The sequence below is a fragment of the Bacillus rossius genome, chromosome 16 (genome assembly GCF_032445375.1).
Source record: "Bacillus rossius redtenbacheri isolate Brsri chromosome 16, Brsri_v3, whole genome shotgun sequence".
Lineage (NCBI taxonomy): Eukaryota > Metazoa > Arthropoda > Insecta > Phasmatodea > Bacillidae > Bacillus > Bacillus rossius.
The window spans coordinates 46,200,226-46,488,583 of record NC_086343.1 but is presented as its reverse complement, the minus strand read 5'-3'; the positions used below and the strand labels follow the sequence as shown (position 1 = coordinate 46,488,583).

At 38.5% G+C, this 288,358-nt stretch overlaps 4 protein-coding genes and 1 long non-coding RNA gene across 12 annotated transcripts; 2 read left to right on the top strand and 3 right to left on the bottom strand.

Moving 5' to 3' along the window:
* Positions 1 to 47,101: 47,101 nt before the first annotated feature.
* Positions 47,102 to 129,373, bottom strand: LOC134539947 (peroxisomal targeting signal 1 receptor). Of its 2 annotated transcripts, none has more exons than XM_063382329.1 (14): positions 129,291 to 129,373; positions 122,122 to 122,277; positions 119,283 to 119,477; positions 117,371 to 117,489; positions 104,923 to 105,019; positions 103,795 to 103,942; positions 99,338 to 99,459; positions 82,632 to 82,817; positions 81,381 to 81,509; positions 78,691 to 78,791; positions 61,123 to 61,312; positions 53,751 to 53,908; positions 52,538 to 52,702; positions 47,102 to 47,451 (listed from the first exon to the last, which is right to left on the bottom strand). In XM_063382329.1, exons 2-14 carry the CDS (start codon positions 122,275 to 122,277, stop codon positions 47,415 to 47,417), a joined length of 1,803 nt encoding a protein of 600 aa, XP_063238399.1. In that variant the 5' UTR covers positions 129,291 to 129,373; the 3' UTR covers positions 47,102 to 47,414. The 2 variants fall into 2 exon arrangements, with proteins under 2 accessions (XP_063238399.1, XP_063238400.1); XM_063382330.1 differs by having other exon boundaries at positions 61,123 to 61,291.
* Positions 129,374 to 129,450: 77 nt separating this feature from the next.
* LOC134539949 (protein PBDC1) lies at positions 129,451 to 143,727 on the top strand. Its single transcript, XM_063382333.1, has 5 exons — positions 129,451 to 129,627; positions 129,703 to 129,768; positions 132,512 to 132,571; positions 135,407 to 135,547; positions 143,376 to 143,727. The coding sequence occupies exons 1-5, from the start codon at positions 129,598 to 129,600 to the stop codon at positions 143,589 to 143,591; spliced, it is 513 nt and encodes a 170-aa protein (XP_063238403.1). The 5' UTR covers positions 129,451 to 129,597; the 3' UTR covers positions 143,592 to 143,727.
* A 2,349-nt stretch (positions 143,728 to 146,076) lies between these two features.
* LOC134539946 (serine/threonine-protein kinase pelle-like) lies at positions 146,077 to 274,231 on the top strand. 7 transcript variants are annotated; one of them, XM_063382328.1, is made up of 15 exons: positions 146,077 to 147,927; positions 152,582 to 152,761; positions 183,450 to 183,635; positions 192,610 to 192,713; positions 199,921 to 200,140; positions 216,856 to 217,037; positions 222,510 to 222,692; positions 225,044 to 225,159; positions 237,834 to 238,023; positions 247,071 to 247,133; positions 252,863 to 253,073; positions 260,450 to 260,565; positions 261,251 to 261,439; positions 266,169 to 266,300; positions 271,060 to 274,231. In XM_063382328.1, the coding sequence occupies exons 3-14, from the start codon at positions 183,461 to 183,463 to the stop codon at positions 266,295 to 266,297; spliced, it is 1,878 nt and encodes a 625-aa protein (XP_063238398.1). In that variant the 5' UTR covers positions 146,077 to 147,927; positions 152,582 to 152,761; positions 183,450 to 183,460; the 3' UTR covers positions 266,298 to 266,300; positions 271,060 to 274,231. The 7 variants fall into 7 exon arrangements, with proteins under 7 accessions (XP_063238398.1, XP_063238393.1, XP_063238394.1 ...); XM_063382323.1 differs by lacking the exons at positions 146,077 to 147,927; positions 152,582 to 152,761 and adding an exon at positions 179,278 to 179,623 and having other exon boundaries at positions 266,169 to 266,333; XM_063382324.1 differs by lacking the exons at positions 146,077 to 147,927; positions 152,582 to 152,761 and adding an exon at positions 179,278 to 179,623 and having other exon boundaries at positions 266,169 to 266,337.
* On the bottom strand, positions 174,415 to 178,869 carry LOC134539948 (kelch domain-containing protein 10). Its single transcript, XM_063382332.1, has 2 exons — positions 177,980 to 178,869; positions 174,415 to 175,031 (listed from the first exon to the last, which is right to left on the bottom strand). Exons 1-2 carry the CDS (start codon positions 178,694 to 178,696, stop codon positions 174,555 to 174,557), a joined length of 1,194 nt encoding a protein of 397 aa, XP_063238402.1. The 5' UTR covers positions 178,697 to 178,869; the 3' UTR covers positions 174,415 to 174,554.
* Positions 260,953 to 283,259, bottom strand: LOC134539950 (uncharacterized). The gene is made up of 2 exons (XR_010076371.1): positions 282,657 to 283,259; positions 260,953 to 261,398 (listed from the first exon to the last, which is right to left on the bottom strand). It is a non-coding gene; the product is annotated as an uncharacterized LOC134539950 (long non-coding RNA).
* Positions 283,260 to 288,358: the final 5,099 nt, after the last annotated feature.

The window sequence follows — 288,358 nt, the reverse complement described above, 5'->3', positions numbered from 1 at the left end:
AAACTTACAAAAAACCAATTGAAACTTATTCCAAGCTATGCACAGTCATAGAGCACAATATTGAGATTCTTATAAATTACAGGAACCTCTGGCAAATACTAAAGTTATTGCAGTATAAAATCGAATTAAATAAAAAAAATCCTAACCATATGCGCACATCAAACTAGGAAAACTAATCTCGGCTATCCACACTTAATTGGCTTTTACAATGTTGAAAAATGTAACGACATGCTAACGTCTGGTAGTCGTATTAAAATAATTGTTTTGTTTTTCTTGCCACCAGACTAGAAACGAATCTGAATTGCCATGAAAGGGACACGTAATAATGGCGACAGTAGATAAATTTTATTTATTTTCATTAGCTGCTTGCTCATCATCTATAAAAGTTTCTTTCTGAACACGAGTGTTGATTTTTCTTTCTTTTTCCCCTCCAATCAGACAAGCTGTAATACTTGGGTGGAAAACCTAAACTTGTAGAAAATAATTATGTTTGGCAGAATGACTGAAAAATTATCGAATTTTTAATTTCTAGTTAACCTTTAATTATTATGAAGTACGGATCTAATGGAATGACCTCACGCTAAATGTTTGTTTGTTTATTTATTATTTATTATTTAGCGAGAGGATTATTGTTATTTGGTAAAAACACGGACTTTGTATGGCAGAACGACGATATTTTGACCGTGTACTCATATTTATTTTTTGACGTGACAACGTCTAATAAATCTATGAACGCCGCACAGTGGGAGATTTGCCCGAAAACGTGGTCAAAATGCAAATTTCGAACTTAAAATCCCGACCAAACTGGCTACGTGGTAGTAATGTTAGATCATCCCTGCATTGGAAACCGGATATGGCAATAAGAAATTCCCACATCCTGAGGTTTCACGGCAGCTGACAAGTGAGGGTCGAGTGCGTTGGGCGGACCTAACTATGTTGAAGATAATTCCATGCTGTACTAAAGTGAATGTCGCGGCCGTAAAAATTGATATTTTTGAGTTCTGAAAAATGGATGCAATTCCTGGAGATATGGCGTCTATATCGCTGCCTTATGCTGTTATATATAAAGCTGTAATGTTTCTTTGTTTTATTTTCTAAAGCTACTTTGTGAACATAATGAAAATTTAGTTTTATCATATTACATCGAGGCTTTTAGTTGGGCATGCCACATTATGCACCTTTCTTTCGAAATAGAGCGTTTAGTTTATTGTTTTAGTAATACGAATTTACAATAACTAGCTGCTAATATGTGCTACCCTTTGTGTACGATATTTTTTCCTTCATTGCTGCACTGGTGGCGACTCCCTGAGGCTAAGGCGGGTCTAAGCCGACCCATCGTTGTCGACAATGTGCATAGCCCGTCTAATACCAGATGCCTTTTTTCTTATTCCTTCATAAGCTTCACTAATTGTCAGTTCATTCTCGACATCGTCATTGATGTCTGTTAAAGTCTGGAGAAGTTTACTAGTGGTGGTCTAGCCTTTCGGAAATCTTTGATGAAAACCACATGTAGTGTTGGTATAGTGCGATTTTTTATTGATACAGAATTTTTTACTGCTGGTAAGAAACAAATCTAAAGTCCTTCAAAGTTTTTCACTAAGAAGGACAATTGTTTTAGATTTTCCAGCTGTAAAATAACCATATAATGATGGGTGGGTACACACAAACCCATAAGGAATTTATTAAGTTTATGTCTTGTGTTGTTTTACAATTCAATGATTGTTATCTAATGAGATGAAGAAACTTCCTAAATTAGTTCACGAGACTGTATGGAATGATGGGATGGAAGAAATGGCAACAATTGAGAAATTTGAGCGAAGTTTAACAGCCTAGGTCTTCAGTGCCAGTGACTGTGATTTGGGGTAGAATCGAAGCATGAATGGAATACAACAGTGAAATGGGAAGCACTCCGAGAAAACTAGCTCTTCTAGGGCCAAGTCAGTTACATTTCCCCCCTTAAGAAATTCCGGATCGACCATAACCAAGAATGAATCCCGTGAATAAGACATTATTCCTAAGGGTCTACTGTTGCGAACGCAAATGAGCACTGAACAAAGAACTTGTAAACGAATTCACCAAAAACAACACAAATAATGAACAATTTTTGACATCTTAATTATGGTAGAATTTTGTTGACTATTTCTTTGGTATTTTCTTTTTTCACTATAACAGAATGACATAAAAATATCAGTGCATTTTATTACACTATTGTAATTATATTCAAAAAATGGTATTAATAATTTGTGAATATTATGTTTTTAATATTCCAAATTGTTTTTAATCTTTGTTACTCTATTCATACAGAAAATAATCCAAGAAAGGACTCCATTACTGCAAACCAATTTCCCTCTTTCCCCGATCTGAACTTTTTTACCTGCCCAATGGTTTTAATAAGTGCCATTGCATTGCAGTCATGCAAAGTTTTCATTTTAGGATCAGGAGAAGAAGAACTGGCATATACTAGGAGGGAGCTATTCTTGATGCTGAAGGGCTTCTTAACTACAGATACAAGAACTAGTCTAGAACACCTACAGAAAGTGTTGTCCGAGAAACGGGGTTGCATTATAACAATACCTGCGAGTGCAAGGCCTGCTTTGTCCACGTTTTTTTCTAAGCTAAACACTAAATGGAAAGAATCTTCAAGAAACATTGACTATTTTCTGAATAAAAATCAAGCATGGCTCAGCAAGAACATTTGTATTCCGGTAAGTAATCCCAGTTCTGGAGAGTCGGCAAAGAAACGTGGATGCCCTTCCGTGGAATTTTGTTCAAGTAGTGAACGAACGAAACGAAGGAGAACAGAGCAACTACGTACAAATGTAGACATGTAGATGCTGTCTTATGCCACTCAGATGAGCCTTCATTCGTCTGGTAATATAGATGCTGCCAACATAGTAAAAGACATAACCACAACTACCCCAACAAGAGCTTCGAAATATCGGACTCGTTATATAGTATGCAAGTCGAGAAGACAATATCTGCAGATGAGGCTTTGTCTACAATGGTTGAAGCTAAATTGAGTAGGCATCAATACAGTGTAATTAGATCAACAGCGCGAAAACACAACTGCAAATTGTATCCCAGTTATGAGGCAGTAAGGGAAGCGAAATCGAAGTGTTGTGTACCGCGTACGAGTATCAGTTACTGAGAAAAGTGCAGAAGTGAAGTTTCACAGTCTGTTAGATCACACCTGTCAATGTATTTTACTAGTCCAAGAAGAAGTGATACAAAGTTTACATCCTGACGATGTGCGTGCATTAAGTTTAATTTGTAAATGGGGATGTGATGGGAGCTCGGGACACAGTGAGTACAAGCAAAGATTCAACAACGATTCTGATTCGGATGCAAATGTGTTCTAAACGTCTTTTGTACCATTGCAACTTGTTTCTTCTGAACTGAAATCTTGGGACGAAATTGTTATATGGAAGAATCCGAGGCCTTCATCTCCCAGGTTTTGTAGGCCAATCAGACTGCAGTTTCTCCATGAAAACACTCAATGCATTGTAAGAGAAAAAAACTATATCGAGCAGCAAATTGAATCACTTGTTCCACTGACAGTAACAATAAATCGGAATGAGATATCTGTTATATACAAAATATTATTTACCATGATGAGCAATTTTAAATAAAATTACAAACATTTAATATGCATATTATAGACTACAAATTATATGTATTTTTTGTTATTTTAGCCACTATAATATGAACGGCCATTAACTTATTGATTTTAACATTAAATTCGTAATCAGCGACCTCGAAAACCCCTATAATGAAGTTTGTATGACATAACATTGGTTTTTGTATTTTTGACCACGTTTTCGGGCAAATCTCCCACTGTGCGCCGGCTGCACGCACGAAAAAGTGTCCCGTTACGCACAATTTTCCGTTACGCTGTGTCCCTTTACGCTCATTGTATGCTTGCACCGCATCTATCTCTCTTCCACTCGACTGTTTACAAAGTGAAGTGAAAAGTTAATGTGGTTTTCATTGCTTATTACAACAACAATTTCGGTAATAAAGGTTAATTATTCTTGCATTTTAAAAAATTTGATTACTAGTATAATTTCAAGTATTTATTCTTTTATTATTAAAATAAAAATTATTCAATTTTATTTATAAAGTATGCAATCATTTCATCAATGTTTTGTTATGACGTTGTCACGTTAAACTATAGTCCGTAAACCGACTTTACAGACAATCATTTTTTTTTTGTTATTCTTAAATAAATTGTCATGTATCTTTTGGGGAGAATTTATTTTCAGCTTCCAGTCCCTCTATCCCTGTATAGCGATACGTTATACCAGGTACATGGTACCTCTGTGCTCTATCTAATACTAATACTTGTTATAGAACACGAACAACGTCGAGCTCAATCACACAACCCAACCCCGGGGATGTGAAAGAATTGTGTTAGGCTTGGGTGGGGGCTGGAATGCTCTTAAAAAGGTTTAATTGTGCATATGCTGAAAACCGAATCTGTCCTTCGTTTCAAGAATCTTTTAGTCTTGGCTGTTCAGCTTGGTACCTAATTCATTCTCTACGGTAGCAATTTGGTCGTGAACTATCTAGACATTTTGAACCGTTTCCTGGTAGTCCGGTTTAATCTCAATCGCAAATGTTCGGATCTTTTACTGAGGAAATTACAATCCGTGTAGAGTTCTGTAATAATTCCTGTTACTCCTGTTCGCTCTCTCTCTCAGTTCGCGTTTTCCTTCTGTTCGCGCAAGACTTGTAGTGATTGTTCCACTTCTCCGTGTGTGTTGTATGGTCAGTAGTGTAGTAACCTACTGCCTCAGCGGTAGTGTACCCGAACCTTCGTCTGTCTCTACTTCTCCTGTCAGCCTCTCCGAGTCTTTATTAGTTTCATACTCCTTGGTTACCGTTTATTTTCCGCTTTATTATCTGAAGTTTGTATTTTTTTCTTCTTCAGTACACACAGTACACACACTGAACACACAGTACACACACTGAATAGACAGTACACACACACGAGGCACACAGTACACACACTGAATTACATTATCACAAGAAATTTGGAAGAAGATATTGGGAATGAAATTCCCAAATTTACGTGACTACATTAGTAGTATACGAATGGGGCTCCGGGGACTGGGTTCTGGGTGTGGTGAGTGGTGACGAGCCACATCTCTGAATGTGACGTCACAGCGGCCATCTTGGATGACCTTGACCTTGAACTTTGACCTGGACCCTTGACCTTGGCGGTCATCTTGGATCCGCCATCTTTAAATCGAGCGCCCCACTCACTCATGATGAAATTTTCGTCATAACCGCCATATTGATTTTTTTTGTTCCACTGGAGGACGCCATCTTGGAAACCGCCGACTTTGTTTCTGCTGTTTGTTCCTAGAGAGTTCCAGCGTAACTCTGTCTCATCACTTAATGTCGATGTTCCATTACCTACCAGAGCTATTATGGTCCTTATCGACATATAAAATTTAATTTTTTATGCTTGATATATTAGAAGTGCTGTGATTCAAACCATTGCCACTCTGATCTTTAGGTAGAAAAACCGCACGACCATCGAGACAGTTACCAGACTGAAAATTAATAAGTTTTATATAAAAATAACATACATATTCGGACTTGTAATTTTTTTTAAATTAGAAGTAATAATAGCATCACCTGTTCGAGACAGAACCGCCATCTTGTACTAAAACGTAACTGTTGCAATTATCGTTACGGCCGCCATCTTGAAAATCCGTAATTTTAATGAGAGAAATTACGAAAAAATTCTAAAAATAAATTTAAAAATATCGCTTACTTCAAATGTTCAGTTATTTAAACTATTTCGGTCCTCGGTTCAATTTACGGCGTGAGTAAACCATTAATTTATTAATGTATTTTTAAAATACTCAATAAAAAGTAATAAAAATATTTTACGACACACCTGACATTCTGAATTATGTCTCCACTGTATCAATTATCGTTACGGACAGTGTTGTTAAAAGTACTCGGAAAAAGTAATTGGGCTCAATTACAATTACTGTGGTGATAATGTAACTAATTACAAGTAAAAATTACTTTATATAGAAGTAATCAGTAAAATTACAATTACAATTACAATTACTTTCCGCTACCATTTTAAAACTGACCTACGATTCAATGTTTTTACACTTTGATACATTAATAAACATACATACATATATGTTTTGTTAAAAAAATGATTTCATGTAATGATCAAATTTATTATCTTTAATTAAATTAATATTTGAGTACAAACTTGTTTGAATAACGTCAAAAGTCTTCATACAAGTAGCTACATGTAATAAAAGTAACACTATTTAAATTTTGGAATTGACCTTACGAAACAATTGCATTTTAAAGTTCTCATCAGATAGATTCCCTCTCTTGATGGTAAAAACATCTTTACCAACACTAATAAGACGCTCAACAGGAGCACTTGACGGTAGCTATGTGTTAAATTTTAAAGAAATCAGATTTTAGGATAGGGTAATGTTGGAGACACTGCAAGTCACTATGGATCTTCAATTTTGATCATAGATGTTGTACATACGATCGTAGCACTACAAGCGTAAAATTATAAACTTTACTAATACAAAAGTGTATGAACTTCTTGTTCTTAATTGTATTCATTATACGTTCCGAGAATTAAAGTAACGGCAAGTAAATATAAAGTATCGATTACCTTAATGTATCGATTACAATTAATTTTATGTATTCCGATTACAAGTACGAATTACTTTTTTTAAATGTAATTCGTTACAAGTATAAATTACTTGAAAAGTAATCGTTACAAGTAATCCGATTACTTGTAATTCGTTACTTAACAACACTGGTTACGGACACCATCTTTAAATCTTTATTTATTATCCGACTTTAAGGAAAGAAGTTCAAAATTCCTCAAAAATTAACTTATTAGAATACTAATTGATTAGATCGATTCCCGTCCTTGGTTCGAACCTGGTAAGAGCAAAAAATTAAAAAAACAGATCCTCCACGAAAGCCACCTAGACTGACCTCTCACGACCAATACTAAGGTATATCTCGTCATCTGGTATGACGTCATGTCCGCCACCTTGTCTACGTCCGCTAGGAGGCTGCCATCGTGTTTTCGTCTGCTATAGTGTGCTGACTAGAGGTGGGTCGAAAAGTATCAACCTGATACTTTTTCACTGATACGCGCCTGTATCAGGAACGGCAAACGAGTACACTTGAAAAGTATCAGAGAATTTAGTATCAGTTCAGAATTCACCTGGAACAACACCACGGCCAATGAGCGCAGTACCCGATCGCAGATGACGGTCACTTGGGCGGAGCTTGTGAAAGGGGAGGGAGCAGGAACGACGAATAAGGGATAAAGAAGGGAAAGAATGTAGGGGAGGAAGCGCAGGGGAAGGCGTTGAAGCCTTGAAGGAGAGGCGCAAAGCGATATTGTTACAAGCAGGGCTGCCACTCATGGGTTTTTCCACCCAGATCTGGGTTTTTAAATAATGAATTCCAACAATTCTAGGTTTTTTATAATTTTAATTATTTTTATACCTAAAACAATAATAAAGGTAGTAGCTACTGTATCTGTTGCAATATCTGTTTGATAAATGCAAACAAGTCTATGTGTTTCACACACAAACATACATATAAACACAAAACTAGTTTTCAAGAAGCTAAGTCGAATATTAAATTAGACACATTCTTCAAAGAGGCTTGCAGAACACAAAACCAATGCAACAATTAACCTTCAAACCAATCTTGTAGAATCAGACTCTGAATAAAGACTAACGTACATGATGCAGTTTTATAAAAACAATTACCGGTTTAAAGAATTCAGTGATGGTGTTTGTTTTGTCATGTATATATTTGTAGGTTTTTTTTATGATATGTGCTGGTCCAAGAATTACTTATACAGCCATTTTGCTGCAGTGTAATTTTCTTGTATTGGTTGTATTTAACCGTTTTCAGTCTTGTAAGGTAATTAATTGTTTTATATTAAAACCAGTTATGTTTATATTTTTGAATTAGTACGCAAACATTTTCAACGATAGAATTTTAGACGCATCTGGGTTTTTTACCCATGTGTCTGGGTTTTTTTGTAGGTTATCTAGGTTTTTCATGAATATCAGAGTGGCAGCCCTGGTTACAAGTCGTTTTGTTTATTGTCCTACTTCAAAGTACGCTCAGTGCGCAGTGCGTGCACCGTCTCGTTCAATAATAAAACTAATGAAATTTTAATATTAAGAAGTACATTAATACAAGATATAATATTTATATTTGTGCACCTAACAGCTATGAAAATGCAAATAAATTCTCAGTTGACACTAATAACAGATGTAATCAACATATGGACTTTCTTTTTTCGAAAAAAATTAGTAACTAGTGTTTTTATACATTAAAAATTCACGATTTTATCAAAAATAAAAAATAAAAAAACAGATAGGTACATTAGTGAGCATACTATATCAATGTTTTTTTCAAATGTTTCTTCAGATTAGTCGATGATTTATAACTCAGTTTTTGTTTACACAAATTACAATTAGCAAACTCATTATTTTCCGTGAAAAAATTACACACAAATGAAGTCTTTTTCGTGCACTTATCCATTCCTTATTTCACTATAAAGATACTAACTATAAAGCATGACAGCCCGCAACATGGTGATACACGGCCAGGACGAACTGTGAATGTTGAACTGATTGATACTGGCTGTATCAGGCGGTCATGAGAGTATCAGAGGTAGAGAATTACCAGGCGTGATAAATAATGTATCAGATTCTCCTTCCGGTCGCACGGTCTGCGTACGCGGAGCTTTGTTGCCTCCTGGGACCGTCTGATACAGAAGTATCAAAGACTTGTAACATGGTACAATGCTGTATCAGTATCAGGTTGGAACAGATACCGAAAATTGCTGTAACAACCCACCTCTAGTGCTGACGACTTGTGTATATAATTTTCTGTTTACCGTACCTTTGACATCGACTGTTGACATTGAAGTTGACCCTTACCTTGAACCATGACCTTGAACTTTGAACTTGACCTTAAAATTTTACCTGACCTTTTTGTTCACCATACATTTGACCTCGACTGTAAACATTGAACTTTGACCTTGACCTAGAACATTGACCTTGACCTTAAACATTGACCTTCACCTTCAACTTACACCTTGGCCTTGAACTTTTAACTTGACCTTGAACTTACAACTTGACATTGAAATTTGACTTTGACCTTGACGACCATCGTGGGTCTGACATTTCGTGTTCAGTACATGCTACCAGTAGCTACCACCTGCTATAAGACATTGCCACCATCTTGTGTGTGTACTCGTCTTATAGAGTGCATTACCATCATACTTGTTTAAGTTTTACCCGCTAGAGTGGAGTAATCATTTATTATTACTGAGGTGTCCGCCATCTGGATATTTAGGCACCATCTTGGTATCATGTAATTAATTAGCTAGAGATCCGGGAAAAAATCCAAAATTCATCAAAACATTCACTCATTAATAAAATGAATGATTTGAAACTTGGTTCGATCCCTGGACGGTATAAAATTAGTTTGATATAACATAAATTTAGCATATTAGTGGCAGGTTCGAGAAATATAACACGGCAATTTCTTTTACATTAAAATATTTATTACTTAACTTCTATTCTACTATATGATTACCCTGTGAAGGTTAGCAATCTTATAAACATTTAGGTTTACATACCCGTGAAATGACTAATTCCTAGCTCTAATCGGTTTATACTTTACCGAGACCAGCCAGAAGGTTTACTGACATAGTCCTCCTCCTCTTGACAGAGTTTCTGAATACCATGTTTAACAGCCTGCTTCACGATGTCAGAACTGTAAATTACTGTTGCCAATGTCTTGAACGCACACTTCTTCACTTTGTCATCGAACATATATGACTTTCCATATATAGAGTCCAGCTACATGTTATATTTTAAAGGAACGTTTGTTGCTACATCATCAGTAAGTTGATTTATAATATTCAGTCAGATACCGCCAAGGAAAATAAAAATGTCTTTCGCTCCAAACGCTTCAACAGCTTCAAAGCTCCAAAGCTCCAACAGCTCGAAAGCTCCAATTATCCAACAGCTCCAAAGCTCCAACAGCTTCAAATGCTCCAACAGCTCCAAAGCTCCATTAGCTCCAAATGCTCCAACAGATCTAACGCTCCAACAGCTCCAAAGCTCCAAAGCTCCAAATTCTTCAACAGCTCCAAAGCTCCAACAGCTTCAAATGCTCCAACAGCTCCAAAGCTCCATTAGCTCCAAATGCTCCAACAGATCTAACCCACCAACAGCTCCAAAGCTCCAAATTCTTCAACAGCTTCAAAGCTCCATTAGCTCCAAATGCTCCAACAGATCTAATGCTCCAACAGCTCCAAAGCTCCAACAGCTTCAAATGCTCCAACAGCTCCAAAGCTCCATTAGCTCCAAATGTTACAACAGATCTAATGCTCCAACAGTTCCAAAGCTCCAAAGCTCCAAATTCTTCAACAGCTTCAAAGCTCCAACAGCTTCAAATGCTCCAACAGCTCCAAAGCTCCATTAGCTCCAAATGCTACAACAGATATAACCCTCCAACAGCTCCAAAGCTCCAAATTCTTCAACAGCTCCAAAGCTCCAACAGCTTTAAATGCTCCAACAGCTCCAAAGCTCCATTAGCTCCAAATGCTCCAACAGATCTAACGCTCCAACAGCTCCAAAGCTCCAAAGCTCCAAATTCTTCAACAGCTCCAAAGCTCCAACAGCTCCAAATTCTTCAACAGCTCCAAAGCTCCAACAGCTACAAAGCACGAAAGCTCCAACAGCTCCAACGCTCCAACAGCTACAAAGCTCGAAAGCTCCAACAGCTCCAAAGCTCCAAAGTTCCAACACGCAATGTACTCAATGTACACACAGTACTCAAAGTACGCACAGTAAACACAGTACACAACATACACACAGTAAACGGAATGAACACACCGTACACACAGTACACACCGTAAATGGAAATAACACAAAGTTCACGCAATTGACGCACAATACACGCAATGTACACGCAATTTACGAAGTGTACACGCAATGACTACGCAACGTTCACGTAGGTCAATCATTTAATAAAAAGGAGGTGCATTCTAACGTACATTCAACTCGGTATGATGCGATCGCCAATGTTAATTTAGGATATAATGTCTCCATCAGTCTATGAATTAAACAGTTTTTAGTTCCAAAAGTCATTAGCTCCAATAGTCATTGGCTTCATCAGTCATTGACTCCAACAGTCGTTTGGCTCCATCACTCATTTGCTTCAACAGTCTTTAGCTCCAACAATCAATGATGTCAAAAGTATTTGACTCCAAATAGTCTTAGACCTAGCACTATTTGACTACAAGACTAGGAGTCTACGAAGATACGAGACTACAGGACTGCACGTCTACATGAGTACTTGACTACGCAGCTAAAAGTCTAAATGGCTCCAATTGCTGCATCTGTCTTCAGCGGGATTTTCTCTTTGACTCCAACTGATCCAGCAACATTATGTTATAAGGTTACAAGGCTACTTTGTTACGTAGCTACAAGTCTACGAGGCTCCAAGGCATCAAGACTACGCCACTACGACTCATAAGGTTACGAGACTGCGAGGCTACAGGACTACGAAGCTTCCAAACACAAGGTTACGTGATTGTGTGGTTACAGGACTACGAGGCATCTAGGACACAAGGTTACGTGGCTATGAGACTACGTGGCTCTTACTTACTACAATAACACCATTTAGTGGTGAGAGTTAATTTATCTCATACCAAATAGCCTGTTGTAAGTGGCCCCGATTCTTGTCAACAGATGACGCCACGTGCTGCTTGCAGGTAAATAATAATCAATTATTTTATGTGGGATGCGGGATGCTCTCTAACGATCGCAAAAGAAGGATGGGTTCGCTACACACCAAGGAGAAGGAAGTTCATCCTTCCTGTTATTTTGTTTCAATTCCGTCTGATAAAAATATTGCAAGTGCTGATTTAGTAGCAGAAATTCACTAATTAAATGTAATCTTGAATAAAATTACATGACTCGGTAAGTAAACAAGCCTTCATGCAGAGATCAGTTTCTCAGAAATAATAAGGAGCACACGGAGAAAACCATCACACATTTTCTTTGATGTCAGAAAAATTACAGGAAAAAAATTATTTAAAAAAAGTAAAAAAATAATAATAATAAATTACAATAAAGCTTGTCATTTTGTGAACTTCTGATTTGAAAAACAAGGTTTTGTGTTCTAGTACAAGCCAGAAGCTATTTGTAATTTTTTAACTATTTTTTTAAAAAATTTTTACTTTATTATTTTTAACGATATATTTTCCTGCAATTTTTCTGACATCAAAGAAAATGTTTGACGGTTTTTTCCGTGTGCTCTTTATTATTTCTGAGAAACTGATCTCTGCATGAAGGCTTGTTTACTTACTGAGTCATGTAATTTTATTCAAGATTACATTTAATTAGTGAATTTCTGCTACTAAATCAGAACTTGCAATATTTTTATCAGATGGAATTGAAACAAAATAACAGGAAGGACGAACTTCCTTCTCCTTGGGGTGTAGCGAACCTATCCTTCTTTTGCGATCGTTAGAGAGCATCCCGCATCCCACATAAAATAATTGATTATTATTTACCTGCAAGCAGCACGTGGCGTCATCTGTTGACAAGAATCGGGGCCACTTACAACAGGCTATTTGGTATGAGATAAATTAACTCTCACCACTGAATGGTGTTATTGTAGTAAGTAAGAGCCACGTAGTCTCGTAGCCACGTAACCTTGTGTCCTAGATGCCTCGTAGTCCTGTAACCACACAATCATGTAACCTTGTGTTCTGGAAGCTTCGTAGTCCTGTAGCCTCGCAGTCTCGTAACCTTATGAGTCGTAGTGGCGTAGTCTTGATGCCTTGGAGCCTCGTAGACTTGTAGCTACGTAACAAAGTAGCCTTGTAACCTTATAACATAATGTTGCTGGATCAGTTGGAGTCAAAGAGAAAATCCCGCTGAAGACAGATGCAGCAATTGGAGCCATTTAGACTTTTAGCTGCGTAGTCAAGTACTCATGTAGACGTGCAGTCCTGTAGTCTCGTATCTTCGTAGACTCCTAGTCTTGTAGTCAAATAGTGCTAGGTCTAAGACTATTTGGAGTCAAATACTTTTGACATCATTGATTGTTGGAGCTAAAGACTGTTGAAGCAAATGAGTGATGGAGCCAAACGACTGTTGGAGTCAATGACTGATGAAGCCAATGACTATTGGAGCTAATGACTTTTGGAACTAAAAACTGTTTAATTCATAGACTGATGGAGACATTATATCCTAAATTAACATTGGCGAACGCATCCTACCGAGTTGAATGTACGTGAGAATATACCTCCTTTTCGTTAAAGGTGCTTCCGTTTTGTAGAATTTCCGCCCAAATGTGCTTCCTTTTCATTAAATGCTTGACCTACGTGAACGTTGCGTAGTCATTGTGTGTACACTGCGTAAATTGCGTGTACTTTGTGTGTATTGTGAGTCAAATGCGTGAACATTGTGTGTTCCTTCCGTTTACGGTGTGTACTGTGTGTACTGTGTGTTCCTTCCTTTTACGGTGTGTACTGTGTGTACTGTGTGTTCCTTCCGTTTACTGTGTGTACTGTGCGTACGGTGTGTACTGTGTGTACATTGCGTATTGGAGCTTTGGAGCTTTGGAGCTATGGAGCTGTTGGAGCATTTGGAGCATTTGGATCCTTTGGAGCATTTGGAGCCTTTGGAGCTGTTGGAGCATTTGGAGCATTTGGAGCATTTGGAGCTGTGGGAGTGTTAGAGCATTTGGAGCTTTGGGTCTGTTGGAGCTTTGGAGCTTTGGAGCTGTTGGAGCTTTAAATCTGTTGGAGCTTTGGTGCTTTGGAGCCAAAAGACTGTTGCAGTCATAGATTGATTTAGCCAATGACTGTTGGAACTTTGGAGCTGTTGGAGCTTTGGAGCTTTAGAGCTGTTGAAGATTTGGGGCTTTGGAGCTTTGGAGCTGTTGAAGCATTTGGAGCTAAAGACATTTTTATTTTCCTTGGCAGTATCAGGCAGAATATTACAAGCAGCTTACTGATGATGTAGAAATAAACTTTCCTTTAAAATATAACATGTAGCTGGACTCTATACATCGAAGGTCATATATGTTCGATGACAAAGTGAGGAAGTGTGCATTCAAGTTATTGGCTGCAGTAATTTACAGTTCTGGTGTCGTGAAGCAGGCTGTTAAACATGGTGTTCAAAAACTCTGTCAAGAAGAGGAGGACTATGTCAGTAAACCTTCTGGCTGGTCTCTGTATAGTATAAACCGATTGGAGCTAGGAATAAGTCATTTCACGGGTATGTAGACCTAAATGTTTATAAGATTGCTAATCTTCACAGGGTGATCCTATAGTAGAATAGAAATTAATTAATAAATATTTTGTTTGTAAAAGAAATTTCTGTTTTTTATTTCTCAAACCTGCCACTATTATGCTAAATTTATGTTATATTAAATTAATTTTATATCGTCCAGGGATCGAACCAAGTTTCGAATCAATCATTACTTTAATGAGTGAATTTTTTGATGAATTTTGGATTTTTTCCCGAATAACTAGCTAAATAATTACACGATTCCAAGATGGCACCTAAATATCCAGATGGTGGACACCTCAGAAATAATAACTAATTACTGCACTCTAGCTCGTAAAACTTATACAAGTATGATGGTATTGTACTCAATAAGACGAGTACACACACAAGATGGTGGCAATGTCTTCTAGCAGGTGGTTGCTACTGGTAGCATGTACTGAACACGAAATGTCGGACCCATGATGGTCGTCTAGGTCAAAGTCAAAGTTCAAGGTCAAGTTTCAAGGTCAAATTTCAATGTCAACAGTCGATATCAAAGGTATGGTAAACTAAAAACACAAGTCGTCAGCACACTATAGCAGACGAAAACACGATGGCAGCCTCCAGCGGACTAAGGCAAGGTGGCGGACATGACGTCATACCAGATGACGAGATATACCTTAGTATTGGTCGTGAGAGGTCAGTCTAGGTGGCTTTCGTGGAGGAAGGATCTGTTTTTTTTTTTTTTGCTCTTACTAGTTTCGAACCAAGGACGGGAATCGATCTTATCAATTAGTATTCTAATAAGTTAATTTTTGATGAATTTTGAACTTCTTTCCTTTAAGTCGGATAATAAATAAAGATTTTCAAGATGGTGTCCGTAACGATAATTGATACAGTGGAGACATAATTCAGAATGTCAGGTGTGTCGTAAGATATTTTTATTACTTATTATTGAGCATTTTATAATACATTAATAATTAATGGTTTACTCACGCCGAAAATTGAACCGAGGACCGAAATAGTTTAAATAACTGAACATTTGAAGTAAGCGATATTTTTTAATATTTTTTTGGAATTTTTTCGGAATTTTTAGAATTGAAATTACGGATTTTCAAGATGGCAGCCGTAACGAAGATTGCAACGGTTAAGTCATAGTAAAAGATGGCGGTTCTGTCTCGAACAGGTGATGCTGTTATTACTTCAAATTTAATAAAAAATTACAAGTCCGAATATGAATGTTATTTTTATATAAACCTTATTTAATTCTCAGTCTGGTAACTGTCTCGATGGTCGTGCGATTAAAGGCGCATGTTTTTCAACCTAAAGATTAGAGTGGCAACGGTTCGAATCACAGCTTTTCCAATGTATTTTGCATAAAGAAATGAAATTTAATATGTCGATAAGGACCATAAAAGCTCTGGTAGGTAATGGAACATCGACCTTATGTGATGAGATATAGTGACGCTGGAGCTCTCTAGGAACAAACAGCAGAAACAAAGTCGGCGGTATCCAAGATGGCGTCCTCCAGTGGAACAGAAAAAAATCAAGAGCGATGCTGGCGCATTCTAGGAACAAATAACAGAAACAAAGTCAACGATATCCAATATGGCGGCCTACAGCAGAACAGAAAAAATTCAATATGGTGGTCGTGACGAAAATTTGATCATGAGTGAGTTGGGCGCTCGATTTAGGGATGGCGAATAAAGATGGCGGATCCAAGATGACCGCCAAGGTCAAGGGTTCAGGTAAAAGTTCAAGGTTAAGGTCATCCAAGATGGCCGCCATGACGTCACATTCAGAGCTGTGGCTCGTCACCACTCACCACACCCAGAAACCAGTCCCCGGAGCCCCATTCGTATACTACTTACATTGCGTAGTTAAGATTCCGATACTGTGCTTTATGTAAAGCCACCAGAAGTAAAAAGTGTATCGAGCGGACGTCCCAATACAACTGCTAGTAAGTTTGTCAAGTACCGAGCATAACTAATGTTCCCTCCAGGGGATGAAAGGATGGGCGAGGGGGGTGAGGTTGGAACAGAGGTGACTTGGATGCCATCTCAGAAGGAGGTGCTCCTATCGGATAACAGGAAAGACTTGAGAAGGGCATTCAATGGGATGGCGTAACGGAAATAAAAAAACAAGGGGCGGGGGGTGTACTGAGAGGATGAAGGCATCGGTTAGTGGCGCTGCCTGGGGGCGTACAGAGAAACTACAAGGTTCTTTAATTTAGTTCGTGAAGCATCCCACAGGTGTCGCATAGGGCAGCGTAACGTGCGCTCACATGAGGAGTGGGAAAAGTCGGCGACAAAATGGTGGATGACTTGTTGGTGCAGGGTGAGGAGAGGATTAGGTGGGCGGGTGGTGGCTGCTCGCGCAGGCCTGACGCGTGTGGCCATGCGCGTCTGGCACGACAGGATGTAGTTGAAGAATCTGCGCCTGCGCCGGGCACTGGAAGCCGTGCTTGAAGGCAGGCAGGGTAGCGCTAGGAGAGAGCGGACCGACTATATCATACTTAAATAACAAGGGCCACTTTTCGTTAAGAAAAAAGGGAGTTGTCTGTAAAGTCGGTTTACGGACGATAATTTTACGTGATAACGTCATGAGAAAAATTGATGAAAAATTGCATACTTTTTAATTTTCAAATATTATTCACAGTTTTTGCAAATTTAATTTAAATAATTTTTTTAAATATAAGCACGAACAATCAGTTACAGAAATAAACTGAAATCAAATCAATGTCAATAAAAATTGTTAATTTGAAATTACGAAATTGGACAAATAAATCAATTTTTTTTAAATTTCTGCTTTTAAAAAGCCCGCCTTACCCTGTTTAATATTATAGAAAATTTTCTCGCACGGTGGTTGGCCGTTTCTTGCACGCTGTGCTCTGGCGGAACGTGACAATGAGTCATGCTTTTTCGTGCGTGCAGTCGGCGTTCATCGATTTATAAAACGTTATCACGTCAAAAATAAAAAGATTAAATGTAAGAACCTGAACACTGATCAAAAGTACGAATAAATAAAAACACGAGTTGGGGCCGAGAATATCACTAATTTGCAGCACGAACTCTATTTGGAGTAGCTAAAGATTATGATAACTGTAACCTGGCGGATACTAAATTTTACTCCTTAAAAGTTTTCCACTTTTCAATAAAAACAACAGCTCTGCCTTTAGATTTGGCGGATACTTCTCCATCCAGCAGGCAGTGCAACCCCCCGGCCCATAGGATGTTGACATTTGGAGATCAGAAGACCAAATTTAGTCCAGCCTTTCGCTGACCTCTGGTAGTCGGGAAGCCTTCTTTTCAAAGACGAGAGAGCCAAACGCCCGATCGTGCATCTAGTTTTTTTTTTTTGTCCATTGTAAATAAATATGGCGGTGTTGATAAAAGGAAAGACCATAAACAAGGCAACGGTATTTATTTGTACGCCGCCATATTTTTCGTTTGCCGTGTGTCCGTGAAGGTTTATTTTCTACAACTCATGATGACTAATAGTAAATTAGGTTAGGTTAGCTACATTATAAATACTTTAAAACAATGTGGACGGTTGATTTGGTTAGGATAGCTACATTAAAGATAAGATTTTCTAGCGCTGGATAGCTACATATTAAAAAGGTATTAGCTAAGCAACAATAAAATGATTTTACAGTATTTTTAATGTACCTATACTTACCTAATATAACCAACCATCCACAATGTTTTAAAGTATTTATAATGTAGCTAACCTATCCTAATCGACCGCAAAATTTAATGCCACATCCGGTTTATACAATGAGATAGAACGGCGTATGACGTATGAGTAAGCTACATCCCAAATAAATACACCTGTTGTGGTACGGAAAAAAAAGTGAGCATGAACTTCGGGTGTGGCTCTCTCGTCTGTGAAATGAAGGCTTCAGTAGTATAGGATAGCCGGTCCTGAAACAGGGTCCAGGGTCCGGAGCCAAGAGCCGAGCCACATCTCTGATTGTGACCTCACGGCGGTCATGTTGGATGGGCGTAACGGGACACAGCGTAACGGGACAAGTAGTACCGTGACTTTGACCTTGACCCCGGTGGCCATCTTGGATCCGCAATCTTAGATCCGCCATCTTTAAATCGAACGCCCCACTCATTATGATAAAATTTTCGTTTCTGTCGCCATATTGATTATTTTCTGTTCTTCTGGAGGCTGCCATCTTGGATACCGTCGACTTTGTTTCTGCTGTTTGTTCATAGAGAGTGCCAGCGTTGCTCTGTCTCATCACATAAGGTCGATGTTCCATTACCTACCATAGCTATTATGGTCCTTATCGACATATTAAATTTAAATTTGTATACAAAATACATTGGAAGTGCTGTGATTCGAACCATCGCAGCTCTGATCTCTAGATTGGAAAACATACGCCTTTGACCGCTCGGCCATCGAGACATTTACCAGACTGAAAATTAAATAAGGTATATATAAAAATACAGTAACATGCATATCTTGACTTGTAATAATTTTTAAATTTAAAGTAATAATATCATCACCTGTTCGAGACAGAACCACCATCTTGTATTAAGACGTAACTGTTGCAATTATCGTTACGGCAACCATCTTGAAAATCCGTAATTCTTATGTTAGAAAATCAGGAAAAATTATAAAAATATTAAAAAATATTTATTAATTGAATTAAAAAATAAAAATCCTAAACAAAACACAGTTGCACTATTCGTTACGGCCGCCATCTTGAAAACCTGTAATTTTAATGCTACAGATTCAAGAAAATTCCAAAATTCATCAAACAATTTACTTATAAGAATACTGATTTATTAGATCGATTCTCGTCCTAGGTTCAAAACCGGTAAGAGAAAAAATTAAAAAAAAAAAAAACATCAGATCCTTCCTCCAATGAAGATGCTGGCAGACAGACTCCCCCCACCACCAATAACAAGGTATATATCAACTAGTATGACGTCATGTCCGCCATCTTGTCTTCATCCACTGGAGACCACCATCATGTTTACGTCAGCTAGAGTGTGCTGATACCATGTTAGTATAATTTTCTGTTCACCATACCTTTGTCCTCAACTGTTGGCATTGAGCTTTGACCTTGACCTTGAACTATGCCCTTGACCTTGAACGTTGACCTTGACCTTGAACATTGACCTTGACCTTGAAATTTGACCTTGACCTTGAAATTTGACTTTGTCCCTGTCGACCATCATGGATCCAACATTTTATGTTCAGTACATGCTACCAGGAGCTGCTACTTGCTGGAGTACACCATCTTGTGTGTGTACTTGTCTTATAGAGTACATTTCCATCTGGATAATTTTATTCTAACCCGCTACAGTGCAGTTATCATTTATTACCGAGGTGCCCCCGCCATCTTGAAATTTGTGCGCCATCTTGAAATCGTGTGGTTATTTAGCTAGAAATTCGGGGGGGAAAAAATCCATTATTCATCAAAAAATTACTCATTAATTTACATATTGAATCACTGGATTCCTGCCCTCGATTCGATACTTGAACGGTGACAAGTGTAACTAAATATTAAATAAATTTTATATTCTGTTTTTCCATTACCTTTCGTGGAGTTTATAAATCATTCTCTCTTCAAAAATAAAACACAAGTCAATGTACGACAATGTTCGACGAATAAAATACGTTGCCGATAAGCCTAACATGAAAGTCTAGTATTTCGATAATCTGAATAACCTCTAAACCGTTCATGTACAAAGCCATACATATATATCAATCGTCTTCGGACCGAAAGACCGGGTCATAATCAATGTCAGATGTATAGACCAGTTATTTCCGAACCTCACGACCTTCCTCATCGTCAGCTAATTATATTCAATTGAACAAACGGATCAATTTTTTTAAGCTTACAAGATGGCCAAGAATCCAATCAAAAAGGCACCACTATTAACAAAAAGATAGCACATTTTGGAAGCACCATCAACAAAAATGCAGCAAATTTGGAAGCACCATCAAAAAAGGAAGCACAATTAGAAGCACCATCAATAAAAAAGGCAGTACATTTGGAAGCGCCATAATCAAAAAGGAAGCTAAATTGGGAAGCACCATCAAAAAAAGGAAGCACAATTTGGAAGCACCATCAACAAAAAGGCAAGCACATTTGGAAGCACCATCAAAAAAGGAAGCACAATTGGAAGCACCATCAACAAAATAGGCAGCACATTTGGAAGCACCATAATCAAAAAGGAAGCACATTTGGAAGCACCATAAAAAAAGGAAGCACATTTTGGAAGCATCATCAAAAAAGGAAGCACATTTGGAAGCTCCATCAACAAAAAGGCTAAAATTAAGCACAAGTTACGAGAACTAAATCTTAGTTAGAAATCAGAATACAAGAAATAAAAACATTAATTTTTTATAATTTAAATTATTTATTTTATTTCTTTACATTATACAAATGCAAGTAAAACAAGCCATTATTGTATGTAGCCAGCTTACCTCAGTTCTTTGAGTATGAAGGATATTTCTTTGATGCACGAATAGTTTCCTGCACAAAGCGAGCCATTTAGAAGTCTTAGCCGGTCAACCAATATTTTTGGATCTTTCCATGATGTGTACCTAATCATTCTCTTCTACCACCATCTTCCTTGCACCTTTATAATAAATATTATGATCTCTGGTGTCTTCAGTAGTATATAATAGGGGCTACTGGGACAGGCGCCAGGCGGTGGTGGTGGTGTCGGCGTCCGCCATCTTGGATTTGTGACGTCACGGCGGCAAAAATTCCTCAATATTCCTCAAAAATGACTCAAAATGACTCAAAATTTCCAGTTTTAAAAAAAAAATTCCCGTTTTAGAGGGAAAAATTCCCGTTTCGAGGGAAAATTTCCCGTTTTAGTCCTTAAAAATCCCAGCGGCTAGAAATGTCCTGATAGAGGCTTAAGCATCCTTAACTCAAGCCTCAGTTAAGCCTCTATCAGGATGTGACCTTGACCTTTAACCTTGACCCCGACGGCCATCTTGGATCTGCCATTTTGGATGACGTAATTGTGTTTTCTCGAACATTCCTGGATTGTGTTATCCGCCATTTTGAATTATGACGTCACCGTTGCAATTTCCGTTACGGCCGCCATCTTTAAATTTATTATCCGATTTTAATGAAAAAAATTTAAAAATTATAAAAAAAATTAAATAATAAAATTTTTAATAAAATATTTAAAAAACAAACATTTACGATACGGAGCTCGGAGTCCTCGGTTCAAACCCGACGAGTGCAAAAAAAAATAAAAATGGCGACCGATCCTTCCCCCGCGGTGGCTGCAGGCATACTGACTCCCTCCACTTTTTTCAAAGCATATATATCGTCAGGTAGTATGACGTCATGTCCGCCATCTTGTCCTCGTCTGCTGGAAGCCATCATCAGTGTATCGTCGGCGAGAGTGCGCTGACGCCATGTTAGTTTAATTCTTATCCGCTAGAGTGCAGTAATCATTTATTATTGCTGTGACACCCGACATATTGTCATTTGGCCGCCATCTTGAAAATCCATAATTATTTAGCTAGAAATTCGGGAAAAATTCCAAAATTCATTAAATAAATTTGTAATCTATAAACTGATCGATTAGGTCGACTAAGGTCCTTGGTACGATCTAGGACGATGCAAAAAAAATTAAATATAACATCAATTTAACATAATAGTTACAGGTTCGAGGAATTAAACACCACAAGTTCTTTTACAAACATAATATTTATTACATAATTTCTATTCTACTACAGGATCATTTGCGAAAGCCAGCAATCTTATAATCATTTAGTTCCGCAGCGGTGTGAAATGACTAATTCTTAGCTCCAATCGGTTTATACTAGACAGAGTCCGCCAGAACCTTTACAGACATAGTCCACCTCTTCTTGACAGAGTTTCTGGATACCGTTTTTAACAGTTTGCTTCACATCGTTAGAACTGTAAATTACTGCAGCCGATGTCTTGAATGCACACTTCTTCACTTTGTCATCGAACGGATATGGCTTTAAATACATACAGTCCAACCACAAGTTATATTTCAAAGGTCCGTTTGTTGCTACATCATCAGTAAGCTGATTGATTATGTACTCTCTGATATCATCAAGAAAATTACAAATGTCTTTCGACTCACCTAACGTATTTAAATAATAATAGTCCTTCAATGTTCCACGAAATGCAGACTGCGCTAAGTAGAAGCCATTATCGTTCACTTGTAATGCGCCGAACACAGTCTTAGGTTTATTTTCCTGTTCAGACGTCATACCAATCGGTTGCTGCACATCGGTTTTCTTGCTTGTACGCTCACGAGCCTTCAACCTAAACCGAGGAGTCGAAATTTCTGCAGGTAGTTCAGCAGTAGGCACACGGACTTCACCTTTACAGTTTTTCGCATGTCGTCGCAAATTATCAATTCGAGTAAACCATTCATGACACTCATCACATCGAAACTTCATGCGAGATGGATTCTTCGTGCATTTGCTCCGCTCATGTCTTCGTGCATCATGAGCAAATGCGAACGACGTATCACAGTAGCTGCAAGGATACCGTGGTAATGAAGACGAACCTTTCAGACCCGATCCAGATACTGACGTTGCCGCAGTTGCACCATCTCCAGGCATACTCTTATGAACATCAATGCATCGTTGTTGCGCCGAAACCTTTACTTTCTGCCGAACAGCAGGACCTTTGCATGCCTTCATGTGCGTTTTCATATTATCTTTTCTGGCAAACTGCTTATGACATTTCTCACAAACAAACATTTTACGATATAGGTTCTTGGTACATTCTCTATTCTCATGTCGTCGAGCATTGCTGTTGTTTGAGAAAATCTTGTCGCAGTAACAGCACCGATGTTCGTTAGTTGTTGTCGATTCGGCATCCATTGAAGTCTCCATTGATGGCGAACCAGCGTTCGCCGAGTTTCCCTGTGCAGCCAGCACTAGCGGCATTAAAGTCTCTTCTGCTGGCGGTACCACGTCTGTTGAAGTCTCCTCCAGTGTTGACATCGACGTTGCCAAAGGGATCTGCTCCACCATCGTCGACGCTGACGTCATGGTTCCCGCAGTCGATGGTACAACCTCCATCGAGTACGTCGTTAAAGTCGGTAAAGATGCCATCGAGTTTGCAAGAACAGGTAATTACGTGATTAATGCACCAGAAGAAACAAACTAGGTGATCCTTACACCGACGACGTCAGTAACAAACTAAGCATCCTGTTGTCTAGAGCTCACTTATATATACATGCACCGTATGGAACAATACGCTAGTCAAATCAAGAACCATTTACAATAATACTAGAGTCAAAACAACATTAAAAATAGAAGGACCATCAACGAAAAGGCAGCACATTTGGAAGCACCGACAACGAAAAGGCAGCACATTTGGAAGCACCGACAACAAAAAGGCAGCACACTTGGAAGCACCGACAACGAAAAGGCAGCACATTTGGAAGCACCGTCATCGAAAAGTCAGCACATTTGAAAGCACCGACAACGTAAAGGCAGCACATTTGAAAGCACCGACAACGTAAATGCAGCACATTTGGAAGCACCGACTACGAAAAGGCAGCACATTTGGAAGCACCGTCATCAAAAAGGCAGCACATTTGGAAGCACCGACAACGTAAAGGCAGCCCATTTGGAAGCACCGACAACGTAAAGGCAGCACATTTGGAAGCACCGACAACGAAAAGGCAGCACATTTGGAAGCACCGACAACGAAAAGGCAGCACATTTGGAAGCACCGACAACGAAAAGGCAGCACATTTGGAAGCACCGACTACGAAAAGGCAGCACATTTGGAAGCACCGATAACGAAAAGGCAGCACATTTGGAAGCACCGACAACGAAAAGGCAGCACATTTGGAAGCACCGACTACGAAAAGGCAGCACATTTGGAAGCACCGACTACGAAAAGGCAGCACATTTGGAAGCACCGATAACGAAAAGGCAGCACATTTGGAAGCACCGACAACGTAAAGGCAGCACATTTGGAAGCACCGACAACGAAAAGGCAGCACATTTGGAAACACCGACAACGAAAAGGCAGCACATTTGGAAGCACCGCCAACGAAAAGGCAGCACATTTTGGATGCATCATCGAATAAGGAAGCACATTTGGAAGCTCCATCAACTAAAAAAGGCAAAAAGGAAGCACAAGTTACGAGATCTAAGTCTTAGTAAGAAATCATAATACAAGAAATAAAAACATTACATTTTTATAATTTAAATTATTTATTTTATTGCTTTACATTATACAAATGCAAGTAAAACAAGTCAATATTGTATGTAGCCAGCATTCCTCAGTTCCTTGAGTATGAAGGATATTTCTTTGATGCACGAATAGTTTCCTGCACAAAGCGAACCATGTAGAAGTCTTAGCCGGTCAACCAATATGTTTGGATCTTTCCATGATGTGTAATCATTCTCTTCTACCACCATCTTCCTTGCACCTTTATAATAAATATTATGATCTCTGGTGTCTTCCGTTTTACCACCAACCTCAGGGTAACTTTCATGTTTGAGACGGTGATCATCACAAGCTTGATCAGATTTATTTAATATATCACGTCGTTTCCATCGTTTCGGTCTCAGGACACCGCCACATTCTTCGATCTTGGCAGTTTTAGGTGCTTCATCATAGTCTATGTCTTTGTCAACAGCCTCAGAGTCACTGTAACAATCACCGTAGAAGGAATCGTCTTCACCCAATTTACCGTAATAATTCGATGTTGATGATGTTGAAGTGTCTTCATCGTCTTCATGCTTCCTTTTTAGGAGTCCATCATTTTTACAATGTAGGAAATATCTACTTTAATTCGGCTGGAATATATTCTCACTTTTCACGTTAAGGATTCTTCCATTGTCTTCATTCTTCCGTAAATCATCAACCTTCTTCAATTTAAGTTCTTTGTCGAGATCGGAAGAGCCAAGAAAATTAATGTCGTAATGCAGATCACTCTTCCTTAGGCTAGTAGATTCATCGTTGTCCTCTAGCTTGTACGCAGGCTTGGCGCTACAAGTTCTGCCATGTCTTTTTAGGCTCTCTCTCCGCGTAAACGACTTGCTACATCGAACACAACTTATCATATTGCGCAGTGGATTTTTAACACAGTCATTCTTCTCGTGTTGTCTTTTATTCTTTCTCAAGATAAACTCTTTACTGCAAAACTTACACCTATGTTCTTTCGATACAGCGTCAGATCCCAAATCGGAATTCATATTAGTTACTGAGACTAATGCCAGATACCAATTGAGTGTTTTAATTTAGATGCAATACTTAAATAGAAATTTTTTTCATATTTCATCAGCGAGAATTAATATATCTCATGCAAAAGTACTTTATGCATGTAGTTCTGCTTTTCAACAACAGATGTCGCCACATGTTGCTTGCAGGTAAATAATATTTTGTTTTGTTATGCGGGATGCGGGATGCCCACTAACGTACGCAAAAGAAGGATGGCTTCGTTAGACTCCAAGGAAAAGGAAGTCCGTCTTGCATGTTGGTGCTCCACAGATGTCTCATGGCGTAGTATTAATTTGACTGAGTAATGATATTTTTTAATTCCACCTGATAAAAATATTGCATGTTTTGATTTAGTAGCAGAAATTATCGAATTAAATGTAACTCCAAATAAAATGACATGTCTCATCAAACAAAAAAAAAATCCACGCAGAAAGTGGTTTCTCAGAATAGTCAGAAACACTTGAAGAAACCACAGGAATGATTGCAAGAACACGGGAAAAACCATCAAAATATTGACAAGAATAATCAGGAGCACACGGAGAAAACCATCATAATATTGGCAAGAATAATCAGGAGCACACGGAGAAAACCATCATAATATTGACCAGAATTATCAGAAGTACTCGGAGAAAACCACCACATGATATCATGAAATTACAGGAAAAATATTTAAAAATAAAAATAAATTAATAAAAAAATAAAAAAAAATAAAAAAAGCATAAATTTCTGACTTGTACAAGAACTCTATCTTTGCTCAACAATGATAAGTTTACAAGCTAGCAGAAACTGTTTATGCTTTTTTTATTTATTTTTTATTTTTTTATTAATTTATTTTATTTTTAAATATTTTTCCTGTAATTTCATGATATCATGTGGTGGTTTTCTCCGAGTACTTCTGATTAATCTGGTCAATATTATGATGGTTTTCTCCGTGTGCTCCTGATTATTCTTGCCAATATTATGATGGTTTTCTCCGTGTGCTCCTGATTATTCTTGTCAATATTTTGATGGTTTTTCCCGTGTTCTTGCAATCATTCCTGTGGTTTCTTCAAGTGTTTCTGACTTTTCTGAGAAACCACTCTCTACATGGATTTTTTTTTTGTCTGATGAGACATGTCATTTTATTTGGAGTTACATTTAATTCGATAATTTCTGCTACTAAATCAAAACATGCAATATTTTTATCAGGTGGAATTAACACATATCATTACTCAGTCAAATTAATATTACGCTATGAGACATCTGTGGAGCACCAACATGCAAGACGGACTTCCTTTTCCTTGGAGTCTAGCGAAGCCATCCTTCTTTTGCGTACGTTAGTGGGCACCCCGCATCCCGCATAAAAGAACTAAATATTATTTACCTGCAAGCAACATGTGGCGACATCTGTTGTTGAAAAGCAGAACTACATGCATAAAGTACTTTTGCATGAGATATATTAATTCTCGCTGGTGAAATATGAAAAAAATTTCTATTTAAGTATTGCATCTAATTTAAAACACTCAATTGGTATCTGGCATTAGTCTCAGTAACTAATATGAATTCCGATTTGGGATCTGACGCTGTATCGAAAGAACATAGTTGTAAGTTTTGCAGTAAAGAGTTTATCTTGAGAAAGAATAAAATACAACACGAGAAGAATGACTGTGTTAAAAATCCACTGCGCAATATGATAAGTTGTGTTCGATGTAGCAAGTCGTTTACGCGGAGAGAGAGCCTAAAAAGACATGGCAGAACTTGTAGCGCCAAGCCTGCGTACAAGCTAGAGGACAACGATGAATCTACTAGCCTAAGGAAGAGTGATCTGCATTACGACAATAATTTTCTTGGCTCTTCCGATCTCGACAAAGAACTTAAATTGAAGGAGGTTGATGATTTACGGAAGAATGAAGACAATGGAAGAATCCTTAACGTGAAAAGTGAGAATATATTCCAGCCGAATTCAAGTAGATCTTTCCTACTTTGTAAAAATTATGGACTCCTAAAAAGGAAGCATGAAGACGATGAAGACACTTCAACATCATCAACATCGAATTATTACGGTAAATTGGGTGAAGACGATTCCTTCTACGGTGATTGTTACAGTGACTCTGAGGTTGTTGACAAAGACATAGATTATGATGAAGCACCTAAAGCTGCCAAGATCGAAGAATGTGGCGGTGTCCTGAGACCAAAACGGTGGAAACGACGTGATATATTAAATAAATCTGATCAAGCTTGTGATGATTACCGTCTCAAACATGAAAGTTACCCTGAGGTTGGTGGTAAAACGGAAGACACCAGAGATCATAATATTTATTATAAAGGTGCAAGGAAGATGGTGGTAGAAGAGAATGATTACACATCATGGAAAGATCCAAACATATTGGTTGACCGGCTAAGCCTTCTACATGGTTCGCTTTGTGCAGGAAACTATTCGTGCATCAAAGAAATATCCTTCATACTCAAGGAACTGAGGAATGCTGGCTACATACAATAATGGCTTGTTTTACTTGCATTTGTATAATGTAAAGCAATAAAATAAATAATTTAAATTATAAGAATTTAATGTTTTTATTTCTTGTATTCTGATTTCTAACTAAGACTTAGATCTCCTAACTTGTGCTTCCTTTTTGCCTTTTTTTGTTGATGGAGCTTCCAAATGTGCTGCCTTTTCGATGACGGTGCTTCCAAATGTGCTGCCTTTTCCGTTGTCGGTGCTTCCAAATGTGCTGCCTTTTCGTTGTCGGTGCTGCCAAATGTGCTGCCTTTTCGTAGTCGGTGCTTCCAAATGTGCTGCCTTTTCGTTGTCGGTGCTGCCAAATGTGCTGCCTTTTCGTAGTCGGTGCTTCCAAATGTGCTGCCTTTTCGTTGTCGGTGCTGCCAAATGTGCTGCCTTTTCGTAGTCGGTGCTTCCAAATGTGCTGCCTTTTCGATGACGGTGTTTCCAAATGTGCTGCCTTTTCGTAGTCGGTGCTTCCAAATGTGCTGCCATTTCGTTGTCGGTGCTTCCAAATGTGCTGCCTTTCGATGACGGTGCTTCCAAATGTGCTGCCTTTTCGTAGTCGGTGCTTCCAAATGTGCTGCCATTTCGTTGTCGGTGCTTCCAAATGTGCTGCCTTTTCGTTGTCGGTGGTTCCAAATGTGCTGCCTTTTCGTTGTCGGTGCTTCCAAATATGCTGCCTTTTCGTTGTCGGTGCTGCCAAATGTGCTGCCTTTTCGTAGTCGGTGCTTCCAAATGTGCTGCCTTTTCGTTGTCGGTGCTGTCAAATGTGCTGCCTTTTCGTTGTCGGTGCTTCCAAATGTGCTGCTTTTCGTAGTCGGTGCTTCCAAATGTGCTGCCTTTTCGTAGTGGGTGCTTCCAAATGTGCTGCCATTTCGTTGTCGGTGCTTCCAAATGTGCTGCCTTTCGATGACGGTGCTTCCAAATGTGCTGCCTTTTCGTAGTCAGTGCTTCCTAATGTGCTGCCATTTCGTTGTCTTTGCTTCCAAATGTGCTGCCTTTTCGTTGTCGGTGCTTCCAAATGTGCTGCCTTTTCGTTGTCGGTGCTTCCAAATATGCTGCCTTTTCGTTGTCGGTGCTGCCAAATGTGCTGCCTTTTCGTAGTCGGTGCTTCCAAATGTGCTGCCTTTTCGTTGTCTGTGCTTCCAAATGTGCTGCCTTTTCGTTGTCGGTGCTTCCAAATGTGCTGCCTTTTCGTTGTCGGTGCTTCCAAATGTGCTGCCTTTTCTTTGATGGTCCTTCTATTTTTAATGTTGTTTTGACTCGAGTATTATTGTAAATGGTTCTTGATTTGACTAGCGTATTATTCCATACGGTGCATGTATATATAAGTGAGTCCTAGACAGCAGGTCGCTCAGTTTGTTACTGACGTCTTCGGTGTAAGGATCACCTAGTTTGTTTCTTCTGGTGCATTAATCACGTAATTACCTGTTCTTGCGAACTCGATGGCATCTTTACCGACTTTAACGACGTACTCGATGGAGGTTGTACCATCGACTGCGGGAACCTTGACGTCAGCGTCGACGATGGTGGAGCAGATCCCGTTGGCAACGTCGATGTCAACACTGGAGGAGACTTCAACAGACGTGGTATCGCCAGCAGAAGAGACTTTAATGCCGCTAGTGCTAGCTGCACAGGGAAACTCGGCGAACGCTGGTTCGCCATCAATGGAGACTTCAATGGATGCCGAATCGACAACAACTAACGAACATCGGTGCTGTTACTGCGACAAGATTTTCTCAAACAACAGCAATGCTCGACGACATGAGAATAGAGAATGTGCCAAGAACCTATATCGTAAAATGTTTGTTTGTGAAAAATGTCATAAGCAGTTTGCCAGAAAAGATAATATGAAAACGCACATGAAGGCATGCAAAGGTCCTGCTGTTCGGCAGAAAGTAAAGGTTTCGGCGCAACAACGATGCATTGATGTTCATAAGAGTATGCCTGGAGATGGTGCAACTGCGGCAACGTCAGTATCTGGATCGGGTCTGAAAGGTTCGTCTTCATCACCACGGTATCCTTGCAGCTACTGTGATACGTCGTTCGCATTTGCTCATGATGCACGAAGACATGAGCGGAGCAAATGCACGAAGAATCCATCTCGGATGAAGTTTCGATGTGATGAGTGTCATGAATGGTTTACTCGAATTGATAATTTGCGACGACATGCGAAAAACTGTAAAGGTGAAGTCCGTGTGCCTACTGCTGAACTACCTGCAGAAATTTCGACTCCTCGGTTTAGGTTGAAGGCTCGTGAGCGTACAAGCAAGAAAACCGATGTGCAGCAACCGATTGGTATGACGTCTGAACAGGAAAATAAACCTAAGACTGTGTTCGGCGCATTACAAGTGAACGATAATGGCTTCTACTTGGCGCAGTCTGCATTTCGTGGAACATTGAAGGACTACTATTATTTAAATACGTTAGGTGAGTCGAAAGACATTTGTAATTTTCTTGATGATATCAGAGAGGAAATAATCAATCAGCTTACTGATGATGTAGCAACAAACGGACCTTTGAAATATAACTTGTGGTTGGACTGTATATATGGAAAGCCATATCCGTTCGATGACAAAGTGAAGAAGTGTGCATTCAAGACATCGGCTGCAGTAATTTACAGTTCTAACGATGTGAAGCAAACTGTTAAAAACGGTATCCAGAAACTCTGTCAAGAAGAGGTGGACTATGTCTGTAAATGTTCTGGCTGGACTCTGTCTAGTATAAACCGATTGGTGCTAAGAATTAGTCATTTCACACCGCTGCGGAACTAAATGATTATAAGATTGCTGGCTTTCGCAAATGATCCTGTAGTAGAATAGAAATTATGTAATAAATATTATGTTTGTAAAAGAACTTGTGGTGTTTAATTCCTCGAACCTGTTACTATTATGTTAAATTGATGTTATATTTAATTTTTTTGCATCGTCCTAGATCGTACCAAGGACGGGAATCGATATAATCAAACAGAATACAAATACGTTAATTTTTTGATGAATTTTGGAAATTTTTCATTAAAATCGGATAATAAATAAAGATTTTCAAGATGGCGTCACAATCCAAGATGGTGGACATGACGTCATACTACCTGATGATATATATATGCTTTGAAAAAAAGTGGAGGGAGTCAGTATGCCTGCAGCCACCGCGGGGGGAAGGATCGGTCGCCATTTTTTTTTTTTGCACTCGTCGGGTTTGAACCAAGGACTCCGAGCTCCGTGTCGTAAATGTTTGTTTTTTAAATATTTTATTAAAAATTTTATTATTTAATTTTTTTATAATTTTTAAATTTTTTTATTAAAATCGGATAATAAATTTAAAGATGGCGGCCGTAACGGAAATTGCAACGGTGACGTCATCATCCAATATGGCGGAAAACACAATGCCGGAATGTTCGAGAAAACTAAATGACGTCATCCAAGATGGTGGATCCAAGATGGCCGTCGGGGTCAAGTTCAAAGGTCAAGGTCACATCCTGATAGAGGCTTAACTGAGGCTTGAGTTAAGGATGCTTAAGCCTCTATCAGGACATTTCTAGCCGCTGGGATTTTTACGGACTAAAACGGGAAATTTTCCCTCGAAACGGGAATTTTTCCCTCGAAAACGGGATATTTTTTGTTAAAACGGGAATTTTTGAGTCATTTTGAGTCATTTTTGAGGAATTTTGAGGAATTTTTGCCGCCGTGACGTCACAAATCCAAGATGGCGGAGTCGGCTCTCGGCTCCACAGCCTGAAGCCTGTTCCCGTAGCCCCTATTATTTACTACTTACAGCCGTATCAACATCGGTGGATCGAAGACCTCCAAGTCCTAAACCTAGCACGTCCAACGAGTTTGCATCAAATTCAGGTACACACATTTTCTATACAGATTCACATGATATTGCCAACTATGTGTGCCAAAGTCAAACCATTTCCTTTGAAGAACTATACACTGTGTTTACAAAACCTTGGACCCCAGCTGAATCATATGTTTTCCCACTAAGTGTTGAGTCAGGCCAAAATAGGAAATTCAATTTGAAATGGTTGCATGATTATCCTTGGTTGTCCTATAGTAAAAAAGATGAAGGTGTATACTGCCGAGCGTGTGTTCTTTTTGGCCCGCAAGAAGTAGGGGTAAAAAGAAAATCACCTTTAGGGAAGCTGGTGAAGAAACCTCTTTGCAAATACAAACATGCACTTGAGAGTTTTAAGGAGCACAGTAATAATGAATACCACAGAACAGCTCTCTTCAAAGGTACTGAATTTGTTAAAAAACATGAAAACCCTGCCCAAAAAATTGATGTGTTGTTAGACTCTGAGGCCAAGAAGAGAGTGGCAGAAAACAGACGATGGCTTATTCCGATTGTAAAAACAATAATTCTATGTGGCAGAGAAAATATTGCGCTTCGTGGACATCGTGATGATGGAGACATAGACTTGGAAGAAGGAAAAAAAGAGAGAAGGTAAATTCAGAGCATCGTTACGATTCCGTGTGAATGCAGGAGACGAAAATTTGGAATCTCACTTAAAAACAGCCCCAAAGAATGCAACATTCATTAGTTAAACCATCCAAAATGACTTAATCAATTGTTGTGGTCAGGTAATTGTTGAGAGTATTGTTGACGAAATAAAGAATTCCAAATACTTTTCTTTGATTGCTGATGAAACACGAGACAGTAGCTCGGTAGAACAGCTTACTATATGCATACGGTATCTTGATTAAGGAGATGTTTGTTGGATTTGTTGAAGCCCATGACACGACAGGTGAATGTTAACAAAACTCATAGTAGAAAAACTACAGACGCTAGGCCTGGATCTCAGTTGGTTGAGAGGACAGGCGTATGATGGAGGGTCCAACATGTCAGGTAGATTCAAAGGAGTTCAGGCTCGTATCAAAGAATTTAATCCTTTGGCTTTATATGTACACTGTGCGTTAAATTTGGCATTGTCGCATTCTTGTTCCGAACCAAGTATAAGAAATGCTACTGGTATAATAGCAGATGTAATTAATTTTGTTAAGGATTCGCCCCAAAGAGTGCAAAAGCTTGGGAAAATCTACATTGAACAACATACAAACGAGAAAAAGCACAAATTACTATCTTTGTGTGAAACACGATTTATCGAGCGACATGATGTAGTGAGACGCTTTCTTGAGATGTTTGATTCAATTGTAGCCTTTTTGACTTTGACAGAAGAAGAAAAACCTTCAACCAAATCAACAGGACTCTTATTTGCTATTCTCCGATTTGACTTTATTTTAACATTACACATCCTAGGAACAGTTCTTGATATAACAGCAACTTTGTCTCGTGACCTTCAGAGCCCAGATGTTGATCTTCAGTTGTGCTATGCCATGGCAAACACAACCATTAAAATACTACAGCGATATCGTACAGAGAGTTCATTCTACAGTTGCATTTACAAAAAGGCAGTAAATGTAGCAATGCAACACGAAGTTCAAGCGAGATTACCCCGTATTGTGAAGAGGCAAGTTCACAGATCCAATATACAGGAATCTAACCCAGAAGAATACTACAGGAAAAATGTCTTCATTCCATTTCTTGACAACCTGATTAGTGAATTATCAACAAGATTTTCCCCAACACATGCAGACTTGCTTAAGTTGTTTAGCCTTGTTCCAAAATTTTCAGCACAAACTGAGGAAGACGAATTGATCAGCATTGCTCTAAACTACTGTGAGGACCCAAGTGAAATCAAGCTCAAGAATGAGGTGGCTATGTGGCGTGAGCATTGGAAAGCAAAAAAGGGACAAGCTTTCAGTGCTATTGATGCATATTGCGATTCATCTACAAGATTTTACCCAAGCATAAAACAACTTCTTCACCTGCTTTGTGTTTTGCCAGTGACATCTTCCAGTGGAGAAAGGAGTTTCTCTACTATGAAACTTACTAAGTCATACCTTGGAACGACAATGCGCGAAGACCGACTGAATGGCCTCGCTCTTATGAACATTCATAAACATAACATTAAGCTCGAAGTTTCAGCTGTAATCGATATGTTTGCCCAATTGCAACCAAGGAGGCTGCAATTTTTACTGTGATGAATAATTTTTTTATGTGAAGTATTGTACACAAGTGAACTTTTCTAAATTCTGTCTAACAATGTTTTTAAAAAATGTTTTATTATTATTATTTACCTGTTTGTATATGCCACTGACATATATGCATATCAAGTATATCTTTAGTTACGCTGATTTTCCATGTCATGATGTGAAAAATCTTAAAGAAACAAGCAGAATAATGGTAGCATAATTAAAAAATTTTAAAACAATTTTAATCATAATTATTTGATACCCGTTTTCCCAGAAAAATTATTACTTTTTCTGCCAGTGATATATTCTACATTGGAGCATGAAAAATGCCCAAATAGCACCATTTTGCACTTTGGAATCCTAATTTTCCCTGGGGAGGACCCCCGGACCCCCCCCCCCCCTAAATTTTCGGAATGGGTGAAAAGCAAAATTCTGATCAAGCCCCCCCCCCCCCCCTCAATCCTAGCTTCTAGATCACCCCTGCCAGCTCCCGGCGAGCCTAAATCAAAGTCTTCTCGCTGGCCAGCGAAAGGCCTGCTTTCGCCATCTCGTGGCGAAGTTCCCAACTTCATTGCTTTAGTTCGGCGCTGGAGCGCTAACTCTAGCAACCGTCACCCATCCTCTTCCTAGTTCCCCTTTTGCCCAACAGAGTGCGCACCAGTTGGCCCCTTAGGACCAGGCTTACACTAGTTCCTCTTGCTGAACTTCGTCTGGTTCGCCTGCACACCGACAGAGCGCACTACACTGCCTTTCGGAGTGTGAGTGTCCTCCGATACCCCTTAAGTTAGGCCACCATTAATATTTTTCTTTTGGTCGCCGCACCACCCAGCCAATCAGAGGCCGTTTCCCCCACTCCCTAGGCCTCTGAGCCTCTGACCCAAGTTTTAACTACATGTTGCCCTGTGGATTGATTGATTCGTCCTTCTGTCGTCACCGTGGTTGCGACTCTCCGGCGCTTATCGCCCGCAACTTTATTCGCAAGCTATCTCGCCACGACTAACTTACGGGATGTGATTCCTAGAGTCCGGGAATGATCCATAAGTGTTTTTATTTTTTTTTATAGTTGGCTAGTAGTTTTAGTTCAGTCTACTAACTAATCGCGTTATATGTCTCGCGTGTGGCTACCACGAGAACTCGAGTAGCCTCTTCCGAGGGAGCGATATCCTTCATTCCACCCCCAGAACGGTTCCAGTGCGGTTCAAGAAATGTTCCAAGAGATGGTGCAAGAGTGCAGAGTTTTCTCCAGCTCAAGCCCATCCCGGAAGTCCACTAAATTCACGCCTTTCCTTCTGGAATGGATTCTAGAGTATCTCCCGCTTCTGGTCACCGCCAGTGAACAGTCAAAGATCTGATATTGTTGAATCAGAATATACCTATGTAGTCCCGCACTGGTTGGGCTAACAAAATTTTCAACTTCCTAAAATCATATTTCTTTATATTATTTTTTTTGTGTATAAACATGATGGTTAAATCTGTACCAGCTATAATCTGTTTGTAATTGATAATTTCTAACGGCCGTGGCCCCCATTAATTATGATTTGTGTAGTTTTGTAATTTATGAAAATATCAAAAGAAAATAATGAAAACCATGATTAACAAAAAAAAAGGGGGGGGGGGGGTTACGCTTTAAGCAAACTTCTTATACCTATTTATTTACTACTTCAAATACGATCCATTTTCTGCTTCCTATTGTCAGAAGTTACTTTTTTTAAATGTTTCTCCCTTGTGTACCTCTGAGTATAATGTAGTGTCTTTCGTTCACTCAAACCAGCTTCCAGAGCTTTTATAACAACACTAATATAAAGCTTCCTTCAACTATACAAGGGCAGTAACACTAGCACTGAGAAGATAAATTTTCTGAGATCAAGTCTTTTTGTTACGTCGATGGTTCTGTCAACAACTAAGTTATACATTTTAAACTTTCTTACACAATTATTAAACACGGAGTTGTTTACTTATAATTTCTTCTGTTGTAAATGTCCGAGACACTAATGTTTCCACGGACCTTTTCCTCTCGGTTTTGTTCTAGGTTTCCTTGGCGAAGCTTCTCTGATTGTGCAGGTATTTAAGTTAACAAAAAAATTTTTTCCAACAATTTACTAATTTCCTTTAACAATCTTTAGCTTGTGTCAACTCTTAACATGTTGATGATAAATAATTATCTTTGTATTTGCCACAGTTAATTATCCCAGTAATATTTAGCTAAGATATATATTAAAATATTCTTATAAATATAGGTTTTCATAAATCTGATTTCATTATTAAAATTTAAAATGAATTATTTATAACTTAATCTTTTAAAGTAACTTTTACAATTTTTTTTTTTTTTTAATTTTTAAAGCCCACATTAATGTTATAAAATTATTGTACAGCTACTTATACAAATTTTGACCACGGTAGTTCGTACAAAAAAATTTACATTTTTCTCTTGCACTCTCCCCAAAGTTGGTAGATTATTTTGCATAATTATGATGATATTTTATATTGTTTGGAGTTTTGGACTCTCCCATGGCAAATGTTTTTTTTCTTCGTGTTTATTAAGTAGAGCTTAGGTAACGCTTAGCCACTGAGCAGCACTAAATCCACACTAAATTGCGTTCGGTCCTCTGGGTGAAATATCTCATGATCTCTTCCGAGTGTTCTCTGGGTTCCATTCTCACCACTCACCTTTGGACGACCTGTGTTCAAATCCCCTCTCAGGCAGTGTTAAACCTTATGCCAGGCATGGAAGATAAAATTGCTCATGTAAACATAGTTGTTCCTCTAGATTTATATTATTTATTAAAACTTTGTTTTTTTTATTATTTGAATTTTAAAGCTAAGATTAATAAATATGTTTTTAACAAAACATTTAAATAATAAATTCAATAATTAAAATATAATGGATTTATATAATTATGCATTACATTGTAAATTATAATTATTTAGTACCAGTCAGTGTTGTCCTAGCTGAAGTCACTAATTTGCTATATATTTTTTTCTTTGAACATTTTGAGGTGTTGATCTATAGGGATTTTTTCCCCAATCTAGCTTTGGTATTTCCCTCGTAGGCACCACTGTTCCAACCTGTTAGACATCTCCTTTCAGAGAGTGGACAACCTGATCCTATGTTAAGCTAATACATGTAGATTCCAGGTCTGAGGTTTCGCTTCGCTTTTTAAGCAAGCATTATATTTTCATTTGGTCTTATCCAGGTTCAGAAAGTGCGAGCTGAGTCCCAATGCCTTTTACTGTTTTTTTTTTCTTCTGGAAAAACTCATGTACAGGGGTAATACACCCACATTTCTTTTACAGGGGTGTACATTACTCATTTTTCACTGAGATATCAAGGAAAGAGTTCCATTATTTCTCCCTCAATGCTTTTCGGCCTTCTTCATTGTGCCCATTTTGCGAATCTACACCATGTTTAACAACTGAGATTAACGTTTTTTTACTTCCACCTCATTATTTTCTAAAAATTAATATTTTTAATATTTAAACTTTTATTAAATTTTTAGAATAATTTTTCCCTATCTAAACCCTAAGCTCTGCATCTCAGCGGGGAAGTTTGTGCTGCAAATATGAAAAAAAATTTGGCACAAATTTATTTTCACCTGAAACCCTTAATAATATAAACTTATTAGCCCATTGTTAATCATAATAAAAACTTTCCTACTAGATTCTCGCCATGTTTTCCCAGGTCCGCAACTGATAGCCTGGTGTGGTTTCGCCAGCCAATCATTAGCCATCATTTTCCCTCCCGCCTCGGGCCATGAACTCGCGAGTAACAGTGTCTGGCTTCGTGACCGAGAGTGCTTTTCTCAGCGTCCTCCCAGGGCAGCCCTCTTCCCAGAGCTCATATTAGGTTAGCAGCTCCAGACAAGCCCATTCTAATGTTCCAGGGCTGTCGGGCATGTATCGGCACCAGCATTAACACATTTCTCACGAGCTAGCAGATCCCCCCCCCCCCTCACTTCCCCTGGTGCAGTGACCCAGACTGCACTCAAGGTCTCCTCGCTGGTGGCAGAGAGGCCTACACTCGCCCTCTCATTAAGGCTGTGTTCCAAACAGGTAAACATGCGTGCTCACGTACTCGCTCTCGGAAGAGACGTCACGAGAGTGTTGTTCCATATAGTCGAGTGCGAGCACCAGAACGAGTGCGCGTATCGAGTGCGTTTGAATGCATGCTTGTTACGTACACTCGTAACCATTGCTTGTTTACGTTTACGCCTGGACTATTGATCTAAAACAATGGCAAATGAACAATGCACGTTTCATTGTAAGTACCTACCTGTTCGTAATTAAACAACACGCGATGTCTTCATGTGTACCTCCAGTACCAATCATTTCTGCAAGGATAGTGTTATAATTAATGTTATGTTACCCGTCTCCTGTTCATTGCCTGGACAATGCGACGTAACCGTTGCCGTTGTAAACGTCTCTGTTGTTGGTTTACTACCATTAGGGCCGCAATTGCTCCTACTGCGTGTTCCACTGTCACAAATCAAAACCTACACATAAACACACGTCGCCGCCTACCACATGGGTGTGTTTACTTTGGAGTATGGTTGTGTTCCAAATGGCGAGCACGCATGGAGCTTGCTCTTTGCACGCAAGGAATTGTGGGTGTGAGTATGAGCACGAGTGCAAGTGCGAGTGCGGATTATTTGGAACACAGCCTAATAAGGCACCATCTCTCACTTCCCTGTAGCCCCCTAGAGAGCAGATCCGTTGGTCCCCTTAACACACTCTTCACCCTGCCCTCTGAAGACACATCGGGAACTAATGCCAAGTCTGTTTCTCCTGCGCTCCGATAGAGTGCAGTGCGTTACCTCCCGATGCCCCTCGAGTATAGGCTACCAATTGATCACCTAACAATACCTCGATCCAAGCTCCGGGCCAATCAGAGGGCGACTTCCCCTTCTCCCTCGTACCCCGGGTTAGTGCGCCAGTATTATACTTGGGGGTTCTTCACAAATTTGCATTAGGTCCTCCGCCATCATTACAAAAACTTTTCGTGCGGCGGCAATAGCCACGCTAGCCAATTTTTTTTTATTTGTTTATCAGTATGACTCGAAAGTATCTTTCGCGAGTGCTGCGGATCTTCGGAGCCAGTGATCTCATCTTTACCATCCCCTGCATAATGGTTAGTGGAAAATTCGACACTTTCGGGCCCAGTTAACTTCATTTAAAATTGTTACCCCATTTTCCCGAGCCCTTTGAATTAACTACTTCATTATTTTTTTTCTATCACTGACCACTGGAACTCTTTTTCCGATTGGTTCCAGTGGGGGTCCCAGAGTGAGTCCAACAACTAGATCAACCCCTAGGACCGAGATCAGCATCTACTTCGGCAAGTAACAAGAAATAAAGCCACAGTGATCACTTCAACTCTTCTCACATGTTTGTTAACCGCCAGTGAACAGTCACTAGAATCTAACTTCATTTGGTGTCTTGTACAAACTGTAAACATTGTAATTTAAAAATATAAGGAACGATTTTTTTTGGCAACCTTAGCCTTAAAATATAAAATGGGCTCCGTTCAGTAATGCAAAGAATCATGTAAGCATAAAATGATATTATTGTTATGGTGTCATGATCATTAGTTACTCAACTATTAAATGTATGTTAACCATACAATAAAAGAGAAGAACCATTAACAATAAAAAGTGTAAGCTTTAGGCAAACCTCTTCGTTTTTATTTCTTCAAATACAAACCATTTTTTTCTACGTCTTCTTGCGAGTTTTTTTTATATATAAAATATTTCTCCCTTGTGTACCTTACCCAAGCAGCTTCCTGGGCTTTTATAACTAAATTAAAACAAAGCTCCCTAACTACAAAGGGCACTAACAGTTGGATACAATCTAAACAGTAGCATAAGATAATACAGAAATGACTATGGACATTTAATTAAAAAGACGTACATTTTCACGAACATTCAAGTTAGTAGGATGCCATCACCGATTTACGACAGATAATAATGTCTCCAATTGTCTTTTGACTCCATCAGTCATTGACTCCAACAGTCTTTCACTCAGTCAATGGCTCCAAAAAAATGTATTATGGCATCAACAGTCATTGGTTCAAAAAGAATTTGGCTCCAGCTGTCTTTGACTCCAGATGTTTTAGGCTTAGACGCTATTTGGCTACGAAGCTACGAGACTACAGGACTGCAGGATTTTAAGACTACAAGACTTTAACTGGATATGAGGCCACAAGGCTACTAGGCTACAAGTGTACGAGACTACATGGCTACAAGTCTACAAGGCTACGAGACTATTTGGCTCTAACTATATTTGACTCCATTCAGCTGTGAGAGTTAATTTATCTCATGCAAAAGAACTTGTTCTAAGTAGTGCCAATTCTTGCCAACAGATGTCTCCACATGTTGTGTTGAGGTAAAAATTATTATTTCTTTTATGTGGGTTGTGGGATGCTCACCTAATTATCGCAAGAGTAGGAAGTCTTCGCTAGACACCAAGGAGAAGGAAGTTAATCTTGTATGTTAGTGCTTCTCAGCTGTCCAGGCATATTATATGACTGAGTAATGGATGTTTTTTGTTTGAATTCTAACTGATAAAAAATATTTTTAATGATAATTGGTATAAAAAATTCACAATTTAAATGTTACTCTAAATAAAATTGTGTGACTCAATGAATAAAAAAAAATTTTGTGCAGAGATCGATTTCTCAGAAATAACCGGAAGCGTTCAGAGAACATCAGCAGAAGTCTCGACAGGAATAATAAGAAACACACGAAGAAGACCAACAAAATACTGGCACGAATAATCAGGAACATGTGGTGAAAACTAACGCACGTTTTCCTTAATATCAGTAAATTACATAAAAAAGGGGGTTGTCTGTATAGTCGGTTTATTGAAGATAATTATACGTGATAACTTCATAAGAAAACATTGATGAAAAATTGAATACTTTTTAATTTTCAAATATTATTTACAGTTTTTGCAAATTTAATTTAAATGATTTGTTTAAATATAATTACGAACAATTAGTTAAAGAAATAAACTGAAATCAAATCAATGTCAATAAATTGTTAATTTTAAATGATGAAATTGGACAAATAAACCAAATTTTTTTTAATTGCTGCTTTTAAAAAGCCCGCCTTAACCTGTTTGATATTATGGAAGATTTTCTCGCACAGTGGTTGGCCGGTTCTTGCACGCTCGGCTCAGGAGGAAGATGAAAATGAGTCATGCTTTTTCGTACGTGCAGCCGGTGTTCATCGATTTATAAGACGTTATCACATCAAAAATTTTGAATAATTAACATTAAAAATATAAAAATTAATAAAAATTTACAAAAAAGCTTTTGCCAGCTTGTGAACTGTTACTTTGTTGAGCAAGGATAGAGTTCTAGCACACACACTCAAGTGTGTTTGTTCTAAGCCTGTGTGCAATGAGAGGAAATAAAATAGAACTGCTGCAATGAGAGAGTACTTCAAGCAATCTGCCCAACAGATGTGTATCCAGTAACCAGACAGCATACCTTGCATCACAGTGGCAGCCAGGACCACGAGTTAGGTTCCTAGTTCTTTTATCCTATTCATGGCATTCATGCCACGCTTGGTTAATTTAATGTTTACTGCTATTTACTGAATAGTCAGCCAGAATAGGTCATACACCAAATTTATAAAGGCCATATCCATATCTCACTGTTTTAAAAAAATTCCTTTTATATTCACCTTTTGGCAAAGGTAGATAATGACGTTCATATTCCTATACGTTGGAACAAAAAGTACGCAAGTTCAGTGTAACCAAATTTCAGGAAAACAATCTTAGTTTAAGTATTTTTACTATTCTTAGTAACAAATTGTGTATTATTAAGTTTTAAAGTGTAAAATCTCATATCATGGTTTTTGACATTCTAGAGCTAAAACTAAATAATTTCTTAAACATTTTCAAAAAATTTCATGGACACTGTCCCTGTAATGTTACTGGATCTATGGAGATTGAAATTGATTTACCCAAAATTTGGTTCAAAGGGAGTTTGGTTCTTTCTGTTCCAAAGTACATAAACATGAACTTCAAAATTTACCTGGACCTGTAGGCTGAGCCAAAAGGTTTTTTGCTATGGACCTCATTTTGGTTATTCCTTGCAGTAAGGATGGACTCAAAAATTATTTGAACTAAAATATTTTAATAGTATTTATGAAGTTCACCTAAATTTGAATAATACTTGATACTGTACCTATAAGGAAGTTATGATACATGTTTAATTTTTAAACATGAATTTTTTTTTTTTAATTTCCTGCCATATCTATACTAATATTATAAAGCTGAAGAGTTTGTTTGTTTGTTTGTTTGTTTGTTTGAACGCGCTAATCTCAGGAACCACTGGTCCGATTTGAAAAATTCTTTCAGTGTTGGATAGTACATTTATCGAGGAAGGCTATAGGCTATATTATATTATCAATAACATTAGGGATCCTTACTAAAAGTCATATTTAGAATCAAATGCGTTGGAGGGGGTTAGATACTGTCGTTACGGGGGTTTTTTCCCGATAGATTGAAGTTGCGTAACTTGGGCGCCACCACGTGTAGGGGCACGTGGACCCGGCCGTAGACTCCTGGCTCGGGCCGTGACGGGACCCGTGTGGGGACTAGGCTGGACTCCCCCATTGTGCAGTAGCACTAGTCCCACACGCCTCGGGACTCACACGGCTGCTCAGTGAAACTCATGAAGTCTAGGGAAAGCTCTTTATTGACGTCGAGCGGCACAAAGAAATAAAATGTTACATAAGTAATTACGTCGCGGTGAAAAGATACACTGATACACTGAAATGACATGGCAACAGGAATATTACCCCGGCTTAAAGGCTGACCAGGTGACCTCGTGGCCTGGTCTCGAAAGTTCGTTACGTATTAAGAAATAAAATATCAAACTGGATTTAAATAATTACGTTACAGAGCCAACCTCCCGGGGTTGACCTCGAGGAAAAGAAAAAGGTTTAAGAAATAATTACGGAGCGACGGATGTTACCAGATCAGTGAAACTAAAATATTGAAGTCGACGAGGCGCGCGCAGGCCTTCTACCCCGGGTGGCGAGCGGAAGCTGACTGACGAGGCCCGGGCATCATGGCCGCCGGGAAGCGTTAAGTTCCCGTTATGTTACCAGGTATCCACCTGGTAACATATTAACATGAAAAACCCTCTTAAACACTAGGCAAAAACTGACCACAGTGATTTATCATTACCAAACTTAACTTATTTTTAATTTATTCATTAAAGCTCAAAAAAGTAGTTGCGGGTAGTTCCGGGGTTGCCCGCCTGGGGCGCTGCACCGTCCTTACTAACTACAACTGAAAACATAAACACTTAGGAATTTAAAAAAAGATGAAAATAAAAGGTTTGCATTACAATTACTTATTATTTTAATTACGTTTTCACGGGAACGTGGCACTGAAGCTACTGCCTCTTGCAGGGCCAAGGCTCACACGCTCACAGCCTGCACACGGGGCGGGAGGGTGGTGGTGGGAGGATAGGGGTGGCGACGACGTGAGGCACATCGGGCTTGGGGAGGGCATAGCCCCGGTCGACGTCAATACAACATGCAGTACACGTACGAAGTGTGTGTTGACAATGCCGCAGGCGCTAGAAGTTTATTTCCTATTGCCTATTAACATTGTTGCCACGCACTAGATGCCTTATCATTCTTAATTTTCCCATACAAGTAAAAAACACCCGTGTGATATTAACAACGAAGCAATCAGTACCCTCGTATAGAATACATAGAGATAGTGTGAGGTATATATATAGATATAAAGAGATAAATACAGATAGAGAGATACATAGATATATAGGACTATAGATGTAGATACAGATAAATATATACTTAGAGACATGGATAGATTATTTGTATATGTGTAACTACTTCAAACATATTACAAAACAAAACTGAATGAGGCATTGCAATGCATGCCGAGCATTAGCTAGATAATGGAATCTTTTCAATATTAGTAATCCCTTATTTTTCAGTTTTTTTTATATTGCTTTATAGAGTCTAGATTACATACAGACCAGGTAAATAACTATAAACTGGCAGAACGTCTGTTGGGATCTGAAAGTGATATAAATTATTTTGCACACTTGACATTCAAATTAAGAAGACAATTACTAACTACATCTGATCTCTAAACAGTTCCCCTTCACCCTGTGTTCAGCCCGGGCAACGCTGGGTACTGCAGCTAGTTTTACAATAATTCTGTAAAATGGCATTGTGATACTTCCAAAAGTTGCCTAGTATAGGTTAGCTACATTTAAAATACTGTAAAATCATGAGTAACTAACAAACTCACTAGCCAATAGATGCTACGAAGAAGCATTTGATGTCAGAAAACATTTTTTATTTCTTCTACTCTTTTTAATTTTTGACCCTGAGGTATAGATTTGGATTCAAGTCACATTTTGAGATTAGAGAAAATTGGGATTTCACCCATCACTACTTATCACCCATTTTGTCCCCAGACTTGGTTATGTTTAAAAAAACAGTACAAAATAAACTACGGAATCACACATTATTACGTAATTTAAGTTTACTTTAAAAATTATTTAGCTTAATCTGAAATACTCAATCTGTAAAGGGTCTGGTCCCAATCATTTCAGATTATCGGGACTACACTGTATATATAAATAGGTAGGTATGTAAAAGTTTATAGACAAACAGTTGGCTAAAGTTTTGTGGTCAAGGAATCATGGAACTAAAAACTTAAAAATTTTCCTGAAGTTGCACAATGGTAACAACTGCAATCGATAATTTATTAGAAATCTAACCAAAAATTTCATCTAGCATGACTTTGGTTACAAATTTCTTAACTTCCACTATTTTATGCAAAAATGTGTACCGTATTCACTCGCGTAATGTCCGCCCTCGCATAATGTCCGCACCCTTTATTTATATATCCTTAAAAGAAAAAATTAAAAATTCGCATAATGTCCGCACCAGTCGTCTACGGCGGGCAACACAACTTTGGCCACCCCTAAAGGACGCAGTACGAATGGAAAGTTGACGGCTCTGTAAACAAAGCCGTGACCTTGAGCTGTCCTTTCTCTCCTGTTCTGAAAGGGTGGGGAAATTCGTTGAACTGAACAAAGCACGGTAACGGTAAACACAGCTGACCAATGACCAACACGCACGCAAGTTCAAGGCATGAGTGCGTAAAGGCCCCGCCCGCGTATAAGCCCCCCTCCTTGTTTTGTAAACATTTTTGAGAAAAAATGTAAAAACGCATTTTTCTGGGTTTATCTGAGGGCAGGGCAGCTTGGCATGCATCAAACAACAAGCCATGTATTGTGAGCGGCGGGATGTGATTTTGGAAGCGGCAGTGATACAGAGACTGGTATTATAGTTTGTCCGTTCTCAGTAGGACCGTCGTGAGGCATGCCAGACGTAAGCAGTTAGTCCTATCTCAAACGACATAAAGATAAAGAAAGCTGGTCTCGCCCTCGCTCGCTGCCGCTGTGTTGATGTGGAGTGTTGTCGGAGAAGAAGAGGGGAAGTGAAGGAGGAAGGGAAGTGGGTCAAGGATTCTAACACTCCTTTGTCTGGTTGGCTGGCTAGCTGGCAGGAGGGAGGTTACGCCACGCCTCTGCCTCTCTCCCCCCCTGCGGAGTCGTTGCCTCTCTCTTCCTCCTGCCGCGTCGCTGCCTCCCCCGCCGTCCTCATTCGAACAAAGACGCACGACTTGAATAGAACACAAAATTTTTTATTTTTGTATTTTTCCTCGCATAATGTCCGCACCCCATTTTTTTGGCCATAAATGTGGTCAAATTACTGCGGACATTACGCGAGTGATTACGGTATATTTTCTGAATTCAGTAGACTTCTGATTATCTGGTAAAGGCTAATCCGGTTTGTGGGTTAACTATGCCATACTTCACTTCCATAAACACTAAAACAATCTTTTACTTTTTATTTCTGTGCACGCACAATTGCAACAGCACTTGTGTAGTATTAACTACAATGCAATGAATTAGTATTGTAACAAATTAATAATGTGACGAATCAACAAACAATATTTTGCTTTTTTCCTCAATAGCCTTTTTCTTCCTTCATTGCATATTTATTTTCGATGATGCACGAGTGTTCAGCCAACGTTTATATTTTGCCATCCCGTACGTCAGCAGCAGCTCTGGACAGTTAAGCTCGAAGCTTGTGGCACATCATGGCTGAAATGCAGTTGTAAAACAACAGTCGTGAATTACATTAACAGGTTAAAAAATATTTGTAATAATAGAAAAACAATAATTTTATGCTTTATTCAATATTATTATAATTGAAATATATTTCCAATATTAATTATATTATTATTTTGTAAACCAGAATGTTGTAAAATGCCTACATAGGAATCTTATGCCCAAGACCTATTATGTAAACAATGCGGTACGTGAATTTTTAAATTTAATTATAGGTTGTTTAATTGCAAAATATTATTCCAAATTTATTTAAATGTACTTCATATGGATTAAGACATTAGTATGTTAGTACCGTAAATTAAATTTTACGGGAGTAGTGTTTCGATTAAAATGGTAGTCAGCAAGCACACTTACCTGATTGGAAAATGAATTATTTTGATTAAAATACTCTCTCATGGGCAAAACGTATGTATTTGACTAGCAATGTTTTGATGAGAGCTCTGTTTGACTGGAACCAATTAGAGCATACTTCGAGGGATGGTGTTAGAGTGTTTGACTAGAGTCGTGATAGAAAAATTTTGATCAGTTTTTTTTTTACATTACTTAACCATGTTTTTTCGGTTATCTGCGGACCCCTTACAAATCCCCGATAGTCGGAAGTCTACTGTACAACTATAAATCATGCCATTATCATGGATTGTCTGTGATAGGAACTACAAGACCCAACCATGAAGGGGAAAGGGGAAAGTTAAAAAATAAACAAAAGGATATATTTTGACACGCAATGAGGAAAAAAGGATAAAGGAGAAGAAAATAAGACGAGGAGAAAGGGTAAGATAAAATACCACATTGGAATACAGAGCTACTAAACAATTGTGTGTGAGGTAGACCCAATGGTAATACAAATTACTACTGCATTTTAATCAAACCAATAGTGAGAACAAATTAACAACACAAAAGTATGTAAAATATATGAACTACTTGCTGTATATGTTAGCACAAGTAGAATACCCAAAAGTTACAATTTTCACAAATAATTTCTCCCAGCTACATTAATAACACAGCCTTACTTTACTACCATTCGTCAGTATAAAAAAGTTTTTATAACATGCTGTTACATCAGTTAACAACTTGCACATAAAAAACACGTAAAAATAGACTTGTAAGCACCAACAAAACATTATCAAATAATTCGAAACCTTTTCTGGAGATGTTATATCCCAAACTCCTTATTAAGAACAGCCAAGTCTCTGAAACAAAAAAAAAAAAAAAGCAAAATTACAAGTAATTAACAAATCGTTCTCAAGCATGCAGAAACCATAAAACTGGACACAAGGAAACTTAGGAAATGTATTTACCCCCAGTAGCTTAAGTACAGAGAAACATCATACTAAGTATCAGTACTCACTTCAAAAGATTCATCACTCTAAGAGGACAGGAAAGATTGCATCGTGCATGAATGACAAGAATATAAAAATTATGGAATCTGAATAACTTAACAGAATTCAATGTGGTTGGTTTGTCTGTTAGATATTTTCATTATGGAGACCTGAATGTACAGAAATAGTCAATACAGGAAAAAAAAAATTTGCAAATAGTTTTTCATTGAATAAGGGGTTAAAACCCAAAAAATATTGTTGCATATTGTTACGAGCTGGAGAGACAAGACCGCAACGCGCGCCAGGTTCGCAGCTGGCTGGCGGCCACACACGGCCGCTGACGTCACGCGCCGTCCTCTGACGTGAGGCATGCCACGCGTGCCTGGCCGGATTACAAGGGTCCTCGCTACCCCTCCCCCCTTTGTTCACCGCTTATCTTCCAGCCTCGGGCTAGTATCACCTTCAGCAGCCGGGGAGTTCCGGGCTTACAGAGGCCGCCGCATGGAGTGCCGTGAACAAGCGTCGACATTCTCGATGTTCCGGGCATCGGGTCGACCCGAGATGACACGACTCATCATAGCCGCTCTCGTCGGTTCTGGAAAGACGACCCACTAGTACTTAAGCAGCGACGCTCGCCTCCGCGGGAGTTACGGGTGAGTTCGGAGAGTTGCGCGAGTGAAGGGACGTGCGACATCGGCGAAGAGAGAGTGAGACCCCCTCGAGAGTGGCGCGACGAGGAGCGACAAGACCGCGAGAGTGCGACTGAGTAGCGCGAGACTGTGTGTGTGGACAGGCGCGAGGTAAGGGGCGAACCATTGTTGAAGTGCCAGTGATTGGTGATAGCACATTTTTAAGAACAATTATTTATTAGCTATGTAAATATTAGTAATTAATAAAACTGTAATAAAACCTAATATGGCTCTGTTATCTGGAATGGTATCAACTTAACAGATACTGAAAAAATCGAAAGTATTCAAAATAAAGTTATAGATTTAATTATTACAAGGAACCTCCCACGCCCCAATTGGACACCTCTGGTAGACCGTAGGGCCTATCTTGATGCTCTTTTTGTTCATAATTGTTACATTCATAAATTCAGATGCCCTTATCTTCTTGAAAATACTGCCTTAAGAATTCCTCAATTCAATTCCCGCTTACGCTCTACTCTGTGTACTCTTATTACTAATAATGATATTATTTATAGACTTATAACAAATTACAATAATATATATTTGAATTCCAACAGTGTTTAATTATATATATTCTGATTTATGTCTGTCAGAGCTATATTATTTTTCCTTCAATCTCTCTTAACATTTAATAATATGATTTTACCTGTATTAATTATGTTTGTATTTGTTTTTTATTTTTGTTAATGACCTAGTTGTTATTGTTATTTTTGTATTCTTATTTCTATATATCTTTGTTTGTCTTGTTTATGTACACCAATCCCTCGCATAGCACGTCTTCAATTAATGCGAATTCAGTTAGCACGATGTAAATTTTACTGCCCTAGTCTCGAATAGCACGTCTGTGAATTTCAGTCAGCACGAAATCGCCACAGGCTAAAAAAAATCTCGGAAACGATGCGACGTCAGGTATGGAATTCGAGGGGGGAAGAGTGGTTTGGAATGCGAGGGGAAAGAGATGCGCACACAGATAAACAAACACCGGGCCGTACTGTTGATGCCCGGCCGCAGACCAGGCCGTACCGTTGATGCCCGGCTGCAGACCAGGCCGTACCGTACAGAAACCAAAGCAGATGAAATTGGACACGTTTTTTAAAAAAAAGCAAGATGATAGTGTTAATTTCACCCCAGAAAATATTTAACGAACTTTTATGTTTTGTATATGTACATATTGTACATATTTTAATGTTATGTTGTGCTCTAGGGAAAATCTAAATCTGTTTATCTGTTAACTGATTTGTTTACATAGCCGCTTTTATAAGAGGTGTGCATAACAAATTAAATGTTTACATATGGCTGTGTGTTTTAAAGTTACCGTATTTACTCGTGTATAGCGCGCACCACGATTTTTGCAACTAATTCCAAAGAAGAAAAAAATTGAAATATTTTTTTTCCATAAATAAATTTTACTAACATTTTGTGGTACCTGATTATTTAAATTGATGTGTGGTGATGCGTCAGGAAAATACATAAACTCTGCTGTGTAAATGGAAGATAATGAAGCCATATATCGTCACAACTGGTACGTGGAAGGAAGGAAGGGAGGGAGGCGTGCCGCGCTACGTTGCTAAGCTGGCGCGGAGAACTAGATGACTCACCGGTCGCTGCTGGGACGAGGAATGGAGGAAGCGAAGGTGACCCGGGGGGGGGGGGGGGGGGGAACTGGTGACAACATTCTCTCTTTCTCTCTCTCTCTTTTTACTAGCTTCTGAGCTGGCTTTCTGTAAAGGGGGAGGTCTAAAAATAAACAAGAGCTTGCGCGCGCGCGTGTGTGTGCGTGTGTGTGCGTGTGCGTGCGTGTGTGCGTGTGTGTGCGTGTGTGTGTGTGTGTGAAAGAGAGGCCTTGTTGCTTGTGCGTATGTGTGGGGGGCTGGCCAGAAACGTCACCCGTCACCCGGCAGTTAACGACTTCCACTCCTCCCCGCCACCCCCCAACAAACTTTTTTTTTCCCGTGTATAGCGCGCATCCTTATTTTTTTCCTTTACTTGAGGGGAAAAAAGGGCACGCTATACACGAGTATATACAGTATATAAAACCGGTTCTTAATTTCATAAAAGTGTTTTAATTTTGTTAAGTTTTAAACGTAAAAAAAAAGGATCCAGCTGCTTGCAACAGCAGGCAGACAGACGCACGCGCGTGTTGAAGGTCACGCCTGGGCGGGCAAGCCAACCTGCTGACTGACGGTAAATATGTTACCACTTATCTCCCGTTACACTGTGCCATGTTTTCTTTATCTAACGTATTCGGTGGTAGGCTTAAAAAGATAAATGATATGACATATGCATTTTCAAGTATTATTCTACGCATTTATATTATGTAAAGATTACTTCCCTACACATCTTGGAACACATTAAATAATTTAGCCTTATATTTATGGGGACTAATGCTTCAGAATACGCGATTTCGATTAACACGAACATTTTTAGGAACGAATTAGTCGTGCTAAGTGAGGGATTTGTGTATTTGTGTTTCTGTGTTGTTATAAGCTTTTTTTTTTGTTTTCTGTATTTTGTATTTTAGTTTGTTTTTTTTTCGTGCCCACCATAAAAGTGTTTTAGCTGTCGGTGGGCATGTCACAAATACAAATAAATAAAAAAAAATAAATAAATAATTGGGCTATCCCTTACGAACCCAGTTCTCCCCCACATAAGTCGTAACAATATTAACATGAACGTTTGACATGTTTTTCAAAATTAACATAGCAAATAAGTCATTAAATGGAACTGTTAAAAGTACAGATAAACTCTAAAAATTACTGAAACAAAAAGCATAAACAACTAGGATACAAATTAAACAGGTATTATTTATATTTTTACTTTAACTGTTTCTGGTTCCAATGATATAAGGAAAATATAACTTAAGTATTTTTAAATATCATGTCACATACTTACAAAAAAGTACCACTAAAGAAATCTTAAATACATAATAGTGTATTTTATAAAGAATAATAAAGCCATCAAAGCTAGCACAGCACAGAGTGATAACTCACATTTGTGCTGAGCACATTAAAAAAAAATAAGTACATTCAAAATATTAAAATATATGTTAACTATTTTTTCCCAAAATTTGTTTGCTGGGCTACAATTATAGTATGTACTGTGGACCCTTCACTCTACAAAGGTGTTGATTTCCAGGGTTTCAAAACTTAAATACAGGGATGTACATTTTGTAGGTTGTTGTTTAATTATGTAAAAAAAAAAAACTGTAATCAACAGAAGTGCACAGATTGTGGAAAAAAATGAAAACAGAGTGACCACCGAAATTTGATTTTGAAAATTCATGAACATTTACAGGTTTTCAAGTAACAAAATTTAGTAATTTCAAGGAATTATCTTGATGGTGAAAGTACACAAATTTAAGATGCCCGATATGAAGTTATGTACTAACGACACAGGCCCTAGCCTTATATTCCAACAAGAGAAAGCATAAACCATTTAATTTATGTTTCCGAGCTGCCAGAACTTAAAAAAAATTACTTGAATAGAATAATTCCCAACCAACAATAATAAATATACATACTCATGTGGCAGGTTCAATTTTCTAAGTGTCTTTATTGACTTATTACCGAAATATAAGCTACTTATTAAAATAATATTAAGATTCTGAGCATTTATGGTGTCATTTATACCATAAAATTGGTCAAAAGCTGTATACGAAATTCAATCAATAGAAAATTGAAAAAAACAAAATTATTAGGCACAATTAATGTCTTGTAAGTGACGACTCCATAAGTTGGGTGCCCTTTGTATGTATTTAAAATCATATTCACTCTACGTCCAAGCCTAAAACCTTCTGTAAAATAACACCACCATATTGACAATGCAAATTCTCAAGGATGATAAATGTTTAGTGATTTTCAATAGGTCTGTGGTTGTTAAAATTAATCAAAAGTGATGAAACCACCTTAAAGCAGAAATGCTACCAATTAGCAAACGGTAAAAACTATTACTGTTTTTGTTAGTTTGAAATGCAATTCTAATATCATCAAAATTCTGGGTTTGACATAACCTATAAACCTAGCAGGCATACTATCTACGAGAGTAATGTATGAAATTCCTAGCGACAACAAGTAGTAATTCAAGGCTGGTGGCCAACCCGTAAAAGAAAGTCGTGACACTGTACGGTGTTAGCCAAATAGTAGTACACGAACAACGCACATGTAAAAGTGAATCATGCTTTGAGAACAATGAGCTGAGAAGTAGCTTGGCTTGTGAGTTGTGGCCGTGTCCTTGGCGAAGGAGGAAGGAAGGAAGGAGCCAGGAGGTACCTGGCGTCCACGGCGGGGTAGAGGTGCCGGCGGTCCAGCAGGGCCGTGACGAGCCGCAGGGTGGTCCAGATGGTGGCGGACATGCTCCGGGCGCCGGCCCGGCCCTCTGCGTCCACGCCGGCCGCCTGCTGGTTCAGGGCCGTCAGCAGGTGCTCCGCCGCCTCCCTGCGCCCACACACACTCACTCTCTACACTCCCTCCCGCTGCACACACCACCACAATACAACATTACAGCTTTAACTATGTGCCATAATGTACGGACCACATCGTTTCAATGATTCCTCATTAAGAAGTGTCTTAAGGTGCTTTAAAATTTAGTATTGTCGGCAAAGAAAAATTATAATAAGGGTAAAATGTACTAAAAGGTCAAATACTCAATCTTTCTTGGTTTAAATATACATATTATTTTACCCTTTAAATAAGTTTTCCTTGTCAATAATATAAATTGCTATATACCTTGTGAAAAATCTTAACAAAGGTTCACTACATAGTAGTATAAAACAAAGTCGCTTCCCGCTGTCTGTCTGTCCCTATGTATGCTTAGATCTTTAAAACTACGCTACGGATTTTGATGCGTTTTTTTTTAATAGATAGCGTGATTCAAGAGGAAGGTTTATATGTATAATACATGCATAATATAGTAGAGAAACACTGATAATTTTAGAGGTTTCTAATGTGATGTCATAAATAAACACATTTTTTTTTGCACTTACATTGCAAATGCTGGCTGAACCCTACGAGATAGATCAAAATAATGTACTACAGTATTGTGCACCTTAAAAAGGTCTACAAAAAAGTCTGCGATAATATATGTCTATCTCTTAGGGATAACCCACAATAACCATTTTTTATCCTTTACTTTTTACAAGAAATAATGGCCTCTTTACGAAGCGATTTTAAGCAATACAGCATTAATCCTTATCCAATTAAGTACCTAAAATACATTGTGCATTTAATATAGATCAATATGGCCCTTTACAGCATGTAATTTAAATGAATATTTTCGAAGATATTCCAGATTTAAAATGCAGGGACATAGCGGTTGCGGCGATATATATAGATATTCTGTAGTATATTTAGTATCAGCGTTGCACCCGTGCGAAGCCGGGGAGGGTCGCTAGTATTGTATCTAGCTCCGCTGGTCCATTCGGAGCGATGTGCGTCCATCAGACAACGGAGGCCGGCACTGTGTGTCCGTCCAGGAATGAAGCACCTGTAGGCGGCCAGGTTGACGCAGGAGATGCCCAGGTTGTAGCGGGCCCGGATGAAGCCCGGGGACAGCCGCAGGGCGTGGTGGTACGCCTCCACCGCCTCCTCCGAGCGGTTGCCGTTGGCCAGCGTCGCCCCCAGCCGGTTCCACAGCCTGAAGTCCTGCGCACCAGCCGACTGCCTGTGCTCACTGTCTGTTCACGTCACGTTCCGTGAGCTCCACCAACAGGGACCACTTCCAACAACACTTGTTTGTATCAGCCCGCCCGGTGGAATCACACTGCCAAAAATACACTCTCTACCCTTAGTTCTAGTTGTTTAGTTAACACGGCCTTAAACTAGGGGTGAGCCGATGCCGATTGCCGATTATTAAAATCGACCAATTTTGGTCATTTTGTCATTTGCATGATCGGCTTCATGCATGCCGATCCTTTTTGCTGATTACCGCTTTCTGAAGACAAAAAAAATATCTACGTAACACAAAAGCGCCGACATATTTTTTGCTTTAGAACTGTTGCTTGACGTTTTTAAGTAACATTTACGTTACTTACATGTTTTAATCTTTTCTGCAGAAAAAAAATTAAGTAAAGTTATTCTTAAAAAATAAATATATTCATGAAAAGTACGTTTGTTAAAAACGAGTAAACAAAAGCACACCAAACTATTTAATATGTCATGCATAGTGGCCTGTTCTTTCACGATCGCGATTAAACGACAATAAACGCGAAATCACCGTAAAATACCGTTTTTACGCGAAATCGCCATAACACAGCGTTTTTACACGAAATTTAGTATTAAAACAGTGTTTTTACGCGAAATTTAAATACTGGGTAAAAGACTTGTATCGTCACTGGTAAACAAACACCGCAACATGGCCGCCACTGAACATTAGTCATAAATGCACTAAAGCAAACAAAAGCTTGCACACGCTCACGTTATAATGTTAAACTCAAAAATATACTGTAAAAATACGCAAAACTACGGCGTTTATTTTCCTTTCCGACATAATGTTTGGATAGATAAGACAAACAGGCGAAGTTTTAATGCATACGCACACCACTCGGGGCACTGACGTCAGCTTGGAACAGCGACACCGGATAAATACAAAAGCAAGCAGATGATTGGGCGAACGGTGGCGAACGGTGTTTGGAACAGCCATACGTGAGTGGCCATACCACGACAGCCGGGGGCGCTGGCATATAGTTGGAACAGCGTCGTAATATCAAGCAGAAAGCATTTTAAATCACGCCAAAAAGCGGAAAAATGTAAACAAACATTCATTTTCGAATGGTGTGACGATGATGACTACCGTTGTAGGTGATGACTGATGAGGGAAAAGCAAGATGCAACCTTTGCAAAGCCGAAATTTCACGTGGTGGAAATTTGACACGTGGCTTCAACACCACAAATTTGTCGATATATATAGTGCACATAATTTTTTTTTTTACCAACAGTGATCACGTTTGTATATTTATGCAATACTTTTCAAGTAATTTGGAGCATATTTTACAACCAACTTAAAAAAGCACTAATCGGTCAAAATAATCGGCATGATCGGTACCACATTTCTGGCATCGGCATGATCGGCAAATGTGGTGATCGGCTCACCCCTACTTTAAACATTAAGTAATACAAACATGCTGCAAATACGTAGACAATTCCAAGTTACTATGTATGTCTGCTGGTTATACATCAGAAAAATTCGTTGTTTCATTTCGTGATAGGTTGCCATTCAAAACCATTTCTACGACTGGCACACAGTTCATGTGAAGGAATCAAAAAGTCTATGTGAGACACTCAACAAAGAAATTAATTATCAAGTCTGTGAGACTCTGTTGTCGCATCTCTCAGATGAGACCAGGAAGTGGACTGGGACGTAGTCTCTGGAGTCCATTCCGGGAGTCACTCCTGTCAGCACTGAAGGTGTAACTGAGCAACATACTTTGCAACAAGTTCAGCAAAATTTTATGCTTAATACTGGAACAGTTAAGATATTCAAAATTTCTTTGCAAAGGCCAACCTAACAATATGATAGTTTCTAGAATTTTACTATAAAAATTTTGTGTAAGAGATCAAAATTTTGCAGCCCTCCCACTAGAAGGCATTGTAAATAAATGAACAAATTTTTAATTGCATTTCGAAGTGCCGTGTTGACAATAACTATCAGTGAAGTCGAATGAAATACCAATTTTTTTTTTACAAGCAACGTTCCTCTCTAATTTTGTTGGAAAAATTAATTTAAACTTACCCTGTAGAATGAAAGCGGATTATCCTGAATTTGCAGCTGCTGCTTTAAAGTTACATAATACGGATACCTGCAACTAATGTGGTCTCAGAAAGATATTATTCGAAGTATTCGGTCTTTGCAAGTGACAGAAGATGACCTCTGAAACCAGAGAATGCTGAACTGCTGATAATGGTGGCTTTCTCCTGAACTAAATGATACTGCACACAAAGAACTAAAGTTTAACTGTACTTTCAATTTTCATTTACCAGTCTTTCTCAGAACTCAGGAACATTTACAGAAGCATACTGAATGTGTCAGTTGTTGTTTAATCTTATCAACATAGTATTGTTGTGCATATTTTCAGTGTCCGAACACAAATTGTTTAAGCTTTCGATCAGCAAAGTTGTGCTTGGCGTGTACAGGTTATCACATGTGTTTTAATTTTTTATGGCAAAAAAGACGAAATCCCCAATTCATTATGACGGAAAGTGCTCTTTTATAACACCATAATCTTGGCTCTAGCGATGGATGTTGGATGAGCAGGAGCAAGCTTACAGTGCCTATGAGAAGGAAGCTGTTGCTTGCACATGTGGGATGGAAAGGTTTGCCTGCTACATGAAGCACACTGAGTTACATCTTCTGATGGACAACCAGGCCCTTACCTGATTGTTCTCTTCAACCGAAGCAGTTGGGAAAGATAGGCTGCAGGATCATGCATCTACTCAGGTTCAGATTCAAAATTGCCCATGTAAGTGGAAGTGAAAATTGTGTGGCGGATGCGCTTTCTCACGTGGATGACCCAGGAGAATTTGAGGTCTCGGAAGGGAAAAGCAGGAAGCATGTGCCGCCATTCAACAAATTCCAGAATTGTTCACAAACATTGATCAATGGCAACACGAAGATCCTGAGGAGGCAACAATACATTATCAGATTGAGGTTGGTGGGTGCAAAAACTTTGTATTAGTGAAGAATGTCATCTACCACAGAAATGAGATGGAAAACAAATTTGTCTGTGTTCCGAAGGCAGTGAGAGCCATTGTTTAGCGTAATTTCCATGGGGGATATGGGCTGCAAGAAAACCAAACAAAATATCAGAAAAGAATTTTACTGGCCGGGAATGCATCAGGAAATCCAAGAACATGTGAAGAAATATAGGGAATGTCAATTAGCATAAAAACTTCACAACTCCAAAGTACAGATGTACTAGGTCCAAACATCGGAAATAGAGCTGGGCCGATCACCTATTTTGCCGATCATGCCGATGCCGATCATCTGCTGCCGATCTTGCCGATCTTCTGAGCCGATTAGAGCCTTTCAAGTACCTCTGATTACACGTTGCTTTTGACGGATCACTATAAACGGTGAAATATTCCCAGACAAAACTACTTTTCATTGACATGATAACTTAAAAATCACGACATCATAAATTTCACGGACTAGCGATTATACAGGTAAGCCCGGAAGGTCTTGTCAAGCTTCTCAGACACCAGCGTGCAGCTGGGTTAAGGCCAAGGTCATGTGACGTAACATCTCCCGAGGCTTACTGCACCTTGGCAGCACATGGATAAAAATAGTAAACTCCCCATTATTAGTGTTCATTGGGACCCGCCGATGCCCGGATAATTGAAATTCTGTAAAATAAATAAATAAATAAATAAATAAACCCGGATAATCGGTTAACGGTAAGGGCCGCCTTCGAATTGTTGTCTCGGCTTAAAAAAATACGGCACTGCCTAGCCAATAGTTCACGGTCATTTACAACAGCCGAAGAGAGAAAGATAAGATCGTACTGACCTTGTACACATAAATTTTGGGTAGCTCCCCACCCCCCTCCACCCCTTCGACCAGCCGAATGCCAGCCAGACACGTCACTCGCCAGGCGCCTGCCGTGCGTGGGCGGGCAGAAAGTAACACAGCAGCACGTGAAACAACATTCAAACAAACGAGAGACGGGAAGCAGAAGTCAGGACATCCCCCTCAAGTTTAAAGAGTGACAAATGTGACAGCTGAAAGGGAGGGGGGGGGGGGGGGGGGGGGCGACACAAAGGGTCGGTACAAACAGCGTTGCAGAGTTGGGTGGCTCACGCGATGGCTTGTAGTGTTTGCCGGCCGCCGGCCCGCGTGACGTTAATTTTAAGCGCTGACAACTTTAGCTTCTCTTTTTTTCTGCACTTTTAAATCGTCCCGGATTATCCGATTTCCGTATTAGCGCGTCACGGATTAACGAGGATCTACTGTGGGAAACAAAACTCTTCATCAACCAGGTTTTTATACAAAAGAAAGTTAAGCTCTATTTCCCGCTAAACAGGATAAGAATATTAATTTCGCTAAACAAAACTTTCAATAGGCCATATTTAGCGATAAAAAACTAAATAGATGAATTCCCGAAGAGTAGTTGTTTACTAACCACGAGACTACTAGCGCCATTAATCCGTTCGAATTCCGTCGCGCGACGCGCGTCACTTTAATCTCTGGCGTCACATAACCAACCTAAACAACAGTCGCCATTCGCCATTCCGGTAATATTAACCGTAAATGGTAAACAAATACATAGTTTTAGGTTCGTAAATGATAAATAACTTTGCAAATAGTATAATGGAAAATTATTTTACCGAAAGTACCGTAAATATACGTGAAAATTGATACTTAGGTAAGTAACTGTTCAATGTTTATAAAACTTACGGTATTTGTTTACTTTATTGGTATATTTTTTTCGTGTGTGGTTAGTTTTAAATTATTAAATCATACTATTTTTGATGAATAATGAAATTTTCTTCCCGAAAAGTAACGTAAACAAACATGGAAAGTTGTTAGGTATAGGTAATTATTCAATGTTATAAGTTTGCAGTAGGAGACCAATGATCGGCTAAAATAATCGGCTACGTTTTGCCGATCATTATGATCGGCAAAATTAACAAAATCGGCCGATTATTACGATCGGGGATCGGCATCGGCCCAGCTCTAATCGGAAAGAATCTGGGAAAGAGTATGCAGGCCTCTCCGTTCAAGTAAGGGACATAATCATATTCTGATTCTAGTTGATGGGTTCTCTAGATTTATGGTTTTAGTGCCCATGTGGAATATGAAAGCTTCTTTGATTTGTACCAAACTGGATTACGAAATGTGGAAAATCTTTGATAGCCCTGAGAAGTTTGATTTCAGATAAAGCCACATACTTTACCTCCAAAAACCCAACCTCAATTAGCGGATAAATAAATCTGTCAAAGCAGCGCTTGCATTTTTCCATCATCACAAGCAGAGGTCTTGGGGTACTGAGTTATCAGCTTTAAATGTAGCCTTAATTGGTAAATTGCCCAGCATGGTTCTTTTTGGGAGGGAGTTGCCTCACTTATTGTTGAGTTTATGGGAGATTTTGCCATCCTGTTTTGAGGGCTCAGGCAAACAGTTAGAACAGGTTTGGAGATAAGTTCAGCAATCTCTAGAAAAAACTGAAAGGGTTATGAGTAAAAGGTAAAAAGGTAACAAGGTTCGGGTGGAATGTCAATTTGCGGTTGGGGATTTAGTGGAGTGCCGTACTGTAACCCAAAGTTGAAAGGTTGCTTACATTTCTAGCAAACTAAGTCTAGCCTATGATGGACCGGACCGTTTAGAGTGCACTCTTTTCTGACACCAGTAATGGTGAACGTGGTGGATCCTGAAAAGAAACAAGTTAGGAAAGCTTATCTTTCAGCTGTTAAAAAAATTAACTTCATCTTAAGAAAGGGAATAGAAGTTGGTCAGCTCCTTACTGAAAGTTGTTGCCTCACCACATTTTTGATGTTGTCGTACGGATGTGTTTTCTGGTGGTATTCCACCATTATGCAATGGTTTATGTGGCAGCACTTTTGTGGGTTTCTCTACTTGGCATCTGTGCTACTAAATGTTTGCTTCCTGCTACGCTGTGCCAGGGGGTCAGAAGGTCGGTGTAGAGGTGTAGCCGAGTGGAGCGCCACGGTCAAGGAGTTAATAGGTAGGTAATTTTTTGAGCCTAGTATCAATTAGTATTCATTGGTTGTTGTGTTTTTGATTTTTGCTAGTTCTGACCTCACTTGCTGTTGGAGCTTCCCCGACACCAATAGGAAAGTTTCCCTGGCTGCATGTAAGATGTGTAAGATGAATTAAGTTGTACTTACAGCTTCTCAGCCACCCTCCAACCATATTACCTCGCGGATAGGAAATTCATCATCTCCAACTAACACTCGTGAAAGCTGTACAAGTGCTGAAGATAACACAGTTGGGCAACAGGCCGTATGGCAGTGGTCCATTTCACAGGCAATATGTTGCACCCTAAGTTGAGAATACATGTTTTCTTGCTGGCATTTATGAAAAGGTTTTGCTGCATACCTTTTGCCCAAACAATGCTTAATGCAGAGATATCTTTGTTTGTAGTACGAGGCAGTATATATTACTCAGCCCGAGTAACTCTAGAAACTCCACATATTCAACCCCTCTTTAAGTCCTGTGCGCTGGTGACTTCATTATGCTCACAAACCGCTCATTTGCTTTACCTCAGCCAACTTACAGCGACCTGTACACATCAGAGAGCACTTAAAACACCGACTGGAATGCCTTTCTCAGCAGTTTTGTCACGAAATGTTGAAGTAGAAAGCATTGGAAATCTCACACCAAAAACAATGTTTGGATACAGGTTGCATCACTAAAACCCGAGATAGAGGTGATGATTGTGTACGATGCCACCGACGAGAGGGAAGGAGAACCATAAACACTGCTGCATAGCCACACGCACCGCCTTCCCCCTCTTCCTTCTCAGTCTACGGCTGGGTTATTTTTATATTTTCTTCTCTTGCAGAGCACCGGCCCGGCAGCCACGTCACGTAAGTCGCTCAACAGGCAGCAGACATCTTAACGGCACAGTTCATGTTTTATACACACTGCTGAGCTATTGTAATTAAACTATTTATACTAACTCGTAACATATTTATTAAAAACCAACACAGGCTAGTTATTTTCAACACAAATATTCGACCACACGGTGCAATGTTATTTTTTTTTTTTTACCTAAAATGAAAATATTTTCATAGGGGTTGCAGTACAAATTGGTGGTAAATGTGCAACCCACACACGGGTAAGCACGGTACTTGCAGTAACTCCAACACGTGCTGGCAGACCGGAAGAGTGGGGTACTCACGTCTCGCCTGACTTGCAGGGCCGCGCGGAAGCAGTCCACGGCCTTGTCGTACTCGTTGCTGAGGTTGAAGAGCACGCCCAGGCCGCTCTGCACGTCCGGGTCGATGGTGCCGACGGGGTTCTGCCGCGCCGCGTCCACGAACAAGCCCTGCAGCTCCCTGCACACGTCTCTGAAACGACACCTCAGCGAGCTAGACACAGAGAACAGAGCACGTGATTAGTCTCCTGTCCAGTCGTCACCCGACCCGTGCATTCCCCCTGCTCCCGGAGCCATGCCCCACAGCCCGGGTTCAAGCCGACCACACTTCACCCGGCTGCTCCCGCTAGGATCGGACCCACACCCACCACTTGTGCCGCGCTCTAAGCGTCAATGTTGAGAAGACTTTCAGGCACACACAATAGCAGGAAAACACGTTTCTGTACGGATGTAAGGCCGTCTCCTTTCCCTGTTGTTCAAGCCACCTCCGTCAGACAATCAGTGATGGGTACGTCCCTACTAGAGCTCAGTGGCCAATGTTCTATTTGCAGTGAAAGCAGGGGTGTACTACGAAGTAGAAGATGAAGGGAAGATTGGAAAAGAAATTGAGAGCTGACCTACGGTCTATGACTGACGAAAATATGCTGCAACATTAATGTGGGTCACCATCACCTCATTTTAATAATAACGTTTATAATGATCTATAGACCTAAGGGTCGTTCCATGGAAAATCACCCAATCTCAATTAATTTGCCTCATGTTAACTTCGTTCAAATTTTCTACCTCTTTTTTTCCTAACCACTTCCCCCCAACCCCCCCTCCATCATGCCATAAAACTACAGATTTTTAATTCCACGATGTCCACTCCTACTTACACATTCTAGCAGAAGGACATTTTTAACAGTTCCGTGTCGTCTGGCTCATGCCAAGACGCCGTGAGAACGCCAGTCGAACTCTCGGTGCTCATCTGTGTTTTATGTTTTCTGCAGTCCGCTGAACAATTTGTTATACACAGTGTAGTCAATTAAGGAGACATTTCATTCCCAAAAGACATTCTTCTTCTAACTCTACATAGAGTTACTGGTCGGCTAGCTAACTATAGTCGTGCGTGTGCGTGTGTGTGGTTTTTGTGCTACGCCTCAACACTGCAACCCTGTGTCCTGCTGTGATTCATCGCCGTCTTCTACCCTGTCTTGAGGACATAATCTGAACCCACACAACTGGTAAGTAGAATCAATCTATTTCCATTTAAATTCCACCCCATCCCCCTTTAAAGTAACGACTCTTGTTTGTTTTATTTGTAAATAACACTGCAGTGGGTGCTCTGGCTTACCGATTCTCCTGATTTCGACTGAGTTTTCGAATGGCTTTCCTCCACTGACTCGAGCGGAGCCCCGGAACAAGCTGCCCTGCCTTCTACGCGTATTCCGAGACCACGTGCCTTTCAACAAGAGTCACTTTTAACCTTCAGCACTCAAAATATTTACAACCGGAACCAACTATTTAAAATAAAACTATAATAAAAATCTATTAAAATAATTCAAATTTAAATTTATATGTAAACAGACCCATTAATTAATTTACAATTATTATATATGTATACTTCAGCAATTATAAAGTCTTTGTCGTGAATCTTCAAAGGCTTCCACTAGTAAAAGATATAATCTCAATGTCTTTTTTTTTGTTATTTCTTTAATGCCTTTACACAAGTAGGTTTAAGAAGTAACTAATTTATTTTTTTTGAAGGATTGTAAATGCCCTCTCAACCCCCTGATTTTGTTACAATTATTTTGGTATTTCCAGTATGCATCCAGGTTTAGTATTCAATAATAAATAAATAATAAACAAAAAGGGATGGTTACAACATTATTATACTTGTGTTCTTTTCTCAGAGTATGTCTTGTAGTAATGCATCAACCCATGAGCAAGGCCTTAATTCATTCAACTCTCTCATGTGTGAGGTTAATTGTTATTTGTGGTTTAGTCTTGCAGCAAATGTTTGAATTTACCTATTGATTAATTTTTAACATAATGAGTCAATGTATTTGTTTTTTCTTCTGTACTGTGCTTTCGAATCATTTGCTGTTGTTGCTTGCAAGCCTAGGGTTTTAGTTTTGGTAGGGACATTTGTAATATCTTCCCCTGGGCGTTGCGTCGTACGACAGACTGAGAGGGTGTGGAAGTTAGTTGTAGCTCCATTCTATGTTAAAGACAAGGTTCCACAACATTCACTGCATCTCGGCTCTGAGCTGTTGTACGTCACTGAAGTGTGCCGGAAATTAGGTATTTCGGCACTTTTTTTTATTGTTATTATAATTTTAAATTATTTTTGGGAATTTATTTTCTATATAAATTGGTTACACAAGAGTGATTTACACTTTGTTAGGCTGGTGTACTCTACTTAGTTAAACTTTACTGCAGTGGCCCGAGGCACCTTTTCTCAGGGACCAATCTGATCTTTTGCAAGTCTAAAGACGACATAAGCAGCCAGGATGACATTTGTCCCGCTTGCAGCCATGCCCGGGGCCTGTAACATTATTTCCCTGCATGAATAAATTTGCATACAACATCTCTGGACGAGTTGTTACCACTTCTCAGACCCCAGCTTAGAGCAGATGTTCCCGTCACGCATACGTCTTAGGTTCACTCATAGAAAGTCACGTTAGGACGCGCTTTCCCAGGCGACATAGCAAGTTTTGACCCCCCCTTACCTCATCTCCCCCCTGTGGTTTCTTGGGAACTCCTACCCGGAGCATCGACCTCCAGTGTACCCGCGCAGGGCACATGCTCTCTCCAAGGACATACGCCCTTTTCCAACAGAGCCCTCAGCGAGCTCTAGCGGCGGCAAAAAATCCCTAACCTAGCTCTGTCCGCTGGTTGCGAGTGTGCCCTGTGCACTCTAGCGGACGTTTCTGTGACCCTCCAGGCTGTTTCTCATCTTGGCCACCAGAGCGCACTACTCATCCCTCCCATAAGAGACAGCTTGTCATAATCGACTTTGGAAGCAGTCTCGGTGCAATTGCGACCTTAGTCTGACCACGACCCTGGTGAGCGCGCGGCGAGCGGGCGAGCGCTTTTGCCGTCTGCTTAGCCCCTTCTGGCATCTTTGGGTACTTTCGGTACACCCCCCCCCCCCCAACCTTTTGTTCCAGAGCTGAACACTGTTGTTAATTAACTCTTTCCGCGCGCACCGGCACTTCGGCGCGCGGGTCCTTTTCTGGCTGGTACTACCGTAATCATCGACGCTGGTCTCCGCCAAGAAGAACGCCGTCACTTGTACCATGTAGTCAACAGACTACGATGGATGAACACCCTAATTTAGATGGAATTGTTTAGCCAGCCAGTAGAGTTTCATAGTCAAAGTGTAAGAGAAGTTTTCTTTTTCTGGTTTTATTTAAATTATATTAAATGAAGGAATTCTTTGTAAAAATCGTGTCGCATGTGTTGGGACTCCAATGCGCGACACCACCCTGCATTGGTGAGTGTTTATTTTCGCTTCGCTAGATTCCCCCCACACCCTTTTCAGGCCTTTGGGCCAATGTTTTTCGGGACTGTCTGCAAACAGGTCTTATTCGCAAGAATGGATCTCTGTTGCAGGCAGGGTCCAAGAATCCAAGAGACGGATTCCAGCCCAAGATTCAAGGACCACCGTCCACGTAATAATTTCCAAGCAACAGCGTACGCGTAGCCGGCATCATGAGCCTATTCCCGCGGCAAGACCGCCTACCCAAGCTTCTGATTCTACTGGACTTTTAAAGGCATCGGAAAAGTTTTAAAACGTGCATCGCGGACAGCATGGCAATTTCGGACACTAAATGAAATTATGTACATTTTTTTGTTAATATAAAAGTGCATAAGACAGCAAAAGCTTAAAACAAAACTAGTCTTGTTTTTTTAAATGTTAAAATTTATTATGACATTTTTAATATTGTTATTTAGTATTATGCTTTGTCATAATAATTTGCAGGCCGATCCTAGTTTAACCTAAATTAATGTAATGGTTATTATATGTAACTGCACTACTTAACTTATCTATGTGAATTTTTTTATTTCTCGTCATGATGCTATGGCTCTAGAGTAACGTCATAACTAAAGGTTCTTTTTCTTAATAAACAAAGTATGCCAATAGACATTTTTGCAGTATTTATTTAAAGCAAATAACGATCCTCTTTCCCCCAACTTGTTTTAGGGGGAAATCTAAATTAGTTTGTCTGGCCTCTCGTTGCTCCCTCTGATGTTATTTTTGTGATGTACTCAGCTCTCCTTTTGCTCACACACTTCCGTTGCTTTTACAGCCACTTGGGCATTTATTTTGTTAGTAGCACGAGAGTCAGTTACAGAACACAGTACAGCCCTCATAACTGATGTAGCACGAGTCAATCTCTGTAATGGACACCACATCTCCTGCGACTAGTTCCCTGCAGGTGTGTGCTCGATCCATCATCCAAAGATACGAGGACATTAAAAAAAAATAATGACCTGCAGTGTGTCAGACCAAAAAAACTTCAACAAGAAAAGGAAATATAGGTATATACATAGATATTGCAATAGTACATTAAACTTTGAACAAGTTACGTAAGCATAAAAAAGTCGGTGGTGTCAGCTTCAACCTGAACTGTTGTCAGCAAGGACGGACACAGACAAACACAAGCAAACCAGTAACGGTGGTGCACACAAGCATGCAAGGAACACACAAGAGACTTGAATCGGTCATCGCAAAACCAAACACCCTGGAACCCAAAACAATACGCATTGCACGAGGCACTGGTAAGTCACTGTCATGCAATTTGTTTTAAAACACAGTCACTGCAAAATAAGGTTGAGCAAAGATGCATATTTCATTTCAAAACAAATAGTAGTCAAAACAAATTATTACAAAAAAAATTTTATATCAAATAATATTTTGAATTAAAGTATTTTCTAGTATTCTATAAACTAATATAAGAAATATAACATTACTACAACTAATGAATAGGGACAAGATTGTATGGGGAATTGCAATAAAACTTAAATAACAACAAAATTATGTCTCTACAACATGTAACACCGGAATGAAAGTTAATGCACCACTTGGCACAGAAATGTAACTAAAAACATTCATCAGCAATTTGACAAAACTTAACTAGGATTACAAAATTTTTATCTTTTACTAAAGTAAATTCATTGAATATAATTAATTTTTGTGTTTTTTTTTTTTTTTTTTTTTTAACAAAATGGATTGGGATAAATTAAAGTAACATTGTTTGAACTTGATTCTCTTATTAGTAACTGGTTTTCACATTGAAAATGTTAAAAATTTTATTTTTCGAAGTAGTTCTGTTCTAGACATACTTATTACTAATGATTATTTATGTAAGTGCATAAGGTGTCAATCAAAATTTCAATTATGGTGTAATAAGAACTAAGAAATATTTTAGGTTTATTTTTATTGAATAATATACTATTTTTATGAATAAAGACCATGTATAAAAAAACAATAACACTTAAATCCCTGTTTTAAAAACCAAATTTACCTTGTCCCTATTAATGAAAAAATACAAACGACTGCCATTGTTTCAGCAAGGCTTGGTCTATCTTAAAGACACAAAAATTCATACTTTTTATTCAAAATATACATCCAAGTCACATGAAAAATATGGTGAAAATTTATTGGCATTGGTGGATTCAATGATACCGACTTATTTAACTATATATCTTGAAAAAAAATTTCAGTCGTAAAAAATCAATTTTATAAAGTCGAAGTAGAATATTAAAGAATATTCTATTTGACTACATATTTCAAAGCTTCACATACACTGCTGTACCAATTCACCAAATTTTGCCAATATGGGATATGACGATACAACTCTTACTGATTCACCGATTCCGCATCAATAAAGGAGAAAATAAATTTTGGTTAAAAAGTTTTGTATTAATTTTCTAAACCACCCAAAATAACTCATTCCAAGAAAAGCATGCAATGCAAATGCACATGTATTTTAGTTTATAAACAGAACATTAACTCTCTTTTTTTAGCTCATATTTTAAGCTTGTTTTCATTTGCTTGTTGACAACAAAGTAGTTTCTTATTGAAACATAAATATAGAAATGGAGGCTGGAAAACTTAATTATTTTATATGTAATTATATAAAATAAGATTATTTAACAATAGGTCACTATGAAATATATCGATTCACAAACCACAAAGTTTAAAAAAAATTAATTTAAAATAAGCAAAATTGCAAGACTTTGTACATGTTACAATTCAAGAACGGGAATTCCAATACCATATAACGTGTGTGTCAGCAAAAATTAAAGGTACTAAACATTTATACAGAAATGTGTTTCATGTGGTCGCTTTGCACGGGAAACAGTAAAAGTAATTTATGTTATGTAAAATCGTATATTATTTGGTTATTATTTTTTTATTAAATTTAAAAAACTTTATGTAAGTTAATTTAAAAATGTCTCCGTCACAATATTACGAACATTTATTTACAGTTCAAGCAGTTTGTATTTTCCGTTGTTTGTAGTGGTAGCCATGCTCTAAATATAGCAAGTTTTTGTTCTTATTTAACTTTACGATGCTGGTTATATATTTATTTTTGATGTATTAGATTCACAAACACTATTAAAACAAAGGATGTTTAAGTTTGATATGTATGTCTGGCATTCATAGCTCAGAAACAATGTGAGTTTAAAGTATGCAGTAGTACAAAAAGTCAAAAGTGTCTGTTGGAAATTTAGGTTATGATAGGCACTTTCATTTTTAATAATATCGGCTGAAAATTAACAAGCGTGTAGTGAATCAGCAGAAACACTGATTCAACTAAATATCAGCAAAATCGGCTTCTGCCAATTCGTATCGGCACAGCTCTAGTCACATATACCCCTACTGCAAAATAATTCTCCTTCTATACTCTAGCTCAGCACGGCACAACACTGGTTAAAACTCTCATATCATCTGTATATTTCCCAGAGATTTTGTGCGAATTGGCAGAATCCACAGAACACTATCATTCCTGTGAACTGACTCAATTTACCTCCTTTTGCAGACAAACACACTGTAAGGTTTTCTCTCACAATGTGATAAAAACACGGGGAGCCGAATAGCTACACAATGTTTACAGGTTTACACATGTTATATTTTACTTCGAAAGAACCTTGGTTCACACGCATGACAAAATCCTGGGGCAATCTGGCTGCCCCTCCTAGCAACACATATTTTAGAAGAAAAAAAATTGTGAGATTGAAGGGAACAAGAATGAAAAGAGGCAGTTGGATTCATTCCAAAGTTGCCATACTTCTCATGATTAAACTACTATCACGGGCCAAATAGTTTACAGTTCATAAATAACACAGTCACACTTGAATCTAAGAACAAGAGAGGCTCATGGCTTGTAAACTGATGCTTCCACGCAAGATCACACGCCTATCCACTGTGCACTCACCTGTTCCCCGCCGGTTAGCTACCACCCATGTGAGTACCAGTATATTCAAGGTCTAATTAAGAAAACTTGTGCCGGAAATTAGGTATTTTGGCACGTTTTTTTTAATTTTATCATAATTTTAAAATTATTTTTAGAAATAAATTTATTTTCCATAAGTCGACTGTACCGCGACTCGCCCCTAGTCGACCTTAGTGCGTGCAAACTCCGACAGAGGGAAGTCTTTTACGACAGTTCACTTCGGGCCGGACGCGAAAGTTGCCGAAGGTTTCCGACGCCCCTCCACCCTCTAGGACGAAGACCTTGTTTTAATTAGCGACGCGGCGCGGATGTGAGAGGACTCTGGCTCTGCACTCTGGAACGACCGCGTCGGTAGTCCGCTGATCGCGTTTCGGGCTCCGTCAAGTTAAATCAAAGCTGACGCCGAGCAACAGTACTAAGATGTAGTCTGATCAGAAAAGGGATGTTTCCCTATTTAAATTTTGTTTTTTTTTTTATTTTAGTCATCTCAGCATAGCCTCTACGTAGTAATGCTATTTTCTCCGCGAACCAAATTTCTTGTCTGGTGCCGCATATTTTTCTTTTCTTTTAACCACGACGTCGGCCGCGCATCGCCCTCCATCTTCCGACCAGGCAACATGGCTGTGCCTAACAACTACTACCCCTGTTTTGGTAAGTTCTCTCTTCGGTCCTTTGAAGTTTGTCTCTCTTGCGGTCGTTTTCTGACCCGATCTTGTTCTGTCTGTGGTGCAGATCTAATTTTTTTTGGTTTGGTCTGTCCACAGACAGGGTCCTAGTCCCCCTCCCAAAGAGAAAGAAACCATCATGGGGAACTAAGGAAGCCCGGCGACCTCCAATTTTGAATGGGTGGTTTCGCCATTGGAAGCCCTCACTCCCGGCCTTTTCGCCATCAGCTACGAACCACCAGAAAATATTCAGCTCGTGAGAGCGAGTGCCAGTGAAAGTTTTTTTTTTTTTTTTTAAATTTCCAAATGTTATTTCAGATATCAGATTCTAACGAGTTTAACAGTTTTGGTCTCTTCAGCCATCTCGAAATTGTATATGCGAAATGGTTATAATTAACCAATGATAAGCTAATATGGTGATTACAGATTATTGTAAAATGTTAAAACTTTAAGGTTTATTTAAGAATGATGTGTTGGAAAAATAATTTTCTATTCGCGGCCCGAGTCGGCAAACGATTAGGTAAAATAAGCTCTCTTTAATAATGGTTAAATGATAGAAGTATTTTCTCTTTATAACTTGTAATAGAAAATCTTGAAAACAAACTTTGATCTTAAATAAAGGATGCCTATAAACGTAACTGTTTGTTTTTATTACTTAAGGCAATAACGATCCACACTATGCTCCCAGGTCTTGATAGGGAGTTTACAAATTTTCGTTGGACCCACCCCGTGTCCGCCTCTGATGTTTAAAATTTTGTTCTTAATTATTTTTTTTCTGCCCGCCACTTCCAAGGCCAGTTTTGTCGACATCCTGTCAATATTCATAAATAGTAATAACAAGGACACGAGGGGCGTTTCAAACTAAAAGATTAAAACAAAGATGGCCTCTTTTAGTTATATTTCCTTAGAAGTAAGAACTGAATATTATCAAATGATGCTCTTGATGAAATACAATAAGAAAATGTATTTCCAAAATTTTCATTCAAAATTTTCCTAATAAAAATAAAAAATTTTAAGTGTACAGTAGAATCCCGCCGATGCGACCCCCCTCTCAAAAAACGGTCGTATTAACGGAATGTTAATACGACCGTTTTTTGAGAAACCGTGAAAAATTTGAGCAGAGAAAGTCAAAAATTTGAGTAAAATCGGCTGAAAAACAAGTCTGTTGCACTTTGTTGGGCGCTGTGTGTTCACATTTATCTTAGCGATCGCTGTACTGTAAGCAGGCAGGCATACAAAAGACGGCTAAAAATAGATACCACCCCTCTAGACTGTCCACGCTAGCCAATACCGGTAAACTGCACGCATCACCTGATAACATCTACGCGCACGTCTATTGCCGTCCCGGTCCAGTTTGACGATTGTGACTCGTTTTTGAATTTACACGGACTCGTGGATTCCTGAAAATGAGTGTAAAGCGAGCCAGTTTGTCGCTAATGAAAAATTATGAGATTATCCAGCAAGTGGATAAGAAGACAATTTCCAAGACGAAGATAGCACAGCAATATGGCATTCCGAAGTCTACTCTCTTCACGATTCTTAAAAAGAGAGAAGAAATTATAAAAGCAGTACAGAAGGTAGGCAGCAATTTGCAATTGAAAAATTTGAGGGGCGCGACCTATTAGGTGCTTCAAGTGTGCGTGAGAGATAAGATAAAGAAGGTGAAGAGGGCGAGACCTGCCAGCCAATATATTTGTGGGAGGGGGAGACAGAGAAAAAAGAGAGCAAGCCCTGCAGTAAGCGGAAGTGGTCAAGGTCGACATTTACCGTCACCTTCTCGCTAGCTAACAATGCTGCTGGTCGCCAGCCTCACACACACACGCACGCACACACATACGCGTGCGCGCCGCCGCCAGACAGTGGCGACTGGCGAGTAGATGCGTGAGCAGCCAGCAGTTCCGCTCTCCTTCCCCTCACTTACCCGTCCACACGTGTTTTTTTCTTCTTTTTTTTTTACGCTGTGAAGGGACGTGGAAAAGATAATTGCTTGAGCTGTCAAAATAAACATCGCTGACGGCAAGGGCGGGAGCGCATCCTGTCGGTCTGTCGCTGTGATTATCTACTCCAAAAACATGTCACAGCATTTCAGGATAGCATTGTTCTTATATCTTTCGTTTATAGCCGAATGTTTTCTACCTGATCCACACAAGTTCCTTCGCCACGTTTTGAACGAAAATAACAACCAGCCGGCTAGCATAGCCGAACTAGCGTGACGTGAATTCTCTTGAGTATTAATCGGAACCCATTGTTCGGGGTATGCGAGTCCGAGGTGTAATATGAATTTAAAAAGTTGTCTTTTTTACACCATAGACTATTTGAATGTGAAATCTATGCAAACAAAGGCGATTTTTTAGGTATTTGGATTTGGGGGGGGGGGGGGGGATCGGCCCGAATTCTCTATTGCGACCATTCCGTTTATAAGTCCGTTTTTCCGGAAACTGTGAGGGGTCGCATCAGCGGGATTCTACTGTATATAAAAAAATATTCATTACAATATAAAGTTTTGTGTGAAACTTTTATGCTCTTTAGTTATAACTGGTAACACAGCACGCTAAAACCAGGAGAGTGCTAATAGCAGATATGTATTGGAAAGAGACAGTAAATGTCAGAATGCACATTGCATATTAAGGATGAGACATGTTGTATAACTCTTATGGCCAGTGGCTCCATTACAGTTCAGGTGTGATCATAATTTGGTTTGATCATCGTTCAACCACATTTCCTGTCGCACCATTGTGTTTTGAGTGCTGAGCGAATATCACTGGAAACTTTGACGTGAACTGACAATCGAATTGTTACATAGCAGTAATCGCGGATCGACAGTGCGTGAGCAGACAGACCAGGCATTTTCACGGATTTTATGCAGGTTAATTTAATTAGACGTAAATATAACAGTATTATTTACAAAACTTCCGATCATATAAAATACATGAGACTTGACATGTTGTACCAAAAATTATACTTATCCTAGTGTTACAACTTCCTTTCACGCGAAATACCCATATTTTAAATCTATGAAGCACTTGTTATTTTTGTTTACTGTTTTAATATTTTATTTCATCATGATTATTTTCCATATATAATAGAAGCGTTCATTTAGTAAAAATTTACTCATATTTCCGACTACTTTGTTTCTTATTAACTTTTAAATACCAGTATGTGTTTTCAGTCATCATTAAAATTCAAAAGATAAAGCAGTGACTACATGTGCTGCTATCTTGTGGCAATCGCTTGAACCATCTGCCTGCCGTGTAACAATCGACTGTAGCGACCTCGTATCGTTCCAGCCCACCAATGGAAATGCACCTAACATTTCTCTGACACTGCTGCTGCCTGTTGCAGCAGATTGGAAACGTACGGACCATAGCTCAAGCGATCGAAGAATGTGTAGTCCCGGTATGAGTTGGCGCAATGTTCAGAGGAATCATGGTTGGACCACTCCTGGGCTGAGATCAGTGGATCACGGATCGGAGAGCAGAATGGTGCAAATGGTCATCAGAGTGATGATCATATAACCAAGCATACCCTCTTTTATCGCATAATCATCACATGCGCATAATCATAGCACCCATATTTTAGGACGTCAAAATTTGGATAAAAAAACCTCTTGTGTAAACATTGCATGATGTTTACGGTCCCGCTATTAGATTCCGAGCGCTTTGTGTAGGGATTTTTTCCATAATAAACTATATATTTTAAAGTAGAAATCTAATATTTATTCGGACATTACCACTTACTTATTTAATTAACGTAAATACGAAGTTGTATGATGTGTAAATTTTCTTTTCAGGACTTTTTAAACATTATAACCTTAATCTGTTCATCTGCGTCGCCACGGTGTACCGCTTATAAAACTGTAGCCAGCGCTAGTTGGCATCAATCATGTTTGGTTATGTTGCTTCCCATATACAGTCTGCTCACGTAGTCAAATTATTGATATCGACCGAGTGCATGCAACGCGCGCTCTCTGTCGAGTGCAGAGTCAACTAAATTTGATGGCCCGCACTCTTTCGTGGTAAGTGTGTACTACGACGATAGTTATTCGTTAGTTCTGGCTCGCATTCGTGTCACAGATTATGATTTTCTATTCAAAGTTGAAGAAAGGTTTTTGTTGTATAACTTATTTATTTAAATTGTTTGGCGTGCTTTCGTATACTATACTTTTTAAATAAATGTACTTTCCATGAATGGGTTTTGTTTTTATTAATAACTTTACCAAACAAAAAAAATTTTTCTCATAAAAGTCTCACCCCTACTTTTCAAACTTGATTTTAGTATAAAATGTGCGCGGAATATGCGATGAAACACGATAGCTCACACGAGGCAAGGCAGTAAGTACAGCACTGACATGCACCTCCGTCGACCTCCCGCCTCGTACGGACACGGAGACCCCACATCCTCCGATCACGCCCGCGGCAGTCCCTGGACGCTACCCTCCCACCTGCTGTCTGTCCACCACAACATCCTCGTCCGCTTATCACACATGTACTTCGTACCTCATTGATACTTCCACTTCTCCTCAAACATGCTTGGTAACTGAGATTACTTTAATGGGATGCTAAATTAAATTTTACAATACATTAAAATTCCTTTTTTTTTAAATATTATTTTATTTACAAGCCCCTACAAAAATTTTACTTAAAATTAAAAATACCAAAATATGCATGGAACAGCACTCTGCAGTAGTGTTGGGCCGATTCCTAAAATATACAGATTCTGATTCCATTTTCGAATCTTAAATTAAAGGGTCGATTCTTCGAATCCGATTCCGATTCCTTAATTTTTATCTGACAATGTTCAACAGAGTAATACACTAAGAAAAAAAAAAGGTTGTTTATGATTTTAAAATGTAATTGCGTTGTTTCATTTTCTGTGCAGAAATTAACAATATATACAGCTTATATAATGTTAAAAAGTATGTTCATTACCATCAAGTTACGCTACCTTGAATTTCTAGCACAATTTGGCCTTTTAACCTTGCATATTGTTAGACGAAACACGTGTTCAAACACTATAGCCCGTCCCACTCTTAGATTGCAGTACACGGCTTATGGCGCGCGCTGTTGCCAAATCTCTAACACATTACGAATTTCAGGAGATGCATGTATTTGTAATTTGGATCGAACAAGAAGCATTTTAAGAAATCATATCGTAATTTATAATATTTTGTACTATTACACACATAAATTTGTAATAATGCCACTTTTATGTAAATTTCAAATAAAAACTACCTATTGTAGACGAAAATTTCTTATAGTTTTCTTTTCTGTTCTAAAAATCCCATATATATATATCACATTTTCATGGGCCCGATAAATGCCGTATTTTTGGACAAGTCATGTCCAAAATGATAAATAAAATACAGTAATGGAAATTCTCGGTCGAGTAAGTTATGGGAAAAATCCGAACAATTGGTTCGAAATGGGGAAGATTTTTGAAAAACAGAAAAATCGCAACAACTCCCATAATATGAATAATATGGAATCCGTTTTAACGTATGATAACTCGGATTACCTAATGCCGAAAAATGTTTTCTAAATACATTTTTGATACGACCAGCCATAACTGCATGGGTTCGAAAAAAATTTTCACCGGACAAAAAAACGTAACTGCCTTAGTAGACACCTTATCAAATCTGTTTAAATTGTTTGTAATAATATCATAGTTATTTTCCAAAACTTTGTCTAAAACAATGTTTGATAAGATGCTTGGTGTTGAGAAGGATAGAAAAGTAATTCAAAATTTTGTACCATGATCGCTATTGAATTCCTTCGTATTTATTTCATACATTTTACATATTATGTTCAAGAATCGATTAAAATATTTTTGTTGACTAAGGAAGCCATGTATTTGAAAATTGCTTGTAGGACAGAACCCCACTTATCTAAACACACGACCCTGTTTCCTCTTACGACTGCAGCGCGCGCTCTTGTACTGATAAGACACATCTTTAACAGCTATTTCCACGGAAACTGTAGAAGCAATTGAGATGGGGCTGCTTTTAAAAACTAATTCAATTAATTGTGAACATTTTTCTCGCGTCCCCCATCTATCTTTAATAGAAAATTTTTTTTCCGCGGGTCAACTTTTTGATGTTTCAGTTTGTGAGAAAATGCATTTCAATATATTAAAAAAATTATTTAAGTGAAACCTGTACAGTTTTTGTCTTAACATTTGTTCGGTGGCGTCCTAAGGCATTAATTTACTAATAAAAAAAATCTGAATGAAATACACATGTAGGTTTTCTTTTTTTGATGTGAAACATATCGGAATACTTCAAAACAGTTCGCAGCGAATAAGTTATGTTTTTTAATTTTTTCGGACACTTAAAATATTGTTAAGTATTCAAAATAAGCATTGCCTGATGCGTATTTTGATTCTATACAATATGAAAAAAAGCTTGGTCCAAAAATTAAAATTTTAAATTTCGTTTGATATTTGGCAACAACGCACGAAGAAACAAGGACAGTGCTAACGGCAATCGGCGTGTGTTAGAGAGAGAAAGAATGCGCCCATTTACTTCCACACTGCAATCTAAGAGTGGGATGCTCTATACCAATAATCAAAGATGTCTTATGACGTAAATTGTAAATAATGTTATAACTTAACCAACTTTAGATACCTTACATTATCAACTCAATTAATTAATTGTAAAAAAAGAGCTTTGTATAGTTAAGTTAAGAATTTTATTTTCAAGCACAACTAAATAATGATCCAAATAAAATGACAATATAACCTCGTTTATACATATTTCAAGGGACCAGGGCGAAAAAAAATAAAGAGGGAAATTTAAAAATAAAACTTTTATCATCTTATTATGATGGAAATAACAAGAAACAAATATGCACCACACTAAAATAAAATGTCAGAGATTCTTTCGTTTTAATATATTACCTAGATCTTAATTATCTCACTTGGTGAAATGAATAAATCCATCCAGTCTTGCAGTTCTTTACAATCGTAAAGAGAAAATATATTTTCGGTTCTTGAGTAAGAAAGTTCTGTGCATGTTTTAACATCTCAAAATTTCCAGATTTTCTTACACAAAATATTTAAACTCTTCAAATAATCGCGTGTTAACATTTAATTCATTTCAGAAATTGATCGGAAACAATTCTGTTTAACTAACACAACTACTTTCAAAAGATTGTTTATGTTTGGTAATAAAAATTTACGAACGTTTCAGCAGCAATGTTTGGAAATTCAGATTAGCCAACTGCCTTTCCAAAATATATTGAATGTAAAACGAGCATCGCTGAACATGCACAAGAACGCCGATTTACAGCAATTTGGTTATGTTGCTTTTAAACTTATTTTAATATGGTCACAGTAATCCACTGTGAATTTGGGTGAAATCTCATTCAAAAATTATTTCATTTTAATTCTTTAAAGTTTAAAGTGCAGAGATGTGAAACATCTTAATTTTCACGTTCACGTCACCAAAGATTTTGTTCATGGCCGTATTGTTTACCATGGCAGGTAGCACAAAAAAAATTAGGTTGTTTACAATGGCAAATGTAGCTGCCATGATCAAATAGTTAACGTTTACATTATTTTACTTGCCGTTTACATTTACATAATTTTCTTTAAACATTTATGGTTTTGTCTATTTTTGAAGGTTTACTATTAAATGCAGTGCTGCTGCAGCGTAATTTCGGAAAAATTCTTTTGCTTTAAGCGGGAAAGTAGATACTGCATTTGTACTGTAGGGAAAATGGCAGTGCAAGTAATTAAATACGTTAATCACCGTTTATCGTAAATCAGTTCCGTAAAAAAAGATTGTATTATGTAGTTTAAAAATTATATTTGCATGCATTTCATATTTTATTACTATGTGTAGGAGATGTATTTTTTAAACTTAAAAACAATGCAGGAATCGGTCATGGTCGATTCCAAATCCATTGTATTCTGAATCCCACGATTATACTGGAATCGGTGGAACCGACCGATTCCGGAATCGGAATCGACCCATCACTACTCTGCAGCATACTGATTGTACATGCCTCGTAACTGTACATGCATAATTTCAAAGCCTCTACAAAAATTTACACAAAACTAAGATTAAGATGGTGGTGCAGCCAACCAATGTCTTTCAGTTACCATGTTTTTTTGCAGTGAAACATAAAGTAAAATTTAAAAAATTTAGAATTATTTTTTTTTTGTGTTGTCAGACACAACCCCAGTAGTGATGGGTCAATTCCTGTTTTTTCCCGGTTCTCGGTTCGGTACCGGTTCTTAAAAATCGGTTCTCGGTTCAAAAAAAGCACTGTTTCAAGCTACAGTAAACACACCAACCTATTAAAAATGTAACATGTATTAATAAAAAATTAAATTCGAAATAATATAGAGAACACTTAATAAAACTAAAATTTACTATATCTAGTAATTACTCAAGAAATCTACATACACCCTACGTTAAAACATAGGAATAAAAAGAAAATGTTACAATAATGGAAATAAATACAATGATGGTAAACTTTCAAAGAATTAGAATATTAAACTGCCCATTAAACTTATTGCCTACATTGAATTCAGTTTGTTTGCACAGTCAACAGTAAATTACTGCCACACTTCTGATGCCATTTCTTACACAATTTGCTCTATTTGGCCAGAATAATTATACTTTACAAGTGCCAACAAGCACTTCGTTTGACCAGCCAATAGTAAAATACATCTACACATCCATACACCACTTTACTTAATTAAAAAAAAAAAAAAACCTTCCCCCTTCAAAGCAATCCCGTTCACCTAAAAGAGAAAGATACTAGCTATTACGCTAGATGGCTGCAGATGCAGTGAACTTACAGTCCAAAGCACTGCACAAAAATCATAAAATTTTAGAATGCCGAAAATTATTACAGAAAATTTTAAATCAATCATTAATTCTATTAAACAAATATTCTGTGGAATTTTGCACTTTTAATTGTTCACACTTACTTACGTATCAACGACTCAATTGACTACCTATTTTTTAAAAACAAATTGAAACAAACATGGTGTCTTTCTGTTCTCACATCTCTGCTGAGGCACGTTATAGAGTTGCACACATCTATGAACTACATACATCTATGGCACCTTCAACTGTTATGTTTTGATTGTATAACTTACTTTGTTTACAGATGTGACGAGAACATTAAATATTTGCACGTGTAATTTATTTTATAGTTAGAGAATAGAGATGAATATTATTCCACAGAAGTCCAAAAAAATAATTCATATGTGAATTTAATGTGAGTTGATCCATTTCATGCTGCAGTTAAGTTGTAGTGAAGGACTATTTTCGTAAAGGGATTTGCTATACTGCCGGTACCGGTACCGGCACCGACATTTTAGCTGCGGTTCTCGGTGCCGGTTAAAATGCTGAGAACCGTAGGAACCGAGAACCGAGAACGGTACCGACCCATTCCTAAACCCCAGCAAGACCACACCCGCTCGGACGAAGACACACACACAGAGAGAGCCAGCCGTGCGCGCGGTACCTGGAGAAGTACGTGGCCAGCACGCTGGGCACGGTGTGGTCCTTCACGCGCAGATGCTCCGGGACCAGGCCGGAGTACCGCGGGTTCTGCTGCAGCCACGACTGCGAACAACATTCCCCGCTCGCTCCCAACCATCTGTCCCTGCTTCGCACACGTTCAACACAGACACTTGCCCACTTTGTTTGTGTGTGTGTGCGAGGCTGGCTCTACCAAGAAGCTTATCCACAGCAAGGATTTACACTGTCGAACCTTCACTACTGACTTATTTTGCTTTCAGCCATTATACCTATAAAATGTTTTAAAATAACTACGTAGCAACAAAATGTATACTGTGAAAGGTCTTTAAGTGGATGGTTCATCCACCCAAAATCGTCACTAAAAATCTTAATTTTGTTGATACACTATGGTAGAGGGTGTGGAACTCTACATCCCCAAACATTCAGCTGGTCTGGGTTGGCCGTAGGAAGCGGTCAGTTGCGAGTTGTCTTTCAGACGAGGAGGGTGTATCGCTCCAATCTCTTGGGACAAGCACGTGTTTACAAACCTCCCCCTTCCTCCCCCTTCCACCCCCTTCCACACCCCACACCCCGCACTGCCCACGCTGGGCGCAGACCTTACCGAGTGATAGCGTTGCCAGTTGAGCTGGCTACACCGTTGTTACCAGCTGATACTACCGTTCAAGGTGGTTCCAAGGAGAAATGTACCCTCGATTAATTATTATACCATTTATTCGTTGTGGAATTAATTGCATGGGGTAGCCAATCTAGAAGTAGCTTCTCAATAGTTTTTACAAATAAAAATCATTACCGAAAAAAAATTTATTCATGTGTTCGTCATTACGAAATTAACTCCATTTACGATAATAGAAGTAGTCCACTGTGGTGAAATTCTCTGTACTATAGTTTCTTGTGTATTGGGTTTTTTCGGCTATTGAAAATTTTCAGAAATATCATTTGTTTTCTGTATTGTCCTAAATGTAGTACAATGACTGCGGTAAGACCTTTTTCCCTTGCCCATTACGAACAATCGTACAAATTGCACGCATTGTCTCACCACTTAGAGCGTTTTCAAACTGCAAAATATCGACAACGTGGCACCGTTGCACTCACACATACTAAGAGCTATGCGGCCAGCAAGCATTGCACTGCAATCTGTTGGCACTACTGACAACCATCCTTTAACCTTGTAGTATACAAGGCAACATTTGTTTTTGTTTTTTCAGTGCATCTATTGCTCTGATTCAAATTGTCTTCACACCAAAGTCAAGTGATGACATTATTCCTTAAGTAAGATACACAATTATCCAAACACATACATCAAAACTTCTTGAAAAGAAATATTTTTACTAGTAAATTTTCATATCACGAATTAATTATTTTAATTTAAAATAAACTATAAAAGAAATCATAAGTTTAACTAGACAGGTCGGTGGTGAAATTACTGAATATATGTTAGAAATTAAACATACTTTTTGTTTACTTTAATTGCATGAAGATACTCGTTAATGCTGAAGGAACTAAATTTTTAAAAAAGTCTGATTTCAAACATTTGTATTAAATTTTGTCAAAATTGTATTGCGTTCAACAATATCGCATAAAATAGGTTGGACTTTCCTCTTTAAGGTATGTGATTTGATATTTCTATAGCTTAAATCATTTTAGCTCAAATTTTGATAACGTAAATCACTGATTTAAAAAAATCGTAAACCATGGTCTTAATCTGGTGTGTTCAAGTTCACTGCCAATAAGATCATCATTTTTGCTGGGTTATCGAAAGTCAATACAATTTTAACCCGCATACCAAAGAAAAATGATTATACAGTAAAATGGTATGTAAAACAAGATGTGTTTACCTTCTTTTATCGCATAATCGTCGCACTTGCATAATCGTAGCACCCATATTTTAAGGCGTCAAACTTTGGATAAAAAATTTCATGTGTAAACGTCGCATGATGTTTTTGGTCTCGCTATTAGATTCTGAGTGCTTTGTGTAGGTATCTTTTCCGTATAAAACAGTGTATTTTAAAGTAGAAATCTGTGTGTATTGTTTTTGTTTTGTTGTCTTGTATTTTGTATTGTTTTGTTCTGCCTGCATGTACCTGTGTTGTTTGTATCGTGCCTACCACCCAATGCCATAAGCTGTAGGTAGGCATGCAACAAATATTAAATAAATAAATAAATAAAAATAAATAAATAAAAATAAATAAATAAATATTTATACGGAAATTAACTATTTTACTTATTTATTTAACGGAAATACGATTCTGATGTGTAAATTTTCTTTTAAAGACGTTTTTTAACTTTATAAACTTTAACTGTTCGTCTGCATCGCCGCGGTGTACTGCTTATAAAACTGCACCCTATAATATGGATGCGACGATTATGCGAGTGCGACTATTATGCGATAAAAAGAGGATACACAAAGTTTAAACTAAAAATATCCCCTAATATTATATTCCCAAACACAGAAGTAATAAACGCCTAGTGAATTAAAAACGCTAGCAGCACAGTAACGTGACCTAGGACGAAAGCTGAAATCAAGCCAGAAAAAAAAATCTGAACGCAAATTGCTTCATCAGTGTCAGATTACAAACCATGCAGACAAACGGAATGCCGGATAAAAGCCTGTACACGCCAGGGGACTAGGGACTGGGGACTAGGGACTTGAGGCACGGCGTGGACTCGGGCTACCTTGAGGGCCTGGCAGGCCTGCAGTTGGCAGCCCTCGTTGGTGTAGCAGGTGGCAAGCGTGAGCAGCGCCGGCAGGTTGCCCGGCTCCAGCTCCAGGCACTTCTTCAGGGCCGGTATGGCAGCGCAGTCCTGGAACACGCCCCGCCGACCTCACCACGTCTCCTCACACGGAGCAGTTCAGCCCTGTCGAGTTTCTTAAAGGACTTACATATCTAGACTCATTAAAGGGTACTATATGTATGAATTTTAAGTAATAACTGTTTGAATTCATAATGCCAGAATTTTCTCAACTGAGTTCTTCTCCATAAAGACTTATAACAACTTAATCACAATATTTCTCCCCAAACAAATGCTTCGCAGTGCAGCAATGGCACCAGACTGGTTAAGCTAAACTACTCACGTGTCTTCAAAGGAAGCTGGCTGGTAAAACCAATTAATGTCATTAACAATGAGGCCAAAGTTTGATGATTTAACAAATGTGACTGACCAATGTCAAAGGCTTTCGCCAGATCAACAAATACCAGGCACTGACCTGCCCCTTGTTTATAACTTGATTGTAGACTGGATTTAGGAAAGTGAGTAAATTTGTGGTAGTAGTCATACCATTTTCAAAACCATGTTGATTGAAAGATAATCTGTTTTAATTGAGAATTAATTTGTTTGAAATAATTTTTTTTTTCAAATATTTTTGAAAAACCATTTAGTTATGAGACAGGTTTATAATTTAAAACATTCAATTTACTTCCCTTACCTCAGCTATTTTCCATTTAGAAGTATGAAAGTATTTCGAATTACGAAATATGATGTAAAATACGAAAATGTTTGTGCATTTGAATCAGATTGAGATAAATATAGGAACAAGGGCACAGAATTGTTGAAAGTGTCATTGTGTGAGAACATTAATTTTTTTTTTTTACACTTCGCAATAACTTGTTTTATTCACCGAGGTTTATGATTTTAATTTACCATTGGCCCTACCCGTCAATCTTCATAAGAGGATTAAAAAATTTTACCTAAATTTTTATATGTATTGTACACGGATTCACAATAAAATTAGGCGTAGTAAGTTTATTGCTGTTGGGAAAACGAAGCAGTATAAAAGGGGAGACAGAGTCAACTTCCGGCCTGAGCCAAGGAAAGCTTAAATCCATGCCTGCAAGGGTCTGATGTGAGTGTGGAAGGTTCTGGACTGCCGTGATCGCTGGCACGTCACGGGCAAGGGGCGAGAGTGCGACCACCGAAAGCACGGACCTGCTCGTTCTCGGCCTGCGACGTGCCGAGCAGCAGCCACGCCTCCGCGCACGCCTCGTCGCGCTGCACGGCCGCCTCGAAGCACAGCACGGCGCTGGGCACGTCCCCAGCCTCCAGCTTCCTCTTGCCCTCGGCCAGCGCGTCCGCCAGCCCCGTCATGGGGTTGTCCTGCTGGAACTGGTACGTCTGCGACACGCCCGGGCACACACCGCTGCACGGCGCTCGTCTGTCCGTGAGCTCAGAGCACGCTCTGTGATCCGGCAACATCCTTCAGGTGGGTGCCACGTGCTCACCTCCGCCAAGTCCATTACTGACCTTGTAAACTTCACCGTTTAAAACTGTTTAATTTTTTAAACGTACCTAATTTCCACTAATAATTTTTCTCTTTTTCATCTCACTAATATTTTCCATCAATGTTTTTAGACATCTGTGAAGTTAAAAAAAAAAAAAAAAGGGTTCACCCTATGTTTGAATTTGACTCATAAAATATTCGTGAACATTTGATATTTGATTCAAAATTAAATTTGAACAAAAAAAAAATAAAACCATTATTTGCAGAAGTCTCTGCTTTAAGAGTGGCTATGCCCACCTAATGCAAAGGTGACACATGTGTAATGTTGCAAAACCCCTGCCCTCCTAGCTAAATATTTTTATTTTAAACTTCTTTTCTGTATATAAGTATATAAGTCAATGTTTTTTGAGTGGTGTATATGTTATGAAACAGTATAATCAGACGTTATGGATATTAATATATGTTATATGCACGTGCTATGTGTTTTACGAAGGTACCTTGTATTTTAACAGACATTTTTAATCATAACTATTTTTTATGTAATTATTCACAAATAAGACACTGTACTAGAATTTTGCCTGTTTTGGCCTATTTTTTCAGGTTTTGCTAAATAAGTTTAATTTTGTAAAGTAATTTGTATTGTGATTGTACATAAGGTTCTAGAACAATAGATTTGGTGTGGGATGTATTAGAGAGAGGCATAAGAGGCCTATAAGTGCGAGGGAGAACGAAACAGTGATTCCCCGCCAACCGAGACAAAAGCTGTGATTCCCCACTAGTCGTGGGAACTAAGTGATATAACTGCTGTCTCACGGTGTGGGAGAGAGAAAGAGAATGTAAAGTCCCTTGCTCTATGGATAGAAAACTGTTTTCAATGTGTGTTCTGTTTTCTTATTGGCTTGTGATGTGTAGTGTGAATGAAGCGTGCGTGTGATTGGTCAGTGAGGTCATGTGACTTCTCCTCCCTGCATGGAGGAAACGGTGGCATGACTTCACCAGTCGTCCGTCGATCGCTGCACCAGTAGGTCGCGTTCGGTGGCTGCTCGCCAAAAATGAAGTAAATTGCGGAATAGATAATTTAACGTTGGTGGTCAGAGCCATGCCGAGTATTAAATTAACCTAATTTTTTTTTATTTCATTCGGACAGTAATTAGAAATTGTGATCAGTGATCACCTTTGTCGGCGTTTGGCTCGTGGCAAATTTCGGTTTCGCTGGGTGCGGCCCTATTTGAGGTCGCACTATTTTCGTGTACTTATAGTAAGATTTTACTGAAGGACTTAAACTCCATTTGTTTTTCGTTAATTCTCATCGGCCGGGCTGCGAGCATTTCTCAACAGGCGAATGTACGTGTGGAATGTGTGAGCAACATATTGAAAGGGATTGGATCCAGTTGTTTAGTCTTTCGGACAATAAAAAACTCAAATGAAAAAGGGAAGAACATCTTTTTATTTTATTTCATATAACAAACTGTTATACGTGTTATGTTAAAAGGGTGACCATTCTTTTGGCAAAACCCAATTCCAGGTTTTTTTCAGGATTCCTAAGGTTTATCTCGGAATATTCATGAAATGTTACTATGTTAATAAAAATACATGTAGCTTACCATGTTTGTTACATGATAGCTAATACAACCAAACAAACAATTTAATATTAGCATGTATATAAAATAAAAAGAACAACAACTTCCGTGATAAACATGCATGTTGTTTATGTCATGTTGTCATGTATGTTATTAGTAGGTATGCTAGTGTACACTAACTTATCGTATAGCATAATATGCTGAAAGTTTATACAATATTATTCTTTCAGTTATTTGACCGTGACCATAGACTTGAAAGACATTGTTAAGCTAATATTGCTTATAAGTTATAATACTAAAATGCTTATGTTCTCTTTGGATTATGAATGTAATAAATACTATCCTAGCATTCATCTTCTAAGGTAACATTATTCTCATCTTATTTTACAGCTAAAAAGGCCAGTTTGAAGGAAATAGGTAATTTTAAAACAATAACTGTACATTTTCCAATTATGCATTTGGTTTTGATTTAATGTTTTTTTAATCTCATTCATACTTCAGCGCTTTGATTGGTGCAACTTTTTTTATATATGTAAGATACACTTTTCATTGTTTGGTAGTTATAGCATTATAGCATATAAGTTTTCAAGAACAAGAAGGTGGATAGTACGAAAAAGAGTATAACTGGCTAAGATGGATATTGATATTGTCATATACAGTAGAATCCCGCTGATGCGACCCCTCACGGTTTCCGGAAAAACGGACTTATAAACGGAATGGTCGCAATAGAGAATTTGGGGTGTCACCGCATCGTCGGATACATACACGTGAATGCCGTTCAAGCAGTGTCTTGCCGAGCTCCGTGCCTCCACTATCGCACGAAAAGCCGTCTCAGCTGTCATGTTATCTTACCCGCCCGCACGAAAAGCCGCTGTGGTAGCTGTGTTTTTTTTTCTTTTTTTTTTTTATGCTGTGAAGGGAAGTGGAAAAGATAATTGCTTGAGCTGTCAAAATAAACATCGCTGACGGCAACGGCGGGAGCGCATCCTGTCGGTCTGTCGCTGTGATTATCTACTCCAAAAACATGTCACAGCATTTCAGGATAGCATTGTTCTTATATCTTTCGTTTATAGCCGAATGTTTTCTACCTGATCCACACAAGTTCCTTCGCCACGTTTTGAACGAAAATAACCACCAGCCGGCTAGCATAGCCGAACTATCGTGACGCGAATTCACGTAGCGTAAGTATTATCGGAACCCATTGTTCGGGGTATGCGAGTCCGAGGTGTATAGAATAATTCCACGCAATTTTTTTTGTTTAGCTGCGCATGTGCGAAGTCAGCGATGTTATAGAAAAATAGCCGAGAACCAAACACCTGGCAAAGTCGTTAACACAGTGAAAACAGCTTTGTGTGTCCAGTAACACCTGAGATGCAGCTGGCAAGATCACATCACACTAACCAGTCGCAAGACAAAGGCACGGGACCGGGATGGCAAAAGACGCGCGCGTAGATGCTATCAGGTGATGCGCGTAGATGCTATCAGGTGATGCGCGCAGTTTACCGATATTGGCTAGCGTGGACAGTCTAGAGGGGTGGTATCTATTTTTAGCCGTCTTTTGTATGCCTGCCTGCTTACAGTACAGCGCTCGCCAAGATAAACGTGAACACATAGCGCCCAACAAAGTGTAACAGACTTGTTTTTCAGCCGATTTTACTCAAATTTTCGACTTTCTCTGCTCAAATTTTTCACGGTTTCTCAAAAAACGGTCGTATAAACGGAATAGACGCATCAGAGGGGGGTCGCATCGGCGGGATTCTACTGTACTTGAACAAAATGTGTGTATTTTACCATTATTCAATGGAATTAGCCAATAGCTGATAGTATAACATATTTCTGCATGTCTCTAGTGGATGTTTGATGATAAAACATGTTTGCAAACATGCAGGAAAAAAATTATTACCAGATTGAGTTTTCAGTGTCAAGAATTACAATACAGTAAGTCCTCTATTTACGTTGTACCGATTTACGTCGTTTCGGATTAACGTCGCTAATGTTTGAGTACTCATGTTTCAATTTAAGTTGTCGCCGATTCACAATAACGTCGTTTACAATGACCGTAAATCTTTATTTTAACTCGTCATTGGTCGCGCTATGAGCATTTTGCTCTCCCTCAGAAATAATGTTTTACTGTTATTGTTTTTATTGCTGTGGGGAGGTGTCCTTTTTTCTAGCTGAGTTTTGAACCTTCCTTTTTAAGTCACTAGGTGGCTGACATAATGTAACTAATACTTGGTTTTGAGATAAGATATCGTTTACAGGCATGCACGCCGCATGAGCAGTTTGCTCACAGTGCGACCAGTCGCGTTGCTAAAATTGTGACGACAGTTCGGTTTGCAAAGTGCTGTGTTTAGTCGTGGAATATATTCTCGTGAGACTAAATCTAATGATTCGTGGTATTACTTATTAAAATGAATCGGGAGAAGAACATTGTGGCTTTGGCTCTTCAACAAATCGCTGAATGTTCCAGAACAGGTAAGTTATGTTATAATTATTAGTGGTGCACCGATGCGGATACCGATGAATCGTAATCGGCGATTATGGGTACTTACCGATTAATCGTAATCGGCGATTATCTTAACGATTACTTTGCCGATTATTCACGTCCCGGCGTAATTAAGTAGGTTTTTACCGTGTAATATTTTGTTACACATTTTAGGATGAAATACGGTAATATTTGTATATATTACAAAATTCATCTAACTCCGTCATATTATAAATAAAGATATTTCGTTAAGTTTATAAATCTCATTGAGTCATTGCCTCGAACAATAAAAAAGACATTTTTCCTACACGTTTATTTACGTTTCGTCTTTTGTTTAGTGGCCTTTAGAGCTGTTACAAACAGTATGTATTCGTTACTGAGTAACGGGTGCGGCATCTAGTAACGAGTAACGAAACGTTACACACGAATGCATTTCGTTACTCGCATCTTTCGTATGTTTTACGCATGCGCGCGCTTATTAGTTACAAAGAACGATGTTTGTTTATTATTAATAAAAGTATAATTTGGATATTCGTCGTCCAAGTTTTTTTTACTGTTTATTAAAGGTATTGTGTGCGTAGACAAAGTTTTAGATTGGAAAAGAAAAAACGTAAGAAAGTATTTTTTACAAATTATAAATATGTATGTTTTTGTTTTTTATTATCGCGTATTTTCACGTTTCATGTTCTTATCTTAAAATATATATTTAATTGTTTTTGGTTAACAAAAGTTGTTAATTATCAAATATTTTAAATTGTTTATATTCAATTTATTATTATTTACGCGACGTCATACTCATAGCTGCCAACCATTACGGATTGTCCGTAATTATTACGGTGTAGTGACATATATTACTGAATTACGGGTCGGTAAGAAAGTATTACGGATTTTTTTTACAAAAACCACAAAAAGCCGGTTAAGTGATATTTGTTTACTATAGAACGATATCGGTGACGCTGTGAGTACGATAGTTATCGCTGTCGATATCTTGCAATAGTAGCGCTGTTGCGGCGATTTTTTCAAGCAGTCTTGGCGTCCTTTTCGAGTTAACTGTAAACATGGCCGTTATGTTTGGATTGCGTGGGCTACGCGTCACTTATTTTACCGTTTAAGAGTGGCATTGAAAATACAATGAAGCGTGATGCTGTGCGGAGTGAAAGTACTAGCAAAAGAACACCTTTATTACAAAAATACCGGGACATTTATGCAAGTGAATGGCCGTGTTTTTCACGTTCATCTGTGTCTGAGAATCACTTATTCTGCAACGTCTGTAATAGTGATTTTTCGGTTGCCCACGGAAGTAGAGACGACTGCCGAAGACATTTTGATTGCAAGAAACACCGAGATTATGCGAAAGTGAAATCAGACAATAAATCAATTTCGTCTTTTTTTGTAAACAGTGACGATACGGATGTTACGAATGCAGAGTTGTTGTTCACAAAAAACATTTTCCCCAAAAACAGTTGCAGGCTGGAAAACATGCAACGAAACATCTGACTTAAAGAGTTTAATGTTAGTTTAAAGTGTATGACACAGACAACATTGACGTTTTATGTAAAGAGTGCATTTCTTCATTTCAAAATGCTGTAGGCCTATGCTGAAAAATGTAGCTTAATGTATGTTCTGTAGTGTTGTTATTAACAAGGGTGTTGGGGATGGCGTGGCAACCCCCCCCCCCCCCCCCTCATCTAACCACACCGAATCCTGGATATGCCTCCGAGTGATTACTGATGACTGGCATGAAAGGTTGGCAGTTATGCATACTGTACGCGTACGAAATACGACTCGATTCGTTGCTGTTACATAACATAGCATGTTATGCGGTATCAGAAGTAACGAGTAACGATACGAAAGTAACGAGTACTAATTGTTATAGTAACGAATACATACAGGTACACTTTTTTTCGTTACTTTTACACCTCTAGTGGCCTTGTACATTACCTATAGCCAGAGACGTAAAATAGATGGCACGCAATCAAAATATCACAAACAGTTGCAGTGGATTCTATGACAATCGATCTTTTCGAGTCGTAGTAGCGGTTTAAAATCGTGGTCCCGATACCTTCTACAGTTTATCACTGTGTTTTACAAACTCGTTATGGGCGTCTTTGGTAACATTATCCGTTTGTTATTTGTATGATGTGAAAAGTGAAAAAGTATTTATAATTTTATATATTCAGTCAACATAAATAAAACCACATGTGCTAGAATTGGTTTTTAGTCATTTTTATATAATTATAGTGAGATGGCGAGTAGGGAGAAAAAAAGTAAAGTGTGGAAACATTTTTCTATAAACTCAAGTGAACAAAATAAAGCAGCATGTTTACATGTTAAACGGTCAATAATAATGCTAGTTTTCTGCAACAAAAACTTACCCATTGTAAATTACAATTATTAGACTGTAGTTCCAGTTGTTTACAATAACAAATATAAATAGAAGTTAATTTAATTTACACTTTGCAATGACTTAATAGTGTATTTTGTATATTTTTATACTGTTATTATAACTGTATTCTCGATTTTACCTAATCTTGTTATTAAATTCACATGGGAATAAAAACTTTTGTGTGCATTATTACAATTAAAAAAATTTCTTCATTTTAATCGGTAACTGAATCGGTATCTGCCGATTATTGCTCTCATAATCGGTAATCGAATCGGTAATCGGTAAAGTCATATCGGTGCACCACTAATAATTATCAATATTATGATTTAAAATACAAAAAAAAAATTACATAAAACATCAATTATAGTAAACATTATCATTTTGTTACAAAATTGTTGATTTTCGTATCAAAATAAGAAATTACTTTTGAATACGTATGCTGAAAAGCTGAATTTGCATAGAAGTTAGACAAGATTTTATAATTTTGGAAAAACTCTTAGGAATTCCAGAGGAAGATATGTAATTATAGTCTTTCCATAGTTTTATGAATCTATTTTATTTTTTACTAGAATTTTCAGTAATGTGATATATATTCTGTGCTTTGTATTTACAGAATTTCCGCCATGGTTGCCGTAGAGTTTACCACCTGAAAACCAAGCAGCCGCCAATGATCAAAATTTTGACCAAAATGTTGAAAAATCCTAATAGAGTTATGTGTTATAAAATGTAAATTTCCATGAAAGCAGTTAATTTTGAAATAGAAATTCTCTATTGCATAATGTGTGTTCTATTAGTCATAGTCTCAAATGTATAACATAAATTAGTGTGTCCTCAAAAGACTCAGTAGATTTAATATTTTTTTGCTAGAAAATGATGAAGTAGTAAATAATATGTGATTTTCTGTTTTGCTTCCAAAACTACTGCATTTATTGTTGATGTATTCATAGGCCGGACGAAGGAATTTCAGTATACAGCCAAATAGTTTATTCTGATGATGATTTATGTAAAAAAAATTTTAAAAGTTATGTGATAATAATATTAAATATTATTTAAAAAAGCAAAGTTGTTTCATTTGCAATAAGTAAAATATTTGGCCTTTGAAAAGTGGTTAAGCACGACTCTAATCGTAAAATTAAGTCTGTGAGCAAAATGCTCATGCGCGACCACTGGTGTAACATTTTACAATGCGACCAATGACGGGTTAACCAAAATACCGTATATAATTCGTTTATAATTCATTGTTTCCTTCGGTAGTTAATTTATGCTATGTAGTGTAAGCTACACGTTCACCGTCTTATCTTTTATCATACATCATGAGGGACACTTCCTGCTCTCCGCTGCTCTCCGCGCGGTGATGCAATACTACCAGCTAGAGATGATACAAACCGATATTTTCCGATCACAGTTCAAACTGTGATTGCTCCTTTAGATTAGAGTATCTGTGATTTTTATCTGTGATTCGATCACAGTTAAAGCATTTTTTGCTGTAATGGTGAGAGTAATAATAATGTAAAAAGCAAGTACTAAAGACGTAATTTTACACATAAATACACTATTTAATGAATTTATAGTACTATTATAATTAAAGTATGCTGCAAAAGAAACTTTTTTACAAAAAACAATTATAAATAAAAACAATCCTTAGAAAATGTTAATTTAAATCTAAAATGTGTGTACCTTGTAATGTTAACATTTAAATATTCAAATTGTGCCTAGAAAATAATGTTATAATAAAAAAATTTAAAAATATCGCGTCAGTCTTCTCTTCGACAACAGTTATAATAATTATCTAATGTTAAATAATAGCTCCAGAAAAGATTATTACAATCGTAAAATACAAATAAAAACATTTAGTATTAGACACAAAATAGTTTTTATTTATTGCAGTGGTAACAGGAACTGCGCTCTCTCGACAAGTCAGGAACTATTAGCGTGTAGTTCTTCTATAGCGCTTCGGTGTATCCAATGAAATAATATATAGATATAGATTGTTTGGGAACAATAACAGTTTCACGGGAACCGAAGCTGCGTTGCTATTGGTGATTTTGGAGCAATCGCCGGTTTAATTCGCAGTTTGGTGAAAGCGGCCATGCCATTGGTGGTAAAGGAGCAATCACAGTTTCCATATCGACTAAGTGCTAGTCTTGCGATCGCTCGATATCTATCACACGTTGTGATTTTATATGCTCTGCTATTGGTTGTTCGGGAACAATCACAGTTTCTAGGGATCTAAAGTTGCCTTGCTGTTGGTCGCATGAGAGCAGTCACAGTTTACTGAACGCTGCTCTGTCATTGGTGGTATGGGCGCAATCACAGTTTCCAAACTTTTGTATTTGGAGCGCTGTCTGCTGTAATATGGAAAGTATTTGAGTAAACAGCAAGTTCTATTAACATAACGCGACATTTGTGTATCGTTTCAAAATATTTATACGCAAAGAGCACATTTCAAGCATGAATAGAAACTAATATAATTACCTAAATTGTGCTGTAAAATTAAATTTTGTCACAAAATCAACTAATAAAATTATTATTGGTAGGTACCTAATACATGTAAGGAAATATTCCAAATTGGTTTTTGTAAATTACTGTCGATAAACTCAAACATTAACAGAAATATTAAAATCATAAACAAATTAATATTAGTGTGTAAAGGGGAAAACACCATATGTTTATTTAACATTTCAAAACGAAACGCCACTCTGTTTGCCATATTTACCTCCCAAACTAAAATGATAGATATATAATGCAAAATAGTCGTTCTATAAGATGACTAAAGTCGTTAATTCCAAATAAAATGTATTGCTTTCTTAATAACTAAAAGTTTACATTTATTGTTGTTGTTTTGTAAGACAGATTATGTTTACACATTCCGCAAAATTACTGTCAATAATATTATAAAAAAGTCCAAATATCACTCTTTTCCTTATCTTAGCAGAAGGATCCATCGAAAGTCTAAATATTAAATACTCAAAATTATATTCAAAACAGATTATTTTACCGTATATCAACACTGCCTATCTACTGAATTAGAGAAAGCAACGCATAAAGTGTTAAATTAATCATGTTTAATTTTATGTGGCTTGTGCAGAACCTGCACTCTATCGGTAGGCTGAGAATTATCACAGTTTAGTTCAATTTTCGAACGCGTAGATCGTGCTTTGGTGCTGGAAGGAAAGTGGAAGAACTAAAAACAACAGTATTGCCATTGGTTATTTGAGAGCGATCACAGTTTCACAGGCGCTGAAGTTGTCCTGCTATTGGTGGTCTGAGAGCAGTCACAGTTTATTGAAAGCAGCTCATCCATTGGTGGTATGGGAGCAAAATCGCAGTTTCCTGATAACGTCGCACACAAGGCAGTGCCTGATATTGCTACTCTGATCACAGATACTTTGTACGATGAATCACAGACTGTGACTGCGATTTTTTGATATCTGTGACTAAATCACAGGTTGTGATTTCACGACCCATCTCTACTACCAGCCCGCCCGCTCGGCCACCCACGTATCTCGCACGTAGAAGTGTTATCTACTTCCCGCAACGACACAGCATTTTCTCCTACCCCTTTTCGTCCAACTCCTTGGCACTTCAGTCGCTATTATATCATTGAGTTGGCCGGAGTTTTAAACGTGCCGTTGTTAACTTTATCGTGATTAAATGCGTTTGTAGTAGGCCTACAGTATCAGCTCACTGCAATTTATGATTTTTTCTTCATAAGATGTCTTCCAAACGACTATATATGTTTTTATATTTCAATCAATAAAGGTAATAAAGCAGCTGGTTAAATAACCATTCTATAAAGCTGAGAAGTACTAGTTGGACTTGTTTCCCACGCTGTCGGTTGTCATTTGCTGATAAATTTGCCCGTTGTCACGTCTGTATGCCAGCGCTTCCGGCCGACCGGTGGCATGAAACATGGCTCATTTTGCGTCGTTTCTATTTACGTCGCGGTTTTCAGGAACGTAACCCCGATGTAAACCGAGGACTTACTGTACTGAATCATTAAACCATGTTGGACTATCTGCTGAGTTTGAAATTGTTTTAGTGAAACTAACTCTCTCAGAGTAGTTATAATTACCAAGAGTAATGTTAAGCATCATTTATTGATGAACATGGTTTACAGACAGCTGATGATAACTTTATTTGCTGATTAAATATTTTTTGTGTCTAAGATAAAAACCAAGTGTTAAAAGAAATAATGGTAGACATCAATATCACAGAGGGAGATGTTAGATATTTTGCTGTCATACCTGAATAAGCTACTAGTTGTGCAATTTTAAAGACAACAATTCTTCAACTTTATTCCTGAAAATATTTAAAAAATGTTTCTTGTGTCATATAACTATTGAAGGTAAAATTGATAAGAACTTTTGATTACACACATGTCCTATGTAATTTTGGAGTATAAACGGTGTGGATAAATATCTTAACAGAAAAAATTATAAAGTTAATTTTTTTTTAATTTAACTACAACCATAGGTAGAGACCTGAAATTGGCGGTGTTATTTTTGGCCAAAAGCGGTATTATTTTTGCCAAAAAGCGGTGTAAAAAAGCGGTGTTATTTTTTTATCTGTATAATTAAATTAAATAGTTTTAACTGTATAGGCTTAATATTTGTTACGTAATTAATTTTCTTTGGCATAGCTTATAATTATCCTAATTTAAACACACTCTTTACATTTGCTTAAACCAAAAATAAATAACAATTAAAAAAACATTAAATTTCCAGTTGTACATAAAAATTGCTCACCACTGACTGTGAAACTTCCATACAGAAATTTTTTAGTCACTTGGTTGCTTAATGCATTGTTCAGTACATAACATAATAAATTAAAGAACTGTTCATCATATGTAGAACCACAAAAACATTTCATTTCACTATTGAACACTATGTGTTAATAATTTCCTTGTAAAAATTTTACACACACATTAGCTTAACATAACTGTTGCATAAAATTCTTTAAAAAAAATATATATATATATCAATCATCAAAGGAGAGCATTGTAAACACTTCAATATTCTCTTCTTTTAAGTTCTGCCGTCTATCTGAAACAACAATATTGTAGTGACTCAACAACCTCTCACTCTCAACATTATTTGTAGGCATCCATATTGATTTAAGTACAGCTGAAGCAAACTGTTGACAGTCAGTTGTCAGTGCAGTGAGAATTTTCACTACATCAACAACTTCACCAGCTCTGCACAGTGACTCTGCTGCATCTTTTAGAGACTGGTACCCTTTAAAAAGGTCAACACTGTCTATCATCTTCAGGTCAGCAATGGATTTTAGTTGTGTAACTATGTTTTCAGTTTTGTTAAGCAGAATGTTCTTAGGGTTGAAAAGCTGGTTCAATGACCTGTAAACATGTGCACAAGGATCACTGTTCATGAGTGTCTACAGTTTGTTCATGCACAGTGTTGTGGCTTTTTGGCAGTTGTGCTTCACATGTGCAATGTCAGTGGTGTTCAAATTTTTGAGGACACTACTGTTTTCGAACGTATTGGAAAATATACCCTTTGCTGCACAGTCCAAACCTTTTTGTATATTTTCCAGATCCCCATACAGAGTATGTGATGTAGGGTACTTAGACCCTTCAAGTTTCATTAGCAGATCCATTATTTCAGAAGCATGCTGCTGTACAAAAATACACTGTGCTAAAATTACGGATACTTCTTTGTCTGAAAGCATGATCAGATACTTAATTCCTGCATTGTTAGTTTCCTGAAAGTCACTATTTCTGAAAAAGTTGATGATTTCCAAAAAATATTCAGCCAGGTAGAACACTGCACGAAACCATGAATTCCAACGAGTATTGACTGGCATTGGAAACAATTTATCTGGTTTCACAGTTTCTTCTCGCAAATATTGCAAATATTGGTGTTTCCTCTTGCGAGTGTTTAAAAAGGCAGACTTTACCTTCACTACGACATTGTTTACCTCAACAAGTTCACATGACAACACATTTCCTACTAGGGCAACTTTGTGGGCCCAGCACTGAATATGGAGTACGTGATCTCCATACAGAACTTGCAAGCTGTTGACACACTTTGTCATGTAGCGAGCTGAGTCTGTAACCAAACCTCTGATGTTCTTGTATGAAATTGCATACTTATTTACACATTCTGAAATAACTTGTGCACATGTGGTCGCATCCGCTTTTGCAAGAAAATTAACTGAAGCTACTACTACCTGAGGTTCGCCTACTGGTTCTTGGAGCACTAGAAAGAGTACCACAAAAATACATCTTCCCTGACTATCTGTAGTCTCATCCGAATAGATAAAAATTAGTTTATCTTTAACAATTTCCATCACGTTTTCAAAGTGGTATTCAGCAAGTTTAGGAACATACTTTTCCCTCAGTGTTTTGACACAAGGCATGTCTCCAGAACCTGCCACAAATTCATTTAACCATGCCCTTATGTTAGGATCATCCAATTTTTGAAGAGGTATGTTAGCTTTAGCGAAGGCCTCTGTTGTCCTCAGTGCCAAATGTTCGACGTCTGCTTTTTTACGTTTAGCACTACCAAAGCACTCTGCAACAGAGCTCTGAATTTTTTTATCAGCACACCCATCATCATATTTTTTTTCTTTTAGTTATGTGTTTTTCGCTCTTAGTGTGCTTTATCACGGTGTCTTTTCTCTCAAATGCGACTTTACAATTACAAAATTTGCACATTAACGTCGCCGTATCGGGTGCATATAGCCCGTCGCTTTTGAAATCGTCGGCACGTTGCCGCGCACTTGCAGCATTTTTCGGCATATTGTTACACAAACTCAAGTTATTTTATTTTAATGTTCCCATGCAGCAATAAAATACGATACATTAAACGAAAGAAGTGGCAATGTATGGTTGTACGGTGTTTATCTTATACTTCAGCTGGAATCGCGTTACAAACACATAGCATTGATCCTTACGGCAGACGTGCGCATGACTGCCAGTGCCGGTTGTTAGTGAAATAAAAGCTGATTCTTCCCAGCATGCAATCTTTTGTGGCGTCACAAATCGTTTATTCCATAACTGCGTTGTGTGAGAACAAGATTTTAATTCGTTTATTTCGTAATTCTATTTCATGGCAAAATTAAATCACGAAGTCATTATTGTGCAATAGTTTTATTAATATAATCGTAAAAAAAAATTCATGTACGGACCTGGATCGGGAAATACGGTCCAAATGACATTTTCGTACGGACATTTCTTGCTGAAGGGTTGGCCAAGCTGGTTCCGCTTGCTCACAACTTGCCGCCTCCTTCCAGCCATTACATCAACAGTATCGCTCATTTATGACGTGGAGTTGTGGTTGCGTACATTATGTTTATTTTGTGTTGTGGTCACATCTTAGCAGCAATATATTTCGTTCTTCCATACATACATGTAAAGTATGTGATTTTCGAAACGTAAACAGTGGCAGGCTACCGCTAAGGTTGGTTAGTTTTAGTTCTGACAATGGCGATGCCGGCGAACTCAAGATGAAACCAAGTTTGTTACCGTACATTTCTTAAAATTTCGCGTGTATACAGAAAACTAGACGAAATCGTATTATTTTGCGAAAATCAATGAAATTCGCGTTATTTTTCGCGTTATTGCGATCGCGAAAATTTCAGGTCTCTAACCATAGGATATAAATATTTTATTCATAAGGCATTTTGTCTTTGCAAAAAGATGAATTTTGGTAGTGTAATGTATTGCTCTATGAGCATTGTTATGTTAGGAATTTATTAGTATTGAAAAAAAATATGATGGACTGATATTTTTTTTTTTGAACCGAGGGTCTTGCTTTAGCATTTGACATAAGCGGAAGTGTTTTGTCTTGAATGAGCTTCACTACTACCATACAGTCAATTGAACCACTAAGAAACTGTCTATAAAGAGACAGAAATTTTAATTAAACATTGTGTGTTGTTGGAAAATATATTTATTTTGTGTATGTGCAAGAATATATGTGGGGAAATGAACTTCAAGTCACAATAAGTGAACTATTTTGACTGACGTCGATCAGAACCGTTGTGAGTGTTCTCCATTAATTTGCTTCGGAAGTGGAAACCAGTTACATGAACTATATTTTCACAAACATGTGACTTTACTGGTTTCGTGTAATAACTGAATTATCAAGATCAATACGACCACGTCGAAACCCAGCTATTACAGATTTAAGAACTGACCTTGACTAGTGAACAATTGGAGGACGGTGTTACTTCGGTGAATCGTCGACAGCCTCAGAACATAGTTCCGGAGCCGGAGTGGACTACCGCTGCTGTAGAAGGATTTCAGCACTCCGAGAGTCATCGTGCCCTGTCTTGAAACTTCGGTGGATTCCAGTACCATCACTGTGGTGGTGTGGAGAGGGACCCATATCACAGCCATCAAGGCTAGATGAAAACTATCATTTCCAAATGTAGGAAATACGATGAACCACGATTGTAAATGTGGTATGTAAATAAGGTAAATTTTGTTGTATTGCTATTTGTGTAGGTTAATAATGTGTTGTGTGTAATTTTGAGTAGTGATAAAAGTTCATTAGTTAACATTTAAATTAAGTATTATTTTAACATCGGTTTTTGTTCTTCATAGTCAATCATTTGTTTTACAGCCTATTAAAGTGTTTTGATTCAAACTTTTTTTTTCTACCATATACTCAAAGGATACCAGAGATAACTATTTATGTAAAGTTATTTGGAATAATGTCTTTAATGACTTTGCTCATCCAAGTAATTTTTGAAATTTTTATATTCAAGTGTTTAAAGTAGAGGATTTTGTAGACTCTAACTAATATTAAACATAAAGATTTCAACACTCTTGTATTGGTAAATGTCTCATCAACTGCACTACTACAATAGTACAGCTTTTGTTCTTTAAATTATGCATGCAATGGGGAATTTTAATTTAAAGCATTTTTTTTTTGGAAATATGCCATTGCAGTTTTGCAATGATTGTCATGGAAAAATTCTGAAAATCAAAAAAATAAATAAAAACATGAAGAAAAAAATTCCCAGTAAAAAGACTGAATCACCTAATGTCGGACAAACGGAACCAACTATGAAACTAAACAAGTATTATAGACAACACGACAACGACAAAACGGACAAAAAATGTTCAACATATAAATATCAGACGGCACAAAAATTCCGTTGAAGGAACTTAGTCACGAAAAAAATAATATTACAACGCAGATGAACACAGTGGACTAACAATGACGAGACATTAAATGCAGGCACACAACAAACCTGGACAATGCAGCAAACATATAAACACAGCGATGAAGATAAACAACACAACGACGATAGCACTGGCGAACACAGAAGGTTTCCAGAGACAACAGTTGTGACGTTTAGGTAACTGACATCTGTTTCCGTCATCAGGCACAAACAGACTGATATTGGACACTCACCGCCGATTCATCACATTGCCACCCGGGGCAGGAAGCGCGGGCGAGGCCAGAAACCGAAGTTTCTACAACCCGCTAAGTGCATAGTAATTCAGGTGCACCCCCAAACTGGTGAAGAATCATTTGAATCGACGGCGGGGGTGCGTGTCTTGTGGGATAGAATTTGGCACACGGACCTGTGTGTGCGCTGGTAGGTTGTGTAATGCTATAAAAGTTACGTGTAATTGGACACTGGGGAACTATGAGTTTATATATCGATGGCTTAGATTTTTTGATGAAAATACGTCTTTTATGTTTTTAGCTGGAAAACCTCGTATCTCACAAAATGTTTGGCTGAAAGAAATAAAATGTGCATCCTACTGCTTTCTATCGGGAAAAAAAGAAACCACGTATATCAGTAGCACTCCACATTGTGGAGACAACCTCGTATGTTCGGTATGAGACACAAGGTTTTCATTCTAAGCCATTGATACGTTAGAGCTCCTCTCCTTGCACAGCCGACGGCAGGCGAGGGCTATCCTGATTGGCCGCGCACCAGAGGGTTGCTGTGAGGGGATGCTGGCCTGGCGTCGCGACTCACAGAGAAGGGATCCAGGACCTGGGTGAACTCCTCCGGCCAGGCGTGGTCCAGGGAGCCGTCCAGCTGGGTCGAGTCCTGCAGCAGCGACTTGTAGAAGGACTGCTCCCAGCTCTGCAGCACGTCTGCCAACACGCCCCACGACACTGCACTGTGGCGTCTCGACCGCTGTCTGACGCTACCGTGAGGTGCAGCACGAAGATACCGCTACCGAGGGGAGTACCCACAGTTCATGTACAATAGCATATCAGTCATTACATTTATAATCGTCATTCATTTGTAATATGAGAAATTCCATTACTAAGAAACATTCCATTACTAAGACTCAAAAAAATAATTAAACCCACATGTTACATTTGAATACATATAAAACCACTTATCTAATATTTTATCTTGATCAAGAGATAGAAGTGGAAAGCCAGTTTACTATCATTTAAATAAGTTTATAGATAAATAACTGTTAATAAATCGTTCCACATAAAATATTTTGTACGCTACCATGTCAAATACTTTGAAGCACTGAAACCCCTACTCTCTACATGTAAAACATTAACTAAATAGTTTCATAACATTGAAGCATGCGCTTCTGTTGTGGCTCCCACACGGCCTAGCGATTTCCTCCCCTTAATCATTCTCTTCCTCCCCTCCGCTGCCTCTCTTCATTGGCTTCCCCCTCCACCTTGATCTTCCTCCCCTTTTGCGGTCTCCCTCCACTGCACTTGCGCCCTCTCTGTTTTGGATGATATACATATAACTATATAAGGCCTAGCGAGCCTTGTCTCGGGTCGTTCGGTAGCGGTCGGAGAGGCGTATGTACTGTTCAGAATCAGCTAAGGCGTTTAGTTGGACGCAGTAAGCTTAATTACATGCACAATATGGCCGTGCCATTCTTGACATTGATTGCAAAGCCCCTAAGTTGTAAAAAATAATGAGCCAAATGTTCTGCTTGTAAATGGGCAATAACTTCTGGTGCCTTGCCGATCGGTCTGCCGTTTGCCTGAGGTTTGCATTGCCACTCGTTTCCTGTCTGCTCCTTTCTTGCCTGTTAGGGCCAAGTTAACTGTCTCTCCTGCCACGCCGAACGGCCGCCCTAGTTGTCAAAGTATCGACTCATGTTTCTAATTGTAATATGTTGCATTTTGTGTTTAAATTTTACATGTTTGATATAATCAATATTATTTGTAACACATGTACGCATGTACGATAAGGCTAGGATTTGTAACACGTGGGCTAGGATTATTAAGGTGTCATAAGTAATAACCCTTATGTACGCCCTCAACGTATTTACAACATAATTTGTAACGAGCATTTATTCATGTGTTTGGTACTGGCAATATTCGTACTGGCTTTGATATAATCACGTTACCGTTTTGAGAGTTTGAAAATAAATTATTGTTGGTCTTCTCTCCTAACTCAATAAAATGCACTCCCGGATCTCTGAATTCCCTATTGGAAGGGAATACCTATTCTTCTTTGTGAAATTGTAGCTTGGTCGAACTAACATTCAACCAGGCAGCAATATTTGTTTTTTTTTATCATTTTAAATTTTTGGTTAGGTTTTCTCTTTCAGTTTAAATAATGGCTGAGTGAATATTTAAGAGGTAGTCATACATTTGCAATGTATTGTTTTACCCTTATTTTTCATTAGTTCATGCCGTTAAGTATTTACTTAATTCAAATTTTTTAAAGTAGCTAAAATGTGATATTGATATTACCTATTTGGCTTGTTGGGTAAGTTTTCAAGTGTAGTCATATATTTTTCTTTACTTGTATTGTTATTATCCTTTGTTTAAAAGCATGATGCAATGTGACGGTAAAATTACATCAGTGAGAGAGAGAGAGAGAGACAGGTGTGTCCTGATGTGTAAGAGAAAGACAGAAATGGTAGTTCTCTGCGAGCGTGGGAACTCAAGGACAAATCTATCACCAGAATTGGAAAGAAACAGAGAAGGGAAAGCCCCTAGTTACGTGCATGCAAAGTTGTTTCATTTCTTGTAACTTGTGCTTTGATTGGCTGATTTTTTTATTTGGGTCTTAAGCTTGTATGTGATTGGTTGTGGGTGAAACGTGACCATCTCCCTACTTTGTGGATGGAGGTAGTCAGGTTAGCAGTTAGTCAAGTTGTGATCATGGTACCGAATGGTTGCGGACAGGCTATGGCTTAAAAAGGAACATAATTATGTAGTTAAAAAGTACATTTTGCAGATGTGGTCCATGCGACACCGACTTAGAAACATTTTTGGACATTTCATCTAGAATTCGTTGACTGCAGTCATCTGTGTTGAGCCCATAATGAGGCTAACATGATTAGTTTCGTCGTCGTCAAATTATGCAAGTACATACAGTAGAATCCTGTTACAGCGAGCACGGTAATAGCGAGAACACGGCTATAATGAGGTATTCTTGAGGAATTTACGGCGTGATCGCGTGAAGCGTGCTTTGGTTATTTGTCTGCTGTATCTCCACCCCTCTCGCTCGCCACTAGACATCTTGCTGTTGAGGCCTGTCACATTCTTCAGCTGTGCAGTCGCCACCTAAGTGCGTGGCTTTAAAAATAGAATCCCGTCCTTTCTTTCTTTTATCAAACTTCCGTTAGTTATCTGTGCCTGCGACTTCACAGTCACAGCATCACTGGCTGGCTTCAAGGCCAAGGTATGATCGAGTCGAATAAACCAAGCCTTTGAATATACATATATGTACTTGTACGCATTTGTTATTATTTAGAAATAAGACAAAATCTATTTTTTCCCGCCATTAAACGTAACAATGTGCACGTTTTTAAAATATAAATGCTCTTAATTAATTTGTTGCGACATTTTCATTAACGAATAATAACATTGTTTATAACTATGTTAGGCCAAAAAGTCAGAGCCGTCTTTATACTTGTTGCTAATTGATCGCGTTAATAATACACAAATATTTATAAACTTGTTTGGAATTATTTCAGTCGTGACACGTTTACAAACACGTCACGTTATTTATTTTACTATCTGACAAATACTAGGAACTACCGTATTTATTTCCGAATCGCTAGGACAGTTTTCTTGTAACTTTTGTTTCGGTAAGTTGTTGGGGTATCTGTCCGGGAAGGGGGTGATAATGGTTTGAGTTTTAATCTCAAATTTATTATCTAAAAAAGTTGACAGGTTTCTTTAAATGAAAAAAGTTTAGTTTTCCAGCGACTACCTATTTCGTTTGAGGTGTACGTGCGTTGCCGCACTCCTGCTTTTTTGTAAGGGATTAAATCGTCGCGCTACACTAGCGCCACCTGTTAGCAACATCCCGCACCAACATGGCCGCCAGCAGACAGGCAGCGTCGACAATAGATAGCAGGACAATGCTGCGTCGGCCGTGGGCCAAGATGAGTAATTGATTGCGGGCTGAGATGCTATACTTACATGGCGTGGTAGGGTATTCTGGTTATTTTGACGCAATCAGTGATCGCATCCGTACTTGGGTATCGTTTTAAAGAGAATTCGCACATCTGCTCACAGAAATTAAGATTTTGTTAATATAACCTGTTATTTTCCAATTATACAGGTTTAAACACAATTTTTATGTTATTTTCGGTTAATTTTTATTTTTGGGGGGCCAAAAAGTGTCCAATTTGGTTAGAGCGAGGACACGGTTATAGCGAGGATCAAACCGGGAACCGTGACACCTCGCTATAACGGAACTCTAGTGTAGGTGGTTTGTACCATGAGTTCGTGAGAAATCAAGGGATTTATTAGCAGTAATAAATTATCTTTTCATCTGACATTCAACTGAGTCTGAACTTAATGGTTTACACTGCATACATGTCAGATTATTGTTTACTATGGTGTATTATTACTGGAAGGTAAAAAACTGCTGTATGACAGATACAGGATTGTTGTTACTTGTCTACGACTATGCGATAAAACACGGTAGTCCCCTATCCCTTCTTTGCTATCCGTGAAGTAGGGTTATCCAGCACGACCTCAGACCACCTAATTTAGAGAAACTATTCACTCGTCACAGTCTGTGCCCTGCGTATTTGGTTATGGAAAAAATCTTCAGAATCTTTTAAGTTTTTTTTATTTTACCAAGGATGAAGTCAAAAACCAAATTAGTCTCGAGTGGACTTCACAACTTTACAAAGCTTCACATACTCCTACTGTAGAGTCACTGACATCTGATTGTGAAAATCCATGCTGCTCTGCTCTCTTTACCTAGTATGTGAAAATTGCATTTTTTTTTTTCAAAATAAGGGAAGTATAAAATACACAGGCAAGAGGCAACCTATCCAGAGATGACTTGTGCTGGTTAACCTCTGGGCCGCAGATTCCACTAACCACCCCCGCGAATCCTAAACATTTGTCAGGACCACAATGATATCACATGTTTCTGATATTTGCCGATTTCATTTTTATCACCAGAAATACATACGTGAGCTCACTTAATCAGCAATCATGAGACTGCGTGATCCGACGAGACGTCACCTTTGTCGGGAGGGGAAGTGTCCGTGACGGGCGGAGCGAGCTCCGACCACGCTCGCTCCAGGTCGGGTTCCAGCAGGTTCTTCTCGACCACTCGGCCCGCTTCGGCGGACACGTCTCCGTCGCCCACTTGCTGCATGAACCTCATGAACTGAGCAACACACGGACAACTCACTGTCGAGGACGCTGCCATTACTAGCCTCTACCAACATCTCACTGGAACACATTACAAACATCATTTTAGTGGATTTTTGCAATTCAAAACCTTTTATTATTAAACTGTCAGGGATTCTCTACGGATTTATCGATAATTTCTATGCAATTTAACAAAATGTGATTATTTTATTGCTGTGAAGTTTTGAACTGATACTTATTAGACACTTATGATTTTAATTACTTTATGATTTAGCTGTTAAGTGCTACTGGAATTTATTACTTTAGCAAACAATGTTATGAATAAATAAACAATAGTAAATGAGTTATTTTGTGTTTAAAATATTATATTATCTTATTTATTTAGCATGCAAAGAGGAAGCTCTTTAAATATTCATGAGACTACTTAGTCCTGTCACTTCGCAATGCTGTCCTATCTCGCCACGTATGCTTGCTGATTATGTGTGACTCAACAACTCACTGTAAATTCCATGTGAACAAAGTCGTGGACACAAATAGAAGATAAATAAACGTCCATCTGTCCCGACACAACCTAAGCACCCCGAATCAGGTTGTCTACACAAATCTGTAATAAAATTTCCCAAACTTTCCATGGACAAAATTTCAAATTTCCCTGACTCTTTTTAAATAATTTACCTATTTCACAATTTTCTAAAAAAAATAAAGAAAACCTGGCCAGGCCTCCACCATTCCCATAGCCGGATTGGTTACAAAAAAAAACCTTGCATACACAACACATTTTTTATAATTTTTTATAGCTATGCACTAAAACCCCATTTGAAAAAAAAAATGCTTTCACAGTATGGGTGATATGGCAGACTGAAACACGACATTTTCCCCCTCCAATTATTATCGCTGGGGAATTTACATGTTTTTTTCCCAAGATTTCAAGTAGATTCCCTGACATTCCCTGACATTCGAGTCCCCTGCTCCCCAGGGACGCCAGACCGCGCTCACCTCCGAGTACTGGAACTGCTGGTCGTCCGTGGCACGCTCAACCTCCCGCGCGCCGTCCTCCTGAGCCGCGCGCTCCTCCGCCAGCTGCACGCCTTCCCTGCACGGCACATCACACCTTCCGTGCCTGTTCCCTCCATCGCCAATATTCTTTAGCCTATTATTAAAGTTAGTAACAATTGCTTAGCTTTCATTTACTATTAAGTTTAAATTGTAACATTGCAGAATTCCCACCCCTTACTATTTTTCACATTTGAATAAGAACTATTTTATGTTCAATGTTTATGTGAAAAATTTTATAATTATTTTTATTATGCATCATTTTCAATTTTTTTTGTTGGTGTTTTAATGATTATTATTAATTTAGGTTATGTTTAGTAGTGTTTTATTATTTGTTTACTTTATAATTTAAAATTGTACATGTGTAATATTTTTGTTTTTATATATTTTGAAGCATAGTACGGATAGTTGTAGGGTAAATTTCGAGAACAGTCTAGAAAGATTCAATAGACACACTGGCGCCAGCACGTCATTTGTCACGCCTCAAGTTAGTGCGTCGTCGGAAATAACCCAGCACGTGGGCGCACAACTGCGCACCAGGAAACTGTAATTTTTGCTGGGCGCAGTCTCGCCAGCCAATCAGGGCGAACTTTGAGGTGGTGTGACGTGTCTCCCCATGCCAGTATTTTTCAGGAAATAATGTGATTGGTTGGTCGGCCCACAGGTTTTTTAAATATAAACAAAACTTTAATACATTAATAGTGTTTTTTTTTAATTGTATTTGTTATTATTCCGGGTTGCCTTGCCAAGCCAATCTGGAATGTAACAAAATATTTAGTAATGGCTGGATATCACCACCCAGAGGTTTTCACACCTATCCTACAGTCTGCGTGCTGCCAACTGAAACATGTAATGTTGTTCTGCAGCGGTTTTCTTTAATGATTCTTCAATGGGGAGTAGTGATTTAACATAAAATGTTGGACATGTACCCAACTTTTCCTATGACAGCCGGCAGGGCCGGATTTAGGGGAGGGCAACCGGGGAAAAAGCCCCGGGGCCTCCACAAACGGAGGGCCCCCACAATAGAGACTTCGGAAAAAAATCTTTCAAATACCGACAAGTAAACACTAGTAAACATCTTTTCCTTTGATATTCTTTTTTCACTGTTTTACCTTTACCTACAGTACTTTGTACATACATGATTATATTATTGTTAAATATTAACAGAAATATTCATTAACACTAAAATTTAATTTCACATAATTCTTGTCTCCGATTATATTTATGTATGTTTTTTAAATACTAAGAGAATCTACTTGATTTCACAATAAATTATTTATTGGACAACTCGACTGAAAAAAAAAATTGTTCATTTTATTTGGAAAATAATTTGGGGCCAGGGAGCCTCCGCTCCTCTGTTTCCCCGAGGCCTCCAGACCTCTGAATCCGGCCCTGACAGCTGGTATAAATCATCAACTGCTAATGTTCAACATGTTATGTTAAAAGCTATCCTCCCTCGCCAGACGATATCTACCCTGCAGTCGGACGACCTGGCATGGAGGGTAGGTGCACTGTCGAGAAGTCAATACCCACGCGAGCCCAATGATTGATTGGTAACAGAGCATTCACTTCAGCCAGCCACTGAACTACGAGACACTTGCATGTGTCCCTCTCCTTACCCACACACGCACGAGTGAACTGAGTTCAGTGGCAGGCCGTGTCTCAGTTGCACGGGGCGCAGTGTTCAACGGGAGATGTTTTTTCAAAGTTTACTAGCACAAATGCACTACAGTAGTTCACAGTTTACTGCTGTGCATCTGAACACTCACAAACTTAAAAAAAATCTCTGTAAGAATCACAAATGCCCTGGAGTTAGCAGCAATGGAGAGAAAGTACCTATCCCTCACTTACCACGGCTTCAGATTGTGCGAATTCATTTAGCGCGATTTTAATTTTGCAGTTCCTGTCTTAAATAGCACATCTGTAAACTTCAGTTAGCACGAAATCTCGGCAGGCCAAAAAAAAAAAAAAAAAACGAGCACAACGCCACGAAGTCTGTTTCAACTTCTGTGAACATGTGCCGTGGGATACAGTTAGCCAAACAAGGGGAGAGAGAATCGCGCGCAGGTCTGTCTATGCTATCGGCTGTTGTACAAACATCAGCTGTGGCAAGTTAAATTGCGGCTATGGAGTGTATAGGACCAAATGTTTGTACGTCCGCGCGTATGCCGCTGTGCCGTACGGTTGTCGCCTGGCCACAGACCGGGCCGTGGGCCAGTGGCAGGGAATTCACTCAAAAAAATGCAACGTCTGCCCATTCAGCTGCCGGTAACTGTACGTGCTTGATCACTCATAAGTCATAATGCATCGTGTTCAAATATTTGAGACAAAACTAGAGGTATTACAGCACGCAGATTGTCATGAAGGCCACGCTTATGTTGGTCGCACTTTAGTTTTAAGCAAGTCAACTGTGTGCACAATCATACGAAATAAGGACTCTTACCAAAAGTTTATATAAGTTTGATGCTGTTGGTTGTACTAGCGGGAATATAATTGACATTAGATACCGGAACAGAAATAAACAGATGATTCACGTGGAAAAGGTTGTTAAATGAATGTTGCAATGAAAAAAAAAATTGGCTTGACAGGATTGGTGTGAAACAGGTGGTGATACGCGAATAAGCACTTTAATTTTTGACAAATTAAATTATAACTATCCTGACAGTAATATTGGTTTCACTGTCAGCAAAGGATGGTTTGGAAAAGTACGCGACATGAGTTGAAGGTCATGCCCAGTGTCGTATTTGTCATACAAAGTGCGATGAGAGGAATATAAAGATAAATGGTGTAACATATTTACAGTTGAATGTTATTCAACGCATTTATATTACGTAAAGTATATTCCTGCACAATTTTGGAACACATTAAATAAATTATCCTTGCTATTTATGAAAACTTATGCTTCAGAATACACGATTTCAAATAACACAAGCATTTTTAGGAACAAATTAGTCGTGCTAAGTGAGGGATAGGTGTAACTGTTGAATGTAAAAAGTTAGAATACGCATTGTTAGTGATTTTGGTATTTTATGGTGTTATACCTCTTCATTAATGCAGACAAGATAAAGAATTAGTTTAGAATAACTTAATTAAGTTTACAAAGTGTTGCGTCATTGCAACACAGGTAGAGAATCATTAATATGCCTGTAACAGACATTTTTTTTAACAAATATTGTCGCGGGTTGAAATTTTGCAGGGTTGTTGAAATCAAATTTAGGGACTTTACTGACGGGACTCTGGGCTGGCTGCTCTGTTCACTCGTCAGCGCAAGTGGCGTGACCATGTAATTGGGGCACGGGGCCGGCGCGGCGCGCTGCGGGCTTGCAGAATTTTGTTTGTTTGTTTGGCCGCGCGCTGGCGCAGCCACGGGCCGCAGTTACTGGGGCGCGCTGTCGTAACAAGCCGCGCGGTGTGGCCTGCACATTGGGGTAGAGGGGGGGTAGTCTTCCCAGATGTTCTAGTTAGTTGTTTAGTAAATTTGACTTCAATAACGAGCTTTTGTTATGGTAGGCGCGGCAGGGCGCGCGAATTTAAGCGCAAGTGAGTGATGACTCGGGGCTCACTCAGGCGGAGGCTATGCGTCTCACCTGTGGTCACGAGTTGTTAGTTCGTTCGTGATGTAGGAATTCAGGCTCACTCAGGCGGAGGCTATGCGTCTCACCTGTGGTCACGAGTTGTTAGTTCGTTCGTGATGTAGGAATTCAAGCTTTCGGGCGGAAGCTATGGTCGACGCCAGAGGCCACGAGTCGTTTAATTTAAGTTAGGTCATAATGTAGTCGTCAAGCTTTCGGGCGGAGGCTATGGCCCTCGTCAGGGGTCACGCGTCATAGTTTTTAAAATGTAATGTTCGTTCGGGATTTCAAGGGCAGGAGAGGCCCCTACGTTATTTTTTTAAAGTAATCGATCAAGAAAGGCTTTTCGGAAAATGTGAGTATGGACTTATCTTTGTTTTAATTTTAAGTATTAATTATGATTTGAGGTATTCGGAAGGACTAGGGAAGTGTTTAGTGAAGTTCTCTCATTCTCTCTCTTGTAAGGTCGTTCAATCGTTAAGGAAGTAAAGAGATTATTGTTTTAAATTGTAATCCCGCTATTTAAATGTTCTTTAAAATGATGTTGAGTATTTGACTTTAAGAATAAAATAATTTTAATTAAGTATTATGTTATTTTGCAAAATCTCCTTAGTTCAGCTCTCACCAGACATCCTGTACGGGATGACGAACCTATGATCCTAGGTACAGTAAAGTATTTTATGAAGTTAAGACTAGTTGATGCCAAGCGAGTTGTTTCTATGTAAAGAGCTACGATTCTCGCCCCCCCCCCCTCTGAAGGTGGATCGTGACTGAAATGGCGGTGGCACCGGCTAGGTACACGTGACAGAAATGGTAGAGTTCGCCGGATAGGTTCTATTTCTGGAGAGAGAGAGAGGTAGATTTTTATGTTTATTATTAAGTTAGTTTCAGCTTCTGATAGCAGGTTATTAAGAGTTTACTTGAGGAGAGGATTACGGAATTTAATCTAAGTGGAGGAAGTCTTTGAGATTTTTTTTGACGTAACAGATGTTTATTTGAGGATACTTGTAAGGATAAAGTTTATAGTGATAAGTTGTTTTAAGTCGTTGAATTTATTGTAGATTTATATCGGGGATTATTACGTGAGGAGAATACGTTATAAGTTAAATGCTTATTAGAGATAATGCAAGTGGTTTAATTTAATTGAAGTTCATTTTAAGATTGTAGGTTAAGAGAATTATAATTTAAAATAAAGTTTTTTGTCGTAAATAGGAATTATTTTCAAGAGAAGTTTGTTTTGTTTTCGTGCGCGTAGGAGACGAGACGTACGAATTAAATCAGTCGAGGGAAGGATAAACGTTAGAAAGGAATTAAAGAGAAAACGAGAGTTTATGTAAAAGAGAGTTATAGAATTTATAGTGATGTTTTGTTTTAATTAGAAAAATGTTGAGAGTTGTTTCAGAACGACACGTCAGTGGACGTGGCAGAGTGAACACGTGACGGGGAGGTGCTGAGACCTAGCGGAGAACGGAGGAACCGCAAGCGAGGGTTGGCGCACCTGATGGAATTCGGTGACGTCACGGGCTCATACGGAGACGTGGACGGCCGTGACCTTGTTTTGATCAGCTGTACGGTAACTTAGCGATAAGAAAATAGACTATTGGTTAAATAAATTTAAATTTAAGTGTGTTTTAGAAGAAGAGGAACTTTCAGTATGTAAGTAATTTATTTTAAGAAGTGTATGATGTATAGGCTAGAAGTGTTTCGTTGTAAGTTGTTTATGTTTTTGTTAGTTAAATTCTACCTCGGTTTTAAAAATATTTTTTTGGGATTTGTAAACATTATTAAGGAGGTACACTATAAAATCGATAAGCATTGAGAAAACTGGGAAGGCTAGATTTTGTGTGTAGAGGGAATTTACTCCAAAAGAACAGAGAGACAAAATTAATGTTTTCATTAGGGCGAGGGACCCTAAGGTGAGGCGTTGTGTCCCTGGGAAGAAAGGGAATTGTAGCGCAGACCATAGGAGATGGGCTGACTACGGAATTAAGGGTCAGGAGAATCCTGAGAGTTGTGAGTAGTTTGGGGCAGGAGTTCCCCATGGTAGTACCGAAGTGGCTATCCTGTATGGGATAGGGTACCATTTCAATGAAGTTTGTTGGTGGGGTTAGAGTCCCTTGCTGTGTAGTGGGCCTATAGCAGATAGGCACTACAGTGAAATTTTTGGTTATTTTGTGAGGTAAATTCCCTGGAGGTTAAGTAAGATTGGATTCAGTTAGGAAGGAGGGAAATGAGAAACATTGCTGTAGAGAGTTAGTGTACTTGCCTAATGTGAAATTGAATTTTAATAAATTAATTAATGAGAAAGTTTTTTCTGGTCAAATAATAATGGAAGGGAATTAATTAATTTTTTTGAGTAAGGTGTTTTAAGTAATGAAATAAAATAATGTGAAGTAAGTTTGAATAATTGGGGAGGAGTTTCTTTAAGAGTTTAGATACTTGTTTTTGAATTTATTGAGATATTCAGCCAGTGGAGTTTGAGAGATACAGTGAGATTTCAAGGAAATCGGTTGTTTATTAATTAGGAAGAATGAGATTTTTTGATTAAGAGTCAGTAAGCATAGTTAAAATTTACGACATGATATTTGTTGACAGTTTACAGTTATTAAGGAGAAAACAGAGTAATCTATTTATTTTTATTTTAATGGTTTGAAGATAAGATTATAAATTTTTTTTGGAAGTTTCTTTGGCATGTTGGAATAATTTTTTTTGATTTTTAGAATTTACAGAGAAAATTTAATTGATTTACATTAGTTTGGAAGTATGGAGGTTTAGTGTTCGATTAGCCCTAACTTGATGGTCGGATCTCAAAAGAATGCCGTAAAACCGATAGCCAATTGAGAGGAATGCGGTAGGCGCTTGTGTAGAGAGGGGTTGTGGGAAAGCTCCTTGGGACTGATGGCAGATCAGGGGCCCTAAATAGTGTGTGATGCTGTAAAACCAGTGCAGAGAAAGCCTGGTATGCTTAAATTTTTGGGCACAGGTTATGTAAACCTGGGGTTCCATGGGATTTAGTCATGTTAGCTGCTGTGGGACATTGAGATTTCCAGGCTCCATAGTAAAGTCAATGTAAATTTTTGTTTTCTTAAAATAATAAATTTGTTTTTAATTTATTTGAGATATTTGATTTGTAACAGTGAATACAGACCCCGAGGAATAAGAGTTGTCATGCTGTGAGAGGAGAAGGTGGTAGGCCTAAAAGGGTACAGGCACCACAGAGGTTATGTGCATTGCATAATTTAAATATAAGGAAACTTGAGAATTTGAAATTTTGTTGTTGGTTTGTACACCCATAAGAAGAGTATAGGCAGAATTTTTATTGTTATGAGATGTCTAATTTAATTGAAAAGAAGAAAGTTTAAAGATGCAAGGTAACATTATTATTGTAATAATTGAAAGAGATTAAGAGGTAGAGAGAAATAGGCAGTTTTTGTTTGTAAGTACTAAAGTTTACAAATAGAAATTTAGTAACTAAGAATGAATAATAAGTTAAGTCTAGTGTAAAAGTTTTTTTTAAGTTTGTTAAGTTAAGAGTCACAAGTAAATTTTTTTTTAGAGAGAATGTCTTTGATAGGAAGTATTAGAAACTTATGGGAATTTTAGGGTAACATAAATAATGTAGGTAATGAATAATAAATAGATGGTAGGTCTTAAGTTAGGATTAACATTTGAAGCAGAATTTAATTAAGAAGAAGGAAAATAAATAGGCCTAATGAAAAGAACAAAAAAGGATTTTATGGTAAAGCATTTTTTTTAAGTAATAAACAATGAATAATAATGTTGTTTCAGGGTAATGTGTACTAATAATACAATTTTTTTTTTAGGACCAAAGAACAGGAATTATGTAATTTAAATTAACATGTATTTTTGAAACTGTTACAGATTCCTTAAGATGAGCTGAGCAGCAGTCCAGTTTACAAGATGACAAGAGTTCGAGAGACAAGATACAAGATCACTGAAACAAGAGCCAAGACTGAAGATTCAAGAGAAGAGAAAGCTGGCAGCCATGGACTTACAAGTGGAGATTAATAAGGTCATGTAAAGTTTTATTTTTTTTTATGGAAGACAGTAACTGGAGTTTTTTTTGTTATAAACATTATTTACAGAACTTTTTAGGTTATAGTAATGTAATGGAACTAGTGAGTTGTGGTAGCTGTCAAAAAGAACTAATACCTTAAGTTTAATTTTTAAAGTTAATTTTCTTAATTTACAGAGGGATTAGTAGTTTTTTTTAAACCTTATTTAGGTTGGAATTTAAATACAATAGCTTATTATAAATGTGTACGAACAGTTCAAGTTCACAGTACTGATAGGTAGGTCAGATGATCTTATTGATTTTGATGATTTGTTGTTTTGAGTTGATTTTTAAGTGTTGTGAATTAGACAATGAAATAGTTCTGAAAACTTAAATTATTTCAAGCTAAGAAATAGTAAAGTTAATTGTAACTCAAAGGACACCAGAATTTAATTTTTTTTTGAATTAGTAATGTTTGAAAATTTTATACTTTACAAGAAAGGTTATAAACAAACAGATCGGATGGAACAAGGATGCAGTAAATCACAATTTCATTTAGAATTATTGATTTGCTTTTGAGGTTATGAAGGAAAAGTAGCTATAATTTAAAAATTTGAATAAAAATGGTTTTTTTTTAATTTGTTTGAAATAGAAAATTTAAAAGTTAATTAGTCATGATCTAGGTGGGTGATGGGGTGGGAATTGGCCACTCTTTTTCCCTATAACCTCCCTAACATGGCCTTCTATTACATCTAACAGAAAAAAAAAGAAGAAAAAGAAGACTTATTATTAGTTAGAATGTTTTTTTATGAAGATACCTGATGAACTTTTTTTTTATTGTTGGGAAGAATAGTAGCAAGATTAATCAGATGTTTTACTCAGAAGAAGAAGAAGAAGAAGATAAAGCAGTTTTATGACTCGACAAGCCAGAGATTGGTGTTTCCCCTCTGCGCTCCTATTGACTACGTTGTTTACTCTCATGGGATAGCTGGTTCGGCACCATGGAGAGAGATTGGTGGGCATTGTGGTTGCCCCCAGAAGAAAAGAAGAGTAGAAGAGGTTATGGGTGGGTCATGTGAACTGACCTTCAACCCAGTTACTTCGTGGGGACTATTTGCTGTATAGAGAAGATCAAGACTCAAGAGTTAGGGAAAATCATTGGAGGTCATGTTTCCCTTCCTTAAGTTTTTCCTATCAAATTATTTGCCTGATTAGATTATGCTAAGGGTGGGATACTTTATGTTAGCAGTTGAATTAATTAATTTTATTTTTTTGTGTGTTTGCATCCTTGCCCATCGATTGCAGTTTAGTAGTTAGTTTTGTATTTGTCAGGCGTGATGGTAATGCCTGTTGATGATGTTTCAGAATTGTAATCTGTTCGTGATGAGGATGGCACAACTCCGAAGCAGATGTGGGGAGAAGTTGTGAGCTGCCCTGGAAGCCAGTCCAGTAGCTGTTGGAGTTGAGTGGTGTTTGCTGATGGCCAGCCCAGGGAGCTACTCTTCTCGACAACACTGACTTCGAGGAGTTGCACCAACCTTCACGAGATAAGAGTTTAATTAATTGAAACACTGTAAGGACACTTAATTTTTTTTGAAGAACGAAAGAAGTATGGTAATAAACGGAAACCGAAAAAAAAAAAATAATAATAATTATCAAGAATTTGCACATTGTTTAACGAATACTGAGAAACTAAGAACAGTAATTTAATTTGTAAAGAGAGCTTCACTAACAGAACAATTTTTTTTGAATTGAGAACTCGAGCCTCTGAAGGTTCCTGTGAGAACAAACCAGATAAAAGTTTTACCTTTAATTTTATGAATACTTGTTGTTTTAAAATAAATCTTATGCAGAATCTAGATGTATGTTCAGACAGCAAGGAACTAAGAAAATTATTATTTTTGTGAAATGAGGAATTTATAGTTATGGTTTAATGGAAAAAGACAATTTGTAATTTTGAGGTAGCTCGATGGGGCTCGAGCTCTGTGAGGGGAGGGTTATGTCGCGGGTTGAAATTTTGCAGGGTTGTTGAAATCAAATTTAGGGACTTTACTGACGCGACTCTGGGCTGGCTGCTCTGTTCACTCGTCAGCGCAAGTGGCGTGACCATGTAATTGGGGCACGGGGCCGGCGCGGCGCGCTGCGGGCTTGCAGAATTTTGTTTGTTTGTTTGGCCGCGCGCTGGCGCAGCCACGGGCCGCAGTTACTGGGGCGCGCTGTCGTAACAAGCCGCGCGGTGTGGCCTGCACATTGGGGTAGAGGGGGGGTAGTCTTCCCAGATGTTCTAGTTAGTTGTTTAGTAAATTTGACTTCAATAACGAGCTTTTGTTATGGTAGGCGCGGCAGGGCGCGCGAATTTAAGCGCAAGTGAGTGATGACTCGGGGCTCACTCAGGCGGAGGCTATGCGTCTCACCTGTGGTCACGAGTTGTTAGTTCGTTCGTGATGTAGGAATTCAGGCTCACTCAGGCGGAGGCTATGCGTCTCACCTGTGGTCACGAGTTGTTAGTTCGTTCGTGATGTAGGAATTCAAGCTTTCGGGCGGAAGCTATGGTCGACGCCAGAGGCCACGAGTCGTTTAATTTAAGTTAGGTCATAATGTAGTCGTCAAGCTTTCGGGCGGAGGCTATGGCCCTCGTCAGGGGTCACGCGTCATAGTTTTTAAAATGTAATGTTCGTTCGGGATTTCAAGGGCAGGAGAGGCCCCTACGTTATTTTTTTAAAGTAATCGATCAAGAAAGGCTTTTCGGAAAATGTGAGTATGGACTTATCTTTGTTTTAATTTTAAGTATTAATTATGATTTGAGGTATTCGGAAGGACTAGGGAAGTGTTTAGTGAAGTTCTCTCATTCTCTCTCTTGTAAGGTCGTTCAATCGTTAAGGAAGTAAAGAGATTATTGTTTTAAATTGTAATCCCGCTATTTAAATGTTCTTTAAAATGATGTTGAGTATTTGACTTTAAGAATAAAATAATTTTAATTAAGTATTATGTTATTTTGCAAAATCTCCTTAGTTCAGCTCTCACCAGACATCCTGTACGGGATGACGAACCTATGATCCTAGGTACAGTAAAGTATTTTATGAAGTTAAGACTAGTTGATGCCAAGCGAGTTGTTTCTATATAAAGAGCTACGATTCTCGCCCCCCCCCCCCCCCCCCCCCCCCCTCTGAAGGTGCACGTGACAGAAATGGCGGTGGCACCGGCTAGGTGCACGTGACAATATTGACTTACGATGGTTAAGTTTTCTTCCTGTGTTTGCCAAAAGCCAATGTGAGATCGCCAACATGGAATGGAGTGTTAAAATGTTGTCTGGACACTACAGATAAGTACAGTAGAACCCTGTTATAATGTTTTTCAAGGGAGCACAAGAAAAAAACATTATAAGCAGGAAAACGTTATAAGCAGGAAATCTCAATTTAGCACTTAACAATGTTCGAGCTTTGTACCAATGTACTCACCAAGCTATGTAAACAACTTTAATGTTAAAACCAAAGATAGAATACTTGATACATGAATTTTCTGAAACAAGCCAACAATTTTTCAACTTCGTCTTGTTCCCTGGTTAAATTTTGTTTGTCTTTAAAGATACACTGCCACATTTTTTGTAAAATTGTCTCATGATTCATGATAACAACATTAAGAGTGAGAACGTCTACTCCTTCGCCACCTGAAAATGTTTAATTTTGGGATTCCTACATATGAATGAGAAAAAAAATTATTTGTAGGCAATAGAAAACACTTTTAGTTATGCCCTCGCTCAATGGTTGGCAACTTAAATATCGTAGGACTATGTACGTGCATCTGAATACCCACTGGAATGGCAAGGAAGAGAAGAGTTGACTAAGGGTGCCAACTGACACGTAACTATGAACATTGTGTACCTTCAGTATATTGCATAAAATTGTATTTTAACAAACTTCATGTATTTATGGCAGTGATTGTAAACATAAACATACATAAAGGAAACTTTTTATCGTAAGTGTTGGAATAATTTGGTTTTAAAACATTTTTTCCCCATTTATTGAGTGTTAGAAAGCAAACATTATAAGCAGGAAATTACACTATTTATGAACATTATATGCAGGAAATAAATACATTGTCCTTATGGGGGAAATATTGGGACTTTAAAAATATGACATTATAAGCAGGAAAACATTATATGCAGGAACATTATAACAGGGTTCTACTGTAGATGTGTGGTAAGTAGTAAAACCAGAATGGACAGGAAAGACAGAGGTAGTAAGTAGTGTTCATGTATGAAGGAAGAGACGCAGTGCGCAGAAAGAGGAACCCAATGTTTAACGGGCTGAAAACTACTGTACGAAGTCAATTTCTCACTGCCTCTGTCTTTCATTACACACACAAGCAATGTTCCACGAAAACATTAAAAAATATTTTTCTCAAATTCATTATATTTTAGGTTTATTTTATAATTCATCATACAGAATAAAAAATTTCCTACTGTGATTACATTTACTCTAAAGTGTAAAACAGAAGTCTGAATACACGTGGAAACAGTTTCAACTGAACTGTTTCCCATCAAAGACAAGGAATAAATATCCCTAGGGAGAAATTTTTTAAATATTTGCTTTTTAAATTTCAATAGCAAACACGTCAAATTACTGCTAAGCAGGAATGACCAGACCACCTGACTTTTGGTAGGCTACTGTTCTAACAAATGCTCGCATTCGTCACTTGTCGCTCGAAACATGCGAGTGCTAAAAGGCAGACAAAGCAACAGCTGCCGTAGTTCAGGGGATGAAAGGAGCACCGATCGGAGCGCTGAGCGGAGTTGCGGACTCACGGAGGAGCGTCTGACTCGGCGATGAAATCGTGCAGCCAGCTCTCGTTGCACTGCAGGGCGGGCAGCTCCATCTCTGGTCCCTCGTCCGCCGACACGGGCCGCCCGCTGCTCTCCGCGACCTGCACAGAGCACGGACACCGCGCTTCTGTTTGTCAAACCTTTACTTTCATACTCAGCACCACTACATAGCTGTCTATCTGTCCCTATGTATGCTTAGATCATTAAAACTACACTACGGATTTTGATGCAGTTATTTTTTAATGGATAGAGTGATTCAAGAGGAAGGTTTATATGTATAATACATGCATAATATAGTAGAGAAACACTGATAATTTTAGAGGTTTCTAATGTGATGTCGCAAATAAACACATTTTTTTTTGCGCTTACATTGCAAACGCTGGCTGAACCCTACGAGATAGATCAAAATAATGTACTGCAGTATTGTACACCTTAAAAAGGTTTATAAAAAATTGGTTGTCTGTAAAGTTGGTTCACGGACGATAGTTTAACGTGACGTCATGACAAAACATTGATGAAATTATTGCATACTTTTATGAATAAAATTGAATCATTTAAAATAAAAAATATATATTTTGCTCAAGTGGTTGAGGGGAGGTCACTTTGGGGTCCCCTGAGACCCCAGTAGAGTCCATTGAGAGGCCTACAGAAACATAAATGGTACTGAAAATGATGAAATTTTGTTAAAAAAAAAAAATTAAAACTTGAAACTTTGGCCAAACTTTAAAGCTGTTATCTCCAAAACTATTGATCCTACAATAACCGTTCTTCAGCTCACACACAAATTTCTCGCTGACTAACATGCATGCCAATTTTTATCAAATAAACTGACAAGTAAAGGTAGCTTGCTGCTTTTTTTTATTTGGGAAGAGGGCTGGTTAACTAAAAAAAAATAAAAAATAGCCAGGAAAGGAAAACAATGTGTCTTTTTGGTAGATTTCAAAGAAAAACTACCTATATTAGCCGTTACTATGGTGTGACTTCCGGAAAACTTTTATATAGTTTTTCGTTTCATGGTCCATAGACCCCAAAACCACTGTTAAATCAAAAATTTATATATACACATACATAAATCACAATTTTGTGGACACGGTAACTGTCGCAATTTTTTTCAAATCACATTTGAAACTATACATAAAATCTAGTAGTATAAAATCTTGGTCAAGTTTGTTAATGGGCAATATCTGATCAAAGGGGTAAAATGGGGAAGGTTTTTAAAAAAAAACAGAAAAATCATTCTACCTCCTGTAATATGGAAAATAATATATCTGATTGAACATTTTATAATTCATAGGATTTATGCCAATATCTTTTGTCTGAATAAGTTTTTGATAGGACCAACCATTACTGCCAGAGGTTAAAAAAAAAAAAAAAAAGGTTGGAGGACAAAAAAATCATAGCACCCTTCGCAGGAAAAAAATCAAACTCTTATAGATTGTGAATTAATCTTATAATTTTTATCTAAGACTTTTTTTCTAAAACGATTCCTCGAATTGAGTCAACTATATTTTTTTGTCAGGTAGGCGGACGGAAGTAATTGCTGGAGTTGTCACATAATCATTGCCAGCAGCAGTTACGACGCCAGGGATGAGGGTGAGCGTGCATCCGATTGTCAGCTGCCGGGAATTATCTACAGAAAAAAATTCCTACAATGCAATTTTTAACAGCTTGAATGGGTCAGTTTGTGATATAAAAAAAATGCTGTTATAAAGGAACCAGGGATGTTATTTCTGACCCTGAACACCATCATAATATCCAGCATTTAACATATTCTGCTCTAAAAAAAATAAAAAATTTATCTTTAAATTTTTTTTTCTACAGAGAAATCTAAGAAAATTAGTCTTTGAAATCCCTCGGACTCTCGGAAGCTGCGTGGCTTGCAACAGGGACTGACCGGGAAGCGGGCGAACTCGGCGGCCCACAGCACGTCCCGGGGCACGAGGTGGGGCGCCTCCTGGGCCGCCAGCTCGAACACGCCGGGGCCCGGGACGGGGGGCGCCGACCCCACCTCGCGTATCTCCTGCAGCAGCGAGCCCATGTGGAAGGTCTGCGGGCGGGCCTGTGTCTCGTCCAGGAACTGCTGCAGCAGCTGCCACCGCACACACACACACACACACTCGACACTCCGTTCTGCAGTCCAACACTAACTGCATAGTGTGTTATACTGGCTACACTGCTGAGTCACTTCGTTGTTTTTTTTTCACATTCTCACACAAGTAAATAAAAATAAAAAACATATATTTTGCTCAAGTGGTTGAGGGGAGGTCACTGTGGGGTCCCCTGAGACCCCAGTAGAGTCCATTGAGAGCCCTACAGAAACTTAAATGGTACTGAAAATGATGAAAATTTGCTAAAAAAAAAATTGTACTTGGAACTTTGGCCAAACTTTAAAGCTGTTATCTCCGAAACTATTGATCCTACAATAACCATTAGTACTTAGTCGATATCACATGACGTTCGATATTCCATTCTGCAGTCCTACGCGAGTTGAACACTAACTGCATAATGAGTAATATTGGCTACACCGCTGAGTCACTTCGTTGTTTCGTGGACACACTTAGTCGATATCACATGACGTTCGATATTCCATTCTGCAGTTCTACGCGAGTTGAAAACTAACTGCATAATGAGTAATATTGGCTACACCGCTGAGTCACTTCGTTGTTTCGTGGACACACCTAGTCGATATCACATGACGTTCAATATTCCATTCTGCAGTTCTATGCAAGTTGAACATTAATTATTGCATAATGGGTAAATGGGCATTGGCTACACCGCTGAGTCACTACATTGTGGTTTTGTAAAATGAGGTTATGTTGTTTGTGGCATGACACTAGTAATTTCCTGAGCATTTAGCCAACAGAAGGAAAGTGGGGATGCAAGGATGATGAGGAAGTGCGGGGTCTCCTGAACGTGGACAATTTACAAGGTGTCCACACAAATGTGCAATAAAATTTCCTTCACTTTTCCCTGACACAAAATTTTATATTTCCATGACAATTTTTTTTTAGAAATAATTTAGCTATTTTGCAATTCCTATAAGAAATAGCCAAAATACAGCCATGCTGGGCTACGTTTATAATTTAAAAAATAAAATTTCAAACAGAATCTTGCATATGTTATAGTGTTATAGTGTGTACAACTATAGTGTGTACGAAAATAAACTAAAACACTTTCTGAAAAAAAATTGATATAACAGTCTGGGTGATGGCAGACTGAAGCATGAAATTTTCCCCTAAAATGACTGACACTGGGAAAATTTCCATTACTTTTCCAGTATTTCAAGCAAACGCCCTGACTTGCCATAACGTGGATGCCCTGACTCCCGCCCAGGGAGGTTCTCGGAGGTGCGACTAGCGACAGATACAACTGCACCTGCGCGCTGCGACGCGAACACCAGTGGTCCCGGCTTAGTGGCCTACTGAACTTTCCAAAACGTGAGTCACGGTGTACACAGTTGGCATTCTCTTGAGGTTATGGAATCTCACAATGCAGTGAACGTCGGACATCTTGTAAACTGCATCACATTTCAACTTTAAAATAAATAATATCAAGCATGTCTGATGGGATGCATCTGTAAACAAACGGAAGTGTCTTTCTTCACATCACGTGATTTTGACAATTTTGTATGCAGACTGTACACCAACCAGGACCCCGTGCAATGTATATCTATCATTTTTTTAATTTGATAATAATGTTTTACATCTTTGATTTTGATGTGTCATGTCACGCGGTTGTGTACAGAGGCTTAAAGGGGGAGGCGGTATATTTGTGTTAGTAATGCTCACTGATGCTTCTAGCGTGGTGTCACCTCTAAGCACCAGGCTACTGACTGGTCTTCTCCTCGTGCAAAGGGGAACCATTACTTCTGAGTGGTATTTATAATATCATATGGCAGAGAAATGAAGATAAAGATGTTAAGGGGGTGCCGCCCATTTTAGGTCATGATTTTATATTTATACTAATCACTGATCAACTTTTATTTAGATTTTTTCAATTCTTTAACTTTCACAAAATTAAAAATTTATACAGCGCATACTTTTTGCATAATTAGCTGCCAAAGTTACATTTTCAACAAATTTTGGGTTGTACAAATAAGGAAAATTTTATTTACTGCAGAACTGAAACTTTTTAGGTTTAACCGCAATGCCACTGGCTACTTCATGATATGGTTTGCATTTCTATCACAAAAACTCATTTCATGTTTCTTGGCTGTCAAAATCGTAACAAATTTGAGAATTTTGAAATGCCAGGTAAAATTAATTAATATTTTCTGAAAGAAATTAAAACCTTTTTCTTGAAGTAGCCAGTGGCATTGCAGTTAAACCTATAAGTTTCAGTTTAGCAATAAATTAAATTCTCCTTATTTATACAATCCAAAAACGTTAAAAATGTAAATTTGACAGCTAATTATGCAAAATGTATGCGCTGTATATATGTTTCATTTTGTTTAAGTTAAACAATGGAAAAAGTCTACAAGTTAATCTGTAATTACTGTAAATATAAAATCTTGACCTGAAATGGGAGGAACCCCCTTAATGAAAGTCCCTTAAGTGCTTTCAAGACCCTGAACCAGGTTTCATGACTAAAATTTATTCTGAAACACACACATTTTAGCCATTTTTTACTTTCCTGAAACTAAAGTTTAAAAACAAATACGGAAACGTAACGACTCGTCCGCACTCAGCGTATTTGGAAATGACCCGACCGGGAAGAGACTCGTGAAGACTCACCTCCTCAGAGCTGGGAGACGCGATGGAGTCCCCATGGTGGACGGAGCCGCGCAGGACCTGGTCCCTGTAGCCGTGGTCCTTCACGAAGTGAGAGGCAACCCGCGAGAAGGGATTTGCCCCGCCGCACTCGCCCGCAAGGAGATCCTGCAGCGGCATCTGCAACGCACGGCAGACAGACCTCTACACTTCTGCGTGCCACTCACAGGACAACACCATCATTACACGTCGACAACACCATCATTATACATCAACAATACCATCTTTATACATCACAACACCATCATTATACATCACAACACCATCATTATACATCACAACACCATCATTATACGTCACCACACCATCATTTTACATCAACACCATCATTATACATCAACAACACCATCATACATCAACAACACCATCATACATCAACAACACCATCATACATCAACACCATTATAAATCAACACCACCATCATTATATGTCAACACCACCATAAACACCATCATTATACATCAACAACACCATCATTATACATCAACACCATCATTGTACATCAACAACACCATCATTATACATCAACACCACCATCATTATAAAATACAACCAACCGATCCACATGGAACTGCACACTCGTCTCAGCTCGGCACAGCGCCGGCCTTCTAGGAACAGAATGAACGAACCAACATCTGCGCACTAGATCGACAATTCTCGGACCTTTACTTCACCGATACTTACAGTTGCCTAGAAAACAGGTCACCACATCATACATGAAGCAGTGGTATAGCTATAGCACTTTTAAACGAATAGTTCTTCTGATGAACAAGTCATTACGATAGCGGCTGCATGTGATGTGAGTTCGTGACATAAATTTGAAGGAAAATGAGCATAGTCAGCCTCAGGATGACCAAACCTTTTTTCATCATTTTAGAATATTAAATGTCCTTTTTTTTTAGTTAGTATGAGTTAATACAAGTAATCAAATAAGCCCTTTTAGAAAGGTGTTACACATCTGAAGTGTGTTTAGCTGTTACACTTAAGTAACTACATGAATATTTGTGTAGTAATAAATAATAGTTTGAAAAAAACTAAAAAAGCACGCTTTATATAGAAAATTGAACTAAAAAATAGAAATTAAATTTTAATAAATTTGAATTAATAATAGTGTAAAAAATTTAATAAATATAAATTAATAATAGTGTATATAAGAAAAAAATTTATTTTATTTCAAAAAAGCGTGGGGTGCTTTTTAAGATATTATCAAAATGATAATCCTTCTACTCATATATGTCAATGAAATATTTATAACTATTGACACCTTGCACCCCACGCTTTTTTTAAATAAAATAATTTTTTTCTTATATACACTAGTATTAATTTATATTTATTAAAACTTTTTACACTATTCTTAATTCAAATTTATTAAAATTTATTTTCTATTTTTTAGTTCAATTCTCTATATAAAGCATGTTTTTTTTTGTTTTTTTCAAACTATTATTTATTTTCTACTTTTTAGTTTGGTTTATTTACAAATTAAAGTGATACTTCTTTATTGATATATGCAAGAAATTTTATAACAATGTAAAAAAAAACTTGATAGTTATTACATCAATTTACTATTAAAGTAGGTTTTGAATTGATATTGGCTGTAGTTAAAAAAAATTTGATAAATATTGTTATATCTCAGAAGTGTCTCTAGATGTGGCTCAATTTTTTATTTATTACATGACTTTGCTATTAAAGTGAATTTGAGTAGATATTGGCTGCTTCTAAAATATATATCCAATATAGCATGTTGAAGAACTACAGTACTCAATAATTTCAATATCCTGCTATGAAAATCAATATATTCGGGAAATCATTGATGTTTATTCTAATGCAGCATATCTGATGGGTGACCATCCTTTGTTTGCAAATGTCTCACTAAAAATTTTCTCCCATTTGTTCCAGTCCGATTTCACTGCAAGTTGCATGCAGTTGTACCAAACTACACTAGAGTATTCTAAGAAATGTTTTAAAATTTCTATTTTCTTTTTGTCTTCTTTGATTAGGAAACGTTCACATTCTTTGTTGAAATTTTAATCCACTGGTAAGCATTTGAGTTTCTGCCCGTGAATTTCTCAATCATGAAATCTTTTGCAATTTTCCCTAAATTTTGAGTTTCAGATATAGTTTTTTTTTTTTTTCAAGAAATTTTTCTAACAGTTTTTCCAATTTTTTATTTTAACCACTAGCTATAGATTCAGCACTTTTTTTCCCTCAATTTCTTCCAGGTAAAAATCCTTAAACTGTAAGTTTTGCTCTCTATCCAAATATGTTTTTGATATATCATCTGTCAAACTTATCCATATTTTCCGTGTTTGATGTCTTTTATTTAATGATTTACTGACCTTGGCATAGTTTGGAGTATTTGTAACTGCTTGGTGTAGATTAGCAGGTTGGTGTTCGAGTGAAATTTCAAAAATCTGCCCATCAGGTGTAGCTAATGAGGTTATGCATATGGTGTTTGATTTCCCATCGGCTGTTGGTTTCACAGCAAAATCAAACCTCAATTTTTCCATGTTTCGTGAAATATTTGCAGAAGATGTTGTTTTATAGTAATTTTTCACTCTTGGGCTGCATCCGAATACTGGCCTAATGGATCCCTTAGCACTAAAAGTGCATCGTAGTGGACGCGGCCATCTTTGTGTTGAATCCGAATTATCACAAGGGATGCCGATGCATCCCTTCACGCATCCACTAATTCGAGATTTCTAGGGATGTGACACTCGCATCCACTAACGCGTCCCTACATCCATTAGCTTCAGAATCGGGTTTTATTTTGTTTGTGTATATATTACTTCAGATTTTCAGCATAATATTTGTTTAAATCATTATAAGCGAAAGTGATAACTTAAACAAAGACAAAGGAAGACGTTAATATATATAATCAAAATATGAATTTAAACTTAAAGGATAATTAAAAACTCGTAAGTATTTTTAAAGTTTACAATTTATAAAATGTATTTTATTTGGATTGCTAACATGTATAACATTCACGTTACATTATTTTTTAATTGGTAGGTATTTATTATTTAAGTTTTGCTGAATATTCGTAGAAATCCCTACACAAAATGGCTGCGTGAACATTAGTACGACTGACAGTCAACAGGTGGTGCTAGTAGTAAAAGTATTCTGATACTATCCATCCATTAGAAATGCGTCCTCTACATTGTGGCTGCATTTGCTAAGGGATGTAGGGATGTGTGTGCTAAGGACGCATCCCTATGTATTCGGATACAGACTTGGTTAATTGATAAAATGAAACAAACACGTAATTGAGTTTCTCTATTTAACGAAAGAAACAACATTTAAAGCCCTTATTTCAGGGTTTTTTTCTTCATATATTTACAAATATAGATAATATTCTCTTCAAGAAAATATATTGTTCACAATAATCATAACCCACTATCACTTTTCATTTAATTAAATGTCACAATATTTAGTAGGCTTTGTTTATATCGCGCCAAAGACAAACTGAAAGAAAAGAGTTCGCACATTGTAAAGAAAACCGTTTCGGTCATGTGCGAACTCTTTTCTTGTGAAATTATATAAATTGACAAAAATCTTATTTTGTAAATAGATTAATGGAATACTCTTATCAATTTAGTGAATTGTCATCGGTCCTTGATAAATCTACAAAGTTTGAATGAAATCTGCCCGTTTAAAGTGGGTCAAAATCACTCCCAAAGGAGTCGGTTACAAACATACATACAAACAAACATACAAACAAACATACAGGTGAAGCTAATATAAAGCGTGTAAAAACTAGGTACAGTGAATACAAAAATTTGATTCATGGTGACTTTTTAAATTTTCACTAGTCGAAAATTTACTTTTGAAATCAATTAACAGTTTTAAAACAAAATACATCTACAGTTAATAAAAAAATTAATTTCCAACAACGTAGTCGCCTTGCATTACTAAAAACATTTATATTTTTTTGATGCATCTGTCTTTCTTATTGTAATATTTCAATGTCTGTATGGTGCTAAAGGTAAAATCTAGCAAGGGCCTATCATTTTTAAGTATTTATGTTTTAGAGCTCAACTCAGTATTATGTGTTATTTTAGCACAACATGTACACAATACAAGAATAATGTTTAGAAAAAACTGGTTTTAGTGGCTGTTATAAGCAATTAAAAAAACAGCTTTCAACCTGCCACCGTTGGATTACAATATATTTGCCACACTAAGCAGTTATTTTTATAATATATAAAGCTAACCTAACCACTTGTTAAAATGGTAAACTTCTTGAAGTATCACAACTCCCCTTAGAGAATAATTGAAAAATATGTCAGAAAGTAAACCCACCCACCCCCTACCACACCCTTCATAACAATTTGTCAAGCCAAGAATTACTTGTATAACTGTAAGACGCAAATTGTATTTCCAAATTTTGTCTACCATTTTTACGAAAGGCCCGTAATCTCTACAATTATTACAAATAACTAAAAATACTGTAAATAAGTGTATCTATTTTTTTTTCTTTGCCAAAACATTAAAAAAATATTGAGAATAAGCTATAATTTACTTTGACTGACCAAAGTCAAAATGCTTACACAACTTTCCAGCATTTTAAATTTTGTGTACCTAAGCTAGGCGATACTGCAGTCCGGAATGGCTACACATGTCACACACGAACCACAATCACTTACAGGGTTCCACTGGACTTTACGAGAACAGGTCATGAGCTAGGTTGGTGCACACGCACCGTCTCCCTTCATGCATGCTACGGGTCACTCCAGCACACGGGTGGAACCTCCGGAGGGAACGGAAGCTCTCCCAGGGAGTGGAACGGGCCGGAGGATGAAATGCCGGGGCTAAGACATGCAAGGGACATGAGGAGAAGATACAAGGAGTGACAGAGGGGAGGACTCCTTGCCACCGGGTGAAAGCCCAACGGATGTGTAACTTAAAAAAAAAAAAGGGGGGGGGGGGTTTGTCTATAAAGTCGGTTTACGGACGATAATTTTACGTGATAACGTCATAAGAAAACATTGATAAAAAATTGAATACTTATTAATTTTCAAATATTATTTACAGTTTCTGCAAAATTTAATTTAAATAATTTGTTTAAATAAAATCACGAACAATTAGTTATAGAAATAAACTGAAATCAAATCAATGTCAATAAATTTTTCATTTTAAATGACGAAATTGGACAAATAAATCAAAAAATTTTAAATTTCCTCTTTTAAAAACCTGCCTTAACCTGTTTGATATTATAGAAGATTTTCTCGCACTGTGGTTGGCCGGTTCTTGCATGCTCGGCTCAGGCAGAACGTGACAATGAGTCATGCTTTTTCGTGTGTGCAGCCGGCGTTCATATATTTATAAGACGTTATCAAGTCAAAAAGCAAGCACCATTTATAATTTGGTAGGTATTTCAATTGTGTGTTTGTGCTATCTTCTGAACTAAATTACAAGAGCTGTACCCTGACCCTCAGACACAGATTTGGTATAATATTCTTAGGTTTTAATTTTGTTTATTGGGTCGAATCTAGATGTTGATTCCGGCAATTGCTTATTACATGTAAAAAAAAAAAGTAAGGAAAATGAATGATGTCATAGGAGTAGGCCGATAAGGTTGGAATGGAGAATGATATCATTTTTTTTTGGTAGCAATGGAGTTGATGTTGATATGTGGTGGTTTCTTTGTTTGTGAAGTAGTTTGTGGCAAAAAATTAAATTACAGACTGCCCATGATGTGTAATGTTTGTTATTTGATTAACAAAAGGTTACTGTATGGAAAATATTGGAAATGTCAGCAACAAATAGCCTACATGTAAAATGTTGATAAATAATGTTAGAAGTGGTTTGAAGAGAAAAACGTAGAGGCAAAATTACTTCCAAAAAGACGTAAGTCGGATAAGTACAACTGTGTGTATGTGGATGAAAAAGGTGTTGTCTATGGGTTAGGTGAAATGAGATAATGTGAATTTTAATATGTTAGGTGACCATTCATTCAGGTAATTCATTAGGTTAGGTCAGCTACATTACAAATATTTAATGTAGGTATTCTGGACGGAATAGTGCATCATGTGATAGAGGCCGTTTATGATATTACTACAGCTAGATTCTTATACGATAGTTGGGAAAAATGTGGGTTTTGGCCAGACTACTGTAAACACTGCATTTTTTGAGTAGTTTTTGGTATATTATAGATTTCTGATATTTTAAAGAAGACTAAAATTCTACCCGGTCATTTTTGGTTTTGACACTGGTTATTTTTTTTTTTAATAAAAACTATTTACAAACCATTTTTTAAGGTATTTTGATCTAGACTACAGTCCACCCGGTCTAGGTCATTTTGCGATACCAGTATTTTACTTTTTGAAACTAAGAATTTTAGGGACAATTTTTTCTCGATATCGTGGTCTAATCTATTTGGCAAAACCGGTATTCAATTTTTTTGAGAGTGAGACTTTTGAGGTAATAGTTTATCAATATCATGAAGTAGAATACAGTACTACCCTATCTACTGTATTTTGCGATAATGGTATTTTATTCCTTATAATTTAACTGTTTTCCCGCAACTATTATTTTTCAGCATCATGAAGTTTCATAAAATCTAGAGCACACTATTATATACCATAAATCGTAACATATACAGACTTTATTTCTTCTATAATGAAATATCAGTATCGCAAAATAGTCTAAAGCGGGGGGATTAGTCTTAGTTTAAAATAATGCGATAAAATTAACAAAAAAATTTAATGCGTGAAAAATAATGTATTTATTGTTCCCCGCCCAAATCCCTCATATTCCCGCACTTGACCCGTTAGAATGTAGGGGTGGTAACAACATAACCTGTGCCATCATGGTGACGTCATCAGTATTGTTATGGAATCGGGATATAAAATAGTTTCTGTTTATCATAATACCACAAAATAAAGGAATCAAAATTTCTAGATATTTATTTATACAAAAGTACTTTTTCTTCTGTTAATAAAGTGTTAAATAGGTACTATACAATAATAATAACAGTAATTACACGAAACATTTAACCAAAAAATTAACATAACCTGCATTACGGGAAGTCATGTCAAAACTAATATACTACAATTGAATGCCATAATAAATAATACTGAATCAACTGCTCTTCAAAGCTTAAAATTAAAACTGTTATCGACATGTTTAGTACCTTAAATAAACAGCTAAATCAATTCACTTCTTGAATAACAACATTGCGACCTTGTCTGAGATGCTTTCCAAAATCTCACGAGTAATGCTATGTTGCACCACAGAATAAACAGTGGTTGCACCATAGAACATACTTAGTGAACGTCTAACATTATTAACATTTACTTTCGGAAAACGGTTTTATTTGTTGATTCTATTCAACGGTTTTATTGAATTGAATACAATAACACTAAAACGTTGAGGTTATAATAACTCCTCTTCGCATGTTCACGTAAGAATAGTTATAATCTGGATTGGAGTGACATAGAATGGCACTTGCTGGCGTGCCGGATGATGTGGTAGGTTATTGTCAACAGTGGTTTGCGGTTCTGTGTTAAATTACGTGAGATATTATGATGTGTTCACATGTGCAGGGCCCCGAAGGGATGCTAGCAGCTGCAGGTGTCTTGTCTCGACCCGCCGAGGAGTTCGAAAATGATGTAAATATGACATTTTAATTACTCTGATAGCATTAACTATGGGATTTTTAATTTATTTAGTTGCCTAGCTCATTGTGGTTGATTGGTCTGATCACTAGCCCCACCTAGGTGTTCCGGGTTTGATACCCCCAACACATTCAATAGATATGATTAGTGAGAGAGTAAAAGTTCCGTATTACGTATCATGATGTCATGTCCTTGTATACGTTGATTTGGTAGTATTCTTACAACTCAGCTTTTCCATGATATGGTATTAAAATTCCAAAAATACTTTTTTTCAGACACCAGAGATGTTTCTGTATTTACACTGTAAACAGCGTTTCAGAATTCCTACTAGTTTCTGAGAAATCACTGTTTATAACTTACATTACAATCTGTGTGCATTAACAAAGGCACCACCATTTTTCACTTTCCAGTGTGGTTCTGGGTGTGTGTGCGTATGATTTTGAGAACTTGAGTTAAATTGTGAGAGTGGTCAGTTACATTAGGGTAGCTGCATTTAAAAAAACCTGAAAACATTGTGGACTGTTGGTTGGGTTAATGTAGCTACATAAAAAATACTGTAAAATATTTTGGTAAATCTGTATTGTACGGATTAGCGCCAAAAAAAATCGTACAAATATGAAATAACTTTCATTATATGCTATCTTACGTCCTCTTTTCAGAACCGCCTGCGGAGATAAAAAATTCCAATTACTTTTGGAGATATCAAATTTTTTAATATTCATTTTTCGGTGATTTTTTTAAAAAAAAAATTTAAAAATCCGAAAATACCTTTATTCTGTGCTCTTTAACTTCCTCATTTCATTAAACCCGACGGAGATCAGAAATTCCAAATACTTCAGGAGATATGGAATTTTTTAATTTTCATGTTGTGCACTGATGCTGCGTTTCAGCGGGAAGCCTACGATTCACACATCCTTCTGGACATACCCGAATACTCACGTTGGCAAGCCTTCTTTTCTTAAAATTAGCAAGAAGTAATTAAAAATACTTTAAAACATTGTGGATGGTTGGTTATATTAGGTAAGTATAGCTACATTAAAAAAACTGTAAAATCATTTTATGGTTGCTTAGCAAATAACTTTTTAATATGTAGCTATCCAGCGCTAGGAAACCGTTTTCATGATTTCACAGTATTTTTAATGTAGCTATCCTAACCAAATCAACCATCCACAATGTTTTGAAGTATTTATAATGTAGCTAACATAACCTAATTGACCATTAGTTTTCATTAGTTGCATATTTATTTACAATAAACAAAAAAAAAACCGAAGATGCAATATCGGGCGTTTGCCTCTCGTCTGTTGAAAGAAGGCTTGCCAACGTGAGTATTCGGGTATGTCCAGAAAGATGAGTGAATCGTAGGCTTCCCGCGTCACCATTGTTGCTTGTTTACAAGTATGATTTTTTTTTTTTGCGACGTAGTTGAACGACTACATCACGTAAAAAGAAAATTACGTGAGTTCCTACTGTTCATCCTTTTTCCCGGTTTGTTAGGTCAGGTCAGCTACATTATAAATACTTTAAAACTAAACAACCATTAAAATTAATTTTTATTATTTTTAATGTCCGTTCAGTTTCAAAGTATTTATACTGTAGCTGACCTGACCTAATCTACCTTTGTCCCGTTTTGTTAGGTCAGGTCAGTTACATTATAAATACTTAAAACTATACAAGTAAAATTAATTGATATAATTTTTAATTTCCGTTTATTTTGAAGTATTTATCATGTAACTAACCTTACCTAATGGAAAATTTCTGTTATTTAGGCATTCACGCACACACGGCAAAATATAAAATGGCATCTGTTAAATGATTACATAGGGCTTGTATTGCAAAATAAGAACGGCGATATCTCCAAAAGTAATTGGAATTTTTAATCTCCGCAGGCGGTTCTGAAAAGAGGACGTAAAAGAGCATATAATGAAAGTTATTTCATATTTGTACGATTTTTTTTGGCGCTAATCCGTACAATACAGATTTACCAATATTTTTAATGGTTGCTTGGGAATAACCGATTTAATATGTAGCTATCCTAACCTAACCAACTGTTCACAAAATTTCACAGTATTTTGTTATGTAGCTATACTTACTGAACCATCCGTCCACATTGTTTTGAAGTATTCTTAATGTAGCTAACCTTACATAATTCACCATTTTTAAGATTTAATTAAAGTTCTCCAAGTCAGATACACACGCAGATCCACACGGGAACGGAAAAACTGGCGGTGGCCACATCAATTCACAGGCATTTTAATGTAATCTATAAACTGTGAATTCTCATAAACCAGTAGGAATGTAGAAACACTGTTTTCGTGGTAAATATAGGAATGTCTGTAGTGTATGAAAAAAAGTATTTTTGGAATTTTATTATTACTTTATGGTGCCTTACTGTAATAATATTACCCTCGTGGTAACACAATGAATTATCATTAATTTTAATACACATTAAAAAAAATTCCACATGACCTGACAATTTTTTTGTAATGTAACATTCCAATTTCTGTTTGGCTAGGATCTTACGATGTACTACATTAAAACATCAATCATCAAGTACCACAGGATCAATGTGTACAGGTTTATGCCAACAGGATTGTATGTGTGATACAGAAGAATTTTGGTGAGGGAATTAAGAGTTTGACGTCCTGTCAACATGGATGTCATCAGCCAGCGTTGCACGACGGGTGAAACGGTGACGGAATGTGTTTGCCTGACGTGTTGGAACCACTGTGTGTTGCAGCCGTCCATAGAGGCCTTGTGGGCCATGCGAGCCGTGGAGCACGCGGAGGTGTACTTCAACGTGAGTCTGCACTTGCCTGTTCCCTCGGCTAGGTAACACAGTGCTCTTGGAGCTCTACTCACAACAGTTAGCTACTTTAATAATATTGTAAATTGGTGTTAATGGTTGGTTAGGTTTGGTTGGCCATATTTAAAACCTAAACAGAATTTTTTTGGAACAAGTAGATAATTCTCAAAAAAACAATTTTTTATTTTTATTTTTTATTTTTATGTTTTCATAAAAGCACCTACTGTAGGAAATTACTTTATTTCTTCATGGTGGCGTAATTGCTTTCTGAATTTGTGTGTAGGTATCGTGTAGTTCCATTGTGTGACTGTCGTTTGTTTTTTCTCAATCTGCCTATCAAAGTTATGTCAGTATTGGCCAATTTACCTTTACCCAAGTGGTGATCATGTAAAAACTGTGACATTGCAGAAAGTAAAGTGTACTACTGTTGTGCAGATTTTTGATATTGTTACATTCCAGAGTTGGGCCGGCTCGGCAACCTGGAATAGTAACAAATACAATTGAAAACACTTCTAAATTTTTTTGTGTACCTATATTTAAAAATATTTTTTGTTACAAGTGACATTTTTTTCTTACAAACTGCCGCCGTCCATTTATAAGACTTAACAAAGGGAGACAACCCCGTGGGCCGACTGACCAATCACAATATTTTGTGAAACATAGGGGCCTGGGGAGACACATCACGCCACCTCAAGTTTCGCCCTGATTGGTTGGCAAAACTGCGCCCAGCGAAAATTCCAGTTTATTGCTGCGCAGTTGTGCGTTCATGTGCTGGGAATTTTCCAACGACGTACTTTCTTGAGGCGTGATAACTTGTTGGCGACAGTTTGTCGTGCCTGTCTTCCTTTCTTTTCAATCCTACCAGACTGTTCTCGAAAGTTACCATCCAACTATCCATACTATGCTTTAATATATATATATATATATATATATATATATATATATATATATATATATATATATATATATATATATATATATATATATATATATATACACATACACACACACACATATATATACATACACACACACACACACACACATATATATATAAAACGTAAATAATACACATGTTAATTTGAAATTAAAAAACAAATAATAAAACACTACTAAACATTACCTAAATTAATAATCATTAAAACACCAACAAAATATTAAAAATTAAAATAATTATAAAAATATTCACTAAAACATTAACCATAACATACCTAGTCTTATTAAAATTTGAAAAATAGTAGGGGGCGGGAATTCTGCAATGTTAGAATGTAATCATCAAAGAGTACCTATTCTCAGCGGCCAGCAGTGTAAACACTGTGCCTTGAATTGGAAGTCAAAATGTGAAAATGAACTGAAATGAAAGTGGTGCTGACTATACGTAGTGTATTCCAAGCAGGGTTATAGTGAGTTCACGTGCTCTGATAAGCGACTATAGTGAGCCATCAGTGGTAGTGCTGACACAGACTGTGAGGAAGGCTGATCTCGAAACAACTGGGGACTCTGAAGGACCAACATGCGGCTCTGACAAAGAAATTTTAAAATTGTGACAGCTTTTATTCATGGAAAGCCAGGACTAAATACCTCTAAGGAAAGGAAAGAACACGTCCTACCCAATGCTTTTGTTGTATGGTTGTGTGGTTGAAGTATTTGAGTTATGAAAGTGGGGTAAGGTTGGCAAGTAACTACATATAAACTTGTCTGTTCATTAACACCATGGCCCAGGTTGATTTGTTATTTATGTGTTTGATTCATTCCCAAGTTGTACTATCAAAACTATCATTTACTTCACCCATTTTCGCAACTACGTATGTCCCATTAAAATTCTATTAGCCAGCACCGACTGCTGTCGTTTGTCTTAAATCATTTTTAATTAGTAGCTGAAAAGCTGCTTCTATCAGAGATTATTTTAAACGTATTTGACATGATGACGTAATGTTTGTCTAAAATCTGAATGGTTACGTCAGACAATAGAAGTTGGACAAAGTAATGCTCTAGCAATCCCAACTTAGCCCCTAGTTATTTCTTCTGACGCTGTGTTTTCGCCAGGAGCCGTGGTGTCCTAGTGATCAGCCTGCTTGCTCCTCTGTGAGCTAAAGAGTTTGCCTGGTTCACACGAGGTCTCGACTGGCCAAGGGTAGCGAGGCAGCGAGCTCTTCTTAGCTTCACTCGGAGAACAACATAAGAACCAGAAAACAGTTGCCAGCTAGAAAGTGTGTGCTTCCTTGTAGCATGCACACTGAATGGCGGAAGTATGATTGTGGGGCGATTGACCCTTAGGCGGGTTGGTCTGCAGTCAGGGTGTGTACACATCACTGAAACCGCAAAAGTTATGAAAAAGTAAAGAAACTGAAGGACTCGTTACGGAAGTCGGGGTAAAAGTCCCTAAAGAAACAGTAATGGTTTTAGAAGTCGCAGAACTTCATTTTCTAGTACCTAGAGTTTTGCTTACATGAATTTGATTTTTTTTTGGGACTGTTCACTTAAAAATGTATCAAAAAAAATTATCTCTTAAAAGGTTTTCTGATATAAAATTTTACTTGTTTCTGTGAACAGTGTAGGCCTATATATTGCTTATTATGTTTAATTTTGCCAATTATATGTAAAAATTACCCTGTGATGTAAAGAAGTTGAAAGAAAACTTTTTTTGGGACTTCCTGAAAAAGTCCTGAAATATCTTTACAAGTATTTGTAGACACGCTGGTAATGTTGGACATTCCCTCAGAGGAATAGCTCATCGCCCAGAGAGGAACTGTTTGCTCGAGTGTGGGAGCCAGGCTCCGCTGGGGAACTAACTGCCTGGTGACGTGGACTCGGGACCGTGCTGTGCAGATCCTGTGCTCTGTGGACCCCCGGCTGCTGCGGCTCACCCCGCACGACGACACCATCTACCGGGAGTTCCGGGAGGAGTTCCCCGACCTGCAGGTGGCCCAGATCCCCGAGGACGACCTCAAGTCTCCCGAGGCCAAGCAGGTGTGTTCCTCGCCCCGGACACAGAACTAGCGCGGCCATTGTCTGAAGTAGCTCGGCTTCTGGGTCGTGGCCGTGTCCTTGGCGAATAATTCACCGACGTTTAGTGTCGCCATCATCAGGGAGCAGTTACCAGTAGGTAACTTGCAATGTCGACCGAAACTTCGGTGAATTATTCGCCGAGAACACTGCTACAACCAGGTAACTGCTATAAAGCCTGTAATTTTTTTTTAATGTAATGTTTTTCTCTGATAGACGGCATTATAATTGAGTGGTCAGATTACTTGCCTTTAGTCTGGGTTGAATTTCTGTTTGTACAAAACCAGATATTTCTCAAGTGGGGAATGTGGCGTATGTTTGCACATGCTACTGGGTTCTCTCGTGGTACTCCCATGCCCCCGTTCCGTTCTTTTGGCCCGTGGTCTATTCTCTGATCACCACCCATTGCCTAGCTTTGAAGTGGATTTCAGGCACATAGCGGTGCTGGCTTCGGTAGGACTTGCAAGAGCACTTGGTCGTCTGAAACCCGGACCTTGTGCGGCTCGCGTGTTACAGCACTATCTGTGTTTTTTTGGGTTGACATTAACAAATCAACTTGTGAATAGTCATTTTTTTCATAGTTAAAACTTATGATTTGCAAAACTCTTCTTACAGGTGATCTTTTAGATGTTAAGTACAACTAACTACGTATAACTAAAAGTAAACAATAATTGTGACTGTTGTAAATTATATTTATATGAAACCAACAATTGTAAACAACATTGCATATAATTCTCTTAAACATAATTGGTTGCTATAATAGATTTATTATCGTAACCCAAATTTATCATAACTATGGGAAAAAACCGTCACATTAAAATAAAATGCTAATATTAATGGCTGCACCCTTGTCAAAGAACCTCTTCTATGGAGTGATTTGGCACAGTGGTGCGCCTGGACTCTGGTTTGATTCTGTAGCGGCCGTCTTGAGTCCCTTTAGGCAAGTACTGGGACGATTCCTTACAGTGGTCATGGTCCAAGTCTGATAACTTTCCCGATCTCCTCGGTTTTTGTGAGTGTATTGTAGTCTCTAAGATCTCTCTGTCACAAGATGTTAAAAAATGGGAAGCCCTCTTTTCACAGACGAGAGAGCCAAAACCCGAATTTATGCTTTTTTTCCGTATCTTTAATGTAGCTATCCTAACCAAATCAACCGTACACAATACCGTATTGGCCCGAATATAAGGCGACCCCGAATATAAGGCGACCTGCAGTTTCAGGAGGCCAAACAAATGTAAAAATAATTTTTGGTATAAATTAATGTGAAAATTCATTATACATACATTTTGTGTTGATAAATTGTTTTTGCATTTATGTATAAAAATTAATTTATATTTATCACATTACTTATTTAAAATAAGTTTGAATGGCCTACCCTAAAAGTCAAAAGAAAACAATTAGAAAATATTTACATTTTTAAGTATTACACTAGAAATTTTTTCGTATGTTTACTCTAATGAAGCTGCATAATTGTCATCTTCAGAGCTGTTTATTTGTCTAGGGCTCGTTCCCCGTCGTTCCACCGATGTGTGATTGTTCATTTTTCACAGTTTACTGTATCTACGAATTTAAAATTTTTACAATGGCTATTAATCCCTCTTAAAATACAGCATTTAACTTTCCGTTTGACTTAAGCTACATATTACCACAGAACAAGGCGTATTACTATTTAGTAGTGTGTTAAACGTAAAAAAAGCAAACAAAGAATGCATCTTGCCGGAACAAAACAAGTGGCTAGCTGACATGATGAAGCATACGGCCAAGAATAACTTCGGTTACGTGACCGCGTATATTTGTCCATATTACTCTCTGACAGAGAGAGTCTGTTCTATGAATTTGAAAGAATAATCTATTATAATTATGAAAGGTTTTTACATAAATAAAGAGTGGATTATTAAAATAGCTTTTGAAGCAACGTACCAAATTCCTGTTAATATGGCGTCTTCGTGCGTGTTCGGCAATGTTCGTTTTACAACAAAGAAATATTGTGGAAAGACAGTTGGCAGCCGTGAATTTCCAAACATTACATCCGAAATGTTTGTAAACGTAAACAATCGTTCTGAAAATAACTGTGATATTTTAGTACAAATATTTCCGTTAAAAATCTGAAGAAAAATTACCGTAAATGTTAACACGCGATTGTACACAAAGTACAAATATGAATTGTGAAATAAAAGGTTGCCATTTTGAGATGCTTCAACATTTACGTTTTTACTCAAGAACAAATATTTTAATTTTCAACTTCAAACAATTGTCAATTACTGCAATATTAGGTGGATTTATGGTTTTTCCCCGTGTGAGGTAACAAAGTTTTAGTTAATATAAAAAATTGTGAACGTTTTGTTAAACAATGTTTCTACTGTAGCTTTCAGCTTGGAACTAATGTTTGCGGTTCTGACGTCTTGGGTGCGAAAATAAGGCGACTTCCAATTTTTGCATCTCTCGTTTATGTAAAAATGGTCGCCTTATATTCGGACCAATACGGTATTTTAAAGTATTTATAATTTAGCTAACCTAACCTAATTCACCATTGGTATCCTTTTATCAACACTGTCATATATATTTACAATGAACAAAAAAAAACCAAGATGCACGTGCACGATACAGCGTTTGGCTCTCTCGTCTGTGAAAAGAAGGCTTCCCTTAAAAAATATACAGTGGAATACCGGTACAACGTACCTCACTTTAACGTATTTTTCACTTTAACGTATTTTTTTCAAATCCCCGCCAAAAAGTGTATGTTTACAATGCAAAATTGTTTCAGTTTAAAGTATCTTAATGTTCACTATAACGTATAATTTTCACTGGCAGCTTGGCACTGCTGCCACAAAACTTACATAAAATAGTAAACAAACGTCGAGCTAAATAGCGAATGTGATCGAAAGAATAAACAGAAACCACTTACACCACCGCACCGTAAAATATAACCTCTAAAAATAATCAAAACAAACGTTTGTGCGCCTGTACCATAGATGAATATACATACGTACGCAACACGTAATGTATACAACACATCGGCATTCGATACATCGAAACACAAAGCGCGAGGTAAAAGTGTATTTAATTCAGTGGAAAGTGTCCCGCTAATGTACGTATGGTTAAATCCGTGCCGTGATTACTGTTGAGTGTTGTTTGGAATTCATTTTCATGTTACTGTTTTTAGACGCCACGTGTTAGTGCTACAATGAGTGAATCTGGAAATAAAAGAAAAAGAAAACAATTCACGCTTAAAGAAAAAGTGGAAATGCTTAAAGAACTGGATAAAGGTAAAAAGCAGGTTGAAGTTGCGAAGTCATACGGCGTTGCGGCGACGACTGTAAGTACAATTGTGAAAGACCGTGCAAAAATTGAAAAAATGTACGACGAATCTTTGTTTGATTGTGACCGCAAAAGGCTTCGTTCCGGAGATCACCAAGGTCTAGAAGAAGCTTTGAACAAATGGTTGAAAGAAACTCGTTCAAAAAATGTTCCAGTAAATGGTCCCATGCTACAAGCAAAAGCAAAGCAATTTGCTTTGCTTATGGACATAACGGACTTCCAAGCCAGTTCAGGGTGGTTGCATCGCTTCCGGGAACGACATGGCATATCATGGAAAGTTGTGTGTGGGGAGGATAAGGATGCAGACACAGAGGCGGCAAACCAGTGGAAGGAAGAAAAGCTGGAAATAATTTTTAAGTCTTACTCAATGGATGATATTTTCAACGCTGATGAAACTGCTTTTTTTTACAAGCTTTTGCCAAACAGAACAATGGCGTATAAAGGTGAGAAGTGCACTGGAGGAAAAAAAGCAAAGGAAAGGTTGTCTGTCTTGTTCTGTTGCAATGCCACTGGCACAAAAAAACTGCGGCCCCTAATCATTGGCAAACACAAGAATCCCAGGTGCTTCAAGGGAGTTTCTTGTCTTCCTGCAGATTATGCAAATAACACTCGTGCATGGATGACAAGAGAACTTTTCTCCAATTGGTTGGTTAAAACCGATAAAGAGATGCAAAAAGAAGGAAGAAAAATTCTTTTGTTGATTGACAACTGCGCAGCACACAGTGTTGATGTTAGATTGGAAAACATCAAAATTGTGTTTTTGCCTCCAAACTGCACTTCTCAGTTGCAGCCACTTGACCAAGGCATTATTCAAAATGCCAAGGTCAATTTTCGAAAACGCCTGGTCGAAAGGCTGCTCATCAATTTGAGATTGAAATTGCCCACCAACATCAATGTTCGTCAGGCTATTGAGATGATCACCGGTGGGTGGTGGAATGTCCAGAAAGAGACAATTGCTAACTGCTGGAGGAAGTCTGGCATTGTAAACTGTAATGCTGATGAGATCACTGCAACATCATCAGACCAGGATGCAAGCCAGACTGCAGCTGCAGCACAAACATGTGAAACCAATGATATTGACCCCCAAGTATGGCAGGAAGTATCAGCCTCCATGCAGTTTGATGCTGTATCATTCACAGACTATGCCTCTGCTGATAACGAAATAGAAACAACACCAGGGTTGACCGACAGTGATATCATCAGTGAAGTCATTCAATCACAGTCATCAAAAGCTGAATCAGATGATGATTCTGACTGTGAAGAGCTACCTGTGACTGCAACGGAAGCTGTTCTGAGTGTAGAAAAACTAAACAAATTTATCTCTAAACATGAAAAGGTCCCAGAAGAGATCAGGAAATCTTTGCACAACATAGAACATTTTGTTCAACAGAGCATCATTAAAAATCAAAAACAAACTGAAATAACAAAATTTTTTAAAAAATAAATGAACTTTTGTTTTGCAGAAACTGATGTAATGTATTCGCCAATGTTAATGCCATGTGTTGTTATAACTATTTTTGATTAATTTTATGATTTTTTTTCTTTGAAGTGATAATATGTATGTATTTATCAGTACTTAGTCATAAATGTTAATGCCATGTGTTATAATTATGTTTTTTTTTCTTTAAAAGTGATAATATGTATGTATTTTTCTGTACTAAGTCATCAATATTAATGCAGTGTGTTATAATAATGCTATTTTTGATTCATTTTGTAATTTTTTATTTGAAGTGATTATATGTATGTATTTTTCAGTACTAAGTACTTTCAGTACTAAGTATAAAAACTGGAGGTCCCTGTAAGTACTTAGTACTGAGATTCTACTGTATCCTCTTCTTATTTAAGGTTCATGCCACCATTATTGACACTTACATTCTACATATAATTATAAAACTAGAATATTAATACTTGTGTTTTTAGGTAAACTTTTTGTCAGGGAAACTTAGGTTCAAAAGAGGGATGTGTATCGTGATACATAGCATTTTTTTTAAAGTGAAACCTCTTAAGCTGAGGAGGCTGCAATTTTCCAACGTTATGAAAATTCTGATCGCATGAGGAAAACAGTTAGGTGTGTGGTGGGGGAACCTGCAGAGCAGGAGAGTGCGTCAGCGGCGACGCCACTCCAACGCATGCACTAGCGGTCGAATGGGAAGACTGCAAAGAAGGGGGGGGGGGATAGTTACGTAGCACGCTAACTGTTAGTTATAACGACCAAAAATGGAGTCAAGTAGAAACGATGCAGCACTTAACGCTGCTGGTGTTTGTCTACTCCTGTTTTCAAAATGGCTAACGACTAACGCTACCATATTTCTTTAATTTTATTTCAAATATCTACTGTTTGTTCATTCGTGTGGATTTGTGCAATTAACTTTATAAGTAAAATTCATTTTCAGGTCAATATTGTGATTGAAAATGTAAAAAAGACATATAGATAAGTGTATATAAGTGTAATTTATTTTTGGTATGTGAACACTGTGATTTGAAATGTCAAAAGGACTTATTGACTTGTGAGATAGACTTTACAAGTGTAAGTTATGTTCAATTGGAGTGTGTGGGTTTATATATATATATATATATATAATTGGGATCATACTCACATCCTTACTACCGTGTTTTATCGCTTAAAGGTCGCACGCACGTAATCGTCGCAACCATATTTTTGGCTGTCAAAACTTCTTGCGTAAACGTCAGATGATGTTTTTGGTACCGCTAGTAGATGCCGAGCGCTTTGTGTAGGTATCTTTTCCGTATAAAACTATCTATTTTAAAGTAGAAATCTAATATTTATTCGGTCATTCCCACTTACTTAATAAATTAACTGAAAAATACGAAGTTGTTTGACGTGTAAATTTTCTTATAAAGACGTTTCTAAACGTTATTTCCTTTATCTGATCGCCTGCGTTGCCGCGGTGTAGGTATAATCTAAAATTTAATTTTACCACTTATTTATTTAATTAACGAAAATACAGAAGTTGTCTGATGTGTACATTTTCTTTTAAAGACGTTTTTAAACTGTATTTCCTTTATCTGATTGTCTGCGTTACTGCGGCGTACTGCTTATTCGTGTTTGGTTATGTTGCTTCCCGTATAGAGCGCGCACACGTAGTCGAATATTGATATCTCGCCGATTGGATGCAACGCGCGCTCTCTGCCAACTACAGATTTAACTACATTTTATAGCCTGCATTCTTTCATGGCAAGTGTGTACTACGACATGTTAGTTCACGTCAGATTCAAGTGGCTTGCGTTCGCTTTAGAGTTTTGGTTATTACATTTTAAGTTGAAGAAAGGTTTTTGTTTAAGGAATTATTAATATAGATTGTTTGGCGTGCTATTGTATACTCCACTTTTTTTAAATAAACGTACTTTCCATGAACGGGTTTTGTTTTTATGAATAACTTTACCTAACAAATTTTTTTTTCCACATAATCAACGTACCCCTACTTTTCAAACTTGATTTTAGAATAAAATGTACGACGATTATACGAGAAAACACGGTATACTCAATTATTATATATCTTTCAATTAAAAAAAATTAACAATTTATCTTTATCTATACCTATTAAGGAATAAGTTTCACTTGTCACCTTTGGACTCCACGCACACACTTCTTCTACTCAAGTAAATATGGTGCTAATTAAATAATTTCTTTCAGTGAAATACTGAAGGCATTTCAAATTATTATTGAAGTGGCACACCTGAACACTTACGTGGTTCTGCCACACATCTGTTTTTATAAACACTGGTATAATATAATATTTCAATATTTCAAACTAATGTACGTATGTTATTTAATTTGTATATTACATAGACTTTAAAGTTGTGCCTCCCATTTCAGCTCATGATTATATATTTATATTAATCACTGATCAACTTTTAGACTTTTTCAATTGTTTAACTTTCACGAAATGAAAAATTTATACAGCGCATACTTTTTGCATGATTACCTGCCAAAGTTACATTTTTAAAGTTTTTGGGTTGTACAAATAAGGAAAATTTAATTTATTTCAGAACTGAAACTTTTTAGGTTTAACCGCAATGCCACTGGCTACTTCATTATATGGTTTGCATTTCTATCACAAAAACTCATTTCATGTTTCTCTGCTGTCGAAATCGTAACAAATTTGAAAATTTTGAAATTTCAGGTAAAATTAATTAATATTTTCTGAAAGAAATGCAATCCATATCATGAAGTAGCCAGTGGCATTGCAGTTAAACCTAAAATGTTTCATTTTTTTTTTTTCCATAAATTAAATTCTCCTTATTTGAAAAACTCAAAAACGTTAAAAATGTAACTTTGGCAGCTAATCATGCAAAAAGTATGTGCTGTATATATTTTTTCATATCGTGAAAGTTGAGCAATTGAAAAAGTCTACAAGTTAATCTGTAATTACTGTATAAAATGTGTACCTGAAACGGGAGGTGGTACCTGAACTGCCGCTCGGGTGACGCGGTGTGCCGCGCGTGTTGGCAGAAGTGGCGGCCGTTCTGCGAGCGCTTCCAGGGCGTGATCGAGGACTACAACCTGGGCACGCTGCTGCGCCTGGACGGCGCGGGCGAGTACTCGGAGCAGAACACGGTGCTCGTCACCCGCATACAGTTCTACGCCGTGGAGCTGGCACGGAACCGCGAGGGGGTCAACGACGGCGTGCGCGACCGGTTCAAGCCGCGGGGCAGGCAGGGGCCGTGACGGCTCCTGGCGTCCTCGTCCGAGTCCAGTCACGCACTTTATTGCTTCTCATCTCAAACCCGTTATATTGTACAAAACAAAATTATTTTTATTAAGTTTTCTTGAAATTGAAATAAAACTTAATATTCTTACATAATCATTGATTTCTTACCAAATTTTTTTTTTTATTGGAAATACTGTATCAAGTCCTTTGTTCTTTCGAAATGTGAAAAAAATTATATATATTATTAAATAGTTAATTATTAACATATATTATACATAACACAATTTAGTTTTATGAAACATTTTTTTTTTTGCATCCAGGTTTAAAATTATGGTGTTCAAAGAGACTGAGAGGAAAAGGAAAACTTAACATTTCACGTAATGAGCTTCAGCTTAGTTTTGTTTCTTTATTTACATCTAGACACCTTAAAAATTAATTAATCCTTTACAATTTAATATAATATAGCATATACATATGGGCTGTATCCGAATACATAGGGATGCGTCCTTAGCACACACATCCCTACATCCCTTAGCAAATGCAGCCACAATGTAGAGGACGCATTTCTAATGGATGGATAGTATCAGAATATAGGGTTGTGCGATTCCATGATTTTCAGTTCGATTCGATTCTCACCACAAGAGTTGAAATTCGATTCCGATTTCGATTCTTTGGGTAACTTTATCTACATAGTCATTAGTCTGGTAGGACTAACTAAAAAAAAATTGCATTTATTTTGAACCATATGTATTTAACTTAAATGAATAAGAAATACAATTCTGGAAGATGACTGCGGCCCTTAAACTTGCCACAATTTTCATCCATTACTTATTTAATCACTTCACCACTGTTTAAAGATGTCAAATGTTACCAACGGTAAAGTCAGCTGCCTCACTGGAGTCACCGAGATAGTGCGATGCGTGCTGCGCTAAGAAGTATAATTTATTAATTAACCTACATTTGCACATATGAAGTATGCAGCATGGCCTAGCCAGTAGGTTTATTTAAATTAAAACCAATAAGTAACATATATTTCTTTGTTTTTTTCAACAAGATCTGTTCCCCTAAAAACGGAAAAAATACGTAAATATTATTAATTTATTAACTTCACGAAGTTAAACCACACAACAATGATCAGCTTTAATTAAGTTTTGTAAAAGGCAAAAGCATAAACAGTAAACAGTACTTCGATACTGACAGAATGTTACGATTCAGTGATTCGATTCCTTTGTGTCTCGGCACACGCAATCTATGATAAATGGTGGCCTGTCATGGTAGCCTACAACTCACGTAGTTTCGGTTCCCTACCACGTTCGTGCAACTTCGGATTTCTCTCAAAAATTGAAATTAAAAAAATTCGAAGGGTTGGGTTAGGTCAGTCACAACATGCTTTTTTTCATTGGAAACTTCTGATTTAGTGGCTGAAGTGGCGTTAAACCCAAAATGCAAAACTTCGGAAATCTTCGGAAATTCTTGCAGGGAACCGAAACTACGTGAGTTGTAGGCTTCCCGGCGTGTCAAATGGTCTATACGTCCGGCACCGCTAAAATATTTTTATGTCGTGAATGTTTTAATGTTGGTTATTCTGTTAACAGAAGACCGTCACAGAATGGCGATCTTTGTAAATGTATGGTTGAACAAGGAACTATTTTAACTGTTAACAAAAAATTGTGCGTTGATAGTTGTAAAATTCATTTTTAATATGTGTTATTTATTTTTCAAAACAAATAAACCAACAATATTTTTTTCCCGTGCAACATGAGAAATGGTCATGAGTAATATGCCGTAAGTAGGCAGAAATAAAAATGTTTGAGCAGATTGTTAAACTATTTCATAAGCAAGCAGTTTTCGTATGGTATTTATCTTTGCAAGCCTAAACAGTTAGTGGTTCTGAACGTGTAAATTATATCATACACGATCTTTGAAAATAATTTAATGTTCGGCCTAACCTATATTTCATAACGTTATGAAATTTGCTTGAGTGAAAGTGCGCGGCAATTTTACGAGTTACATTAATGATAATTGATGAATAAATTTATTTCTAGCAATCAGTTGAACGGTAACTGTCAATTTCTTCGATTTTTTTACTTTTGAAAAAATTGCCAGAATTTTTCGATTCCAAATTTTAGTTTCGGTTCCGGGTTCAAATAGTTGAGGAATCGAATCGAAGTTGAAATTATCGAGTACCCGCACATCCCTATCAGAATACTTTTACTGCTAGCACCACCTGTTGACTGTCAGTTGTACTAATATTCACGCAGCCATTTTGTGTAGGGATTTCTACGAATATTCAGCAAAACGTAAATAATAAATACCTACCAATTAAAAAATAATGTAACATGTATGTTATACATGTTAGCGATCCAATTAAAATACATTTTATAAATTGTAAACTTAAAAAATACTTATGAGTTTTGAATTATACTATAAGTTTAAATTCGTATTTTTATGATATTTATTAACGTCTTCATTTGTCTCTGTTTAAGTTATCACTTTCGCTTATAATGTTTTAAACCAATCTTATGCTGAAAATCTGAAGTAATATTATACACAAACAAAATAAAACCCGATTCCGAAGCTAATGGATGTAGGGACGCGTTAGTGGATGTGAGTGTCGCATCCCTAGAAATCTCGAATTAGTGGATGCGTGAAGGGATGCATCGGCATCCCTTGTGAGAATTTGGATTCAACACAAAGATGGCCGCGTCCACTACGATGCACTTTTAGTGGATCCCTTAGCTAAGGGATCCATTAGGCCAGTATTCGGATACAGCCATGGTATATCTTTTACACAAATTTCTACTCAAATAGGCACTCATGTTGCAAATTTTATGTTTCTCATCAAAAGTATTTCCAAAACGGAGCACTTGGAGAAAAAGTGTATAAGAGTATAAATGTTGCAAATTTAATGATTAACATAAATGGTCTGTAAAAATTTTTTAAAATATCTAACCATTTTAATTATACTGGCAAATATCTACTTGCCCTGCTGTGCCACTATTTTGTGCTACTTGTGCTCCAAATCTCGGCCACTTTTATGGACACTGTCAGTCACGGGAAGAGCTTAGTTGAAAAACTACTCTCTCTGCCTCGAAACTGTATCACTTATGCCACTTGACTACCTCCTGAACACACACAGATATCACAGATAAGAAGAAGCTTGTAGAAGCTTATTTTTGAGGAAGCAGATATCTTATTCTCATAAGCAAATTAAAAACTTTAAATGATATTTCTCTAGTCCTTGTACCTTTTATTGTAGAAGCTTGATTTTAAGGAATGCGCAGGTGGAAAAGAAAGAGTGCTAATAGAGTTTGTCTCAGGATACCTCCCACTTCCCTGTGCCTGCTAGGGAAAGCCACTCTGACCACTCTCTCCCGTACAACCACCCTCTATCACTGTATTGTTTAATTCTTTTGTAGACAGCTTTACTTCTGCAGGGACAAGATATAATTTTTTTTTCTTCATATCTGTCACTTCCTGTACTGAAAAAAGTGGCAACAGAAAAGCTTTCATAAAAATTACATATTTAACTGACTCGACAAACTTCAAGATGGCAACTTGAAGAGCCCGTCCCTTCTTAAGTGTGTTTTTCCCTCCTTTCCAACCTCAGTTGCTTCCTCTCTCTCTACGCGTGTGCTGTGAGCTCGTTTCTTGTTTAACTGTGTATGGAACTGTAAAGTCGTCCTGAGTTGTCACGTCTGCTTCAAAGAGCCAACACCCAATGTAGTTTTGGCCCGGTCCTCTCTGTTACTTTTCACAAGGGTGGCGTGACTAATGTAAGCTGAACAAAAGTAATTTTAACTTTGCAGTTTTGTTTAAATTTCTGTTTCAGACCTGCTCTTGAGAAGTTGTTTTTTGGCTTTAAATTCATCACTTCGATCTATTGTTGCTTTCTTTAAGTGGCATGATAATAGCTTGATAGTTTTCGAATATGGCTCTGGGAAGTGTCTATTGCCAGGGCATTTTAATCCACGAGTTGATTATAAAATTATGTCACGAACGTGAGCGGCCTGGCGGCCCTGCACGGCCACTGACGTCACGCGCACATACGTGCGGGGATCAGAGAGGCCCGGCCTTGCCACCCTCCTTCCTCGGTGCTGTCATCCATCCCTTAGCAGCCCGGGAATTCCGCGGGCTTACAGAGGCCACTGCCTGGAGTGGCGCGAATAAGTGCCGTTGTTCTGGATGCTTCGAGCATCGGGTCAGACATGTCACAACCACTCCAGTCGGTTCCAGAAAGCCGGCCGGCGGGTATAAAAGCGGCAACGCCGGCCTCTGTGGGAGTTCCGACCGGCGAGTTGAGTGAAGTGCGAGTGCAACAGAGTGGTGCAAGACTATGCAGACAGATGCGTGGTAAGGGGTGAACCATTATTGTATTATTGTTTATCCTAGCTCCAGGAGTTTGAACTGTGGACTCAACAGATACTTATTGATTTGTGATACAGACATTAAGTGTGGGGATTTAATTAGTAATGTAAATATTAGTAGCAAATAAAAGTTAATTGGGCTATCCTTATGCACCCATTTTCCCCACTCAACATTTGTGTCAGAATTGGGATATTCCTTATTAAAGGATATAGGATTAATTAACAGTGAACTGAAAAAATATTAAAATCGCAAAAAAATTAATTATAATTTAGATTTTAGAGACTGAAATTAGTATCAGGAAATGTAGTTACTTCGAGTGTAGTTGTAGTAAAGTTAGTGTTAATTTTGAGTAGGATTTTAGACAAGTTTTTAGGTGAAATTAGAGTGTAGATAGTGACAGGTGCGGACAAGGAAGATGGCGGCCGATGAACTTAAGAACATAATGGCATTCTTGGCCGAATCAGGGTCTGAAGAGTGGCCAAGAAGAGATGAAGATTGAAATGAAGAACTGCCAAGAAGAGGTGAAGAATGATATGAAGACTGAGATTGTCGACATGAAAAAGAACCAAGAAGAAATTAAGGGGGTCAAGAATAGATGCAAAACGAAATAGTTGCTGCTCAAAAATAAATGAAGATCGATTGAACCAGAATTCAGTTTGAGGGTAAAGTAAAGTGTTTGGAGCATCATCTCACACAACAGGAACAACAGTTAATTCAACTCAAACAAGAAACTAACGGGGTGAAGCTGTAACCAAGGAGTGCCGATGGATGATCAAAGAAGCTTCTGCTGCTAAGACCAGAAGAAATTCTCCGGGGAAGTCACGGAGAAAGGTGCTGCCAAAGACCACCCAAAATACAAACCACTTTCCTTTGATGGCCAGTCTTCATGGACGGTGTACAGACGAAAGTTTGAGGCAGCCGCTGAAGAGAATGGCTGAGGCGATGAGGAAAAGGCTACAGCACTTTTTCTGGCCTTGCGAGGATCTCCACTCAAGCTGCTTCAGACCATACCAGTTTCGGAGTAGAAGGACTATTCGGTACAAGTAGAAGCTCTTGAGCTAGGGTATGGCAACTGACACATGGGCGAGGTGTATAGAACAGCCCTGAAGACACGTCTGCAGCGGTCTTCTCTTCAGAAACATTTCAGGGATTTGAAGCTGAAATTGAGTGTCTTGTGTAGCTCGCCTACCCAGAATCACCAACAGAGTTCCGCCTGCAGCTAGCTCACAGTGCGTTTATAAATGGACTCAGAGATGTGGAGGTTCAGCAAACTCTTTGTATGGCCCGTCACAAAAATATCTGCGATGCTCTTGTTCATGCCCTGAAAATTGAAAGTGCCTGCATTGCCTCAAGAAACATGAGCACCATAGCAAGGCAGGCTGTGATCGAACCGTATCCCCGCAAGTGAATTGCAGCTCGGGTACTAACGAAGAGTTTACACTCGGGTAGTTAAGGAAGCTTTCCGAATGTTTCACAGTTTTGAACAACAAGAGGTCGCCCATGCTTCGCATGTCAAGAAAGGGGACAAGTCCAGCATGACTGCCCAAATCGTGGGAGAAAACCGAAGGAGGAACAGCAATGCAACAATGGGATTAAGGAAGATGAAAATTCGAAGGTTCAAGGAGCAGTAAGTCGCCTACGGTGTTCTGCGTGCCAGGGACAAGGGCATGTTCAATGAAGATGTCCGGAATGGAAACATGCCCAGCTGGGTTGCCTGATGGAAAGGGAGGCATCGTGGCAGTAAATGCAGTAGAGCGAGGTCCATAGTAATCGTGAAGCAGGACTATGGCCTCGAAGAGTTGGAAGACAGCCACAATGTTACATCTGTCAAAAAATGGGCCATATCCAGTACAATTGCCAGATGTGTAAGATGCTTTACAGTATGGACAACAACAGCACAGTGTTGCCTGTTCGGGACGAACATGTTTAAGGAGGGGAGCAGTGTTACGAACGTGGACGGTAAGGGCACGACACACACCAGGTACCTGAGCGGCATGGCGGCCCAGCATGGCCACTGACGTCTCGCACGCATATTTTCGCCTCCCCCTTCCCTCCTCCCTTAGCAGCCTGGGGATTCCGCGGGACTCTTGAGGCCACTGCGTGGTGGCCTGAAGAAGCGCTGCTGTTCTGGATGCTTCGAGCATCGGGTCGGCCTGGGATGACGCGACATGTCACACACACGCTAGGCTGTTCCTGAAAGACGGCCACCAGGTATAAAAGTGGCGACGCCGGCCTCCGAGGGAGTTCCAAAGGGCGAGTTGAGTCAATGAGAGTTCTGCAAGCAGCGCAGACATGGAGCGATGGGACCGTGCGTGTGTAACCGAGCGATGCAAGACTGTGTATGGACAGGTGCGAGGTAAGGGACTGGACAAGTATTTAGTGATCTGTGAACAGACATCAAGTGTGGTGATATAAGTAATTTAAATATTAGTAACTAATAAAACTTTATAAAATTATTTTGGCTATCCTTGCGGACCCGTTTTCCCCACTTATAACATCTAATTGTGGTTTTCATTCAAATTGTAATTGTCCATACCTGTCTAGCGACTCTGCTAGAATGCTTAGGGGTCATTCCATTGTTACGGACGGGACAGTTAGATCTTTAAAATAATGTTGCACACTGTCTCAAATATATTATTTAAACATTTTATCAATATCTACAGTTAGTCACCATTAGTACGTATTATACAACTTCCAATTGTTGATGTACGAGATAATTATTAATTTTGACCCTTGAATTATACATCTTTTTGGTATTGTTACGGACGGGACACAGTTTGGACAGGACGGCAAAGGTGAGTTTTTCACCAAATATTTTCTGTGAATTATGAAGTGATTTACATCCAGTTATTACAATACATGGTATAGTAGTAGTTAGTTCAAACATGCATAACCTCCTGAAATCAGAACTTAGTTTTAATAACCACCAATAAAATGTTTTTGAGAAAGTGACACGTTACGGATGGGACAAAAGTCTGAATGACAATAACACTCTTAATTTAGTACTTTGGCTTAAATAATTTTCTTAATGAACAGAACATAATTACATTTAATAATATCAGCATATATGATGCTATTAAATGTCCATTTTAAAGTTATTTTTGGCCTCTGAATCAAAGAGGAATACTAAATATTTTCTGAAAATCATTAAGTGTTTGTATCCAATTAATATACTATTTAGTATCTAGATAATGAGAAGTTAAAAGTATACTATATACTGACATAAAAAATTAAGTTTTAAGCAACAGTTAAAATGTTTAGTTAGTGAGTGACCTGTTACGAACGGGACATGACCTGGGACACAATATAATTTACAATACCACCTTACTGAACATAACAATTTGGTTTAAAAGTTACTCCTTAATGAACACAACAGCAAAAATTCTAACATCATCAGTCATTTCAGTATCGTAAATATTTTTTTAAGTTCAGAAAAGCAGATTCTACATAATCGCAGGAATTATCTTTTCAAATTTGTAAAAAAATCCTATCTCTAAGCTGTTTTAACTCAGGTTCTGGAAGTAAACCTATCACTTTTGAAAAGTTCACAACATATTTCTTCCTCGTATCAGTTTTAAAAAGAATGTCCTGGCATGCATCGCGTACAACCTGCTCCATGTAGAAAATCTCAATGCTGCCATCTTCTACTCCTCCCTGGCTCACCACTACATATTTGTGTTTACCTACTCTGCCCTACTTGCTCAATGAGTAGGGACTGCCCTCCTTGAACATTGTTCTTGGTAAGCTTCTGCACAACACACTCTTCATCTGTCTCCGAATCACGAATCAGTGTACACTTTACGGTAATATGGAATTCTGTTCCTTGGCTTCAACTCTCAAAGTAAAGAATTTTGTACATTACATGCTTCTAAATTTGTTAATATTATTATAGAAGTGCTCATGTGAATGTTGGTTATTAGCACATGTTTAGGTAAATTCGCAATAATTTACAAAAAACAACAAAATGATTATATATTATAATAAATCTTTAAAACGTTACAGACAGGACAAATCTTAAAAAAGTGATTTATTAGTCCAGAAAATTAATAATCAACATTAAACTTTGAGGTTCTGTTAACATCTAGTTGTAGTATCTAGTCATGTATGATAAGCAATTACTTGATTAATATTTTATGCTGACGTCAGCCGGGGCTTCGCCCCACGAGCCTGATCATCCTCCGTTCCCTTTCCCACCACCTTTCCTACCCGGCATTTGTGTCGTGACGTACGTAGCCATGTGAGATTCAAACTGCGCGCCACAAACTACAGCAAGAGGGCGCTTAGCTGTAGTGCGCCGCACCTCTAATATATATTAATTAATATTGTAATCCTAATCTTTTTCTTTCCGCCCCAAAACAGTGTAACGATGGCTATGCATGTGAGTGTCTTTTAATTAATAACTTCATGATCTTTTGTTATTTAATAAGTCCAAGCACGAACAAGGACGCTCCCTAGCGGGCGACGGAGGAACTAGCATGAAACTCATTTGAACCCTGTTTTATGTTTATAAGTAATTATTACAGACGGTCTGGACATGGAAGTAATTTAATAATTATTGTAAAATGATTTATGTATTTTCTAATATTAACCCAAGGCACGCTACAGCAAAGTTGTAACGGTAATTGTGTTCGGCGCGAAGGGCGCCATGTTGCCTCCCGCAAGCCAGGAGTTCAGCCCAGTCTCTCTCTCCCGCCGGCCGAGGGCGGACGAGTCTCTGCCTTGAGGCGACCACGTGCGTGGTCCGCCTCCTCACCTAATCTAATTCGTGCCTCGGGCGTTTAAAGCTGTATCAACGGAGGATCGTGTAAGGACGTGTACCGTGAGTAAAATAAAAACCAATTAACTGAGTTACGTGTTTTGTGTTCGGGGGGGGGCCACGTGGGTCCTTAACCTGGTCAGCGGCATGTGGGACGCCCTGAGAGCCCACTGCGGTAATTAGGAGCGTGCCCGACGCTGAGAGCGGGCTTAGGTAGGGACAGAAGCTGCATAAAACATCAGGAGGGCTAATATCTCGCCGCACACGGGCCACGTAACGCCCTGAGTTAGTGTCTTCCAGCCGGGTCCACGTGCCCACTCACGTGGTGGCACCCATTAATTTCCACAGATATTCTCACCTCAACACCGGTACGCCCTCAATGCGTATAATAAACTTTCTTACTTTTTTGTTACGGATGGGACACCATCAAATAGGTCTTCAAAAAACACTATCTGAAACCTCTGAAAAATAACTACAAAAACCATACAGATAGCAGCCAAATGAACTGGTCTTTTCCCACCAAAACACAGCTGTTAAAGAAAAACATATATAGCCAATGTTAAAGGAGCGCCAACTTGACTTGTTTATATCATAATATATGGTAATTATTATGTACCCATTTTAAAATGAAAAGTTATTTATGAAAAATTAAAAATAATCGAAAAATGCATACATTTCTGGTTAATTAAGGATATGTTGGGTAGTTATAGTTTTATAAAAACATTTTATGTTATGTTTTAGTTTTACACAATTTGGTCCTTTTTGGCATGGAATGGCCGTTAGGCAACAGTTGGTATTTCATATTTAACTGCCAGTATTTTGCATGGCTCTCTTATAGTTAGTTGTTGAGTCTTTCCTTTAGTAATGTTCGCTTAGTGGGGTTACATCACCTCTACTCATTACAATACAGAAAGACCTACATTATTCAAATTCCAGCATCTAGGGATTAGGGTAGGTGGGTAATCCTACATTCACTCTCTGCCCCTGTAGGAAGGGAGAGGGGGTAAAACCTGCCGTCGTCCGGGGTCTCGGGCTCGAGTCCCGGTGTGGCTCCTAGTGGGAAAAGGCGGTTCTTGCTACGTATTGTCCGGGTGGGCGCCAGACTAGCTCGGTTCTAGTCGTGAGTTTGGGGGTCGTGGATGTATGTGCCCCTGCGTGGCCCACTAGGGCCGGCGGCGGTGTTGCGTGAGATGATTTTAAATAAGAGGCGTGGAGTTGAGGTGGTGGTGTCGTACCTTTTATTCATAGGAACGAGTCGTACACAATACAACACTCTACAGAGGTCCCCGGGGGGGGTTTACTCGTTATTCCGTGGCGCCGTATGGTTTGTGTTCCGCGTTACGTGGCCTCGGACGCTGTTACGTCTCATACGTCTCACTGGTTACACAGGTAACGTAATTTCGTAACACAAAGGCGGGACACAAAATACACTGAATTAAGGGGGTGCGCACAAGTTACGTTGCACTCGTTACTCGGGTAACGTAAGTTAGCAATACAAAGTACGGGACACAAAAATACACTGAATTAAGGGGGCGCGCACAAATTACGTGGCACTCGTTACTCGGGTAACGTAAGTTAGCAATACAAAGTACGGGACACAAAAATACACTGAATTAAGGGGGCGCGCACAAGTTACGTGGCACTCGTTACTCGGGTAACGTAAGTTAGCAATACAAAATACGGGATACAAAAATACACTGAATTAAGGGGGTGGACGATTGGAGACGGCCAATCCCGTATGCAAATGTCTCGGCGCGGGTGTTGTGCCCACTGTGGTAAAACACGCACCGCAATTAAGTTTGTCCAAGTTCCCTTGCGGGTTTGTGGTCAGCGCCGTGCGCGTGACCTTAAACAAAGTTCTGTACGTTGCGGGAGACGGCCCGTGCCGTATGCTGAAGAGCAGCCCCGTTGACCAAGTGTGGTGCGGGGTGTCCTTAAGTTGATGCGGCCGGATTAGGTCCGGGACCGAAAAAAGGGACCGGGTACTCACGGAGAGGTTAAGTAATAAAAGGGGTTTGGTTAATTAGTGGCTATAGTTACCGGACGTTACTTTCAATGTAGACAAAGGATGTTGCCTCTCCGTGGGACGTAGGTCCGCCCCGGTCCATGAGCTGCGCTGAACTGCCGAACTGGCATGGCGTCTGAGGGAGGCTCGGCCTCTCTCGCGCCAGGCGTGACCTCATTACGCTAGACTCCAAACGGGTGTGTCTGGAAGAGATTTTATTGTCGCTAAAATCCTAATTTAATGTTTTAGGAGGAATGGGTACGGTTCTTCTCTTGTCTACTCAGGTTTCCGCGGCTTTGTCTTTGATTGCTGTTCGGGTCGCCTGACTCGGGTGGGCCATGGCCAGGGGTGTGTTCCGTTAGCGGGAGCGTATACTGGCGGGTGCAGGTCGGGCTCTGGGGTGGTCGTCGGCCAGACGACGTCAAACGCCCCCCCCCCTGTGAAGCCCGACCTTGCGCCGCTTATGGTCCCGCTAACATGGGGCCACCCCTAGCTCCGGCCGCTCCATCCCGGCGTGGTTCGCGGCTCAGCAGCTGGTTGGCTCCGCGTACTGGACCTGGTGATCAAGGCCGACTGGGCCAACGTGCGCGCCGCCCCGGTTGCCGTCGTGGCAGGCGTGCCGGGGGCGGCGTCGTGGCGCCTGTGCGGGGTCAGCGGCTGATAGGGTCAGCGCACTGGACCTGGTGATCGTGGCTGACTGGGCCAGCGTGCGCGCCGCCCCGGTTGCCGTCGTGGCAGGTGTGCCGGGGGCGGCGTCGTGGCGCCTCCTAGCTCCGGCAACAGCCCCACCCGGGTGGTGCTCGCGGTGGCCGCAGTTGGTAGGGCCCGAGCACCTGTCCCGGGTCGTCCCACGCCGAACATCCGGGGGTCGACTCGTCGAGGTGGCCTGTTGACGTTGGCCCTCAGCGTCTGGTACGGCGTGGATGGGTACAGCCTCCTCTCCCGTTCCGGTGTGCCGGGCGGGTTTGGAGTAGAGGCCTCCTCGTCCCCGTCGTCCAGTTCCATCATCATGAGGGTGGTGTCGGCGTGGTCGTTGTGCGGTTGTGCCCTAAGCACCTCCCCGGACTCGTTCTCGGGGGTTGACAGTGGTTCCGAGTGTGGCTGCGGTGTCTCGCAGCGAGCGGCGGTGCGGTGGTGGCCAGGGTGCCGGCCGGCAGGGGCGGCGGCGACCAAGGTCAGGTGGCTCTCGGCAGACGGGCAGCAAGCGCGGGCGGCGCTCGGCACGGCCCGGCTCAGCCTTGCTGACATGCGGGCGTTTCGCGGCTCGTCTTGCCAGACGGATGACAGGTGTCATCGGCCGAGTGACGGTCACGTGCGGTGGTGGGGCGGTCGGGCGTCCAGGTGCCGTGGCGTCGACCTGCATTGCGTCAGGCAGATGCAGGGAGCTCAGGCGACCCGGTAGCCGCGGTGACGTCACGGTGTTGTGGCGCGGCGCCTGTGGCGACTTGAGCGCGCGTCGCCTCGGCGGCTGCTGTGGCAGGCTGACCGAGGGGCGGCGTCGTGGCGCCTCTGGTGGCTTGAGCGCGCGTCGCCTCGGCGGCTGCTGTGGCAGGCTGACCGAGGGGCGGCGTCGTGGCGCCTCTGGCGGCTTGAGGGCGCGTCGCCTCGGCGGCTGCTGTGGCAGACAGTCCGAGGGGCGGCGTCGTGGCGCCTCTGGCGGCTTGAGGGCGCGTCGCCTCGGCGGCTGCTGTGGCAGACTGTCCGAGGGGCGGCGTCTTGGCACCTCTGGAGCACAGAGTGCGCGTCGCCTCGGCGGCTGCTGTGGCAGGCCGGCCGAGGGGTGGCGTCGTGGCGCCTCTGGCGGCTTGAGCGCGCGTCGCCTTTGCGGCTGCTGTGGCAGGCCGGCCGAGGGGTGGCGTCGTGGCGACTCTGGCGACTTGAGCGCGCGTCGCCTCGGCGGCTGCTGTGGCAGACTGTCCGAGGGGCGGCGTCGTGGCGCCTCTGGAGCGCAGAGTGCGCGTCGCCTCGGCGGCTGCTGTGGCAGGCCGGCCGAGGGGTGGCGTCGTGGCGACTCTAGCGACTTGAGCGTGCGTCGCCTCGGCGGCTGCTGTGGCAGACTGTCCGAGGGGCGGCGTCGTGGCGCCTCTGGAGCGCAGAGTGCGCGTCGCCTCGGCGGCTGCTGTGGCAGGCCGGCCGAGGGGTGGCGTCGTGGCGCCTCTGGCGGCTTGAGCGCGCGTCGCTTCGGTGGCTGCTGTGGCAGGCTGTCCGAGGGGCGGCGTCGTGGCGCCTCTGGCGTGCAGAGTGCGCGTCGCCTCGGCGGCTGCTGTGGCAGGCCGGCCGAGGGGCGGCGTCGTGGCGCCTGAGCATCGAAGCCAGGCGGGCACCGCGGGGCGAATCCAGGCGGCGGGGCCTCGCACAGGCGTCTCGGCGTCGTGGCCCTGGGCGTTGCCTTGACCAGCTGCTGTTTTGAGACCGCGTACTCATGTGGCAGTGAGGCCGGCTGCATGACGTTGAAGCTAGGCGGTGGCGACGGTGTGGCGCGACGTGTCGTTGTCGAGTCTGGTGGCGTCCCGGATGAGGCGTGTGTCGGAGACGATGCGGGTTGCGTCGGAATGGTCCTTCGCGGCACGGTGACGGTGGTCAGGTGCGGTGGCGAGGCCATCCCGGCGACGTGAGTTGCCTCCGACACGAGGCGGTTTCGTGACGTCGTGACAGACTGCGGTGGGACGGTCGGCGTCATGCGTCGTTCGGTCGGCTTCGGCGGGTCCAGCGTCGCCACAGTCATGTTGAGTGGCGTCTGGTCTGCGAGGGGTGTTGAGGCTGGTGGCTTTGGGCCCGGGGGTGGATGGAGCAGGATTGGCGGCGAGAGGTTGACGAGCGTCGGCGTCGGGACGGAAGGCGTCCTTGGTGAGGCGTAGTGCGTCGGCGTGAGTGGCGTCAGGTTGATGTAGCGTGGTCTCGCTGGTGACGGTGTTTCCGGACATGGGTCGGGAGGCGTCAGGTCTACGAGGGATGCCGAGGTTGGTGGCTCCGGGACAGGAGGCGACGGGAGCGGGATTGTTGGCGGCATGATGAAGGTCGTCGGCGTCGGGACGGTTGTACGTGACGGTGCGGATGTCGTCGGGGCGTCAGTTCGTGATACGTCTTGCGTCTGCGTGAGTGGCGTCTCGATGTCGTGAATTGTCGCGGCGTATCGTAGGGGAGGAATTAGTATCGCTGCTCCCGAATACTGCACTTGGGTGGCTCGTTCTGCGGTACATCGCGCGCACGTGAACGTGAAGGACTCGCGCCTCAAAGTACCTTCACGCTCGTTGGTGCAGTCACGATGCCATAGGTCGGTACACTCGTCGCAGTGGTAGCCCATGCTACTTCCTCCAGGACACGACCGGCTTCCACACATCGTCATCCCGTATGTGCGATACTCTTGACAATAGCCACACTCGTACCCCGCGGCGATCCTGCCGTTTAAGTACCATCTCGGGTAGAGGTGGTAACACCCGCTGCATTCGTCTGCATCCATCTCTTGTTATCGTGCGTGTTCAGCTGTGTCGAGTCGTGTTTTTCACTCGTGGCTCTGTGCGCGCTGTGCAAGTCTGCGCGCGGGGTCGCGCTCGCCGGCTAGGCAGGTGCCCGGACAGCCGCACAAAACAGAGGCCGAGAATGGCCGCGGCATGGGCGGGGGTGCGGATGGGCGTGTGAGGCGATGGCCGAGAGCGCCCGGACAGCCGCACAAAGAGGAGGCGAAAACGGTCCGCGCGGGGTGGGGGTGGTGACGTCGCTCCGTTGCTCGCCTCGCCGTGATGACGTGTGGAGGTGGGGGTGGTTGGAGTGTCCTTTGTCCGCTCGCCTCGTCGCGCCGGTCTGTCTGGCCTTCGACCCTTCCTTTGTCCAAAATGGCTGTTTCGTGTCTCCGCTGTCGCCTGTTGGTGAATTTATCTCGAAAATGTCCAGAAGGGGGGAAAAAAAATTTTTCACGTTATTTTCTGCCCCACGCAGCGGGCGCCAAATGCCGTCGTCCGGGGTCTCGGGCTCGAGTCCCGGTGTGGCTCCTAGTGGGAAAAGGCGGTTCTTGCTACGTATTGTCCGGGTGGGCGCCAGACTAGCTCGGTTCTAGTCGTGAGTTTGGGGGTCGTGGATGTATGTGCCCCTGCGTGGCCCACTAGGGCCGGCGGCGGTGTTGCGTGAGATGATTTTAAATAAGAGGCGTGGAGTTGAGGTGGTGGTGTCGTACCTTTTATTCATAGGAACGAGTCGTACACAATACAACACTCTACAGAGGTCCCCGGGGGGGGTTTACTCGTTATTCCGTGGCGCCGTATGGTTTGTGTTCCGCGTTACGTGGCCTCGGACGCTGTTACGTCTCATACGTCTCACTGGTTACACAGGTAACGTAATTTCGTAACACAAAGGCGGGACACAAAATACACTGAATTAAGGGGGTGCGCACAAGTTACGTTGCACTCGTTACTCGGGTAACGTAAGTTAGCAATACAAAGTACGGGACACAAAAATACACTGAATTAAGGGGGCGCGCACAAATTACGTGGCACTCGTTACTCGGGTAACGTAAGTTAGCAATACAAAGTACGGGACACAAAAAAACACTGAATTAAGGGGGCGCGCACAAGTTACGTGGCACTCGTTACTCGGGTAACGTAAGTTAGCAATACAAAATACGGGATACAAAAATACACTGAATTAAGGGGGTGGACGATTGGAGACGGCCAATCCCGTATGCAAATGTCTCGGCGCGGGTGTTGTGCCCACTGTGGTAAAACACGCACCGCAATTAAGTTTGTCCAAGTTCCCTTGCGGGTTTGTGGTCAGCGCCGTGCGCGTGACCTTAAACAAAGTTCTGTACGTTGCGGGAGACGGCCCGTGCCGTATGCTGAAGAGCAGCCCCGTTGACCAAGTGTGGTGCGGGGTGTCCTTAAGTTGATGCGGCCGGATTAGGTCCGGGACCGAAAAAAGGGACCGGGTACTCACGGAGAGGTTAAGTAATAAAAGGGGTTTGGTTAATTAGTGGCTATAGTTACCGGACGTTACTTTCAATGTAGACAAAGGATGTTGCCTCTCCGTGGGACGTAGGTCCGCCCCGGTCCATGAGCTGCGCTGAACTGCCGAACTGGCATGGCGTCTGAGGGAGGCTCGGCCTCTCTCGCGCCAGGCGTGACCTCATTACGCTAGACTCCAAACGGGTGTGTCTGGAAGAGATTTTACTGTCGCTAAAATCCTAATTTAATGTTTTAGGAGGAATGGGTACGGTTCTTCTCTTGTCTACTCAGGTTTCCGCGGCTTTGTCTTTGATTGCTGTTCGGGTCGCCTGACTCGGGTGGGCCATGGCCAGGGGTGTGTTCCGTTAGCGGGAGCGTATACTGGCGGGTGCAGGTCGGGCTCTGGGGTGGTCGTCGGCCAGACGACGTCAAACCAAAGGAAACGAGGGACAAGTGTGGCAATACACGCTTAGAAAACGACCACTTAATGAGAAGAGGAAGGGGGCCTAGCCCTCCTTAACCCTCAAACTCTTTATGATTACACATAGAGAGGACAAGACCCCCTAAAGAGGCTTGTACCTCCCCCGCGCTGAGGTATTACCCAATGATTATTAAATGGCGATGGTGCCGAGCGTAGCTCAGTCACCAACAGTTCCAGGCATGTGCACACGTGCGGAGCCATGCCAAAACAAATTGTTGCGGACTGGCGGAAATAAACCTGCCTTATGCTTTAGCACAGGAAAGGGCTAAATAAAAAATAAATAAAATTTTAATAATTTACCCTGGAAGTGGCTGGGATTAAAATAGGCAACAGGCTAACAAAACTTAGTACCTCAGAGGTGACACTAAAGGGCAAACAAAGAAAAGATAATGGCTCCCTTTAATCACTGTGGAGACTGTGGATCGGTAACATTATATAAATAAATTAAAAAATTCAGTTTCATCTATAGGCGTGCTTCGATTTATTTTACTTCATATGCTGCTATGAAAAATTCTACATACAAAAACAAAACAAAAATCTATTTGAGTTGTTTGGCATTGTAGTAACTAACAACTTCTTTTATTTTCGGAAAAAAAAAATTACTACGAAAGTATTTGTAAGTAGAATAACCTTACACTATTGTGCTGCAACAATGGATATTTACAGCTCAGATTTATTTAATAATTTATTTTTAAATTGTATATTTTTGTTCCCATGTATATATTTTAACTTTTGAAAACTCTTTGAATTTAATAATGTGTATCTATGTAGTTGAAGCTCTATGTATGAAACGAGCGTTTGAGGATTATCAATTGCAACTGCAAGGCCCCCTTATAGGAACAATTGAACTTGCAACGATAAATTGCTAATTTGGTATCTTCTTTATTAATGTAAAATTTTATAACTAAATATTTTTATTTTAAATGTAGGCTTAAAGTAAGAATTTGTGTTCCGTGCTATTGTTGCGCGCGGAATTGATGTTTTTTATTTAAAAGATTTGTAATTATCAATAGTTCTAGGCCAATCAGGAGCCGTCTTTTAAAGTGGCACATAATTTAAAATTAAGAAAGGATTTGAGAGAGAATACCATGGTTGATAATTGAAGTAATACATTGGCATCGACGAAAAAACTATCTAAGAAAAATAATTAACTAGAATTAGGCATTCAGGAAAAAGGATCATAGTAATGTGTTGTTTAAGTGTTATAATAAGTTTATAAGGCTTTATCCAAAAGTATAAAGAACTTAGGAGTGTATATAATATGTGAGTAATATACGACTGTGTTTGTTACTCTATTTGCTAATTTGAAACACGTACGGTAACGATGTTTGTGGATGACGTCAGAGCAACGGTGCTACATTTGAACGGATTCGCTGTCAGCTGGCTTGGAAGTTTTTTGGATCTGCAGATTTCGGCCAGCTGCTGTAAGGCCTGCCACCCAAAAATTGTACTGCATTTTGATCCGTTAATATTGTGCAGCTAATCAGGTCATCAGTCTCAAATTAATTACGAGACAGTGGTTGGGATAATAGTGTTACGATTTATAATGTGGGGATAACTGTGTTCGTAAGCGATTGTCCAATTACGTTTTATTACAGTTTTATTGTTTACTCATGTTTAGATTAATAATAAATTGTACTTAAAAATATCCTATCTCAAATCATTGGCCATTAAAATTGTTTATACTCAAGTCACTAAATGTCTGTCAAGCTCCACAGTTCGCACTCCTCACTGGAGCTAGGCTCAACAGTGGTTCGCTCCTTACCTCGCACCTGTCCACACACAGAGTCTCGCGCCACTCAGTCACTGCACTTTCGCGATCCAGTCGAACTCCGCGTCACGCCACTCTCAGAGGGGCAAGGGGTGTATGTCCCGCCCTCTTCGCTGATATCAGAACTCCCGCGGAGGCCGGCGCCACGGCTTATGTACTCTGGCGCCCTTCCCAAACCGACGAGAGCCGCTGTGAAGAGTCACATCCTGGGCCGACCCGACGCCCGAACAGTCGAGAAGGGCGTCGCTTGTTCACTCCACTTCGCGCGGCGGCCCGCGGAATTCCCACGGCCGCTCAGGGACAGATAACGGCGCCGAGGCAGGGCGATGCGCGGGAAGAGGGAGGGGTGTGTGTGGAGCGACTACCCTTGTAATCCAGCCAGGCATGCGTGGCTTGCCTCACGTCATGGCACACGTGAGATAGCGTGCGAGTCCAGTGGCCAGCACCGAACCTGGCACGTGTCACGGTCCTGCGTTCGTTAACAATAGCAATAACTTTGAGCTAAGCTGGTATTCAGTAAAACCAAAAATAGCACTGCTAAGAATAATTGCAGTCCAGTTACTTGAGTTGATGTACCAATGCCTAGTAGCCACAGATACATCTCCTGAATAGTTATAATTTGAAATATAAATTTATACTCCAATTTTAGAAAGAAATACTTAGTATTATCTCTAAAAATGTATTTCATAAACTGCAGCCTGTGTTGTACAAACGTACAAATATTTTTCTTGTAGTTTTATAAACGATATCTTGGCTACTGGTTTCCAAAGGGATCTTTAGTAAAAGTACAGAATTTTTTTTCTGTGCATTGGAACACCCAGAACTGGGGCCAGTAACTCCTTTATTTAATCTTAACATTGTATTTCAACACATTGAATACTGTTGTTTACTCAGCAGCACATTATGTCCGGTTCAACATACCTGATCAGTGTAAAATTGGGTGGTACATTTCCAAGGCAATTACTGGCACAAAAATAAATCCTTCGTACGCAAACAAATTATAATTCAAGAATAAATTAAGACATAACACTATTATACTAGCCATCACTAAATGTAAATAGAATGACAGTGTTATACTATAAATGAAAATAAATTATTACCAATGCAAATAAGTAGCCCGTGTTTTAAAGTGGGTATCAGTCATCCGAGTTCCTGCTGCTGCTATCGGTCAAAATCCTTTTTAATATAGTAATAACGGCATTGTTAATTACGTTTCCATACTTTATAAATGTTTACTTTCTCTTCACCTCAAACATTTAACTCTCAAATAAAATTTTTTGATACGTCAGTGTTAATTGTAAATTGAGTCTTTTCTATTCGCCCTTCAACAAAAGAAAAATCCTTTACGGCAAAGCCTACACGTGTACAGATTTCAAAGTACTTATTTCTTCTGGGAATTTTCGGGACACTTCTATAAACTTCTGGAACATTTTAAGAATTTGATGTACATGACATGTTCTCCAATATTCCAAAATGATCAACTAAACATTTTCTCATATTCCATGCAGCAAAAATGTTTAGAATGTTCGTTGAAATATTTTTAACTAAATGGATTCAGCATCAAATAGTCAGAACACATTTCATGTTATGCCTTCTGATGTAGTTATGAATTTTTTTGACTTTCAAACACTATTTTTCATCCCTTGCACTAATACATAGTCGTATAAAAATTGCTTTGGACCAAGTTTTACAATAAGATGGTTTATAATAAATGCGAACAAATTTTATAGTAAGGTAGTTTTGAATTTTTTTATAATTCAACCCCTGTTTTTGCAGTAATAGTTTATTTCATTGACAATTGTTGCAGCCAAAAGTTTTAGATAATGTTCAGATTTTTTGTCTCTCAATCCTTATTTCCACCCCTTGCAGTATTGGTTGGTTACATAAAAATTTACTTACGACAAACATTTTAGGCAATATTTATAAAGTTTAAAATAAATAAAAATGGATTTGATAGTGGACATAGTACGGAAATTTTATTAATTTATTTATTTTTCAACACCTTGCAGTAAACCAAGTTTCGGATAAACTAGAAGATTTATAATTTATAGTTTTAGATTTTATAGTTAAGTTTCACCCGTAGAAACAATGCTTGGTTGTACCAAAAATTGATTCTAACAATAGTTTTAGATGATATTTATTATTTATTTATTATTATTATTTATTAAAATTTGTGACATGCACACCAACAGCCGAAGCTTTAGAGGTGTGCACAGAACAAGTAATACAAACACGACACATACAAACGAATAAATACAACATAAACAGGATAATAAAAGACGACACATACAAGCGAATAAATACAACCTACACAGGAAAATAAAGGACGACACAATAACAAACAAAACAAAACAAAACAGCAACTGAGATAATTTTAACTAATTGATCTAAAATTGGAAGAATAAACAGGATTATAAAATTACTCAGAATATTAGGGTAATCATAAAAATTAAAATTTGAAGTTTTTAATAAAATTTTCATATTTATTGAAATTTGAGATAAGTCTGTAAATTAAATCATTATTATTGTGTAAGGAACATAATAGGGATCGAAGGCGGCTTTTGAACTGCGGGACTCGAATACCAGAGTTATCAAGTAAGTATAAGCAATTAATTTTTGAACTATAGCACTTAAACACAAACAGGGCATCCAGATGGATGCGACGATTTGAAAGAGATTCTAATTTGGGTAATTGATGGTGTCTAGAACTAATTATTTTGAAAAATTTATTTTGTATGGATTCAATTTTGTCACTGTCGGTGGTGTTAATACTGTTCCAGATAACTGAGCAATATTCGAGTTTACTTCTAACTAAGGACAAATAAAGAGTAAGAATGGATTCAGTATTAGATGCATAGTAAGTTATATAATTTATTAAATATAAGGTTCTACGGGAAAAGGATACTAAAGAATTAACATGTTGATGAAAGAATAGTTTGGAATCAAGAATAACACCAAGATCTTTTATACTAAGAGATTTGGAAATTTTTGAGTTGTCAAGAAAATAATCATATTTAACTGGATGAATTTTCCTTGTGAAAGAAATAATTTTTGTTTTATCTTTGTTAAGTGAAACTAAATTCATTTTGCACCAATTATCAATTTCAGTAATATCAGATTGAAGAAGCAGACAGTCATTTAAGGAGGAAATTTCTCTGGATATTTTAAGATCATCAGCAAACAGAAAACCAGTAGTATGATGAAGAACTTTAAAAATATCATTGATATAAATATTGAATAATAAGGGAGATAAAGTACCCCCTTGAGGCACACCAGAAGTAGCATGATATAAAGTAGAAGTTTTTTTATTAAGTGAAACAAAGAAACATCTATCTTTAAGGTAACTAGTAAACCAGGTTATATAATTATTACAGAGACCGAAGTTAGAAAGTTTAGCTAGTAAAATGGAGTGATTGACAGTATCAAAGGCTTTAGCCAGATCAAAATAACATGCATCAACCTGCCCCCTTGTTGTAACTTTATTGTATATAGGATTAATAAATGAGAGAAGATTAGTAGAAGTTGTCATACTATTTCTAAAGCCATGCTGATTAGGAGCTAATCTGTTGTTTATTGGAAAGTTAATATGTTTAAATATTATTTTTTCAAAGATTTTAGTAAAGCCATTTAATAATGATATAGGCCTATAATTAAATACACTGAGTTTACTACCCTTTTTATGTATGGGAATAACCTTAGCTATTTTCCATTTAGTGGGAAATACTTGTGATTTTGGACTTGTATTAAATAGATGCAACAATAGAGGCATTAGAATAAAAGAGCAGCCTTTAATAATGAAATTTGGTATACCGTCAGGACCAGTAGACATAGTTGGTTTTAATGATTTAATTCCCCATAAGACCTGGCTTTCTGATAAGAATGATACAGGAATTGAATCGTGAATAATATCGGGATCAATGATACGAGGGTGGTTGGTGGATGGTACATATACACTAGCAAAGTACTTAGCAAAGACATTAGAAAGAATACCAGGATCATTACAGATATCACCATTGACATTAAGAGAATGGGATTCACTATAACAATTTTTCATAACATTGACATATCTCCAGAATTTTTTAGGGTTATTCTTAACCTTATTATTGATACTACGATTCCAATTAGTTTTATCACGCTTAATAAGATTTTTAACTATTGCTCTATATTTAGAGAAAAGAAGGTAATACTGAGTATTATTGTTTCTTTTATAGAGTTTATGAAAGTGTTTTTTAGATTTTAAGGCATGAATTAATTCACCAGAGAACCAATAAGGATGTTTAGAGGCCTTACGTGTGGATAATGGAATGTGAGTATTGATTTTATCACAGATACAAGATGTAAGTTGATCTACAAGAGCATCTACATCAGTGGTGTTATAATATTCATCCCAATTGTGGGTTTTTAGAGAGTTATAAAGGCTTAAGTAATCACCAGCTTTGTAGTTTCTGAAAATAGAATCTGGAGTAACATTGTGTGAGGTCGCCTCAATAAGTAGTTTAATAAGTAGGGTAGGATGATAGATATCCTCTTTGACCATAGATTCAACAGCTTTTTCAACCACACAATGGGATAGATTAGAAATACAAAGATCTAGAAGATTATTGGAAGATTGTATTAGGTTGTGCTGAAATAAATCCAAATTAGATATGAAATCAAGCAGGCACTGAGCCTTGGATCTGACATGTGCACGGGCAATATTGAAATAGTGATTTCCTTTCCAATCTATCCCAGGTACATTGAAGTCACCTAAGATAATCACATTATCATGAGAATTAACGAGTTTTTGTTCAAGAGCTTCAAAATACAATGTGAATAGATTAGGTGATGTAGTTGGAGGAAGATAAATATTACCCAATGTTAAGTACTTATTAAAGGCAATTTTAATATTAATCCATACGGCTTCTACTCCACGATAGTCATATAATTGAATTAGCTGAACAGAAGGGAATTTATGTTTGTTCACTGCGATCAACACTCCGCCACCACGTTCCATTGATGAGAGTAGCGGATCCCTATCAGTTCTAAAAATAGAATAATTATCGGTGAAATAATGAGCATTGATACATCTTTCGTTGAACCAAGTTTCTGTTAGACAGATTATGTCATACTGAGTATTAATAAGATTATCAAAGAATTCAACTGATTTTGTTCTAAGTCCTCTAACATTCTGATATGCAATTTCCCATTCATTAAGATTGGGCATTCACTGGGAAGTGAGTAGGAAGCACTCCTCCAGGCCCTGGCATAGAAGTTGCTGGCATAAAAGGTGACGATGTACTGCAGGAACTTGGAGGTAATTGGGTAGAATTACCGAGAGCTTCAGGAGATGAATTAGTACTAACAATTTGGTCTTGATGCAGTTTTCCAAAGAAAGGACTGATTAAACAGCCACTGGGCCAAAAAACAATATTATTAATTCTACTAAAATCTTCTTCCAGAACAGATACATGGAAGGAGGCGTAAGAATTATGCTTTGTCCGGAGCTTGGCCACTTTGACTTGCTTGAGATTTAGTTCGTTGGAAATATAATCTACGACTTCTTGTTCCGTGACAGACGGCTCAAAACGCGTGACAAAGAGAGCTTTTGTTTTTTTGTAAATAGGTTTAGCAATTGTTTTTAATGTGGAAACATTCCTGATGCCAATTTTCAAGGGATTTTTCTTACGATCCGTGTTAGATAATTTTCTATCGGAGTTTTCATTATTCGTGGACTTGCGTGAATGTTGTACTACGGTGAAGCCGTCTTCGTCGACGAGCTGTTTACCGTTTTTCCTGATGACGTCGTTGGAGACACGCTGAGTTGTAAGTGGGTCACTGGTGCGCGCACTGTTGCCAGATACACCGGATGACTCGACACAAACAGGTTTCTTGTTTGAGGAGACTTTTTTTACTACTTGACTGTATGAATTAACAGAATCAGTCTTAGAAGATAAGATCTGTTTAATCTGTTGCAGTTAATTTTTTATCTCAGCAGTTTCACTACGAGAGTCGATAAGAAGGGTTTTTAACACCATATTCTCGCTTTTTAACTCGTCAAATTTCATACTGAGGGATTTCACGGCCGAGATTAAGTCTTCCATGGTGGGATCCAGAAGTTTTACCGTCCAAGCTTCACTAGAAGATTTTTGCTTCGATGAACTTTCACTTGCTTTTTCAGATATTCCCGGCGAATTAGAAATCACTTTTTTAGTAGGCGATCTGAACATTTTAGTAACCGTGTCTGGAACTAATTCAATGATCGAATCATTATTATCGGGTAATGAAAACCCATGAAAGTCGGAAAGATTAAGCAGCGATGAATCAATTATGAGTCGAACTTAACGATAGTGAAGAAATAATAGCACATTAAAGCCGGGGAGCGCGCGCGCACGTCCGTCGGCTATGAACGCTCAGCCGTTACAAACAATTTTAACAGATTTGATGGTGTGCTTACTAAGGCAGTAACAAATTTTTTCATCCTTCAACCCTTGTTTTTTTACACTCCTTGCAGTAATGGTTGGTTGCATAAAAAAAATTTCACACAAAAGTTAAAAACAATATTTTGAGGTTATACAATAAATTTGGATTTACGTAATAGTGTACAGATTATAAAAATTATGATTTTTTTTTTTTAAGTTCTACCCCTGTTTTTTCAACCCTTAGTAGCAATGGTTCGTCCTATAAAAAATATTTCAGACATAAGTTTTAGATAAAAATTAAAAGATTTTTAAACATTTTGAATGGATTCGATGGCGTGCCTACTAAGGGAATTATGAATAATTTTGTCCTCCAACCCTTGTTTTTTCCACCTCCTGCAGTTATGGTTAGTCATATCAAAATTTTATTTAGACAAAAGGTTTTGGTATTATTTCTACTCCTTTTGTTGGATTTTGCCCATTAATGAACTTGACAGAGATTTTCCATTATTACATTTTATGTATCAGTTTAGAAGTCAATTGTGCAAAATTACGGCAGTTATAAAGTCAACAAAAATGTGATAACTTTTGATTTAATGATAGGTTTGAGGTCTACGGACCATAAAACTGACATCGTCCTGGGCTGCACCCTTTTGAGCCCGATGTGCCACCACCTGCTGCGAGCCGCCTCCTCCCACCACCACCCTCTACGACCACCCGCCCGTGTGACGTCAGTGCTCCGCTTCCGAGAGTTGCCGAGCGAGGACGAATGGGCAGTGAGTCATGATTTCTGCTAGAGGAAGGGGCTTCACGCACATGTCATCGTATTTCGGATGTTTTAGTGAGACGGGGAAACGGGCCTCGCCACACACGGGCTACGTCACGGCCCTAAGAGTAGCCGGGTCCACGTGCCCATTATACATGTGGTGGTGCCCTAGGATTTCACGAACACTTGAACCCCCATTGCGGTAGCAAAACAAAAAAAATATGTAAAGGTTTTCTGGAAGTCGCACTTTGGCAATGGCTACAATAGTTAGCCTATCTTTGAAATCTACGTAACATGTATATACTTCTATGACCTTTAGCCATTTGTGAAACAGTTTTTAATAATAGTTGTTAATTTTAACTTACTCATATTTGTCCACTTTGATGTAGGTACCAAATTTGAAAGCGGCTTCTTACTTTTTATTCCGTACTTCAGTTTATTAATTACTGAAGAGCGTTTTGAACATTTTTGCCCCTTCGTTAACACCTTGGCAATACTTAAGCATTAACGAAAAGCCCTGCAAACGTGACGTAAAATAGAACGCCAAACGCTAGTTCACTTAAATGTTTAAACCTACTACAAAAAAAATTAACATTTTCTTGATATTAGTTGATATTAAAAATATTTTCTGATTGCCCATTTAACACTTTGTGCATTAACCACTGTTAAAATTGGAGTTGATTAGTGCTAATTCACTCAATTTTAGCAGGTTTTTTTTTTAAAGTAACTGTATTCATTTATTTTATTCAATTTTGTTCTTTTACTGGTATCTGTGCATCCATGCATCACACAGTTTAGACTTTTGTTATTTAATATCAGCAAATACCTAACAAAATCTCATTTGTATTACTGTTTGAACCACTATATGTGAATTTTTGGATTTGTTTTCACTGTAAAAGATATATCTCTATTTATTGCTGTTTTAATTTTATCTGTATGTATTGTTTCTATGTTTTGTTTTTATAGGCTATATCTATACCTGTATAACTGTAGGGCTGATACTGTTTTACAATTGTCTGTGTATGATTGTAACTACTTTCTTTATAGGCTATATTTGTATCTGTAATAATATTATTATTACTACTATTTTCATGTCTGTACTTGTATACTGTACATGTATGTCAAACCTTTAACTGATGTTTCCAAAATGTATAAACATTCATATGGTCCGATGGAGAAACAAACAAACCACCGTTTAAACCCATGCTACATTAACGCCAGTGTATTTTCTGCTGTGGCTTCAATGTGACGAGAGTGCGCGGAATGCCAGAACGAGACAAATTAGTCTGCGGATCGGACAGGCATGCCAGACTACTATCTCTCTCTCTCGTTCTGTCTGCGGTTCGACGACGGAGTGGTCAGCGTAAGCCAGGGAGGGGGCGAACCCGTGCACATGCCAGACTGCGATCAACAAGAAAGAGAAGCACTGGGGTGTGGGGGGAGGAAAGGTTCTCGGAGGGTGCAGTGAAATGAACAGGCTGTGGCCACCCCTACGGGGATACGCTCAACTTTTTCTTCCTCCTCGCCTCACGTTTCTGCAAACGACCGACAGATGTGTTAGCATCGGAAATGCGTTGCAGCGAGCGAAGGCCTAATGAATGTGAAAGCCAGTTCTGCAAAGTTATAACTAATGAAGGTCATCTTTTTAACTGTATACGATTTTTTCTTAACTTTTTGTATAATATTTTAATGGAGCATGCCTGTCTGATAAAGGTAACATCTCACAGCCAAGCAACATTTTTTTTTTCTTACAAAAGTAGAAACTGTCCTGTGGGGTGCTACATGAGAGATAAAATCACAGTTTGGTTTGCATCTAACTCTGACTTTATCATTGGCTTCATCTGCACGACTGGCTATGATTTCACAAAAAATCATTTATAGATGTAATACATAAATAAAATAACATTTATTTAATATCAGTCTACGTATTTTACACAGAAAACTTGGCAACGCAACTTTCACATTACCTAACAGATAAACTTAAATATTTTAAGTAATTAGGAGTCCAAATGGTTTAAAATCTAGTAACGTGCTGGCCGTAAAAGCTGAGTAATGAAATGCAGAAAGAAAAATAAGACCCCTTATGTAACTACTCGCAATACTATTCAATTATTAAAATATTTAGTTTTTTTAAAAACATATTACTGTAAAAATAGCAGCTCCAATTGGCAGGTAATCCACAAATATTCTGTAGCTGATTTGTAATTTTGTACTTGCGCCATACAAAACACACATGCCCGAATAAAGCCAAAACTGAACTTTCAGGCAGAATTTGCCCTGTCTGCTTGCATTGTCACAACGTTTCACTTTTTGGCTAAACTACACTTCAAAACAAAATTTCTAAATTGGAAATTAGTGTACAAAATATTTTTTGCTAACTATTAAAAATAATTTAAAATTTCTTGTTTTAATATTGTACATTATTTATTATAAAACACATTTTTTAATATTAAACAAAAATTTATGTTATTTAACCTTTACTATATTCATCCATAACACCTATTAATGAACAAAGATAACCTAGTAACCATAAACATTGTGTCAACTTAAAAACAATATTTGATATTCTGACTAAAAATTTAAATAATTAATTTATATTTACTTTAATATTACTATTACAGGGTGGCCACTTTATTGGCAAAACAAAATTCCAGGATTTTTTTAGGTTTTCTAACCAATTTCATTCAATGATGTACAACATAATTAAAATTATACCTATCTTAGTTAATGATGTTGGTTGCATCAGAGCTAAAACTAAATTAACCATTTAATATTATGTAAAATAGAACGTATTCCTGTAAAACTATATTACTTCTGTAATAAAAGTGTTATTTCCTGAGCATAACTTAGTAGAGGCCTTGAATGTTTAAACTATGATAGTAGCAATCAACAGCAAAATTTTATCAACAGATAGCATTGATATAAATAATACAGGACGAAATTAAAATTACTTCAGCAGCTGTCTAAGGTTGAAAACATTTGACACATTAAAATAATATTTATTAACAAAAACAATTAAAACTCTCACTAGTATTTTTGTTAGCTGAGCACTATTAAAGAAAAGCTACTAGCTTTATTCTTTAAAGAAAACCTTGCACACTTCACAAAATTGGAATACATTTATTGTCGAGGCCAGTTCATAGAGAAACACTTCATTTTGGTAAAGTTTTAAACCATCCTGCTCTATGCAATATTTGGAGTCATATCCATATTGGGGAGAAAAAAAAAAAAAGGATAAACATTTTGTGCTAAGTCTTTTAAAATTCAATTATTTGCTTTATGAAAAAAATTCAGTTGTTGACTTAAGAACTTTTAGAGGTGCTACAAAATTGTCTAATTCTAATATTCTGATAAGTCTTGTGGAAAGGAAGTTCATATTCAATACAGAAGTGATACCACAGAAGATAATTTGAATTTATTGATTTACATAAAATAATTACTGTGTAATAATTTTTATAATCAATATTATATATAGAAGAATTAAATTAACTGCGATAGTTATTAATATAAAAGACTTTATAGTCAAAATCTTTCTATGACTGATGGTGTAGAACATGGGTTTAAATTGCTGTCATCAAGGATAATGGTTCTACTAAGACTTTCGACAGTTAAATTCTCTACGTTGTGCAACTGTACTTCAAAGAATTTTTGCAGTTACCATCTCTACGCTGTGTTACTGCTCTGCAAGTACTATCTACAGCTACGGATTCTGCGTTCGTGTGTCAACTCTGCAGCAAATATCGACTTCGACAAATCATCGCTTCTTACACAGTTGGCAACTTCTACCCTAGAATAATGATCTAAAAAGCATTGTAGATATGTCCAGTGACAACTGAATTGTGTCAAATTGAAAACGCTACAATAATATGTAATATCCTTTTATGTGCTTTATGAAAGCATGTTCCCAGCTCCAAACTATACATAAAATTATTGTAAAGGAACTATGTAAAAGTTTTGTTACAATCGCTCAATTCGTAGTAGCAATCCAATTATAACTGATCCTACCTATTTTCAATATTACTGAAGTTATAACATATTTCCTAACTCCATTTGTTCTATATGATCTTAACAAAATACTCCAAGATCTGATTCTGTTTTAATCTACACACCTATAAGAGTACCTTGTTATAAATAAGAATTTCTTACGCTTCTATGCTACATCGAGCTTAGCCATATTCTTTTATATTTTCACTTAATAATTTTCTATTAAAAGTAAATATTATTTAAATTATTTTTTCTTTTGTATGTGACTCAACAGTTTACCTGATTAATGTTGTAACTATTGAGTTGAAATTGTAATTGTAATGCGAATGTCTAAAATCTTTATTAGTCATTGAGATAATAGTAAGAAATCTGTTATTCTGTTTTTTTTATAAATCATTGTAATATTGTCAGTGTTACATCCATGCAAGTCCATTTAACAGAATACACAGTTTTATCGTAATTCTCGAGTCATTAGCTGTTTATTTTCAATCTCTATCTCAGATACATATTAGACTCACAGGTAAATATATAGTAATCTCACATTGGCACCCGATTGTTTTGTGAATATACGTATCTTTTTAACTTCTCTGTGGCATAATTAAATTATAAGAGTAACCCTTTAACACAGTATCTGCACAGTGAATTTTGAGATGTAAAAGTGTTTCCCTACTTATCAACCCTATTTTTTTTACTAGTCAGTAAATAAACTTTAATACTGGCTGAAGAACAAATATATCTAAAAACTAATTGTAATAGTAAGATCTTCATAAACATATGCATGTTCTTTTCTCATGGTAGCCCTTAAAACTTATTTATTAAGTCACTTAAAGAAAATAAAAACAGATTATGGCATTATCCGCTAGTTTAGTTTCTTCCACATTTAACATTACTGTTTTTGGTTTATCCTGCAATAGAGCCTTAAGTCTTTCATGTTGCAAATGAAAGCAATAGTTTTTGGTCATGGCTTCTGTTTATCAGATGTTAGTGTAAAAAAAAAAGACAAGAAGGAAACTAAATTATATAGCAAATTCCTCCCTTACGGCTAATCATCGGCAAACCATAGTATTTATTATGTTAACACGTGTCACATTCCTCACATCCGCTGCAGAGGTTCACCAGTAAACAGTGCTCAAAAATAGTATAAATGATGCAATCTTCAGGCACGGCATGTAGTTTTTCAATTAAGCTCTTTGCAACTTGCTACACAAACAAATAATTTCTAATGGCTTTCAAAAATTCATGGTTTTCCCCGGCACCAAAAAATAAAAAAATTCCCACGTAATTTCAGGATTCCCAATTTTCCCAGTAGGGTGGCCACCCTGTATTAAAAATATCCTCAAAAATTGTAGGCAACATCAAAATTATTAAAAAAAAAAAAAAATTAACGTAACACACACAAAATTTTATAAAAAAAACTTCACCGCCATACATGAAACTAACGGGAGAGCAAAATGAAGCTAATGTACAAACAATGATGTAAAGCACTGAAGTTACAGTGATAAATGTAAGAGGAAACGCAGTCAGGAGAAGATGGGGGCCAGCACGGTGGGGGGCAGGCCGCAGCTGGCCAGGCGGTCCCGCGAGAAGAGCGGGCAGCGCCGTGCGTAGTGCCGCACGGCCTCGCGACACATCTCCTCCAGCGAGGGCACGCACAGCCAGGCCCGGCACAGCCCCCCGGAGCGCGTGCAGTCCCCTTCCAGCGCCTTGACGCCCCCGAAGCTGTAGAGGCAGCCGGCGGGCGTGACCGCCGTGGCGTGGAAGTACACGCTCTGGCGCAGCGAGCACGAGGGCAGCACGGACCAGCGCAGGGAGCCCAGGTCCAGGCGCCAGGCGTCCCCCAGGATCTGGCCGCGGTCGAAGCCGCCCACCACGTAGGCGCCGGCGCCCAGCTGCGCGAAGCCGTGGTAGCGCCGGCTGGACGGGAACCCCCACGCGTCGTCCTCGTGCGTCGCCAGCCGCTCCCAGCGCCGCTCGCGCAGGTGGAAGGCGTGCACGCTCTGCGACACGCACGCACACCTCACTCGGTGCTGTCTTGACAGTGTATGGGATGACTAACATGTTGGCATTAAGATTAGGATCGCTATCTCTACAGTGACTCCAAGATTAGTTGGGCCAACTTAAATAATTAACACATTAGCCCTGAATTAAGGGGCCCTCCTAGCCTGGAGCATGCTTGTGCTAGCTCCAGACTGTGGACCGGCCCTCCGTCTTCTCGTCATGCACAGAGGGAACTACGAGAACTACGAGATCTGAGCGGTGACCGTAACACCGTGTGACAGAGAAACACAGATAAATGTGTGATGAAAGTCACCTTGAGTGCTGTAAAGAATCTGTATCAGGTGTTTCAAGCCTCAAAACTTATCCGAATACATGTGTGAGTGATTTTCACTCTCATAACATTACAGTTTAAAAACCAAATGCAGAAACGGAACTAATCATCCGCCCTCCACGTATTTTTCGAAAATAGACACCACTAAGACATATCAACCATTTTTAAAATTGTGAGGTGTTTTCTTATATCTGCACATAAAATTGAATATTTTTTAATTTAACCTCCACATTTTTCTTAAATGCTATTCTCAAATATGTGCTAATCAAACACAGTGAGTAATGTTTATTGTGTTTACTATCTCATAGAGCCCTGTATGCCATTTGGAGGTCCAGCTTACATCTGCTCACTCAGCGCAGATACCTTGTAGCTGTGGGTAACCTCCAAACCTTCAAACCATGCCATCAAGGCAAACTATACAGAGTAAGAAAATAAATTACACTATTTGGTAACAAAGGTATTGACATTTACCTGTGTTTTCCAGGTTCTGAAAACACACATTTCAATTCCCGTTTTTTATGATAATTTTGTTTTACTAAAACTGCATTTTTTTTACTTGAATTAGTAATACTTAATACTGAAGCGGGCTATACTGTAACAACCTTGATTTTGGAAAGATATTATTTTATATAAAAGGTTAAATTCTTACGTAGCAGCTTTTCCGTAAACTAAAAATAAAATTCTGAAAATACTTTTTTTAATACTAAAGTCGTTCCTCTATTTAACTTGATAACAGTGTTTGTCAATACATGTTGTATCAAACGTAATAATTCCTTTTTGTACGACAGGTGAAGTTGGTGCTTTGCGCGTCCATACTGATAAAAAAAATTCCTGTCAAAGGGTTGATGCTTGGGTTTGGTTGCACAGTTAGGAATCGTGGAATTATTTTTAAAATTATTAGTTACGTTCCATTGAGTCACAATATCCAAATACAAAATATACATTATATATGGAAAACCATAGGATCTGAAATGCAATTAAAGCACAACATGGCATAGGCTATCTAATGGGACTTACAAGCAGTAATTTTTCAGAACCCAGTAGGAATTTAGAAACGCTGTTTTCCGGGTAAATAGAGAGATGTCTTTAGTATTTAAAAAAAATACTAAAAAACATTTAAAAAAAATATATTTTCGTAATTTTATCATTAATTTACGGAAAAGCCGTGATGTAAGAATGTTACAAACAAAAAAAAATTTTTAGTACCTACCTACCAGAAAAATTAATAAATAATAGAATATAGTGACTAAGCATACTGCACAAGAAAATTTTTGGCCGATCTGCACATATATATTTTATATAAAGGTGGGCTGTTGGAAAACCTCATTTTATTTGCATAATATTTTTAATGCATCTATTAAAAATCCAATCAAAATTCTCATTATTTAAACAGGAACCCATGTCAAAATGAGGTCTGGATATTTTTCAAAAAATAAATAGAAATCAAAAAAGCACTGTGCCATACAATAAATGCCGAATTAAAACTATCATTGCATTTCAACAAACATAAAACAATGAAGAAACATTACTTAGTGGTTGATTTGATAGCATAAAATTAAAAAAAAATATATTTCAATAATTCTGATCAAGGGTAGTCGAATGGATGAGAGATTTCTGACAAGTGAGAAAGCCCATAAGGAATATGACAGGGGCTCTGCTGGCTTGTAGCAAGTGGCGGAGGCACGAGACACAGGAGACATTACTAAAATATCAGAGGATTCTGGGGTGAAGGGCTCCTGGTGACGAAGGGGTGCAGGCCATGGGGACTGAATGGGGACGGTTTGGGGGAGAAGGTAACAGTTGAGTTACAGTTGCAGACGTGTGGCTCAGCCTACAGGCAAGAGGAAGGTTGGTAATGCTGTTCAAAGTTGTCAGGGGGTAAGGAAGAGCAAACCAAGATTGGGAAACAGGCTGCGACGGGAGTTTGCAAGCAGGGACCATAAGGTGGATGATTCAAAGACTTTGAAGCAAAACAGAGGCAGCACTCTACCTTGATGAGGTGTGGAACAAGTGTGGAACAGGCTTGATGGGAAGGCAGTCCAGACAAATGTAATGCAGGATATTGAAAGAAGATTTAAAATACAGTAGAACCCCTCATATCCGACCTTCCCACAACCGACTCCTCCGGATAACCGACCTAGTCTCCGTGGTTGGCGAGCCTGTTCACACTTGAAAATGTGACACATCTACATGTGTTTGTGTCGCAAACTGTCAGTTCAGCAGTGATTGTTTGTGTAGAATGTGCTTGTACTGTTCCGTGTTTTTTTTTAACGTAACGTAATGCAGTGTGGGCAGAAAAAGTGGAGGGACACTTCCGCAAAATCAAGATTGACAAAACTGAAACATAAACGCATGACTGCATTCTTTAAAAAAGGTATGCTTACATTGTATTCATCTCCTCATATTATAATTGAACAACAGTAAATGTTTTGAAATGTATACAGCTACATTTATACAAATAAAGTTGTATTACTGTACATACTGTACAGCTGGGAAAGGGTTTTTATTTGCTCCTACGGATACCCGACCACGGCCCGGTCCCGCCGTGGTCGGATGTGAGAGGTTCTACCGTGGTGCAACGTGCCACCCATGAGTACTGTCGCGAGGAGCGCGCACCTTGAGCGAGCAGGCGCGGTCGCCCGTGCCGCCACCTATGAGGAACAGGCGCTCGCCGTGCAGGGCCAGCTCGTGGCGGTAGCGGCCCGACGGCTCCTCGGGCGCGGCGCCCGTGCTCACGTACACCTCCTCCCAGCGTCCCGCGCGCAGGTCCAGGCGGTGCACGTCGCTCGAGAACTCGAAGCCCGTGGTGCCGCCCACGGCGTACAGGTGCGGGCCCACCAGCAGCACGGCCTGGCCGTACATGGGCCGCGGCCGCGCGCCGCTCGTCTGCAGCTCGCGCACCTCCCCGCCGGCGCGCGCCTCGTAGCGGAACACGCGGTTGCTGCACGCGCTGCCGAAGGGGAAGCCCGAGCCGCCGAACAGGAACACGACCCCGCCGCGCATGCAGGCGGCGCTGGACGCCAGCTCGCGCGGCAGCGACGCCTCGCAGGGCAGGCGGCGCCACTCGCGCGCCGCCATGTTGAAGCGCCACAGCTCCTTGAAGAGCGGGCGCGACTCGGCCCACACGGGGTCCGCGTCCATCTGGCTGGCGTGCTGCGGCGAGAGGCGCGGGCAGAAGCCGCCGAACAGGTAGAGGTCGGAGCCGTCGCACACGAGCCGGTGCCCGCTGCGGGGCATGGGGCGCGCCTGGCGCCCGCGGGGGCGCACCTCCGCGAAGCTCAGCGGGCAGAACCGGAACACGTCCATCCCGTCCTCCTCGTCCGTCCCGTCCATCTCTCCCCCGCTCTAGACCCTAGACGTGGTGGCGGACCGCGCACGACATAACCACATATCTACAAACAACAACGCAGCTGTTGCACAGTGTTGCCAACACCCACTTGAACACTCCGAAGCTTTCTGACCTCCAAGTCAAAGAGCATCGAACATTTAGAACAGTCAAATTACGCAACTTAAAACTAACAAACAATAAACAATTGTAACAAAAGCATACACAACTGTGAATACCAACCCTAAAAAAAAGGTGGTTGTCTGTAAAGTCGGTTTACGGACGATAATTTTAAGTGATAACGTCATTAGAAAAACATTGATGAAAAATTGTATACCTTTTAATTTTCAAACATATTTTACAGGTTTTGCAAATTTAATTTAAATAATTTGTTTAAATATAATCACGACCAATAAGTTAAAACACCCGCCGTTACCTGTGTGATATTATAGAAGATTTTCTCGCACGGTGGTTGGCCGGTTCTTGCACGCTCGGCTCAGGCGGAACGTGACATTTTTTCGTGCGTGCAGCCGGCGTTAATCGATTTATAAGACATTATCACGTCAAAAACCCACTTACATTTTACATCAACGCATGTAAACCATTCTGCTTAAATTTGTCTACCATTTCGTTAATAAATGGATTGGAATGAAGAGGGATATTTTCGTTGGTTGGTATGGGAAGAGGATAAAGTGTAAGAGTGGTGTATCTACGTCGTTGTCGTATTTAAATAGTGTTTATTTTATTTTTTCAATTTTTGAGGTTATGAGTTTTGTTACTGTTGATAGTAATCACATCAGAGTGATAATCATACTTTGGTAGAAAGATGCCAACATCCGTCCAAAACGATGTTAAATATATTTATCAGTTACCATACCACGAACGTAAAGTTTTGTGTGCAATATTGGATCAACGTGATATTTGGGAAGAGTTAGGTAAGATATTTGGAATACAATAACTTTTGATTTTTCATTTCTGTTCAAACGATATTAATCAAACTAAACGTAGTCTGAGATCTTACTTCGTTTTCAATGAGTTGGAGGGATGTACTGTTTTCCCCATCCCCAACCTTCTGATCACACCATTTTCACTGAGCCCAAACGTAGAAGGTATAATGTTAACTCATGGGCCTCGTATGTATTGGTAATTGCTTTTTATTTCGTGTGCAGTTTATATCAAAGTTTTCTAATTCATATTTTCTTTCTTAACTAAGTTTATTTCGGTTATGGTACAATCAGTTTCACATCATAAACACATTTAACTACTTGATTTGTTTAATATTTTACGTTAAAATACTAATAAGTACGTTTCACGGAATAATTGCCCCAGGGCACAACGTTCCGTATCGCGTATCAAGTTTATATTTAAGCTTTATAATGTATTGCCTTCAAATAAAAAACACATTTTACTACTTAATTAATTATATATTTTTTACATTAAAATACATGCGATTGGAATTGTTACACAGTAGTCTAGATCCCGATATAATCATATTAATGACTTCATCAATATGGTGGTGCTGATGTGTCTACCACCCACACATTCTTATGGGACAAGGGCAGGAATATGGGGGTTTTGCACAAACCACAATTCTGTCTAAAGCTAACTTCTGGGTATCATTATATACTAGCCTCGCGTATTCAAATGTTGGACACAATACTGAAGTAATATTTCACACACTATATAGTGTTCTATACTTCATTCCTACCTATTCTCGAATAGGTCATATGTTACCAAAGTAATATTTTCCATGGTATCTTGTTCTATGCTTCAGTCCTACCAATTTAAGTATAGAACACGAAACCGAAGGTACAATTCAAATGGTATTGTATTATATATTACAATCCCGTCCGGTTTATTATATTTTGCGATACCACATTTTATTTAACTGTAGAATATATTGTAAATATGTAGTTGGGCGGTATTTGCGAAAAAAATTGTTAAAAATCCGAAAATACCTTTATTTTATGCTCTTCAATGTCCTCTTTTAATTAAAAGTGGCGGAGGTAAGAAATTCCAAATACTTTAGGAGATATCTAATTTTTAAATTTCATCATATGTAGTTAAGCGGTATTTGCGAAAAAAAATGTTAAAAATCCTAAAATACCTTTATTATATGCTCTTCAACTTCCTCTTTTCATTAAAAGCGGCGGAGATAAGAAATTCCTAATACTTTAGGAGATATCGAATTTTTAAATTTCATCACAATACCAGTGCCGTGATGTGGCGGTTAACATTGTTTCTTGTTTACGTACGAGGTACGAGTATCTACTTTTTTTATTGGATAATGATATCACGTGATTGTTCGTGATAGGCCAGAATTCAAACGAACCAATACGTGATTATTTAGTTCATTTATTGTTTAAAACGGTGTTTAATTACCGCCTCCAATTTAGGTGAGTTTTTAACGTTTCTAATTTTAAAGTCTTATTTGTTATTTTGATATTGTTGAGCAAGTAATAAGTAACAAAAAAAAAATTATGTGAGTTGTTACTGTGCATCCTTTGTTACGGGTTTGTTAGGTAAGGTCAGTTACATTATAAATAATTTAAAACTAAAGAATAATTAAAATTAATTCACATTATTTTTAATGTCGGCTTAGTTTGAAAGTATTAATAATGTAACTGACCTGACCTAATCAACCATTTTATTAATTACGCATTGACGATTCACGTATTCACGAACACACGGCAAAATAACAAAAATGGCGTCGCTCGAATGGTTCCACAGGTCTTGTATTGCAAAATTAAAAAATTCGATATCTCCTAAAGTATTTGGAATTTCTTATCTCCGCCGCTTTTAATGAAAAGAAGAAGTTGAAGAGCATATAATAAAGGTATTTTAGGATTTTTAACATTTATTTTCGCAAATACCGCTCAACTACATATGATGAAATTTAAAAATTCGATATCTCCTAAAGTATTTGGAATTTCTTACCTCCGCCACTTTTAATGAAAAGAGGACGTTGAAGAGCATAAAATAAAGGTATTTTCGGATTTTTAACATTTTTTTTTTCGCAAATACCGCCCAACTACATATTTACCGAATATATTACCAAAAATGTATTCTGTAGGCCTACACCAATTTTTTTTTCAAACCAAGCATGTGAATCTTTACAATCTAAAACGCCCATTCCAGCGCTTATACCAAGAACGTAGATGTCATAATTACTTCAGCACAGTCTTAATGACTACAATATCCCTACCATTTGCGATGTAAATGTCTATATATTTTTATATATAGACATATACCCTCACCAAAAGTTTTGTTATGTTTTTATCACTTTAAGGATTGCAAAACTAACCTTTAGAAAATGAGCCCTTTTTACATTACATACTAAATTTTATGATTCATCTAACCAAGTAAACTTTTATATTAACATCGCAAATGAAACTCTCACAATAATCTAACACACACAAAAAAAATTGCACATAAAACACAAATTCAAATTACAAACTTTTAACAGCCTTTAAAAACCTTTTACCTTTCTTGGCTTTATGGAAATAATTGTTTACTGTCAGTATTTCTCTTGTAGAAATAAAATTTATGTCGAAAAATATTTGTGATTTCGCCATTTAATTTTTTGTATATCACAAAACACGAATCATTGCTTACCTGTTTACTATAGTCACACAATCACACATTATTTCTCTACACTGCACTGTTATATTTATTCAATATAAATAAAAACTACATTGCTTTTCTCTCGTGAATTACTACACTTATATCCACACATATCCAATAAATTTCTTAATACCTACGTATTAGGTACTTACTGTGTACTTATTTATTCACTTCATTAAAATCATTATTCTACTTATTAATTAATTCCTCCTTGTGCCATAATTTCTCCAAAAATCATTCTATCGTTTGTGTTTTTTTCCTTATGGCAATTCTTGGGATTTTGGTGTTGCCAATATTAGGCACTATATATTCTTTTCAGAAATCCAATTATTTAACATTGGTCAACTTCTCTGATGTCATACATTTACCCTACTTTATTTCTGACCAATAGTAAGGCCGGTATCGAATTTTGAACCTGACCCAACAATTGCTCCTCAATGTCTTATATACATGTATTCAAAATCAAATATATTTTTATTATTAAGTATAAAGCTTTGCATCAAAGATACAACTGATTCCCTTCCATACGTTTATATTTTATTTTAAAATAAAACTAATTATGCAATAAGTAGCTAATACAATTTGTTGACGTGATAACGTCTTATAAATCGATGAACGCCGAAATATTGTCATGTTCTGCCTGAGTCGAGCGTGCAAGAACCGGCCAACCACCGTGCGAGAAAATCTTCTATAATATCAAACAGGTTATGGTAGGCTTTTTAACGAATTGTTCGTGATTATATTTAAACAAATTATTTAAATTATATTTGCAAAAACTGTAAATAATATTTGAAAATTAAAAAGTACGCAACTTTTCATGAATGTTTTCTTATGACGTTATCACGTAAAATTATCGTCCGTAAACCGACTTTATAGACAAACCTCCCCCCCTTTTTTTTGTAGTGTTTGTGTCAGAGTTTTATAAAATAAAAAGATACTATAATCCAGTACTTAACCAATGCTGTGATGAAATACACCTACAAAGGGCTTTTAAATAGCTCTGCCCTTTCGAAAAAGAATTGTTGTTTTAGTTTGACCATGCCATAGCCCAGATATTGCACAGAGGAAAGAGTGCACTCCTACAGCGCCACGGCAGAGAGTGGGTGCCGGGTGAGAGCCGTGCGACGTGTTGCGCAGGCGGGGAGCACATGAAGCTGGACGTGCTGACGCTGCAGACGCTGCGCCGCGAGACGCTGTGCGGCCGCTCGCCCACGGACGCGCTGCTGTGGCACTGGAGCCAGCAGAACCACACGGTGGTGGAGCTGTTCGTGCTGCTGTCGCGCATGCAGCACTACCAGGCCATGCTCGTGCTCAAGCCCTTCGGTAACCACGCGTCCCCTGTCTCCAACTGAGAACAATCACAACATAGAATGTCCTAAGTTATGCCTGTTCTAAGTTGTGATAGTTCTAAGTTGTGTGGTTCTGCATTGCATGTTTCTAAGTTACGTGTTTCTAAGTTATGACAGTTCTAAGTTGTGATAGTTCTAAGTTGTGTGGTTCTGCGTTGCATGTTACTAAGTTACGTGTTTCTAAGTTATGACAGTTCTAAGTTTTGATTGTTTTAAGTTGTGTGGTTCTGCATTGCATGTTTCTAAGTTACGTGTTTCTAAGTTATGACAGTTCTAAGTTACATGTTTCTAAGTTATGACAGTTCTAAGTTTTGATTGTTCTAAGTTGTGTGGTTCTGCATTGCATGTTTCTAAGTTACACGTTTCTAAGTTATGGCAGTTCTAAGTTGTGTGTTTCTAAGTTATGGTAGTTCTAAGTTTCGTGGTTCTGCGTTGCGTGTTTCTAAGTTATGATCGTTCTAACTTACGACAGTTCTGAGTTACGTGGATTTTTTTCGAGGTTTCTAAGTTATGACTGTTCTAAGTTGTGTGTTTCTAAGTTATGTGTGGTTCCCTCTGCTTGTGGCCGTCGCGCCCCCGGGTTTGCCTCGCCGGCAACTGTCTATTTCTTTTACGTTATTTTCGTGATTACATTTGGAATGGTATGTTTTAGTCATCATTCCTTCCGAGGTTATGTAAATGCTGCATTTTATAAATGAAATTATTTCATTGCATTAAAAAATAATACATGGTTTATATTGATATAGGTAGATCATTGTCTTATTTCCACTGTGTTGGACGCTGCAGTTAATGTTTATGTAATTATCTGTTGTGTAAAAAATTGTACCCATTTATAGGAAAATGTATTCATAATTTTGGTAATGTGAAAGACAATTAAAAATGTAGTAGGTAAATTCTTTGCGGGTAAAATGTTGTAATATGTGTGATGTTTTCTTAGGTTGGCAATGTTAGAAATACTGGTAAAATATTGCGAAAGGTTGGTTGGATTAGTTCAGCAATATTTTAATATTTCAGATTCTAGCAGGAATTTGAAAAGAGTACTTTTCGGGATAGTAAAGATCTTTCACAACTAGGAAATTTCCTTTTTTTTTTAAATCGTAATTTAAATAAAATGATAGTAATGCAATAGCATAGCCACATTTGATTGGCAAATGATTTAAAATGCAGTAGCCAAGTGATTTTAATAGATTTTTCCTTTATTAGAGGTATGGAATACAAAATTTCTATTAAGAGCATAAATGTTTAATGATTATGTTATGTTTTATACTAATGATATTTTGACACTATTATTAGTATCATTGATCGTAATGTGGAGTCAGATAGTGTAAATATTGAAATTATTTAATGTATTTAATAATTTCGGTTTCTCTAGCCTACCTCTCTCAGTTTTAAGAATTGTATCTAGAAGCTTGTGTCTGAAAGTCAAGGTAAAGTGTGTCAAAAGTATGTTAAATACTAATATCGTGACTAGACCTTGTAATAAAGCGTAAACAAATTCAAATGTACGGTTTATATTTGTGTGTAATGTTTGTGACGACGGTGACAATACACTTTGGTTTGACATGCACAAAATCACACTTAATAGAAAAACTTAACTTAACTTATTTATTTTAAACTACAGATGGAATTTGTTATTACTCTCAACTTCAAAGAATCTAACAATTCTTTCACTTGAGTGAATTATCTTTACAATCAAATGTTAATTATTTGGATGTTATTTATTTTAACTAACTTAAGTCCGGTAGAGCTTGGACTACTGGGTACGTAACTTGCAGTACCAGTCAACCAAAATTGCAATACGTTATTCCAATATCAAATTCCATCTATACTAGCTAATACTATCTATGTAGTTCGGGATCGCGATTCCGGAATTTGATTTGTAAATCTAAAGATGAACAAGTTAATCGGTTTCCTTTACTAAGAATATTCAATATACCTAATATAACAAATTCTAGTTCTGTGAAAAATGTTCATCTTGTTTAAATTGTAATTCGCTTGGGTACTTCTATAGTCAGCGAGTTTTCGGGTGATGAGGTAAGGGACCAAAACTTGCTGCAGGATACCCACGAGACGTGTAGGTTCTCGGAGAATCCTTGGTTCGACTCGTCCAGGACTGCGAACTTGGTGTTGCTCCTCCGTTCTCTAGCGTGCGGCAGGAATACATGCCGTCACGACTCCATCCTTCAGGCTGTGGGCTGCGACTGGACTGGATTGGGAGACGTTCATCCTTCCCGGGCTTGAACTGCGACTTTTCAATCTTTGACAGGATTCTTCTTTCTTCGGAATTATAAACGGCATTTAATCTTCGTAGTTTTAAAGCAAATTAAAGTCATTTGGCGATCTCTTGAACATGGATTTTTGTTGACTTCTCTTCTTAAGTAATTATTTAAAATCTTGATGTCTGAGTATTATCTTCATCGATTAAAAATATTATTTTCTTCAAAAACTCAGTTAATATTGGCATTAATAACCATTTCCAATCTTATATAAATATTCAATTATAAATCAATGTCAAAATCGTTGCTTTCTAGCTGTTGTCTTAATCAAGTCTCCATTCGTTCTAAAATAATATTTTCCCCGGCACTAGTAAACGATTTTCTTTAGTTTATTGTTAAAACAAAAAATAGTAAAATTACTAACCATTACTGACGTGTTCATCTTTAAAATTAATAGTGGTTTTAAAAAATACTGCTATGCTAGCCTTGACAAAATTTAAAATAAAAAATAACATAGAGTAATACATAGACAAAACGATAACCAAAGAAATTTACTGTCTGAATTAGTCATAGAGTACAAATATAAACATACAGAATAAAATGTAACTAAACAAAATAAATATTAAAGGAAATTAAATATTCACTTTCTATAAAGTGTAAATATTGCCTTTATAGTAATCAAATATACATCACTAAATGTTGGCTGATGTGTCATTTGCACAGTCTAGGCATACAGGGTCACGTCATGCATGTTGGTTCACTACTAACACCAGGAAGTCAGAATTGTAATTATTGTTTATTCTAATCTTAGCAGTGCCTACAGCCTGTAATTAATGTTGGTTTGCAAATCTTGTTCACATATGCTATGAAGTCTCCAGGGCCTAAACTGGCCTCTGGTAGAAGTCAAAGGCATGTTTTGATGACAACAGGGGCGTGGCCCGATTCTATTATCTGGAGCAAAGCTGTAACGGTTTCTAAGAATTTTAGTCATAGCACAAATAATAATAAAATTAATTTCACTTTATTAAAATTGCTTAGTATGCTTTTTATTAATTCATTCCAAATAATACTGTTATTTTCAATTTAAAACATTACAACATTACAACAGAAAATTGTACATGACATAACATGAATGCAGCAAAATATATTTGAAAACAACAATAAATAATTTATTGACTTCATATTGCATAGGCTGCAAAAACATGACAAGATATGAATAAAACTAATCACATATAATTGTATCAAAAATTTTGTAGTGACACTTTTAATAAAAATTTACGTTACATTACACAATATTTAAAGGTTCTTAAACAATTAAGTTACATAAACATGTAAAAAGTAAAAACTCAAACTCTTAAACAAATGCAATGTCCCGGGGGCCCAAAGCAAAGAAATAGAGAAACAATTTACATGGTAAGGTACACATGAGATTAAATATGAACGTTATAAAATCGTAGTTTCGGGATTTCATGTAATTTTTAACACTACAGCACAATGCAAGCGCACATAAACAAGTCGAGTGTATGACAATTATCAAGTCATACAGGATGTCAAAGTTTACCATCTGCCCAATGGAAGGGAACAATAGAAAAACTTCAGCTCGAAATTTAAGTGAGACATAAAAATTTACGTTACAAAGAAGTACAAACGTTATACCATGATCTGCTGCCGTAAATTAGTTTGACGAGCGTAACATGCACACTGATGCAACATAGTAATGTGAAACTAACATGAAGACAAACTCACAAAGTTTATTCCAAACAATAATTTTGCAGTGGCAAGCCGAAAAATATAATTTTACACATTAACAGTGGCGGATTTACAAATTTTCCAGGTATAGGCTGCAAAGTTTTTGCCGCCCTTGCCTCTACAATTTTCATGTCCTAGATTAAGTTCGTTACAATCCCTTTTTGCGCGATTTTTTGTTGGCAAAATCATCTATTATATCGTCGTAAGTAATATTGTTCATTAATTCCGACTCTATGCACAAAAGTGCTAAAGCGTTTAATTTTTCTTGGCTCAAGGTCGATCTCAGATAATTTTTTACCCTTTTTAGACAAGAAAAACTTCTCTCACCCGAACAATTTGTCGCTGGTGTACATAAGGCCATACGAAGGGCTATGTCCAAGTTCGGATAAACGTTCTGCAAACTTTGTTTTCGCAGAAACGAAGATAGACTCTGTAATGATGTAAAATCTGGTTTTACCAGAATGCTTTGCGAAGATATGTGGCTTTGAAAATGTATGCATTCTTGAACCAACTCAGTCTCTAAATCATTAGGATACATTTTTTCTAAGGACAGAGCCTTTTTCGTAAGGGTTGATAATGATAACTCGCTCATTTTGGTCAGAAATGAAAATTTTTCATTGAAATTGTCATATGCCTTCTTCCTTTTTTCTAATTCGGATACGAGTCTATCAATGATGACGAGAAATGTATTAACCCTGAAAGTATCGCTAGTATCACTCGCTGTCATACTCATTTCTTCATCGGGTGTTTCATCAGCAAATTTTTTTCTTTTCAGTTGTCTTTTTCCCAAGTCTTTTGTGTACTGCTTCGACGCACTTAATTCCATTGCCATTTCTTCGAAATACTTGAAGTTTTCTCGTTGCTCTACGAAAAACTTGCGAAGAGATTCATAAAGATCGGCTACAGTAATCAAATCTACGGTAGAAGCCTGGATTTGAACATTTACTTTGTTTATTCTTTCCAAAAAAACATTCCACACAACAACCATCAACGCTGTTTCCAGTTTTTTTAATTTTGAAAGAATTCCCATTGCTTCATTTCTTGTGACAGGCTTTTCGGTGCAGTCATTCCTGATTGTTTCCAAAGCTTTAATGGGTTTAATGACTTCGTGCCACGAATCTCTCAAACTTCTGCATGCATCCTCTCTAGCTGACCAACGTGTGAGGTTTACTCTCTTGACTGTTTTGCCTTCTCCGACTTCAGTCATCAATATCTTCCAGCGTTGTGTTGAACTTGAAAAAAAAACGTATATTTCTTGGAGCAACATGAAGAATCGACAAGCTTCTGTGCAAGATTCAGCAGTCGCAGTTGCCACTAAATTTAAAGAATGGGCAGAGCAAGGAACGAAAAAAGCAAACGGTGCTTGACTTTAATTTTAGCCTGTAAGCCATTGTATATGCCAGACATATTTGCGGCATTGTCATACGATTGTCCACGGCAGTCTTCAATGTTCAAACCCAAGGTTTTTAGTTCCGAAGTAATGGCAGCAAACATTTCTTCAGCTTTATGTCCCACTGAGGGCAAAAACTTGAGGAATCTTTCACAGGGTTCTCCTGTTTCTAAAACATACCGAATCACGAAGGTGAGCTGGTCCACATGTGCTATATCCGGTGTTGAATCTATGATTAAGGAAAAGTATTTCTCCCTTCTTATCTTACTTCCGGATCCTTGATTCCCAAATCGTTCAATATGACTGGCTAAGAAAGGATCAAACTCAGCTAACAGTTCCAGAATCATAAAATAATTTCCGTTGTGTGGATCGCCGAACTTTTCACTTTTTCCTCTAAAAGCGAGACCTCTTGAACACAGCCGCTTCACTACAGCAACAACCCTTTTCAGAACATTTCTCCAATAAGTAATTTCTTCATCAATTTGCAAATGCAGTAAATTGTCGATTCGACCATCAATCGCACTTCTAGCTTTCAGACTAAGGATACTGGATTTATGACGCGCAGAGTTTTCATGCTGAGCTACTCGGTGTTCTGCATTTTTCCAGTCATTAAATCCTTCGTTCTCGAACTGAGTTTTATTCTCCAATGGACCGAATGCTAAACATGGTTCGCAATATACGGAACTCTTACTTTCAGAGTAAACCAGCCAATTTCGGTCCTTCACTTCATTGTTTTTCATTTTTCTTTGAAAGATACTCACTGGCAAGAAACGACGTTGATCAGCATATAGTTTTCCACTTTTAGAGAAGTCAGAAGACTTGTTTTGATAAAAGCCGCATCTTGCAATAATTTCCCTTAAAGTATCGTTAATTTCCCATAAAGCTGGATCTTTGTTTTGATCTACAGTTGTTTGCTTTTGGTCATCATTTAACGATTCGGTCTGAGAGGCATCTTCAATTTTGGAGCACTCGTCGTCAAGAACATAATCATCAGTTTTTTCTTTAGTCGATAGTTCAACAGATGACAGTTGGGCAGCAGAATTAAAGTCCGTTTCATCCTTTCCAGATTGCATTGTTGAAGTTCCCGTTTTTTCGACCCAATTTTCATTTTTAAAAAAACTGTCAATTTTTGTGGTTTTTCGTATAATTTGCTCTTGTTCTTCTTTTTTTATTTTGGCCTTCTTTTTGTACTCCGCTCCACTAAGTCGCTTTCTCCCATCACTCATTTTCACAATTTTTTCTTCAGGAACTGAAATGGAAAGGATTAAATTAACAAGTTTATTTTTCGTACACAAGCAGCGATAGGGGAGGGCAGGGTAACGTAGCCAGAGCGAGCAAAGTGGCCATTGGCTGTTACTCAGCTGGAAAGTGATGAAGTTTGGTAGCGAGGATGTGAAACATTTGTAAGAGACGCCATTAGTGTTCTGAGAGCACCCGGTCTGTTTGCAGTGAAAGTTATTTGTTTTATTAAGGTTTTACTGGTTTTACTATTTCTGATGTAACATGTAAGGTAAGTAATAATTACTGTTGATCATTATTAAATACACAGTAATGCCATAATTATTTAATATAGCCTATCCAAATTAGCATGTTTTAAACTTTAATACCACATATTAATAACTGTAGAAGATGTCTTTTTTTTTGCTAGTTTTTTTGTAATGGCGTCTCAGAGGGCAAAGTGGCCAGCCACCACCGCATGTTCACTTTGCCCGAACTGTATATACTTAGCTCTATTTATGTATTACTAAATAATAAAACAAACTATTGAACATTTTACATTTTTTTTTTAATCTACACTGTAAATTTCTAACGTGTTTTGCAATGTGTGTGTTGTTTTCGTGTGGGGAACGACCTTACACAAAAATTTGCCAGCAGGAGAGGCTTGGCAGATAAGGTGGCAGTATCTCAAGGACGGCTCATATTTCACAAACAAGTGCAGGTGGCCGGAAATGGTATCCTGTGATTTAGTTTCCTTAAGATAAAAGAAAAATGAAAAAAAAAAAATGTCATATCATTTACCCGATTAGTGCGACGGGCAAACAAAAAACAAACATGAGTCGCTCCAATATTTACATTTTAATGGTGTTTTGATTGTACGAAAACTATATTATTGAAGGGTTATTTTATATTTTGATTTTAATTACAATATACAATTTATGTATCGTTTTATCTTAGGATGGCCACGTTACCCTGCTCACCCCTATCCTTCATTCAGAATTCACATAATAAATAGTTAACGTAAAAACGTATTTTTTTAATGCTATCACGAAAAAATTAAAATTTCTTTGCATGGTTTCCGATGAATTGTTTATTGTGAATTATTATTTCTATTTTTTGATGTTTGCTTCATTGAAAAAGACAAAATGACAAGATAACCATGAGCAATCTTTTAGAATACTATTTATAGTTAATATGAAAATGTTCTAAATTTAACGTGACCATGTTCCAAGCTTCAAAATGAAAAATATTATTGCAGGGCTTTTTCAATAAATTTATTCGTTATCGTTACAGATGCTTTATTATAATGTATTATGATTATAAAAAGTTTTTACTTACCGGTGCTGTGAAAATATTCATACAATGATACAATTCACGAAACACTTCGAAAAATAACAGTCCACACGACACACCTACGTAGAAATATCAATTCGTTATGCAATACACGCGTAAGACAACTGTGGTCCCGACTCCCGAGGTAACAGCTCTAATTGCCGCCCCACCCGCGACATGACGCGGTTCGACCCTTGAGGCGGACTAGGAGAAGGGAGGGGACAGTCTGGCGGAAGGGATAGCGGCGGAGGGAGGGCGGAGGGGCCCTTCTGACCTTGGGTAGTCACATTTTTCCCGGGACCATAGTTGTCTTGGGCGTGTAGTGCCAACCGAGGCCTTGTCCATTAAAATTCGCATTTACTGACTAGCGAACTAGCTGTTTTACTCTGGAATATGGAAGTTTGCTACACGGATTCACGGAACGTACAAAGACAAGGGAGAGGGGAAAGTCATCGGCAAAATTTGTTGCAGACTTCTATTTGTAAAACATCAGAAAACAGAAAACCGTCATGCAGAAATATTTTTGATTTCTATGAGGTAGCAAAAAAAAAATCGGTCCCCAAATTTGCCGCCCCAAAAATCTGCCGCCCTAGGCTCAAGCCTACTCAGCCTACTGGTAAATCCGCCACTGCACATTAAACTTCAAAGCTAGAAGCACCAGCACAAGTCATTCACTGTTACTTACATTGAGTCACGCCTGCATCTCTGACGTGTGCGCCGCGGAACTCTCAAATCAGTGATTCACAAGCGACTACATGCGAATGTGAAAACCGTATCCAAGTGACCTCGGTCTTGAGCAAACAATTAAAGAGGTTTAAATGATGCTAGCAGTTGCTTATATGCCCCACGGAGGCGCTATCGCATCTGCGAAGACTCCGGAGGGTAGGGAACACACACCCTGGGGGAAGGGGGAAGAAGAGAGGACGGTCTACCACGTCCTCCGTCATGTATCTCTGGAACCACGGGATGTTGCACAGTACTCTGGAAGTGGAGCCATGCCTGTGAGAGGCGGGAGGGGACAAGTGCAGGGCTGTTTGTTCCAGTGGACGAACAGTACCACCGCCTCATCTACGAGGGGGAGGAGAACCTGGGTGTTCTGGGTGCATCACGCAACTCGCGCCAGCAAGACACGCCGCATCCCGGCATGGTGAGTTGCCTTCGTGCACTATCGTGCACGCACCAGTCTCCGGCCCTTACCTTCGCTGCGGGCCGCACGTGGTTCCGAGTTTCCCGGCTTCGTTTCATGTGGGTGTACTGAACGATGAACCAAGCAAAGAGGCTTGTAACAGGAACCAACATTATAGGAGCAACACACTCCGTCCAGCATTGCCAAGAGGAGACAGAAGTCTACTTTGGCATTTCATTCTCTTATGTTATCAGGGAAGAAATTACATTTTTTAAGACTCTTTCAGCATATTCATTTTATTATCTGGATGTCTTGTTTGAAACGGGATTAGTAAATTACATGTTTTTTTTACTATATATTAACTAAGCTAGTCTTTCTTTATAAAAAAAAAAATTGAATACAAATAAAAATATTCATTCCGAAAATAAGCTTATGACTACCTATATTTGTGTAATACACTAGTTATTGACTACTGGATTAGTTCTGAAAATAGGAACATTCGTTAATGCTCGGAAGATTTACAGCAATAATTATCAGAAATAAAAAATAAATAAAAAAATTACCAATAAAAAAAAACATTGAAATTATGATTCTAGTTTTGAATTTAACTCTTTGAAATGAGTGCAAATGTATAATAATGTAGGTACATATTAAAATAACAAATTGTCTCATTAGTGCTTATTAAGTGCCAGGATAGCAGCCATAACTGCATTACACTCTTTGGAACAAAGCATAGAGTTTTTAAACAAGCTGTTTCAGGAATACTGCAGAAAATTAAAAAATATGTATATTAACTGAATACAGTTAGTAGTTTAAAGGAAAAGCTATTAAGTGCCTTAGTAAAGCTTCACAGAAACATTTTTTCTCGTCATTTTCTCGTCAATTCCAATGTTTGTGAGTGTTTACAGGAGTGTGCGTGGTACTTGGGTGGTTCTCTCCCACATCATGGATGTGGTAATTGTCTCCCACCTCTTGGATGTGATAGTTGTCTCCCACCTCGTATATGAGGTAGTTGTCTCCCACCTCTTGGATGTGGTAGTTGTCTCCCACCTTGTGGATGTGGTGGTTGTCTCCCACCTCGTGGATGTGGTGGTTGTCTCCCACCTCGTGGATGTGGTGGTTGTCTCCTACCTCTTGGATGTGATAGTTGTCTCCCACCTTGTATATGAGGTAGTTGTCTCCCACCTCTTGGATGTGGTAGTTGTCTCCCACCTTGTGGATGTGGTGGTTGTCTCCCACCTCGTGGATGTGGTGGTTGTCTCCTACCTCTTGGATGTGATAGTTGTCTCCCACCTCGTATGAGGTAGTTGTCTCCCACCTCTTGGATGTGGTAGTTGTCTCCCACCTTGTGTATGTGGTGGTTGTCTCCCACCTCGTGGATGTGGTGGTTGTCTCCTACCTCTTGGATGTGATAGTTGTCTCCCTCCTCGTATATGAGGTAGTTGTCTCCCATCTCTTGGATGTGGTAGTTGTCTCCCACCTCGTGGATGTGGTGGTTGTCTCCCACCTCGTGGATGTGGTGGTTGTCTCCCACCTTGTGGATGTGATGGTTGTCTCCCACCTCGTGGATGTGGTGGTTGTCTCCTACCTCGTATATGAGGTAGTTGTCTTCCACCTCTTGGATGTGGTAGTTGTCTCCCACCTTGTGGATGTGGTGGTTGTCTCCTACCTCGTGGATGTGGTGGTTGTCTCCTACCTCTTGGATGTGATAGTTGTCTCCCACCTCGTATATGAGGTAGTTGTCTCCCACCTCTTGGATGTGGTAGATGTTTCCCACCTTGTGGATGTGGTGGTTGTCTCCTACCTCGTGGATGTGGTGGTTGTCTCCCACCTCGTGGATGTGGTGGTTGTCTCCTACCTCTTGGATGTGATAGAAGTCTCCCACCTCGTATATGAGGTAGTTGTCTCCCACCTCTTGGATGTGGTAGTTGTCTCCCACCTCTTGGATGTGGTAGTTGTCTCCCACCTTGTGGATGTGGTGGTTGTCTCCCACCTCGTGGATGTGGTGGTTGTCTCCTACCTCTTGGATGTGATAGTTGTCTCCCACCTCGTATATGAGGTAGTTGTCTCCCACCTCTTGGATGTGGTAGTTGTTTCCCACCTTGTGGATGTGGTGGTTGTCTCCCACCTCGTGGATGGGGTGGTTGTCTCCTACCTCTTGGATGTGATAGTTGTCTACCACCTCATATATGAGGTAGTTGTCTCCCACCTCTTGTATGTGGTGGTTGTCTCCCACCTCGTGGATGTGGTGGTTGTCTCCCACCTCGTGGATGTGGTGGTTGTCTCCTACCTCTTGGATGTGATAGTTGTCTCCCACCTCGTATGAGGTAGTTGTCTCCCACCTCTTGGATGTGGTAGTTGTCTCCCACCTTGTGGATGTGGTGGTTGTCTCCCACCTCGTGGATGTGGTGGTTGTCTCCTACCTCTTGGATGTGATAGTTGTCTCCCACCTCGTATATGAGGTAGTTGTCTCCCACCTCTTGGATGTGGTAGTTGTTTCCCACCTTGTGGATGTGGTGGTTGTCTCCCACCTCGTGGATGTGGTGGTTGTCTCCTACCTCTTGGATGTGATAGTTGTCTCCCACCTCGTATATGAGGTAGTTGTCTCCCACCTCTTGGATGTGGTAGTTGTCTCCCACCTTGTGGATGTGGTGGTTGTTATCTCCCACCTCGTGGATGTGGTGGTTGTCTCCTACCTCATGGATGTGATAGTTGTCTCCCACCTCGTATGAGGTAGTTGTCTCCCACCTCTTGGATGTGGTAGTTGTCTCCCACCTTGTGGATGTGGTGGTTGTCTCCCACTTCGTGGATGTGGTGGTTGTCTCCTTCCTCTTGGATGTGATAGTTGTCTCCCACCTCGTATATGAGGTAGTTGTCTCCCACCTCTTGGATGTGGTAGTTGTCTCCCACCTTGTGGATGTGGTGGTTTTCTCCCACCTCATGGATGTTGTGGTTGTCGTCTACCTCGTATATGAGGTAGTTGTCTACCACCTCTTGGATGTGGTAGTTGTCTCCCACCTTGTGGATGTGGTGGTTTTCTCCCACCTCGTGGATGTGGTGGTTGTCTCCTACCTCTTGGATGTGATAGTTGTCTCCCACCTCGTATATGAAGTAGTTGTCTCCCACCTCTTGGATGTGGTAGTTGTTTCCCACCTTGTGGATGTGGTGGTTGTATCCCACCTCGTGGATGTGGTGGTTGTCTCCCACCTCGTGGATGTGGTGGTTGTCTCCTACCTCTTGGATGTGATAGTTGTCTCCCACCTCGTATATGAGGTAGTTGTCTCCCACCTCTTGGATGTGGTGGTTGTCTCCTACCTCTTGGATGTGATAGTTGTCTCCCACCTCGTATATGAGGTAGTTGTCTCCCACCTCTTGGATGTGGTAGTTGTCTCCCACCTTGTGGATGTGGTGGTTGTCTCCCACCTCGTGGATGTGGTGGTTGTCTCCTACCTCTTGGATGTGATGGTTGTCTCCCACCTCGTGGATGTGGTGGTTGTCTCCTACCTCTTGGAAGTGATAGTTGTCTCCCACCTCGTATATGAGGTAGTTGTCTCCCACCTCTTGGATGTGGTAGTTGTCTCCCACCTTGTGGATGAGGTGGTTGTCTCCCACCTCGTGGATGTGGTGGTTGTCTCCCACCTCGTGGATGTGGTGGTTGTCTCCTACCTCTTGGATGTGATAGTTGTCTCCCACCTCGTATATGAGGTAGTTGTCTCCCACCTCTTGGATGTGGTAGTTGTTTCCCACCTTGTGGATGTGGTGGTTGTCTCCCACCTCGTGGATGTGGTGGTTGTCTCCTACCTCTTGGATGTGATAGTTGTCTCCCACCTCGTATGAGGTAGTTGTCTCCCACCTCTTGGATGTGGTAGTTGTCTCCCACCTTGTGGATGTGGTGGTTGTCTCCCACCTCGTGGATGTGGTGGTTGTCTCCTACCTCTTGGTTGTGATAGTTGTCTCCCACCTCGTATATGAGGTAGTTGTCTCCCACCTCTTGGATGTGGTAGTTATCTCCCACCTTGTGGATGTGGTGGTTGTCTCCCACCTTGTGGATGTGATGGTTGTCTCCCACCTCGTGGATGTGGTGGTTGTCTCCTACCTCGTATATCAGGTAGTTGTCTCCCACCTCTTGGATGTGGTAGTTGTCTCCCACCTTGTGGATGTGGTGGTTGTCTCCCACCTCGTGGATGTGGTGGTTGTCTCCTACCTCTTGGATGTAATAGTTGTCTCCCACCTCGTATATGAGGTAGTTGTCTCCCACCTCTTGGATGTGGTAGTTGTTTCCCACCTTGTGGATGTGGTGGTTGTCTCCCACCTCGTGGATGTGGTGGTTGTCTCCCACCTCGTGGATGTGGTGGTTGTCTCCCACCTCGTGGATGTGGTGGTTGTCTCCTACCTCTTGGAAGTGATAGTTGTCTCCCACCTTGTATATGAGGTAGTTGTCTCCCACCTCTTGGATGTGGTAGTTGTTTCCCACCTTGTGGATGTGGTGGTTGTCTCCCACCTCGTGGATGTGGTGGTTGTCTCCTACCTCTTGGATGTGATAGTTGTCTCCCACCTCGTATATGAGGTAGTTGTCTCCCACCTCTTGGATGTGGTAGTTGTCTCCCACCTTGTGGATGTGGTGGTTGTCTCCCACCTCGTGGATGTGGTGGTTGTCTCCTACCTCTTGGATGTGATAGTTGTCTCCCACCTCGTATGAGGTAGTTGTCTCCCACCTCTTGGATGTGATAGTTGTCTCCCACCTCGTATATGAGGTAGTTGTCACCCACCTCTTGGATGTGGTAGTTGTCTCCCACCTTGTGGTTGTGGTTGTTGTCTCCCACCTTGTGGATGTGGTGGTTGTCTCCCACCTCGTGGATGTGGTGGTTGTCTCCCACCTTGTGGATGTGGTGGTTGTCTCCCACCTTGTGGATGTGATGGTTGTCTCCCACCTCGTGGATGTGGTGGTTGTCTCCTACCTCTTGGATGTGATAGTTGTCTCTCACCTCGTATATGAGGTAGTTGTCTCCCACCTCTTGGATGTGGTAGTTGTCTCCCACCTTGTGGATGTGGTGGTTGTCTCCCACCTCGTGGATGTGGTGGTTGTCTCCCACCTTGTGGATGTGATGGTTGTCTCCTACCTCGTGGATGTGGTGGTTGTCTCCTACCTCTTGGATGTGATAGTTGTCTCCCACCTCGTATATGAGGTAGTTGTCACCCACCTCTTGGATGTGGTAGTTGTCTCCCACCTTGTGGTTGTGGTTGTTGTCTCCCACCTTGTGTATGTGGTGGTTGTCTCCCACCTCGTGGATGTGGTGGTTGTCTCCCACCTTGTGGATGTGGTGGTTGTCTCCCACCTTGTGGATGTGATGGTTGTCTCCCACCTCGTGGATGTGGTGGTTGTCTCCTACCTCTTGGATGTGATAGTTGTCTCCCACCTCTTGGATGTGGTAGTTGTCTCCCACCTTGTGGATGTGGTGGTTGTCACCCACCTCTTGGATGTGGTAGTTGTCTCCCACCTTGTGGTTGTGGTTGTTGTCTCCCACCTTGTGGATGTGGTGGTTGTCTCCCACCTCGTGGATGTGGTGGTTGTCTCCCACCTTGTGGATGTGGTGGTTGTCTCCCACCTTGTGGATGTGGTGGTTGTCTCCCACCTCGTGGATGTGGTGGTTGTCTCCTACCTCTTGGATGTGATAGTTGTCTCCCACCTCGTATATGAGGTAGTTGTCTCCCACCTCTTGGATGTGGTAGTTGTCTCCCACCTTGTGGATGTGGTGGTTGTCTCCCACCTCGTGGATGTGGTGGTTGTCTCCCACCTCGTGGATGTGGTGGTTGTCTCCCACCTCGTGGATGTGGTGGTTGTCTCCCACCTTGTGGATGTGGTGGTTGTCTCCCACCTTGTGGATGTGGTGGTTGTCTCCCACCTTGTGGATGTGGTGGTTGTCTTCTACCTCTTGGATGTGATAGTTGTCTCCCACCTCGTATATGAGGTAGTTGTCTCCCACCTCTTGGATGTGGTGGTTGTCTCCCACCTCGTGGATGTGGTGGTTGTCTCCCGCCTTGTGGATGTGGTGGTTGTCTCCTACCTCTTGGATGTGATAGTTGTCTCCCATTTGTATATGAAGTAGTTGTCTCCCACCTCTTGGATGTGATTGTCTCCCACCTCGTGTATGTGATAGTTGTCTCCCACCTCTTGGATGTGGTGATTGTCTCCCACCTCTTGGTTGTGGTAGTTGTCTCCCAGCGCTTGGATGTGGTAGTTGTCTCCCACTTCATGGATGTGGTGGTTGTCTCCCACCTCATGTATGTTGTAGGTGTCTCCTACTTCATGGATGTGGTTATAGCTCAGGTATACAGTAGCCCACCAGTATACAAGCTGTAACACCGCATGAATACAACGGTAGAATGCTCCGTTTAAAAAGCGAAACTTTTGGCCGACCATCTACCAGAATTTTCTGTTTTTCTCAATGTCATGGCAATTTTTATTGGCTGTTTTGAGATACATGTTCAGAATTTGGATTTTGATTTTCTAGTATATAAGACATTTCTAACAGTTAACAGAGATTGGAATTTGCACGTAATTAATTGTGATGTCAATTGAAAGGAAAATTTCTTCAATGTTTAACTTCTCTCTTAATTTTGGAACCTGGGGTCTGGTACTTGTTTTTGAATTTTTTTCTTGGAATTCATTTTGAAATTCCTTGAGATGTTAAATCAAGTTTGAGGCTTTCAATATGTACATATTCTGTAGCTTATTCTAGTCTCAGCCGTGGCCATTAAAGCGTGACCCTCGGTGGCGAAGCAGGGTGCAATGGCTTTCAAATCTTACTGCTTGATTTGTTTTACTTCACAGTATAATCTTAAATGCCATGTTGGAAATGTAATTTTCTTGTAATTAATATTAATTGGATTGTATTATCTTGTAACTTTATATTTATGGCTATATTGCATTTGTTATTCAGTCTCAAATTTTGACACCAAAAATGTAGTAAACATTATTTTTGAACTGCGAAAGGTGGTTGGAATGAACATAATCATGAATATTTGTCGGTCCTTTTACTGTTATTATTTAGTCTTTTTTAAATATCTGTTTAAAAAAATTTTAAAACAAATATAATATGCAAGACAGCTATCTATATAAACTTATAGGTAAAACACTTAAAAAAAAAAATGTAATGACTAGAAAATGCATGTGAGACAGAGTATTAAGTCAAGTCAGCATGCGTAGTGATTGGCCGGCATTGTGCAGGGCTCGTCGGGGGTCAGCGAGGCGCGGGGCCTCTCGCGCTCCGCGGACAAGAACCTGCGCATAGACTCGCGCAACATCAACGTATCGGCAGTGCGTGCAGACCTGCCCAGCAAGGACGTGCTGCCGGCCGTGCCTGAGCGCAAGATCCTCAACACGCAGCAGCAGCAGCAGCAGCAGCAGCGAGGGAACACAGACGTCCAGCCACCTCGCCGCGGCTCCAGTGAGTGTCGCAGGGTGGCCAACCTCTCAGTACTCAGCCAAGTTGACAAATATAACTTTCTATTTTTGGCGTGATAACGTCTTATAAATCAATTAACGCCGGCTGCACGCACGAAAAATTGTCATGTTCCGCCTGAGCCGAGACTGCGAGAACTGGCCAACCACAGTGCGAGAAAATCTTCTATAATTATAAAACAGGTTAAGGTGGGCTTTTTAACTAGTTTTTCATGATTATATTTAAGCAAATTATTTAAATTAAATTTGCAAAAACTGTAAATAATATTTAAAATTTAAAAAGTGTGCAATTTTTCCTCAATATTTTCTTATGACGTTATTACGTAAAATTATCGTCTGTAAACTGACTTTACAGACAACCCCCCTTTTTTTTTTTGTAACTCTCAATACTCAGCCATCTGGTATAAAAGTTGAAAAATCTAACTTTCTATTTTTTTTGTGTGTCTTTTTTAGTATCAATTAACATGCACACCCTCCTGATTTTATGACCTCTTGGTTTGTGATAAGTAGGGATGGGGCGAATCCTGATTTCCTCGAATCCGAATCCTAACTCGAATCTCGACTGGAATTGCCGAATCTCGAACCCAAACCCGAATCTTTTAATAGATGATGTCCACATATCTAATGTAAGTGAGATGTATTCTGCTTGCACTAAAAGTCCCTTGACTTTATCACATGTAGATTGGTACATTTCTGGTATAAGTGTATATAAAGACAACAATTTTTTCTTGAGAAATTTCAGTTTTAGTACAGATTAGCGGTTAGGATTTTTTCTATAAATAAGCTGGAGGTCTGCGAGCCTAAGAATTTTACTTCGAGCCGAGCTCGAGCTTTTGTGGTACAGTTACTCTTTTGGGAAATTATTTTTATCTTAAACTTAATATCATGTTTGAATAAAGTATTAAAATGAAGTGGGCTTATTAATTTTGGGTAACTATTTACAGAGTGTGTTTACATTTTGCACTGCTAGAATAAAAATAACATTTTTTTTCATTGAATCTTACCTGTTTCCATTGGTTCATTAGTAACTGATATCATCCAACTAACATAACCAAGTATATGTTTGTGTAAATGTAACATATCTTTGGAAAAATTTCACCCTTGTCAATTTTTCTGGAGTCCTTACTGAGCTTCAACAAACTTAGCACCAAAAATCATGTTGTTTGAAAAGTACATTCACATTGTTTCAATATTTCCACTTTTCAGCACAATAATTCTGAGAGAGATTGTCACAGAGTATTAAATTCTGTTCTTTAATCTATCATGCAGAACAATAATTTGTTCTGCACGTTCAGGAGTTAAATTAGCTTTACGATTGGAGATAGTGTTTCCAGCAAAAGAGAAGCGTCTCTCGCTGGCAACCTGCTTGGCTGGAATGCTTTAGTAAAATTGCTTAACCTCAAAATTAGTGTCATAAATATCTGTAACTGGTCATTAAAGTTAAATCATTTGAAAGTAATAAAAATAAAAACATTTTACTTCATTCAATTTACACTTGCAAAAAAAAACATACACACAATAAACCTACATGGAAATTAAAGTCTTTTTCAATATCCTGAAGTCTGAAATATGTTTACTCATGTCATTAAATGTAGAGCTGTATTGAAGAAGCCGATTTTGCCAATATTTAGTTGAATCGGCATTTCTGCCGACTTCCGATACAGTACGCTCGTTAATTTAGAAGAGTCTAGCGACAGCAATGCTACCTTCCTGCAACTGGCAACTGGCAACTGGCAACTGGCAACTGGCTCGTTCCGGGGCCGGCTGCCACACCGCTCACGCTCGTTCCGGGGCCGGCGGCACGATCATATATGTCATCTGAAACTTCTATTTGTCAAATATGGCCTCGTGGCTGAGCGCTTAGCGGCGCTATCATCTAATCGTAAGGTTGCCGGTTCGATTCTCGGCAGGTGCAAATTTTTTTTTGTACTTGTAAAAATAAATACGAGCACGTATAATTTCAAAAGTAATAAATATATTTGAATAATGAATGCAAATAAAAGTAAATTTATTAATTAAATTGTAATTTTCAGATAAGGACATGATAACTAATGGTCAATTAGGTTAGGTTAGCTACATTATAAATACTTTAAAACTTTGTGGACGGTTGATTTGGTTAGGATAGTTACATTAAAGATACTTGGAAATCAAACATCCAGGGGGTAGGCGCTCCCAATCGGCCAACTTCGGAGAGGATCGGCAGTTGCTGCCAGTTGCAGGACGGTAGCATTGCTGTCGCTAGGCCCTTGTGTTAATTTTCGGCCGATATTACTGAAAAACGAAAGAGACTGCTATAACCTAAAAATCCACGAGTACCATTTTCACTTTTTGTAGTAGTACTGCATTCTTTCAGATCGCATTATTTCTTAGCAACATGTGCGAATCGTACATATCAAAGTTTAACATCTTTTTTTTTTTTTTTAACAATGTTCTTTAATTTAATATGTCATAAATAAATAATACATTACTATCACGGTAAATATACATCTCAGTTGTTACGATAACTATAGTGCAAATATGGTAGCTATCATGCTTCTGTAGTAATTATGGTATTCTACAAAGAATCTTTAGTTCCTTTTATGGTAATTATCTTAAAATAACTATTGGGTTTGTACTGTAGTTATGGTACATCATCCATATTTCTTCGTATGTTGTTGTTCATTTGTCTTTTCTTCATATTTACGTGTGCCATTATTTGAGACAAGAAGTTTCAGAAAAAATTTTAACGGACATTATATCACACATTTAATGGCGTAAATGACGAGACCTCGGGCAATTTAAACGCTTTATACGGAAAAACCTACCATGCGGGACCTCGTAAGCGAGTTTTACTGTATTTTTTTCCCGTAAATAGTAAAAACCGAATCCTTTGACGAATCCTATATCAGACCCGTCGAACCTTCGAATCCCTAGGATTCGGCGGATTCGGCGGATATTGGATTCGGTCGCCCCATCCCTAGTGATAAGACATGAGAACAAGCAGTTAAAAATTTTTACTGCATGAGTCGTTTTTTTATCAGCACTTCCTGCATCACACACACTGAGTAGGAACAATGTGGGAATCATTTAGCAATTTAACCAACTGCCACTGCTTGTAAAGGAAGGAATTTAAAAACAACAAAAAAAAATACTTATATACTAGATCTATAGCTTGTCTCATCCATAGTTTGCAGTGTACATTTAAATGGCCATTTACTGTGTTTTATCGCATAATCGTTGCATATTTTATACTAAAATCAAGTTTGAAAAGTAGGGGTGTGACGTTTCTGCGAGAAAAAAATTTTTTTTAGGTAAAGTTAATCATAAAAACAAAACCCATTCATGGAAAGTACGTTTATTTAAAGTGAAAGTGGAGTATACAAGAGCACGCCAAACAATATATATTAACAAGTAATGCAACAAAACCTTTCTTCAACTTTAAATAGAAAAACAAAATCTTTGACCCGAATGCAAGCCACTTGAATCTGTGACGTGAACTAACGTGTAACTATCATTGTAGTACATACCATGAAAGAGTGCGGGCTATCAAATGTTGTTAGTTTGGCACTCAACAGAGAGCGCGCGTTGCATCCAATCGGCGAGATATCGATATTCGACTACGTGTATGCGCTCTATACTGGAAGCAACATAACCAAACATGAATGATTTGCAACTAGCGCTGGCTACATTTTTATAAGCGGTATACCGCGGCGACGCAGACGAACAGATAAAGGTTATAACATTTAAAAACGTCTTTAAAAGATAATTTACACACCAGACTGTTACGTATTTCCGTTAATTAAATAAGTGGTAATGTCCAAATGAATATTAGATTTCTACTTTAAAATACATTGTTTTATACGGAAGAGATACCTACACAAAGCGCTCAGAATCTAATAGCGGGACAAAAAACATCATGCGACGTTTACGCTAGAGTTTTTTTTATCTAAATTTTGATGCCCTAAAATATGGGTGCGACGATTATGTGCATGCGACAATTATGCGATAAAACAGGGTACTCTCTCTTTCTAGTGCACGATTCCTGCCATTAGCTCTGTCCTTTTTTTTCGGTGTGCTCAGTTGCCAGATGTACGTCATAGAGCACAAAGTTTAAGACACAACTTTAGAATGTAACGAAAAATGTTTCAAATGTATAAAAAAAATTTATATTTTTATAAAGAAAAGTTTTCAATTATAATTTTAGGAATATATTTTCTTGTTGAATTCATCAAGATGACCATCTATTACAATTTTACTTCTAAGAATATGTTACTGAAAGACACCATCTTTGTTTAAACTTTTTTTGTCCACAAATATTTTTATATTATTTAATATTAAAAAATTTGGCTCTGTTGGAATAGTATATAAATAGAATGCCTTGTTATTAAATGTGACCTGCAACTCCAAATAGTTTTTTCTTTAAATAATTATTGGTGTTCATATTGAATTGCTTTTTTTTTTTTTTTTTTCAGAATAATTACGACTGTAATAATACTGTTAACAAAACTATTTTAGGGTCTTATAAAAATAAACAAGTAGTAAAATAAAAAAATATATTAAAACTTATTAGTTCTGATGGTATAAAAAATAACATTTTTAGTGTTAACTTGTTAAGAAGCAGGGTAGTATGAAACCATCCAAAAGTGTTTTGGGATGTGATGATGTTATTGAAGTAGAAAATAACTAAATAGTCCATCTCAATACGTAAGAAGAATATTTATCTTAAAAATTAGTTATCTAACTGGCATTGCTTGTAAATAGAGAGCAAGATTCTAAAAACTAAAATTACTTATTTCGTTATTTCACACCAAGATTAACTTATGTTGCTACAGTTAGCCTTTAGCTAACATCTTTTCAAAGTTGTACAAATTTAAGACTTTTTATTTGTTAAAGTACACAGTAAACATTAATGGTCATAAAAAGGGGTACTTATAACTTTTATCACTATCTATTAAGACTGTGCGAATTTTTTTTATTTTTTATTTATAGTTTGAATTGAATATATTGACGTACCAACGGGTGTGTGAAGCTAAAAAAAATTGATTATGTTTCTTTAACAAATTTTCACAACCGTCGAGTTCCGTCAGTTTAAAAAAAAAATGAATTAGATGTTCTTGGTTCAAACAGCTAAAATTATCAAGGTAAATCAATGTAACTAGTTTATGTGTCGTAAATAAAAGTAAATTGCGTCTGTAACTAAAGTAGGTGTATATTAAACATAATGTGAGTGCGGCAGAGCCGTTGCAGGGTACAATTATTATTATACATACATTGATCACATTTTTAACCTACTAGACTATAAACTTATTCTAGAATGCTTGGAATTCTTTGTGTATGTATGTAACAAGTTTATCCAGTTCAAAACAAAACAAAAAAAAAACCTCATTCAAAGTTAGTGTAGTGTAAATATATCAACAATTTGTTTTATATCATGTAAACGATTCAATAATTCTATATGTTTCTGTTTAAAGTTAAGTTGTGGTAAGTTCAAATTAAGTAAAAATTATGTATTAAGCCAGGATTGAAAGCACTCGGTGAGCGTGGACCACTGAGTGTTGGTGAAACATTACTACATCAGAGACTAACGTTTATATCAAATTTAATGCCCTGAAAGAATTCCAAACAGATATTTACTATTCAATAGTCTTGGGATCCCGAGAGTTAATTTAAATTAATTAGTTTGGTTATTCTAATAATTATAGAACAAGAGATTCAGATTTGGATTTAAATTATGACGCTGGTAAGTCTTTCAGGCGGAAATCAATGTTTTTTATAAAAAAAATAATGTTTGTGAAATTCAACAAACGGGAAACGTTCCAAATCGACGACTGGACGGGGACTGGAAAAAAAACCGACCTCAGTGACAGTTATAGCCTCTACAGACGTATTGACTTCCTCGATGACCAGGACTCTGCGACGATCCGCATGTAGCTGGCTCTCCTGCTCTGGATAGCTGGTAGGTCGTTGACTCAGTCCTCCTCTCGTACCGGACTGCTGGGTTGTCCTCCTGCTAGGCTCCCGAGACGTCTTCTTATTAGCTCGTGTCGTCAAAACTGCAGCGCCTTTCCTATTTTAACGTGGTTCAGTCGTCGTCGATTGAATAATTGAATTGTCTCTCTCTCAAATCCTCAAGATATTTTTAACCGTTCTTCTTTGCGTCGATTAAGGTAACATAATTATGCAGATCTTCGTTCTAGTATAAAAGTTTCGTTGAATGTTCTTCCGTGAATTTTAGTGTTGAAATCGTTACTAAAACAGCTCTTCAATATCTCTTTTAAGTATTAATTCAAATCATACGAAGTTTCCAGTTTGCTGCTAAAATTACGGACACATATTATCAATGACCGAAAAAATGGAACAAAACCGAATATTCTAAAAGAATATTTTCACTTGTCCTTGTTTGTAACACGCGATTCTACAATTTTTCTTTAAACAACAAAAAAAAAATCAATGCTTTAACGCAGGCAAAATATAATCAAAATGAATCTCCTATTCTTTACAAATATAGTAATAAACAACAAATTTATCACCTTTTTTTAAAAAAAAAAACCAAAGATAAGCATACTTCCAGAGACAAAATAACGTTTTAGCTTATTTAAAATTTGTAAAGATTTGCATATCATAAATCAAACAATTTTTTGTTTCGACTTCTGCAACCACCAAAATTGATCAATATAAATATTTCTATAAAGTACAAACGTTGACTTTATAGATTGCCCCTTCTTAGAAATGTCTATTATGTGCAGTTTAAACATACATAGAACAAACAGAATGACATTTCTAATACACATAGATAACAGAATCTACAACTTCATTGTTATTTATCGTCCACCAAACGAGGTTGTCATATTCCTACATTTACTAAGACTAATGACTAAACTCATAATATCCTAACAAGAATATATTACATACATGTTGCAATAAATAAAAAAAACTTACAAAGAATGCTAGGTCAACGTAAGGATATTTTAAACATATGTATAAATCATTCAATATTTTCGGTCACAATAGGTTTGTGATATTCTTTCAGTTGGGTAATGTTGTAATGTCCTATAATCTGCCTGGTGTTAAGGTCTGAGAGTTCATAACAATTATTCCGAATGACTTTAGTTATGAGGTATGGTCCGTCGAATAGTAGAAATAACTTTCGGGTAACGTATTGCCAGAACTGGCTGGTTGGATTGGTTCTTTTTAGTACCAGGTCTCCGCAATCGAAAGTAGTTTTTCCGGATAATTTCTGATGCTTCTTTCTCATGTCAGCAGCAGAGGTTAGTTTCGCCCTAACTAACTCCTCGGTTTCCCGTCGTATTTCGTTCAGTTCGTCTTGCTCTTCCTCAGCGACATCATGTTGTAATTTTGGTACCATTGTTTCTGGAATGATATTGGACGGTTTTCCGGTAAGCACTTCATATGGCGTGGTGTTGGTAGAACTATGGATGGTATGATTAATAACACATTCAATAAATGGTAATTTAGTCATCCAACTTTGTTGTGCATCATAACAAAACGTGCGTAGCATGTTGCCTAGCGTGCGCATTAGTCGTTCTACCGGGTTACTTTGGGGATGTCTAACCGAAGACATGGTGGATGTAATATGCATCTCCTTTAATCCTTCTTGCCATATCGAACTGGTAAATTGTGTACCGTGATCTGAAATAACCGCTTCGGGGTGACCCACTTCAGCCTCGAATCTCTTCATTTTCTGAAGGACGACCTTGCCGGAAGCATGTACTATTGGGTAGAGCTTGGCGTACTTAGAGAAAACATCTAAGACTACAAATACATATTTTACTCCTGCAGTTGAGCGAGGTAATGGTCCCAGTAAATCTACCGACAACAATTGCAAAGGTCCTCTAGGAATTATCGGTTGTGTTTCTCCAACTAAGTTGCATTGTGAATGTTTTGCTTTTTGGCATAGGTCGCACGATCTCGTAATTTTCACTACAATTTTGGGTAAGTTCGGACAGTATAATTTTCTACTTAAGGTAGCGGTCAATTTCTTGGAACCAATGTGGGCACAGTTATGATGTATTTCCCATGCAATATTCTTTATTAATTCTTTAGGTACGACCGGTTTCCATAAATCCTCGAATCGGGAACATAGTTTCTTTTGGTAAAATAAAATACCTTCGTTAGAAATGCAATATTTAGTATTGAGTTTATGTTCTGGTACTATGTTTTGAAGTTTTCCCTTAATATTTTGGCAAAATTCATCCCCATTTTGAAGTTGAGCTAAATTTAGGAAAGCATTCCTGATAACATCGTTGTTGGCCATTTGTTCCGCCACTAGATGAGCAACTAAGATTTCTTTCGGGTTACGATGATTCGGTTTTTCGTTTTCCACGACATCCGGTACCCGGCTAAGGTAATCCGCTGCCACATTTTCTTTGCCTTTAATATGGCAAATCTCAATGTCATATTCTTGTATAAGTAGACACCATCGAGTTAGCCTACTACCGAAAATTTTGCCAGTTTTAAGAAATAATAATGATTGATGATCAGTAAGCAGTTTTACACGTTCACACAACAATAAGTCCCTAAATTTTTGTAAGGCCCATACAATTGCTAAAGTTTCTCGTTCTGTGACTGTATAATTTTTTTCGGCACTATTTAGTGTTCGGCTTGCCATTGCGACTGTTCGTTCTATATCTTCGTCATCGATTTGCGCTAATTTTGCACCTAGCGCATAAGCGGAAGCATCTGTATACAACAAAAAAACTCTACCTAGAATAGGGTGATGCAATACTTGTTCTTCAATGAAAATTTTCTTCAAGTCCTCGAATGCTTTCTTTTCTTCATCGCACCACTTCCATGTTTGTCCCTTCTTTAATCAACCGAAAAGTGGTACAGCTATTTTAGCTATCTTATCACTATAATTACGATAAAATCCGATCACGCCAAGAAAAGTTCTCAATTGTTTGACGTTCTTTGGTGTTGGAAAATTAGTAATACTTTGTAATTTTTCGGGTGATGTTTTAATGCCGGTTGGTGTCAAAATATGGCCTAAGAAAGGTAATTCTTGGCGACAAAACACAGATTTCTTCAATTTTGCCGTCTCGCCAGCGTCACGTAGCTTGGTCAAAACAATGCCGATATGGATAAAGTGTTCTTCCAGGGATGTCGAAGTTATAAGTACATAAGCACGAGCGAAGTTTTTGCATTCCGGTCCTAATGTTTGGTCTAGACATCTCGTGAATTCAGCCACGGCATTGCATAACCCAAAAGGCATGACTCGAAATATGTACTGGAAATTTTTAAATAAAAAGGACGTGTATTTCCGTGATTCCTTCTTCAATGGAATTTGCCAATACCCGGCTGACAAATCTAAAGTTGTTAGAAATTTTACTCCTTGATATAAGCGTAGAATGTCATTTGTCGGCCGTGGGCTTTCTCGGTCTCGTATGGTAATCTTGTTAATTTCCCGCGCATCCAGACATAGGCGTACGGAACCGTCCTTCTTTCTGACGCACAGGATAGCATTGGTGTATGGGCTAGGAGCTCGTTCAACTACCTTCCAGTCTAACATCAATTGTAAGTATTCTTCAGCTTCACTCAAAAATTTGGCTGGAATCGGGTATGATTTTCTATGAAATGGCTCGCCTGGTTTCACCTCTATGCTAGCTTGGTATAATTTGTTTAGTCCAGGTTTGTCGGAAAATACGTCTTGGAAATGCTTTAAAACTTGAAATAGTTCCGTTTTCTCCTTGTCGCTAATCAGAGTAATTTCACTCATGGCATTACGCAAATCGTCATCGGTCGCATTTAAATTACTTGCCATGGTAGAGCATATCATAGCATACGAATTTACGTCACGAAGGAGTGATACGCAGTTGTCCGTCACTTCCCATTTTTCCGTGGTGGTCGGGTTCTCTAAGCTATCCATAGCCGTAATCATCCATCCTCCGAAATCCATGATAATTTTGTATGTGGTCAAAAAATCGATTCCAAGTATAATTGGTTTTGCCAAACCTTTCACTATCAAAACAGGTACGCGCTTTACGCTACCTAATCCTTCAATTTCTAGCAAAGTCTGTTTATTAATAATGGGACTAGCCCTTGACGTTACTCCTAAAATTTTAATGGTCGGGACAGGCATACGTGGTAATTTGATTACTGTACTTTCTATCATTTCTATACAATCTTCGCTAATACATGAAACTTCTGCTCCGCTGTCTAGTAGAACCGGTGATTTGACCCCATTTATGCTAAGTGTTATTTCAGGACACAAGGCTTCTTTTGCATTCCCGGCTTCGATGCACGGTTCGCTTAACAGAAAGTCGCGTTCGTTTTCTCTGAATATTACGGTATTTATTCTTTTCGTGATGACTGTGTTCGATTGGTTTTCTAGACAAGGTTCACGGTGATGTTTAGCCCCTTCCAAATTCGTATTAGGGAGTGGTGATAGGAGCTGTGATACGCCCTCCCTGCTTAGTTTTCCTTGCGGTTAACAAGTCCAGGTATCTGGTCAGGTTGCCATGTTGGTGTAATTCGACCAGACCTCTCTGAAGTAGTATGATTTGAGTCCACTCTTTGACTAAAATTAACACCATCATTATTTCGGTTACACTGCCATTTCGTGTCATTATCACAGTTACTTGGAGAAATAAATTGTCGATTATTTTCAACTCGCGATGTTCCTTGCTCGGTGTGGTTTACAGTCGTTATTGCTTTCTCTGTCGGCTGAAAACTCTGTGCTTCTACTCGATATTGTCCGTGTGATGCATTCCGGTCACATGCGAATCCTTCTTCTATCGGATACGTATTAGTTTTTGGACCTGAACTCCAAACGGCCCCTTCCCGTCGTTGGTTAGGGTATTGTTCCCGGTTGTAATTACCCTGTTGTCTTTGGTTCCCATTAGTATGGTTCGGTTGATTCCAATAATTAAAGTTTCTGTATCGTCCCCTGTATCCTTTATGATACCATTGCTGTCTAGGTTGTTCTACGTTAAAAGCGTTTATGCGAGGTGATCTCTGTTCGTTATTCGTGGCTGTAGGTTTATTTCGCCAATTTTGGTACAATGGTGCGGGTGGATTATTGTTCTTCCGCTCGAACGTCTCCTTATTCACGCTAGTTCGGTCTAGTTTTTCTAGCCTGTCGTAGTTCAGTAACTGTTCCTTAAAATCTACTATTCCGTTGTAATTTCGTCCGCTTAACTGTAACTGATATCTAACGGGTAGCTGTGATAGTATCATCGCTATAAATTCCTCGTCTTCCATGTTGCAGTTCAAATAGCGAGTTCTCTCATACATGTTGTTGATGTGTGCTTCTAGATTCTGGCTTCTTTTAGGGTCAAACTTATCAGAATGAAACTGAATACGTAAATTGCTTTGTATTCTGGTGCTCCAGAATTGTTGTATAAATGCCTTACGGAATGTACTATATTCAGTGATAGAATCTTTCAGTAATTCCCACCAATAGAATGCGGTGTCTTTTAGACAATGGCCAATGCTTTTCATCTTGTCTGTCTCGGATAGGTTAAACGTATTACAATACTCTTCGAACTGGTTAATAAATTTTCTGGGATTTTCTGTGCTTTTTCCGGCAAAACTAGGTACGTTATCTAGCCATTTTCGAGCAGGATGATGCAGGGTCAACATGGAATCAGTAACTAACGGAACATTATTTCTAACTATAGTGACTGGTTCTACACTTATCCCAGTTGAACTAGCTACACTAATGTTTTCGCTTCTGTTATTATTTTTATTGGGGACAGTTGATTTAGTAATATTCAACGCAGTGTTTTGTGTAAATTTCCTCTCGATTTCTTCTACTCGTATTTCTACTCGGTTTACTTTACTTTCTAAATCCTTCTGTACTTGACTGACATTTTCTTTTAACAGCGGTACCGTATTCTCTAGGGTTTCAATCCGCTCGTGTACAACAAAAAAGTTTTGTTCCATGGTCCGTTGTGTTTGTGTAACCTCCGTCCTAATTTGTTCCGTTTCTGCAGTCAAATTATTTAACGTCGTATTCAAGATTCGTACAATATTGTCTAGTCTATTGGCATTCTCCTGTTTTTCGTGTTCCTGTTCCTGTCTTTCGCGTTCACGTTCCTGTTTTTCCTCTTGTAGCACTCGAAACATTTGTTCCAGTGTCACGGTTTGGTGTTCATTTTCTGTTCGAGTCGTTTCCTCACCTCGTTGTAACTGTTGGTTATTCGGGACGTTCGTATTGTCATGGAGTTCCGACATCGTCTCTGCTCCTATTTCTCCCGTTTCTAGCCTTTCTTCAGCATTCGTTTCTGAATGTGTGCTACTGTTCTCTTCTAGCGCATTTCCTCTGAGGAAGTATGGTTCTCTATTTTCTCCAAATGGCATATTTTTCGATTTCCAGACTAAATGTGTCCTAACGTTCGTATTCTCCACGTCTCAGTGTAGTAGTCAGTGTGTTTCACCTAAATTCAAGCCTAAACGTTGGGCGCCAGAACTGACGTACCAACGGGTGTGTGAAGCTAAAAAAAATTGATTATGTTTCTTTAACAAATTTTCACAACCGTCGAGTTCCGTCAGTTTAAAAAAAAAATGAATTTGATGTTCTTGGTTCAAACAGCTAAAATTATGAAGGTAAATCAATGTAACTAGTTTATGTGTCGTAAATAAATGTAAATTGCGTCTGTAACTAAAGTAGGTGTATATTAAAACTAATGTGAGTGCGGCAGAGCCGTTGCAGTGTACAATTATTATATACATACATTGATCACATTTTTATCCTACTAGACTATAAACTTATTCTAGAATGCTTGGAATTCTTTGTGTATGTATGTAACAAGTTTATCCAGTTCAAAACAAAACAAAAAAAAACCTCATTCAAAGTTAGTGTAGTGTAAATATATCAACAATTTGTTTTATATCATGTAAACGATTCAATAATTCTATATGTTTCTGTTTAAAGTTAAGTTGTGGTAAGTTCAAATTAAGTAAAAATTATGTATTAAGCCAGGATTGAAAGCACTCGGTGAGCGTGGACCACTGAGTGTTGGTGAAACATTACTACATCAGAGACTAACGTTTATATCAAATTTAATGCCCTGAAAGAATTCCAAACAGATATTTACTATTCAATAGTCTTGGGATCCCGAGAGTTAATTTAAATTAATTAGTTTGGTTATTCTAATAATTATAGAACAAGAGATTCAGATTTGGATTTAAATTATGACGCTGGTAAGTCTTTCAGGCGGAAATCAATGTTTTTTATAAAAAAAATAATGTTCGTGAAATTCAACAAACGGGAAACGTTCCAAATCGACGACTGGACGGGGACTGGAAAAAAAACCGACCTCAGTGACAGTTATAGCCTCTACAGACGTATTGACTTCCTCGATGACCAGGACTCTGCGACGATCCGCGTGTAGCTGGCTCTCCTGCTCTGGATAGCTGGTAGGTCGTTGACTCAGTCCTCCTCTCGTACCGGACTGCTGGGTTGTCCTCCTGCTAGGCTCCCGAGACGTCTTCTTATTAGCTCGTGTCGTCAAAACTGCAGCGCCTTTCCTATTTTAACGTGGTTCAGTCGTCGTCGATTGAATAATTGAATTGTCTCTCTCTCAAATCCTCAAGATATTTTTAACCGTTCTTCTTTGCGTCGATTAAGGTAACATAATTATGCAGATCTTCGTTCTAGTATAAAAGTTTCGTTGAATGTTCTTCCGTGAATTTTAGTGTTGAAATCGTTACTAAAACAGCTCTTCAATATCTCTTTTAAGTATTAATTCAAATCATACGAAGTTTCCAGTTTGCTGCTAAAATTACGGACACATATTATCAATGACCGAAAAAATGGAACAAAACCGAATATTCTAAAAGAATATTTTCACTTGTCCTTGTTTGTAACACGCGATTCTACAATTTTTCTTTAAACAACAAAAAAAAAATCAATGCTTTAACGCAGGCAAAATATAATCAAAATGAATCTCCTATTCTTTACAAATATAGTAATAAACAACAAATTTATTACCTTTTTTTAAAAAAAAAAACCAAAGATAAGCATACTTCCAGAGACAAAATAACGTTTTAGCTTATTTAAAATTTGTAAAGATTTGCATATCATAAATCAAACAATTTTTTGTTTCGACTTCTGCAACCACCAAAATTGATCAATATAAATATTTCTATAAAGTACAAACGTTGACTTTATAATATCAAATTATTCACGATCTGAATATCAAATTTGAATAGTAAGAATGAGATTTGGAATCCCTCTAAAATGTTTTTCCACATCATTTAACAACTTCATAGCAAACAAATATCTTTATTTCTAAGTGTTAGTATTTGAGATTGAATTGAATACATATAGTTTATTATTCATATTTGTATTCAAAAATTTGATTATTATCACAGGCCTACTATCTATCTTTCTATCTTTATATATATATATATATACACACACACACACACACACACACGCACACACACACACACATATATATATATATCTGTGTGCGTGTGTGCGTGTGTGTGTGTGTGTGTGCATGCATACATATGTTTTTGTGTGTGCGTATGTATTTGGGGAGTATAGATAAGTGTAGTATTTAACATTAATGAATTTTAATTTTTGATTCATCTTATGTGTAGGAAAAAAATAGATACTCTGTTTGTGATAAAATTATTTTTCTTTTTACTGGTGCTTTCTCCAACATTGTTTTGTCACTATACTAGTCAATTGTCTATCAATATATATTTTTTTTTGACGTGACAACGTCTAATAAATCAATGAACGCCGGCTGCACGCACGAAACGTGTCCCGTAAAGCACATTGTCCCACTACGATGTGTCCCGTAAAGCACATTGTCCCACTACGATGTGTCCCGTTACGCTCATTGTACGCTTGTGCCGCATCTATTTCTCTTCCACTCGATTGGAACAACCATCGATTTGACTTTTCAATTATGTTTTCGTTGTTTCAATTATTAATATTATGTAATTTGACAATTGTCCACCGATTTTCAGCACAATCAGTACGGTTATTTAAAAGTAATGTTGAATTTTCTAATACGTTTTTGTACGAACAATGGTGTTTTACAGTTACACATAATAATTCAAATTACACCCGGGATCTTTTGCACAATGTTTTAAATATATTGTAACACATTATAAATAAGTTTGGTGTATTTGGGATGCGTATTTGTTATAAAATCGTATTATAAAAATGAAATAATATTATTCCCCTATAGTACCTACTGTCATCTATGGTGACGGACGCAAACCGAATGAATCGCGCTATCTATCCGCTTCCGCGACAACCAGGCACTCATTAATACATATTTTCCTTTGTTTATCACGAGGGGCATTATTATTAATGAATTATAAATAAAATTTCGTGACCGGGGCCACAATTGCATATCATTTTGAGCACTGGAAGACAGAAAAACGTAAATTATTCTCGACAAATTTTAATCTCGACCCCAGCGCACCACGAGCGTCTGGGTTGGAGATTAAAGCCGAAATTCATTCTTAAACTTACTAATACTTATTTTATTAACTGCAAGGGCATTGTTATTAAATTCTACGTTTAATTTCACGACGAAAAACTTCGTCGTTAAATGTGTAATTGCGAAAAAGCGTAAAACATTCTCGATGATCTTGAAGTTAAATAGCAGACATGTATAAAAGTTATAGTTAAAATAATCTCTTCGTTAAAGTAATAAACATATTTGAATTAATGAGTGCAAATAAAAGTAACTTTATCAATTAAATTGTAGATTTCATTTCACTCCTTCTTTGTATCCATACAAAATAGTGATAATTCATTAAAAATGATTCGTTTTTATTCATAAAAGTATGCAATCATTTCATCAATGTTTTGTTATGACGTTGTCACGTTAAACTATCGTCCGTAACCGACTTTACAGACAACCAATTTTTTTAACTATACAAGAACTTTCATTTGCTCGAGAGTAAATTTTTACTGAAACACCTGCCAAATATGTCTGGCCTTTTCTTGAATAGAATGTAGTGAAAGTATAGTATATTTTTTTTCTCTCCAATATATTTAAGCTAGTATTAAAAGTGCCCACGTGCTGTTTTCCTTGCAATGGTGAGTCACCCTTTTCTTGTTGGTTAGCCAGAAAAACATAGTTGCCAGAGCTGTCGCATGAACATCGCTGGCGCAGGTATTACGCTAGGAGGGTGAGGGTGAGCATGCTGCGCTGTATCTGCCTGGGAAACGAGCTGAAATATTTAAACCATCCTTAACACTTAACTGGTTCTCTTCCTGGGGAAACGCAGCTGACACTGCAGATGTTATTTGTGTGGTCCTGAACAACAGCATTAAATCTAGCTGTTAAAAAATTCTGGTTTTAGAAATGTCTCTAGGATCTTTCAAATTTTTTTTTCAATTTTGAGGTTGAGGAAGTCGAAGAAATTTAGTCTTCAAATAGACTTAAAATTTCGAAAGTTTCACACACCCATATCACCCTAGCACAGAAGTATGCGAGCGAGTACTCAAGTGTGCAAGTACGCAATTGCTGCCATCTGTGTTTACGGAAAGTAATTTGATTGCCGAAATGAGATACATAAGACACTCCTACAATAAATTACACAATGGAGTATACACTGGAAGTTCGTAATTGTAACAAATATGGCAACGTAAAAACCTGTAAATAGTCTTACGATTGTCTCCCTTTCTTCTCCGTGCGGTGGTTCCTTGTGCTGTTGAGACGTCGCCCCGGCTGGCTGCTCGGTGACCTGGTGGTGCTCAGTGGCGGGTGCTGTGTGGTGTGCTCGCAGCCGGCTCGGACGCGTCGTCGCGGGTGGAGAGCTGCAGCGCCATCCCCCAGGTGGCGTACGCGGAGCTGGAGCGCGCCACCGGCGGCTGGAGCAGGGACGCCATCCTCGGCCGGGGCGGCTTCGGCACCGTCTACAAGGGCATCTGGAAGAACACGCCCGTCGCCGTCAAGCGCCTCGAGCAGGCACGTAGCCACTTGTACCTGCTCGTTCGTGTGACCACACACCACGTCCCCACGGAAACCAAACTACAGAGTTTCTGTTTGGGCCAAATACCGCTCTCCTCTAGGGGTGGAACATCCTCCAGATTCCTCCCTGTGCGGACCTCAGTATGACCGCTTGACTCTCAACTCAAATCCTGGCAGGAAATTTTTAATTGTATCGTTAACTAGTATTAGTTCACTCACTGATAAAATAACTTATGTAATTATTGTCACTAGTAAATATGATACCTCGGCTGGGCCACTATAGGCTAAGAGAGGTAAACGTGTCGTTTGTATGTTTTAGTCTTTGTGGGTGTAATTTACTGCAATAGCAATAGTTCAGTGAAAAGTCTTCAATCAGGCATACCCAGGACCACGACTATGCGGGAGTAGCAGTTTTGGCTGCATTATCGTACATCAACTTAGTTTTAACTGGAATACCTTAGGAACGTTAGTATAAAGTGTGTTGGTATTCGAAAAAATTTCTAATAAGCTGTTCTACAGCAATCAAAATCCCGATCAGCATTGGTCTTCTTGTACCCCGTGAAATGTAAGCCGCTAGAAAACAAACACTCGGAGCAAACTCTTAATCCCAACAGCGCATTATTTTGACCTGGAACCAAAGTCAACAGCCAGAATCCATCCAAAAAAATATGAGCAAGAGTGGCTCAATGTGGTGCAGATTACAGACCGCGAACCATAGATTACAGGATTTAATACTGTTATTATATTAAAAGTCATTATACTAGAAATATTTGTTACAACTTTTAAAAAATGTGAGTGACCATCTAACACTTCGATTACATTGTATTACATGATATCTTTAAATGCTAAGCGACTGGAGGGATATCTTTACTCTTAACCAGAAATGTATAGCTGCAAATCTTTTCCAAAACCATGAATGTTGAGTCGAGTTTAAAAGTTAAACTTGTCGACATATTTTGATGGATTTTGCTTGTTCTCAGCTTCAAAGTTGAGTGTTTACAGAGCAGGAATAACTGACAATGTTTAGTTACTCCCAAGTCCTAAAGTAAATTTTTCAAATACAGTGCATCAAACAAAAATAAAATAAAATATAGATGCGGTGAATCCATTTTTTTTTTTCAAATCGAAATCCATAATCTGAATCCTTATGAGATTACTGAATCATGAATCCAAACTCTAATATCCAAAAATTTCTATGCAAACCTAATTTTTTTCTATGGGATTGTTCACAAAATATAAAAATATACACACTGCTAATACATAAACTTATAAATCAAGAATTTCACACTATTAAATTACATTTTCAATGCAAAAAAGTATTCAAAAATTTAGGTCCCCAATTTACACCTGATCATTTCTATAACTCGTATTATATTCAAACTAACATAACTTATGCTGAATCATGCAGACACATTGGAATAATAAATAAAACAAAAAAAATTAAAATTCAAACGTGTTCAGATATGTTTTAATGCACTGCAGGATCAAAGGCTAGAATTCTTTTAATCCAGGATGTCTCCTAGAGATAATTAGCATATTATTTTAATTTTATGGTTCATAAATGAAGTTGTTATTTTAAACAGAAGCACCATGCCTACTCCTATTGCCTGGTGTAAACAGGTCAAATATACACAATGTTTATGTTTATAGAGGTTATAAAATTAACTTAATCCAATTTAAACAAAGGGACAAACGAAACCATTCACTAAACACAGTGTTGACCTAAACAATAAAATTACTAAAATGCAAAGTGCAATGTTTTTCCACTTTTTAAATATAGTTTATGGCCTGGATTTTGGGACATAAAAATAGTAATTGAACAATTTTTTTTTGGGAGGAAATTAAAACAAATTCCAAAAAATTATAATTTGAGTACATACTTATTTTGTTAGGTTACCGTGTTTTATTGCATAATCGTCGCACATTTTATACTTAAAATCAAGTTTGAAAAGTAGGGGTGCACGTTTATGCGGGGGAAAAATTTTTTTTGCAAGGTAAAATTATTCATAAAAACAAAACCCATTCATGGAAAGTACATTTATTTAAAAAGTGGAGTATACAAGAGCACGTCAAACAATTTAAATTAATAAGTCATGCAACAAAATTCTTTCTTCAACTTTAAATAGAAAACAAAATCTGTGACCCAAATGCGAGCCTGAACTAACGCATAACTATCGTAGTACACACTCACCACGAAAAAGTGCGGGCTATCAAATGTAGTTAACTCGGCACTTGACAGAGAGCGCGCGTTGCATGAAATCGGCGATATATCGATATTCGACTACGTGTGCACGTTCTATACGGGAAGCAACATAACCAAACATGAATGATGCCAAGTAGCGCTGGCTACATTTTTATAAGCGATACACCGCGGCGACGCAGACGAACAGATAAAGATTATAATGTTTAAAAAGTCTTTAAAAGAAAATTTACACATCAGGCAACTTCGTATTTCTGTTAATTAAATAAGTACAGTAGAACCCGTTTATAGTGAACCCGCCTATAATGAATTCACGTTTATTGTGAATTTCTGTCTCGGTCCCGGCAAAATGATGTGAGGTTATGTATTAATTTATTGGATATAGCGCACAACTTTTGTCAATGTTGATACGTTTTCCCGTGTATCACGAACAAATTTTGCCGACATAATGCACATTTATCTCAAATATTTTCATATAATTACAAGTATTTTCACAAAACGTCTATTCTGGATCACATTAACGTTTATCTCCGCAATATGCTACTCGATTGTCCACTAGTGATGGGTCGTTCGTGAACTATTCGTTCAAAAAGAACGAATCTTTGAGAGAACGAAATCTTGCGATTCGTTCGCGATGTAAAGAACCGGCTCTTTTAGGAGCCGGTACCTTGAAAGATTCGGAAGAACGAAAACACGGAGAGAACGAGAGAACGAGATGAGAACCGGCCACGCGCCTGGTCTGATTCGTTCGTGAAATGATTCATGACGTCAAGAGTCTGAAGAATTAGTAATCACAGCGTGCGCATGTTCACAAGAGCGAACGATAACTGATCAAATAAAATAGGGTAACATGAAAAATATCTATACTTGAAAATGTTAACTGTTAAGTAGTGGTTTAAAAATGCTTTTTCCCATTCACATAAACAAATTTGGAAATAAAAAAACTAAAAAAACAGTATGAATTAAAAATAACAAGGAAAGTAACTAAAAATGTTCACACTTACCATTTTTGGGTTAATTAATGTACTTCATTTGTCTCTCTTCATACTGAATCGCAGTTGTAGTATTAAATTTTTGTCTTTTTTTCTCTAAATGTGTTGGTCTACATGTAAACACTTTACTGTCACTAGAGTGTAAATAGCCTGTATATTAATATTTGTAACTTAAAAAGTGGTACAACTAATTTCGGACACGATTATATAGGAATAATCATCAATACGATCATATTTGCAAATGCTCCCGTATTATAGAGAATCACTGCAGGAAGCATTTGCAGCGTTCAACAGTCAATATTTTTGTAACAATCAGTATACAATTAGACGTTTGAAATTTAATTTACCCATGCAGAGTAGATAAAAATAACCACCCACGCGATCCAGCCTCCTCTCGTTATCGGGTCACGCGATAACGAGGGGAGGCTGGAAGCAAACACGTAGCTAAAAAGGATGGACGAGTTACGACACCTGATAAAAGAGCCAGATCCCATACACAGAAAAGAACGAAATGACCGAGATGAACGAAACGTTCTGAACGAATCATTTCACGGAACTGATCCAAAAGAACCGATTCGGTCAAAAGAACCGTTCTGCCCATCACTATTGTCCACTGTTCATATTATAAACAAGTCGTAATCGAGTGGCCTCGGTAGGCTACATGTAGCCAGAAATGGTGCTCAGTTTGTTTGGTAAAAATAAATAATTTTCCCTGCATAGTTAAAGAATGGGCGAACGCGTGTACATTTAATAAGTTATCAAAATTAAAAATAAATTACCGCCACACAAATACGTATGTACATTATAGCAGCAAATTCAATATTTTTACGTCTCATTTTTATCGTTCACGTTTCGGACATTTTGATCGAGTAATGTTCGTAAGACTACCACTAGATAGAACTCTGTGGACTAAATTTTTCCATAGAAAGTAAGAAATTTTCGTTCCAGCTTTAGCAACTGCGATACTAAATGATACGTAGTGATCTTTGAAGCGCCCGACTCGTTATTTTTCATTTATTTACTTTTGACGGTAAAAAGAATTTTGTGTTATTAAGCTGCAAATGTGCTTCAATAAGAAATACGTACATAAAAAAAGGTGAAAAACGCGTTAAAAAACGTAAGGCATTATCTGTGCGAGATAAACTGGACATTATTAAAAAGGTAGACTCCAACCCCACTGTCCCGCACGTGTTAATATCAAAGGAACTGGGAATTGCAACATCCACATTAAGTACAATATGAAGCAAGCTGAACAATCTTCTTTCTCAAGCTGCGAATACGTCACAGAGTATTAAACGCCTGAAAAAAGGAAAATACGCCGATGTCGAAGAAGCATTAATAGAAAGTTTGTACATGTGTAGTGTATTAAAAATAATATCTGCATTTGCTCATAAAACTGTTGCTTTGAGTATTTTCATTCGTTCTTTTCTTGGCTTAGGCCTATGTGTAGTAAAGATTATGCTTTTGAGTATGTATTGCCAATATAAAAGTTTTCCCAGATATAAAGTTTCCCCTCTATAGTGAACATATAAACTACTCCCTTCAGATTCATTATAACAGGGTTCTACTGTAAGTGGTAATGTCTTAATAAATATTAGCTTTCTACTGTAAAATGCATTGTTTTATACAGAAATAATTCCTACACGAATGCTCGGAATCTAGTAGCGGGACCAAAAAATTCCATGCGACGTTTACGTGAGAGGTTTTTTTATCCATATTTTGACGGCCTAAAATATAGGTGCGATGATTATGCTATAAAAGAGGGTATGCTGCAAAGAGTCTTTATTTTTAAATCTGGCTGGTTCTTAAAAATAAAAAATAAAAATAAAAATAAAAAAATTATATTCAGGAGAGCTTTAAAATCCAGGGAGATAAACTTAGAAAGAGCCATTTGGAATATTTAATTTTTACTTCTTGACATGCTTTCTAGTTCTTCTCTGAGAGGGTGTTGTGATTTTTCAGGAACTATATCATTTTAACAAATTGTCGGGTTAGGTATATGAAAAAATAGCATCGAATTTTGAGAAAAGTTGGTTGGATTGGGATAGCTGCATTAAGAATTCTGTGGAATACAAATTTTAAAATTAGCCTTTTTAACCTCAGCTAGGTTTTTAATGTAGCTAACTATGAATAAAACCTTCATGAGTATTTTTCCTGCAGCTAATCCAACCTGACGCGGCCGACCACTCTCTCTGATGGTGATGAGTGGGTCAAGCGGCACCGAGGAGTGCGAGTGTGACTGTGGTGACCGAGGGGCGGGGCGGGGGTGTGTCGCAGCGCGAGGCGGCCGCAGACTCGCGCGAGCAGGACGAGCTGCTGCTGCGGGAGCTCAGCTTCCCCAACTCGTGTCGCCACGACAACGTGCTGCCCATCTACGGGGTCAGCCTGGGGGGGCCGGCCCCCTGCCTCGTCTACCAGTTCATGCCCAACGGCTCCGTGGAGGACCGCCTGCTGTGCCGGGTATAAGGACCATTCCCCAACTTCTGGCAAATAATAGGCTTCTTCTTCGGGAAAACCAATCTTTTTTTAAAGTAAAAATTTTTGGCAAACTTATTTTTATATTATTAAAAAATTATATGCTTAAGTTTTTGTCTCAATCTTCGTCATGTAAGAAACCACAATTTTGCACGTGTGTGGACCAGACAGAGCACGGAGAGATATCACAGAAACACACATATCTGTGAAACGTAATTCAACCCTCATTCATAAATGCTGTTAAAGATAAAAACTCTTGACTAAATTTAATACTCAATGGGTTGAAAATATGTGTTTAATAATATGTTTTTACTTTTGACTAACGTAAACATCTTTACTATATCGTTAGGTCACGTTTGAAAATGAACTTGATCAGAGCAACAATGAACAATGTTGCCAAATGCATCACAAAGAAACATAAGTATGCCTTCATAGTTTCAAATATTTAAGCCATAAATGTTTTGTTTCTTTCAGAAACATCAGAAATGTTTTAAGTTTTTGGAGTTGGTCATCATGTATGATCAAAACAGAGCCCAATACATAACTACCCCTCCTCACCCCTCTCCAGCAGGCATTTTATACTAGACGCAACATAACTCCGAGCCTGGGTGACGGTTAGAAAATCGTTGTGTGTATGTGAGTCCCGACACTGGAGAAGGCAGACGTGGCGCGGCAGTGAGAGATAATGCGTAACTTGATAACAGGGGCTACACGCTACTGCACAGAGTGAAAACTCAGTCCTTCGGTGAAATCCGACGAATACGTTGGAACTTACTAAACGTTTTCGTTTACAGTTTGGATCTGAGGTTTGTATGCATGTAGTGTATCACTTTTGTTCAGAGCCAGTGTTACATATGTAGTGCAGTACTTCAGTAAAGTACAACTTTATACATAAAATGCCTCCAGTGTTGTCAAAAGTTAAGAGTAAAAAACTGCACTCGCAGTCGCGGGAAATCGTCTATAACGTTCTGCAGTTTATGGAAAATGAAGCGCGATTGCAGGAACCCTCCATTTCACTAGAGAAAGCACAGCTGAGAACAGCTAATGCGACGGGTGTGTGTGTCTCGCACGACTGTACAAACAATATGAAAAATGGCTCACCGAACAATAAATACAAAATCAAATGATAGATAATGCTCCCTATCACAATGTAAAAATAAATAAAACGCCTACCTCCAGCTCGACAAAATTGGAAATGCAGCAGTGGTTAAGTAAGGAGAATATTTCCTTTACTAGCGACATGCTCAAACCAAACTTGTATAACCTCATAAAGAAGCACAAACCTTCGCTAGTGCAGTACTCGGCAGACAGACTATTGGTAAATAGTGGCCACACATTACTTCGTCTGCCCCCTTATCATCCGGATTTGAATCCGATAGAAAGAATATGGGCTAAAGTTAAAGGAGAAGTCGCTTCAAGAAATGTTACTTGCAATTTGGCAAATGTAAAAAAACTTTGCGAGGAAATATTTAACCGAATGGGTCCAGAAGATTGGATTCCGATTTGCAATCACGTCAAGACACTCGAGAACGAATACTGGGATAAGGATGTGCGTTTTGACATTGAAATTGATAAAGCGATTGTTCAGTTAGGTGATGCAAACAGTGACAGCAGTGACGTTTACACATCAGACTCTTCGGATGGAACAGTCAGTGGCGTTGAAGAACTGAGGTAGTGCTTGGAACGTCAGTGGTAAGTGGTCAATGTTTTCTGCTTTTCTCTACCTGCTGTGCAAGGTCGCCGTATCTGCTTATACCCCCTCCTCATCCACCCAACCCCCCCACACGTGTTGCAGTCAACACTCCTCATGTGTGACGTAGCTCAAGCTCGGAGTTATATTGCGCCTAGTGTAACTCCCTGCTGGCGACATGCGTGTTTGCGCACACGTGTGTGTGTTTGTGTGCGTGTGTGCCGCAAACGTCCCCAAAAGGGCGCAGTCGAGCCAGTGATAAATAATAATATTGTAAGCTGTTATTTTACGATTAATAACAATTAATATTATAAGCTTTTTCGTTTAATTTCAATAGTGTTCTTGTCCTTTCAGTTATTATAAACATTCAGACTTTCTTTGTTGAAGTACAACTTAACAGCAATGAACCCAGACTGCTAAATTTTAGGAATCCAAACGAGAATTGTTTTACGTAATTTGTTAAAGGAATTTAAGTATGGATTATTTTTATTGTAATTTAATAAAATTATTGTGTGTTAAACTGACGCACATCAGTGATAGCAACAAAGTCTTCAGTTTTTAAGAAGGAAATTGATTTAAAAAACTACAAAGTCTAGTGTGTGTGTTGCACTACAACTGGTGGGATAGCGTGTGGTGATGTTCCCAGGGCCGCACCCCGCCGCTGACGTGGGTTCAGCGACTGAAGATTGCGGAGGGAACGGCCCTGGGACTGCAGTTCCTGCACACACGCCCCACGCCCGTCATTCACGGCGACATCAAGAGGTATCGTCCTGCTGTGCCTCGCCCTGTTCTATGCCAGCCCTTCAGAGTGGTCTCTGCTAAGAAAGATGTTTTTTATTTAGACTATTTGAAATAGTAAAGAGAACCTCAAAAAACTTGGCATGATTTGATTTGATGTTTAATATTCTGTTTATCGGACTGAGCCTTGCGCCTCTAATATTTGGAGCATAATCAAAAATATTTGTTCTTTAGAATATGTAGCCTCTCACAATATTTTTAAAAACACAACTTGGGACCATATTTCAATTTTATAGTAAATGTTTATTCTGGACTTATGATTAACCAGAATTATAAATATTTTTGGATTTTCTGTAAAAGTACCGTATTTACTCGTGTATAGCGCGCCCTCGTGTATAGCGCGCACCACGATTTTGGCAACAAATTCCAAAGAAAAAAAAATTAAATTTTTTTTTCCCATAAATAAATTTTACTAACATTTTGTGGTACCTGTTAAGTAATTAGTTATGAAACAAATGATTCTTTAAATTGATGTGTGGTGATGCGTCAGGAAAATACTTAAACTCTGCTGTGTAGACGGAAGATAATGAAGCACTGTATCGTCACAACTGGTATGAGGGCGGGAGGGAGGGAGGCAGGCAGGATAGGGACTATGACCATCAAGTAACCTTGACAGTTGATACGACTAAACACCACCACTCCCGTCACGAAGCTTCTACATAGATATTTCAACTGATAGTTAACACATTTTTAGGGACACGCAAAATGAAGCGTGCCACGCTACGTTGCAAAGCTGGCGCAGACCAGGTTGTGAGTCTGTGTGTGTGTGTGTGTGTGAGAGATGCCTCGTTGCTTGTGCGTATGTGTGGGGGGCTGGCCAGAAACGTCACCCATCACCCGGCAGTTAACGACTTCCACTCCTCCTCCCCACCCCACCCCCTCACTTTTTTTTTCACGTGTATAGCGCACATCCTTATTTTTTTCCTTTACTTGAGGGGAAAAAAGGGTGCGCTATACACAAGTATATACGGTATTAGTAGGGCCCCACTTTCATGGTAAATAAAATTAACAGATTTCGTCATAAAAATATCTTGATTTCGTCATAAAAATAGTCTCATTTCGTCATAAAAAACTGCTCTCTAAAATCATGGAGAAAAATGTAAAAATACAAAACCAATACATAAAAATAGAAACCATACTACAATCATAATCCTTAAATTATACGAATGATTTTGAGTTCCATAAAAGTAATTTTAACATTATCAGAGTTTAAAAATCATTAAAAGAATAGGCCTACATGAATAAAAGACATGTTTCCAGAATTGACAATTCAGTCTCCTAAAGTATTTGGAATTTCTTATCTCCGCCGGGTTTAATGAAAAGAGGAAGTTAAAGAGCATAGAATAAAAGTATTTTCGAAATTTTTAATTTTTTTTTTTTTAATAAATATCGCCCAACTATGAAAATTAAAAAATTCGATATCTCCTTATAAAATTAAGTATTTGAAATTTCTTATCCCCGCCGGGTTTAATGAAAAGAGGAAGTTAAAGAGCATATAATAAAAGTATTTTCGGATTTTTAACATTTTTTTCGCAAATACCGCTTAACTACATATTTACCGCCTTCACTTTAAAATTCGAGTGCACGATCGAAAACAGTCACTACTTTAGGCTTTTTGAGCATACAAGGCTTACATTTACAAAAAATATCTTTCATACGAAAGCGTCACGATCTATGTAAACAATAACATAGACTTGCCTTTGTTCTTATTCTCCTCGTGACATGGCCGTAGTAGTAATCTGTGCAGCCAGAGATTAACTCACACGTTTTACAAAACATTTTTCGCAGGCGGTAATTTCATTTTAAGGTATCGATTCTCATATTAAATAAACCGTAAATGGGACCGAGTCGTATGGAAATGTTAAACTGATGAAATACAGGAAGAAAACTATGATTTTAAGCGTAAACGTGATAGCGAAGTATACAACTCGATTCTTGAATCGATACTTTCGAACTCAAAAAACGTCTCGCAAAAGTCGTATTTATACAGTTGGTACCGAAGCCATTATGTTTGTTTTGATACATGAACGAAGATGAAAAGTGGTTAATAAAGTAGTCTTTAGGTGGGAAATTTGTGTTTAGGAATCTGTACTGATTATTAAATGTTGTCTATGTTGTTATTAATTTAATTGACCTTTCCAGTCAAAAAATCGTGTACAAGTAAGCAGATTTCGGGTCAATTTCGCGAAAAGGGTTTTTTGTGTGTAATTTCGTGTTTTAATTAAAATTGCTAACATTTCGCGTTATTTCGCTTTATTTCGCGGTTCGCGAAAATTTCAGTGCCCTAGGTATTAGCATTCTCAGTATTGTGTTGATGTTTTCCATTACCGTATTTACCAGCGTACGGGTCGCAGTTTTTATGTCAATTTTTTGTTTAATAAAATGTTCTTGTACTGTGACCTATTTGCGAATTTTCCATTTTAGCAACAGAAGGAATAAAAAAAACCAGCCAGAGAAATGGGGGAGGGGGGAGAGTTAGTGAGTGCGTGTGGCCACGCAACAGTGTTGATGGCTCTCCCTCTCAATCATCATGTTTCTATCATCTCTCTGCAGGTTTTAGTGACGCAACTGTTTCCATTGTTTTTGCGTGCATTTTCCTACACTTTCTACTGCAACATTTCATTCGTGACAAAACTTCTGTAAAGGGCGTGCTTGTTTTTATTGAAGAAACTGACAAAATATTTGACAAGGAAACAACCTGTGGTTTTTTCTCTTTTGGGGAAGACGGGAAGGGAAACATGGGTGTAAAAATAGCATTGTTTTCCTTTTTTTTTTGTTAGTTATTGCTAGGGTGAAGGGGGAGGGGTGAGGAAGGGCCATAAAGAATGAAGAGGGGAAGGACGAAGGACACAGTGCTGTTTCTTACGCGGCAATAAGCTGAGACACGGACCATGAAGACTTTTCACTTGTATTCTACTGGGAGACAGTTATATGGCAAGACTCATATTCGAAGGTGACCCTTATAATTAAAAATGTTATAATTTTTAGCCCAAATTTAAGGGCGCGATCCATATGTAGGGGCAACCCTTCTGCTAGTAAATACAGTATTTTTTCAACACTCTTGATTCTTCCCACAAGAGTACTATTAATTCTATCAATGTTTACATATATTAAAAATCTTTACGTAAATACGCATGTCTGAAGTTAACATAACATGTATTATTATTATTATTATTATTATTATTATTATTATTATTATTATATAACATATTTACTGTGATGCGAGGGGGGGAAAAAACCAAAAATATAAAACCGCTAACAACTGCAGATGTTATGTTTACTGCAGTGAAACACCATTAATATTTTGGCCATGAATTACCAAGTCTAATGCTACGTAGCACGATTTACCATTTCCTCATTTTTAATTATTTCAGGTTTTTTCAGCAACTGTAGATGATTGCAACCACAAACCTTCTGTAATCATTGCAACATCTTTCTCACAAAAAAAAAAAACCTTTTTCAAGCCACGTATAAGATGTTTGTCGTTCATTCAGCAACAGCAGGTTAACCAACGTTAGAGCTTGACAGAACTTGTGCTAATCAGAGTTGCCATGCATTGTTTCCATGTTTTCAATAAGCAGTACACCATGCTTTTTCAACACACCATTTATAAAAAAAACTGTGTAGATGATTTGGTAAATACAGTACTAAACAATTACTAGCCCTTGGACTGTGTTGGGCTGTAGACAAGCAAGATGTGGGAAGTCAGAGCAATAGGTGTGGAGTTGATGAGGAGTACGCTGGCAGTTACGAGACAAGACAGCATCAGGAATGAGATGGCGAAAGTAAGAGCAGGAGTTCAGGACTTGAATGAAAGTCATGAAAAAAGCAAGAATGAGATGGTATGGTCGTGTGAAGAGAAAGGAAAAAGAGAGGGGCTGCCGAGGAAAATGTTGGAGTTGAAGTAAATAGGAAGAAGACCCCCAAGGAAGACCAAGGATAAAGTGGGCAGAGGAAATAGGTAAAGGAGGGCAAGAGAGAGAAGAAGAATGGAACAGAGTGAAGGAGGAGTGACAGACGAATATGAAAGCTGACCCGGCTGCAGACTGATAGCAGTTGAGGATGATGGTGAATTATGAATCAGACCTTGGATAAGCATGCAGTTTAGCGTAGTTAAGATTATGACCAAGTTAAGGGTATCCAGCCCTTGTTTGAAAGATGAGATCGCCTTCCCCGATGCTTGCCCCTCTACTCCTCGGGAAGGGAGTACAAGGGGTTGAGACATTCACTGGGTCTGAATGTTCACCGCACTACTCACTACTAGGCAGACAAGTCGAGAGAGGCTCGCCTGAGTCACAGGAGGCGCGACGGTGTATTCTTCAGGGACGTAAACAGGGCCGTGCACAAAGCAACAATCGATAAATGACCAGTCAACACAATTTCAGGTGCAGGACCGTTTATTGTGCCCTACGAACAAGAATTAACCGAATCTGGCTCCCTTGCCACACACTGGCAGCTGCCTCTGTAGAGCCAACTGAGTTGAAGGATGCGAAACAGGACGAGATGTGGAACTGCCTGCGACGAGGCATATCATGATTTTGCGGTTTTCCGACCCCGCCACTTGCACAATACCTCAGTAGACAGACGGATGAGAGAGGTTCGGAAACGGATGGTGAACGGCAGTTACCTTCCAAGGCAGTGCCACAACACGATTGGGTCAGTCCATATCAAGTGGTCCAGCTCTGGTTGCTCGACTATTTTTAAAAAAATTCATAATTTGAGCCTTGTTAACATTATGTATTGACAGTTTAAAACTGACACAGTTAAATTTTTATTCTCACTAGTTTGATTATGGCAGCCATTTTTTTGTCATGGGGCGCGACAATTTTTACATTTACAAGGGTTCAGCTACATTGCTATATCTTGGCTCTGGTAGGCCATATCATGATGAAACAAAATCTGAGGGGTTAAGCACATTTTAAGCTACAATTCTGATGACAAACCATTTTTTTAACATCACTCAATCTTGCCAACTTTAAAGGTTGAACTTGTGCCTTAGAATTGCAAAAATTTGCATTTTCATAAATTTTTTTAAGAGTGAAGGCAGTATCTGTTGGGCTTCAAAATATTTATGGATGTGCTTATGTAATAGTAGAGTAAATACAAATTATTTGGAGTGTGAGACTTCAATACTTTTTTTTTTTTACAATTTTGTAAAAACCAGTTTTTTCAGATTTTTGCTTACTTTACGGCTTAATATCTCTGGTGGGCAGTTATCTAAAAATCTTAAATTTACACACAATTAAGTACTCCATGGTACATAACTCCTGCAAAAATTTAGACTTTGAGATTCAACTGGTTCGGTAGTTACAGCCTTGCCAAACTTGTGTAAAATTGCATTTTTTTTTTGCAACAATGAAACTATAATAAATTCTAATTATATTTTTAAAAATCTTAATACCCTAAAATTGGCATTTACTATGCAATTGAAAAGAGTTCTCCGACTAAGAACATTAAAAAAATATGCCTGAGATGTTTACCACTGTTTGGAGTGTGCAGGTCTTAACAGGCACGGACTTGCTCTAGTATGGTCTGGTATTTGTTCCATCCTGTTAGTCTGCCAGCAGCTCTGGTATAGGAAAGGTGGTTTGTGTTTCCATGAAGGTTTTTTGTTTTTCGGTATGGAGAAAGTGTGTTCAATAGGACATTTAACAAATGAACAATGCCACAAATGTGTTTATGGTTCAGTGCAACAGGAATTGAAGAAAACCTGTGTGTTTAGTTTAGAACAGCAACAGCTAATATTTACCAGAGTTTCTAGTGATGTTAAGTCTGTATGTAAGTACCATGAGATTAAGTATCTTATTAAATATCACCATATATTTGGCCGGTATTGCAGTGATCCTTTACAAATACATAAAAAGGCAATCACAAAAGGACTTAGGGAAATACTTCCTGAACACATGTATAAAAAAACAAACTACAATTTACTGCTTGTCCCTGGTAGGTCCTTGTGTCCTACATGCTACAAAAAAATATTTGTGACAGCAAATGATGGAACAGGGGACACATGTGATTCAGACTTTATTACAGAGATTGAAAAGTTGGGAAAAGTAGACAATGTATGTACTCAATTAGGGGTTTCGCCAGCATCTAAAATAAGGAAATTGGGTTTAGATAAAAGACCACAAGCAATAGCTGACAAGATCAGTAAAGTTTCAAATGTTTTGAAAAGAAATCTTGAGGAATCTTTTGATGAAGTGATGGAAAACAGAGAAGCAAGTGAAGAGTCTGTAGAAGAGTTTGACGAATTAATCAAGAAACTGAAGGATAAATGTGCTGTTGCAGGAAAAGAAATGAAAGTGAAAATAATTAGTTTACTTCCAAATTCATGGAGTCGACTAAGAATAACTCAAGAGTTCAATGTATCTGATCGTTTGGTAAAACTGACAAGAGACCTAGTGAAAGATCAGGGCATTCTACCAGAGTTGGGAAAGAAAAAGGGTTTTGGCATTCAATCAGAGGTGGTTACTACAGTCCGTGAATTCTATGAAAGTGATGAATACAGTCGTCTTTGTCCCGGAAAAAAAGATTGTTTATCTGTAAAAATAAATAACATGAAATGTCAAAAGCAGAAGAGGCTGGTGCTTTGCAATTTGAATGAATTGTTTGTGGAATTTAAATCTAAACATCCAGACTGTAGAATTGGAAGATCAAAATTCATTGAACTCAGACCTAAGTGGTGTGTCACAGCCGGATCATCGGGAACACACAATGTTTGTGTTTGTACTTATCATCAGAATGTTAAGCTAATGGTTGACGGTGCAAAGCTTATGAAAGATTACAAAGACCTACTTGCTATACTTGTTTGTGATATGAGTAGTTACGAGTGTATGATGGGCAAATGTGTTAAATGTCCAGGAAGTGAAGCCCTAGTATCTCTGTTTGATGAATTTGAAGAAAGTGATGCCATCCCAGACAACATAATTTTTCAACAATGGACTACAACAGATAGAGCTGAAATGATAACTGTTATTCAGCCAAAAGAAGAATTCTTTCTGTCCCTTATTGAAAAACATGATTCACTTAAAACTCATCATTTTATATCAAAGATTCAAAGTCAGCATTTGAGAGAGAAGAAGGAGAAACTTAACGAAACAGAGTGCATTGTTCTGGCAGACTTCGCAGAAAACTTTACATTTGTTATCCAAGACGAGATTCAGAGCTACCACTGGGTAAATCGCCAAGCAACTGTTCATCCTTTTGTGTATTATTACAAAGAAAACGATAAACTTCTAACCCAATGTGTTTGTGTAATCAGTGATCATTTGGACCATAACACAACAACAGTGCATACATTTCAATCTCATCTTATGAAACACTTAAAAGACACTGTTCCTTCGGTTCAACATATAATTTACTTCTCAGATGGATCATCAAGTCAGTACAAAAATAAGAAAAATTTAATTACTGTCTGTCACCACAAGAATGATTTCGGTCTTAGTGCTGAGTGGAATTTCTTCGCAACATCACATGGAAAAAATGCATGTGATGGTGTTGGAGGAACAACAAAAAGGGAAGTAACAAAGGCAAGTCTTCAAAGAACAGTCAAGGATCACATTCTTTCCCCTGAAGATATGTATATGTACTGTACACAGACTATTAAAGGTATCAAATATATATATGTTAAAGAAGAGGAAATTACCGCTCGACAAGAAGAGTTGAAACCTAGGTTCGACAACTGCCAACAGCTCCCTGGAACACGAAAATTTCACCGCTTTGTTCCTCTCACCGTGATTATAATGAGATGCTATGCAACGTCCAAATCAGAAGAGTATGAGGATCTTCCAGTTTCAACCAAGTCCATCCCCATGAATCTTCGGAACAATGACATTATCGCCTGTGTGTATGACGAACAGTGGTGGCTAGGAGTCATTGAAGAAGTTAATTTTGTGAACAATGATATTTACGTAAAATTTTACAACCCAGCTGGACCTAGAACATCATTTAAGATGTCATGTGCAGACAGAGTGTGGGTGCCGCTTAAGAATGTGTTGAGGAAGCTCAGTCCATCAGAGCTATCCACAGCAACTGGACGTTCACACAACATTTCAGCATCATTATCTGAAGAAATTTCAATGCTGTTTAACAAACATAAGAAATAAGGTACAAATTAAAATCGTAAATCATTTGTCTGTTTAAAAATGTGATATAGAATGACTGTTATAATTAATATTTTTGTGCATAGTATACATGTGTTTTGGCAACAAACTTTAGTGAAATACTTTTTATGACTTAGTACAGCACTTACAGCATATATATAAAATAATTAAGAACGTATATAAAATTACTAGGGTTGCTTTTATTTATGCAAATAAATAAAAAAAATTACGAGTTTGGCAAGGCTGTAACTTCCGAACCAGTTGAATCTCAAAGTCTAAATTTTTGCAGGAGTTATGTACCATGGAGTACTTAATTGTGTGTAAATTTAAGATTTTTAGATAACTGCCCACCAGAGATATTAAGCCGTAAAGTAAGCAAAAATCTGAAAAAACTGGTTTTTACAAAATTGTAAAAAAAAAAGTATTGAAGTCTCACACTCCAAATAATTTGTATTTACTCTACTATTACATAAGCACATCCATAAATATTTTGAAGCCCAACAGATACTGCCTTCACTCTTAAAAAGATTTATGAAAATGCAAATTTTTGCAATTCTAAGGCACAAGTTCAACCTTTAAAGTTGGCAAGATTGATTGATTTTAAAAAAATGGTTTGTCATCAGAATTGTAGCTTAAAATGTGCTTAACCCCTCAGATTTTGTTTCATCATGATATGGCCTACCAGAGCCAAGATATAGCAATGTAGCTGAACCCTTGTAAATGTAAAAATTGTCGCGCCCCATGACAAAAAAATGGCTGCCATAATCAAACTAATGAGAATAAAAAATTAACTGTGTCAGTTTTAAATTGTCAATACATAATGTTAACAAGGCTCAAAATATCAATTTTTTTAAAATTGATGAAGCTTCCAATAAATTTTTTTTTGGACCACTTCATATGGATTGACCCGATTGGAAGTGGACGATTGAGAACCATCACCTGTGAAGGTGGTGCAACCTAAAATGAGCAGCTGGCAGTAAAGACATTCTAATCAGCGGCAGGTGGTGGCAGGCAGGCTCTGGTAGCTGAAGGTCTTAGTGTCACAAAGTGCATGCAGTTCCAGCCTGCTGAGGCAGTATCGAGTAGCGGGGACGAGTACCAGAAGGCCTAAGATGAGCCGGGTATTAGACTACGACTGGCAGTACAGTGGCTAGGTCCACTATCGCATGTCTGGCCGGGAGGAGGGGTAATGAGCTACCTCCCCTCCCCTTGCACAGCAGGCAAGTCTCGGCGGTCCAAGGTCACGCAACAGCGCTGAGCCGGGTGTGTGTTGTGATGGTGGCCGTGCAGCTGTCCGTGCGGGGGCAGTGATAGGGATAGTGGCTGGCGCTAGGTTATAGACATCTGCGGGCAGTTGCGTGAGTGACAAGTGTCAATGAATACCTAAAAAAATAAATAAATACCGTAACAAAATGCCTAATAGTCCCAGCATTTCTTTTGATAGAAAATTCCTAATTTTCTACATTAATAATTTTATGTACAATTCTAACTTGGGCTTTGTTTTCATTAGTATATTCGCATAAGACATTTTGCATTTCATAGTAAAGCATTTAAAAGTGTTTGAAAATTGTATTTGAATTTAATATCAGCCCTTTTAATATTTTATTTAACTTTGTTCTTTCGCTAATCATATTAACTTAGTAGTGCTGAGACATTACTTATACATATAAATACGAGAATCTAAGCTGGAATCAGATTTAATGCATTTTTAAGAATGTTTTATTAATCACAAACAAAATGGCTCTTTCCAATACTTACATATACCGTAATACCAGCTTAGGAAAGACCCACTTATAATTTTTCGGCATAATTTCTTAGTAAATTAAAAAATGTCTTTAACTGGGATTCACTATATCTATATGTTATGTATTGAGACAGTTAGTTTTAAGTAGGCTATTTATGTAGTCATAAGTTGCTAGTTAGGGAACTTTAAGGCACTGGCAACATTGCGAACAACTCTTTGTGTATGTTTGGACGGGAACCAACAGTGAATGTGTAACGATGGTTACCACAATAAATTGGCATTGGAACAGTCATGGGCGTGGTTAGGGGCAGTATACAACACTATATACTTTTTAAAAAATATTACTTGAGTTTAATGTATTTGTATTTAGCAAAAATTCCTAAATAATGCTGTTTACAATTAGTATACTCTTTCCCAATTCTTTTATGGTAATCTGGAATATTTGCTAAAAACAAAATACCGGTATACGTTTGTGTTCCTCCTCAAATATCATTACTAGGGATGGGCCGGTCGAATCCTCGAATCCCACCGAATCTCTAGTATTCGAAAGATTCGAAATTCGAGGGGAAAGATTCGGGATTCGAGGAAAAATATTGATGTAAATGTAGTACTTTAAAATCTTAAATGCTTACAATTTACTTGGCCTGTTTACGTTTTCCTTGGAACACATCCTATTGAGGTACAGTAGAACCTCGTTAATACATGATGGTCAGGACCGAGATAATCACGGATTACCGAATTTCACGGACTAGCGATTAAAAGCTCGGAAGGTCTTGTCAAGCTTCTCAGACACCGGCGTGCAGCTGGGTTAAGGCCAAGGTCATGTGATGTAACATCTCCCGAGGCTTACTGCGCCTTGGCAGCACATGGATAAAAAATAGTAAACTCCCTATTATTCGTGTTAATTGAGACCCCGCCGATGCCCGGATAAATGAAATCCTGTAAAAAATAAAAATAAACCTGGATAATCCTCAGGGTAAGGGCCGGCCCGTCTTCGAATTAGTGTCTCAGCTTAAAAAAATACAGCACTGCCTAGCCATTAGTTCACGGTCATTTACAACAGCCCAAGAGAGAAAGATAAGATTGTGCTGACCTTGCACCCCCCCTTCCCCCCTCTCCGTACAGCCGAATGCCAGCCAGACACGTCACTGGCCAGGCATCACTGGCCGGGTGGAAACAAACAAAGGGAGATGGGAAGCAGAAGTCAGGACATCCCCCTCACGTTTAAAGAGTGACAAATGTGACAGCTGAAAGGGGGGCGACACAAAGGGTTGCTACAAACAGTGTTGCAGAGTTGGGCGCGGCCCACGCGATGGCTTGCAGTGTTTGCCGGCTGCCGGCCCGCGTGACGTTCATTTTAAGCGTTGACAATTTTTAATTTTTTTTTTCTTCTCTTTTAAAAGGTTCCGGATCATCCGATTCCCAAATTAGCGCTTCACGAATTAACGAGGTTCTATTGTATTGTACTTTTAATTCGTTATTATATTAAAAAAATATGAAGCATGTACTGATTCGGGAAACTTACTTTATATTCATGAACATGGATGCATTGTCGCTACATTGGCATTAAATAAGGCATAAATCACATATGTATTCTCAGAATATGCTAAAAAATAAAATAAAGCACATTTAGGATCTAGACTAGCAATATGAATCTTGTTTTTTTTTTTTAAATAACTTTACTGAGAAATCTTTAGTGAGGCTTAATTTTAAAAGACGCACGACAATATTTCTTATGGCCTAAAACCATTGAAGCCAAGATGGCGCCTTTCAGTTTCCATTAAATATTTCAGGAAAGTGTTTACCTTCATTTGGGACTTTAAACAAATGTCAAGTTGGTAACTACAAAATATTGTTCCGTCGGATGTTGAATTTCCGTGGATACATGAATCACTGTACTCACAGATAATGCCTGAATGCCTTAAATCCACCAAGTCGGATTCTATAGCAATTGATGAAGTGACCAGATTCTTACGTGATCCTACAGTTAACCCAGAAATAAACATCCTCGAATACTGGAAAACTTAGTCTGCGTGTTCACCCAGGCTACATAAACTGTCCAAGAAATATTTGTGTTCACCACCTGCGACAGTGTTCTCTGAACGTTTGTTCAGCACTGCAGGAAACATGTGACCAAACACGGAATCGTCTTATTCCAGACCGTGTCATAATGCTTGTGTTTTTTAAATAAAAATTTAAAGGGTTAAATAATTCTGCATAATGTTTAATTTTTTCTCTTAACTTATAAATTATTTTATAATTAACCCTTGAGAACTGGATTCGGATTCGAGGGGTGGATTCAAAGTACTGTTTGAGATTCGGATTCGAGAAAAATGGGATTCGAACCATCACTAATCATTACCCCTCTGCATTGTCGGCAGTCGCTTGCCTTGAACGTGTGTCTGATGCAGGAAGTAGTCGTGATGCTTACAGCACAGGTTGGATTGTCCTCCTCTGAGTCAACGAGCCTATGGTTCTTTGCAAGCAGGAACCACATTGGCAACTGTTGTAGTTTTACACCAGTTTCCCTGACCCCAACATTCCTGTGGGTGTCCATTAGAGAAATCTGAGTGATGCAGTTTTCTCTTGAAAGAGAAGTGAAAACTACTATCACTTAACTCGTCTACTAAAAAGACCAAAATTGGGAGATTAAGCACCTCTTAAAAATATTGAATATGGTATAACTATATACCTGTTTGTCTGTAGAAGCATGCACCATCGTGAGTGCTGACTGACCAGTGTATCGGAGATACAGACAGTGTGCTACAGCGACCACTGTTGTGTGGCTGCAGCGCCAACATCCTGCTGGGGGCGGAGTTCGAGCCGCGCATCGCGGACTTCGGGCTGGCGCGGGAGGGCCCGCGCAGCGACTACACGCACGTGATGGTGAGCCGTGTGCACGGCACACGTCCCTACCTGCCGGAGGAGTTCCTGCGCTCCCGCCAGTTCTCCGTCAAGGTCGACACGTACAGCTTCGGCGTGGTGAGTACCTGCTCGCCGTCGTCCTCGGGGCGGGGACCAGGGAACAGTCGTGTCCCCTGCTCTCAGGACAGATAACATGCCTTTTCAATTACAGTAAAACCCTGTTAAGAAGTTTTTCAAGGGACTGGATGCTTAAAACTTCTTAACAGGGGAAACTTCTTAAAAGGGGAAAAGTAATTTCCAACGTAAAAATCGATTTTACTCAAATGACATGTACTGTATTCACACAAAAATACACTTGCTATCATAGGCATGCTGGAATAACGGAATAACTAATTACATATTTTTTATCAGTAAATTGAATTATTAAAACTGTATTTAATTTAATAAGCACATTTAAATTAGTATTATCAAATCACTTGCAAAAAAAAGCAATAACTAACATTTTTATTGTTTTAAAAAATATATGCAAATAATTCTAAGAAAGTAATAGCTGGCGGTATATGGTTTACTTTGTTTTCGTCACGTGACTTGAATTGGAAAATTGGTGTACTGATGGAACAGCCTCTTAGTCCCTGAGAATGCAACTAGGTGATTGGTCGTGCTGTGTGCGGCACAGGTTTTGAAGATCGTTGGCGTTTCTCATTCGTCAGTTAAGTCACGAATGGGGAAAATTGTCTGCAGGTGGAACAGCCTCTCAGTCCGAACAAACGCAGGCATATGATTCGTCGAAATACACACAAGTGACAGCGTGTGGCGTGCGGCGCAGGTTTCGACGAACGTGCGCGTTTCTCATTCGTCACTCGAATGGGGGAACGGCGCACAGATAGAACAGCGTGTGGCGTGCAGCGCAGGTTTTATGACGGTCTTGTTCTGTTCAAATTAACTACTGTGTTGGCCCGAATATAAGGCAACCTGCAGTTTCAGGAGGCCAAACAAATGTAAAAATAATTTTGGTAGAAATTAATGTGAAAATTCATTAGACATACATTTTGTGTTGATAAATCCTTTTTGCATTTATGTATACCGCATTTAACTTTCCGTTTCACTTAAGCTACGTTTTACTATTTAGTAGTGTGTTAAACGTAACATAACAAACAAAGAATGCAGCTTGCCGGAACAAAACAAGTGGCTAGCTGCCATGGTGAAGCATTCGGCCATGAATAACTTCGGTGATGTGACCGCGAATATTTGTCCATATTACTCTCTGACAGAGAGTCTCTGTCCTATGAATTTTAAAGAATAATCTATAATAATTATGTTGTTTGAAAGGTTTTTACATTAATAAAGAGTGGATTACTGTGAAATTATTAAAATAGCTTTTGAAGCAACGTACCAAATTCCTGTAAATATGGCGTCTTCGTGCATGTTCGGCAATGTTCGTTTTACAACAAAGAAATATTGTGGAAAGACAGTTGGTAACCGTGAATTTTCAAACATTACATTCGAAATGATTATAACATTTTCTGTTTTTAAACGTAAACAATCGTTCTGAAAATAGCTGTGATATTTTAGTACAAATATTTCCGTTAAAAATCTGAAATTAAATTACCGTAAATGTTAACACGCGATTGTACACAAAGTATAAATATGAATTGTGTAATAAAAGGTTGCCATTTTGAGATACTTCAACATTCACAGTTTTACTCAAGAAGAAATATTTTATTTTTCAACTTTAAACAATTGTGAATTACTGCAATATTGGGTGGATTTATCATTTTCCCGGTAAATATGTAGTTTAGCGGTATTTGCGGAAAAAAAAAACTGTTAAAAATCCAAAAATACTTTTATTATATGCTCTTTAACTTCCTCTTTTCATTAAACCCAGCGGAAATAGAAATTCCAAATACTTTAGGAGATATCGCCGTTCTTATTTTGCTATACAAGACCTGTGCAATTATTGGACCGCTGCAATTTTTTTATTTTGCCGGGTGTTCGTGAATGCCTAATTAATTAAAATTGTAGATGAGGTCAGGTTAGTTACATTAAAAATATTTTCAAACATAGCGGACATTAAAAATAATGTGAATTAATGTTAATGGTTGTTTAGTTTTAAAGTATTTATAATGTAACTGACCTGACCAAACAAACTGGGACAAAGGATGAAAAGTAAGAACTCGCATAATTTTTTTTTACTTATTACTTGCGCAACAATATCCAAATAACAAATAAAACATTAAAATTTGAAATGTTAAAAACTCACCTAAGTTAGAGGCGGGTACAATTCCTTTGCGATTAGTAGCAAAGGATGTAGGTAGTTGTACACCTACGTCGCGAAAAAAAAAAATTCATACTCGTAAACAAGAAACATTTTGTATGCCACATGAATGCACAAGTATTGTGATGAAAATTAAAAAATTTGATATCTCCTATATTTTTTGGAATTTCTTATCTCCGCCGGGTTTAATGAAAAGAGGAATTAAAGAGCATAGAATAAATGTATTTTCAGAATTTTTTTTTTTTTAACAAATTTCGCCCGAATATGAAAAATAAAAAATTCGATCTCTCCTAAAGTATTTGGAATTTCTTATCTCCGCTGGGTTTCATGAAAAGAGGAAGTTAAAGAGCATATGATAAAGGTATTTTCGGATTTTTAAAAAAATTTTCCGCAAATACCGCTAAACTACATATTTACCATTTTCCCCGTGTGAGGTAATGATGTTTTAGTTAATATAAAAAATCGTGAACATTTTGTTTAACAATGTTCCTACTGTAGCTTTCAGCTTGGATCTAATGTTTGTGGTGCTGACGTCTTGAGTGCATGAAATACTCTGTCGAAGGCTTTTTCTACATCTATAAACGTAGCAACTACGTAGTCTTGTACTTTGAATGCGCTTGTGATTTCCTCTGTCAGTCGCACTAGCTGATGCACTGTCGAATGTGTGCTGCGAAAGCCAAACTGTTCATTCGGCAGTATGTTATTTTCGTGAATGTTTACGTTAAGTTTTTGTAGTATGATACTCTCTACGACTTTAGATACAGTACTTAGCAGACTGATAGGGCTGTAATTCTGGGGCAGTGTTTTGTTTTTCCCTGGCTTGTGGAAGACTATAACTCTAACCTCTTTCCATTGCAAGAGGAAAATATTTAACCTAAATATTGCATTTATGCACTCGGCTAGATATTCTAGTGTTTCGTTCGGGAGTTGTTTGAGAACAACAGCCTGTATGCCGTCATTCCCGAGAGCTTTTCGCGGCTTCATTTTTTTATAGTACGCTTTATTTCTTGCGCCTGTGTTAGCAGAAGCGCAGAGATTGTGGGTAGTCGCAATTTAACGCGAAGTTCACTGTAAATTTGCGCTGTTAATATCTTATCGCAGGGCTGCATGTTGGGCTGGAATGCTGTTTCCAGTGTGTTGGCGAAAGCTTGTGCCTTGTCACGGGGCTGGAAAACTACGCCACTGTTTGTTTCAAGGGGCGGGATTTTATCAGATTTGTTTAAAATTCGCTTTGTCATTGTCCAGGCGCTTCCGTCCTGGGTGTCGAGTCTTGCCATTTTAGTTTCCCACTGGCTGCTTCGCCAGAGTGAAATTTCATCGGATATTACTGTTTGTAATTCATTTATTCGGCGTTTCGTCTGCAGTGTGTGACGCCGTGTGTATTCGCGCCGCAGTCGATTTTTTTGTGAAATCAAGCTGCGGATGTATTCTGGCAGCTCGTCGTGTGCTAACCTAACCTCCTTTACTGGTATGCACTGGCTAATACCATCCTGGGTTTTCTCTGTTAATTCTAGAATTGCGGAATTTAAGTTATCACCGTTTTCAATGTTTATTTCGGCCGCGTCAGGGAGATTTATTGTTAGATAGTTTTTAAAGGGTTGCCAGTCCGCATTTCTGTAGTCCCTGATTTTTCGTGGCTGGTTGGAGTTTACGTTGGCATCATCGAAGATGAAATGGACTGGGAAATGGTCCGATGACATGTCGTGTACAACCTCGAGTTCGAATCCCGTGTTGACATGTTTGTTCAGGGTGATATCTAAAATATCAGGAATGTCATTCAGTCTACCAGAGTCATGTGTGGACTCTGAGGGAGCATGTACATGGTAGTTGCTGTTAAGTTGGTGAGTGTAGAGTAGTCTGCCGTTTGCTGTAGCGCGCCTGCAGTTCCACTCTATGTGCTTGGCATTTATGTCGCCTACAGCGAGGAAGCTCGGGGGCGCCCCATACAGTGCGTCCAGATCCGCCACGCCGAGGGACCTACCTGGTGGGGCATACATTGCGATTAGTTTAATCTGTTGTCTATTTATATTTAAATTAATTCCTATATCCTGAAGATGTTGAAAATCAGGAATCTTTGCTGGCAAGCAGAGTGTTTGACACTAGTGTGGACAGCAAGGGCTACTCCGCCGCCTCGTGCGTCTAAGTCGCGCCTATATATGACATAATTCAATATTGTCAGGCTGTCTGTCGGTGTTAGATGCGTTTCGTTTATCGCAGCTATTTTTATTTTATGTTTATCCAGATGGTTAATAAGTTCCGGTAATTTATTTTTAATGCCACGTGCATTCCAGAATAGGAGGGAATGTAACTTATTACTAATGGCCGGGGTTGTGACGCAACTCGGTGCCGGATTATTGCTGGCCATGGGCGGCGTCAGCAAGCGCACAGACACAGTCCGTGGTGGCTCGGAGTTTGTCAGCCATGGATTTGGCTGGGTATAGCCAAATTACCAGGATCTGGCAGAGAGGGCCGATGTGCGGGCTGTCGGGGCCTGTCCTGGGCGGGGCGTGGGGGCTTTCCTTGGCCGTTCTTGTGGCCCGTGGGATTATTCTTGAATCTCTTCTTCCTTTGGCACGGGTTGTTGGCGAGGACTGGGTAGTCCAGCTCGTTGTGGCTGGGCTCCCAGTGCTGCTGCAGGGGCGCGAACCGGCTCCCACTGGCCTGCGCCAGGTAGTCGCCGGAGCTCGGTGGCGGAGGGTCCTTTGGGGGGGCGTGGTGTTCCTGTGGTGCTCGCTGTTGGGGCTGGGGCTGGTCGGTGGCGCGCATGTCGCGGCGGGACTGCTGCTACCGCTTCTTGCGCTCTTGGGAGGGAAGGTGCCTGTGCGTCTCCTCCTTGTAAGCACTGCATCCTTTGTAGTTGGCGCAGTGCAGTTCTTTTCACAGATGAGAGAGCCAAACGCCCGATCGTGCATCTTCGGGGTTTTTTTTTGTTCATTGTAAATAAATGTGGCGGTGTTGATAAAAGGAAAGACCATAAACAAGGCAACGGTATTTATTTGTACGCCGCCATTTTTTCCGTTTGCCGTGTGTCCGTGAATGTTTATTTTGGATAACTCATGATAACTAATGGTCAATTAGGTTAGGTTAGCTAAATTATAATTACTTTAAAACATTGTGGACGGTTGATTCGGTTAGGATAGCTACTTTAAAAATACTGTGAAATCATGTAAACGGTTTCCTAGCCCTGGATAGCCACATATTAAAAAGTTATTTTCTAAGCAACCATAAAATGATTTTACAGTATTTTTAATGTAGCTATACTTACCTAATACCGTATTCACTCGCGTAATGTCCGCCCTCGCATAATGTCCGCACCCTTTATTTATATATCCTTAAAAGAAAAAAATTAAAAATTCTCATAATGTCCGCACCAGTCGTCTACGGCGGGCAACACAACTTTGGCCACCCCTAAAGGACGCAGTACGAATGGAAAGTTGACGGCTCTGTAAACAAAGCCGTGACCTTGAGCTGTCCTTTCTCTCCTGTTCTGAAAGGGTGGGGAAATTCGTTGAACTGAACAAAGCACGGTCAAAGGCCCCGCCCGCGTATAAGCCACCCTCCTTGTTTTGTAAACATTTTTGAGAAAAATTTAAAAACGTGTTTTTCTGGGTTTATCTGAGGGCAGGGCAGCTTGGCATGCATCAAACAACAAGCCATGTATTGTGAGCGGCGGGAGGTGATTTTGTAAGTGTCCGTTCTCAGTAGGACCGTCGTGAGGCATGCCAGACGTAAGCAGTTAGTCCTATCTCAAACGACATAAAGATAAAGAAAGCTGGTCGTGCTGCCGCTGTGTTGATGTGGAGTGTTGTCGGTGAAGAAGAGGGGAAGTGAAGGAGGAAGGGAAGTGGGTCTGGTTGGCTGGCTAGCTGGCAGGAGGGAGGTTAAGCCACGCCTCTGCCTCTCTCCCCCCTGCGGAGTTGTTGCCTCTCTCCAAATCACGATCATATTACACAGCCACAATGAGTGCTAACTGGCAGCACGACGGGAAACGGCATAAGCCGCCCCCAAAATGACCAGACCTGACCAAACCAATGCGGACTAAAAGTCCAAGTGCCCCACCCCTTGCATAGTAGAACCTCTACCACGCCTCACTCTTCTTCCAGGACCATCCTTCTATTCCTGTAATCCACCTGCTTGTAATAATGCATGACCTTTGCATCCCGCATGTATGTGCCCAGGGTTTTCCCTCTGTCTATGGAGGTTTTACCTGGGCCCAACTTATCTAGTTTTAGTCTAGAATTAAGAGTGAGGGGAGTTAGTCATGGCGAAAACGTCTGCCATGGCTGGCCAATCCCCTCCTAGCACATGATGCACGTGACCTTTTCTGCATGGTTAAAAACCCGCATGTTTAGAGCGTATAGGGATTGCCCTGAGATGCACTTAGAGTCTTCCCTACCTAGACCCCTCCCTTACACACTTAGTTTTAACTTAGGTTAGGAAAAAGAAAACGTCTCTCTTCCTTCTGCCGCGTCGCTGCCTCCCCCGCCCTTTATCATTAGAACAAAGACGCACGACCTGAATAGAACACAAAATTTTGTATTTTTGTATTTTTCCTCGCATAATGTCACCCCATTTTTTGGGCCAAAAATGTGGTCAAATTACTGCGGACATTACGCGAGCGATTACGGTATAACCAACCATCCACAATGTTTTTAAGTATTTATAATGTAGCTAACCTATCCTAATCAACCGCAAAATTTAATGCCACACCAGTTTATACAATGAGATAGAACGGCGTATGACATATGAGTAAGCTACATCCCAAATAAATACACCTGTTGTGGTACGGGAAAAAAAGTGAGCATGAACTTCGGGTGTGGCTCTCTCGTCTGTGAAAAGAAGGGTTCCCTGGCCATGGGATGGAGTGTGCGCGCGCACTCGGCTGGTTGTCTTGGCAACCAAGGACGCGGCAGTGGTCGCCCTGGCAACCGGCGATGGCTGTGGCTGGGTGGCGGCGGCTCGCACACGTGTTTAGGAAGAGAGGCTGACGGCGGCACGTTGCGCGTCAATTGTTATGACCTATATGGGGAGAACATGGTTCATAAGGGATATCCCAATTAGGTTTTATTAGTTTTATTAATTACTAATATTTACATTACTAATATATTACTGTACTTAAAAATGTCCAATCACCAATCACTGGCACTAAAATGTTTATTCTCAAGTCACTCAATGTCTGTTAAGTCCCCAGTTCGCACTCCTCACTGGAGCTGGGCTCGACAGTGGTTCGCCCCTTACCTCGCGCCTGTCCACACACACAGTCTCGCGCTACTCAGTTGCACTCTCACTATCCTGTCGCTCTCAGTTGCACCACTCTCGAGGCGGTCGCTCACCCTCTTCGCCGATGTAGCACTTCCCTTCACTCGCGGAACTCTCCGAACTCTTGGAACTCACTCGGAACTCCTGTAGAAGCTGGCAGCGCTGCTCATACACTTTTGGCGCCCTTCTCAAACCGACGAGAGCGGCAGTGACGAGTCACGTCATCCCGGGCCGACCCGACGCCCGTGAAGTCTGGAAAGGTGATGTTTGTTCACGCCACTCCGCGCGGCGGCCCGCAGAAGTCCCAAGGCCGCTCAGCGGTAGGTAACAGCGCCGAGGAATGGGGAGGGGTGGTGAGGTCGAGCCGTGCTAATGCGTGCATGCCGTCAGTGGCCGTGTGAGACGCCCCGGGCCAGACTGCCGCTGGAGGCATGTGGCACGCGTCGCGGCTCTGCTGTATGTTGAGACTGCAAGGGTCTGCAATGCTACAGACTAGTGTGTCCGGCCACAAGGGGTTCTCACATACAATGCAGTACTTAGTGCTCATGTGCTTGTATTGTTATATTATTTTAATTTTTAAGAGGTTTATACTAGCTCTAATCAAGGATAGCGACAATGCAGGAATTTTTTTTTATACTGCCATTATATAGCCAGTTGAAAATAATAGAGATAATACCAAAAGGTGAGCTGGCAAATGCTGGTATAAGCATAATGGTATATATTTTGCTTTAAAATTATTTACCTCTAGCAATTTGTCCTAATTGCTTTAAAATTTCAGAACAAGCAAATTAAGCATTATTTTATCTTTTTATTTGTCTGACTGACGTTATGGTATCTTAATAACATTCCTGTTTATGTTAACCTATAAAATTCCAACAGATATTGAAAAATTAAAATATTTTCTTTTCAGTCTATGGTATTACCATATACAAAACATTATTTTTTATGATGCTAATAGAATAAAGTTTCTGCCTATATAGTGTACGTGTGTGTACTGACAGGCTTTAGGGTATATTTGTTTTATACATAAAAATAAATTTCTATCAAATCTTTCAACCAAAACACAAACATTAAAATTAATTATTAATATACAGGTAATATATGTGCAGTTCATTAATTTATAAAGTATTTTAAAATAATTATAAAAATATTATGCTCAATAAAAGGCCACAGTTCAAGCTGACAAACAGTGTGGAGCCAGAAACTCAAGACAATGCTTGGCACAACTGGGCCTACTTGGGCGGTTCCGTATGAAGGCTTTATTGTTGATGTTGGGCTTTTGTTACCACCTGGCTGACTGAATGGTTTGTTGTTAATACCAAGCTTCAGTTGCCGCCTGACTGGCAGAAAGACTGGTTGTTACTGGTTTTTAATGTCTGACTCTAGTTGCCACCTTACTGACTGATTGTCCGGTGGTTAATGCCAGGCTTTAGTTGCCGCCTGACTCACCGAAGGCCAGCCAGTATTCAAGTTTGTGACGAGTGCAGTATCGGGAAGAAATGGTAGGTTATTGTGAGTGCTAACTGTGTTGCTGAGCCGCTGTAGTGGTGTTTCAGTCGGGACTGCGTGCAGCCGCAGTGTGGCAGAGGGCGTGCCAGGCTGGTGCTCAGTGCTCACTGCTTGCTTGCAGGTGCTGTTTGAGCTGTGCACGGGACTGCGTGCGTACCAGCAGGACCGCCCCAACAAGTACCTGGTAACCACCGCTGCACCACTACCTGTGTCTGTGTGTGTAAACTAAACTTTAAACTCTTCAGTAAACATTATTTTTTAAACCCACCCACCAACCTTTTCACATTTCTAAAGTTTGACTTGCTAATTAGAACTAAACCTTTTACACTTTTGCATCTAACCTGTAAAGTTTTTATTTTTAAATATTCAGATTTTGATCTTGAATATTTCAGTTTGAAGAATCATGTGGATAGTCTCCTAACTACCAAAAGCCCTAGGATACATGTTTTTAATGATCCGAATGATATTTAAGGAGATATTTTGCATCTAGAGTTAGCAAGCACTGTTTATTTCAGTAAATGGTTTTCCCAATCCTGACCTGATTCCTGCTGAATAATACTTTCTTGCCAGAAAATAATTATATTCCAAAACAGCCCTAACACCATACAAATATACCCTAGTTAAAGTGCTGTAGTAGATTTTTATTTTCATTATAATTTCATAGTATTTAGTGTTCGGTCAATTCCAAAAATATACATATTTCTATTCTTATTCAACATGTTGTTTACTTTTTACATTAATGCTTTAATGCTCGTCAAATTATTCCTGATTTGTATACTTAACTACAAATACCTGTTTGTTAATTTTGAAGCTTACAATGATCGTATAAACAAAGAACGTAACTCCGTCCGAGAAAACTTCAACTCGCTGAGGAGTTAAACAACATATTGAACTGAGTGTTGCACATTATAAGGCAAGTACATGCGTAGTTTCGCTCCTTATGATAGGAGCACCAGATAAGCAGTAAATGTTTCTACCTAGATAAAGGATGAATTTATGAAGCTCAGCAATATAAATTTATTCATATATAATTTTTTTAACAACTTGGTAACCCATCATTCACAAATATGATTACAATAATTTATATTCCTAATGTAAATTTTTGAACAAGACTCTGTTTAACAATTTAGTGTGCAGGCTAGGTCTTAATGTACGTACCATCAGTAAATTACCGTTACAAGTTAAGTAAAATACAAACATGACATATAATTAATCTGAACGTGAGGCTATCATAAAGTGTTGACAAGATCTTATTGGGAGTGCCCAAGAGAAACCAAACAGGAAAACGATCATGGACGGATCCTTGAAATACATAAATGCAAAAAATACTGAAATGAAGCAGAATTTGGAACGTGGCGAAAGAAAGAGAATTAAAAAAAAAATTTGATCTACATGCCACTTACAGACAACTAACATGTAAACTCCCCATGTACTCACTTGTCCATGATCGTCTCCACAGCACTCGGCGTAGCTTACTGTCAGCCTCAAACACTAAACGCACAAGAGTTAAAAACAGTGTATATAAGGTTTAAAGAAGGAAAGTAGTTCCTGAAGGTGGAGGGGAGGGGAGCATGCGCACCACCGAACAGAATCAAGGGGAGTTTGGAGGCACAAAAGAGGAGGGGGAGGGAAGTGACACTCGCTACCTAAGAATCAACCCGACTTGAACGAAAATAAAAAACGTAGCTCATGCAGTATACTGCAATGTAAAATAAAATTCAAAATTAATTATAGTTTTATTACTTACTTACTTACAATAATTACAGTTAGTAAACAGTTTATAAAGACATGACACAATAATTTCACATCCATAAATTTTCTGTATTTTTATACTGACAAAATTATATTTTTTCATAAATTAAAAATAGGGTAAATATCTATTAAAACATAAAACAGAATATGGAATTGTGTGGGTAAGGTCACTTGTAATAAAATAGTTTTTTAATAACACTAGTATTTACTAAATTTGGCTGTAATTATGAAGAAAAAAAAATCAGTGTCATCCTATTAACTGAACAAAACTCCTATTAATTCAATCAAGGCTTCTAATAAATTTGCTCAATTCCCTGACCAATGTAAAATCATGATTAAAACAAACTACCCTGATTAGTCAGAAATACCCCATAGTACCTGATTAATAGGGTAACCCAAGATTAGTGGGGTATCGGCTGACTAATATGAGGATATCAGCTGGTTAGTGGGGTATTAGCCAGTTAGTTTGGTGGTATTTTCGTGGTATTGGCCAATTATGGTATCAGCAAAAATATTGACACATCAAGTTTGATGCCCTCATTAAAAATAAAAATAAAAGTCCTAATTTCATGACTGACCAGGTTCAGTTCCAAAACCATTATACTAGTGGTGCACCGATGCGGATACCGATGAATCGTAATCGGCGATTATGGGTACTTTGCCGATTAATCGTAATCGGCGATTATCTTAACGATTACTTTGCTGATTATCTACGTCCCGGCATAATTAAATAGGTTTTAACCGTGTAATATTTTGTTACACATTTTAGGACGAAATACGGTAATATTTGTATATATTACAAAATTCATCTAATTCCGTCATATCATGAGTACATATATTTCGTTAAGTTTAATAAATCTCATTGCCTCAAAAATAAAAAATACATTTTTCCTACACGTGTATTTACGTTTCGTCTTTTGTTCTGTTATTTGTTTAGTGGCCTTGTACATTACCTATAGCCAGAGACGTAAAATAGATGGCACGCAATCAAAATACCACAAGCAGTTGCAGTGGATTCTATGAGAATCGATCTTTTCCGAGTCGTAGTAACAGTTCAAAATTGTGGTCCCGATACCTTCTAGAGTTTATCACTGCGTTTTACAAACTCGTTATGGGAGTCTTTGGTAACATTATCCGTTGTTGTGTTATTTGTATGTGACGTGAAAATTGAAAAAGTATTTATAATTTTATATATTCAGTCAACATAAATAAAATCACATGTGCTAGAATTGGTTTTCAGTCATTTTTATATAATTATAGTGACATGGCGAGTAGGGATAAAAAAAGTGAAGTGTGGAAACATTTTTTCTATAACCTCAAGTGAACAAAATAAAGCAACATGTTTCATTGTTAAACGGTAATTTCTCGATGGAACCGTATGTGATAGTCGATAATAATGCTAGTTTTCCGCAACAAAAACTTACCCATTGTAAATTACGATAAATATTATTAGACTGTAGTTAAAGTTTTTACAATAACAAATATAGATGGACGTTGATTTAATTTACACTTTGCAATAACTTAATAGTGTATTTTATATTTTATACTGTTATTATAACTATTCTCAATTTTACCTAATCTTGATATTAAATTTGCATGGGAAAAATTTTTGTGTGCATTATTACACTTAAAAAAAATTTGTTCACTATAATCGGTAACTGAATCGGTATCTGCCTATTATTGCTCTCATAATCGGTAATGGAATCGGTAATCGGTAAAGTCAACCGGTGCACCACTACATTATACTCAGAATCCTTTGATACCACGGGAATCGCTGTAATAGGCCGAATTAAGAATCAGAAAGGACCCAACACGAATCGTTTCCCTGGTATATCTTTAGTCTCTGTGTTATTTCCATACCAAAAATAACATATGTTTTATAATTTCTGAATTAACTAGTAATAGGAGACAGAGACGCCTGCTATTTTGCCTTTGATCCTGTTAACCACTCTTTATTGCTTGGAAAGTTATCTCATTATGGTTTATGTGATATAATTATATAAATTGGTTTTCCAGTTATTTGACCAACAGAAGTTTTTTTTTTGTATCTATAAATAATAATAATTCCTCTCTTTTCAATGCTAGTTCTGGAGTTCTTTAGAGTGGCACTTTATATCCTCTTCTTTTCAATATCTTTATCAATATCACCAGTGTCTTAAACCACTGCACCAGAGTCGGGATTCTTTTTTGCTGATGATATGAAAATTTACAGGAAAATTAGTACTCCCAAAGATTGCTTGTTATTACAACATGACATTAAAAAAATTAATGATTGGTGCATGCATAATTTAGTTAGACTCAATAAGGAAAAAACTAAGATAATATCCTTTACTAAGAAATATTATCCAGTTAAGTACTACTATAATTTGTTAAACTCTCAAATTTCCAGAACTTCCTTAATAAAAGATCCTAGATTCCAAGTTATTTTTTCATAAGCATGTTAACTATCTATGTTCTACTACCCGAAGAACTTTGACCCTAATTAAATTCATTACTTGTTATGCAACTAATCCAGATTCTATATTTACTCTATATTTTTCTTTAATTAGATCTAAATTAGAATATTGCTTTATTATTTGGAACAACATAAAGATGACTGATAGTAACAAAATTGAAAGCATTCAAAATAAAGTAATTGTATTATTAATCTAAAGAGGTTCCCTGATCCTATATTTACACCTCTCTCTGTTCGTAGAGACCATTTGGATGCACTGTTTATTCAAAATTGCTACAACTCTAAAACTCAATGTAATTTTGTCCTTGATAACTCTGGCTTGAGAGTACCTCAATTTAATAGTAGCTTAAAATCCACTTTGTGTGCTATCAATAATAATAATAATAATAACAACAATGACATTATCTTTAGAATGATTTCTAATTATAATAAATTAGGTTTGTAATTCTAGTAGGTGAATGATTTGGCATTCGTAAAATTAAGCCATGCAATCTAGTATTTTATTTTGTTATAAACTTTGTTAATAATTATAACAGAGATCTTTTATTTTATTTTATATATACAGTAAGTCCTCGGTTTACGTCGGGGTTACGTTCCTGAAAACCGCGACGTAAATAGAAACGACGCAAAATGAGCCATGTTTCATGCCACCGGTCGGCCGGAAGCGCTGGCATACAGACGTGACAACGGGCAATTTTATCAGCAAATGAATACCGACAGCGTGGGAAACAAGTCCAACTAGTACTTCTCAGCTTTATAGAATGGTTATTTAACCAGCTGCTTTATTACCTTTATTGATTGAAATATAAAAACAGATATATAGTACATACTGTACGTAAGAGCAGGAAGCGTCCCTCATGATGTATGATAAGATAAGGTGGTGAACGTGTAGCTTACGCTACATAGCATAAATTAACTACCGAAGGAAACAAAGAATTATAAACGAATTATATACGGTGTTTTGGTTAAAATAAAGATTTATGGTCATTGTAAACGACGTTATTGTGAATCGGCGACAACTTAAATAAAACATGAGTACTCAAACATTAGCGACGTTAATCCGAAACGACGTAAATCGGTACGACGTAAATAGAGGACTTACTGTACTGTACATACATATATATTATTTTTTTGTATATTTTGTGTTGTCTGTAGTTATTGGTGTTTATTGTAGTGTTGTATTTTTCGTGTCTGTTGTTGTGTTTGTGTATTTGTTATCACCGCCAGTATGTGGTACTCTTCCTTCGTGTGTTGGCCATGTGTTGTTCTTCCCTGCTACTGCACCACCGGGGAGGGAGACCATATGTTTGCGGTGATAACCTTATGGTTGTCTGTGTATAATTAGTTATCGTGCCCACCACCCAAGTCTAACGACTGTCGGTGGGCATGTCACAATTTTAAATAATTAAATAAATAAAAATAGTGGATTTATTTTCAAATAATTTTTTATGTATATTGATAATGGCTAGGTATTAAATTTTTTATTTTAATTCTGTGCTTACAAAAGCCTCATGCTTGTAGCAGTTAGGTGAAGTCTGACTGAGGGACTAGCGATGACGGTGCCACGTGACACTGGTGTGAGCCGGGAGAATGGCAATGAGAGCGAGCGAGAGTGAGCGAGGGTGCCGGGCTTGCAGAAGGAGCACATGGAGAGTGGCAGCGAGAGTGAGAGACAGTGAGCGAGAGCGAGGGTGCATGGCTTGCAGAAGGAGCACGTGGAGGGCTGGAGCGAGGCCCAGCTGCCGCAGCTGCTGGACCGCAGGGCGCCGGACGATGACCACGGGGTGTTCCTGGGGCTGGTGATGCTGGGCAAGTGCTGCGTGGCGCGCCAGCCGCGCCGCCGCCCCGACATGGTGGGCGTGCTGCGCGCCGTGCGCGAGCTCGTCTCCGCCACGGAGCCCCTGCGCCTCCAGCACCGTGAGTGTCGCAGAGTAGCTATAGTCACTCTCACGTAACATCCGGTGCAAACCATGAGCGACGTAGTGTTGGGATGTACTGAAGCGCATGCAAACTAAACGTTCTTTTATTCAGATAAGTCTGATGTACGATGTAGTGCAAGCACGTATAATTCCTAGATTGGAAAGACAAAGTCCATAAACAGCTGAAGCATTTGCAGTTGCTCGTGTTGGCACGACAATCCTGGGCACTAGTTTGTAACCGCATTTCTTTTTGTATCGTCTCTTGTGACCTTGATGTTAGTGCATGTGCACGTTTGACCCTATGACTATGGTGTATTTCCTACAAATTTTATTTTGTTTTTTTATTTCAAAGCAAAATAATTATTTTTGTTTAGAGATGTGCAGAGACTCAAAAATTAGAGCAGACAAGGAAGTAAATTCAACTCCACTAATTTGAAGGTCAAGTTCTTTGTACTGGACCTTATAAATCTCTTCAGTAGTTTTCTTCAAAAAAAATATATATATATATATATATATATATATATATATATATATATATATTTGGTATGTATAACAAGCATAAGAACGGATACCAATATTTTTCAAACACTTTACAGTAAAACCTCATGTTAACTATTACCCATAACACAATCTTCTTAATGAACAATTCTGTACCTTGGAGGGAAAGGACACTATGTCCATTTTCCTAAGTTTTTAAGAAAGCTGTTTAAAGATTTTTTTTTTTTAAATTCAACCTGTAATTACGTAAAAATTAATTGAAATATTAACCAAATTGTATCAAAGTATTATTAGGTAGTACATTCATTTTCCATTGAGTTAAGGTTTATTCATCCAATTTTTGTTTTTAAATTTTATAAAAAAAAAATTTTAAAAGTACTGTATGTGGTGGACATAGTGCTGTATACCTCCCATAATTTTGTTACATAATTTGACATTGTGTTGGGGTATTATTATGAAATAAGCAAGATGGGCCTACATGCATTACAAATCCTGTATTGTTTATTCAGAAAATACTATACATTACACTTAAGATATAGCGGGTGAGTCCTAACTCACAGAGTCTCACGCCACCTTCACCTCCTTGAGGGTAGTCGAGTGTAGCTGGATTCTGCTGCCAAAGTCTCGGCAGACTGAGCGTACAAAAGGCAATAGTGCAATCAAGTCATTGTATTTTTGCCATGTGATAGGTATTGGCTTCTTGAGACTTCATTTCAATATTTTGGGAATGTTACTACTTGACACGAGGTCAACCTCTTTGGTTTTCACTTTTGAAACGCGGTTTTCGAAAATGGTGTTCCAACCTTTTGTTGCTGAACTTGTAACTACACAGGTTGATAGCAGAACTGTCTCTTTGTTGATATCCTTCTTTCTATTCACAAGAGGCTGGTTGGGTGACTTTTTTTTTAATCAATGGAAGTTCCATATCATGCACAGTGTATTTACTGAATGTTTGCCTTACCTACTGTTGCCAGTCCCATAGTCAAATTATTGAGTTTCTTTTGTTTTCTCTCCATTAATGCATGTACACTGTCAGCCTCAATGTTAGTATTGCCCTTTCAGCAAGTACTTCTGAGTTATGGTCTTAATATGAGGATACTTATGCAGTATTCAAAAAAAGGGGGTTGTCCGTAAAGTCGGTTTACGGACGATAATTTTACGTGATAACGTCATAAGAAAACATTGATGAAAAATTGCATACTTTTTATTTTTCAAATATTATTTATTTACTGGTTTTTGCAAATTTAATTTAAATAATTTGTTTAAATATAATCACGAACAATTAGTTTTAGAAATAAACTGAAATCAAATCAATGTCAATAAATTGTTAATTTGAAATGATGAAATTCAACAAATAAATCAAATTTTTTTAATTTCTGCTTTTAAAAAGCCCGCCTTAACCTGTTTGATATTATAGAAGATTTTCTCGCACAGTGGTTGGTCGGTTCTTGCACGCTCGGCTCAGACGGAACGTGACAATGAGTCATGCTTTTTCGTGCGTGCAGCCGGCGTTCATCTAATTATAAGACGTTATCACGTCAAAAACTTACAAACAACACTTAAATTTTTATTCTGACCAGTCCAAAGTGTGATGTCTTCTATTCACCGCCAGGAATTACACTATCTGCCGATTTCAAAATTGATGATGCAATTTAATTTCTGCTACAGACTCCTTAGATTCGTCCCACATCATACAGTGTACTGAATGATCTGCTGCATCATACATAGGGATAAGATTACATGGTGGATTGCGATAAAACTGAAGTAACACCGAAAAGCCAGTCGAAACACCGGATAACACAGAAGTTCAAGTTGATACACCACAGAGGCACTGAAAGGTAGTTTACATCTTGAAACTAATTAGCATTTTTGATAAAAACTTAACTCTAATGTTGAGTACAAAAATCTTTAAATATTAAATTCAATGAAAGTAATTTATTTAGCATGATGTCTTTAATACATTTTATGCAAAAAAAAAATGGGGGCAAAATTTCACTTTTAATCTTGCAACTATTATTAGTAACTAATTGTTGCATTACGATGTTAGTACATTTTTCAAACACAAAAATACTTAATATTTTAATTATTTATTTATTTAATTATAAAATTATAATTAATAATCTTATTTGTTCAAAATAGTTGAATATGCTTATAACAAGTTATTATACTGTAAACGTTTATCACATATCACTCAAAATGACACAGGTTTGGATAAATTAATATCATGGAATATTTAAGTGTCATATTTTTCCAGTAATATGCTATCTTTTTTAATTAACAGATTTAATAAAAAAATAAAACCAATAACACCGAAATCTTAAGTTTTAAAAATGAAATTGGCCTTAAAATAAAACCTTATAATTATTGTCTGTAATCACACAAAATGAAATTTAATGTCCAAAGCTTCCTTCTATAGAAACTAACGCAGTTTGTTGTGAGTGGTCTGCAAGTCACCAGTCAATACTTTGTGTTTTGGTGAGTGTTCAGCCATTGTAGTGTCAGTCTTGTTAAGACATATCTTCTTTTTGATTCATCAAGATGCGCATCTTAATCAGCCTTTGTACAATCTTTTTATTCTTGAATCAAATTATTTTTAAGTATAGCATTGAACATATCACGTGTATCTCCGATGTCTATTTCAGGTGGTTCAAATTAGGGATGGGATTTTCGTATCTTGGATTCGTCGAGGATTCGTAGGATCCGAGGTGGGATTCGAGGTGGGTTTTTAAGAGTTTTAGGTAGTAATTGAAAATTGTAGTGCTGGGCGAAATTTGAAAATTTCGAACCGAACCGAACCCTTACGTTCGGTTCAGTTCGAAACCTCTTAAAATATATTCGAAAAACCAAACGTTTGTTTAAAAAAAATTACGTTTTTCTAATTTTCTAACCCCCATTTGAGACCATTCACAAAACAGCTCAACAAAATTCTGTTACTTGTAATATTCCGACTTTTATCGCATAATCGTCGCTTCAACAGTTTCAAGCGCAGACAAAATATAAAGAAATTATTAATCGTCGCATAACTCGCATAGCATTTTTTCATATAGGCGCGCTTTGTTTTTTTGTTTACTTTAGAGAATTTTGTATGCATTTGTCGTACTACGTAATATAAACTATCGTACAAATGCCAAAGGTATTGTATATTATACCTTTAACTATAGTGCGTGTACGAGAAGTGTTGTAAAATCACCAAAGATTGCGTACCCCATACGTTAAACTAAAGCGCATGTACGAGAACTCTCGTATTTCGGCAAAACTAACGTGATCAAGTTAACACAAGACAAATGCGGTAGGAAATGATTACGTTAATTACTTATTTTAAATTACTGGGATGTATTTATTTTCTTTGGCCTTTTTGGTTATAACAGTCAGGTAATGAAAGTATTAATTTAATCTTGTGTATTTAAAGTACTGGTCCAGTAAATTTTACAGTACGGTACTAAGTTGAATAGCGTAGTCGCAGCAGCCATCATTATTTCTCGTGTTTTCTTTTTTTCCGACGCAAATTTCTATAACCACACTTTTTACGTTACGTTTACAATATTATTGTTCTTGAGGTGATTTGCGATGAGCAGGCTAATGTCGTTTAAGTTTTCCAAATGGAGAAAAGATAATGACGACCCAGATGACCCAGAACCACCCCAAAAAAAAGTCTAAAGTTTCTTCTGACGAGCAGCATTCTTCCAAGAAAACAGCAACTGCAGTCAGCGGGTTTTGTAATGTAGATAGGTAACTTAATTCACATTCGCCTTTTTTTTTTGATGTCCTATTAAAAAGTTTTACTTATTAAAAATGTTAGGTTATGTCTACCACAAAAATATGTTATGTGGCCTTATGCTGAATGTTCATCATCTTTATAATATTTTTTTTTAAATGAAGGTTAGTGTACACTGAAAAAGGAAGATAGTCTTTTTGAAATTTAGATGTAACTTCATGAATTAAAAGTTGGTATACCGTATATACTCGTGTATAGCGCGCCCTTTTTTCCCCTCAAGTAAAGGAAAAAAATAAGGATGCGCGCTATACACGGAAAAAAAAAGTGAGTAGATGAGGCGGGGAGGAGTGGAAGTCGTTAACTACCGGTTGACGGTGACGTTTCTGGCCAGCCCCCACACATACGCACAAGCAACAAGGCCTCTCTTTCACACACACACACACACACACACGTGCGCGCGCAAGCTCGCAGGTCTCTTGTTTATTTTTAGACCTCCCCCTCTACAGCTAGTAAAATAAAAGAGAGAGAGAGAGAGAGAGAATGTTGACACCAGTCCCCCTCCCACTTCCTTCGCTTCGTCGCAGCTGCTACCGGTGAGTCATCTAATCCTCCGTGTCACATTCCTGCCTGCCTCCCTTCCTCCCGCCCACGTACCAGTTGTGACGATACAGCGCTTCATTATCTTCCGTCTACACAGCAGAGTTTAAGTATTTTCCTGACGCATCACCACACATCAATTTAAATTATCATTTGTTTCATACGTAATTACTTAACAGGTACCACAAAATGTTAGTACAATTTATTTACGGGAAAAAAAAATTTTTTTCTTTGGAATTTGTTGCAAAAATCGTGGTGCGCGCTATACACGAGGGCGCGCTATACACGAGTAAATACGGTATATATAAGCTAAGCTATATATTGGTTTTAATTTTACATATGGCTGGAGAACCTTTCTTTCTCACCACTCAGTTAAAGACCAAAATGCTGGTCATTGGTTCATTTTAATTCAAAACAATTATTTCTGTATGAGGTTTGGTTCGGCTCGGTTCGAAACCAGAGAACTGAGGTTCGTCCAGCTCTAGAAAACTGTATACCTAAACTATATTATAAAGGTAACGGAAATAGCACAAACATAAGATAAACTACGCAGCATTTTATCAATTAGCATAACTACTCTATCATTTACAACCTTCAATAATATAACATTGCAGAAAAAAACGTAACTTTTTTTAAATAGTGTTTATTGAAAACATAGGAATGATTCATTTAACAGAGAATTAGACAGATGCAAACTTACGTGTGTGGTTTTTGAGGTTATTTGTCTCTATTTTATATCAGGTGTATACACTATGCACTTATTTTATAATTTTATAAATACACATGTGATTTTTTTTAATACATAGGCCTATGTAATTTTTTAAAATAAATGTGTGATTTTTTTTAATAACATGTGGTGAAGTTTAGTGTGGGACTGGGATTCGAGATTCGATGACAAACACTGAGGATTCGAACAAGGATTCGGATTCGACCAAAATGAGGATTCGTCCCATCCCTAGTTAAAATACATTTTAAACTGTTTATTAAAAGTATCATTTTTTATCAACATCTGTACTGAACATAAAATACTGAATAGTTGAGGTTAAGCCTTGTGGAACAGATGCATGAAACTAGCATTATTAGGTTATGTTTATAACGAAAAATTACACTTTACGAATAAATTCACTTTACAAAAAATCGCTTACCTATGGGTGCAGTTGCATTAACCGTATTAGATAATAGTAGTGTTAGTATTCTTTTCCCACTGGAGTTTGGATCCATCCTGTATCTATTCTACCACAATGTTATTGAGAAACAACATTGAAAGTCTCAAACAGCAATGAAATTGGCTACAATGAAACCTTCCTCTCTTAAATCCAGAGACATCCAGGGTGTAAACAACACTATGTCCAGCTAGTGAACACCATTGTTAAAAATGGTGCTGTATTCCCCTGAGTGAAACTGGACTATAGTGCCTGTCCTCCAAGGTACAGAATTATTTTACGTAGTTATCCTGCCTGGAAAACATAGATCACAGTATTATCATTTCAAAACACTGCAAAGCAAAGCCATATTGAAATGTATAGCCCACGCTACAGCATATGTTTGTAACATAGCTAAAAACATCTGAAGAAAATATTTTTATGTATAGAATGTGAATTTTTTCTTCTGCAGTGTCAATCGGTAGCATTGATGTTGGACGCAAAGGTATGGACACAAAAGTGATACATCTTGAACCTTCATATCTTAATCTTAATGCAATGCAGTTTTTACAGAACAATCACAGTAATTAAAAAATTAAATAACAGCATTTTTTGATTTGTTTAGATGTATTTTTACATAAGCCATAAGACTAACATCAGAAAAACTTTTACAACTACTCGAGCTTGGATCAATTTTATCATCTCGACTAAAATATTATCAAGTGTGGACTTGACGCAAAGGTATTATGTATTTCTGAACTTGTCTTGACCCATCTCAGTCTCATACACCTCTACTATTTTCAAACGTAAACATTGAAAATGAATCATCCCACTTCAACCTAGTTTCTTCCTCCTTACCGTGTAGACTAATTGCCTTTTGTGAAACAATTTTCAGTCAATTAAAATTTTGCACATTTTCAATGTTTGATGCTACAGAGTCATTGGTCGTTGATCTTACAATTTGCGGGGGAGTAAACCAGTGGTCACGAACTCTCTCTCTGTGCGAGTGAGAGTTTGAGAGTGAGTGCATGCATATGTGGTTGAGTGTGTGAGTGAGAGTGAGTGAGTGTGTGTGCGTGCACATACGGGAAGCCTTTTTTTCACTGACAAGAGAGCCAAAACCTGAAGTTCATGCTTTGTTTCCGTATCTTTCATGTAGCTATCATAACCAAATCAACCGTCCACAATGTTTTAAAGTATTTATAATGTAGCTAACCTAATCTAATTGACCATTAGTATCCTTTTATCAACACCGCCATATTTATTTACAATGAACAAAATAAAAACCCCGAAGATGCACGATCGTGCATTTGGCTCTCTCGTCTGTGAAAAGAAGGCTTCCCGTGCACATACGAGTGTGTGTGTGTGCGTGGAGGGGGCGCAGTGTGAACACGAGACAAGCGAGGAGCGCGCGTGTTGCAGAGCTGATGCAGCAGAGCCGTGCAGCGTCCAGCATGGCCGCGCTCCACGACTACGTGACGCAGCAGCGGAGAGGCTCGAGCCCGCAGTCCCTGCCGGGCTTCCTGCACCCGCCCCTCGTGAGTGCTCCAGCTCTGATTGTTTGGCATTTAGGAGGAGGCCATATCCTTGTCAGGAGGTACCCAAAAGCTTCTGAAAGTACGTACTTACCACAAACACTTTGAGAATTGAGGCATTTCACACGACTTGCTAATGTTGTAGGCTCCGTTGAAAAAGAAAGTTATTTTACACTATATATATATATATATATATATATATATATATATATATATATATATATATATATATATATATATATATATATATATATATATATATTCAGCTATTGGTTGAATTAAATTTTACTTAAATCTGAATCTCAAAAGAAATTAAAAAGAGTGCCTTGAATGCAAACCAAGATTTTTAGGATTAGGATTAAAATAACATATAAGAAAAAAACACACAAATTTAAGTTTTCAAGAAAAAAAAATTTATAATGATTAATAACAAAAACATTTAGATTTACGTAAGGATATAAATAATTAGGTTTTTATAGTCACAAATGTTCCCTGAAGTGCTAAACAAACACTTCTGTAGCATTTAATCAGGTGGCAAATACAAGCAATACCTTAATGCTTCTATAGAGACAAATAATGAAGATAGTCCTTGGTAACTTCCTCAATGTATTTCCTGTGATGCCGAAGCTGTTGAGTACTAGAGACCCGCGTGAGGCAGCGTGGTGTGTGGTGCGTGTGGTGCGTGCAGATGGAGCAGGCGCTGGTGTTCCCGGCGGGGTACGCGCTCAACCAGGTGTCGCCCGGCGCTGGCGCGGTGGCGCCCCTGCCCGTCCACCGGGAGGAGGACGAGGCGGGTCCCCGGGAGTCCTCGCCTCCGGCCAGTTCGTCCCCTCACGCTTTGCATTCGGAAGGAAGAGCAGTAAATACACTTTTCAATGTATGGTGTGCAGAGCTTCAGAAAAAAAAAAAACATGCAATTTAAATACTGTTTAAGATATCCGAGTGGTATCTAGTTAGCAAAAGCATCTAAGGATGAGTACTGTTATTTCTCGCATAATTGTCACACGTTTTATACTAAAACGAAGTTTGAAAAGTAGGGGTGCAACGATTATACGGGAAAAATTTTTTTTGCTAGGTAAAGTTATTCATAAAAACAAAACCCGTTCATGGAAAGTACGTTTATTTATAAAAATAGGTGGAGTGCACGCCAAACAATTTATATTAATAAGAAGTCATGTAACAAAAACATTTCTTCAACTTTAAATAGAAAAACATAATCTGTGACCCGAACGCATGCCACTTGAATCTGTGATGTGAACTAACAAGTAACTATAGTCGTAGTACACACCACGAAAGAGTGCAGGCTATCAAATGTAGTTAACTCGGCACTCGACAGAGAGCACGCATTGCATGCAATCGGCGAGATATCGATATTCGACTACGTGTGCGCGCTCTATACAGGAAGCAACATAACCAAACATGAATGATGCCAACTAGCGCTGGCTAAATTTTTTTAAGCAGTACACCGTGGCGACGCAGACGAACAGATAAAGGTTGTAACGTTTAAAAACGTCTTTAAAAGAAAATTTACACGTCAGACAACTTCGTATTTCCGGTAATTAAATAAGTAAGTGGTAATGTCCGAATAAATTTGAAATTTATACTATACATAAAAGATACCTACACAAAGCGGTCTGAATCTAATTGTGGGACCAAAAACATCATGCGATGTTTACGCAAGAATTTTTTTAATCCAAATTTTGACGCCTTAAAATATGGGTGCATGATTATGCGAGTGCGATGATTATGCGATAAAACAGTGTAGTTCTGTTTCTGGATTTAATTTGTAAAGAGTATTTTAGAAGAATGAGACTCCTGGTAGAGATTCTTGACTGTGACCAAGTTCTCGTATGAAGGGTTTTTTTTTTTTTTTGTTACATAAAATTTGTTTCAATTCAAAATACGAAGGTCTATAATCCAGCTTGTTCGGGATCATGGGTATGCTGGATTAGTGATTATTCCAGATTATCGAACTTCATTATACTTTTAAGGGGAAAACCAAATGTGAGTACGTGAAATGTGACGTGTAACACTATTGAAATGAAAACGAGCAGTAACAATGAACTCGGAGCGTACTAAAAATGCCGGCAGCACAGTGAAGTGACCTCGTGACTCAAGGTTGACAGCCGGAATCCACCTGAAAAAGTGTGAACACAAGCGGCACACACACAGAGCTGTTGGTTTTTATTTCAATATTGTTCAACCTGTTAAAACTATACTAACATTCTATACTTGGAAGAAAAACTATCTACCACTCAAGAAGATATTTTAATTCTTGGTGATTTTAATGTTCCAGGTATTGATTGGCTCACTCGGCACTCTTCAAACATTACTCATTCACATGTCAAATCCAAAGCCAATTACCTTCTCAACTTTGTGTCTACATTGGGTCTGACCCAATATAACCACACCCAACCTTGCAAAAATCTTCTCGATTTATGCTTAACAAATCTACCTCAGTGTACAGTAACACAAGCCTCTGAAATACTTACCAAAGAAGATTTGTATCATCCAGCTCTAAACATTAACATTGAAATTTATTCTAGCTCAAGAAGTGTTAATCCTCCCTACAGAAATTACAAGGACGGTAATTTTTTAGGTCTTTATAATTCCATAAAAAATTACGACTGGTCACATTTCTATGAATCAACCAATGTTAATCTTCAGGTGGATGTTTTAACAAATTGTATAACTGACAATATGAACACATTTATACCACTAATTTCTAAAAAATTACCCAAATATCTGTTATGGTTTTCTAATGACTTAATTCAAGCATTAAAATCAAAAAAAACATTTTCATAAACTTTAGAAACGATCCAACAATCCTTATTATTATTTACAGTTTTCACATTTTCGCAAAACGGCAAAATCTTATATAAAACGTGATAAAATTAATTGGATCCGCTCTACTAATAACAACATCAAGAACAATCCAAAGAAATTCTGGAAGTATGTTAAATTAATGAAAATTGGTTACTATGAACAATATTCTTTAAAAATCAATGATGATATTTGTGATGATCCAAATGTTTTATCTAATGTTTTTGCACAATATTTTTCCAGTGTTTACAAGACTTCAACCAATAATGTGACGTCTTCAAACATGTCCTCGGATTCTATTCCAATGTGCTACATTTCTGAATCCCTTATTCTATGGGGCATCAAGGCTCTCAAGTCATCCAAATCCACCGGCCCAGATGGCATCCCTAATTTTATCTTAAAAGGCTGTTCATACTTATTAGTTCCTCTTCTTTATCATATCTTTAACACCAGTTTGCATTCTCAAGTTTTCCCTGACAAATGGAAAATAGCAAAGGTCATTCCGATACACAAACATGGCTCTAAATTGATTGTGTCATACTACAGACCAATATCTTTACTTAATGGCTTCGCAAAAATATTTGAAAAAATTATACACAAAGTTTTAAATTTTCAACTTCAAAATAAATTATCAGCCAGTCAGCACGGTTTCAGATCTGGAATGTCCTCCACTACTAACCTAATTACTTTTCTTAACCCAATCCATAATGTAGTTACTAACAGAGGTCAGGCAGATGCCTGTTATTTTGATCTAGCCAAAGCATTCGATACAGTAAACCATTCGCTACTTTTAAAAAAACTATCAGACTTTGGTTTTTGTACTAACTACTAGAACTGGTTTTCTAGCTATCTCAATAATAGATATTTTTTTGTATCTGTCAATAACCATAAATCCTCTTTACACCATGCTAGTTCTGGAGTACCACAAGGTGCCACTCTCTCACCTCTCCTCTTCAATATATTTATAAATGACATTACCATGGTACTTTATTACTCAACTGGTGTACTCTTTGCTGACGATCTGAAAATCTCTAAAATAATATCGACAGTCAATGATTGCGCTCTTCTACAAAGGGATATTAATGAAATCAATAATTGGTGTCTTCTAAACTTGGTCAATCTTAACGATAATAAAACTAAGGTAATATCCTTTACTAGGAAATATAACCCTATAGTTTATAATTACATTCTGAATAATAACCCAATCTCAAAAACTTTCATTATAAAAGACCTTGGTGTCTTTCTAGATTCAAAATTATTTTTTCATAAACAAATAGACTACTTAAACTCAATTTCAAAAAGAACATTTGCTATTATAAAATATATCACTCATTATGCTACCAATTCCGATTCAATTATTTCTCTTTACTTGGCATTAATTCGATCTAAATTAGAATACTGTTCAACTATCTGGAATGACATTGGGTCGACTGATATTGAGAAACTAGAAAATTTACAAAACAAATTGTCTCAACTAATAATTCATAGAGGTTTTCCGCATCCCAAACTTATTCCTCTAGCAGACCGTAGAGCCCATTTGGACTATCTTTTTGTACATAACATTTATAACTATAAAATTAAATGTAGCTATATACTTGAGAACACCGGATTGAGAATCCCCCAATTCAATTCTCGCCTCTTTTCTAGTTTATGTACAATTTATAACAAGAATGATCTTATTTATAGACTCGTTAAAAACTATAATAGACACAACACCAAGTCAAATTAATTGTGTACAGAGCTATGTTTTAAAGTATTTAAGGTAATTTATATCCTCATACTAATTATAGTCGGTATTTTTTCTCTTTCACGTTTACATTATTGTACTCTATTAAATTTTATGTCTTGCTGCTTACTACTTTGTACTAATTATTATTTTAAGTATTATATTTGTATTTGTCCTTGTGTTGTCTGTGTGTATGGATGTCCTGTCCTTTGTTTTTTGTTTCTTTATGTATTTGTGTATATTTTGTATACGTCGTGCCCACCACTAAAGTCCCTGGACTGTTGGTGCGCATGTAACAAATTCAAATAAATAAATAAATAATCCAACATGATCGCTAATCCACCATGGCAGTAGTCCTGAACATGATGAGTTAGGGATATTTGTCTGTACGTTGTTCAAAGCACAAATCTGTGGGTCTCGCAAGGTGGACCCGCGTGGGGTTAACCGGCACGACATTTCTGGGTACGGTGCTTGTATGCTGTACACTGCCCATATTTTGGCCTGTGTGCACAAAATGAGCGAAAATTATAACATACGGAAAGTTTTCCATAAGACAAAGTTTTGACATCTAACCCTTTCACAGTCACGCTTTTGCAAGTACAGGCAAGCCCCATTAGTGAGGGGCTTCTTAATTCCGTGGGTGGGGAACGGGTTTATGGCGGATCCACACCTATGCTAGTCAGCATTCATAAAAGATTATGTTAATAATGTTCGCAGGCTTTCACGGCCCTTGTCTGGGTTATAGTCGTGTCCTTGGCGGATATTTCACAGACGTTTCGGTCGACATTGCAGTCGCCATCATCACCATAACTGGTAAGGACCTCGGTAGGTAACTAACTGCTCCCTGATGATGGCGACTGCATTGTGGACCGAAACGTCGGTGAATTATCCGCCAAGGACACGGCTACAACCCAGAAGCCAAGCTACTTCAAAAGATTATGTTATTAAATCTTTTAGATGATGGAGGCTTTTATACAGTGACATGATCAACAATTTGTTTGGTTACGTAATTATGACTGAGGCAAAGTAGCTTCAGTCTCCACACTTGTGTCGGCAGGACGGCGCGGTCTTCCCGCGCTTCTCGAAGCTGCTCAGCCTGAAGCAAGACAGCGACGACCCGAGGTCCAGTGTCGACAGCTGTACTCCCGACGGCACACCCGCGGCCAAGACCGTCGACCTGGGGTAGAGAGTGAGTCACACCGCCGGTACTTGCTTCCTGTAGGCAGGTGATCATGACTACCTTCTTGAGCTGTTGCAGTGCACCGAGTCTGATTGAGGCATGCATGGGCAATTGCCATTTGAAATGGGACAGCATACAAAAACACTAGGACCCCGATTTTACGTATGCTCACGTATCCACCGATTGCATTCATAAAATCGGGGCTGGCCCATGTGTAACCTAATCCCTTTTAAAGGAAAATATTGTTCTTTTACTTTTTGAAACTAACGTACCTGTTATTATTTGTGTGTATTTAGTCTTAATAAATAATATACCATTAAATGATAATACTATTAATATACCGTATTTGCTCGCGTAAAGGCCCCGCCCGCGTATACGCCCCCCCTCCTTTTTTGTAAACATTTTTGAGGGCAGGGCAGGGCAGGGCAGCTTGGCATGCATCAAACAGCAAGCCATGTATTGTGAGCGGCGGGAGGTGATTTTGTAAGCAGCAGTGATACAGAGACTGGTATTATAGTTTGTCCGTTCTCAGTAGGACCGTCGTGAGGCATGCCAGACGTACGCAGTTAGTCCTATCTCAAACAACAAAGATAAAGAAAGCTGGACTCGCGGTTTTGTGTTGATGTGCAGTGTTGACGGAGTAGAAGAGGGGAGGAAGAGGGGAAGTGAAGGAGGAAGGGAAGTGGGTGGAGCAGGTACCTACACTCCTTTGTCTGGTTGCCTGGCTAGCTGGCAGGAGGGAGATTAAGCCATGCCTCTGCCTCTCCCCCCCCCCCCCCCCGCAGCAGCGCTGCCTCCCCCCCTTGTGGACTCGCTGCCTCTCTCCCTCCTGCCGCGTCGCTTCCTCCCCCACCCTCCCTCATTAGAAAAAAGACGCACAACTTGCCAGTCGTTCCGCTGTTTCATTTAATCAAAATTTAATTGGCTTTTAAATAAGTTGTGGCGGTATTTCATTTTGCTTTTATTAAATGTTAGTTTTTCATATCTGGAAAAAAAAAGAAAAATCTATTTTTTCCTCCAAATTCGCGTATAGGCCCCCTCCCCTTTTTTGGAGTTGAAAATTTGGAAAAAAAGGGGAGCCTTTACGCGAGTAAATACGGTAACTAATAAAATACCCTCCGGCTGCAGCGCATGAACGTGGAATACGCACTAGTCCTCCTTACCACCCGCCTCTTCGCTGCGATGAGTCTCGGATGCTTGCGTCTCTCCCGTGTTAATCTTCTGGCCATTGCACATTTTAAAGGCTAACAATATAAACAAAGCATGCAAGCAAAATGTAATTATTGCATTATGAAACAAAGCATTTTAGAGCTTTCGACTATTAAAAATGAATTGCATTAGAATCGTTAGCAAAAATATAAAATGGGTGTCAATAACGCTGAACTGGAAGATATGAATGTATCTTCACCATCAGGATCTGGAAACCACACAGCGATTAACCTATTCCATGGTTTGAGGTTAGCTCAAAAATACTTTTTAAGGCTAGTGCAAAGAGTGCCTCCTCCTTCTCTATGTTGTATTACCATTTCCAATAGTTGTTTGATTACTCAGAAAAAATGAATGATAAACATCATCCATATTTTTAGTTTATCAACCAGGAATAGTTTTTTTTCTTTTATAACAACAGAATCCAGAACCGAAAACCAAAACAAAATATTTACTGTGTGCATAACATTGAAAAATACTATTTTAACAAGCTTATTTCGAACCAAATTTTTTTATCTGTGGTTTGGTTCAGTTTGAAACTGGAAAAAAAACCAGCTCTATTATAATGTACAGATTTCCTAATAATCTATAAAACACATCTGTGTCTAGATTCCTGATGCAGTTTCAACAGACTGTTTTGTAACTGTACAACTTTAGTTTAATCTCAACAGGAATCTGCCTGCCTGTTAAAATATTAGCGCCTCTTAACTAAACAAGTGCACGGTTCTTTGCAAACAGATGCCATCTTTTCAGGCATAACATGTGTACAGTAGAATCCCGCCGATGCGACCCCCCTATGATGCGTCCATTCCGTTTATACGACCATTTTTTGAGAAACCGTGAAAAATTTGAGTAAAATCTGCTGAAAAACAAGTCTGTTACACTTTGTTGGGCGCTATGTGTTCACGTTTATCTTGGCGAGCGCTGTACTGTAAGCAGGCAGGCATACAAAAGACAGCTAAAAATAGATACAGTCAAACCTCATTATACAAACCTGAAGGGACCATAATTTTATCACTTTGTAATAATGAGGGTTTGTATTAATCAAACTATTGGGATATCATGACAAATAAAATTAATTGAACTTTAAATGCCTATATTTACAATTATAAAGAAAATTATAGACACCGTTGGTAGTATAAGCTGGCTTCACTACATGCATGACAATATGTAAACACTGAAGAAAACAAACTCAATGCAACACTTACAGAATAAATCATAATACAAACTTCAATAAACTTGCATTCATGACACATTTTCTATTCAAACATTTGGTTTAAAAAAAGCATCAATTCTGGTTTGCACTATCTTTTTCTTATAGGCATTGTTTACCACATTTAACTTTGGTCGTATCTACTACTGCCGACTCCCTACACATAGTTTTGCCAACAAGATTGTTGCGATCCTTAAACCGTTGTAGCCAACCATTGCTGAACTTGAAGTCTGAAATTCCTAACCTCAATCCTAGGTAGTCTGCCTTCTGAATTATAGGTCCAGAAATTGGCAAGTTTGCTGCACACATTTCTTAAAACCACTGCAACAAAGTAGCTTCCATTTCTTGATGTTTTGGGCCTCGCATTCTTTTTCTTGTTGATAATCTGCACGAACTCGCAAAAGCCGATTCAACCTTTTCACGATTTTTTAGTATTGTCGACAACGACGATTGCGTGATGTTAAATTCTCTCGCAATTTCAGTTTTCGTTCTCTCTCCATTGTCTGCTTCTTCAATAATTTTAACTTTAACTTGCAATGTAAGGTAGTTGCGTTTACGTTTCGCAGTCATATTACAAAACAACTAACACTCAAAATTGAGGTTAAGATACACGTGCGTGAATAATGGAAAATATCAGAACTTTTTTCCATAGATTGTTTAAACTTCTACGTATGTACACTTCCGACGACTAATATTAATACGGTATAGAGTTCTTTCCTTTTCGTTTTCCGTTTACAACATGGCATCTTTTCTAGTTTAGTTACTAACATCGCCACTAGAGTTGAACTTTTCATCTTGTTTTTCGACCATTTGGCGCTGTAGGGTACATACATGTATCTTTGGAGAAACGTTTGTTTACATGACGGTTATGAAGACGATTTACTTTAGACTTCGGCGGTGAAATTCGTATTAACCGTTTACTTATACACGTTAACAGCTACTTGAGGGATCAAAACAACTTTGTAATTCATATTAACCGTATTTCGTATTAAAAGTACTGAATAACATAGGAAATCATACTTTATTTACCGGGACTGTGAAAGTACTTCGCATAAACGGGAATTTCGTACTAAGCGGATTCGTATTAATGAGGTTTGACTGTACCACCCAAGTGTGCGTGAGAGATAAGATAAAGAAGGTGAAGAGGGCGAGACCTGCCAGCCAATATATTTGTGGGAGCGGGAGACAGAGATAAAAGAGAGCGAGCCCTGCAGTAAGCGGAAGTGGTCAAGGTCGACATTTACCGCCACCTTCTCGCTAGCTAACGATGCTGCTGGTCGCCAGCCTCGCACACACACACACGCACGTGCACACGGCCCATGCTCACTGCTCAGTCACAAGGTAGTGTTCAAGGCCGACCGAGATTGCCCGAGCCTGAAAAGTTTGGACAATTATCCACCCGAGCCCGCCCGAAGTCAAATTTTGCTGCCCGACCATGCCTAACTGACACGCAGACCTAGTGCCTAAACAACTTACTGCCTGCCCAAGTCGGCTAACACATTTACTTTGCTACGTTCCCTCGTCAGCCAGTAATAAAATACAGGTGTCTGTGTCGCCACAGTGACGACTGGCGAGTAGATGCGTGCGCAGCCAGCAGTTCCGCTCTTCTTACCCTCACTTACCCGTCCACACCCCTCCCCTCTATACTTACCCTACTTCTCGCATTCCTGCACGTCAGCTGGACGGACCAGAGCGATAAGCACCGCCAGACCACCCGTCACGTACATACCTATTGCTATTGTGTCACGGGACGCAACCTTTCAAACGCCACACTAATACAGCCTGCAAGATACATAATAAACCTTTAATAAAAAGTTATCATTTTAACACTTAATCGTCTGATTTTTCTATACAAAAATGGCGAAAATGTACACGTTGCACTGTGTTGAAATTTTTCTTTTTCTCAGCAACGGGAGCTCCAATATTGCTTTTTCCGGAGACATCATGCTATTTAAATACTGTAATATGAATTTTAAAAGTTGTCTTTTTTACACCATAAGACTATTTGAATATGAAATCTATGCGAACAATGATGATTTTTTATGTATTGGGATATATTTGCAGGGGGGGTAAAATTGTTCCCAATTCTCTATTGCGACCATTCTGTTTATAGGTCCGTTTTTCCGGAAACCGTGGGGGGTCGCATCAGCAGGATTCCATTGTGTTTGAAATTGTTTTGTGACCATCGTGAATCCTGCTAGAGCAAGATGATCTATTTTTCAGTTATTTGAACAGGAAATTTCTAAAAAATTCTGTACATTTCTATTTACACCAAGTTTCACTCTTTAGAGGACATGTCTTCCAGTAGTGTGACTGTGAGATGGGTTTATTTCAAGTCTTTGATTTCAGATGCGTTCGTGTGAGTGCGACCGCTTTGTGGAAGTGAGAGAAGATGCATCTTCAGCAAGCAAGTTGCATGAAGTCAACCAATGTGCAAAAGTGCACATGTGATGAACATTTGTTGAACTTTGTCCATCAATTAACTTTTCCAGAGGTCTCTCACGCGAGAGAATGTGACACCAAGTTGCTAAGAATACAGTACAATTAAAACCGGGTTGTACTATAGGTGTTTTGTGGGAGATAAAATATTCCTCAGAATGTAAATGGCACACTATGTAATTCTCTTCGTCAAATTAGTAGGCCTGCAGACCAATTACATAAAATTCTCACTCCTGTCTTGCACTAATATTTTCATTTGTTGTAGCATTTTGTTTAGGGATGGGGCGAATCCTGATTTCCTCGAATCCGAATCCTAACTCAAATCCTCGACTGGAATTTCCGAATCTCGAACCCGAATCCGAATCTTTTAACAGATGATGTCCACATATCTAATGTAAGTGAGATGTATTCTGCTTGCACTAAAAGTCCCTTGACTTTATCACATGTAGTTTGGTACATTTCTGGTATAGCCTAAGTGTATATAAAGACAAAAATATTTTCTTGAGAAATTTCAGTTTCAGTACAGATTAGCGGTTAGGATTTCTTCTATAAATAAGCTAGAGGTCTGCGAGCCTAAGAATTTTACTTCGAGCCGAGCTCGAGCTTTTGTGGTACAGTTACACTTTTGGGAAATTATTTTTATCTTAACCTTAGTATAATGTTTGAATAAAGTATTAAAATGAAGTGGGCTTATTAATTTTGGGTAAGTATTGACAGTGTGTGTTTACATTTTGCACTGCTAGAAAAAAATAACATTTTTTTCCCCATTGAATCTTACCTGTTTCCATTGGTTTATTAGTAACTGATATCATCCAACTAACATAACCAAGTATATGTTTGTGTAAATGTAACATATCTTTGGGAAAATTTCATCCTTGTCAATTTTTCTGGAGTCCTTACTGAGCTTCAACAAACTTAGCACCAAAAATCATGTTGTTTGAAAAGTACATTCACATTGTTTCAACATTTCCACTTTTCAGCACAATAATTCTGAGAGAGATTGTCACAGAGTATTAAATTCTGTTCTTTAATCTATCATGCAGAACAATAATTTGTTCTGCACGTTCAGGAGTTAAATTAGCTCTACGATTGGAGATGAGATAGTGTTTCCAGCAGAAGAGAAGCGTCTATCGCTGGCAACCTGCTTGGCTGGAATGCTTTAGTAAAATTGCTTAACCTCAAAATTAGTGTCATAAATATCTGTAACTGGTCATTAAAGTTTAATCAATTGAAAGTAATAAAAATAAAAGCATTTTACTTCATTCAATTTACACTTGCAAAAAAAAACATACACACATAAACCTACATGGAAATTAAAGTCTTTTTCAATATCCTGAAATCTGAAATATGTTTACTCATGTCATTAAATGTAGAGCTGTATTGAAGAAGCCGATTTTGCCAATATTTAGTTGAATCGGCATTTCTGCCGACCTCCGATACAGTACGCTTGTTAATTTTCGGCCGATATTACTGAAAAACGAAAGAGACTGACATAACCTAAAAATCCACGAGTACCATTTTCACTTTTCGTAGTAGTACTGCATTCTTTCACATCACATTATTTCTTAGCAAAATGTGCCAACCGTACATATCAAAGTTTAACATCCTTTTTTTTTTCAACAATGTTCTTTAATTTAATATGTCATAAATAAATAATACATTACTATCACGGTAAATATACATCTCGGTTGTTACGGTAAATATAGTGCAAATATGGTAGCCATCATGCTTCTGTAGTAATTATGGTATCTACAAAGAATCTTTAGTTCTTATTATGGTAATTATCTTAAAATATCTATTGGGTTTGTACTGTAGTTATGGTACATCATCCATATTTCTTCGTATGTTGTTGTTCATTTGTCTTTTTTTCATATTTACGTGCGCCATTATTTAGACAGAAAGTTTCAGAAAAAAATTTAACGGACTTTATGTCACACATTTAATGGCGTAAATGATGAGACCTCGGGCAATTTAAACGCTTTATACGGAAAAACCTACCATGCGGGATCTCGTGAATTTTACTGTATTTTTTTCCCCGTAAATAGTAAAAAACCGAATCCTTTGACGAATCCTATATCAGACCCGCCGAATCTTCGAATCCCTAGGATTCTGCGGATTCGGCGGATATTGGATTCGGTCGCCCCATCCCTAATTTTGTTTCATGTCGCAGTTTTCAGTTTCCGCATTTTACTCCATTGCACACCTAAAATATGTCCACCTTTGTACATCTCGTCTGTTCAACTTCTGCCGCAATCTTCTGCTTTCCCCAAAGCAAACTTTCAATTATGAATAATTTTTAAATGAGAATGAATGAAAATATTCACTGAAGCACGTACATAATGACAGTGGCAGATAAAGAAAATTTTTGAAATAAGAATAAAATTTTAACACAAACAAAAAATAAACTTACTATTGACACCCTCTCACCGACACATGGGCCTGAAGTAGTAGCCGTAGCCAACGTGGCGTCTCACACAGTTACCGACTGTTTCCACTGACTCCCTGCACCCACAACTGTGCACCGAGGATTAAAAACGATGACATGTTAGGGTAAATGTGGGTCGCCTGGTAACCCCATTATGAACGTATCTTGAAACGGAACTGTTCGTCTCAATGCGTCCACTGTTGGAACTTGTGTAGGACACAGTTATATTATTCAAATTTTTTCAAACTAAAGGCAATGTACTATAGCGCCAAATTCACTGGTTACATCAAAACTTGAGGTTTTAACCCTATGAAGTATGCCGGAAACTTTTATCTCCTGGAACGAAGGACCCTTCCCGTCCCACGACAGTGCCACTTCAAGCAGGAGTTCTCTTACTTGTGTATTGTGTGCCTTAACACCAACACCGTGCTATGTCTTAAGTGTCTTTTCAGCAATGACTTCCAGATACGATGGATGAGCTAACCATGTGATCTTATTAAAATGTCATATTTTTGTAAGTTGGTTTATTATTAGGTGTATAATGTTTCATGGTTGAGTTAACAATTACATTTCTATTTTTGTAAATACATGTTATATCTTATATGATTTTAATGTAAGCATGTTGCTTAGTGATGTTAAATAAATACGAAAGATGTACTTGCAATTCATTTTACCGTTTTATACCTGACACTGCTCTGTGAAAAATGATAGTCTGCAGGCTTCGTAACAATAGTGTATTACTGTTGTAACTGATTGGTGTATGAGGGAAATGAGAGATTGTGAATGAATAACCTACAACCACACCCAGGAAAAGTTCCATGACCTGATCAAACATGAATGAGACTGATGCGTGGATGCATTAACGGTTGCAAGCATGCAACCTGTTCAAGCAGTATTTACTGAGGAGATATGAGTGTTCAATTACTTGTATGGCAGGTGTACATTCAATCGGTAGTAAATTTTTGTCATAGAAACTAAAAGGAAATTTGACTTTGGCTCTACAACTCTATAAATTTAAATATTTATTGTACTGTATTTTATAATCCACAGAATATGAATATGTTGTCCACTTAATTATATTTCCATGCTTTAAAAAAACTAGGCACCTGTTCCAGGATTCTTTTACCAATTAATCAGAAATAAATAATCTTAGCATATCCTATTCAGAATTTTTTAGCATGCGAGTAGTGCAAAATATTCAGAAAGACGCTTTGCAGACATCTGCAAGTAGGCTAGACGAGTAAATATCCTGTTGCAACAGATTCAAGTGGGTCACATTATAGTCATCCGCTCGTACCAAGTTCATGGTTATCGAACACCGGAAAATCCGTTTCTGCCTTGACTTGGCTTGTGTCTGACCTGCAGCTGCTCCGAGCGACAGAGACCTTTCTCATGTTCAAGTTGTTTTTCCAGTGCAACAACCTGAACATGAGAAAGGCGCTCCTATCACTTGAATCAAGAAGTGTTATTCTGCTGCAGTACGGGTGGAATGTGCTCCAACCTGCAAGAACACAGGTGTTTTGACACAGACATCATCCAACACCTATCCTCACACAAAATTGTTTATCTGTATTTCAACTTCAACAAGTGAGATATGTCTTTGCTTCACGCTCAAGCGTTTTCCTGCACTAAAAATCAAGCACTTGTCACATTCCACTAAAACCCATGAGCATACTCTTCCACACCACTGAGCTTCTAGCTCAGCTTTTTAAAAATTCCTCTTCTCCAGATGCTTTGCAATGCAACAGAAACCTTTCTCATGTAAAAATTGCTGAACTGTACTTTACCAACTTGTACAAGAGAAAGACGTTTCCATCGCATGCATTCATGTGCTTCTGGGTAGTGAATCATTTTACAACTCCAGATGTTCAGATTGATGCTTTACTAAAAACTCAAAATTCCTGTTGGGTGCTGTCACCTGCAACAAACACATTACTCGCTTGTCAAAGCTGCCAACCTGATGACTATAACATGACCACACACAGATTGTAACAACCCAGATTACAGCCTTCCCCATGCAATCCAGTAATAATAATTTGTTTAAAATTTTTTGTCATATTTCAGGATAGATGTGAAGATTTTCCTTTTAGAAGTTATTGTGAACGTAATTCCCCGGGTTTATTGTTTTTATTTTTATAATTCATAAGTTTACTTTTCTAGTTTTTTTTTTTGCAGTTTTCTTTGTGTGGGAAGGCGTGCTGACGTAATTCTCTTCGTTTTTTCCACGACCGAGGCTTTGTTTCACACGCTAGACATGTGAAAATTTTATCAACTTTTTTTTAATACAAAATGAATAGAAGAATAACAGATTTTGACTTTGTAACACCTAGAACTCATATAAAATTTTAAAGTTGGGTAGAACCTGTAACGGTTCGTTACTTACAAAAATAAAAACATTTAAAGCATCGATTGTAGTTTTTGTTTTGTTTTCTTTCAAACTAGAATGCACAGACGAATCCAAACACTTTCAATATTCCATTCACTCGTTTCATTCGTACGTTCGCCTGTTGAGAATGCTCGCAGCCCGGGCGATAAAAATTAATAAACAAAAATAACGTTGATTAAGTCTTTCAACAATCTTTTGCAGGAAATATCCTAAATATGTGCGGCCTAGAACACGGCCACACCTAGCGAAAAACCGCAAGCCGCCGAAACGCGGCCTCGCCTGGCAGCGATAGCCCGACGACTACTGATGAACTCATGACACGTTTCCTCCACGCAGGGAGTAGACGTCACATGACCTCACTGACCAATCACACGCACGCTTCATTCATGCTTACAGATACAAGCCAATCACAGAACAAGTTACAATACATGAAAAAACCTTGTACATACAGAACTCTGGGCTTCCCCTGATCTATCTCTTTTCAATTTCACCTCGAAATCGGGGACTCCCATTCTCGTTCTCTCTCCCACACAGGATGCATCATTATAGTTTTATCGCCTCGGCGTCACTGTGTCGACGCACAACTTTCTTTCTCACTCTAACTGCCACGCAACTGGCTCACGTGATTTCATCATCCCATGGACGAAATTACAAAAGAAAAATATGTTACAGTGCATTTGCGCATATAAACAAAATATTTAAAGCTTAAAAAAAAAACATTTTAAAACACACAAAAACGTAATTATTTAGGTAGAATTCGGTAAATTTACAGTTATATGGCTGTTTCATAATAAAGCAAATAGTCTTAAACAATACACAAATATTAGAAACGGTAATTAATTGAGAGAGTACATTAATAAAACATATGGAAACATAAATATTATCATGGAAAACAATTATAAACGGTAAAATATTATCATGGAAGTTATTTGAAAAGATTCAATGTAAGTTTCAATGATTTACTACATGTACCACAGTTATGTTATGCCTGAAAATTATTTAAATAACTTACATACTGTATTTCTGTTAAAACATAGTATTCATAAAAACTTAAAAGAATAATTGGGGAAGGCACTGTCCTGCAATGCTACAAACCCAAGTTACTCTACCAACTTTAAAGAATAAAAAAATTGTTGTTTAAACATTAACTACCAATCTGCAGATAAGAAATAACAAATACAAACCTATATTAAACAATGTAATATTTTGGCTACGGTAAAAAAAGCCAAATTTTCCTGTAAAAAAAAAAGTGGTTTTACGTAAGAGAAAATTTTCCAAAATTTCTATTTCTCCACAACCACATTGATAGCTCTTTTGTAGTCAATAAGACGTTCTTTGAGGTGAGATACCTTTCTGTAAGGTACGCAATTCAGTTCTCCTTTTATAGCTCCTTAAACATGGTTATTCACACTGATGGAGATTCAGAAGTGCCAAGTTTAGAGGACTGTAAAAATGAATATGTCAGGCTCTTTTTTTTGCCAACAAGACGTTCTTTAACGTGAGCTACCTCTCTATGAGGTACACTGCCCGCAAGATAACTTGATGCTTGGGTGACGTCACGAACGTTCAGAAAGCTTGTAGGGGGAAGGGGAGCAAGCTGGCGTAGTATACACAAACCAAAAACATTGAGTCTCTATTATAGATTAATAAAATCACTTTAAAAAAAACTGAGAAATTCCAAGTTCTTCGATTGAAAAAAAAAAAAGAGTTGTGTACACAACCAAAAACATTAATTTACAGTTGATTAATAAAATTCCTTCCATTTCATCTTCGGTAGAGTTCGAATCTTCACTGCTACTGTCTACACCGCCAAGTGTAATAATTATTTTGTCGATTTCAATGTCAAAACGAACATCCCGGCTGTAATACTCCAGCTCTAATTTTTCAACATGATTACAAAATGGAACCCAATCTTCTTTTCCCATGCTCTCAAATTGTTCTTCGCAAAGTCTTTTCACGTCATCTATTTTGAAGGACACATTTTTTGATGCAACAATACCCTTAACTTTACCCCATATACCTTCAATGGGATTCAAGTCGGGATGGTAGGGTGGATGTCGGAGCGGTGTGTGACCGAAACTTTCAAGAATCTGGTCGACGGAATACACTATGTGCCGTGGGTTATTTATCTTAATAAGTTTGTACAATGTTGGCTTCAGCATGTCTTCAGTAAATTAAATTTTGTTTTCTCGCAGCCATTTTTTCATATCATCTTTTGTTGACGAAGATGTTGGCGGTTTGTTGGCATGTTTGGTACGAGTTTTTCCCTAATCCACTTCTCATAATTGGTCTGGTTCATTTGGTGGTGGTAGTCACCAGTAGCTTGATGTGATTTCCACATAACGAGGGCATTTGGCACGAATCCATCTTTACCGCCAGCATGTATCATAATAAGGCGTTGCCCTTTCGCTACTGACCGAAGGACACCGTTTAATGTTTCATCTGCCCGGCTATTTTGTTGCACATGCGAGGATAACACATACGATTCATCTACATAGATTATATTCCTGTTTTCATTTCTGAAATGCATAATGCTCTGTATATAGTTAATTATTTTCTGCCTGATATCATGCTTTTCGATAAGAACGAGGCGGTGAGATTTCGTTTTATGCCACTGAAAGCCTAACTTTTTCAGAATTTTACAAAGGGTGCTATCGCAACCTTGAAACCCTATCTCCATCTTCAACTTCTCCCTAAGATTTGGCACTGTCGGCACACATTTTTCTGTGATATAAAAGTTATAAATTATCCTACGAACTACTCCTTCGTCAAACCCATCCAGTTCGTATTTTGAAGACTTTTTTCTTTTCTTGTTAGGCGTCTCGAACAATCCTTCACCATCTTCGTTAAAGTGTTGACCTTCTTTCTTTATACATTGTACAGTAGCACGAGAAACTCCCGTTGCTTGCCCCGTGCGCAGTTGCACACGTTCAAGAGGAATAGATAACGACATCACACCATTCCGAGCTTCATTTTCCATAAAATTTAACACATTAAACACTACCTCTCGCTCCTGCGAATGAAGTTTTTTCTGTTTAATTTTAGATAACGTAGGCGGCATTTTGATATTCAGAACGTGGGGTAAAAAACGTCGCGAGAGAACACTTTACAAAAAATTACTAGTATTTTATAGATTACAACAAAGAACCACTACTGCGAAATTGTTGATAGCTTACGTTTGATACGTATTCAGTTTACTATTCTCTCATTAGCTATAAACATGAAACACGTCACGATAGCACGTAGCGGACTGGTCAATGTTTTCATTCAGGGTGGTATGCGAAGTGAAAGTCTCGGAAAACGTTCTCTGCGCTGGGCCTCCCTCCCCTATACTCCCCTACCCGCCCCTCCCAGGCAAGGAAACCGCAACGGTCACTCAGGCATCATCTTATTCTGTGGGCAGTGTACACAATTCTCATTCTGTATTCATTTTATAGCTCCATAAATTAGGCTAGTTTGATTGGGGTTTTAAAAGTGCCAAGTACAGTTGACTGTGAAAATAACACAATCCAGTGTAAAAATGAATCTGACACTCTTTTGTAGACAACAAGGCTTGTTTGAATGTGAGGTACCTCTGTATAAGATACGCAGTTCGGTTTTCGTTTTATAGCTCTATAAACTTGGCGATTTTGACAGATGGGTGCTCTAAAGTGCCAAGTTCAGAGCATTGTAAAACATACACAAATCTTTATGACAACAAATCTGATATGCTGTGAGTGCACACAACTCTATTTTGTTTTCATACCTCCTTCAAAAACGCTATTTTCGTTCAAGGTTTTTTAAATTGGGTAAATATGTAGTTGAGCGGTATTTGGGGAAAAAAATTTTAAAAATCTGAAAACACTTTTATTATATGCTCTTTTAATTCCTCTTTTCATTAAAGCCGGCGGAGATAAGAAATTCCAAATACTTTAGGAGATATCGCCGTTCTTATTTTGCAATACAAGACCTGTGCTATCATTCGACCGCCGCAATTTTTTTTTTATTTTGCCGTGTGTTCGTGAATGCCTAATAATTAAAATGGTCGATTAGGTCAGGTCAGTTACATTATAAATACTTTCAAACTAAACAACCATTAAAAATAATGTGAATTAATTTTAATGGTTGTTTAGTTTTAAAGTATTTATAATGTAACTGACCTGACCAAACAAAACGGGACAAAGGATGAATAGTAGGAACTCACGTAATTTTTTTTTTACTTATTACTTGCGCAACAATATCCAAATAACAAATAAAACATTAAAATTTGAAACGTTAAAAACTCACCTAAGTTAGAGGCAGGTACAATTCTTTTGCCATTAGCAGAAATTGATGTAGTCGTTCACCTACATCAAGGAAAAAAAATTCATACTCGTAAACAAGAAACAATGGTGAATGCCGCATGAATGTAAAGGTGTTGTAATGAAAATTAAAAAATTAGATATCTCCTAAAGTATTAGGAATTTCTTATCTCCGCCGGGTTTACTGAAAAGAGGAAGTTAAAGAGCATAGAATAAAAGTATTTTCGGAATTTTAAAATTTTTTTTAACCAATATCGCCCAAATATGAAAATTAAAAAATTTGATATCTCCTTAAGTATTTGAAATTTCTTATCTCCGCTGGGTTTCATGAAAGAGGAAGTGAAAGAGCATATACCTAATAAAAGTATTTTCGGATTTTTAGCATTTTTTTTTGCAAATATCGCTACTTTACATATTTACCTAAATTGCTTTGTTAGTGACAGAAAAGCTATTTGTACCTACACAACAGAGCTATTTAATTAACGTTTTTTTATAATTAGCATGCTAATACATATAAATTTATAAACACATATGTATATACACGTAAGCATTAGTGTTGCACCGTTATTACACGAAAACCTTGTTTTGTCTGGTAAATATTTACAATCGCGGTAGATGCCAAAAAAAATGCTAAAAATCCGAAAATACTTTTATTCTATGCTCTTTAACTTCCTCTTTTCAAATCAACCGGCAGAGATAAGAAATTCCAAATACTTTAGGAGATATGGAATTTTTAAATTTTGAACATGTAGAGTAGCGGTATTTGCGAAAAATAATTCTAAAAATCTGAAATTACTTTTATTATATGCTCTTTCACTTCCTCTTTACATTAAAACCGGCGGAGATAAGAAATTCCAAATACTTTAGGAGATATCGAATTTTTAGATTTTCATCACAATACCTGTGAATTCAGGCGGCCACCATTGTTTCTTGTTTACGAGACTTTTCCGCGTAGGTGAACCGACCATTGTCGCTTGTTTACGTTTATGATTTTTTATTTCGCGACGTAGGTAGAACGACTACATCATTTTCTATTAATGTACCCGCCTCTAACGTATCTGAGTTTTTAACGTTTCAAATATTAATGTTTTATTTGTTGCGCAAGTAATAAGTAAAACAATTACGTGAGTTCCTACCGTTCATCCTTTGTCCCGGTTTGTTAGGTCAGGTCAGCTACATTATAAATACTTTATAACTAAACAACCATTAAAATTAATTTATATTATTTTTAATGTCTGCTTAGTTTGAAAGTATTAATAATGTAACTGACCTGACATAATCAACCATTTTAATTAATTAGGCATTCACGAACGGTAAATTAAGACGCACATAAAGTTCTGCCATTCCCGATTACACCCGAACCATTTACCTCCGGCCAACCTCGGTTTTATTTATTAATATTTATATTTATCTGTTTATTTTAAATGTAGCTATACTAACCTAACTAACCGTCCATAGTGTTTTAAAGTGTTTTAATATAGCTAACCTAACATAACATAACTATAATAAAAGTATTTTCAGATTTTAATAGATACTCCTAAACAAGCAACAATGTAGTCGTTCACCTACGTCGCGGAAAAAAAAATCATACTCGTCTCGTAAACAAGAAACAATGGTGGCCGCCTGAATTCACAGGTATTGTGATGAAAATTTAAAAATTCTATATGTCCTAAAGTATTTGGAATTTCTTACCTCCGCCAGTTGATTTGAAAAGAGGAAGTGAAAGGGCACAGAATAAAAGTATTTTCAGATTTTTAGCATTTTTTTGGCATCTACCGCGACTCTACATATGATGAAATTAAAAAATTCGATATCTCCTAAAGTATTTGGAATTTCTTACCTCCGCCGGTAGTTTTGAAAAGAGGAAGTGAAAGGGCACAGAATAAAAGTATTTTCAGATTTTTAGCACTTTTTTTGGCATCTACCGCGATTGTAAATATTTACCCTTTGTCTTACCACAGTTTTGTCATACGGTAACATGAGTATGGTATGCGTTAAGAACTGAATCCGAGATTCAAAGCTAACCTCACCTCAGTAATTAATTTATTCGAATTCGCAAAACACGAACCATCGCTCTACATATAACATATTTACCAAAAATCCTGAAAGGTACCCTTTCCGAGGGGATACCTTTCCAGTACATATTTGCATTAAAACTAAAACATTTTAAGAAATCGGAAAGGGCACCTTTCCAGTTCCTACCCAGCTACACTACCGCCACCATAAGTCTGAAAGGTACCTTTTCCAAGGGGATACAATTCAGCCCCCCCCCCCCCAATCCACACAGCCTCTACTCTACACTGTACAGTTATATTAATTCAATGTAAACACTACCTTGAAATCGCATTACTACACTAACTACCACACATATTCAATAAATATCTTAATACCTACTTAATACTAATTGGGTACTTACAAATATATGTTATTCCAGTTTATTAATTCACGCCTCGTAGCACAACAGCCATCGCTTCCATTCTTCATTTTCTCTCATGGTGCTATCTTGGATTTCGCTGTTGCCAATATTACTATTTTCTTTTGTTCCGCCATTATATTTGTTATCATTAGCCAACTTTCGTAAAGTCATATAGTTCCCCTGAACACATAAATAGCCTTTCCTACCTCAAAAATAGTGTAAATAAACAAATACCTACCTACGATACAGCATGAGAATTATTACATAATTATCTCCAGTAACGCACCAGTAACATCATGACTGCGAAGAGTTAACTCAGAAAATCAGATTTTTCTGACTTTTATTACACTAACAGGAGGTGCTCCAAAAATGTAGATGTTTCATATTTCAATAGTTACTTTATTCTTGTTATTCATATGAATTACGCCGACAGATAGAAGGACGATAGCAGATGCAGAATCTCAAAACTTCTGAAGATATCGACAGTCGACACCAAGTCGAACAGGATCCGGATGTTAATATAAAAGTAGTGTAGAAGTAGAGGTGGGTCGAAAAGTATCAACCTGATACTTTGGCACTGATACGCGCCTGTATCAGGAACGGCAAACAAGTACACTTGAAAAGTATCAGAGACTTTAGTATCAGTTCAGAATTCAGCTGGAACAACACCACGGCCAATGAATACAGTACCCGATCGCAGATGACGGTCACTTGGGCGGAGCTTGTGAAAGGGGAGGGAGCAGGAACGACGAATAAGGGATAAAGAAGGGGAAGAATGTAGGGGAGGAAGCGCAGGGGAAGGCGTTGAAGCCTTGAAGGAGAGGCGCAAAGCGATATTGTTACAAGCAGGGCTGCCACTCATGGGTTTTTCCACCCAGATCTGGGTTTTTCCAATGGTGTTTGGGTTTCTGGGTTTTTAAATAATGAATTCCAACAATTCTAGGTTTTTTATAATTTTAATTATTTTTATATCTAAAACAATAATAAAGGTAGTAGCTACTGTATCTGTTGCAATATCTGTTTGATAAATGCAAACAAGTCGATGTGTTTCACACACAAAAATACATATAAACACAAAACTAGTTTTCAAGAAGCTAAGTCGAATATTAAATTAGACACATTCTTCAAAGAGGCTTGCAGAACACAAAACCAATGCAACAATTAACCTTCAACAAATCTTGTAGAATCAGACTCTGAATAAAGACTAACGTACATGATGCAGTTTTATAAAAACAATTACCGGTTTAAAGGATGCAGTGATGGTGTTTGTTTTGTCATGTATATATTTGTAGGTTTTTTTATGATATGTACTGGTCCAAGAATTACTTATACAGCCATTTTGCTGCAGTGTAATTTTCTTGTATTGGTTGTATTTAACCGTTTTCAGTCTTGTAAGGTAATAATTGTTTTATATTAAAACCAGTTATGTTTATATTTTTGAATTAGTACGCAAACATTTTCAACGATAGCATTTTAGACGCATCTGGGTTTTTTACCCATGTGTCTGGGTTTTTTGTAGGTTATCTAGGTTTTTCATGAATATCAGAGTGGCAGCCCTGGTTACAAGTCGTTTTGTTTATTGTCCTACTTCAAAGTACGCTCAGTGCGCAGTGCGTGCACAGTCTCGTTCAATAATAAAACTAATGAAATTTTAATATTAAAAAGTACATTAATACAAGATATAATATTTATATTTGTGCACCTAACAGCTATGAAAATGCAAATAAATTCTCAGTTGACACTAATAACAGATGTAATCAACATTAGGACTTTTTTTTCCGAAAACAATTAGTAATTAGTGTTTTCATACATTAAAAGATTACGATTTTATAAAAAATTAAAAATTAAAAAAAAAAAACAGATACGTACATTAGTGAGCATACTATATCAATGTTTACGTTTCAAATGTTTCTTCAGATTAGTCGATGATGATTTATAACTCAGTTTTTGTTTACACAAATTACAATTAGCAAACTCATTATTTTCCGTAAAAAAATTCCACACAAATGAAGTCTTTTTCGTGCACTTATCCATTCCTTATTTCACTATAAATATACTAACTACAAAGCATGACAGCCCGCAACAATGTACATGGTGATACACGGCCAGGACGAACTGCAGTGAATGTTGAACTGATTGATACTGGCTGTATCAGGAAGGCATGAGAGTAACAGAGGTAAAGAATTACCGGGCGTGATAAATAATGTATCAGATTCTCCTTCCGGTCGCACGGTCTGCGTACGCGGAGCTTTGTTGCCTCCTGGGACCGTCTGATACAGAAGTATCAGAGACTTGTACCTAGGTACATTACTGTATCAGTATCAGGTTTGGACTGATACCGAAAATTGCTGTCCCAACCCTCCTCTATGTAGAAGTAAACAGAAGGTTTGTTTGACTCGAGGTATCTCTTGCTCCTCGGGAGTTGAAAGAGTTGGGAGCAAGTTGACCTGAGGGCAAAAAGAGTCGGTAACTTTTAATACACGAAGAAAACGCTATTTGTTGTAAAACAATGATGGCGGAAAATATAGCAGATATCCGACTTGATGTAAGTTTTTGGACATACGCCATTGCTAAGAACTTTTTCTGTTGAAGAAAAACTAATAAATAAAATAAATAAATAAAAATAAAAATAAAAATACTCAAAAAGTCAAAAAGTCGCACCTGTGTTTCCGTACCATGTGCGTCTCTGCCTGAGGACGGGAGCAGATAGCAGTTCCCGAAACGTCGCTTGTTTTCTGTTTAGGTAAAACTATTGTATTTGTTTGTTTTTTCGTTTTGTCATGTTTTTTGTCTCGCTTCAACTGTTGTGCTGAATTATTTTGGGTTTCAATATTTTTGTGTTGTCATCATTTGTGGGGATTTTTTCGTTCTCTTAGTACATTTTTCTTTGTTTTTTCTTTGTTTGCTGACCATATTCCTGTTTCGGAATATTTTGTGGTGTTCATATCCTTGTTGACAACAGCAATTGTTTGCTTAATTTTGTGTGTTTTTTGTATCTTTTTTTGAGTATTTTTATTTTTATTTATTTATTTTATTTATTAGTTTTTCTTCAACAGAAAAAGTTCTTAGCAATGGCGTATGTCCAAAAACTTACATCAAGTCATGCACTCCCATTGCACAAATCTTTTAAAGATAACATAGCAGATATCGTGAGAAATTTGTTTGGAAATGAAAATTCATCTGAAGATGAAGCTGCTATTGATTTACCATATATTGGACTACAAATTATGAGAGAGCTTGATTAAGGTAAAAAATATAAATATTGCTTTTTGACTTTAAACCGCCTGTTATGCATTAGCTAACATGTACTAGGAAACGATTGAAAATCTTGTGATTGTTAAATAAAGGACGCCAAATAAGTTATATTGAAATGTTTTTTCTGCTTCAATGTTGTCATCTTGACGTCGTCCGGCCGGAGGCCGATTCAAGCCCGACTTGCGACCGCCTGCCAGTAAACCCACCTCTTTCTGGAACAGACCCTTGTCTGAAAGACATTGTACATGTCTCCGACCTGGTGCTTCTATGGAATGTTAGTTCAGCCAGCGCCCATAGATGGCAACTATAATTTATACACATACAGACTAAACAATGATGTGTCTTGGCCTCTATTAAACTGTGGCACCAATTAGCATTCATGTGTATTATAGTAATGTTGTAAAGTATTTGTTAAATTAGGGAAGTGTGCCGAGATCTTATGGGTAACTGTATTTTGCCACTGTATGCCACTGACCATTGTACCAGGCTCGGGGATATATTACTCCAGCAATGTTGACCTGGCGAGATCCTTACCCCAGAAAAATCTGGGGAAATACAGTAATATCATTGGATTGGTGTTTTATTACTCCTCTCCTCTTCCTCCAGAGCAGCCCTTGGGATTACACTCTAGCATCCTTCTTCCCCTGGAGTGGTCTTCGGGATCATGCTCTAGACTCCCTCCCCCCCTTGGAGCAACCCTTCGGGGATTTCGCTCTAGGCTCCTGTTTCCCCCCCCCCCCCTCTCCACTAACTTCGCTCATGCCCAGCAAGAGAGCAGGCAGACGATATTCCAGGCAGGGCAATAACCAGCCGGACAAGAAGGAACTCTTCGGTAGCACCTGAACCTGCTTCACCTCGGGGATTTTCAACCCTGGGACACATCAGTGCTGGATAACTTGCTCTACGAAAACCCCCCCTCTTAAATTCAATCACAGCCGAAGGCCTAGTGGGTCACGCCGGGGCAGAAAGTATCCACGCCCAAAACCATTGGTTAGCGACTGTGCTAGCCTGGCGCCCACCGGAACATACCCACACACCACCACTTCCCACTAGGCCCCGCCCAGGTCTCGAAGCCAAGACCGCGGGTGACGGCATTTGGCGCACTCGGCGTGGGGCAGAAAACGGAACATTTTAGCACAGGGGAACTGCAGACGTTAACGCGGAAAGCCACGCACGACAACACCATGCAGCCACAACCAGTTAGTGACGTGTGCACACAATGCCATTTTCCTAGGAAAATGGACCTGTTGACTGGTGCATTACCATGGTACCGTACATGCCAATGATACGCGCATCGTGACGACGGCCAGCTGGCTGACAAGACCCAACACTACACGTGGGCGAAACTGCAACACGAACCAAAACCGGAAGTGGCCTACGGGCATCCCCCATGTCAGTGGCCACACACCGACACCACCTTAACACCCACTAAAACGGAACCCGCAATCAGCACCACGCTCATCGATACAAAGACAACCACGTGCCAGACGTGCGCGCAAGCTGCACAAGATCAGACCCAGACCCGAGGACCGACACCACCTACCTACCCAAGTGGAGGGGCGTTCTCCCACCCAATATGGAACCCGGGTAAATTGGTTCTCCCCGAGTTCAGCGGGGCTGTACACGAAGACCCGAGCACGTTTCTGCGGCACTGTGAGGCGCGACTAACCAGGTCCGGGACACCAACCGACGAGTGGTCAGGGCGCACCAGCGAACAGCTGAGAGGCGCAGCCCGCCGATGGTGGGAGTTATGGGGACAGTTCGGCATGCCATGGGAAGAGTTCGCGGCGACCCTCACGAACCGCTTTGACACCGATCAGGTGCTGGTTCAATGCACGTCCAGGTTCTACGGCGAGCACCAACGCGACAACGAGCCCGTTGAACAGTTTGTGGCGCAAAAAATGCAATTATTCAGGCGCGTGTCACCACACATAAGACCAACTGCCGCACTGACGACAGTGACATCGCTGCTACGGAACGAGTTACAGCCCTTCCTCCGGTGCACTCGACACGACTCCGTGGAAAGTTATGTTCGACAGGCCGTGGACACCGAACACAACCTACAGGGCCTTTGGCGCCGCAACCCACCGAGTGGCGACCGAGGGCGCAGCAACCCGATGCCTAGTCACGGTCTACCCATCGCAAACACGCCGGAGGCATTCAGAGACCCACCACACATACGGCGACGCACCATCGAAGACGCCCCGCCGTCCCACACGCCGGCCGTGCCGGAGCGACGCGACAATGCGACAGGACGAGGGGATGACCAACTGCCACTGTGTCGGCGCGGATGCCCCACTGGGACACGCCACTGGCACGCCAGCTGCCCCCTACAACACCGCCAACAACCGGGGCCGGCGAACGCTTCGGAAAAAGGAACCCCGGGGGCGGGACACTAGGATCCGCGCCTCCGACGACCACGAGACGTGACACACGTGACAGGGGAG

Coding starts and splice junctions, on each gene's coding strand:
- LOC134539949 (XM_063382333.1), top strand. CDS start 129,598: ATGGCACTTGCTGGCGTGCCGGATGATGTG. Junction 129,628..129,702: donor CTGGCGTGCCGGATGATGTG/GTAGGTTATTGT, acceptor TCACATGTGCAG/GGCCCCGAAGGGATGCTAGC. Junction 129,769..132,511: donor CCGAGGAGTTCGAAAATGAT/GTAAATATGACA, acceptor TGTGTGTTGCAG/CCGTCCATAGAGGCCTTGTG.
- LOC134539948 (XM_063382332.1), bottom strand. CDS start 178,696: ATGGACGGGACGGACGAGGAGGACGGGATGGACGTGTTCCGGTTCTGC. Junction 175,032..177,979: donor ACCGCGCCTGCTCGCTCAAG/GTGCGCGCTCCT, acceptor TGCGTGTCGCAG/AGCGTGCACGCCTTCCACCT.
- LOC134539946 (XM_063382323.1), top strand. CDS start 179,515: ATGCCAACATCCGTCCAAAACGATGTTAAATATATTTATCAGTTACCA. Junction 179,624..183,449: donor TGATATTTGGGAAGAGTTAG/GTAAGATATTTG, acceptor CGTGTTGCGCAG/GCGGGGAGCACATGAAGCTG. Junction 238,024..247,070: donor ACACGTACAGCTTCGGCGTG/GTGAGTACCTGC, acceptor GCTTGCTTGCAG/GTGCTGTTTGAGCTGTGCAC.
- LOC134539947 (XM_063382329.1), bottom strand. CDS start 122,277: ATGCCGCTGCAGGATCTCCTTGCGGGCGAGTGCGGCGGGGCAAATCCC. Junction 105,020..117,370: donor GCCGAGTCAGACGCTCCTCC/GTGAGTCCGCAA, acceptor TGTGCCGTGCAG/GGAAGGCGTGCAGCTGGCGG. Junction 99,460..103,794: donor CACTTCCCCTCCCGACAAAG/GTGACGTCTCGT, acceptor GCGTGTTGGCAG/ACGTGCTGCAGAGCTGGGAG.